Source organism: Lutra lutra, chromosome 8 (genome assembly GCF_902655055.1).
Source record: "Lutra lutra chromosome 8, mLutLut1.2, whole genome shotgun sequence".
Lineage (NCBI taxonomy): Eukaryota > Metazoa > Chordata > Mammalia > Carnivora > Mustelidae > Lutra > Lutra lutra.
The window spans coordinates 71,334,961-71,542,204 of NC_062285.1; the positions used below are offsets into that span (position 1 = coordinate 71,334,961).

The 207,244-nt window shown below is 44.2% G+C and overlaps 3 protein-coding genes, 1 long non-coding RNA gene and 1 pseudogene across 12 annotated transcripts; 1 reads left to right on the forward strand and 4 right to left on the reverse strand.

Annotated features, from left to right (window-relative positions):
- Positions 1–20,263: 20,263 nt before the first annotated feature.
- On the reverse strand, positions 20,264–163,910 carry LOC125107219 (cationic amino acid transporter 3-like; annotated as a pseudogene).
- On the forward strand, positions 22,474–189,806 carry LOC125107224 (uncharacterized). The gene is made up of 3 exons (XR_007129492.1): positions 22,474–22,563; positions 48,881–48,886; positions 189,751–189,806. It is a non-coding gene; the product is annotated as an uncharacterized LOC125107224 (long non-coding RNA).
- On the reverse strand, positions 75,233–98,333 carry LOC125107220 (cationic amino acid transporter 3-like). 8 transcript variants are annotated; one of them, XM_047742102.1, is made up of 5 exons: positions 98,218–98,333; positions 89,214–89,306; positions 77,206–78,809; positions 76,416–76,486; positions 75,233–75,764 (listed from the first exon to the last, which is right to left on the reverse strand). In XM_047742102.1, the coding sequence occupies exons 3-4, from the start codon at positions 78,620–78,622 to the stop codon at positions 76,440–76,442; spliced, it is 1,464 nt and encodes a 487-aa protein (XP_047598058.1). In that variant the 5' UTR covers positions 78,623–78,809; positions 89,214–89,306; positions 98,218–98,333; the 3' UTR covers positions 75,233–75,764; positions 76,416–76,439. The 8 variants fall into 8 exon arrangements, 4 of the variants coding, with proteins under 4 accessions (XP_047598058.1, XP_047598057.1, XP_047598054.1 ...); XM_047742101.1 differs by having other exon boundaries at positions 75,233–75,783; XR_007129488.1 differs by lacking the exon at positions 76,416–76,486 and having other exon boundaries at positions 75,233–75,768; positions 76,761–78,809.
- Positions 75,233–133,686, reverse strand: LOC125107221 (cationic amino acid transporter 3-like). 2 transcript variants are annotated; one of them, XM_047742103.1, is made up of 2 exons: positions 131,608–133,686; positions 75,233–75,783 (listed from the first exon to the last, which is right to left on the reverse strand). In XM_047742103.1, the coding sequence occupies exon 1, from the start codon at positions 133,451–133,453 to the stop codon at positions 131,654–131,656; it is 1,800 nt and encodes a 599-aa protein (XP_047598059.1). In that variant the 5' UTR covers positions 133,454–133,686; the 3' UTR covers positions 75,233–75,783; positions 131,608–131,653. The 2 variants fall into 2 exon arrangements, with proteins under 2 accessions (XP_047598059.1, XP_047598060.1); XM_047742104.1 differs by lacking the exon at positions 75,233–75,783 and adding an exon at positions 129,776–129,804.
- On the reverse strand, positions 187,892–189,797 carry LOC125107222 (cationic amino acid transporter 3-like). Its single transcript, XM_047742105.1, is given in 1 exon segment — positions 187,892–189,797. A coding segment is annotated over 1 exon segment (1,779 nt). The 5' UTR covers positions 189,687–189,797; the 3' UTR covers positions 187,892–187,907.
- Positions 189,807–207,244: the final 17,438 nt, after the last annotated feature.

Here is a 207,244-nt window from a genome sequence, read left to right on the forward strand (position 1 = left end):
TGGATAGAACTAGAGGGTATTATGCTTAGTGAAATAAGTCAGTCATAGAAAGACAATTATCATATGATCTCCCTGATATGAGGAAGTTGAGAGGCAATGTGGGGGACTTGGGGAGTAGGAAAAGAACAAATGAAACAAGATGGGATCAGGAGGGAGGCAAACCATAAGAGATTCTTAATCTCACAAAACAACCTGAGGGTTGCCAGGGGGAGGGGGGAAGGAAGAGGGTGGTGTGGTTATGGACATTGTAGAAGGTATGTGCTATGATGAGTGCTATGAAGTGTCTAAACCTGGCGATTCACAGACCTGTACCCCTGTGGCTAATAATACATTATATGTTAATTAAAAAAATATTAAAAAGTTGGAGGGAAAGAAGCCCAATTTGTATTTCCTTATTATATTATCTTACTTTTTCATGAACAAAAGAATTATGGTAAGTGAAGTATATACAATGAAGAATGAGGTTTTGGTGACTGAATATGAGGAAGAATCTCAATTTTGCTTCAGCTTACATCCCTGTAGATTTGTGTGTGCACATTTTAAGATAAGTTTATTTACTTCCAAAGACTTTTTTTATTGCTTTTTTAAAAATTAACATCAGGCTTATACATTTCACTTCACTTACCATAGCACATACCCTCCCTAATGTCTATAATACAGCTACCCTATCCCTACCCTGCCACCCCAGCAACACTCAGTTTGTTTTGTGACATTAAGAGTGTTATGGTTTGTCTCCTTCCTGATTCTATTTTGTTTCACTTTTTTCCTCCCTATTCCCCATGACCCCCGTCCTGCCTCTCAAATTCCTCATGTCAGAGAGATCATATGATAATTGTTTCTCTGACTGACTTATTTCACTTAGCATAATACCCTTTAGTTCCATCCACATTGTTGCAAATGGCAAGATTTTGGGGGGTTTTGATGGCTGCATAGTATTCCATTGTATGTCTATACCACCTCTTCTTTATCCATTCATCTGATGATGGACCTCTTAGGTTCTTTCCATAGTTTGGCTATTGTAGACATTGTTGCTATAATCATTCGGGTGCACATGTCCCTTCAGATCACTACAATTGTACCTTTAGGGTAAATACCTAGTGGTGCGATTGCTAAATCATAGGGTAGCTCTATTTTTCAACTTCTTGAGGAACTTCCATGCTGTTTTCCAGATTGGCTGCACCAGCTTGCATTCCCACCAACAGTGTAGGAGGGTTCCCCTTTCTCCTCATCCTCACCAACATCTGTCATATCCTGACTTATTATTTTTAGCCATTCTGACTGGCATGAGGTGGTATCTCACTGAAGTTTTGATTTGTATTTCCCTGAGGCTGAGTGATGTTGAGCCCTTTTTTCATGTGTCTTTGGTCATTTGGATGTCTTCTTTGCAGAAATGTCTGTTTTTGTCTTTGGCCTATTTCTTGATATTTGTTTTTTGGCTGTTGAGTTTGGAGAAGGGCAAGATGGCAGAGAAGTAGGAGACTCTGTTTCAACAAGTGCCCTAAAGTGAGTTAATTATCTATGAAACCAGCCTGAGATGTAGGATTATACACTTCTGGATCCCTACGGGGGTAGAAGACAGAGTGGAGAGGTAAAGCATACTGGGAATGATCAGACTGATATTGGAGAATAAACAGAGGGGGAGGGAGCCACCAGAAGCAACCCATTGGAAAGTAATACCCCAATACAAAAGTGCCCTGTGATTAGGGACGAGCATTAACTTGGAGTCTAGTTAAAAGCACTCAAAAAGAGTAAAAGATCTTAAAGAGAAACTGGTAGAATTGGGTCATCATGGGCACAGAGCTAAGCCCACGGACCCTGCTTGGCCACCACCAGCAACCACCCATGCCAGAGAGAGTTAGACAGCAGAGCCTGTTCCTCGTCATGGAGCCCCCAGGGTTGCACAGTTTACACCACAGCTCCGCTGGGGCACATTCCCACCCCAGCATGAGGGAGTCATGTGGGCACTCTCTAGGACCACAACCTCTTGCACTCTGAACTCACTGCATGACTGGTATCTGAACCGCACTCCCTACCTGGGCCTGAGAGTGCTCCGTGTGGGCACTAGCTGATGGTCTCTAGGCCTGGCTGAGAGTCTGGACACTCCCAGCCCAGACTTGAAGGAACTACCCCAGACAGCAGTCCTGGCAAAGGCAGCCACCAGAACCAGGCTCCCTGGACCAATATCACTGACAGTTTTGGCACTAGGGTGCAGAGATAAGCGGTGCTTTGGGCAAACCCTGAGATGGTGGCTGGGGACATGAGCCACCTGTGGGAGGTTGCACGGCTCAGTGGAGTTTTCAGAGGGGGAGTCTGTGTGTTCTGGACCACCCAGAGGGGAGCAGACTGAGGCTTCTCTCTAAGATGGAGGTATGGGTGCAGTTTGCTTTCCACTAAACCTGCAAAAAGCCACCAAAGAACAAAAATCTCCAAAGAACAAAAGCCTGAAAAACTGGTTTCCACAGAGGTCAGCCCCTTGATAGGAAGCAGGAGGACTCAACCTAAACAAGACTGACTGAAAAACAACGTGGCAGGACCCTCCCCCAGAAAGCCAGCCAAAAGAATGAGAGGACAGGGGCTCCTGGGTGGCTCAGTGGGTTAAGCCTCTGCCTTCGGCTCAGGTCATGGTCTCGGGGTCCTGGGATCGAGCCCCGCATCAGGCTCTCTGCTCAGCGGGGAGTCTGCTTCCCCCTCTCTCTCTGCTTGCCTCTCTGCCTACTTGTAATCTCCATCTGTCAAATAAATAAATAAAATCTTTAAAAAAAAAAAAAAGAATGAGAGGACAACCACTACAGGGTTCCCACAAAACTGTAAAACCCCAATATCAGGGGAAAACAATATGTTAAGCTCCCAGTATTGCCCTAAAACTGTACCTTTCATAGATACAGCTTTTATTTTTAATTTGTTCTCACTATTCTTGTTATTTTTAATTTTTTAACCTACTTACTATTACAACTAGAGCTTTAAAACAACACATTGCATAATAACCTTTTAACTTGAGCTTTTTTCATACATATACCTGCATTTTTCTTTTTCTTTTCTATTTTTTTAATATACATATAGATACAAACTTCAAGGTAACCTTCTTTCCCTAATTAATACTTCCCCTATATATAAACCAGGTTTAATCTCCCTTTATCTCTGGAAAGTTGAGTCCTTTAATAAAGATATCAAGATACACCAGGAAAAATCAAAATAACCTTCCTTGCCCACATCGAGGATTTATAACCACCCTCCCATGTTTTTCTTCTGTCAGTGTTCCTGTGTACTTGTTTTTGTTTTGGTGTTAAATAAATCTCATCCTTGGGGTTCATTTTGGCTAGGTTCTTTTATTTTTTTTCTTGTCATTTACTTTTGTCAGTCTTTTTGTTTGTCCATTTTTGTTAATATGCCTCATAAATCTTACCTTTGGAGCCCATTCTGGCTGGGTCTTCTCTTTTTTTTCTGTCTCTCTCTTCCTCTCTCTTTTTTTTTCTTTTTTCCTTCTATTTGATTGTGACTTCTGATTGCTCAGAAGCATTCCAGGGTGCACCTTGCCTGGATTTCTGTTGATATATTCAGCTACACAACCCCTCAACCATCTCTCGCCAAAATAACTAGGAGAGAAACACCCAACAGAGGAAAAATTCAGAGTCTGTGCCATCTCCATCAGAGCTATTGGATATGCACATAAACAGAATGTTGGAAAGGAAATTCAGACTAACAATTATCCAATCAATGGCTATGTTGGCGAAGACCATTAGTGGCAACATGGAATTGATTAGGGCAGAAGTGAAAGCTGTCCAGGAGGAAGTAAAAAATGGTATCAATGAGATCCAATCTAATCTAAATACTCTAACACTAGTGTAACAGAGGCAGAAGATAGAATTAGTGATCAAGAGGACAAACTGATAGAGAAAAAGAATCAGGAGGAGGCCTGGAACAAACAGTTTAGGATTACAGAATTAGGGAATTAGGGAAATGACGCCATGAAAGTTCCAACATCAGAATTATTGGGATCCCTGAGGAGGAGAAGAAAGAAAGACTAGAAGATATAATTGAACAAATTCTCCTAGAAAGTTTTCCCAGTCTGAGGAATGGAACCAGCATTCATGTCCTAGAGGTAGAAAAAACACCCCCCAAGATGAACGAATCTAGAAAGACTGCAAGGCACTTGATTGCAAGACTGAAGAATCATAATTTTAGACAAGAGCTTTTGAGAGCAGCTAGGGAGAAGAGATTCCTTATGTACAGAGGAAGGTCCATCAGAATAATGTCAGACTTGTCCATAGAAACCTGGCAGGCCAGAAAGGGCTGGAAAGACATATTCAGAGCACTAAATGAGAAGAACATGCAGCCAAGAATACTTTATCCAGCAAGGTTGACATTCAAAATGGATGGAGAGATAAAGAGTTTCCAAACAGGCAAGGTTTAAAAGAGTGTGACCACCAAGCTGGCACTACAATAAATATTAAGGGGGGGGTTCTATAAAAAAAAAAAAAAGAAGAAGAAGAATGAACCCAAGAGTGTCATAGAACAGAAATTTGCAGAGTCAATCTATAAAAATAAGGACTTCACAGGCAACATGATGTCAATAAAAAACATATCTTTCAATAATCCCTCTCAATGTGAACAGCCTAAATGCTCCCATAAAATGGCACAGGGTTGCAGATTGGATAAAATGTCAGGACCCATATGTCATCTACAAAAGACCCATTTGGAACCTAAGGATACATCCATACTGAAAGTGAAGGGATGGAGAAGCATCTTTCATGCCAATGGGCCTCAAAAGAAAGTTGGGGTAGCAATTCTCATATCAGATAAATTAGATTTTAAACTAAAGACTATAGTCAGAGATAAAGAAGGACACTACATCATTCTTTTTTTTTTTTAAGATTTTATTTATTTGTCAGAGAGAGAGGAGAGCGAGCGAGCACAGGCAGACAGAATGGCAGGCAGAGGCAGGGGGAGAAGCAGGCTCCCCGCCAAGCAAGGAGCCCGATGTGGGACTCGATCCCAGGACGCTGGGATCATGACCTGAGCCGAAGGCAGCTGCTTAAACAACTGAGCCACCCAGGCGTCCCCACTACATCATTCTTTTTTTTTTTTTTAAAGATTTTATTTATTTATTTGACAGACAGAGATCACAAGTAGGCAGAGAAGCAGACAGAGAGAGAGAGAGAGAGGGAAGCAGGCTCCCTGCGGAGCAGAGAGCCCGATGCGGGACTCGATCCCAGGACCCTGAGATCATGACCTGAGCCGAAGGCAGCGGCTTAACCCACTGAGCCACCCAGGCGCCCCAACACTACATCATTCTTAAAGGGTCTACCCACCAAGAAGATCTGACAGTTATAAATATTTATGCCCCCAATATGGGAGCAGACAACTACATAAGACAACTGTTAATCAAGATAAAGAGTCATATTGATATGAATACATTAATAGTAGGGGATCTTAACACGCCACTCTCAGTAATAGGCAGATCATTCAAGTAGAAAATCAATAAAGAAGAGCATTGAATGACACATTGGACCAGATGGACCTCATAGATATATACAGAACGTTCCACCCTACAACAGAATACTCATTTTTCTTGAGTGCATATGGAACTTTCTTTAGAATAGACAACATAGTGGGTCATAAGTCAGGGCTCAACCAATACCAAAAGATTGAGATTATTCCCTGCATATTTTCAGACCACAATGCTTTGAAACTGGAACTCAAACACAAGAAAAAGTTTGGAAGGAATTCAAACATTTGGAAGCTAAATACCAACCTGCTCAAGAATGCTTGGATCAACCAGGAAATCAAAGAAGAACTTAAGCAATTCATGGAAACCAATGAGAATGAAGACACTTTGGTCCAAACCCATGGGATATGGCAAGGTGGCTCTAAGCCAGAAATACATAGCCATCCAAGCCCCACTCAAAAAAAATTGAAAAATCCAGAATACACCAACTTTCTTTACACCTTAAAGAACTGGAGAATCAATAACAAATTAAGCCAACTCCACACACAAGAAGGGAAATAATAAATATTAGAGCAGAGATCAATGAGATAGAAACTGGGGATACAGTAGAACACCTCGATGAAACTAGAAGCTGGTTCTTTGAAAAAATCAATAAGATGGATAAACAATTGGTCAAACTAATCCAAAAGAAAAGAGAGTGGTCGCAAATTAATAAAATTATTAAGGAAAAGGCAGAGATCACGACTAACACCAAAGAAATAGAAACAATCATCAGAAATTATTATCAACAGCTATATGCCAATAAGTTAAGCAACCTAGAAGAAATTGATGCATTCCTGGAAACCTATAAACTATCAAGACTGAAACAGGAAGAAATTGACAACCCGAATAGACCAATATCTAGTAATGAGATTGAAACAGTGATCAGAAACCTCCCAAGAAACAAGAGTCCAGGACTTGACGGATTCCCTGGAGAATTCTACAAACATTCAACGAAGAAATAATACCTATTCTTTGGATGCTGAGTTTGACAAGTTCTTTCTAGATTTTGGATAATAGTCCTTTATCTGATATGTCATTTGCAAATATCTTCTCCCATTCTGCTGATTGTCTTTTGGTGTTTTTGACTGTTTCCTTTGCTGGCAGAAGGTTTTGATCTGGATACTTCATTTTTATCCTTGCTTTCCTTGCCTTTGGTGATGTTCCTGTGAAGAAGTTGCTGCAGCTGAGGTCAAAAAGGTAGCTGTCTGTGTTCTCCTCTAGGATTTGGATGGATTCCTGTCTCACAATGAGGTCTTTCATCCATTTTGAGTCTATTTTTGTGTGTGGTATAAGGAAATGGTCCAGTTTCATTCCCCTGAATGTGCCTGTCCCATTTTCTCAATACCTCTTGTTGAAGAGACTCTCTTTTTTCTGTTGTACAGTCCTTCCTGCTTTATTGAAGATTAGTTGACCATAGAGTTGAGGGTCCATTTCTGGACTCTCTAGTCTGTTTTATGTGTCTATTTCGGTGCCAGTACCATACTGTCTTGATGATTACAGCTTTGTAATAGAGCTTGAAGTTTGGAATTGTGATCAGAGCAACTTTGGTTTTCTTTTCAACGTTCCTCTGGCTATTCGGAATCTTCTCTGGTTCCATATAAATTTTGGGATCATTTGTTCCATTTCTTTAAAAAAATTGATGGTATTTTGATAGGAATTGCATTAAATGTGTAGATTGCTTTACAGACATTTTCACAATATTTGTTCTCCCAATCCATGAACATAGAACATTTCTCCATTTCTTTGTGGCTTCCTCAATTTCTTTCATGAGTACTTCATAGTTTTCTGAGTACCGATTCTTTGCCTCTGTGGTTAGGTTTATTCCTAGGTATTGTATGGTATTGGGTGCAGTTGTAAATGGGATCAAATCCTTAATTTCTCTTTCCTCTGTTTTGCTGTTGGTGTGTAGAAATGCAACCGATTTCGATGCATTGATTTTATATCTTGACACCTTAGTGAATTCCTGTATGAGTTCTAGCAGTGTTGGAGTGGAGTCCTTTGGGTTTTACACATAAAGTATCATATCAACTGCAAAGAGTGAGAGTTCAACTTCTTCTTTGCTGATTGGATGCATTTAATTTCTTTTTGTTGTCTTATTGATGAGGTTAGAATTTCTAGTACTATGTTGAATAGCAGTGGTGATAGTGGACATCCCTGCCGTGTTCTTGATCTTAGGAGAAAAGCTCTCAGTTTTTCCCCTTTGAGAATGAGATTTGTTGTGGGTTTTTCTTAGATAGCTTTGGTGATATTAAGGTGTGTTCATTCTATTCCTACGCTTTGTAATATTTTGACCAAGAAAGGATGCTGTACTTTGTAAATGCTTTTTCAGCACTTATTGAGAGTATCCTATGGTTCTTTTTCTTTCTTTTATTAATGTATTGTATCACATTGATTGATTTGTGGGTGTTAAACCAACCTTGCAGCCCAGGAATAAATCCTGCTTGGCTGTGGTAAATAATCCTTTTAATGTACTGTTAGATCCTATTGGCTAGCATTTTGGTGAGAATTTTTGCATCCATGTTCATCAGGGATATTTGTCTGTAATTCTCCTTTTAGATGGGGTCCTTAGTTTTGGGATCAAGGTAATACTGGCCTCATGAAATGCGTTTGGAAGTTTTCCTTCCGTTTCTATTTTTTGGAACAGTCTCAGGAGGATATGAATTAATTCTTCTTTAAATGTTTGGTAGAATTCCCTGGGAAGCCTTCTGGCCCTGGGCTCTTGTTTTTTTGGGAGATTTTTGATGACTGCTTCAATCTCCTTACTGGTTATGGGTCTGTTCATGTTTTCTATTTCTTCCTGGTTCAGTTGTGGTAGTTTATATGTCTCTAGGAATGCATCCATTTCTTCCAGAGTGTTAAATTTGCTGACGTAGAGTTGCTCATAGTATGTTCTTATAATTGTTTGTATTTCTTTGATGTTGGTTGTGATCTCACCTCTTTCATTCATGATTTTATTAATTTGGGTCCTTTCTCTTTTCTTTTTGATAAGTCTGGCCAGGGGGTTAGCAATATTATTACTTCTTTCAAAAAACCAGCTCCTGGGGCGCCTGGGTGGCTCAGTGGGTTAAGCCACTGCCTTCGGCTCAGGTCATGATCTCAGGGTCCTGGGATCGAGTCCCACATCGGGCTCTCTGCTCAGCAAGAAGCCTGCTTCCCTCTCTCTCTCTCTCTCTCTGCCTTCCTCTCCATCTACTTGTGATCTCTCTCTGTCAAATAAATAAATAAAATCTTTAAAAAAAAAAACAAACCAGCTCCTAGTTTCGTTGATTTGTTCTACTGTTCTTTTTGGTTTCTATTTCATTGATTTCTATTCTGATCTTTACTATTTCTCTTCTTCTTCTGGGTTTAGGCTTCTTTGCTGTTCTTTCTCCAGCTCCTTTAGGTGTAGGGTTTGGTTGTGTGTTTGAGATCTTTCTTGTTTCTTGAGAATGGCTTATATTGTTATATACTTTCTTATCAGGACTGCCTTTGCTGTGTCCCACAGATTTTGAATTGTGTTTTCATTTTCATTTGTTTTCATGAATTTTTTAAATTCTTTGAATTTCCTTGTTGACCCATTCATTCTTTAGTAGGATGCTCTTTAGCCTCCATGTATATTGGAGTTCTTTCCAAATTTTCTCTTGTGATTGAGTTCTAGTTTCAGAGTGTTGTGGTCTGAAAATATGCAGGGAATGATCCCAATCTTTTAGTACCAGTTGAGATCTGATCTGTGACCCAGGATGTGATGTATTCTGGAGTATGTTCCATGTGCACTAGAGAAGAATGTGTATTCTGTTGCTTTGGGATGGAATGTTCTGAATATATCTGTAAAGTCCATCTGGTCCAGTGTGTCACTTAAAACTTTTATTTCCAGGCACCTGGGTGGTTCAGTGGGTTAAAGCCTCTGCCTTCAGCTCAGGTCATGATCTCGGGGTCCTGGTATTGAGCCCCACATCAGGCTCTCTGCTCAGTGGGGAGCCTGCTTCCCCCCTCTCTCTGCGGGCCTCTCTGCCTACTTGTGATCTCTGTCTGCCAAATAAATAAATAAAATCTTTTAAAAAATAAAAAATGAAACCTTTATTTCCTTGTTGATCTTTTGCTATATTATCTGTCCATTTCAGTGAAGGCGGTGTTGAAGTCACCTACTATTATTGTATTATGGTTGATGTGTTTCTTTGATTTTGTTATTAATTGGATTGTATAATTGGCTACTATACCCCATGTTAGGGGTATAGGTATCTAAAATTGTTAGATCTTCTTGTCGGACACACCCTTTATGTATGATATAGTGTCCTTCATCATCTATTATTATATTCTTTGGTTTAAAAATCTAATTTGTCTGATGTAAGGATTGCCACCCCAGCTTTCTTTGGATGTCCGTTAGCATGCTAAATTGTTTTCTACCCCCTCACTTTAAATCTGGAAGTGTCTTTGAGTCTATGCTTTGTAGACAGCATATTGATGGGTCTTGGTTTTTTATCCATTCTGATACTCTGTGTCTTTTGTTTGGGGCATTGAGCCCATTTACATTCAGGGTAACTATTGAGAGATATGAATTTAGTGCCTTATATTGCCTGTAAGGTGACTATTACTGTATATTATCTCTGTTCCTTTCTGGTCTACTACTTTTAGGCTCTCTCTTTGCTTAGAGGACCCCAGGCAATATTTTCTGTAGGGCTGGTTTGGTGTTTACAAATTCTTCTAGTTTCTGTTTGTCCTGGAAGCTTTTTTATCTCTTCTATTTTCAATGATAGCATACCTGGATACAGTATTCTTAGCTGCATGTTTTTCTCTTTTAGTGCTCTGAATATATCATGCCAGTCCTTTCTGGCCTGCCAGGTCTCTGTGGATAGTTCTGCAGCCAATCTAATATTTCTATGATTGTATGTTACATACCTCTTTTCCTGAGCTGCTTTCAGGATTGTCTCTTTGTCACTGAGACTTGTAAGTTTTACCATTAGATGAAGGGTGTTGACCTATTTTTATTGATTTTCAGGGGCGTTCTCTGTGCCTTCTGGATTTTGTTGCTTGTTCCCTTTGCCATATTGGGGAAATTCTGTACTATAATTTTCTCCAATATACTTTCTGCCCCTCTATTTCTTCTTCTGGGACCCCAATTATTCTAATATTGTTTCATCTTGTGGTATCACTTATCTCTCAAATTCTCCCCTTGTGGTCAAGTATTTGTCTCTTTTTTGCTCAGCTTCTTTATTATCCATCATTTGGTCTTCTATATCACCAATTCTCTCTTCTGCCTCATTTATACTAGCAGCAAGAGCCTCCATTTTTTTCTATTGCACCTCATTAATAGCTTTTTAAAATTTCAACTTGCTTAGATTTTGGTTCATTTATTTCTCCAGAAAGGGAAATTATTTCTCCAGAAATGGATTCTCTAATATCTTCCTTTTTTTTTTTTTTTTAGCCCAGCTAGTACCTTGATAATCATCATCCTGAACTCTAGATCTGACATATTACTAATGTCCATATTGATTTGGTTCCAATCATTGGTACTGCCTCTTTTTTTTTTCTTTTTCTTTTTTCTTTCTTTCTTTCTTTCTTTCTTTCTTTCTTTTTTTTTTTTTTTGTCTCTCTCGTGGTGAGTTTTTCTGCCTTGTCATTTATCCAGATAAAAACAGATGAATGAGGGGACAAAATATTAAAAGGGTGGCAAAGACCCCAGAAAAATATATATGAAGAGAGAGAGAGAGTTTGACTTCTTCTTTGCCAATTTAAATACCTTTTATTTCTTTTTGTTGTCTGATTGCTGTTGCTAGGACTTCTAGTACTATGCTGAACAACAGTGATGAGAGTGGGCAGCCTTGTTGTGTTCCTGATCTTAAAGGGAAGGCTGTCAGCTTTTTCCCATTGAGAATTATATTCTCTGTGGGTTTTTCCTAGATAGATTTTATGAAGTTGAGGAATGTTTCCTCTATCCCTATACTTTGAAGCATTTTAATCAGAAATGGATGCTGTATCTTGTCAAATGCTTTTTCTGCATAAATTGAGAGGACCATGTGGTTCTTCACTCTTCTCTTATTGATTTGTTGTATCACTTTGATTGATTTGTGAATGTTGAACCACCTTTGCATCCCAGGAATAAATCCCACCTGGTCATGGTGGATAGTCTTTTTAATGTACTGTTGGATTCTATTAGCTAGGATCTTGTTGAGAATCTTGGCATCCACATTCATCAAGGATATTGGTCTGAAATTCTTCTTTTCAATTGGGTCTTTGCTTGGTTTGGGGATAAGGTAATGCGGGCTTCATAGAATGAGTCTGGAAGTTTTCCTTCTGTCTCTATTTTTTGAAAGAGCTTCAGGAAAATAGGTATTATTTCTTCTTTAATGTTTGTATAATTCCCCAGGGAATCTGTCAGATTCTGGGCTCTTGTTTTTTGGGAGGTTTCTGATCACTGCTTCAATATGGTTACTAGATATTGGTGTACTCAGGTTGTCAATTTCTTCCTGATTCAGTTTTGGAAGCTTATAGGTTTCTGGGAATGCATCCATTTCTTCTAGGTTGCTTAACTTATTGGCATATAGCTGTTGATAATAATTTCTGATGATTGTTTCTATTTCTTTGGTGTTAATTATGATCTCTCTCATTTCACTCATAATTTTATTAATTTGGGACCTCTCTCTTTTCTTTTGGATTTTTTTGGCCAGTGTTTTAATGATCTTATTGATTCTTTCAAGGGACCAGCTGTTAGTTTCATTGAGGTGTTCTACTGTATCCCCAGTTTCAATCTCATTGATGTCTGCTCTAATCTTGATTATTTCCCTTCTTGTGTGTGGGGTTGGCTTAATTTGTTGTTGATTCTCCAGTTCCTTTAGGCATAAAGAGAGTTGGTGTATTCTGGATTTTTCCTTTGTGTGTGTGTGTGGCTTGGATGACTATGTATATCCCCCTTAGGACTGCCTTTGCCATATCCCATAGGTTTTGACCCAATGTGTCTTCATTCTCATTCTCTCTTTGCAGATGACATGATACTTTATATGGAAAACCCAAAAGACTTCACCCCAAATCTACTAGAACTCATAGAGCAATTCAGTAATGTCACAGGATACAAAATCAATTTACAGAAATCAGTTACTTTCTTATACATTAACAATGAAAATATAGAAACGGAAATTAGAGAGTCAATTCTATTTACTCTAGCACCAAGAACCATAGGATACCTGGGAATAAGCCTAACCAAAGAGGTAAAGGATCTGTACTCAAGGAAACTGAACACTCATGAAAGAAATTGAAGGAGACACAAAAAGATAGAAAAGCATTCCATGCTCATGGATTGGAAAAATAAACGTTGTTAAAATGTCCTCACTGCCTAGAGCAATCTATACTTTCAATGCCATCCTGATCAAAATCCACCAGCATTTTTCAAAGACCTAGAATAACAATCCTAAAATTTGTATGGAACCAGGAGAGATTCTGAGTTCTGAAGATGCCCTTCAATAGATGAATGGATAAAGAAGATATGGTCCATATATACAATGGAATATTATGCCTCCATCAGAAAGGATGAATACCCAACTTTTGTATCAGCATGGACGGGACTGGAAGAGATTATGCTGAGTGAAATAAGTCAAGCAGAGATAGTCAATTATCATATGGTTTCACTTACTTGTGGAGCACAAGGAATAACATGGAGGACATTGGGAGTTGGAAAGAAGTGTGTTGGGGAAATCAGAGGGGTAGACGAACCAGGAGAGACTGTGGACTCTGAGAAACAAACTGAGGGTTTTGTATGGGTTGAGGTTGGGGGCTTGGGTAAGCCTGGTGGTGGGTATTAAGGAGGGCATGTATTGCATGGAGCACTGGGTATGGTGTGTAAACAATGAATCTTGGAACACTGAAAAAAATTAAATTAAAAATATATATATGCAAACCAAATCAGAAAAGACCCAAAATCAGGGGCAGAAGAAAGGAGGAAAGATAAAAAAATAAAAATAAAAAAATATATATTAGACTGGTTAATAGAACAGAGCCATTGACTTGATGATTTTGGGTATGTTCTGGTCTCTTAGAAGAAACTACCTCCCAAAATTTTAAAGAAAAAAAATACGTATACCAAAAATAAGGTTAAATACAATGAAGGGATAAAATGTCTATAACAATGAAAATTTAAACAGATTTTTTTTACCTTTAATCATTTTTTTTAATTTATTTTCAGCATAACAATATTCATTGTTTTTGTACCACACCCAGTGCTCCATGCAATCTGTGCCCTCTCTAATACCCCCACCTGGTTCCCCCAACCTCCCACCCCCCCCACCTCTTCAATCCCTTCAGATTGTTTTTCAGAGTCCATAATCTCTCATTGTTCACCTCCCCTTCCAATTTCCCCCAGCTGCCTTCTCCTAACTCCCCATGTCCTCCATGCTATTTGTTATGCTCCACAAATAAGTGAAACCATATGATACTTGACTCTCTCTGCTTGACTTATTTTACTCAGCATAATCTCTTCCAGTCCCGTCCATGTTGTTACAAAAGCTGGGTATTCATCCTTTCTGATGGAGGCATAATACTCCATAGTGTATATGGACCACATCTTCCTTATCCATTTGTCTGTTGAAGGGCATCTTGGTTCTTTCCATAGTTTGGGGACCGTGGCCATTGCTGCTATAAACATTGGGGTACAGATGGCCCTTCTTTTCACTACATCTGTATCTTTGGGGTAAATACCCAGTAGTGCAATTGCAGGGTCATAGGGAAGTTCTATTTTTAATTTCTTGAGGAATCTCCACACTGTTCTCCAGAGAGGCTGCACCAACTTGCATTCGCACCAACAGTGGAAGAGGGTTCCCCTTTCTCCACATCCCCTCCAACACATGTTGTTTCCTTGCTAATTTGGCTATTCTAACTGGTGTAAGGTGATATCTCAATGTGGTTTTAATTTGAAACTCCCTGATGGCTAGTGATGATGAACATTTTTTCATGTGTCTGATAGCCATTTGTATGTCTTCATTGGAAAAGTGTCTGTTCATATCTTCTGCCCATTTTTTGATATGATTATCTGTTTTGTGTGTGTTGAGTTTGAGGAGTTTTTATAGATCCTGGATATCAATCTTTTGTCTGTACTGTCATTTGCAAATATCTTCTCCCATTCCATGGGTTGCCTCTTTGTTTTGTTGACTGTTTCCTTTGCTGTGCAGGAGCTTTTGATTTGATTAACAGATTTTTTTAAAGATATTGAGGAGATAAAATAGTTTAAAAAAAGTTAAAATAGGAAAGAGGAAAGGTTTAAAAAAGTAGAATAAGAAAAAAATAAAATTTCAAAAATGTAACTTTGAAAGACAAAGGGTCATGGGGAAAAAAACCATGAATTCTATGCATTGCTTTCCCATAGCTCTGGAGTTCCACAGTTCTCATTGACTAGTGAATTTGGTCTTCACTGGATGTTCTTGCTGATCTTCTGGGGGAGGGGCCTGTTGCTGTGAGTCTCAAACATCTCTGTCTGAGGCAGAATTGCCCTATCCTTGCCAGGGGCCAGGCTAAGCAATCTGCTGTTGTTCGCTCTCAGGAGCTTTTGTTCCCTGAATGCTTTCTGTACAGCTTTGGAGGAGGAGAATGAAGATGGAAGCCTCCCAATCTCCAGCCTCATTGGAGTCAAGAGCTCTGGGCCCCAGCCCTCAGTGAGCCCTCAGAGAAGAGCTGTCAATCCCTCCCGTCTCCCTGGTCTCCGGCCTCACTGTGAGCTCAGCCAGCCTGTGATGGAGCATTTCTATCCCTGGTGCAGCCCCCGTTTGGAATCTCCAAACCCAGCAGATTCTTGCAGCATGCTCCCACACTACTCCTCCTGGAGGAGGAAGGAGGAGGTCTTCCTGGATCTCCCATTTATGGGGTCCTTGCTCGAAGAGCAGTGGCTCAACTGTGCCTCAGATCATGGTTTAAGGTAATCCTGAGCTGCGAGCCCCCTCCTCAGTTCCATCTCTGTAGCTGGCTTCCATGCTCCAATACCTGGGAGCTCTGCCACTCTCAGGCACCCCTGATCTTTTTGTGACCCCATGGGTCCTGAGACCACAGTGTCCCCACAAGGGCTCTATCTTCCACTTGGTCTCTGGAGTGACATCCATCAGTGGAGTAGACTTCTAAAAGTTCTGATTTTGTGCTCCACTGCTCCACTTCTTGCCAGGAACTGATCTTTCCCCCTGTGTCTCTCTTCCCATCAATTTGGATTCACTTCTCCACACATCCTAGCTTCCAGAAATTGGTCAATTTTCTGTTCCTAGAATTGCTGCTCTCCTTCTCTTCTATCTCCTGTTGTGTTCATAGGTGTTCAGAATGGTTTGATAACTATCTAGCTGAACTCCTGGGACCTGATGATATTTCAGTCTCTTACTCCTCCACCATCTTGTTTCCTCCTCTGTCAGAAAGCTTTTGCACCAGTCCCTCAAAGAAGCATCTAAAGGAGTAGGTAAGTATATGGGTAATCTTGCCTCTGACAGTCTTCCCTGGAGTCACCTACTTCCTGTTGGGAACATGAGAAATTCAGCAAGTAAGGAAGTACCTTCCCTCCCTCCCTCCCAGGGCAGACCCCATGCATTAATACAATAGAAAAACACTGGCCCTCCTATACTAAAGCATAAAACTGACTGCATCAAGAAGGATGCCTGTTGGGCCCAACTGGAGCCAGTCTCATCTTCAGGGATTCCCTGAAATCAGGTAGCACTGGTTGGGTCTTCTATTAATTTCACTCCTTCTAGCATCTCCCCACATCCCATGGGAAGAGATGGAGCAGGACCAGAGGATGTCATGTCAGGCATTCTCTTGCCTCAGAGATGTATTTTCCCTGTTGCTCTTTGAATGAACAACGCTGTTCTTACTGTTGGATCTACAAAAATGTAGATCCTACTCCTTGGCCTAAACAAGACTCCATAGGGATCAAACAAACAGGACAGACACCAGATTCAGGCATAGCCACATAAAAGCAAAACTACAGGTGCCTAGGCACAGTTCTAGATGCTGGGCACAGACAGTTCTGGATGGAGAGAAATGAGTATCAAGGAAGTCTTCCAGAAGACAGTTTTAAAGGAGCAGCACACTGCTAGCCTGAAAGGAAGAAGAATTCTCTGTACCAATGAAATGCGTAAGGCTCAATTTAATTTAACATGAGTTTATTAAATGGTCATTATGTGCCTGGTCCCCAGCTGATGTTCTTTAGGAGTGAACAGGATACACTACTTACCTATGGTCTATAATCAGGAGCAAAAAAAAGAAAAGAAAAGACAGACACAGACAACTGTGCTATGCTATTTTTTAATTTCAGAATTATTGTATAGTTGACATATATAATTTTAAGATATTTAATTTGTACAAAGTCTTAATTTGTTATGCATATAATTGTGAAATGATTCATTATGATTCGTCTACTAGAAAGCACTAACGATGGTACTTTTATCTACATGTTTCATTAAATGACGGGGCACCAAACAAAGGGGCACCTTTGTTTCTCTCACTTCAGCTTCACAAATGAAGAGGCTTCAACTGGAGCTTTGGTGTTCAAAATGTGGTCCCTGGACCAACAGCATCAGCATCACCTGCGAACTTGTTAGTAGTACAAGTTCTGGGCCCCACCCAGACCCCCTGAATTCCAAACACTGGGGAGAGGACCCAGCAATCTGTTTCCATAAGTCCTCCAGGTGTCATGGCACCCCCTGAGTTTTGAGCACCAGTGAGCAGAGTACTATTCCTGGCCACTCTCCCCAGGGCCCTCTCTCACTGGGACCTTGATTAATGAAGTGACAACATAACACTGAGCATACCCAGTTAGCATCTTCCAATGTTTTGTAGGTTTTCTTTTTTTGTTCAGAACAAAACTGCCCACTGGACACATGCAATCCAACCTGCTCATAAAGGACAAAAAATAAAGAAGTCTCTCTCCTGTGGTGATAGGCCAGAGACACTCAGCACTACTTGTGATGAGTAATTCTGTTTAATTTAATGATGTAGGATTAGCAAGTCAACTAGGCTACAGATCTACAGCTGACAGTTTAGTCATCTGTCACTATGCCATGATTATCAATAGGTTCCAGACACAGGAGGGGGAAATGGGGTGTTAATTATTGGACCTCTACAGCTCCAACAATATGTTCTAGTGAAAAGTAGGCAGGATGCAGGTTCAAATCATGTGCAGTAGAGAGACCTAGTTAAGAGAAAAAAAGGACAGAAAACTAGAGTAAATCCTAGAAATTTTTAAGGAAATAAAACCAGAGAAATGACCATTGTGACCTCTCCTGCTACACATAAATAAGCAGAGCATAGAAACTACTGATTGCTTTGTTGAAGGTCACAGTGCTACTTAGTGGTGGAAACAGGAAGAGAACCCAGGACATGTGGCTCTCAGCTGTGCACTTTCTGAGCAGGTGGACCAAAGCAGACAAAAATAAAGAAACCTTAAAGTCCAAGAATGAAGATTTCATTAAGAGAAATCCCAACCCAGGGATTTTCAGCATTGGCAGTTGGTTCAAAGCCAAAGTGCTTTGTGTCCAGGATAGAGCTCTGGCTCCAATTCAACTACGCATGCTCTTTTGTCCCCTCACACAGCCAAGGCTCAAGCTATACAGCCCACTCTGTGTGCTTGGAACATGGCTTCCTTTTCCTGGTGTTGTTCTTTCTGCCTAGGGTCTCTACCGGACACCCATATGTGGCAAATTCTATCCGTGAAGCAAGCCAACTCAAAAGCCATTCCTCTACAAAGTCTTCTCTGATTTCCCATCAACCTTCTCCTCTGTGCTAGCCACAAATGATCATCCTCCACTCTGAATTCCCAAGACTCTTTATTTGTATGTTACTTATGACAACACTCCCTTTGTATTAGAATATAAGCTGCTTAAGTGCAGAGGCGATATTTCATCTTTTTTTTTTTTGTCTTTTTCTACTTTCTTTTTTTTTTATGTAAGTATAATGAACATGCAGTGTTGATGTATTACTCACTGGTGTACAATACATGATTCATAATTCCACATGTGTTTCAGTGCTCATCAAGATTAGTACTCTTAATTCCCTTTATTTTAAATCACTCATTCCCCTACCCATCTCTCCTTTGGCAACCACAAGTTTGTTCCCTTTATTTAGCGGTCCAGGGTGTTGTGGTTTTGTTTTATTTTATATTTTATTTTTGGTATTGCTGTTTGTATCTCTTTTTTCTTTTTTCAATTTATTTTTTTATTTCTTTAAATCTACATTAGAGTGAAAACATATGGCATTTGTTTTTCTCAGACTGACATACTTCAATTAGCATTATACCCACCCAGTTCATCCATGTTGTTACAAATGGCAAGATTCCATTCTTCTTTATCGCTGAGTCCATTGGATATACATATAGACCACATCTTGTTTATCCATTCATCTATTGATGCACACTTGGGTGGCTTCCATATTCTGGCTATTGTAAATAATGTTGCAATAAACATAGGGGTGCATAAGTCTTTTCAAATTCATGAAACAAAAACACTTCTGTACAGAAAAGGAAACCATCAATAACAAAGAAAGGCAACCTACTAGAGAGAAGATATTTGCAAATCAATGAGGGGTTAATACTCAAAAATACATAAAGAACTTATACAACTCAATATCAAAAAAGCAAAAATCCAGTTAAAAATGGGCAGAAGACTTGAATAGATATTTTTCCAAAGAAGACATACGAATGGCCAACAAACACCTGAAAAGATGATTAGTCTTACTAATCATCAGAGAAATACAAATTATTACTTTATGTTGTCTAACTGAACATAAAAAAATTAAACATATTAAACTCTTTTTTAAAAATGTAATAACAGCTTTTTAGTAAAGCTTGAAGTCAGGCAACATGATGCCTCCAGTTGTGTTTTTCTTTTTCAACATTTCTTTAGCAATTCAGGGTCTATTCGGGTTCCATACAAGTTTTAGGATTGTTTGTTCCAGCACTTTGAAAATGTGGGATGGCATTGAAAGTATAGATTGCTCTAGGCAGTATAGACGACATTTTAACAATGTTTATTCTTCCAATCCATGAGCAAGAACTTTTGTGTCTTCTTCAATTTCTTTCATGAGTGTTCTGTAGTTCCTTGAGTAGATCCTTTACCTCTTTGGTTAGGTTTATTTCCAGGTATCTTATGGTTCTTGGTTCTTAGTGCTATAATAAATGGAATCAATTCTCTAATTTCCCTTTCTATATTTTCATTGTTAGTGTATAATAAAGCAACTTATTTCTGTACATTGATTTTGTATCAACATGAACAGGACTGGAGGAGATTATGCTGAGTGAAATAAGTCAAGCAGAGAGAGTCAATTATCATATGGTTTCACTTACTTATGGAGCATAAGGAATAACATGGAGGACTTCGGGAGTTGGAGAGGAGAAGTGAGTTGGGGGAATCAAAGGGGGAGATGAACCATGAGAGACTGTGGACTCCGAGAAACAAACTGGGTTTTGGAGGGGAGAAGGGTGGGGGGTTGGATGAGCCTGGTAGTGGATATTAAGAAGGGCACGTATTGCTTGGAGCACTGGGTGTGATGCATAAATAATGAATCCTGAAACACTGAAAAAATAAAACAAAATAAAATAATAAGAAAATAAAAAGTGTAATCAGATGTGACTTTATACCTGTCAAGGTGGCTAAAATCAAAAAGAAAAGAATAAAAACATTGCCAAAGATAAGGAGAAAAAGGAATCTTCATGCACTGTTGGTGGCCATGTCAACTGATATAGGCGTTATGGAAAACAGTGTGAAGATTCCTTTAAAATTTTTAAAAAGGATTACCATATGGTCCAGTAATTCTGCTACTGGATATTTTTTTAAGTGATCTCTACAGCCAATGAGGAGCTCAAACTCACCAGCCTGAGAGCAAGAGTCATGCTCTACTGACTGAGCCAGCTAAAGGTACCCCCTTTACTAGTTGATATTTAACTAAAGGAAAAGAAAACACTTTTTTCAAATTTCTTTTAATACTAATTTTGAAAAGCCAGTAAGCAGCTATAGAAACACTTGAAGAGTAGAAAGTAAAAAAACGGAGTGGGGGAGAGGGCAAAAACACATCCTTCACTGTACCATAAATATGAAGCTCTATCAGTGTTCCCCTACCAATATCTCATGGGAGCCCATATTTCCATGTGCTCAGGAGTACTCCCCATTATTGTGTAGGAGACCAGACTGCATTCAGGTGTGATCATGTCAAGCCAAATACGTACTGGCACAGCTGAATTCAAGGTGTAGAGTTTGGGCCCTTAAGTAGGGTTAAGTGACAGGCTTTCTGGATCCTATAGGTGAAGTAGATAGCAAACCCAATCAGCATCCAGACACCAAATCTCATCCAAGTGCCAGCTGACATCTGCATCATAAGGCAAACATTCGCAAAGATGCTCAGGAATGGGAGGAGAGGCAGAGCAGGGACCTTAAAGTGAAGGGGAGAGGAGCTCTGTGGCTGTCTCCAGATAACCCCAGTGAACCCAGTGATGACCACCAAGAGCAGCACAACCACTGTGATAGGCACTGGGTCTCCAGAAAGCAGACCTGGCCAGTGGGCCAGCACCAGGCAGAGGAGAGTCATCAGCAGAACCAGCAGTGAGGAGCAAACATAGACAACCCGGCCAGAGAGTGGAGTGGGGGTGGGGCTGCCTGGAAAAAATAGTCCTTGTAGAGTCAGCTTCTCTGCTGTAGGTGCAGTCTCCTCCTGCACCTGTGCTTCATTTCCCCCATCCTCCTCCTGCAGCTCTTTTTCATTTTCCTCCTTCCTCCTTTCAGGCTGATACCTGATGATGAGAACACAAAAAGCTACCAAGGAATAAGATATCAGGGTCCCAACTGACCTCAGGTCCAGAAGTTCAGTGAGTCTAAAGTAGAATAACATGGTTGCTGCAATGATGGTAAAGATCATAGTGAACACGATGTGGAAATATGGTTTGGAAACAAACCAGGCAAGAAAAGGGAACAGGAGGCCATCCTTTGCCATCACAAGTATCACCCAATATATGGGGAGGGTGAAGCCCCAACAGATGCCAATAAAAAGACTAAAGAAAATTGTAAAGGCTACAACATAGTAGGCAGGGGCCCAGCCAACATGGAGAAATGCCTCAGGCAAGGTGCTCCCAGGTCGAAGCTGTTAGTAAGGAACCATGAGTGTAAGTGCTGCAGAGAAAGCAAAATACAACAAAAAGCAGACAAGCCATGAAATCACAATGCCCACAGGGATGGAACGCTGGGGATTGTGGGATTCTTTGACTCTGGTAACAATAACGCTGAAACCTATGAATGCATAGAAACTGATGCATAGGTAGCTGATCCACGGAGAATCCCCTGGAAACCAAAAGGCATGAATCCTCCAGAGCCCAGAGGGCCCAAGTGAGAGGTGTCATTGAGTCTGGCCTGTACGTAATCCTCTTCTGTGAGCTTCCAGTTGTGCAGGTCCCCGTTAATGAAGCCAGAGATGATGATAAAGCTGAGAACCAAAAGCTTCACCAATGAAAACACTTCAAAAACTCTGACGAAGTCATGCAGACTCAAAAGCAGCAATTCCATGAAGAAAAACAGAAAGATGACAAAAAAGTAGTGTAGATTGTCTGCAATTACTTGGGGAACATACTGTGAGATGGTCTCTTGCTGGGTCTCAGAGATCTGGTTCCCAACGAAGATGTCAAAAGTTAAGATCCAGGCCTGGACCACAACGAATGCATCAACAGCAAAGGAGAGGATGAGATTCCAGCCAGTGATGAAAGCCCAGAGTTCACCCACAGTGACGTAGCTGTAGAGATATGCCGAGCCAGAATGGGGGACCCAGGCACTAAACTCCACATAGCACAGCCCAGCCAACAATGATGTTAGACCTGCCACCAAAAAGCAGATCACAGTGGATGGTCCTGCTTGGTTACTGGCCCCCTGATTAGCCAGGAATTACACACCGACACCCACTGTGCGGCCCACACCCAGGGCCACTAAATCCAGAGTGCTCAGTTTTATGCCAGATTTAATCTCATCCACTTCTTTCTCCAGTGGACGTCTGCTTACCAGCTTTTGACGAAACCTGCAAAGTGCCTAACGCAGCATTCTAGCTGGAATTGAAGATTCTAAGGATCAGAGAGCTGTAGCAAGCCCAGGCAGCCAAGAGTGCTGGATCAGGTTAAGTTAGGCTGAGTTAAGCCAAGTTGGGTGGGGACTGCCAGGGTCCTTTGCTTAGGCTTAAGAGCTGCTGCTTCATATTTCTTTTTTTTTTTTTCTTCTTTTTAAAATTTCATTGGTTATTTTTTACCTCTATATTATTTTATTTTAGTTTTTCAGTGTTCCAAGATTCTTCTGGTACATGCTATCCTTCCAGAATGCCTACAGAAATAATATTTATTGAACAATGGTGTTCAACCAATCAACTGAGAATCAAAGGCTGCATGTAACTTGTTATAGTCCAAGTATCACAGAAACTGACACCAAAAGACACCATAGAAAAATTAATCCTGCTTTCCCTCCAGAAAAAGTACCAAATACCTGTCAACTTTCTGCTTTTTTTAAATTTATTTTTCAGTGGGCTCCATGCTTATCATGGAGCCTACATGGGGCCTAAAACCACAACCCTGAGATTAAGACCTGAGCTGATATCAAGTATTAAAGTCTCAACCAACTGAGCCACCCAAGCATCCCAACATTTTCCTTTTTTACACACCACATAACATAATCCCTGTGAGTTCATGAGTCACATAGCTTCCTGTGTTAATTAGGTGGTAAGACACAGCAGAATATGAATGTATTGTGCAAGAATTCACATGCGGGATGTGTGCCCACTGCTTGAGCATGAGTTATGACACATTAATTCATGAACTAGATGCCTCTTTGCAATTAAGACCCATTCTTTATATATCATCAGATTTTAGATACAAATATTAGTTCTCTCTATCTTAAAACTCTCAGCCCCCAAAATCTGCTACCCAAGGTTAGAATCACTTTGGCCCCCTTTCCCTCATTCTGTATCATTTATTTACCTGTACTGATGGCCAAGAATGTACAGTCCACCCTTTCCCTTTACTCAATTGGCCCACAGGGGCGCTGTGAACAAAGAAGAAGAGGGAGAAAGGTGCAGGACCTTCATAACCACCTGCAAGAAGGAGAGGACCAGACTGTCTGGGAAGGGAACACTGGAGAGATGGGGGCAGCAACCAACCCATGATCCACGACTGAGAAGGGAGAGGAGCTGGAGAGGCTATGTTGTGATTTCTGATATTCAATAAACCTCACCCAAAGCAACCAGACAAAATTCACTACCTGTTTTATGTCCACAGTATGACAGTGGGATAGGTAGGGGGAAAAGAAATGAGTCCCTTAGCTCTGTTGCTCTCAACCAAAACAATTCCTTCTGTTTCCTCCTTCGCTGGGTTCCAGGAGACAAGGTTAACTCATTTCTGCAGACAGTCTTCTCACTGGCCACTCTGTGCTCTATACACACTCTGTGCCATCTGGGGTGTCAGCTGCCAGTGACAAAGACTGGATTCAATCTGTTAAAATTCAGATTTTAACTAAGTATAAATGAATACAAAGGAAAATTCAGGAACTACAGAGATTCTTTGTGCAAAAGAACTCAAGCAAAAGCACCATTTCTCTTCCCCCAACTTATCAACACCACTACCATTACCCCTGTCGCGGCCGGCCCGACAACACAACCAGGGTTGAGAGGGCAAGAAGATGGTGAGACGAAGATGAGACACAAAGAGATGAGGACAGGAGGGGCAAAGTGGATGATGTCCAAGCAGTGCCAATTTTATTCAAGGCTGTGAGGCATTATATAGCTAATAGAAACAATCATAAGAAAGTATCTATTTTTAGCTGATTATTAAAAAATTTGCAACATATACATAAAACCCCTCAAGCTTCCCTATTATCTATTTCCCAAGCACTAATAGCAGACCCCCTGACATCAGTGGTCTCTGTCTTCAGATAACTCCCTAACCAGATGCACTAACTTCAAAGTGGCTCAGGACATAGTTTACAATCTTACAATGGTGTAGTTTATGGCCCGTGCAAGGACAGTACAATCCCACAATGATTTAATGACCAGGCCTGTTTTGCCCATTCCAGATAAGCACATGCAGGCAACCACGTCAGCGAGTCTTAGGATCCATAGCTCAGGCCCTTTCTCAAGCGCTACTCAACTTTTCCACCCACAGGGCTATCAGCCGCTGGGCTTCCAGGAGGCGCGAGTAGGGCCCTGGTTTGGTCTCTTGACTCCCGCCCAGTCTGTGGCTGCCTACATACCCCCAAATCATCATATACTCAGTTACACACAGTACAAGACAGTGGTGGCATATAGAGAATTTTCCTATCTGAGAAGTTACAATTTAGTGCTTCATGAATACCTCCCCACCTGTCCAAATAAGTAAAAGATACATAAACTGTGAAACTGGAAGGATATTCTTAAGTAAGAAATGAACAGTCAAGGCAAGGGCATGTCAAGGTCCCACATGGCTTACTAGCTGATGAAAGATAAAAGAACTAAGGATCACATTTTCCAATGTTGGCAGGACTAGTAAAAATCTGTGCACTGTGGGTCAGCCTGAGAAGTCTTCATGGAAGAGGCAGGAATTACTCCACCAAGACATTGTGAATAACTGTTTTCTCAGAAAACATCAGTTTCAAGCAGTGTCTTCAACTTGGCCATGATCCGATAAATAGAGCCTCTTTAAGCCTTCCTTCTATGCCCCCCACCAAAAACACAAAACAAACTCCACCACACCTCAAGCCAGCAAATCCAGTTTGCCAACTAGACGGATCTAGTTAAATGTTTGCTACAGATACTAATACAGAACAAGATTCTAATATATAATATTAATAATAACGATAATAAGAATTCTCAGCCCTGGTCTGTGCAGAAAAGGAAGAGAGAAACCATTGCAGTAATAATAAATGCCTAAATTTCCTCTTAGAGAAAGAGAAATAAAGGTCAGAAAACTTTCTAGAAAGGTTGAAAAAAAGCTGAAGTAACCAAATTCAGCGCATGCTGAAGAAAATAAATATCCCAACTTATCTCAAAGGAGTGTTTTAGGAACAACCTCACCAAACAGATCACTTATCAGGCATTGTCCCACCTAGGACCTTACTTTGGACTATATTCTGTTTGCATGCTACTTGGAAGAATCCTTTGTCTCCCTTTCTAAAATAAAACTCCTTAGACTAGGGTACCTGGGTGGCTCAGTGGGTTAAAACCTCTGCCTTCAGCTCAGGACATGATCCAGGGGTCCTGAGATCGAGTCCCACATCAGGCTCTCTGCTCAACAGGGAGCCTGCTTCCTCCTCTCTCTCTCTGCCTGCCTCTCTACCTACTGTCTGTCAAATAAATAAATAAATATTAAAAAAAAAAAAACCTCCTTAGACTAGAACCTGTTTCATGTTCTCTCCATGAGGCTAGAAACTCAAATTCTGCAAGTAATACTTACTAGGTGCAACCAAGACTTGAACGTGAAAGCATGGCAGCCACCAAACTGTCTGCCCATTAGATCAAGAGGAAACACAGCCACCTCCTCCAACTCACCTACGTACCTTACCACCCCTATGACTACAGCTCTCAAATCCCATCCCAGTCTGTCAGAGGCTGAATGCCAAGTCACTAAAAACCCATCTTGATGGAGACCAACATACTCTACACCAACGGTATGTTGACCAAATCCATCCACACCAATGTAGATCAAAATCAATGTAGATGTAGACCCAAACATTTTACTTCCCTCCTACAAAATCATATGAAGGCCCTGGTGGCAGCAGTAGTAGGCTAGTATCATTGCATCGCTATTGAGTAAGCAGTCAGATAGCCAGAGGTTCTCTAGAGGCTGTATAGACTTCATATCCTCCAGTATCATTTGAGGATGTTATGAACAGGTGCCTTTTCTTAATCCCTCTGGGATAACATCAGTAAAGACATAGTGAAATGCAATGTTCTTCATTCATCATTTGATACATTTACAGGATTAGTTTTAGTCAGAATCCAGTTCTGGAAATTCTTCACGTTTCCATCACACCAAAACGAGAAGTCAACTTGACAAATCAGAAAAACCTGAGCTTCTGCTTCTAGAGGCCTTCAGAAACTAGCTGGGCTACCAGAAGAACCAGAATGAGATTTTCCAAACAGGAAACAGAAAGAGCTGGGAAAGCCAGGAAGGGCGTTCAGTTAAGGGATTAGAAAGTGATGGATACCCGGATGTCAACAGTGAAAATCACTTTCTTTTTTAGTTCCTCTTATGATTCGCTACTCCATTTTCTCAATCCTGAATCCTGCCAACACAGAGCACCTAATTAAAGTCCTCAGCAGAAAGCAGTAGAATGTAATCCATCTGCCTGTCCATCTCATTTTCCAAACTATATCTATAATGTAGGGGAGCACTGATCCACAGTCATTTTTTTTTCCAAGAAGCCTTATTAAACAGCTTTGTTTTCCTCCCAAATCCTTCATTTCCTTGTAAGCACAGAATCCAGAAATCCACCCAGTGGTCCCATCCATCACCATATTCTGTGTCTGCTGTTAGACTAGGAGTTGTGAGTGGTCAGAGCCCATGGTTCCTCCTTCCATGAACCTCCTCCAAATATACCACCTCAGTAATACACTGCACACAGACAGCTTGGGAAAGGCCAACTGTCTCTCTGAATATCTTCCTTAATATGTTTAAGTGAGTCCTTCTATCCTCCTGTGAATGTACTCGGCTAACTGTGTCTCTCCATCCTGTCTCACCAGGCTTGGCTTGGTTCTGAAACAGCCCTTGGTGGCTGCTCCACACCAGTATCTCCCTTGGAAAGTTAATTGTTTTGTTGCAGAAAAGGTACCTGATGATCTCAGTCATATGAAAGTTGTGTTCATCTCAAAGTCCTGAGCTCTTCTCCAAATACAGATCCATACGACTCCTCCACCAAGACCCACCTGCCTCACCCCAGCTCAGGCAACATAATCTACAAGGAAGATTCTCTGCTACCACTGTTTTTTTGTTATCATATAATGTATTATTTGTTTCAGGGCCACATATCTGTGATTCATCCATCTTACACAATTCAAAGCACTCACCATAGCACATACCCTCCCCAGTGTCCATCACCAGCCACTCCACCCCTCCCACCCCCCTCCCCTTTTTAAGGGACACTCTGTATCCCTCTTCCTAGTTCTTTCTCATCCCCATTCTTTTTTGTGATTTCTGTGACAATCAAAGAAAAAAAGGACAAGGATAAACCAAATGAATATCATCCAAAAATCATATTTATCAATTTGGAACATACTTAGTGAAGAAACTGGTCTTTCCACGTGTTTTGCTTTAACTAAGGTTAAAACGAATCTGCACTCTGGAGGCACATAACACATATCACTTGATAATGGAAAGAAGTAGCCCAAAAACTGCTAGAGGGCAAGATAAAGATAACCTAGAAATCAACATTAGCCACATGTAATAAAAAAAAACCAGGTGTCCCGTATGGATAAGTGTTGTCTGGGCTTCTGGTGTTGGGGTGCTGTCCACAGTGTACATGGCGGTAGGGAGGTTGGTAGGGTGGAGAACAGTTTAAGGTTCCATGGGCCTTCCAAATTAAAAGAGTTGCAAATATGTTTTGTGATAAGAAGCAAACTGCTTCTTGGTGACTTAGGATTTTAATGACCACGAGGCAGCCACACCCCAGGAGACCATGGTAATCTTTCCTCCTATAGCCTGACCTGGCCTATAATGAGTCCCCAGTCATGACATTTTTAAATTAGATAAGAAAGGCGGGAAGATACACCTTCAGCAGCTATAAAAATAGATATTTAGCTCCTTGAGCCTGGAGGGAGAAGACCCCAAATCATTTCTGGTGATGGGAGACCCCCTTATCACACTGGACCTGCTATTCTGCAAAGTGAACACTTATGTCCTCCCACAGAGACTTTCAGACTCTCCACTGAGAAATGAGGCAGAACATGAAGGAGGCAGCAAAGCCCAGGGGAAAAAAATCTTCATTTATTCCAGGAACATGTGTAAGCATACTGTGTGCCTCTGGGAAAGAAAAAGATGAAGAAAGCAAGATCTGCACCAGGTCGGAAAGGAAAGACTAGGCAGGAGGACAGGGCCTAGAGGTGGCAAGGACCCCAGAGGAGAAGCAAAGAGGAATAACCTCCTGTAACTCATAGTTTTCTCATCAGAGCTAAGAACCTTCTGGGCTGGAGGAGAACAGAGTGTAGGCCTCCATATCACTCTGACCCCAGTAAACCTACCTGCCCTTCCCAAACTCACAAGGTACTGGTCTACACCGCCCAAGCCAAGGTCTAGCTCTGGTGCCATGAAATAACATTTGCTCCAACCCCACACAGTTTCTATAGCCGAAGGCATTCCAAACCCAGGCTTCTTCCTCCCTGGTTCTGTCTCAGCTTTCCTTCCAACTCTACAAACAGGAGAAGTCACTTACCCTGGGCTGCTTCTGCCTCAGAAGAAAGTGCAAGACAAACCCAGGAAAGGGAAGGAGCTTGGCCAAGCAGAGTCAGGACTAGGAGTGGTGCTCACAGGGTGGCGCTGGAGAGTTAAGGTCCGGGGTAGGTGGGGCCCTCATGGAGGAGAAGCCTCAGGAGTGTGAGCACTGACAAGGCTGGGTCTCAGGAAGTTGGGGCCAAAGGGCTTCAGAAGGGGCCTGGGAAAATGTGAAAGTAGGAAGGGGGTGGTTTAGCAGGAATCCTGGAGGAAGGATAAAGGTGGCCGATGGAAGACCAATGGGGCCCTGCATGGGTGAGGAGGTGGATTGACGGCTCAAATTGGGCTTCGCTGGAGACTTTGTTGGGAACAAGATGCGAATTTAGAAGTAAACAAGATTTCCAAGTCCTGGGTGTGGAAAAGGTCTAGCTAGTAGGAGGAGAGTGTGGGAAGCCTGGTGGAGCCCAGCCTGTGGTGATTTGGAAGCCAGTCCCAGTTCCAGCTAAAGAGCCCACTCAGCAGTCCTGTAAACAAGCATGGAAGCACCTCCCCCAACCCAGCTGCCTCTCCCAGAATCTTCTACAGCTTCCTCTACCACCACCATCCATCCTGGCCCCTAAGCCATGTTTCCAATCACACCAGGAATAAAACTAAAAGAGACTTGTCTTAAGTTTCACCACGACGGATTTCCCGAGACAGTCACTCAGCCTTCACAGCATATTCTGACTGAATGAGCATCGAGCCTTATGCTGGTGGAAGTAAACACGTGGTCCCTGCCTGCAGAGATTCCTGCTCTAGACGATCATAATGAAGGGATCCCAAGACCCTGGAACTGTGACCAAAGGAAGGGGCTTTCTCCTTCCCAGAATGTTAATCTTCAAACAGAGGCAGGACTTCTCAGAGATAGAGAAGGTGGGAACTGCTTAGAGACCCAGGGCTGAATGCAGAAGTGATGGGCCCACAATCCATGGGTCACAAAGTAAAGGAGCAGAACTGTCTCTACTTGATACTGCTTACATGCCTCTAAACCCTCAGTTATGTGCCTCAAAGACTTGGGGTAGAGGTGGAGGGAGGGGAAAGGGGGGCAACAGCAGGTCCCTAAAGGTACAGAGTCTATACTAACTATACTAAAAGAGAGCATTGGACTTGAACAGGCCACGTGCCTCCAGCCCCCACTGAGCCACGGAGACCCCACATTAGCAGAGGCCCTGATCCCTCTGTTCCCTTGTAGTCTATTGCCCACCCTAAGGCCCCATGGAGAGGGCAGCCTCCTGAACTCCCTCTATCCCCCTCAGGAGCATGCCTAGACCCCCTGCAAGCTGGAGGTGAGTTCCAGACCTCCTTCTTGGCCTCCCAGGGCTGTTCCCATAGTCCATTCCAGGAGGTTTCAGCGCCCTCAACTACACCCCAGCACCAAGGCCGAGACCCTCAAGGTGGACTTGCTCCTAGTTCTCCCTGCTGCTCAGGAGTCCGAGGCCATCTCTGCTGCCCTTGCTGCTGTACCCCTGGCACAGTGCACACAGTGCACACAGCGGCTCTAAAGAGCCCCCTGCTGCCTCCACTGGTGTTGTCGCCCACTGTATAGGCCGCGTCCATTTCTGCCACCACCATCAGGGTAGCTACCACTGCTGCCTTGGTAGCTACAACCTCGAAGGTCAACATGACCGGGGTCTCATCCGTCTGAGAGAAGAAGACAAAGATCAATGGGCCCTACACATGCACCTTGTGCACTAAGGAGTTCCAGAACAGCTACAGGCTCTGGAGGCAGAGGCCATCCACCTGGGAGCCAAGGATGGCCAGGTCCCCCATTTGCTATGGAGATGCCCACTGTCTGTGTGCCTGAGCTTCCTGAGTGTCCCCAGCTGAGCAGATCTACCGGGGAAGGGGTGGACAGGGTTGTGGGAAGCAAATAGACTGCAGGGCACAGGGACCACAGGTGGCATGTGGCAGGTGACAGTGACCATCTCAGGCGGACGCACCTGGGAGAGCACACCTGTGAGAGGTGCAGCAAGCCTTCCGTGGTGTCTTCCATCTGAAACCACAGAAGCTATGGCACTGGGACTAGGAGCCCTGCCCGTGCACGGTGTGCCCGCAGCGCCACAAGCAAGAGGACCCCGTGAGCTACTGCGAGTGCAGGCAGGACAGAAGGCACAGTGCACAAGCCCTACAGCCTCTCCCAGTGTGGCCAGAGCTTCCTTTCAGCAGTCACGCTCCACAGTGCCCTCCACAGACGGCCCTTCACATGTGACATATGTGACAGCTTTTGCTATGAAGGACCTACTGCAGCAGACACAGTACCACACACAGAGAAGGTGCAGTGTCTTGTGTGTGGCAAGATGCTAAGCACGGCTCCTGTTTCCGACCACATACAGGTACACTGCTGGGATGTTACCCTGTCTGTGAGCTTTGCAGCAAATGTACCCCTGAGCTCTGTCCTAGGACAACAGTGGTGAAAGGGGCCCAGCAGACCTGACCCCACACACCTGTCCCCTCGGTTGTGCTGAAGCCCCTGGGCTGTGGGCAGGGGTACAGAAGACAGGAACGGCCACTGCCCTCGTCCCTCTCCTCTCTACCCACTGCCCTGCCCTTCCAGGTCTGTGAGCCTTCTCCATGATGCTCCTAGCTCCCCTCCTTCTACACACCTCCTCACTACTGTCTGCTACTCCCTAGGGAGTTACTGCTTTTGTTTCTTACCAGGGGAGAGACAGGAGGAAGGAGGGGAATCATATATTTTGTCCCAGATGGGGAAAGGCTAAGATTGGAGAAGGGGAAAAGCAGGAAAGAAGTGCCTGCACTTTGGTGAGGTGGGGGGAAGGAGAGTGGAGGAGGCAGGGGTGTGAGCCCGAGATATGGGGATAAGCTGAGAGACACAGATAAGAGAAGCAGGGAGAGAGCTGGGAGGGGTTGCAGAGAGGGACCAAGGGTGGGGGAGGGAGACAGCACAGGACACAGATAGGAGAAGATACGGGAGAGACATTGACAGGCTCACAGGGTGAGACTCAGACAGATGTGATGGGAAGAGAGACCCCCAGGCACTGAAGAAGGGGCTCAGGGAGGGGGATAGCCAGAAGGGTGATCTGAGAGCAGACCCAGTCCTGGGACATCTCAGGCCACAGAATAACTGTGGATAGGGAGGGTGGAGAGGCAACCTTGCAGAGAAGTCCTGCAGAGAAGACCTGGGCGCAAACCCCCCCAGGTTCATCCCACTCCTGTGCACACTTAGAAGTGTGATAACGTTCAGAATGGCCAAGACTTCCATGTAATAACACCCAGGAGCTCGTAATTACATTTCTTCTCCAAGTTGAAACTTTTAGCCTCCTCCTTCCCCATGGACACACATCTTTTATGAAACACAGTGAACCACATCCTGGACGTTTGAAACTGCCTCCACTAGAGATGGGCTCAATTACAGCAGAGGAAATTTAGAATCCACTTTGGAAAGGAGTTCCCTTGAAGGTAGGGTAGATCAATGCCAGGACCTGAGACACACATACACACACACACACACACACACACACACACACACACACACACACACCATGCTCACATGGGCACTGACTTCTTCAAATACCTGTGCACACACATCACTATCTAACACATCTCAGGGCTCCCTTCAGGGGCTTCAGTTCCAATCCCAGCAACTTCAGAACCCCAGCCCGGCTGTGAGCATCTGCCTCCCTCCTCTCCCCTTCATGCTGGTGTCCCAGTCCAGCTGTTGATTTCCGCCCAGTTAAGCTGTCTCCTGCCTGGCATAGGGTTGGCTCATCCTGCTTCAGAAGCAACAGAGAGAGCTTCTCCTTCTCTTCTCCTCCATCCCTGCCCTGCTGGGTTTCTCCTTCTACACCCCTTCCTGACTCCCCTCCTCCAGGCAGCCTTCCCTGACGAACTCACTGGCTCTGATTCTGAATTTGCCCTGCTCCTATGCACCTGTGGGTGTGTGCTAGGTAAGTGTCAGCGGGTTACTCTGCATATAAGTGGGCAGGGAGGGGACTGTCAGCTCCTTAATCCAGTATTTCAGGCAAATGCCAGGCCTTCCCTCCCCACCCCACCATACTAGGTTGGGATGTTCCTGGGAACTCTGCTACCTGGTTGTAACAAACACACAGAAAAATGACACAGGGCTCCAGCAGCCACCAGGAATGTCCCCTTCTGTCACAGACTGCAAGTGTCACCTTCACAATGACCTTCAGAGTCATGTGGGACGAGGTACATCCTCCACTGTCTTCCCACATCCACCTGGTTTTCCCCTGGAAAAAGTGCTTCACAGTGGGGTCCTCACTACCTTCTTGAGCCTCGGAGAACACTGGACCCGCTATCCTTTAGGAACACCCATGTGGCCCTGGAGAGGAGGCTCAGAGCGGCCCTGCAGACTGGGAAGGGATCCTCACAGAGGAAGTCAGCATGAGCCAGCCTCCTGCAGGTGTTGCTGTCAGCACCACTGAGAAGAAGGTGGCAGGTAGGGGGACAGGCTCACTGTACTGAACAGGAGCCCTGCTTGCCTCCCCCCTGCCCCTGATCTGCTTCTCCACAGCCCTGCCTCCCCCTTCTCCCTTCTCCCTCCTGCAGTAAGAGGCACCCTCCCTTCCCCTGTCTCTCCTGCACTCTTGCCTCCAGCAGTGTCCTTCTCCACCTCTGTCCCTCTCTATCCTCTGTCCCTTTCTCTGTTCCCTTCCTCACTCTCAGCTTCTCTCCCTCTGATCTCAGTCTGGGCTCTGCCATTTCTTTCCCAACTCAGTCTGTCTCTAACCTGCATCTGGTTTCTGTCCAACCCCCCCACCCCTCCCACTCCCTACTGTTCAGAGCAGGGGGTGCAAATGCAGGAATTTGGGGGGATCCCCTTTAGCACCAGAGGACTCTGGCTTTGTGACTAGAGCGCTGAACGGCTGGGTTCCACACACATCCACCCATGCACCCACAAACATACACAGGACCCTCTCTGTGCATACTTCTCTGGCTACATACCCTGGCCCCCTGTCCACAGATCTGTCTTGGGCTCTGGGTCATGGCTTTCCCACCCTCTGAGCCCGTGTCCAGCCTGTGTCTCTGAGTCCCTGTCTCTGCTACCATTAGCCTTGCATATCTTTCTGCATCTGTCTTGGATCTGTCGTTCTGGTCTCTGGAGGCTCCTCTCTTTCCTCTCTCTTGTTTCTGGGCTCGTCTCCCTGTCTCTGTCTCCATCACTCCATTCCACTGACCACTGTGTGTCTCTCTTGACTATGTGTCTGTCTCTAGGACTCTTCAGGGTGCTCAGACTGTCTCTGACCTCTTGGTTCCAGTCTGTAGGACCTGGATGCTGTACTGGTCCTTACTGTTTAGTCACTGTGTCAGTCTTCCTCCTCCTCTTCTTCCCAGAGCTGCCTCCTTTATCAGAACATGGGCTGGGGTGAGGGCTCAGAGGGGACACAGCAGGCAGTCCTTTGTGTGGAGGATGGATGGCTGACCATCTAGGAGACAGCACGGCTCCACTGCAGGACTTTGCTCCTCATAGAACATTCTCCAGGACTCCGGATGCAGGTCTCCTCCCTGCCTGCTATGCTGCCTGGTCAGGCCCTGAGGCTTGGCCTGCTCCAGTGCATCCACTGGGAGCCATGGGAAATTCTGGTACCCCGGACACAGTGTACCCTCAGTCAGCTATCTCTGCATCTTGGGCATTCTGAGAGCAGGAGTGAGGACAGGGGTTAGGCTCACTGGAGGTCCTTGCTGAGGGGTGAGGAGGGTTGTGTGCACCACAGAGAGTCTGGGAGCTCAGTCTGCATCCCACGGGAGGAGTGCCCAGTATCTCCCTGCACCCCTCAGACAGACACACAGGGGGCACCCAGGCCAGGGAGGAGCTCTGACAGGTCTGCAAGTACAGGAAGGGGAACAGAAAGTATGTGCGTCCCTCCTTTACCCCTCATGGCACCTGCAACCCTTCCTGGCCCATGGAAGCTCTACATAAAGTCACTGGCTCCTATTTCACCAGGTGCCCCCAGGTAAGTGGAACTCAGTCCCTTTCAATATTCCTTCCCACCCCCACCCCCACTGACTCACCTTCAGCCCCTCAGTATCTGCCCCCAGGACAGTGTCTCCTGCCAAGCTTTCACAGCACCTCAGTGATCAAGTCCCAGTTATCCCACCCCCTCCTCCTCCCTCATTACCTGTTTCCCCTCGCTTGCCCTCTCCCTGTTCCTTGCACATCCAATACAGCTTGGTCCCCTGGGGGTCTCTCTGAAGACAGGCAGTCACTAATGAGCACTGAGCACTAGAAGGGGAGGGTCAAGGGCAGCTTGGTCTGGGGACAGGACTCCAGAGCTAGAGATAAGGAGTCCGGCCAGCACCTGTCACACAGGCCATCTCCCTCCAGCATCCCTGTCTACTCCCCCTGGTTCCTGCCAGTCCATCCCCTCTGAGGCTGATGGACTGAGCCCAGGTGCTCACAGAAACCTAGACTCATAATGCCTGGTCTGCTCCCGACCCATTTTCTCCAGGACTGTCAAATCCCTGCCGTTTTCTTCGAAAACTCATGAAGACCCTGGGACCTGAGGTTGTAGATGGAGCCAACGGGAAGGGAATTTGCTCTCTCTGCTCATTCTCTTCATCTCGAGCCTTTGTCTCCATCGCCCATCCCCCAAATCACAACTTAACACTTTGGTCAATGGCAAAAAGGGTGAAATGTCAGGAAGACGTTCCCAGCCTTCAGGAGATGCTGATGCCTCCAGAAACCAGAGATGGGGGAAGATGGACTTGGAAGACCAAAGATCTCTTTTTGTGATAAATGGAATTTCCACCAGGGGGCAAGGGACAAGGCCCTGAAGACTTGAATGGAAGCTTCTCAGCAGTGACCTGCGAAGGGCTTGGGGGCCACAAGAGGGCAGGAGAGAACAGTGCTTCCTGCAGAGCCAGCCCTGGGCCCCAGGCGCTGAGACAGAGCGGGGCTGCCCTGGCTGGAGAGTCTGGGGCTCCTGCGAAAATCCAGGAATTTCTGAATGTAGTGATGAGGGAGCAAAAGGCTGGCAGAGGACAAAGCAAAGGCTGACACCCTGCAACCTCCCCCCTCCCCCAAATCCTTGGTGGGACATGTGTGAGGTTCTTTAGGAATCTCCCAACTATCTTAATAACTTGCTAAGAAGGGAAAAGAACCTTGACAATGACAAGGCTTCTGCTATCTGGTATCCTGTAGGTCTTCTTTAACATATGAAAGTTCTATTGAAACCTTCTTTTGCCTTACTCCATGGTATATAATCCTCCACCCCTCACAACCCCAGGACAGCAACTCTTCCTGCCTTGGGAGCCTGTCACCTCGCTTTAATGAACCACAATTTTACACCAAAGATGTCTCAAGAATTCTTTCTTGATCATTGGCTCTGGACCTCACTCCACCAAACCTCACTTATTTTCTAAAACTTCATTATTTGGCTCCCCAAACATGGGGCTTTGAGTTTTTACATATGGACTCTGAGCTTTGGAGCAAAATTGGTGAGTACTTTCTCTCCTCTTCCTTTACTCTCATTTCAGGGGCTTTTCAAGTATGGTCTTATTGGAACACTTGCATGTTGATTGCTGAGGCTGCAATCCTCCATCCGTGGCTACTCTACAGGAAAGGAGAAAACCTGCCTTTTGGCTGGAAGTCAGTACCTTGGCCAGAATGGTAATAAGACCCAGAAACTTGATGGTTTCTCTTTATCACTGTTCTTATAGAAACTTGTCTGTTTGGGGCACGGGACAGCCACCTAAGTCACCAGGACGGCTGCCAATCTTAAGACTCCGTGGGAGGTTTCACCCTAACTCATCTAATATGATCCCCTCCACATCACTGGCCTAGCCACTTCTGGCCAAGGGACCTCCACTGAGAGCCGGCCAAAACCAGTACCCAATTGAATTAAAACCCAATGGGGGACTGTTTTCTAAAGAAGTTGGCTATAAGGACCACATGTGTTAGAATGCCACTTAGACCATGATGGACTTCAATTCAATATTTAGTGTTCCTTTTCAGTGTCCTCTACTAACTACTTAAGACTACAAAATTGGGTAATTTCCCCTTGTAAAATGTTTCTAGTATTTTCCATGATTTAAAAATGGCAGGGCAATAACACAACTTCCAGAGTATAGGATGGCACAGTGTCTTAGTCCATTCACCAAACACGCATCTGTAGCCTAGAATGCGATGGGAGAGGGGAGGGATGCTGGTACCTGTCCAGGGCCTTTCGTGGCAGGAATGCCTTCTGTTGAAGGCAGAATGGTGATCAATAGCGATGTCTTCTTTGATGGACACTTCAGGTGGCTTTTAACACCTGGAACCTCTGAGTATCCTACATGGGATGCCAGCCAGGAGGTGGGGGTGGGGGCTGGTAATGGACTTTCTTTTCTTTTCTGGGAGCATGGGATCCTCTTTTGTTCCCAAGGATTCTCCTTTGGGATGCCTTTTGAACTGGAATCAATTCAAACTGCAAGATTTAAGGAAGAAAAAAATGATCTTCTCCTGTAACACTGAATGGCCTCAGTACTTCTTAGGAGGTGGGGAAAAGTGGCCCATAAATGGGACATTAAGTTTCAAGTCAACCTATCAGTTAGGCTTCTTTTGCAAGGAGAAGGGCAAATGGAGTGAAGTCCCATACTTCCAAGCCTTTATGGACCTAAATTGGGATCCAGACATGTGGGCCTCTTTTAGAGTGTGTCTAACCCTCAGCCAGGTTAACAGACTTCCCTCCTACTGAATATATTGGATAATGATTGTCTAAATAGGCTGATTCCTCTTAATGAATCTGGGATGTTGGAGGAATTGCTGGCCAGTCCAAAGAAAGAGGACACTGACTCTATTGCTATCCCTCCCCCTTATAAACCCCAAGACCCCTCTGCTCCCAGCCCCACTAGATATACCAGGAGCAGGACTCCCCGTCTTCCAGGAGCTCCACCTAACTGTGGGATTCTTCCTCCTAGGAAAGTTGCTAATGGAGAAATGGACACAATTAGGGTCCATGTCCCATTCTCCACAAGACCTGGCTCTGGTAAAACAAAATTAGGATGGTATTCTGAAAATCCCTCTCAATTTATTACAGGCTTTCAAGAAGTATCTATTATGTTTGATTTGACCTAGAAGGATATATATATCTTTTGAACTCATTTTTGCACCCCTGAGGAAAAGCAACGAATCTGGGAGGGAGCACAAGTGTTCGCTGGTGAACTGGGAATGAGAGATAGGGAATGTTACCCAGCTGGGGGTGCTGCTGTCCCTAGCACCGAACCACACTGGAACTATCAGGAGGGTAGTCCAGGGAGAGAAAAACGAGACCATATGATCACTTGTTTAATAAAAGGAATGAGGAAAGGATTTTCTAAACTTGCAAACTTTGATAAACTTCAGGAAGTTACCCAAGGAACTGATGAAAATCCAGCTCTAGTTCTGGAATGATTGGTAGAGGCCATCTATAAATATATAAAATTCAGACCCAGACTCACCTGAGGGAATAACCATACTCAATACACATTTTATAAGCCAGTCGGGACCTGACATCCACCGAAAGATAGCTAAAATGGTTTTAGGCCCTCAAACTCCCAACCAACACTTACCAGAAGTACTGATCAAAGCCTTTAATAATAGAGATATGGCCTTAAGGCAAGGAAAGGACCAGAGAACTAAATTGTGGGTAAGATAGAGGCTCCAATAAGGGCGGATGCTATTGCAGATTCCCCATGGCACTGGAGTAACCAGGGGCAAAAGAAAAGGTCGGTAACAGACAGAAAACTAGGTAAGTCCCCATGCTGTACATGTGGCCAGATTGGACACTGGAGAAGAGAATGTCCAAACTAGTGCTCTACCCTAGGGCCATGTCCTATCTGTAAAGAAACAGGACATTGGAAGAGAGACTGTCCTCATTTCCAGAGAGAGAGGGAGACAGGAACTCACTTCCCTGCCTGAGAGTCGAAGCTGGAGGAACTGGCATGACAAGGCCCTGAGGTCGGTCCAGCTCCCTTTGACATCAAGATGACTGAGTCCTGGATTACCCTGGATGTGAGAGGTAAGTTCCTCAATTTTCTTATTGAATCAGGAGCCACTTACTCTGTCCTTATTCAGCACTCTGACCCTACTTGTCTTTCTAACGTTCAAGTTGGCATAGAAGGGGAAACGAAAACATGCCATTCAGACAATGCCCTTAACCGGTAAATAAAAAAGTCAGTTGGTCACTCATGTTTTTCTAGTCCTTCTGTCTTGTCCCACTCCATCATTTGGATGAAACTTAATGTATAAACTGGGTAGCCAATTTGCTCTTAGCATAGAGGGGTACAGCTTGTTCTCTTCAACATCTGGAAAGCTAAAACTATACCCTACTATCCCTTCCAATGTCTGGAAGGAAGTAGATCTACAGGTCTGGGATGGTGATATCCCAGAATGGGCTCTTATAGCCCAACCATTAAAGTGACCTTAACAGACCCAACCAATATACTCCACAAAAAACAATACCCTCTAAAAAATTAGGCCAAAGATAGGTTGCAACCACTTATTGATAAGTGTCTGAAACATGGTATTTTAAAGCCCTGTTGATCTCCTTATAACACCCCAATTTTACCAGTAAAAAAGCCCAATGGGGACTATTGAATGGTATGAGACTTAAGAGCTATCCATGAGGCAGTAACGCCTATTCATCCCATCGTGCCAAATCCATACACTATTCTCACTCACGTCCCTGATGATGCCAACTGGTTTGCAGTACTTGACTAAAAGATGACCTTTTTTGCATCCCACTAAAGAGGGACGCAGCCACTATTTCCCTTTGAATGGATCTCACCTTCAAGCCCACAGGCTGCTCAGTTAACCTGGACTGTCTTGCCACAGGGATTTAAAAACAGTCCTCACCTATTTGGAGCTGCACTCAGCAAACACCTGCATGATACATCCTTGTCTGAAGGGACAATAATTCAATACGTAGATGACATTCTGATCTGTAGTCCCACAAAGGAGACATCTGATAAAAATTCTTTAACTTTACTTAGTTTCTTGGCAGATAGAGTGTATTGTTTGTCCCCTAAAAAGGTACATATATCTCAGCAAAAAGTACGATATTTAGGATACAAATTGACTCCAGGTCACCGTATTCTATCTACTGATAGAAAAAAGTCTATATAGATCTCGAGCCTCCAACTGCAAAAAAAAAAAAAAAAAAAACAGCTCCACACTTTTCTAAGTATGGCAGGTTTTTGCCACCTATGAATTCCTGGATTTGGACTCTTAGCCTAACCATTGTATGATTCAATTAAAGGCCCAGATGAGGAACCCTTGCTCTGGACTAACATGCACCAGATGGCCTTTTACACATTAAAAGCTAAACTTCTGTCAACTCCATCTTTGGCATTACCTTTCACTCTATACATAGGAGAAAAAGCAGAGCCAAGCCTTGGGAGTTCTCACCAAAAATTAGGAAATGAAACAAGGCCATTGGGCTATTTTTCAGAGTCATTTAACTATATAGCCCAAGGGTGACCCACTTGTCTCTGAGTGGTGGCTGCCACAGCCCCGCTCATAAAATGAGCCTCAAAACTCACAATGGGACAGTCCCAGACTAATGACTTCACATCAGGTTCAGAGTGTCTTAAAGACCAAAGGCCACCAATGGATGACAGGAGGCCGCCTTACTAAATACCAGGCTATGCTTTTAGATACACCTGAAGTAATACTTAAAACTTGTCAGACTTTAAACCCAGCTTCTCTGATGCCTGTACCTGACCATCATACCTCTATGGAACATAACTGTTCAGAGATCATTGATCTTGTCTATTCTAGCAGGCCAGACTTAAAAGACTCCCCTATTTAAAATGCAGATGATAATTGGTTTACTGATGGCAGGAGTTTCATGGATAAGGGAGGAAAAAAGGGCTAGTCTGATTAAAACTATTGAGGCAAAACCCCTTCCAATAAATACTTCTGCCCCAAAAGCTGAAGTAGCACTCATCCGTGCTCTTCAATTGGCAAAAAGTCTAAAAACTAACATTTATACTGACTCTAAATACGCCTTTCTGGTAGTACATGCTCATGGAGCTATTTGGAAGGAAAGGGGATTGTTATCAAGCCATAACTCCCCAATCCAATATGGGCCTGAGATCATGACCCTTCTTCAGGCTGTACATCTAAGGAGGTAACTGTGATTCACCTCAAAGGACATCAAAAGGATATGACTTTACAGTGGAAAAAAGACAGTCTCTTCAATAAATGGTGCTGGGAAAACTGGACAGCTATATGTAGAAGAATGAAACTCAACCATTCTCTTACACTGCACACAAAGATAAATTCGAAATGGATAAAAGACCTCAACATGAGACAGGAATCCATCAGAATCCTAGAGGAGAACATAGGCAGTAACCTCTTTGACATCGGCCACAGCAACTTCTTTCAAGATATGTCTCCAAAGGCAAAGGAAACAAAAGTGAAAATGAACTTTTGAGACTTCATCAAGATCAAAAGCTTCTGCACAGCAAAGGAAACAGTCAACAAAACAAAGAGGCAACCCATGGAATGGGAGAAGATATGTGCAAATGACAGTACAGACAAAAAGTTGATATCTAGGATCTATAAAGAACTTCTCAAATTCAACACTCAAAAAACAGATAATTATGTCAAAAAGTGGACAGAAGATATGAACAGACACTTCTCCAATGAAGACATACAAATGGCTATCAGACACATGAAAAAATGTTCATCATCACTAGCCATCAGGGAGATTCAAATCAAAACCACATTGAGATATCACCTTACACCAGTTAGAATAGCCAAAATTAGCAAGACAGGAAACAACGTGTGTTGGAGAGGATGTGGAGAAAGGGGAACCCTCTTACACTATTGGTGAGAATGCAAGTTGGTGCAGCCACTTTGGAGAACAGTGTGGAGATTCCTCAAGAAATTAAAAATAGAGCTTCCCTATGACTCTGCAATTGCACTACTGGGTATTTACCCCAAAGATACAGATGTAGTGAAAAGAAGGGCCATCTGTACCCCAATGTTTATAGCAGCAATGGCCACAGTCGCCAAACTATGGAAAGAACCAATGGACAAATGGATAAGGAAGATGTGGTCCATATACACTATGGAGTATTATGCCTCCATCAGAAAGGATGAATACCCAACTCTTGTAGCAACATGGACGGGACTGGAAGAGATCATGCTGAGTGAAATAAGTCAAGCAGAGAGAGTCAAGTATCATATGGTTTCACTTATTTGTGGAGCATAACAAATAACATGGAGGACATGGGGAGATGGAGAGGAGAAGGGAGTTGAGGGAAATTGGAAGGGGAGTTGAACCATGAGAGACTATGGACTCTGGAAAACAATCTGAGGGTTTTAAAGGGGTGGGGGGGTGGGAGGTTGGGGGAGCCAGGTGGTGGGTATTAAGGAGGGCATGTATTGCATGGAGCACTGGGTGTGGTGCAAAAACAATGAATACTGTTACGCTGAAAAGAAATTTAAAAAAAAAATCTTGGAAAAAAAAAATCTAAAAGAAACAATTCAGCAGACCATGCAGCCAAAGAGGCAGCAAAAGGTAAACAGATATTGAGCCTTATACCAGGCTTAACTCCAGTGGAATCCATAACTCCAGTCTATTCAGACCAACAGATTCACGTAGCTCAGGAGCGAGGATATACTAAAACTACACAGGACTGGCTTGTTAACAATGAGGGAAAATCTTTATACTCAAAAATAGTCAATGGAAGGTAATGCAGGGCCTACACCAGGTTACTCACTTGAGCAAAGATGTTTAAAAACACTCAATTAAAAATATATTTGATGGAGTAAATTTAATAGCCACAATAAAACAGGTCTGCCGATCCTGTATTGTCTATGCCCAAGTAAATCTGGAACGTGCAGCTTGCCCTCCCCCTCTTTTATAACCAGTCTAAAGGCATGGATCCTAACCAGGAGAGGACTGGCAACTTGATTTCACACAGATGCCACCTTGAAAACTTGTAACTTTGTATTAGTAACTTTGTACTTTGTACTAGTAACTTTGTACTTGTAACTTTCTATTAGTGTTTATTGATACCTTCATCAGATGTGTCAATGCCTTTCTATGTAAAACTGAAAGAGCCGTAGAATAACTAAAATTTTGTTGGAGAAATTATTCCTAGATTTGGCTTTCCTCCATCTCTTCAAAGTGACAATGCTCCTCCTTTTACCACTCAAAGAACTCAACAAATAGCCTAAACCTTAAAAATTAAATATTTCTTGCATTCAGCCTGGTATCCACCATCCTCTGGGAAAGTAGAAAAGGCTAATCATACTTTAAAATGCCATCTTTTTAAACTTAGTCTAGAAACCCAGTAAACTTGAGTAACTCTCTTGCCAATAGGATTTCTCAGGATAGGAACGGCTTCAAAACAATCTCTTGAGTTATTGTACAGAAAACCATTTCTTTCTGTGGATCTGTTATTAGATGAAAATTATAATGCTTTATTAAATTATAATGTTTTATTAAATTATTATTTTTAAATTATTAAATTTTTATTAAAATTAACAAAAATGCTTTATTAAATTATTAAATTATTCACTGGAAGCTGGTTTAATTAATAAGTTACTCAATGAATATACTAATCATATACTCCCAAAACCTGATTTAACTATAACCGAAAACCCACCCCATGTAAATACGGGAGACATGGTTTATTTAAAAAATTGGAAGTCAGACACAGCAGAAAACCTAAATCCAAAATGGAAAGGTCTATATCGAGTCATACTATGTAATCCCACTGCAGCAAAGCTAGAAGGACAATCTTCATGTGTCCATATATCTAAAATAAAACCTATACCTCCTTCACAGGAACACAGTGAGCAAATTAACTTGCTTTCTTACTCCTGTGAACCCATAGAAGATCCAAACTCCTCTTCAAACAAAAGTGATGGTTGTATATATTCTCTTTATCTTCCTTTCACCTATCTTAACTGACAATTCCTTTCTACAGTGGATGCAGCATTATGCTGACCTACAAAATCAAATGGGTTGTTGGATATGTGGAATTTTGCCTCTGTCAAGTACGTCTGGGTTACCCTGGTGGGTTTTCCCTTTACAGGGCACTGATAGAGACTCTCTACAGGATTGTATTTCAGAAATCATATATGGAGATAGTATGTATCAGGATAAGTCTGTAACTAATCAAGATGTTTCTTCCTGGTCCATGATCAGTGAGACATGGAGTTTACCAGGACATAACCAAACTTTTTCATACTCTCAAACTATTAAAGTCCTAACTGGCCTTAGAAGCCCACAAATTAATACCTACCAACCAGGGCCTAAGCTACAAAACCCTACTTATTGCTATACTGAGGATGGCAAATATCAAATTTGGGATACATATTTGTGGCTCAACCCGCTATCAGACAGCTCAGTCAAAAGGCAGTTTTATGCTGGGAGCAAAGGAATCGTACATATGCAACCTGGGATGGCTATAATTAGAAATGTGTTCCCGAGGGGCCCCTGGGTGGCTCAGTGGGATAAAGCCTCTGCCTTCGGCTCAGGTTATGATCCCAGGGTCCTGGTATGGAGCCCTGCATCAGGCTCTCTGCTCAGCAGGGAGCCTGCTCCCCCCCGCCCCATGCCTGCCTTTCTCTTTGCCTACTTGTGATCTGTCAAATAAATAAATAAAATCTTAAAAAAAAAAAAAAAAAAAAGAAATGTGTTCCTGAATAATAGTACTCCAGGCTACTCACTGGTTTGCTACTGATTGGGTAAGGTGACATGGCACCAGATGGCCAGCTCCAAATGGAACCCACTGGATCTGTGGAACTAACCTGTGGCCCTGCCTTCCTCCACAGTGGACAACTCGTTGCACCTCAGTGTTATGCCCAAGTTTTCACATCTGAGAGATCACCAAGGATGTGGAGGCTGAGAAAATTAAGGCCATCTCATCTCAAGTTTAGCTGATATGGGAAACAGAGGGAGAAGAAAATCATTAAAATTCCTCACCTATTGACAAGCCCTTGAAACAGACAGAGTGGCTCTCCCCTGGGGACTTAACTGCCCTCACCCTGAGATTTTGCTAAGGACAATCCTAGCCTGACTGACCCCCTACCCCGACAGGTCTGACCAGAATCCTGTAAGTCTACTTTAACAATTCCTTTAGGAAACTCTATTTCTAAACCTCCAAGATAGTGTCAAGAATCATTCCCAAGTATATGACCCACTGATATACATCTAAAGGGTCTCACAGGAAGATTTTTATTATTGGTAATGAATAACCTTTTCCTCAGACAACAGCTAGCCCCTCAAGGTCCTGGAGACCTCACTTCCAGAATTCCTTAGAGACTTACATCATCCATAACCCCCTTGTCCTCACCCACCACCGAGTCCACCCCTACTCTGCCTTTAAAAACTCTGACTGTAATCTGGTTCGGGGTCCAGGTCCCTACTCCGCTGTGTTGGGTATACTTGGGCCCAGGCTTAAGCTTGTCAATAAACCCTCGTGTGATTGCATCGGTGCTTGGCTCCTTGGTGGTCTCTCGGACGCAAAAACTCGGGCATAACAAGGAGCCAACACCAATGCAATCACACGAGGGTTTATTTAACAAGCTTAAGCTTGGGCCCAAGTATACTTGACACAGCGGAGTAGGGACTTGGACCCCGAGGTGACATGCTTAAGCTTGGGCCCAAGTATAGCCAGTACAGCAGAGTAGGGACTTGGACCCTGAGGCTAGTTAAGGCAGGGGTTTTTATGGGTTATTACAAGAGCCTTGGGGGGCAGGGGAGGAGAAGTTTCAGACTTTTCTGCAGTAATCTGATTAGCTGTTGCCAGGGTGTTGCAGGGTGGGGGTCTCTGGAACTAAAGGAAAGTAGGGGAAAGTTCAGCCCTTAGTCACAGGGGCCTGAGATTGCTGCCAAAGCTAAGATGGCTGTACTTTGCTAAGGCTAAACCTGAGGTGGGATGGCCTTAATTTTTCTCAGCCTCCACATCAGGTTTTGCCTGGATTCATGGATGCATTACTAAAGCCATCACTACTCCAGCTAATCACCCCAATTTAAAGCAAAGATGGACACGATCTGTTTTTAAATGGTATGATCACTTAACATCCATTTTTGCTCCATCTGTAGGACTAGAGGATGTCCTCTGACATGTAGAAGCCCTTAATAAATATACCGCAAAGACACCCAGGGATTCATTAAATAGCATCTCCCTGCTTAATATTGAAGTCACACTGAAGCACAAGGTGGTCCTACAAAATAGAATGGCTTAGATGTCCTAACAGTCACACAGCACAGCACATGTGCAATTATCAAAACAGAATGTTGTGTGTACATCCCAGATTATCACAAAAATGTCACAGGACTAATAAAAATATGAAAGCCCAAATTGGGGATCTACAAAATCCTTCTTTCTCTCTCAGTGATTGGTTAAGTTCCTAGTTTAAGGAGGATTATGGTCAAGGATTAAAGATCTCTTTATTGGACTTCTCAATGCCATCCCCTGCTCCAGCCCCCTTCTCTTTTCTGATCCCCAGCCCTGGGGCTGCTGGCACAAAGAGACACCTGGCTTTTCCTTTATGGTTGGAGAGCAGGTGAAATTCCCCCTCCCAGAGGTGATGGCTCACAGGGGCCCAGTGGAGAACTAGGGCCAGAGCTGGAATCCATGTGTTCTTGATTCCCACGCCAGGGTCTGCCCATTGGTGCTGACCTCTGCTCCTCAAAGAAAGCATACTTCCTAGGCTCCAGTGGGAAGCCAGCTCACAACCCTGGGTTTAAACACCCATGTCAGAGCTCCCCCTTCCCCACATGACATATGCTTACACCCAGAACTGGGCACAGAGGACTGTCAACCACAGAGCACTGACATGTAGGCCACACACAGTGTGCTCTGTGTTAGGTCCCCCAGTAATGGGTCCATGGTTAAAGAAACGAGATTGAAGGTGACAAAGCGAAGGTCAAGCAAAGCTTTATTTCACGCCAAGCATCAAGAATCAAACTGGACGTCCAGGGCCTCACCTCTTACAAGAGAGGGCAACCTCTCACTGCTTCACAGACAAGCTTTTAAGAGCAAAGGTCTTGTGGTTGGGCCTGGCCACGCACAGGTGGCCAATGAGATTGTAACACACAGAGAAAGCTGCACAGTCATGTTAGGTCACACATAAGTGACCAATTGAATTACAATTTACCCTAGTAGATATTTGAACCAGCCTATCACCTTGGTCAGAACTAGCGCCCAAAAGGTGCCCAAAGGGTGGGACCCATACTCCTTGGTAGCTAGGGAGACAGTATAAGCCCCCCCTCCCACTGATCAGATGTCTCCACCTTGCCTGACCCACCCTTGTATTCGGGCTTTGTTACCTGGGACTGGTTTCTGGACTTGTTTTTAAGTAAGTCCCCTGGAGGAAGGGGGCCAGGGACAGTTTAAGTTTTAAACAACAAAATTATTGTTTAACTGGATGGAAGCGCTCTGGCTAAATATGTCCTTACACTCTGTACATCCCCACCCTCAACACACTCCCTCTGCTCTTCAGAGCCCCATGGCCTTGTCCCTCACCTCCTACTTCCTGAGCTGTGGGAGGAACTTCTCATTCATCATCTCCTCATTGCCCTGTGTTTCCAGAGGCTCCTCCCAGCTGCAGACAGAGAAGCCTCTGCTCACTCCTACCACAGCCCCTGTTTCCAGTTCCAGTGATGAGCAGCCGAACTGGGGTCTCAGGAACGCTCTGGGCTCTGAAAAGCTGAGCTCTTGGTCTTTGAGACACCTGCACCACCAACTCCCTCAGATCTTCCTAATTCCTAGGCACCAGAGGAGCATTAATTAATTAGCTTGTGCAACCAGCCCTAGGCAGGATCTCATCACAGCACACCACAGGGATCCACTACTGACACATCTTGACCCCGGGATGCGGGCACACACCGATTACACAGCCAGCAGCTTAGCTAATCATCACTTGTGGTGACACTGTGGCTCACAGAGGAATCTCCAGCTGCCTTCTCCCCACTCTCCAGCCCACCCCCCACAGTACCTGCTTATGGAACAGGATGCCGGAAAAACTGGTTGGAGAAAAGTTGAAACTTGCTGGGAAACAGGAAGCCAGAGGTGGAGTAGCAGAGTGAGGATTGGGGAGGAAGAGTTAGAAAGAAAAGAGGATTTTCCTACCCATCACTTTGGGCTACAAACAGACTCTGCATTTAGTAACTGCAGCAAGAGGGAGTGCTGGCTAGACTCCAGGAAGGATTTCCTGAGGAGCTGCTCCTGTAGGATGGGACTGGGAGAGGGCACCTTTCTCCTTACATAAGCAGGAGGCAGGAGATGATGGCCACCAGGGTGGGGGAGAAGGGAGAAAAGAGCAGTTTGAGGAACTCAGCTGTCTGCTTCCCTCCTGCCTCACAGCGGCAGTTCAAGGGAACAGAGAGGAGGCAGCCTCACTGCAAAGAGAGACAGCTCCCCAACCCCAAAAGTCTGTCCCACTGACTTTGTCATTCTGCTGTCACTCCTCAGCTTCTCCGAGATTTAACATATGGACTGTCTGAGCTGCCGAAAATTTAATTTTCTTCATTGATACTATCTACCCACAAAAAGCAGTTCATAAATTCCCCACCTTTTTCAGACTTCCCGCCCCGTCTCCACCCAACATTTCTCCAGGGGAGTCACATATTTGAAAGTACAACTCAAGCTTAAAGGCGGGGCATGCGCAGTACTCCCCGCGGAAGTCCCATTCAAGAAGACTGGCCTTCGCTGCGCATGCTCAGATGCAGTAGACCCCTGCACAGACCGCTGCTGAGGGCATGCGTCTTCCACAACTGGGGTCCACGTGCTCCATATAGTATATACAGCAGGTCCCTGCGTCGGGACTGAAAGGTCCCATGCCTCAGCCGTGCTTGCAGTCCCCAGCCCTAACAGCCGTGTGACGGCTGTCACTCCCACACAGGACAGAGTCAGATATCCTGACCTGCAATGCGCACTCCAGTCCCTCCTACCCAGGCTCGGCCGGGGAACAGCTAAAGGGCCCCCTCCTCAAGGATCAGAGCCCTGCCCAGACTCCCACATGACGGTACAGCCACGGTAGGAAACATGCTCAAGTCCACAGGCTGTGCACGGACACGGACGCAGAGGAAGAAACGCCCCAGGATCTGGTAGGGAGTCTTCCTTCACACCATGGCAACCACTGCAGTCCCCTCCTCCTTACCCGAGACCAAGTGCACACGGAGATGCTCCTCCATGAACTACAGCGTCGTGCCTCCGTTGTCCTCCCCAAGGAACAGACATTACTTTCCACCATCGAAGGGTGTATGTTGGCAACAGGTTACCAGCAGGAGTGTGCTCTCTCCACAGGACTCCTTATTCATTCATTCATTCTTTCTTTCATTCGTTCGTTCTTTTATTCATTCAATTTTTTTCAGTGTTCCAAGATTCATTGTGTATACACCACACCCAGCCTTCCATGCAATAGGTGCCCTCCTTAATACCCACCACCAGGCCCTCCACCACTTTAGCCTTGGGAGGGCACCGCCTGGCAGAAGTTTCTTGTAATACCTGTGGCGACCTGGCGGAGGAGGCTATAATGCATGGGCAAGAGGTCAGGCTGATGGCCACCACCAGGTAGTTTGTGCCCAGAGTCAGACTGGGGGACATAAATGTCAGGGCTGAGGGAGTTGAGAGTGGTTGTACCTTATCCACCTGCCTCCCCTTCCTTGCTGGCAGAGGGACACCTACATGACCTGAAGCCACGTATTTGAGATGGCAGATCCACGGCTCCAGCAGATCTGGATTCCTGAGTTACCTGACCACAGACTTCTACAGTGGACTATGTGATACAGACGTTTATTGTGGGAAGCCACTGCGATCTAAAGGTTGTCCTTTGTAGCTGTTAGATGCCCTTTATGTCATGCACCAATCAAAGTAATAAGACCATAGCTGCAAGCCAGGAGGCTAGAGGCACAGCAGATTTGGTCTGTGATGCGTGGAAGGCAGAGAATTTTTCCTTGAATCTCATCCTGCTGTATGACTTTAGACAAGTTATTTAGCTTTTCTCAGCCTGGGTTTCTTCAGTGATACAAACTCATGGTAACAATATGACCCGCTTCACAGTAATGGTTGTGAGGATCAAAAGAGTCCAAGAATGTAAAAGGCCTTTGAAATCAGGGGGTTACACATGTGATTGGCCATTATTCCAACAGGTGACACATCATGGTTATTAAAAATGTGTTGAATAAATAAACCTGAATGAAGGAATGTGCTTAAATGGGTGAGGAGGGGTCGGAACTACATCTTGGTCCTCACTAAACTATAGACTTATAGTTGTATGAGGAGGGACCAGGGTGATCTCAACACCCTGAGATCAGAGTGGGTCCATGGGTCTGTGGGGTGAAGTGGGAGCTACAGGAACAGGGCATTAGTGAGAACCTGAAACCACCCTACCACCCAGTCCCAAGAAATGGGAAAACAAAAGAAAATATATAAGAGGGCCCTAAAAAAAATAAAAAAAAATTGCCTTTGCCCTAGAATTACGTTAACGTTTCTCCTACTGTTACGGACTGAATGTTTGTGCCTATCCCTGATGTGTATGTTGAAGCCCTAAAGCACAGTGTGATGGGATTTGGAGATGGGACTTTTGGGAGGCACTGAGGGAGGGTTAGGTGAGGTCAGAAGGGTGGGGCCCAGATGATGGAATTGGTGCCCTTACAATTAGAGACCAGAAATGTGAGGACATGTGAGGACACACTGAGAAATCACCTGTCTACAAGCCAGGAAGAGTCCTTATCAAGAACCAAATCAGCCAGCACCTAGATCTTGGCCTTCCCAGCATCCAGAAATGTGAAAAATAAATCCCTGTTGTGTGTGCCACCCAGACTACCATATTTTGTTATGGCAGCCCCAGCAAACAGCCTACAATATCTGATACAACAGCTGCTTCTGCAATTTGCAAAGCACCCAGCATAGCATCTGGCCCGTGCAGACACTCAGGGAATAGTAGCCATTGTGATTTTCTGAGAAGACATCATGTTATATTGGAAAAGATATGGGTTTCAGAGTAAGATTGATCCAAGAGACCTTGAGCAAATTACCCTTAGAATTCACATCTCTTCACCTATAAAACTGGCCAGCATCCTGCACAGTCATTGCAATGATTCTGTGTGTGAAAGAGCCCTCTCCATACCTAGGCTCTCAGCTAGTGGTGAGTCCAGGACCAGCATCCATCCACTCAGCATTTATTACGTATCAGGCACTGGGCTAGATGAAGCATTACCAGAGCCAGGACCTCTACAAAAGAGAAAAGAGGCTTTAAACTTCAGAAAATAGGATTCATCTTGCAGCAGCTCCTTCCACAGCCTCTGGAGAGACTTTCGAAAACTTGTCCACCTTTTCCCAGCCCCAGTCTGGAGTTTGTCTGTATTCTAACACCAACAGTTCCAAGATCTCACAACAGCAAGCAGTCTTCAACTCTTACCTGTAGCTTCCACTGGTCCTCAAGGTAGTACTCCCCTACTTAAAAAAATATTGCCAGGGATTGTTTTCCTAATCCTTTAAAAAATTTTTTTTAAACATTTTATTTATTTGTCAGAGAGAGAGCACAAGCAGGGGGAGCAGCAGAGGGAGAAGTAGGCTCCCTGCTGAGGAAGTAGCCTGGTGTGGGACTTGATCCCAGGACCCTGAGATCGTGACTTGAGCTGAAGGCAGACACTTAAGTGAATGAACCACTCAGATGTTCCAACCTTCCTATTCCTGGTGGGAATCAAGTCCAAACCTTTTAACATGACATAGGTTAACAAAACATTAACTACTATATAACCTAGAGCCCAAACTTTTAGTGTTATAATAAACAGAAATGGATTTATTGGCCAAGTAAAGTCCAAAATACATGTTTAATAGGCAGTTCTCTGCGTAGTGGTGATGCAGCGTTGCTTCTAACTTGTGGCCCAACCGTCCTCTCCTCAACATTTGGCCTTCAATGTCAGTGTTCTTACGGGCATTTGCATCAAACCACAAAGAAAAGACCATGAAGGATCTGCCCTGGGAGGCTTCATGGGCCAAACCTGAAAGTGGAACACATCACTCAAAGGAAATTGGAAAAATGTGGTTCAGTTGTGTGTCCAAGAAAAAGAAGGCAAGAGATTCTTATAAATACATAGCGGGCTCACCTTACCTGGCATTCAAAGTTCTCCACACTTGGCTTTAAACTTACCTTTTATATTTGATTTTTCAAATTTGATAGCCTTTACCTTTCAAACTTGATACCATTATGCAGGTATAGCTATTGGTCAGCTTTGCTGAACAACTAACTCCCAAATCTCAGTGGCCTACAGCAATAAAAGTTAGTTTTTTCTTTTTCCCTTTCTTTTCTTTTAAATTATGTTCATTTAGCCACTGTATGGTACCTAGTTTTTGATGTAGTGTTCAGTGATTCATTAATTAAGTGTAACACCCAGTGCCCAGCACAGCACATGCCCTCCTTATTGTTTATTTCTGACTTAGGCATATGCAGACTCTAGGCAGGCTGCAGCTCTGCTCCATGGGACTTCTCATTCCATGACCCAGGCAGAAGGAACAGTTCTCATGTGGAATATGCCCCTTCTGGTTGCTGAGAAGAACAAGATAGTGGAAACTCTCACACGCAAACATGGCAAATGTCTGTTCACATCCTGTTGGCCAAAATAGGAACCATGGCCAAAGTCCAAAGTCAACTAAATGAGACATATATACTCCTGCAGGAGATACTTCAAGTCATAGCGTAATGGGTTCAGAGGGAGAAAGTAACTAATTTCAAACAATACATCAATCTATTAGAGCTGCCCCCTCCATCTATGGTACCTGATAGACATTACTCATTAAGCACAGCACACTTTCCTCAGCATCCTTCTCAACACATTTCTGGCAGTCGTTGCTAATATTCCAGGTGAAACAAAAGGATTAATACCTCTAAAATTGATATGCTGTACTTCTGTGACCTCATACGTTTCCATAAACATTACAGATTCCCATCTCTGAATCTTTTCTTCAGCCTGAAATAAGCTCAGCCTTCCTAGACCTTCTCCTGCCAGACTATCCAAAGCCAATCCATCCTTCAAGGATCTGCATTTCATGTCCATTCTTTCAATGAAATTCACTGAATACCTAGCCCAATACCTCACAGACATAGTTGCTGAATGAACCTGTTTCACATCACCTGAGCCTTAAACACAAATGCTCAGTGAACATTCTCCCTTGATTAATAGAAGTGTTTCCTAGAACAATGGGAGCTTGTATCACATGTAAAATATGGATGAAAAGAGGGCCTACTATATACTGTTGCATTAAATGGAAAATTCTTAGCATAAGCACATTGTAAGCACCCGATACATGGAAATTGCTATTAATTTTAACTCTAGCTGAGACCTTGTTTTCTTCTTTTCTTTTATTTTTAAATTTTATTTTATTTTATTTTTTTCAGTGTTCCAAAATTCATTGTTTATGCACCACATCCAGTGCTCTGTGTAATACGTGCCCTCCATAATACCCACCAGGAGGCTCACCCAATCCTTCACCTCCCTTCCCCTCCAAAACCTTCAGTTTGTTTCTCAGAGTCCACAGTCTCTCATGGTTTGTCTCCCCCTCCGATTTACCCTAACTCACTTCTCCTCTCCATCTCCCAATGTCCTCAGTGTTATTCCTTATGCTCCACAGGTAAGTGAAACCATATGATAATTGACTCTCTCTGCTTGGCTTATTTCACTCAACATAATCTCCTCCATTCCCATCCATGTTGATACAAAGTTGAGTATTCATCCTTTCTGAGGGAGGCATAGTATTCCATTGCATACATAGACCATATCTTCTTTATCCATTTGTCTGTTGAAGGACATCTTGGCTCTTTCCACAGTTTGACATTTGTGGCCATTCATACAGATGGCCCTTCTTTTCACTACATCTGTATCTTTGGGGTAAATACTCAGTAGTGCAATTGCAGGGTCATAGGGTAGTTCTATTTTTAATTTCTTAAGGAATCTCCACACTGTTTTCCAAAGTGGCTGTACCAACTTGCATTCCCACTAACAGTGTAAGAGGGTTCCCCTTTCTCCACATCCTCTCCAACATTTGTTGTTTACTGTCTTGTTAATTTGGGCCCTTCAAACTGGTGTAAGGTGGTATCTCAATGTGGGTTTGTTTTGAATCTCCCTGATGGCTAATGATGATGAACACTTTTTCATGTGTCTGTTAGCCATTTGTTCATCTTCATTGGAGAAGTGTCTGTTCATATCCTCTGCTCATTTTTTTGACGTGATTATCTGTTTTGTGTGTGTTGAGTTTGAGGAGTTCTTTATAGATCGTGGATATCAGCCTTTGTCTGTAGTGTCATTTGCCGATATCTTCTGCCATTCTCTGGGTTGCCTCTTTATTTTGTTGACTGTTTCCTTTGCTCTGCAGAAGCTTTTGATCTTGATGAAGTCCCAAAAGCTCATTTTTGCTTTTGTTTCCTTTACCTTTGGATACATGTCTTGAAAGAAGCTGGTATGGCTGATGTCGTAGAGGTTACTGCCTATGTTCTCCTCTAGAATTTTGATAGATTGTTGCCTCATGTTGAGGTCTTTTATCCATTTCGAGTTTATCTTTATGTATGGTTTAAGAGAATGAGACCACGTTTTTCTTCCAGCCTTTATTCTGTGGGGAAGACAAATCCTGACTAATGACACAGACATGTCACCTAATGTTTTTGGAGCCCAGCGACTTACTGTTAAGCACTCAGAGATTTTCAGGTGAAAGGCACCCACAGGCAGGTACCAGACACCGTATTTAGTCATAACAGCAAAATAAGACCAAAAAAATGTAGGGAAAGCAGAGGCTTCCTAACTTCGTACAGCAGAGGATTAAAGCAGACACCCGGAAGAGCAAGTCAATCCTTCAACTGTCATCCCTGAACACGGAGACAGGGAGAAAGATCACTGGAAGGCCTCAGATGCTCTGGGGGGTCTGGGAAGGGAGTGGGCAAGGGCGGGGAAAAGAAGGATGCCCAAGTCCATAACTTGACTTAGGTTGTGGGACGAGTGTGAATCTTTTACTTCTCCTAAATAAAGACAGGACCAATAACAGGTGCTGCGATCCCAAATCATTTAAACCAGTAAAAGGCTTGGGCAAACCAGGCCCTCAAGTGGCTTGTTTAGGAGTTGTGACTGCTCCTGAATTACACCAGGCTCCATTTTCAACTTCATTCTTTCTTCACCTCCCCATCACCGCCACTACCTCAGGCAATGGATCCTCTTCCTAGACCTAGAGGCCACTCTAGGGGACGTCAGTCCAGATGTGTGAGTACTGGCAGGCCCCTGGCACTGAAACTAAGTTGGCAAAAGAAAAAAAAAAATCTATGCACAGCACACAGTTTTTACAGGGGCTGTCCCTGATGTTGAAGCAAAGAAGAAACTGTTACCCTAGCTAGTAGTTCCACGTCCCTTATATAGTAGTAGCTATAACATACTGGCAAGAGCACTGCCCTTGGAGTCCAGCAGCCCTGGTGGAGATCTACCGTCTCATCTCTGTTGCTTTAGATCAGTTCCATAACCATCCTGAGCTGTAGTTTGCTCATCTGTAAAGTGTGGGTAACAATGATACCTATCCCCCAGCCTGTTGGGAAGAACAAATGGGAAAATGCACACCAAAGCATTCTGCCCCCTTTAAGGCATTAGACAGAAGGCCTTAGAGCCCTAAATCTTCCTTCACCATGAGCATCCTTACACATCTGATGAATGTTTTCAGCTGTTACAGATTTTATTTGTGGGCAGTAGTTGGAGTTCCCAAGCTTAGATCTGTGGGGACAAGTCATCCCCACTTAGAAAACCAGAAAAATTGTATTTGGAGAAAACATGGGCTAATTTTAACCAGGGATTTTTCAGAGATGAAAACCCAAATAACTTCTTATTCTCAATCCAATCCTTATTTTAGAGGGAGAAGTCCCCTGTTTTTTTTTTCTTTTCTATCTCTCTCTATGTGTGTGTGTGTGTGTGTGTGTGTGTGTGTGTAAGTAGCCCACCTTTCCTCTATTGAGTTCCTGTTGCCTTTTAAAGTTACTACTCTCCCTACCTCCCCACCCCCCACTTTAGTCTGGCATGGGGTTGTGATGGTTGGGGGTGTGTGCGTGATGAGTGACCATGGTTGAGTGGATGCTGTCCTCTTTGCTTGACATAGGATGAAGATTAGTGGCTGGAAAAGATCAATGACAAAGGCCATCTCACAGCCCTGGGCTGAGTTCTCCTGATTGTTGTTCCTCACCCCACCCCAATAGTTCCCAATTAACTTTCCTCACCTAACTTGCAATACTTCTTCCTCTCAATCCTATCTTATAACATGCCTCCATCTACCCATCTAGGCACTTAGAATTGAGGCTAAAAGGGGTAGAGAGAAAATGGGAAGGAAATACTAGAGTTGGGCTAACACTTAGTCAAACCAGTAGGTTTCTAGTCCTGCTCCTGGCAAGATCTGGTCTAAAGAATGTCAGGTTCTTTTTGAACTCTCTCTCCCTTCACAGCATCATATATACATTTCCCCCTATCAGGGCCCCTTATTTCCCACCTTCCAGTCTATCCCCTAACTCCTATCCCTTTCCAGCTCTAGGTTCCCACTTCCCAACTCCCCGCCCCACCAAGTTCCTGCTGAGGACTTCTCTCTACCCTTGAAGCAGCTGCCTCCAGAATTCTTGACTTCTTGGAGCAGTAGAGTCACAAGAAAGAACATTTCTTTCCCTATATTCTCCCTTTCCCTTCATCTCTTGAATGAGAGCAAAAGCTTTTTTTTTTTCTTCTTTCAATTCAGAGGGTAGACAACTGAGAGAGGGAAATAACTGGGACTTCAGGGGCCTGAGGATTGGGCTGTTGGATCCCTCAGCCATTTTCCAGCTCTGAAGACTCACTCATTACTTTCAGACATTTGTGTCTGTTCTCAGGTATTATAAATCATTCCTGGATACAGCTGGAGTGGGCAAGGAGACCTTCTCAGAATGAGCAGGCCCCAGACTTCAGTAGGATTTTGAATTCAAGAGCCAAAAGGCATGGGGGTGGGAATGGGAAATGGAGGCTGAAGAATTTAGTGGGTGCTCAAGGGTATTAGGAGGTGGGAAAGGAGGGACTGAGGGGTCAAAGTCTTGGACACTGAGACTTAGTCAATGGGGCTGTGGAAAGGAAATAGAAATAAGAGAAATCGTAACACTAGGTAGAGCCTAGAGAGAGTACAGAGTGAGGCAGGATGGGGACTTTCTCAGAAGCCCAGACCTATGTCCTAAGACTAAGAATGATACCTCCAAAGGGTCGTGTGACTCTCCGGGGCTGGAAGCCAAATACACCTTCATCTCCAGGTGTAGTGGCAGAGGCTGTAGGTGGGTGGGGATGGAGTTGGGAGGGAGAAGAGATGGATTGGGGAGATTTTAGAATATTAACCCTTTGATTCACAGGAGGGCAGATATCTGAGGGCAGGATGGAGGAATCATCACTAGCCTGGTGTTATCCTGAGGTGGAGCCAACTTTTGAATGTAGCCTGGACCTACATCCCCAATACCAAGGTGGAAGGTCACTATACCATTTCCCCAAGCTCCATGCCCAGTGCCACTGACTAGATTGGTACCTGAAAGGTCTCCTGGAGCTCCTTTTGGCTCAGATCTATGGACCATGGGTTGGTTGGAATAGGGGCAATGACTTAGTTCTTGAGTTCTCAACATCATGTTGATAGAGCAGAAGGGAGAAAGATGTCACAGATGACAGAGACCATCTGGGTAAGCGAAGCTCATCTCTCCCTATCTTAGCCTTGCTCTCACCTCCATATTAGTGTCCCTCCATACTCCATGTCTGTCATCATTCTTGCCACTATAACTGCATCCTGCCGCCATTCAATCCCTCAGCACTTTCCACTCTCCCTCACTGGTAGTTGCATCAGCATACCCCTCTCCCACCACAGGCTCTCACAGATGGAGGCTGCCGGTGTTCAGGATCACCACATATTCAAGAAAAATATTTGTGAGGGGCAAGATGGCAGAGAAGTAGGAGACCTTGTTTCAACTGGTCCCCTAAAGTGAGCTAAGTATCTACCGGAACATTCTGAACACCCATGAAATCAGACTGAGATGTAAGATTACACACTTCTTGGTCTCTATAGGGGCTGAAGACATCAGTGGAGAGTTTCCATGGAGTGGGAATACTCGGACTGATATCGGAGGATAAACAGAAGGGTGAGAGAGCCACCAGAAGTGACCCATTGGAAAGTAATATCCCAATATGAAAGTGCCCCATGATTGGGAAGCAACATTAACTTGGAGTCTAGTTAAAAGCACTCAAAAGGAGCAAAAGATCTTAAAGGATAGCTGGTGAAATCGGGCAGTCTTAGGCATGAGCCTAAGCCCATGGACCCAGGACAGCCCCCGCTGGTGACCACTGGTGCCGGAGAAAGCCTGGCAGGGCCTCCAGTCTGTAGTCCCTGAGCCTGTGGCTTTCCACTGCTTGCACCACCACTGGGCTGGGCACACTCCCACTTGCCACTGAGAGAACCCCTTGGGGGCACCAGCTGACGGCCTCTAGGACCGCAGCCTTCCAGGATGAGCTGAGGGTCTGAACGCTTCCAACATAAGCCTGAGAGAACCAGGCACAATCTCTGGTTGGGATCTCTTGGCAGCAGCTTTCCACAACCTGTGCCCCCTCTGCGTGCAAGAGCACTGGACATGCCATGGACCCCAGACAGCAGTCCCAGCAATGGCGCTCACCTTGGTTGGGGTTCCCCAGACAAATATTGCTCACAGCTTTAGTGGCACGGGTTTGCAGACACAAGCGAGGGCCTCGGCGGCCACTGGGATGGTGGCTGGGTTGCGCACCACCTGTAGGAGGCTGAGGTGTTCAGCGGAGTTTGCAGATGGGGAGTCTGTGGGTTCTGGACTACCCAGAGGGGAGCAGACTGAGGCTTCTCTCTGAGGCAGAGGTCTGGGTGTAGACAGATTCTTCTCTTGCTCTGACTCACTGAAAAGCCACAAAAAGTGGCCAAAGAATGAAAACCTCCAGAGAACAGAAGCCTAAAAAACCAGTTTTCGCAGCGACAAGCCCCTTGATAACCTTCAGGGCAACTCAACCCAAGCAAGACTGATGGGAGAAAAATGCAACAGACCCTTTTTGGTGGTGACTTCTGATTGCTCTGAATCTTTCCAGGGTGCACCTTGCCTGGATTGTGGGTGATATATTCAGCTATACATCCCCTCAACCACCTCTCACCAAAATGACTAGCAGGAGGAGCACCCAACAGTGGAAAAATTCAGAGACTGTGCCCTCTCCTGCAGAGCTATTGGATATGGACATAAACAGCATGTTGGAAAGGGAATTCAGGGTAATAATTATCCAGGCAATGGCCAGGTTGGAGAAGATCATTAGTGACAACACAGAATCTCTAGGGTGAAAGTAGAGCCGATCTGGCAGAAGGATCACCACACATTCGTGTGGTCTTTAGGCCATGCCAGTATCAAGTTCTAAGGGACAAGGGAAGGGGCGCCTGGGTGCCTCAGTGGGTTAAAGCCTCTGCCTTTGGCTCAGGTCATGATCCCAGGGTCCTGGGATCGAGCCCCGCATCAGGTTTTCTGCTTGGCCGGGAGCCTGCTTCCCTTCTTCTCTCTCTGCCTGTCTCTCTGACTACTTGTGATCTCTGTCAAATAAATAAATAAAATCTTTAGAAAAAAAAAATAAGGGACAAGGGAAGATGGAAAACAGGAAGGGAGGAGCCAAGGGAATAGAGGTTTAGAGGAGGGTATAAGGCTCAGAAACAAAAGTTAGGCACAGAGGTAAGGAAATATAAGTGCAGATAAATAAAATAAGAACTTAATCCATCAGGGTTCAGCAGACAAAAACTCATGGGATTATTACAGAGTCATCTACTTAGAGGTGGAAGGAACTGTAGAGAGCCACTAGTCCTGCCTCCTACCAAAAAAAAAAAAAAAAAGGAGGAAGTCCATTGGGGAGCAGGTATTAGGAAGAAGGAAAATGGTGTCCTATTTGAGAAGGTTGTCTTTAGGTTCTGAAGGACCTGGGTTCATATCTCAGCTCTAATACTTAAAATCTGTATGACCTTAGACAAATTACTTAATCTCTCCATGTCTGTTCTCTTAGTAGTAAATGGGGATGCTTGGATTATAGGGACAAAAGAAGGTTTAACGTGATGTGGGTAAAGGGTTAGCATATGTCTGGTACACAGTGGGCACTCAGTAAGTGGTGATGATGATGATGATTATGATGATGATTAAGGAGGGTAGGTTTAGGAAAGAGAGGAAGGACAGGGCCAGGGAGAAAGACTGAGGAAGAGTATCCCAGGGAACAGAAATAACCTGTGGGGAGTGAAGAGGAAAGTTCCCTAATGCATATACTGCAAGGGGTTGGAACCAAGGACAGTGGGGATAAGATGCATCAAGGGGATGGGGTGGGGGAGGTGACCTGCCAAGCACTTGAGGCCCTGAGATCATACTAGTGCCCTGGGTCTGTTCTTCTTTCCACAGCCAGCTACCTGCCCAGACTCAGAGCCCAGTTCTACCAGTTCCAATATGTGAAATGCCAGGGCTGAGTATATGGGCAGAGGCCCCTTCTCCAGTTCCAAGACTCAAAGCCCATGGATGAAGAGGTGACTGTAGAAAAGACTGATGGTGGCATTGACATTGTGCTGGTTGTCCCCAAGGCCACTGTGCTGAGGGTGAGAACAGAGCAACAGGGCTGCTCCTGGGGAAGGAAGTGAGAGGGCAGCATCCCAAGGGGCCCCTTCTCACTCCATTCTCCCCTTGGCAGTGAACTTAACTGAAGACCTCACTGGGAGTTACAGTCTTGCCATTGAGATAGTCTCGATCTAACATAGACCAAATATGTAGGGCAGAAAAGCAAGCCACTCAGGCAAATGTCACTCAAGATTTCTTAAGAACTTTTTGAGGATTTTTCCTCTCAACTGCTGTGTTCTGTCCTAGGCCCTAGAGGAAGATCCAAAGGGTGAGGGAGGCCCCTCCAGGAAAGGAATGTTTAGAGGAAGGGGAGGATGAGGCCAACTTCCAGTAGAGGTGAGGAGTGGGAGCAGATGGTAGGGCACAGTCCTGCACTGCCCAATACTGGAGGCGCTGCCCATAGGTGGCTCTTGAGTACCTGAAATGTGACTGGTCCAAACTGAGATGTTCTGTGTGGGTAAAATACACAAAGGATTTTGAAGTCTTCATATCTGAAAAAATGTAAAAGATCTCAGTGTTTCTCTATATTGATTACATATTGAAAAGACAACATTTTGGATAGATTGTGTTAGATAAAATATTAAAATGAATTTCTGTTGCTTTCTTTAAGCGTCTACTAGAAAATTTAAAGGTATGTATGTGGCTTGCCTTCTTTTTCTATTGGATCAAATAGACCAAAGAGGGAAGAATTAGAGAGCAAGCAAGACAGATGTTGGCAAGGAGCACTTCCTGAAGGAAGAGAAGGGACAGGGACAGGTGGGGAGCACACACAGGCCCAAACAAGAGGACAGACATCAGGAAGACTCAGGAGGTGAGAATGAGTAGCTTGTCTGTGACTTAGGTAAATTCTTGTCTTCTAGAACGCTCTAATGTAAACACATGGAATCTGAACAAGAACATAGAGAAGATGTTTATGTCGTACATAAGTCAGAGATCTGTGACCCCCTCCCCATGTTCTGTTTTTACATTTGTTATTCTCATGACCACTACCTCTCAACAACTTGGACTAAGAAATCACTTTACAAAATGAGAACAGAGACTCAGAGAAGTTAAGTAACTTGCTCAAGGTGACACAGCTAGTAAAAATTGCATTGGAGATTTAAACTCTCATCTGTCTGACTCCAGGACAGAGTAAAATGAGGGGATCCAACTCTTCTGTCTGTGTGGATTGAGAAATCTTCCAAGACGATCAGAGCTGAGGGTTGGAGGGCAGGACTGAGTGGTGCACCAAGCCTGCCCTGTCTCACCTCTTTATAGCCTGCACTGCTGTAACTTCCCAGCCGCAGAATGCATCTGCAGAGCAATGGGATAGGACGTTAGAACGGACACTTTACAAACACAAACCCCTCCTCATCCTGCCCCCCGTTGAACCAGCTGCATGACAGCAAGAGAGTAATCCCCTGATTCAGGTGAAGCTACAGCTGGAGGGGCAGGTGACAGGCTGAAAGGCCAAGCTCAGAAGCACACATGGATCTGGTAACCACCAGGCAGGAGCAGACAATGCTGACAGAGCAGTACAAGCTGGGAGTTAGGCCAGTGGGGGATGGGGCCTGGCTGCTTATCCAGGATCCAAACTCAGAATCCTCTGAAGAGGGGAAAAGGAAGATGTTAGTGTGCTTTTAAGAGGGCTCTGGCATCTAAAAGTAACTTCTCCCATTCATCATCTGCTCTTTGCCCTGTGTTTCCAGAGCCTCCTCCCCACTGCCGACAAGGAGGTCCTTTCCCTGTTCTCATCTGCTCCCTCCTACCACAGCCCCTGTTTCCAGTTCCCCTGGCACTGTCTGGGGTGACAGGGGAAACAGACGGAACACTGGTGCTCTCTGAGCTCTCTTCTCTGAAACTGACCTGCTGATCACTGCCCTTCCGCCCAGGAAAGGTCTGACCCACCAGGCTTTACCACATATCCTCTCAGTGTCCCTCCACTCTGACCCACTTCCCATCCAGAAGACACTCTTTCCATGTCAGGGGATGGGAGGGCTCATACTCATAGAGCAGGAAGTGCCACAAGTGGATTTGAGTTAGACTCAGTCAGAACTTCCCAGCACTAGGTATCTGACAGCCTCAGCTGCTGTGACATTCAGTAAGAATGCACACATGGCCTCACCAGATGCCTCCAAGAGACAAGGACTTGTTCTGGACCTGTCTGGGTAGTCCCGACTAGAGACAAAGGTTTTCAGTGTGACTCTGGTCATGCCAGCCCAAGAAGGGAATACACAGGGACTTCTGGGGACTCTCAGGCCCTCGGGCAGAATGGGTGGAGCCTAGAGTTAGAAGCTGCAGCCTGGTAAGGGTGGGGAGAGATCAGGCCTGAACCCTCCACTGTCTGGCCTCCCTCCCACCGTGGCCCTGCCTCCTTATGGCCCTCTGTGGTCAGAGCAGGGCCTCTGAGCTCTTCCAATGCAGCCCTGAGAGCAGGCCTCAGGACCCAGTCTCCACCCAGCCTCAGACCTGGGACCCTGATGCCCTCCCCCTGTGCCTGGCAGGACAGAGACACCCACTGCTCAGATTCCACAGCCCAGAACTAACAGCCTTCCTCTCCTGGACTCCCCTACCCCCTACCCCATAGCACAGTCTCGTACCTGCTGGAAATGTGCACAAATCAAAGACACCTGCCACTATGTGTCTTCAGGCTCCCCTGGGACAAAACACACACACGCGCGTGCATGCTCACGCGTGCACTCACACTCATACATACACACAGACACATACCCTCAAATTACACACATATACACATACCCACACATCACAAACATTCTCACGTGTATGCAAAGACACATACTTACAAAATCATTAACAGACACGCATGCACACCCAGACTTACACACTCTTACACACTCATCAAACACACTTTTGCACACATACACACCACTCTACTCCATTTTTTAAGGATTCAGAGCCCAATCCTCTACATCCTAGAGATCTAGAACATCTGGGGAAAGCAGGGAAACCCACAGGAAAGCTATTTCCAGTTTCCTGGAGCTCCCCTGCCTTGTCCCCCTTCCTGCCACCAGGGTCTCTAGGTCTGTGACCCACACTGTGGGCATGCAGAGAAAACTCAGTCCTTCACATAACAAACACTTCAGAGCACCACCTGCCACCCCTAGCACAGCCCCACCCCTGGCCTGCAGCTGAGGCAGACACATAGAAGAGTAAGATCTTCTGCCCAGTGTGTGGGGGAAAGAGCAAGAGCTCAGGAGCAAGGACCTGAGTTCAAGTCCTGCCTTTGCCTCTTCATATGTTGTTACCTTGGGCCCTTGACATCACCTCTCTGAGCCTCAGTTTTATCACCTGTTAGTAGGATTAATAAAAGTTACCTAATGTGTGAGATTAAGACAGGTGTAGCTTCCATCAGCAATGTGGCCACCGATGGAGAGTCATCCTCTCCTTTCCCCACCCCTACTGTGAGCATCTCCCCAACACCCTTCCAGTCCTGCTGTCCCTGAAACAGAAACCCCATCTCCTTGAGGCTCAGACCAGCAGGTACCCACACTTGGGGAAACTTGAACTCTGATGAGGCCAGTTCCATTTGACTCCCCAGCCCGTGTCCGCCCCCACCACTCCTGGTCCCCTAGTGCCTCTTGCCCCTTTACAGATAGCCCTTTCTCTAATGACCTTTAATGCAGCTGGCCATGGAGGAAGAGTTTGGGATGGAGCACTCGGCCCTCACAGCAGATGGATATGAAGGGTTAATCAGCCCCTAGGAGCTGTCCTGTAGAAAGTCATCCCTAATGTCCCTGAATTACACCAATTCCAAGACGTTCTCTATGGACAGATAGTGTGGGTCACAGTTATAGAACAGGACTTGCTGTGCTAAGTAGTCAAGGGAGAGATTGTGTTGCCCATAATACTAAATGCCCCTTTGGAAGAAACTCCACCAGATTCTGTTCTCAGACTGGGAAGCAGCCCAGTGGCTCCCACCTAGATGGGCACCCCCTGCAGGTGCCTTGGACCAAGTGGAGCTGGGATCTCACCCCTACCCCTGCTGCTCAACTGGCCTCCTCAGCTCCCGGGAGAGTCAGGCCTCAGTGTGAGCGGGAAGGGGCTCTGGAAGTCCTACACTTAACTTCCTGGGACCCTCCAAGAATCCACAAACACCCTTGGTTTCCCCAACACAGCCTTTACTCCCTACATCCTTCCAGGGTCTGACTGCTGGGGAACTACTCTCTGCTTCCCCTCCTCTGAGTGGGATCCTTCTCCAGTCCTCCTTCCAGACAACTGGTCGCCTTGACCATCTCTGAATTTCCATCTGCTATTGCCCATCCTGGTTCATCCACCTCCCCTCATTGTCCACCCCCTTCCCTATGACCCCTCCCCTGCCCACCTTCCACTCTGTTCCTTCCCACCTAGACAAACTTACCCCCACCCAGCCTTCCTCCCTCCCTCCTGGCTCACCTTCCCAGACAACCCCAGCTCCCAGTGGACTCCAACTTCCCATTACCTCCATCTCTCCAGCCCGCTGCATCCCACCATTTTGCCCCATTTCAAATCATTTCTACATCTGCTTTCACACCTCTCCCATCCTTCAGAATCTAATGAGTAGAGCAGGGCTTAGAGCCCAATAAAGGGAAAGACATTTTCCCCTCTTCTCTCTCTTCCTGCCCTCTGCCTGCCATTCCCCATCTCTTCCTGACAACAGACCTGGTCAGATGTTACCGAGAGTTGAAGAGACATCTCCCCATCAGCAGAGTGAGGGACTGGGGTGCACGGAGGAACAGGATGGGCTGTGGCACTTCAGTCCACCTGGGGGAAGCCCCACCCATTACGATAAGCCCCACCCCCTTCTGAGTGTCCTCAGGGGTGACCAGGACCCTCCACAGCTTGGCTCTGCCCAGGTCAGAAGGGAACCTTGGCAACCCTGGGACCTTGGGAGGGCCTGATGACCTGGTCACCCCAAAGCCACTCCTTCTCAATAGACTACAGAGGCAAATGGTGACTCATCCCCATCGGGTCATCCCACCATCTTGGCCTCCACATCAGCTGAAGTGCAGAAGATAAAGGACTCTGTACAGCCTCTGGGTCTTTTCTCCCAGCAAAGCAGTGACAGCTGAGCCCAGCAGAGGGTGCCTGTTTAGCAGTGACCCTGTGTGTGGGAGGGAACTCAGGCCTCCCATTGGAAGCCAGAGATCCCCCTACCAGAGTCTCACCTCATTTTCTGCCTGTTTGCTCTACGTGTCTCCCTCCCCCCACCCATCTTGCTGAACCCCAACACTGATGGGGTTCAGTTCTCCCTCTACGGACCCTTTCATGCTATCTCTCCCTGTATCAGGCCCAGGATTTCTGCCCCAGAAAACAAGCAGCGGTGTCTGCTCCCAGGAGGTCCTTCCTCTTCTCCTGCTTTAGTCTTTCTTGCTGCTGCTAAGTAATCAGACTGTCCATGGAAATTTTGGGGCTCATTCCCAACCTTCCCCTTCTCCACGACTTCTTCACCTTCTCCGTGCTTTGTCCCAAATACCTAGGTGCCAGATCTTAGGATTCAGAGGACCCTTCTGGGCTTCGAGCTCAAGGGAAGGACTGCTGAACTTCTGCATAGGCTACAATGAGAATGTATCAGTTCCTGGGGTGAGAATGGCCAGAGAACACTTTGGAGCTCTGTGCACACAATAGCGGTACCATAAGTGTGAAATGGTTCACTGAGCAGCTGGATTTAGGCAGCTGAGAAAAGGTACAGGAGACAGGTGTAAATGCTCTAGGTATAAGTTTCAGATTCCCCTTATCCACTCCTAAACCTTTTCAAATGGGCCCCCTACTCTGCAAGAGACAGAAGCTAATACTCCCAACTTGTGGCAGGAGGAGGGGGCAGGAAAGTAGTCCAAGGAAGACTCTGGTAATGAAAGGGTTAGCTGAGGCTGCTGGGATACTGGAGGGACTGCCTGCTCCTCACAGCAGAGGGGCTCCTCAGCCTTGCAGCAGGGATCCAGAAATAACTGGTCTCTAAACTCAGTCAGGGGATACCTTCCCCTTCCCTAAAGCCCCAAAACCCTGACCAACTCCCCTAAGGAATAGAGAGCCCAGAACCCACTGAGACTGAGTTGGATGTGGGGAGAGTCTATATGACAGCAATTAGCCTCTCTCTTTCTGAACTTCTGTCCTCATCTCTTCCCCAGAACCTCATATCCTGGGGCATTAGTTCAGAGACCTCTGCCTTGATCTGTCTACAAGTCTCTAGCAAGATCAAAGCTCTTAGCCCTTGTTTTGCTTATAGACTCCTGGACAGGAGAAGAGGGGACAGGGTCCATCCTGAAAAGGTAAGGGCCCTGACTTGTTCTCTTCCCAAGGCGGGGGGAGGTTGGAAGTTGGACCAAAGAAGGAACCAATCATAAGTTTGTGTTGACAAACACAAACCCTGGTGGGAAGGCTTTTATTCTACTTCTGTTACTGATTTTATTGTTATTGTTCTTCAGGTTAAAAATTGAGTTAACTCATAATCGTAGTAGGGTAAATCTGTGACAGTGACCATAAAAGCCATTCCTAGCATCCCTATCTAAAGGAAATTCCCTGTTATTCTTTATCACAAACCTGTTTATTCCCTTGTGGATTCATCACACTCTGGTATTACTGAAGATTTGTTTTCTTACTTCTTGTCTATTTTCCTCCAAGAAAAGTCCTAAATTTGAATGAGAGAAAGAATGAACAATGAATAAATATATTATATGGGAATAAATTTACTGGTGGGATCAACATTTCCTAATAAGATGATCTATACCTAAAAGCATCATGTGCAGACCTACAATCACAGTAATTATCCTTCATCAGTATTCATAATACCTTTCCTGCTACAGCTCTTCATGGGCTCTTTCCCTCTATTTAATACAACACATGAAGGTTATTTAGCACTTCTTTACCTCTGTATTAAGGACAGTAGAGAGAATATAAAACTATACAGGGCACAGTCTCCCCATGCCAGAAGCTTACAGGTGAGTGAGGGAGAAAGAGAAGACACAGGGTAACTACAGCTGAACACAGTGCAGAGAGACAGCTATGGTGAGAGTGACACAAAGGAGTAGCAGAGATCAAAGGAAATCAATTTCTTCAGAGGCAGATAACCCAGGAAGGCGTAGGCAGAGGTCACATTTATAGTGCACCATGATGATTGTATAGGATTTCAGTAGTCAGAGATTGTGAGGACAGCATTGCAAGGAAAGACACTGATTTGGGGAAGGATTTCTTGACTTTGGGCATCGTTTGATATCAAACTTCTGTTCATCATGACCGAGTAAAATTCGAGGACCAGGGAAATTTAAGAGAAAACTGCAGAATCTGAAGGCTTTGAATACAGAAGACAGGTGCCAGCACCTGGGTCCCAGCTCAGGGTCCATTTCTCCCCACTTCTCCTGCACCTGATCTTTGGAAGGGGCAATGGTTCCAATGGGAGAGGGAACCCATTATGTCTTTGTATGTCTCTGATCTCTGCTCTCCCTCCACTGAGTTATTTATTAATAATGAAAGGATTTCTTAATCTCATTACCCAGAGGAGAACAGAGGGCAGAAAAGCATATACCACACAAATAAACTTTTGGTAATTTGTGTACCTGCAGGAAAGAGAGAAATCTCTGCTTCTTCTATATCGATAGTCAATTTTCCTTGATATTTAGACACTCTATATCAATAAATATCTGTATTTCCTCCTTCTCTGGACAGAGATGCTGTTAAATGTCACATGTAAACTAAAGTTTGTCATAAAAATGCCTCACAAAACAGCCTCCCAAGAACTGGCCCTGGCAGGTGGAGGAGGGGCATCCTGGGCTGTTCTGCCTTCAAACCACCTGCAGGTCCTGCCTCCTGCTTCCAATAGCTTTGTTTCAGGTTTTCTAAAGAGGGAAACAAAGACATTCTACTCTTCCTACCATCGTTCTGTCAGAGCTCACTGGATTTTATGAAGTTAGTTCCACGAATGACCAGCTTCTCACAATCCCCACTCTAGATTCCTTAATTAGTACAAATTTTGATTCTCCTCTTCCTGGGGTGGCTCCAAGGGAAGGGAAGAGGTAAATACAATGGCTTCTCTGAGGACCTTCCCTGAGGGTCTTCTATGGGAGAGGAGGTATTGATGTGGGGGGTACGTCTGTAACTGCAGCTGTGTATGAGGATAAAACACAGGAGGGGTTTCCTTGCGGCTGCTGTTGCTCTTTCTCTCTGAACCTCTTCTGACTGTAGCAGATGGATAGGGCTCCACAGCAGCCCAGCATCTTAGCCATGAACTTCCTAGAAGGAAACTCATTAGGGTTTCCTTGAGAGGTGATGAAAAATAAATATCAGGGTTTAGAAGAAACACACTAACCATGGCCAGGGTTGGAAGGCTCCTGGTTCCTTAGTGCTGGTTGAACTCCTTCAGGGTTTGTGTACCTGCATGCGCGCACACACACACACACACACACACACACACACACACACACACACACATCTTACCCGATAAGTCTAAAAATATGCCCATGTTTGTAGACATACCAAGAGGAATATACCCCACTTCCTGATGCATATTTCTACTCAAATTTAAAACACAAATATCCATATATTTGGTGCACACACATTGGTGGGTCCGTTATCAAAGGAACGAGACTGAGACAAAGTGAAAGTTATGCAAAGTCTTATTTTTGCCAAGCATTGGAAGTTAGACTGACCGGGCAGGGGAACGAGGCTGAGACAAAGTGAAAGTTATGTAAAGCTTTATTCTATGCCAAGCATTAGAAGTCAGACTGACAGGCCAGGGCCGCCTCCAAAGAGAGCGACCCCCCTTTGGTCTTACAGGCTAGTTTTATAGGGTACAACTGCAGACTTCTACGTATGTGGGTTTGGCTGATTGGATGTCTCCTACCTGTGTGTTTTAGTAATGGTTACCCGGAACCAATACTAGTAACTGCTGAGGTGTTCATTAAACAACAAAATGGCCTTGTTTTAGGTATGTGTTTTAGCAACGGTTACCCAGAACTAGTACCAGTAACTGCTAAGGCATTTATTAAACAACAAAATGGCTACCTAGGCAATATGGAGTCACTATGGCTAAGTAGGCCCAGGCAGGCCCTAGGGGTTTAACAGGTTTTAACGTGGAATCAGCCCCAACAACATGACTTTCAATGAGGAGCTTTATGACTATATGTACCCAGCCTTCTCCCCTTTCCAGGCTCCTGACTACAGGGTGGGGCCCAGGAGAGATTGTCTGACTATGAGCTGTATGTGTCACTAAGTGTGTCTCTGACCACATGCCACAAAACACATACAAATTGTTTTCTCATTATTCACTATTGGGAATTATCCACTGTCTTTCGATTACCTCTATGCCATCAAGTTTCAGTGATCAGCAGTCCCTCACTGAGCTCTGTGCAGAGTATAGCTCAGGGGTTACAGGTACAAGACTCTGCTCAAACGTGGTACAAATCCAAGCTTCACTACTCACTGCACAAATGACTTAACCTCTCTTCGCCTTAGTTTCAACATTTCTAAAATGAGCACAACACTCACCTCATTCAACTTTGTATAAAACAGGTGATTATGTAAAGTGCTTGGAGCATTCACAAATGGTAGCTATATAATCATCATCATCACTGTGGGGCTGTGGACATAGAAGGAAGTAATGCATGAGAGAGATGTTCCTTTCCCTTAGGAGGTTTTAAAATCTCCTATGACACAAGATGAATACATGGAGAGAGGAAGCACCTGTAAACCTAAAATCTATTCGAGCCCTAATGTCCAATATATTCTCCTAAATCCAAGGAGAGTTACGAGAACTGATAGCAGATTTCAGTGCTCTAGTAAGATTGTGGTTTTTTTTTTTCTGTTATTAATCATGTGCATGCCTCACCACCTACATACACCACACATCCACCCAGCCCCTCATTTAGGAAGTTGACTGGAGAATTCATGGGATAACAATGATTTTGAGCATTCATTTTCTACATTTCCCTGATTCTGGGCAGGAGCCCATCTGAGGCATTCCACACCCAAGTGAGACGGCAATGCACACTGCCACAGAGCCTAGCCCTCCCATCTCACCCATCACCCTCTGATCTCAGAAAATTCTTCCTTAGGTTCAATCTCCATCTATTTTCCTTTAATATTGGCTTCTATTTCTTACCCATTCTTTTTTTTTTAAAGATTTTATTTATTTATTTGACAGAGAGAGATCACAAGTAGACAGAGAGGAAGGCAGAGAGAGAGAGAGAGAGGGAAGCAGGCTTCTTGCTGAGCAGAGAGCCCGATGTGGGACTCGATTCCAGGACCCTGAGATCATGACCTGAGCCGAAGGCAGCGGCTTAACCCACTGAGCCACCCAGGCGCCCCTATTTCTTACCCATTCTTATAAGGGATGAGATACAAGATCCTTTGAAAGGATAAGAAAATTCTCCAGTGGGAGCACCTGAGTGGCACAGTCATTTGGGCATCTACCTTTGGCTTGGGTCATGGTCACAAAGTCCTGGATACAAGACCCGCATTGGGCTCCATGCTTTGCAGGGGGTCTGCTTCTCCCTCTCTCTCTGACCATCCTCCCCACTTGGTCATTTTCATTCTCTGTCTCTCTCAAAAAATTTAAAAAAAAATAAGTAAATTCTCCAATGCCCACCTTGTCCATTGTTCCACTGCCCATCAGTCCAGTTGTCTGGAATTAAAGGTCTCATATACTTTGTTATTAACCAATTGAAAATCATCAATGATCCCTTAAAAGGCATAATTTGATCCCTATTAGGGTATATCCTCTTATGTAGACATCTTGTCTCTCCTGAAAGCATTTGAAAGATGAGAGTTGCCTAATTTCCAGGATAGATAATTAAGAATTCCTATTTCAGGGACGCCTGGGTGGCTCAGTTGGTTAAGCAGCTGCCTTCGGCTCAGGTCATGATCCCACCGTCCTGGGATCGAGTCCCACATCGGGCTCCTTGCTTGGCGGGGAGCCTGCTTCTCCCTCTGCCTCTGCCTGCCATTCTGTCTGCCTGTGCTCGCTCGCTCTCCACTCTCTCTCTGACAAATAAATAAAATCTTTAAAAAAAAAAAAAGAATTCCTATTTCATCCCCCAACCTCCACAGCCTCCTCAAATAATATCATCAGGTTATCACTCATTTGATTAAGAGATAGTACAACCCTGAGTCAGGGCATGACCAATATGATCTTCCTGGGCTCTTGCAGGCCAACATATGAAGGAGGGAAAATAGAATTTGCAACAGTCAGCACCCACCCAATGTTTCCCCCAGAGACGTCCTGAGGACTAGACAGACTTGAGCGAGGGCACTGAAGGCTTTTTCCCACTGTGGGCAGAGTGCTAAACCCTGCCATCGTGACTGCTTTGGGAGTCCTGGAGGCAGGTGGGCAGTCAGACCCCACACTTCTCCCTCTTCCCAAATTCAATTTCCTCACCGAGGCCCCTCTTCTGGTGTTCCCAGTACCAGTTTTCACACCTTCCATAGTGCCCATCTGAGGCCAGACACCTGTCATCCCATATCTAATTCCAGTGTTTCTCACACCTGAATGACCACACAGATGACCTGGAAGCCTGTTAAAAATGCAGATTCCGATTCAGTAGGTCTGGGTTAGGGCCCAAGAATCTGCATTTCTACAAGCTCCCAGGTGACACCCATGCTACTAGAGCAAGGATCTAGATGATATAGCAGTTGCTACAACTGTCTCCCAGGAAGAGTCTATCTGTCCACATCTGCCTGTCTATAATCCAGAAGGCTGTGAGAATCATGTCTCATTCCTTCCTGACTCAGGAATCTCATGACATGGCATAATACACAACATTGTATCGTACACAACAATACACAGTACATTCTTTCATGACTCTTTAAGGTCCGTATGACTAGAGTCACTGTTCCATTTCTTTTCCAACTCACCCATCTGTCTTTTATTTACCGAATTCCTCCATAGACAACCTTCTCCGGGAAATGTTTCTTGACCTATACCTCTTTCTCAGTTTCAACTCATACCTTCCCTTCCAGAATAACGATGCCTCAATCCCTATCCAGTTATTAATCCTCCTATTTCAGCCCGTTTTCCTCCCCATGTACAGTATCAATTCTCTCTGCCCAAGAATTGTAGGTGCTTTCAGAAGGTTTTTGCTCCAGTACCTCAAAGAATCATCTACAGGAGTAGGTAAGTATATGGGTAATCTTGCCTCTGGCAGGCTTCCCTGGAGTCACCTACTTCCTGGTGGGAACATGAGAAATTCAGCAAGTAAGGAAGTACTCTCCCTCCCTCCCTCCCAGGGCAGACCCCATGCATTAATACAATAGAAAAACACTGGCCCTCCTATACCAAAGCATAAAACTGAGTGCATCAAGAAGGATGCCTGTTGGGCCCAACTGGAGCCAGCCTCATCTTCAGGGATTCCCTGGTATCAGGAAAAACTGCTTGGGCCTTCTATCAGTTTCACTTCTTCTAGCCCTTCCTCACATCCCATGGAAGAGATGGAGCTGGACCAGGGGAGGTCATGTCATGCTTTCTCCTGACTCAGGACTGTATTTTCCCTGTTGATCTTTGGATGAACAACATTGTTCTTATTGTTTAGAGGAAAGAGGATTTAGAGGAAATATGAACCTACTCCTTGTCCTAAGAAAGACTCCACTGGGAAGGAACAGGCAACACAGTTACCATAACTCAGGCACAGCCACACAACAGCAATACTACAGGTACCTGGGCACAGTTCTAGATGTGGGGTACAGACAGCTCTGGATGGAGAGACATTCTGCTTGCCAAGGAAGTCTCCCAGAAAATAGTTTAAAGGAGTAGCACATGCTGGCCTGAAGGAAGGAGAATTTTCTGTACCAATGAAATGCGTTAGTCTCAATTTACTTGAACATGAATTTATTAAATGCTCATTAGGTGCCTGACCCCTGCTGGATGCTCTAGGAGTGAACAGGATACACTACTTACCCAAGATCTATAATCAGGAGCAAAAAAAAGAAAAGAAAAAGAGAAGAAAAGAAAGAATCAGATAACATGGTATGCTATTTTTTTAAATTTCAGATTTATTCATTTACAGTCTACACAGTGTTAATTTAATGTACATATAATTATGAAATGATACATTATGATTTGCCCAATGGAAAAGCATTATCAATGGAATTTTAATCTCCATGTTTCGTTAAATGAAGGAGAGTGTACAAAGGGCACCTCTGTTTCCCTCACTTCAACTTTACACCTGAAGAGCCTCCATCTGGAGCTCAGGTGTTCAACGTGTGGTCCCTGGACCAGCGGCATCAGCATCTCCTGGGAACTTGTTAGAAGTACAGGTTCTGGGCCCCACCCAGACCTCCTGAATTCCAACACTGAGGACAGGAGTCCAGCAATCTCTTTCCACAAGCCCTCCAGGCGTCATGGCACCCCTGAGGTTTGAGTACCACTGAGCAGAATACTATTCCTAGCCACTCTCCACAGGGCCCTCTCTCACTGGGACCTTGATTAATGAAGTGAAGACATAACACTGAGCATACCTGGTTAGCTTCTTCCAATGTTTTGTTGATTTTCTTTTTTCATCCAGAATGAATGTGCCCACTGGACACATACAATCCAACCTGCTCATACAGAAGAAAAACTAATTAAAGAAGTCTCTCTCCTGTGGTGGTAGGCCAGGGACACTCAGCACTATTTGTGATGAGTAATTCTGTTTAATTTAATGATCAGATTAGCAAATCAATGAGGCTGCAGATCTACAGCTGACAGTTTAGTCATCTGTCACTATGACATGATTATCAATAGGTTCCTAACATAGGAGGGGGAAACGGGGGTGTTAATTTATTGGATCTCCACAGCTCCAACAATGGGTTGTAGTAAAAAGTAGGCAGGATACAAGTTCAGATCATTTGCAGAATAACAAGACAGAAGAACCAGAGGAATCCTAGAAATTTTTAAGGAAATGTAACTTGAGAAAGGGATCAATTGTGATCTCTCCAGCTACACATAAATAAGCAGAGCAGAGCATGGAAGGAACTGAATGGCTTACTCAAGGTCACATTGCTAATTGTGGTGAAAACAAGACCAGAACCCAGGACCCATAATTCTCAGCTGTGCACTTTCTTTTTTTTTTTTTTAATGATTTTATTTATTTATTTATTTATTTATTTATTTATTTATTTGACAGAGAGAGAGAGAGAGAGAGATCATAAGTAAGCAGAGAAGCAGGCAGAGAGAGAGTGAGACGGGGAAGCAGGCTCCCCACTGAGCAGAGAGCCCAATGTGGGGCTTAAGGACCTTAAGACCATGACCTGAGCCAAAGGCAGAAGCTTAACCCACTGAGCCACCCAGGCACCCCAGCTGTGCACTTTCTGAGCAGGTGGACCAAGGCAGACAACAGTAGAGAAACTTTAAAGTCCAAGAGTGCAGATGTTGCTAAGAGAGGTATTAACCCAGGGATTTCAGCATGGACAGTGGGCTCAAAGCCAAAATGCTTTGTGTCCAGGGGAGAGCTCTGGCTCCAGTCACCAGTGCATGCTCTCTTGTCCCCTCACAGAGCCAAGGTTCAAGCTACGCAGCCCGCTCAGTGTGCTCTGAACACAGCTTCATTTTCCTGTGCTTCTCCTGGTGCTCTCTCTGCCTGCAGTCTCTCCCTGCTGCCCAGATGTGGCAAATCCATCCCTGAAGTGAGCCAGCTCAAAAGCCATCCTCTACAAGGTCTCCTCTGATTTCACCATCAACCCTCACCTCTGTACCAGCCACAAATGATCATCCTCCACTCTGAATTGCCAAGACATTTTATTTTTATATTACTTATGACAACACGTTCTACTTTGCGTTACAGCAATGCTTTACCTCTTTTATTAGAATATAAGTTCCTTAAGTGCGAAAGCCGTATTTCATCTTTTTTGGGGGGTTTTTCTAGCTTCTTTTTCTTTTTTTTAATATATAAATATAATGACCATGCAATGTTGATGTATTACTCACAGGTGCATAATACAATGATTCAACAATTTCACACATTTTTTCAGAGCTCATAATTATTAGTGTACTCTTAATTCCCTTTATTTAAATTACCCATTCCCCTACCCATCTCAGCTTTGACAACCACGAGTTTGTTCCCTTTATTTAGGGGTCTAGAATGTTGTGTTTATTTATTTATTTATTTATTTATTTATTTTTTATATTGAATTTGTCTCTCTTTTTTCTTTTTTCATTTTGATTTATTTCTTTAATTCTCCATAAGCCTGAAAACATGGCATTTGTTTTTCTCAGACTGACATATTTAAATTATCATTATGCCCACCCAATTCATCCATGTTGTTACAAATGACAAGATTACATTCTTCTTTATGGCTGAGTAATAGTCTATTGGGTGTACATATAGTCCACATCTTCTTTATCCATTCTTCCATTGATGCATACCCTCTGTTCCTTCCATATCCTGCCTATTGTAAATAATGCTGCAATAAACATAGTGGTACAGATATCTTTTCAAATTCATGAAACAAAACCACTTTTGTACAGAAAAGGAAACCATCAATAACAAAAAAAGGCAACCTACTGGATAGGAGAAGATATTTGCAAATGATATATCAATAAGGGGTTAATACTAAAAATACATAATGAACTTCTATAAGTAAATACCAAAAAAACAAAAAATCAGATTAAAAATGGGCAGAGGACCTGAATAGATCTTTTTCCAAAGAAGACATACAGATGGCCAACAGACACATGAAAAGATGCTTAGTGTTACTCATCATCAGGGAAATACAAATGATTACTATACATTAGCTAACTGAACATTAAAAAAATTAAATATATCAAACTGTTTTAAATAAGTGCAATCAGATGTCACTTCATACCTGTCATGAAGGCTAAAATCAAAGACAAGAAAAACAAGTGTTGCCAAAGATATGGAGAAAAAGGAATCTTCATGCACTGTTGGTGGGAATGTCAATTGGTGCAGGCCTTACGGAAAACAGTGTGGAAGATCCTCAAAAAGATTAAAACAGCACTACCATATGATCCAGTAATTCTGCTACTGGATGTTTTCTTAAGTAATCTCTACATTCAGTGTGGGGCTCAAACTCACCAGCCTGAGAGCAAGAGTCATGGTCTACTGACTCTGCCAACAAGGCATCTCCTTCATTAGTGAATGTTTAACTAAAGAAAAGAAAAATATTTTATCAAACTCTTCTAATACGAATTCTGTAAAAGCCAGTAAGCAACTACAGACACTAGAGAAGAGTAGAAAGTAAAAAAAGGGCGGGGGGAGCAAAGACACATCCTTCACTGTACCATAAATATGAAGCTCTATTAGTGTTCCCTCACCAATATCTCATAGGCGCCCATATTTCCATGTGCTCAGGAGTACACCCATTACTGTGTAGGAGACCAGACTGCATTCAGGTGTGATGATGTCAAGCCAAATACATACTGGCACTGCTGAGTTCAAGGTCTAAAGTTTGGGTTCATAAGTAGGGTTAAGTGACAAGCCTGTCACTTAACCCTACTTTGCTGGATCCCAGAGCAGAAGTAGAAAACAAATCCGATCAGCATCCAGACACCAAATTTCAGCCAGGTGCCAGCTGACATCTGCATCATAAGGCAAACATTCACAAAGATGCTCAGGAGTGGGAGGAGAGGCAGAGCAGGGACCTTAAAGGGAAGGGAAGAGGAGCTCTGTGGCTGTCTCCAGATGACCCCAGTGATCCCAGTGATGAGCACCAGGAGCAGCACAACCACTGTGATCGGCCCTGCATCTCCAGAAAGCAGACCTGGCCAGTGGGCCAGCACCAGGCAGAGGAGAGTCATCAGCAGAACCAGCAGTGAGGAGCAAACATAGACAACCTGGCCAGAGAGTAGAGTAGGGGTGGGGCTGCCTGGAAAAAGTAGTCCTTGTAGAGTCAGCTTCTCTGCTGCAGGTGCGGTCTCCCCCTGCACCTGTGCTTCATTTCCCCCATCCTTCTCCTGCAGCTCTTCTTCATTTTCCTCCTTCCTCCTCTTAATCTGGTACCTGACAATAAGAACACAAAAAGCTATCAGGGAATAAGATACCAGGGTCCCAACTGACCTCAGGTCCAGAAGATCAGTGAGTCCAAAGAAGAATACCATGACTGCTGTGATAATGCCAAGGATCAGAGTGGACAAGATACGGCCATATGTGCCATAAGTGAACCTGGCAAGGACTGGGAACAGGAGACCATCCTTTGCCATCATGTGTATCACCCGACGTATGGGGAACATAAAGCCCCAATAGATACCAACAAAAATACTACAGAAAATTGCAAAAACTACAACATAGTATGCAGGGGCCCAGCCAATATGGAGAAATGCCTCAGGCAAGGTGCTCCCAGGTCGCAGCTGGTAGTAAGGAACCATGAGTGTCAGTGCTGCAGAGACTCCAAAATACACAAAAAAGCAGATGAGCAGTGAAATCACAATGCCCACGGGGATGGAACGCTGGGGATTGCGGGATTCTTTGACTCTGGTAACAATAACGCTGAAACCTATGAATGCATAGAAACAGGTAGCTGATCCACGGAGAATGCCCTCAAAGCCAAAAGGCATGAATCCTCCAGAGCCCAGAGGGCCCAAGAGAGAGGTGCCATTGAGTCCGGCCTGTATGTAGTCCTCTTCTGTGAGCTTCCAGTTGTGCAGGTCCCCCTTAATGAAGCCAGAGATGATGAAAAAGCTGAGAACCAAAAGCTTCACCAATGTAAACACTTCAAAAACTCTGAAGAACCCACGCCGACTTACATATTGCAGTTCCATGAACAAAAACAGAAAGATGACAAAAAAGTAGCCTAGATGGTCTGCAATGACTTCGGGAACATACTGTGAGATGGTCTCATGCTGGGTCTCAGAGATCTGGTTCCCAAACAAGATGTCAAAAGTTAAGAACCAGGCCTGGACCACAGCGAATGCATCAACAACAAAGGAGAGGATGAGATTCCAGCCAGTGATGAAAGCCCAGAGTTCACCCACAGTGACGTAGCTGTAGAGATATGCCGAGCCAGAATGGGGGACCCGGGCACTAAACTCCGCATAGCACAGTCCAGCCAACAATGATGTTAGACCTGCCACCAAAAAGCAGATCACAGTGGATGGTCCTGCTTGGTTACCGGCCACCTCATTAGCCAGGAAGTACACACCGACACCCACTGTGCGGCCCACACCCAGGGCCACTAAATCCAGAGTGCTCAGTTTTATGCCAGATTTAAACTCGTACACTTCTTTCTCCAGTGGACGTCTGCGTAACAGGTTTTGACCAAACCTGTAAAGCGCCTGATGCAGCATTCTAGCTGGAATTGAAGAAGATTCCAAAGATCAGAGAGCTGTAGCAAGTTCAGGAAGCCAAGAGTGTTGGATCTGGTTAAGTGACAATGAGCTAAACCAAGTTGGATGGTGTTGCCAAGGTCTGTTGCTCAGGTTTCAAAGCTGCTGCTTCATATTTCTTTGGGTACATGCTATCTTTCCAGAATGCCTATGGAAACAATAAATATTTACTAAACAATGGTGTTCAACCAACCCACCAAAAATCAAAGGCCACATGTAACTCGTTGCATCCCAAGTACCACAGAAACTGACTCCAAAGACACTATAGAAAAATTAATCTTGGTTTCCCTCCAGAAGAAATACCAAATACCTACAACATTCTGTTGTTTTTTTTTCTTTTTTTAATTCTATTTTTCATCAGGCTCAATGCTGAGCATGGGGCTCAACACAGGGCCCAAACTCACAACCCTGAGATCAAGACTTGAGCTGAAACCAATTATTAGAGTCTAAACCAACTGAGCCACCCAGGCACCACAACATTTTTCTTCCTTACAAACCATGTGACATAAACCCATTTGAGTTCATAAGTCATGTTGCATTGTGTGTCAATTAGGTAGTAAGACACAACAAGGTATGAATATATTGTGCAAGAATTCATATGTGGGATGCATGCCCACTGCTTGGGCATGAGTTATGACACATTAATTCATGGACTAGATGCCTTTTTGCAATTACAGACCCATTTGTTATGTATCATCAGCGTTTAGATACAAATATTAGCCTCTCTGTCTTAAGGCTCTCAGCTCCAAAATCTGCTACCCAAGGTTAGAATCACTTTGGCCCCCTTTTCCTCATTCTGCATCATCTATTTAGCTCTACTGATGGCCAAGAATGTATAGTCCACCCTTTCTCTTTACCCAGTTGGCCCACAGGGGCGCTATGAACATAGAAGAGGAGGGAGAAAGAGACAGGACCTTCATAACCACCTGCAAGAAGGAGAGGACCAGACTGTCTGGTAAGGAAACACTGGAGAGATGGGGCCAGCAGCCAACCCATGATCCATGACTGAAGAGAGAGAATAGCCAGAAAGGCTATGTTGTGAATTCTGACATTCAATAAACCTCATCCAAAACAACCAGATAAAAATTTACTACATTTTTAAAAAAAATTTATTTTTTCAGTGTTCCAAGATTCATTGTTTATGCAGCACACCCAGTGTTCCATGCAATACATGCCCTCCTTAATACCCACCACCAGGTTCACCCACCTGCATATCCCTCTCCTCTATAAAACCCTCAGTTTGTTTCTCAGAGTCCGCAGTCTTTTGTGTTTTGTCTCCCCTTCCAACGTTCCCCAATTCACTTTTCCTTTCCTCTCCTAATGTCCTCCATGTTCTTCCTTATGCTCCACAACTAAGTGAAACCATATAATTTACTACTTTTTTATGTCCACAGTATGACAATGTGATAGGCAGGGAGAAAAGAAATGAGTCCCTTAGCTCAGTTGCTCTCAACCAAGAAAATTCCTTCTGTTTCCTCCTTCTCCGGGTTCCAGGAGAAAAGGTGAACTCACTTCTGCAGACACTCTCCTCACTGGCCACACGGCACTCCATACTGATCGGTACCATCTGTGATGTCAGCTGCCAGGGGCCTGGAGAATCTGTCCTGCCCTGTGAGCTTGCATTAAAACACTCACTTGTAAATCCCAATGAGTTTTTCACAAGGAGTTAGTTTTAACTCATTCAAACTGTTGTCTGAAAGTTTTCTTAATGAAGGACTCCCGTGTGTGATTCCCTGTTACTCCTCCTTCACTACTTCTCTTCAGATGGCCCCTCCACAAGGGGAGCTAGGCTCTGGATGAACAATTCACAGCTATGCCCAAGAAATGAGAAGTGGAGAACAGAGAAAACAAAGTCATGCAACCCCTGCTGTCCACACTACTCATGCTTTGGTCTTAAGAGAATTTTAGAAAATGTTCTCAGAAGACTTTAGAGGTAGAAATATCAGTCAAAATCGGAAAGTCTACTCTATAGATGATGGAAAAGAACCCCTGGGTTATGGGCCAGACTTTCTGTCTACAAATCCATCTAGACTCCTTATTTGCCACTTACCAGTTCCAAATTTATGATTTACAAACAAGCACAGGAGATAGATGATAAGTGTCAATTCTTAACTTATGGACTCTTTCTATACTATTTGAGGTGTCCCCAACCCACAACCAGGCTTCATACCCTTCCACGGTTCTACACTCCACTTCCTTCATAGTCTTCCCTTTGTTCATAATATGACTTGTGCTTATTCCTCCAACCCATCCCCTGCCCAGTTCCTGCTCCAGCTGTGAAATTTGACACACACACTCTTCCCTTGCCTCTCCTGCTTTCTTGGCCCCTTCACTTAGCTAACCCACACTTCTCTTTCAGTTCATGGCTCAGCTGTTACTTCCTCAGGAATTCTCCCCTGATCCTTATGCTGCCCTTCCTACGTGCTCTCCTTGCACCTGGCTTCCCCCAATGTGTCACTGATCTTACTGTATCCAAATTCCAGGTCAGATGCTGTTCTCTTCCATCAGACAGTGAAGTAGGTACTCAGTAAGTATTTGTTGAAGAAATGACCATGCTGAGAAGAGAAACCTGACAGAGGCCATAATCCGGAATTCCTATATACTAGATATTTAGATACATAATTTGTAGCCAAGCAACCTTTATAATTCAGGCTCATGTAGAGATATACATGGTATTACCTTCCTTGTGGAAGGGTAAGCAAAATGGATAGTGTGAAGGAAAAACCAACTGTGATGAAACCTTGACTGCCCACCATTCATAGCAGGTAAGAGTCACACTGGGTAATAAAGAATCATTTGCCTTTGAGGACACATGTTTAAAATTATCAGGCTCCCTGGGGTTATGGGCAACCAACCACCCACACCCAGTTAGAGAATCCCTACTTTTTTTTTCTATTTTTTATTTTTTATAAACATATAATATATTTTTATCCCCAGGGGTACAGGTCTGTGAATCGCCAGGTTTACACACTTCACAGCACTCACCATAGCACATACCCTCCCCAATGTCCATAATCCCATCCCCCCTCTCCCAACCCCCCTCCCACCATCAACCCTCAGTTTGTTTTGTGAGATTAAGAGTCACTTATGGTTTGTCTCCCTCCCAATCCCATCTTGTTTCATTTACTCTTCTCCTACCCCCTTAGCCCCCCATGTTGCATCTCCTCTCCCTCATATCAGGGAGATCATGTAATAGTTGTCTTTCTCCGATTGAATTATTTCGCTAAGCATGATACCCTCTAGTTCCATCCACGTCGTCGCAATGGCAAGATTTCATTTCTTTTGATGGCTGCATAGTATTCCATTGTGTATATATACCACATCTTCTTTAACCATTCATCTGTTGATGGACATCTAGGTTCTTTCCATAGTTTGGCTATTGTAAACATTGCTGCTATAAACATTCGGGTGCACGTGCCCCTTCGGATCACTACGTTTGTATCTTTAGGGTAAATACCCAGTAGTGCAATTGCTGGGTCATAGGGTAGTTCTATTTTCAACATTTTGAGGAACCTCCATGCTGTTTTCCAGAGTGGTTGCACCAGCTTGCATTCCCACCAAGAGTGTAGGAGGGTTCCCCTTTCTCCGCATCCTCGCCAGCATCTGTCATTTCCTGACTTGTTAATTTTAGCCATTCTGACTGGTGTGAGGTGATATCTCATTGTGGTTTTGATTTGTATTTCCCTGATGCCGAGTGATATGGAGCACTTTTTCATGTGTCTGTTGGCCATTTGGATGTCTTCTTGCAGAAATGTCTGTTCATGTCCTCTGCCCATTTCTTGATTGGATTATTTCTTCTTGAGTTTGCTAAGTTCTTTATAGATTTTGGACACTAGCCCTTTATCTGATATGTCATTTGCAAATATCTTCTCCCATTCTGTCAGTTGTCTTTTGGTTTTGTTCACTGTTTCCTTTGCTGTGCAAAAGCTTTTGATCTTGATAAAATCCCAATAGTTCATTTTTGCCCTTGCTTCCGTTGCCTTTGGCAATGTTCCTAGGAAGATGTTGCTGTGGCTGAGGTCGAAGAGGTTGCTGCCTGTGTTCTCCTCAAGGATTTTGATGGATTCCTTTCTCACATTGAGATCCTTCATCCATTTTGAGTCTATTTTCATGTGTGGTGTAAGGAAATGATCCAATTTCATTTTTCTGCATGTGGCTGTCCAATTTTCCCAACACCATTTATTGAAGAGGCTGTCTTTTTTCCATTGGACATTCTTTCCTGCTTTGTCGAAGATTAGTTGACCATAGAGTTGAAGGTCTATTTCTGGGCTCTCTATTCTGTTCCATTGATCTATGTGTCTGTTTTTGTGCCAGTACCATGCTGTCTTGATGATGACAGCTTTGTAATAGAGCTTGAAGTCCGGAATTGTGATGCCACCAACTTTGGCTTTCTTTTTCAATATTCCTTTGGCTATTCGAGGTCTTTTCTGGTTCCATATAAATTTTAGGGTTATTTGTTCCATTTCTTTGAAAAAAATGGATGGTACTTTGATAGGAATTGCATTAAATGTGTAGATTGCTTTAGGTAGCATAGACATTTTCACAATATTTATTCTTCCAATCCAGGAGCATGGAACATTTTTCCATTTCTTTGTGTCCTCCTCAATTTCTTTCATGAGTACTTTATAGTTTTCTGTGTATAGAGTCTTAGTCTCTTTGGTTAGGTTTATTCCTAAGTATCTTATAGTTTTGGGTGCAATTATAAATGGGATGGACTCCTTAATTTCTCTTTCTTCTGTCTTGTTGCTGGTGTAGAGAAATGCAACTGATTTCTGTGCATTGATTTTATATCCTGACACTTTATTGAATTCCTGTACAAGTTCTAGCAGTTTTGGAGTGGAGTCTTTTGGGTTTTCCACATATAGTATCATATCATCTGCGAAGAGTGATAGTTTGACTTCTTCTTTGCCAATTTGGATGCCTTTAATTTCCTTTTGTTGTCTGATTGCTGAGGCTAGTACTATGTTGAATAGCAGTGGTGATAACGGACATCCTTGCTGTGTTCCTGACCTTAGCGGAAAAGCTTTCAGTTTTTCTCCATTGAGAATGATATTTGCGGTGGGTTTTTCATAGATGGCTTTGATAATATTGAGGTACGTGCCCTCTATCCCTACACTTTGAAGAGTTTTGATCAGGAAGGGATGCTGTACTTTGTCAAATGCTTTTTCAGCATCTATGGAGATGGTTCTTGTTCATATAGTTTTTGTTCTTTCTTTTATTAATGTGTTGTATCACATTGATTGATTTGCAGATGTTGAACCAACCTTGCAGCCCTGTAATAAATCCCACTTGGTCATGGTGAATAATCCTTTTAATGTACTGTTGAATCCTATTGGCTAGTATTTTGGTGAGAATTTTTAATCTGTGTTCATCAAGAATATTGGTCTGTAGTTATCTTTTTTGATGGGATCCTTGTCTGGTTTTGGGATCAAGGTGATGCTGGCCTCATAAAATGAGTTTGGAAGTTTTCCTTCCATTTCTATTTTTTGGAACAGTTTCAGGAGAATAGGAATTAGTTCTTTTTTAATGTTTGGTAGAATTCCCCCAGGAAGCCATCTGGCCCTGGGCTTTTGTTTGTTTGGAGATTTTTGACGACTGTTTCAATCTCCTTACTGTTATGGGTCTGTTCAGGTTTTCTATTTCTTCCTGGTTCAGTTGTGGTAGTTTATATGTCTCCAGGAATGCATCCATTTCTTCCAGATTGTCAAATTTGTTGGCATAGAGTTGCTCATAGTATGTTCTTATAATTGTCTGTATTTCTTTGGTGTTAGTTGTGATCTCTCCTCTTTCATTCACGATTTTATTTATTTGGGTCCTTTCTCTTTTCTTTTTGATAAGTCTGGCCAGGGGTTTATCAATCTTATTAATTCTTTCAAAGAACCAGCTCCTAGTTTCATTGATTTGTTCTATTGTTTTTTTTGTTGTTGTTGTTGTTGTTTCTATTTCATTGATTTCTGCTCTGATCTTTATGATTTCTCTTCTCCTGCTGGGTTTAGGCTTTCTTTCTTGTTCTTTCTCCAGCTCTTTTAGGTGTAGGGTTAGGTTGTGTACCTGAGACCTTTCTTGTTTCTTGAGAAAAGCTTGTACTGCTATATATTTTCCTCTCAGGACTGCCTTTGTTGTGTCCCACAGATTCTGAACCGTTGTGTTTTCATTATTATTTGTTTCCATGAATATTTTCAATTCTTCTTTAATTTCCTGGTTGACCCATTCATTCTTCAGAAGGATGCTGTTTAGTCTCCATGTATTGGGTTCTTTCCAAATTTCCTCTTGTGATTGAGTTCTAGCTTCAGACCATTGTGGTCTGAAAATATGCAGGGAATGATTCCAATCTTTTGATAATGGTTGAGACCTGATTTAGGACCAAGAATGTGATCTATTCTGGAGAATGTTCCATGTGCACTAGAGAAGAATGTGTATTCTGTTGCTTTGGGATGAAATGTTCTGAATATATCTGTGATGTCCATCTGGTCCAGTGTGTCATTTAAGGCCTTTATTTCCTTGTTGATATTTTGCTTGGATGATCTGTCCATTTCAGTGAGGGGAGTGTTAAAGTCCCCTACTATTATTGTATTATTGTCGATGTGTTTCTTTGATTTTGTTATTAATTGGTTTATATAGTTGGCTGTTCCCATGTTAGGGGCATAGATATTTAAAATTGTTAGATCTTCTTGTTGGACAGTTCCTTTGAGTATGATATAGTGTCCTTCCTCATCTCTTATTATAGTCTTTGGCTTAAAATCTAATTGATCTGATATAAGGATTGCCACTCCTGCTTTCTTCTGATGTCCATTAGCATGGCAAATTCTTTTCCACCCCCTCACTTTAAACCTGGAGGTGTCTTCGGGTTTAAGATGAGTTTCTTGTAGGCAACATATGGATGGGTTTTGTTTTTTTATCCATTCTGATACCCTGTGTCTTTTGATTGGGGCATTTAGCCCATTAACATTCAGGGTAAGTATTGAGAGATATGAATTTAGTGCCATTGTATTGCCTGTAAGGTGACTGTTATTGTATATTGTCTCTGTTTCTTTCTGATCTACTACTTTTAGGGTCTCTCTTTGCTTAGAGGACCCCTTTCAATATTTCCTGTAGAGCTGGTTTGGTATTTGCAAATTCTTTCAGTTTTTGTTTGTCCTGGAAGCTTTTAATCTCTCCTTCTATTTTCAATGATAGCCTAGCTGGATATAGTATTCTTGGCTGCATGTTTTTCTCATTTAGTACTCTGAATATATCATGCCAGCTCTTTCTGGCCTGCCAGGTCTCTGTGGATAAGTCTGCTGCCAATCTAATATTTTTACCATTGTACGTTACAGACTTCTTTTCCCGGGCTGCTTTCAGGATCTTTTCTTTGTCACTAAGACTTGTAAATTTTACTATTAGGTGACGGGGTGTGGACCTATTCTTATTGATCTTGAGGGGGGTTCTCTGAACCTCCTGGATTTTGATGCTTGTTCCCTTTGCCATATTGGGGAAATTCTCCCCAATAATTCTCTCCAATATACCTTCTGCTCCCCTCTCTGTTTCCTCTTCTTCTGGAATCCCAATTATTCTAATGTTGTTTCGTCTTATGGTGTCACTTATCTCTCGAATTCTCCCCTCATGGTCCAGTAGCTGTTTGTCCCTCTTTTGTTCAGCTTCTTTATTCTCCGTCATTTGGTCTTCTATATCACTAATTCTTTCTTCTGCCTCATTTATCCTAGCAGTGAGAGCCTCCATTTTTTATTGCACCTCATTAATAGCTTTTTTTATTTCAATTTGGTTAGATTTTAGTTCTTTTATTTCTCCAGAAAGGGCTTTTATATCTCCTGAGAGGGTTTCTCTAATATCTTCCATGCTTTTTTCGAGCCTGGCTAGAACCTTGAGAATCGTCATTCTGAACTCTAGATCTGACATATTACCAATGTCTGTATTGATTGTCCCTAGCCTTTGGTACTGCCTCTTGTTCTTTTTTTTGTGGTGAATTTTTCTGCCTTGTCATTTTGTCCAGATAAGAGTATATGAAGGAGCAAGTAAAATACTAAAAGGGTGGCAACAACCCCAGGAAAATATGCTTTATCCAAATCAGAAGAGATACCAAATCGTGAGGGGGGAGAAAGGGGATAAAAAGAGGTTCAGAAAGAAAAAAAAAAAATAAACAATTAAAAAAAGAAAACCAATAAAGAAAAAATATAAAAAGGGAAAAATATATATATATATTAGATAAACTAGTTAAAAAACGTTAAAAAAGAAAAGGGTAAAAGTTAAAAAAAATTAGCAGCAGAAGAAAAAAAATTGAAAAAGAAAAAAAATTAAATTAACTGCAAGGCTAAAGAATTATGGGGAGAAGGCCATGAGTTCCGTGCTTTGCTTTCTCCTCCTCTGGAATTCTGTTGCTCTCCTTGGTATTGAAACTTCACTCCTTGGTAGGTGAACTTGGTCTTGGCTGGGTTTCTTGTTGATCTTCTGAGGGAGGGGCCTGTTGTAGTGATTCTCAAGTGTCTTTGCCCCAGGCGGAGTTGCACCGCCCTTACCCGGGGCCGGGCTGAGTAATCTGCTCAGCTTTGCTTTCGGGAGCTTTTGTTCCCTGAGCGCTTTCCGTAGAGTTCCAGAGGGCGGGAATGAAGATGGCGGCCTCCCAGTCTCCGGCCCGGAGGAGCCGAGAGCCCGGGGCCCCACTCCTCAATGCGCCCTCAGAGAACAGCGCCCAATTACTCCCGTCACCCTGGCCTCCAGCCTCGCTCTGAGCTGACCGAGCCTGCGACCGGTTCAAGGTAACGCCGAGCTTAGAGCTTACCTCTCGGCTCTGTCTCTGTACCGGCTTCCCCGTTCTAATACCTGTAAGCTCTGTGACACTCAGACCCCCCTCCCCATCCTTCTGTGACCCTGCAGGACCTAAGGCCACACTGACCCTGCATGGGCTTCACCCCGGTTAGGCCTCTGGAGCGATGTCCCTCAGCAGAACAGACTTTTAAAGTCCTGATTTTGTGCTCCGTTGCTGCGCCGCTTGGCGGGAGCCGGCCCCTCCCCCCGTGGTCTATCTTCCCGTCGCTTTGGATTCACTTCTCTGCCAGTCCTACCTTTCAGAAAGCGGTTGATTTTCTGTTTCTAGAGTTGCTGTTCTTCTTCTCTTCGATCTCCCGTTGGATTTGTAGGTGTTTGAAATCTTTAGATAAGCTATCTAGCTGATCTCCCACTACCTGAAGTATTCTCAGCCTGCTACTTCTCCGCCATCTTGACTCCTCCCCGAATCCCTACTTTTTGAAGGCATCATGCTCAGGCCATATAATCCAAGAGGATATCCTAAGTCAGAGGTTCTCACTTTGAGGGATAGAGGGGGCCATAATGTAGATACCTGGGGACATTTCCCAACTTTAGATCCTCTCCCTCTGGAGATTCTGGTCCACAAGCCCTGTACTTCCCATGACTGCTCTAAATCATCCAACTGACAAGAGACTCTCCTCAAGTTCAAGGGGAAGAGATTCTACAATCTTCCTTCGCAGGAAGGCAGCACAGTTGAGTAGCTAGGAGTAAGGTTCTGCAGGTAGACTGTTCAGGTTCAAATCATACCTCAACCTCCAATCTGGTGACTCTGGACAAATTATCTTACCTCTCAGGGCTTTAGTTTCCACAATAGTCAAATGGGAGTAAAAGTAAATCCCTCACAGAGCAGTTGTGAGAAGTAAGTGAAATGATGTCTGTAAGTATATAGTTCAGTGCCTAGCAAACAATATGGACTTAATATCATCTACCTAGTATTTAATATTGAAAATGGATCAAAGTAACCAAACATCAACCAGTCTATAAATATGCAGGGTCAAAATCATCCACTAAAACTCAAGCTTGTTAACTAGTCCTCATGAGACTATGAAAACAGTTTTATTCCATATGATTCACATTGAAATGCTAAGACTCTAATTAGATACCCTCATACATGCCGGTGCTAACACATGGGGTTCCTAGGATTACTGAGTTGAATCAGGCATCTAGAAATGCAAGGCTCAATACAATAATAATAATAACACCTTTGCCTACAGATGCCTCATCTGGAACAAGCAGTGCTGAGTACTATAGAGAGAGGAACAATGAACACTTGGTCAGAAATGCTGGATGTGAGCCCTGGCCCTTCCTCGTGACGACATGAGCTCAGGTAATTTGCTTAAGCTCTCTAAGCCATCTCCTCATCCACTAGGAACCTTACTTGACTTCCTTCATTGGATCAACATGAGAATTCCATAAGGAGACACAAACTATCACATGCTGCTGGTGGGAGTGTGACTGGGCACCATCTTGAATCACAATCTTAGTGGAATTAAAAATGCATAGACAATAGGGCACTGTAGTGGTTGAATGGAGAATGTATCTTAAAAAAATATAGAACATGGACTGGAAGAGCATTTGTTAAATACACTAAAGCAAGTGGCTCCAGTGAGGAAGGTAAATGCAAATAGAGATAAGGATGAAACAGGATAGTAAAATGCATTGGAAAGGGGCTAACTGGATATAATAAAAAAATTAAAATTAATGAAAAGAAAGAAAGGCTGTCTGACAGGAAGAGATGGTGTGAACATACCATAACTGAAGAAGTGACTCACTCCACTCTGTGCACTGCAGGTTCAACACAGGATTGCAGGGGATAATGTTGTTAGAGCACCTGGTACAGAGCCTGGTAAATGATAGACATTCAGCTGATTTAAATTGAAAATGGAAGTGGAATCCTGTAATTGCCAGGATATGGAAAATACAAAGAAGGAATACCTGCTAGAAAGAAGGTGAAGAACAGGGAAGATGGGGCACCCCCGCTACTAGTTCCCTCTAAACCCATTTCCCTTTTCCCAATTCTTCTCAGTCAGCCTCTTCAACTGTCTTTGGAGGCTCCTTTAGTTGGCACTAAGGATATTTCTGCCACGTTTTCCTCTCTGGGAACCAACCCCACCCACCCACCACTTAACAAGGACCACAACAGTGGTTCTCAAGATTTGTTGAATCACAGAACCCTCTGAGGTTGGTCACTGCAAAAAAATGTCATACACTCTTCTGAACTGCATCCATGGACACTGAGCAGTAATCCTAGAGGAGGACCATCTGAATGGCAGGGTCAGAGACTGGTAATGCTTGATAATATGTTTCCCTCATCTGTGTTGTGCAGGGTGATCCTTGTGCTCTTCCCACTTTTTACTGAAGATGAGGGAAAGTGGGCCTACAGATGAAGTATGAAGATACCAGAGAAGCACCCCAAAGAACAAAACATCTGGGAATTAAATAATCATGTTTTATGACTCCAAAAGGTGCAGGCAGAACAAACAAATGAAAAACCAAACATATAGAAGAGAAAGGACACCCATGATTGGAAAGCCTGAGAGAGCCTACCACAAATCCAGTTTCTAACAACACAGAAAAACATCATCCTCAAATGCCATGTTCAGATATCTGCATTCTAATACAATAATCTACAGTTATTCCAATGGTTTATATTCAGTCCAAGTTCTCTGACCCAGCTGTCAGAGCCCCACCCTAATTTTCCCCCTACCTTCAGATACATCATCTCCTTCCTGACTCAGCTCCTCACCACCTGACTTACCCTTCCTGGGATGAGCCTGTGTCCTGGGTAAGTGACTTGCCCTGACAGGGATTCCCTACTCACTACCTTCTGCCCAGTTTTGACCCTGCAGCCTCTCTCAGCCCTATTCTACAACCTTTCCTGCATCTAGGAAGCTTTTCCTAAGCCACCTTGACCAATCCCCATCTCCAGCCTTCCTCCCCTTCCCACTAGCAGTTACTGCCCATCCTGATGGCCAGCTGAAACTAATTTTCCCTATCTGTCAGCTGGACCCCTGAGTGTGTTCCTTACATTCCTTTATAGTCTAAGAGCTTCCAGAGGGCTGGGCCAGGATCTATATGCCTCCTCATTCTGGATTCTACACTCCCATCTCCAACCCTCACTACACAGGGCAAGGATCTCCTCATAGTTGTAGCAAGCAATGAAAAGAGGCAATTAGGACTGAGAAAATGAATATATAGATGCATTTTATAACTACTATATCTTGATTCCAAGCAGAAGGGTTGTTTGGGGTTTTTGTTTTGTTTTGTTTTGTTTTGTTTTGGAAAGAGAGAGTGAACCATTGGGACTTCATCAAGATAAAAACTTCTTCACAGCAAAGGAAACAATCAACAAAACTAAGAGACATGGGTCACCTGGGAGATTCAGTCAGTTATGCAGCTGCATTCTGCTCTAGTCATGATCTCAGGGTTCTGGGATCAAGCCCTGCATCAGGCTCCCTGCTCAGTGGGGAGTCTGCTTCTCTATCAGTCCTTCCCCCGCTCCTTCTGTGTACTCTCTTTCTCTATCTCTCAAATAAATGAATAAAATCTTTATTTAAAAAACCTAAAAGAGGGAGCCTGGGTGGCTCAGTGGATTAAGCCTCTGCCTTCAGCTCAGGTCATGATCTCAGGATCCTGGGATAGAGCCCTACATTGGGCTCCCTGCTCAGCGGGAAGCCTGCTTCCTCCTTCTCTCTGCCTGCCTCTCTGCCTACTTGTGATCTCTGTCTGTCAAATAAATAAATAAATCTTTAAAAAAAAACAAAAAACCTAAAAGAAAATCTACGGAATAGGAGAAGATAGTTGCAAAGGACGTATCTGATATCTGGGTTAGTATCCAAAATCTATAAAGATTATGTCAAACTCAACTCCCCCAAAATAAATAATCCAGTCAAGAAATGGACAGAAGACATGAACAGACATTTTCCCAAAGACATCCAGATAGCTAAGAGAAACATGAAATGATGTTCAACATCACTCATCATCAGGGAAATACAAATCAAAACCACAATGAGATACTGCCTCACACCTGCCAGAATGGCTAAAATTAACAACACACACACAAAAAAAAAACAATAGGTGCTGCCTAGGGTGTGGAGAAAAGGGAACTCTCTTGCACTCTTGGTGGGAATGTAAACTGGTGCAGCCATTCTAGAGAACAGTATGGCAGCTCCTCATAAAGTTAAAATAGAACTGCCTTTCTATGCAGCAATTGTATTACTAGGTATTTACTAAAGGGTACAAAAATATTGATTCAAAGGAGAACTTGCTCTCTGATGTTTATAGCAGCATAATCAACAATAGCCAAATTATGGAAAGAACACAAATTTCCATCAACTGATGACTGGATAAAGAAGATGTGGTATTTATGTACAATGGAATATTACTCTGACATCATAAAGAATGAAATCTTGACAGTTACAATGATGTGGATGGAACTAGAGGGTAATATGCTAAGCGAAATAAGTCAGTCACAGAAAGACACATACTTTATGTGATTTCACTCAAATGTGGGCTTTAAGAAACAAAACAGATAAACATAGGGGAAAGGAAAAAATAAAATTAGATGAAAACAGAGAAAGAAGGAAATCATGAGACTCTTAATGGTAGAGAACAAACTGAGGGTTGCTGGAGGGACGTGGGTGGAGAGTGGGATAAATGCATGATAGGTTTCAAGGAAGGCACTTGTGATGAAAACTGGGTGTTAGAGGTAAGGGATGAATCACTAAATTCTACACCTGAATCCAATTTTACCATATGTCTTAACTGACTAGAATTTAAATAAAAACTTGAAATAAAAAAATGATCAGTCTACAGAACAGTTTTCCACAGAAAGTTGACTTTCTATAAAGCAACTGACAACTGACTAAGGAGGGCACTTATTGCATGGAGCACTGGCTGTGGCACATAAACAATGAATCTTGGAACACTGAAAAATAAAATTAAAAACAAAAACAGCAACTGACCTATGCTGTTCAGAACTGTAATGTCAGAAATGGCAGGCTGAGGAACTATCGCAGATTAAAAGAGAACAAACAGACATGACAAGGAGAGGCAGTGCAGAGACTGGATTGCACGTGGATCAGGGAGAAACATTTTACCATAAAAATTTGAACAATTAGTAAATTTTGCATGAGGACCATATTTCAGAAACACACACACATACACACACATTGGAAAGAGCAAATGAATGTGTCAAAATATTAACAACTGCTCAATCCCATTGAAAGATAAAGGAGTGTTAACGCTATTCTTCTTGCAACTTTCTATAGGTTTGACATTTATCAAACTGAAAAGATAGGAGGAAAACAACAATGTCCCAGTAGTAAAGGTTATAGTTTCTCCTTCCCTAAATGTCCTTTATAAACAAGCTTGTCATCACTTTTGGTTAGAACCAAATCCCACCCAGAATGATCTAGCCTCAAATCAGGAACATTAGATCAGAGAAGTGCATCGGAAGATAGGACTCCCTTGGCTTTGATTTACAGCCAAATTTGTCAGCAAGTGAAAATTCCTGGAAAGAAACTACAACCTTGGCTCACATTAATATGGTTATGAAAACTCTATTCACTTATTGTCATTTTGTAGGACTAATAGAAACTGAGACACCAGGGTCCAAACCTTGAACTCTAGAAGGATGGGGGAACATGAGCTGGAGGCAAAGAAAAATGGTATCTGGCAAATAGGGATACCGAGTATATGTGCAATATTTACGGTTACATGGTCAGAGGGGTGAAAGAGAACCTGAATTTGATGAGCTGCAAGTAATGCACAGATGTTATTCATTTAACCCCCATAACAACCCAATGACATGAGTTTTATTATCTACTTACAGACTGAGAGGTTAGACAATTGGCCTAAGTTCATGTAGTCAGTACAAAGAAAAGCTAGAATTTGACCTTGGTTCTTTGTTACTTCAACAACCATGTTCTTTGTCCTGTAGCACCCTAGTCATAGACCAAGACTCCAGGGCATAGCTAATAAAAGAGTATTTGAGCCAATTATCTTTGTGACCAGGTCACCCTCTACCTATGTCTTCCCTCTCCTCCCATTAGGCAACATGACGTGGTTCTCCACTGCAATAACTACAAGTAAGGGTAGCCTGCAGAAGGGAGAGTGGGACAATAGTCAAAGGATGGAATGCTGTGCAGTTGTTTCACTGTTTCAGTTCACTTGTTCACTTATTTCAGGATGATAGGGAAGTATCCTTGTAGTGTAAGCTCCCAGAGAAGAGATATTTCTGAACTTGCTACCATTTTCCCTGTAATGTCTATAAATAATTACACAGATGTGTTCACTGTACTTTGGATTGGGTCTAAACAGAGAAATTGAATGGTCCCTCAAGTAGAAACTGCACAAATTTCTAGGTGAGAAAGACTGGATTCAATCTATTTAAGATAAATTTCAACTAAGTACAAATGAATGCAAAGGCAAATTCCAAATTAGAAAACTCAGGAACCATAGTGATTCTTTGTGCAAAAGAACTCTAGCAAAAGCAATTTTCTTCCCCTAATTTATTACCACCGACACCATTACCCCCAAATCATCAGGCACTCATTTCCACACAGTGCAAGGCAATGGTGACATATACAAAATTCTCCTCTCTGGGAACTTACATTTTAGTGCATTTCATGAACACCTCCCCACCTGCCAAAATAAGTAAAAGATGCATAAACTATGAACCAGGAAGGGTATTCCTAAGTAAGAAATGAGCAGTGAAGGCAAGGGTATGTCAATATCTTACATGGCTTACTAGTTGATGAAAGATAAGGGTACTAACGACCACATTTTCCAGGGTTGGCAAAATTAGTGAGAATCTTCTGTGCACTGTGGGTCAGCCTGAGAAGGCTGCCTGGAAGAGGCAGCAATTACTCCATCATTTTTTTTTAAGTTTTTGTTTATTTATTTGACAGAGAGAGAGAGACAGTGAGAGAGGGAACAGAAGCAGCGGAAGTGGGAGAGGGAGAAGCAGACTCCCCACTGAGCAGTGAGCCTGATGCAGGACTTGATCCCAGGACCCTGGGATCATGACCTGAGCCAAAGGCAGATGCTTAACAACTGAGCCACCCAGGTGCCCCTACCCCATCTTGATATTGTATATAACTGTTTCCCAGGAAAACATCAGTTCAAGCTTGCCTTCAGCTTGGCCATGACCTAAAAACCAGAGCCTCTTTAGGCCTTCCTTCTATGCCCCCCCACCAAAAATACAAACCAAACTCCACCACACCTTGAGCCAGTAAATATGGTTTGCTCAACTGGACAGATCCAGCTGAAATTTGATACAGATACTAATACAGATCAAGATATTAAGATATTATATTATTAATAATGATAGTAATAGTAATTCTCAGTCCTGGTCTGTGCAGAAAAGGAAGAGAGAAACCATTGCAGCAGTAATAAATGTGTAACTTCCCTACTAAGGAAAGAGAAGTAAAGGTCAGATAATTTTCCAGAAAGATTGGGAAGAAAGCCGAAGTAACCAAATTCAGCTCATGCTAAAGAATATAAATATCCTCACTTACCCAAGAGCCATGTGAAAACAACCTCACCAAATGGATCACTTAGCAGGCATCATCCCAGCAATGATCTTACTTTGGGCTATATTCTGTTAGCCTGTTACTTGGAAGAATCCTTTGTCTCCCTTATTTGATTATTTATTTTTTAAGATTTTATTTATTTATGACAGAAAGAGACAGCAAGAGAGTGAACACAAGCATGAAGAGTGGGAGAAGGAGAAATGGGCTCCCTGGGAGCCCAACATGGGGATCAATCCCAGGAGGCTGGTATCATGATCTCAGGTAAAGGCAGAAGCTTAATGACTGAACCACCCAGGTGTCCCTTTGTCTCTCTTTCTAAAGTAAAATTCATTAGGTTAGAGCATGCTTCATGTTCTCTCCATGAGGCTAGAAACCCAAATTCTGCAAGTGATTTTTACTAGGTGCAACCAAGACTTGAACTTGAAGGCATGGCAGCCCCCAAACTCTCTGCCCATTAGACCAAGAGGAAACACAGCCACCTCCTCCAACTCATGTACCTACCTTACCACCCCTACGACTACACCTCTCAAATTCCATCCCTGTCTGGCAGAAGCTGAATTCCACTTTCACTAAAACCCATCCTGATAGAGACTAATGCACTTCACACCAGCTGTATGCAGACCAAATCCATCCACCAAAATGCAACGCAAAATCTATGTAAATGGAGAACAAAACATTTTGTTTTCTTCCCACAAAATATATGGAACCCCTGCTGGCAACAACAGTATGCCAGTATCATTGCATCATTATTTGGGTAGACACACAGATAGCCAGAGCCCCTCTAGAGGCTGAATGAATTCTATTACCTAGTATATTCTAGGATAGGTGTGAACAGGTGCCTTTTCTTAATTCCTCTGGGATTATGTCAGAGAAGGCAGAGAGAAATGCAGCTTTCCTCATTCGTGATTTGACACATTTACAGGATTAATTTCAGTCAGAATCCAGTGTTGGAAATATTTCACATTTCCATCACACCAAAGCAAGATAACCAACTTTAAAATCAGAAAAACCTGAGCTTCTGCTTCTAGAGGTCTTCAGAAAGGGTACAGGAAGAATCAGAATTAGGTTTTCCAAACAGGAAGCAGAAAGAGCTGGGAAAGCCAGGAAGGATGTTCAATTAAGGGATCAGAAAGTGATGGGTACACAGATGTCAACGTGAAAGTCACTTTCTTTTTTAGTTCCTTCTATGATTCTCTACCCCGCTTTCTCAATCCTGAATCCTGCCAACACAGAGCACCTAATAAAAGTCCTCAGGAGAAAGCAGTAGAACATAATCCATCTGCCCAACCATCTCATTTTCCAAACTATAGTTATTATGTGGGGGAGCCCTGATCCATAGTCATTTTTGTCCAAGAAACCTTACTAAACAGCTTTGTTTTTCCCCCAAATCCTTCCTTTCCTTGTAAGCACAGAATCCAGAAATCCACCCAGTGGTCCCATCCATCACCATACTCTGTGTCTGCTGTTAGACTAGGAGTTGTGAGTGGTCAGAGCCCATGGTTCCTCCTTCCATGAACCTCCTCCAAATACACCCCCTCAGTAATACATTGCACACAATGTGGCTTAGGAAAAGCCAACTGTCTCTCTGGATATCTTCCTTCATATCTTTAAGTGTGTCCCTCTGTCCTCCTGTGCAAGTACTTGATTGTCTCCCTGTCCTTTCTCACCAGGCTTGGTTTTGAAACAGCCCTCGGTGGCTGCTCCACACCAGCATCTCCGTTGGAAACTTAATTGTTTTGTTTTGTTTTGTTTTGTTGCAAGAAAGATACCAGATGGTCTCAGTCATATGAAAGTTGTGTTCACCTCAAAGTCCTGAGCTCTTCTCCAAATATGGATCCATACGACTTCTCCATCAAGACCCACCTACCTCACCCCAGCTCAGGCAACACAATATACAACTAAGAGCCTCTGACACCACTTTTTAAGGGATGTTGTGTATCCCTCTTCCTAGTTCTTTCCCATCCCCACTCTGTTTTGTGATTTCTGTGATAATCAAAGAAAAAAGGGACAATGATAAACCAAACGAATAGCATCCAAAATCATATTGATCAATTTGGAATATACTTGGTGAAGAAATTGGCCTTTCCACATCTGTTGCTGCAACTAAGCTTAAAATGAATCTGCCTTCTGGAAGCACATAACACATATCAATTGATAATGGAGAGAAGCAGACCAAGAACTACTAGAGGGCGAGAGAAGGATAACTTAGAAATCAACATTCACCACATATAAACAAGAAAACAGGTGTGATGCATGGATAAGTGTTGTCTGGGCTTCTGGTATTGGAGTGCTGCACACAGTGTACATCTCAGTGTGGTAGGGGGAGAGTGAAGAACAGTTTAAGGTTTGAAGGGCCTTTGAAACTAAAGAGTTGCAAATATGTTTTGTGATAACAGCAAACCACCTCTTGGTGACTCAGAGTTTTAATGACCAGGAGGCAGCCACATCCCCAGGGGACCTTGGTAATCTTTCCTCCTACAGCCTGACCTGGCCTACAATCCATCACCACCAGAGATTTTTTAAATTAGATAAGAAAGGCAGGGAAATAACTTCAGCAGCTGTAAAAATAGATATTTAGCTTCTTGAGCCTGGAGGAGGAAGCCCCTCAAATGCTCTCTGGTGATGGGAGACCTCCTTATCACACTGGACCTGTTAGTCCGCAAAGTGCACACTGATGTCCTCCCTAAGAAGATACAACACAGAGACTTTCAGACTCTCCAGTGAGAAATGAGGTAAAACGTGAAGGAAAAAGCAAAGCCTGGTGAAAAAATCTTCACGCGTTCCAGGAACATGTGTCAGAATACTGTGTGCCTGTGGGAAAGACAAGGATGAAGAAAGGAAGCTCTGCACCGGGTGAGCAAGGAAAGGCCACGCAGGAGGGCAGGGCGAAGAGGTGGGAAAGACCCTGGAGGAGAAGCAGCAAGGAATAACCTCCCCTAACTCATATTTTGCTCATCAGAGCTGAGAACCTTTCTGGACTGGAGGAGAACACAGTGTAGGCCTCCATTATCACTCTGACCCCAGCAAACCTACCTGCCCTTCAAAACTCATAAGGTACTGGTCTACACCAAGCCAAGGTCTAGCTCTGGTGCCGTGAAATACTGTCTGCTCCAACCCCACACAGCTTCTATAGCCGGAGGCATTCCAAGCCCAGGCTTCTTCCTCCCCAGCTCTGTCTCAGCTTTCCTGCCAACTCTACAAACAGGAGAAATCACTTACCATGGGCTTTTTCTGCCTCAGAAGCAAGACAAACCCAGGAAGAGGGAAGGAGCTTGGCCAAGCAGAGTCAGGACTAGGAGCTGTGCTCACAGGGTGCTCTCAGGGAGTTGAGGCCCTAGGGAGGCAAGGAGGAGGAGCCTCAGGAGTGTGAGCACAGACAAGGCTGGGCCTCAGGGAGTTGGGGCCAAAGTGCAGAAGGGGCCTGCGAAGGATATGAAAGTAGGACGGAAGTAGTCAACAGCTCGTTCCTAAAGGGACAGAGTCTATACTAACTACACTAAAACAGGGAATTGAACTTGGAGCAGAAAGAAGTCTTCAGATCTCAGGTAGAATCTCCAACTGAGGAAACCCTACCAATCACACTGACCCTGTCCTAACACATCTGCAGGAGACAAGGACCAAGGGCAATAACAGAGCACCTCCTGTTTTCCAGGTGTTATGTGGGGTAGGGGATGAGTGGCCCAGTTAAAAGTACAGAGCCAGAATTCCTAGAGGCAAAGGTGACAGGCAGGATTGGAAGGATAGCTGTCAAGACAGGACAGTAGGGGAAAGATATCTGGTGTTTGATCTGTATCTCTTCCAATAGTCCAAGGTTTTGTCCCCTGCCTCAGCTGGGATTTCCCCATATGTGCACCTGCTTGAGGGCAAGAAGGGCAGGTGCAGGGGTACCTGGGTGGCTCAGTGGGTTAAAGCTGCTGCCTTCGGCTCACGTCATGATCCCGGGGTCCTGGGATCCAGCCCTGCATCGGGCTCTCTGCTTGGCGGGGAGCCTGCTTCCCCCTCTCTCTGTCTGCCTCTCTGCCTGCTTGTGATCTTTCTCTCTCTGTCAAATAAATAAAATCTTTAAAAAAAAAAAAAAAGAAGAAGGGCAGGTGCAGGGTAGGGTCTGTCTACCTGTACATCTGGTCCCCAGATCAATCCCTTCTCCTTTCTCCCAGTGGTATTCTCTGCCTGCTGGGTAGAGGGTGGGAGAGTGGGGGAAGCCCAGGGCCCCAGTCACCAGGTAATGAAAAGAACTGGCCCAGCTCTTCTTTCCATACCTCCCACTGGCCAGCTGCTGTGGGCTGGCAGCCTGGAGGCCCTAGGGCCTTGCATTAGGCATGGCCCAGCCCAGCGGTTCAGGAGTGGTGCCTTGAGCCTTGGCACTACAGGCCACGTGTCTCCAGCCCCCGCTGAGCCCCGGGGACCCTACATTGGCAGAGGCCCTGATCCCTCTGTTCCCTTGTAGTCTACTGCCCACCCTAAGGCCCCATGGAGAGGGCAACCTCCTGAACTCCTTCTAGCCCCCTCAGGAGCATGCCTAGACCCCCTGCAAGCTGGAACTGAGTTCCAGAACCCCTTCTTGGCCTCCCAGGGCTGTTCCCATAGTCCATTCCAGGCGGTTTCAGCGCCCTCAACCACACCCCAGCACCAAGGCCGAGACCCTCAAGGTGGACTTGCTCCTAGTTCTCCCTGCTGCTCAGGAGTCCGCAGCTATCTCTGTTGCCCTTGCTGCTGTACTCCAGGCCCAGACACCCCCACAGTGGACACAGCAGCTCTGAAGCGCCCCCTGCCATTCCCACTGGTATTGTCGCCCATTGTATAGGCCGTGTGCATCTCTGCCACCACCATCTCTGCAGCCACCACTGCTGCCTTCGTAGCCACATCCTCGAAGGTTGCCATGACCAGGCTCACATCTGTCTGGGAGAAGAAGTCGAAGAGCAAGGGGCCCTACAAGTGCGCCCTGTGCCCCAAGGAGTTCCAGAACAGCTACAAGCTCCGGAGGCCAGAGGCCATCCACCCAGGAGCCAAGGATGGCCAGGTCCCCTGGTTGCCCACCTTGGTGAGCCCGAGCCTCCTGAGAGTCCCCAGCTGAGGGGACAGGGGGAGGGGCAGACAGGGTTGTGGGGAGCAGAGAGGCTGCGGGGGCACAGGGGCCACAAGTGATAGGTGCCAGGTCACAGTGACCATCGCAGGAGGGAGCACCTGGGGAAGCACACCTGTGAGAGGTGCAGCAAACCTTCCATGGTGTCTTCCATCTGAAACCACAGAAGCTGTGGCACTGGGACTAGGGGCTCTGCCCATGCCCAGTGTGCCCACGGTGTGGCAAGCACAAGGACCCCGTGAGCTACCGGGAGTGTGTGCAGGACAGGAGGCGCAGTGCACAAGCCCTATAGTGGCTCCCAGTGTGGTCAGAGCTTCCCCTCGGCAGTCACACTCCACAGTGCCCTCCACAGATGACCCTTCACATGTGACATGTGTGACAGCTTTTGCTACGAAGGACCTACTGCAATAACTGGCACAGGACTAAGGGAATGCAGAGGATGCACAGCTGGGGCCAGAAGTCTCTCCTGGGGGAGGGGGGACAGAATAAGGTGAACTGGCAGGTGGAGCCCACCCAGGTGATGTCACAGGAAGTATCTGAACCTTGGGGGCGGGGAGGAAGGGAGAGGAGAGAAGGCAGGGGTGTGAGGTAGACACACTGGAAGTGGCTGAGAGACACAGAGATAAGAGAAGCAGGGAGAGAGCTAGGAGGGAGAGAAAAGAGGGACCAGGGATGGGGGAGACAGCACAGGACACAGACAGGAGGAGATGCAGGGGAGACACTGACAGGCTCATGGGGTGAGACTCAGACAGATGTGATGGGAAGAGAGACCCTCAGGCACTGAGGCAGGGGTGCAGGGAGGTGGACAGCCAGAAGGGAGAGCTGAGAGCAGACCCAGTCCTGGGACATCTCAGACCACAGAATATCTGCAGTCAGATAAGACAGACAGACACATAGACAGACAGATGTGCTGACAGAGAAGAAGGTGAAGGAGGCCAAGATGGAAATAAGCAGACAGGGCTGCAGGGAGGAGGGAAGGAGGAGGGAAGCAGAGAGAGAGAAGGAGGCAGGGGTGCAGCAGGAGGGGAGAGCCAGGCAGGGAGGGGGCTGCCTATTCCAGGAGCCTCTTCCCTCTCACCTGGCTCCTGCTGAGCCCAGACCCCTCTCAGGAACTGCTGCTGCTGCTTCTGGAAGGGCCCAGAAAGCTGAGAAGGCGGGGCTGCCTCTCAGTACCCACCTGAGGGTCCCAGAGATCCTGCATGGGTATGGACACTGCCTCCCCTCCCCGCCCCCACAGTGCTGCCATGCAAAGAGGCCTGAGCTCAGCCCTCATTTCTCAGGGTTCGTGCAGCCTGACACTCCCAGTTCAGGGGAGTGGGGGCCAAGGAGAAAGAGAAACTGAGGCAGGCAGGCAAGGGAGGCTGACAAGCTCGGGAGAAGGTGCCGGGACAGACTGGTTAGGGATCGAATGGAGGAGAGGGAGGAGAGGGAGGTCTGGGACTGGGTCTGCATGGAGAGCTGGAGAAGCACCATGCACAGTATGAGCAAATAACCTACTACTGACTGTCCGTTAATTTGGGGTCAACAGCGCAGACACCTTCTGAGCAGCCATCATCCATGACTACAAGCAGCTCCTCACTAAAGGGCCTCCACAAAATGAGAAACAGAGGCAGAGAATAGTAACCTTGAGATCAGTGTATATGCTGAAACCTAGGTTTTAAGGGACCAGTGATGAAGTAACCAGCCAAGTGTGAAGACCTAAGACTTAGCATGTCAAGCTGGACCCTGCCTCTTCCCCCAGGCTTTCTTGGATTTCTGCACTGACCAGCTCCCCAACTCCTCTCAGGGCCAGGGGAGGCCCTAAAAACATTAACTCAAGTAATCTAAAGGGGATTGTTCTCCCCGCCCCCTTCCCTGCAGCAATATGTGAAGGTCCCAGAAACCAGATGTCTACTGACACCTAGAGCACAAGGAGTCTCTGTAGCAGCAGGATGGAGGGTGGAGAGGCAACCTTGCAGAGAAGTCCTGCAGAGGAGAACTGGAAGCAAACCCCCCCAGGTTTGTCCAACTCCTGTGCACGTTTAGAAGTGTGATAAAGTTCAGAATGTCCAGGACTTCCATGTAATAACGGTCAGGAGCTGGTAATTACATTTTGTTTCAAAGATGGACATTTAGCCTCCTCCTTCCCCACGGACACACATCTTTTATGAAACACACTGAACCACATCCTGGACGTTTGAAACTGCCTCCATAGAGATGGGCTCAACTTCAGCAGAAGAAATCTAGAATATACTTTGGAAAGGAGTTCCCTTGAAGGTAGGGTAGATAAATGCCAGGACCACACCCACACACACACACACACACACGCATGCACGTCATGCTCACGTGGGCACCCACTTCTCCAGACAACTGTGCACACACACATCACTGTCTAACACATCTCAGGGCACCCTCCAGGGGCTTCAGTTCCAATCCCAGCAACTTCAGAACCCCCGGCTGTGAGCATCTGCCTCCCTCCTCTCCCCTTCATGTTGTTGCCCCAGTCCGGTTGTTGTTTCCCGCCCAGCTCAGCTGTCTCCTGCATGGCTTAGAGTTGATTCGTCTTGTCCTGCTTCAGAAGCAACAGAGAGAGCTTCCCCTCCTCTTCTCCCCATCCCTGCCCTGCTGGGTTTCCCCTTCTACACCCCCTCCCAACTCCCCTCCTCCAGGCAGCCTTCCGTGATGAACTCACTGGCTCTGATTCTGAATTTGCCCTACTCCTATGCACCTGTGGCTGTGTGCTGGCTAAGTGTCACCGGGTTACTCTGCATATGAGTGGGCATGGAGGAGACTGTCATATCCCCAAGGGCAGGACCCCTTGACCCAATATTTCAGGCAAATGCCAGGCCTCCCCCCACCCCCAGTACTAGGCTGGGTATGTTTCTGAGAATTCTGCTACCTGGTTGTAACAAACACACAAAAAATGACACCAGAGCTGCTGCAGGCACCCCTCCATGTGGGAGGGGGCACATCCTCCACTGTGTCTTCACATCCACCTTGTTTTTCCCTGGAAATACTGCTTCCCAGAGGGGTCCTCACCCTTTTCTCCAGCCTCAGAGAATCTGGGCCCACCCTAAAGGACACTGGTGTGGTCCTGGTGAGGAGGCTCAGAGCGGCCCTGCAGTCTGGGAAAGGGTCCTCATAGGGGAAGCCATGATGAGCCAGCCTCCTGCAGGGGCCACTGTCAGCACCACTGGGAAGAAGGTGGCACTCAGGGGGACAGGCTCACTGTACTCAACCCAGGAGAGATGGAAAAGGTCACCCTGTGAAGCATGCATGGCCACCGGCCCACCTCACCCCAAGGTTGTGTCAGCCCAGCCTGGCTCTCTGGGCAGACAGGAGACCTGCTTGCCTCCCCCCTGCCCCTGATCAGCTTCTCCATAGCCCTGCTTCTCCTTACCCTCCTCTCCCTCTTGCAGTGAGAGATGCCCTCCCTCCCCCTGTCTCTCCTGTACCCCTGCCTCCAGCAGTGTCCTTCTCCACCTCTGTCCCTCTCTGTCCTCTGTCCCTTTCTCTGCTCCCTTCTTCACTCTCAGCTTCTATCCATCTGATCTCAGTCTGGGCTCTGCTATTTCTTTCCCAGCTCAATCTGTCTCTAACCTGCATCTGGTTTCTATCCACCCCCCACCACCTCCTACTGCTCAGAGCAGGGGCTGCAGAGGGAGGGGGTGTAGGGGGTCCCTTCAGCACCAGAGGACTCTGGCTTTGTGACTAGAGCTCTGAACTGCTGGGTTCTGCACGTGCGTGTGCAAGCGTACACACACACACACACACACACACACACAGAGGATCCTCTCTCTGTGCATACTTCTCTGGCGGTCTACTCACCCTGGCCGTCTGTCCACAGATCTGTCTTGGACTCTGGGTCATGGCTTTCCCAACCTCTGAGCCTGTGTCCAGCCTGTGTCTCTGAGTCCCTGTCTCTGCTACCATTAGCCTTGCATATCTCTCTGCATCTGTCTTGGATCTGTTGCTTTGGTCTCTGGAGGCTCCTTTCTTTCCTCTCTCCTGTTTCTGGGTTGGTCTCCCCGTCTCTGTCTGCATCACTCCATTCCACTGACCACTGTGTATCTCTGTTGACTCTGTGTCTCGGTCTCTAGGACTCTCCAGGGCATTCACATTGGCTTTGCTTTCTTGGTCTCAGTCTGTAGGACCTGGATACAGTACTGGTCCTTACTGTTTAGTCACTGTGTCAGTCTTCCTCCTCCTCTTCTTCCCAGAGCTGCCTCCTTTATCAGAGCATGGACTGGGGGTGAGGGCTCAGAGGGTAGCAGCAGGCAGTCCTTTGTGTGGAGGATGGATGGCTGACCATCTAGGAGACAGCACGGCTCCACTGCAGCACTCTGCTCCTCACAGAACATTCTCCAGGACTCCGGATGCAGGTCTCCTCCCTGCCTGCTATGCTGCCTGGTCAGGCCCTGAGGCTTGGCCCTGACCTGTCCCAGTGCATCCATTGGGAGCCACGGGAAATTCTGGAAGGGCACTCCAGGTCCCCTCAGTCAGCTATCTCTGAGTCTTGGGCATTCTGAGAGCAGGAGTGAGGACAGGGGTTAGGCTCACTGGAGGTCCTTGCTGAGGGGTGAAGAGGGTTGTGTGCACCACAGAGAGTCTGGGAGCTCAGTCTGCATCCCACGGGAGGAGTGCCCAGTATCCTCCTGCACCCCTCAGACAGACACACAGGGGGCACCCAGGCCAGGGAGGAGCTCTGACAGGTCTGCAAGCACAGGAAGGGGAACAGAAAGTATGTGCATCCCTCCTTTACCCCTCATGGCACCTGCAACCCTTCCTGACCCATGGAAGCTCTGCATAAAGTCACTGGCTCCTATTTCATCAGGTGCCCCCAGATAAGCCCCTAAATCAGTGAAACTCAGTCCCTTCCAATATTCCTCCCCACCCCCGCTCCCACTGACTCACCCTCAGTCCCTCAGTATCTGCCCCCAGGACAGTGTCTCCTGCCAAGCTTTCCCAGCACCTCAGTGATCATGGGACCCCAGCTCAAATCCCAGTCATCCCACCCCCTCCTCCTATCTCATTACCTGTTGTCCCTCCCTTACCCCTCCCCACTCCTTGCCCATCCAATACAGCTTTACAATACAAAGCAATACATATTGGTCCCCTGGGGGTCTCTCTAAAGACAGGCAGTCACTAATGAGCATTGAGCACTAGAAGAGAAGGCCAAGGGCAACCTGGTCAGGGGACAGGACTCCAGAGCTAGAGATAAGGAGTCCTGCTAGCACCTGTCACACAGGCCATCTCCCTCCAGCATCCCTGTCTCCTCCCCCCTTGTATCCTGCCAGTCCATATCTTCCTGAGGCTGATGGACTGAGCTCAAGTGTGAACTCACAGAAGCCTAGAATCATAATGCCTGGTCTGCTCCCAACCCATTTTCTTCAGGAACGTTAGTAGCCCTGTTGTATTTATTTGAAAACTCCCGATGACCCTGGGACCTAAGGTTGTAGATGGAGCCCAAGGGGAAGAGAATTTGCTCTCTCTGTTCAATCTCTTCATCTCAACCCTTTGTCTCCACTGCCATCCCCCAAATCACAACTTAACACTTTGGTCAATGGCAAAGAGGTTGAAATGTCAGGAAGACGTTCCCAGCCTTCAGGAGATGCTGATGCCTTCAGAATCCAGAGGAGATGGGGGAACGATGGACTTGGGAGACCAGAGATCTCTTTTTGAGATAAATGCAATTTCCACCAGGGGCAAGGGACAAGGCCCTGAGGACTTCAGGGAAGCTTCTCAGCAGAGGCCTGCGAAGGGCTCAGCGGCCACAAGAGGGCAGCAGAGAACAGTGCTCCCTGCAGAGCCAGCCCTGGGCCCTGGGTGCTGAGACAGGGCTGGGCTGCCCAGGCTGGGCTGTCTGGGACTCTTGCAAGATCCCAGGAATTTCTGAATGTAGTGATGAGGGAGCAAAAGACTGGCCGAGGACAAAGCAAAAGCTGACACCCTGCAACCTCCCCCCTCCCCCAACTCCTTGGTGGGACATGTGTGACATTCTTTTAGGAATTTCCCAACTATCTATCTTGCTAAGAAGGGAAAAAGAACCTTGATGATGACAAGGCCTCTGGTATCAGGTATCCTGTAGGTCTTCTTTAGCTTATGAAAGTTCTGTTGAAACCTTCTTTTGCCTTACCCCAGGGTATGTAACCTGCCACCCCTCACAACCCCAGGGCAGCAACTCTTCCTGCCTTGGGATCCTGTCACCTTGCTTTAATGAACCACCATTTTACACCAAAGATGTCTCAAGAATTCTTTCTTGGTCATCGGCTCTGGACCGCACCCCACCAAAGCTCACTTATATTGTAAAACTTCATTATTTGGTACCTGATCATGGGGCTTTGAGTTTTTACATCTGGACTCTGAGCTTCAGCACAAAATTGGTGAGTACTTTCTCTCCTCTTCCTTTACTCCCATTTCAGGAGCTTTTCAAGCAGTATGGCCTTATTGGAACACTTGCATGTCAGTTGTTGAAGCTGCAATCCTCTACCCATGGCTACCCTATGGGGAGGAGAAAGCCCACCTTTTGGCTGGAAGTCAGTACCTTGGCCAGAATGGTAATAAGATCCAGAAACTGATGCCCTCTCTTTATTCCTGTTCTTATACAAACTTGTCTGTTTGGGGCATGGGACAGCCACCTAAGTCACCAGGACGGCTGCCAATCTTAAGATTCCATGTGAAGTTTTCTCCTGGTTGATCTAATGTGATCCTCTCCACATCCCTGGTCTGGTCACTTCTGGCCATGGGACCTCCACTGAAAGCCGGCCAAAACCAGTACCCAATTGAATTAAAATCCAACCGGGGACCCTTTCCGAAGGAAGCTGGCTGTAAGGACCACATGTGTTGGAATGTTGCTTAGACCATGATGGACTTCAATCTTTACTGTTTCTTGTTAGTGCCCTCTACTAACTACTTAAAGCTACAAAATTGGGTAATTTCCCCTTGTAAAATGTATCTAGTATTTTCCATGGTTTAAAAATGGCAGGGCAATAACACAACTTCCATAGTATAGGATGGCACAGTGTCTTAGTTCATTCACCAAGCACCCATCTGTAGCCTAGAATGCGATGGGGGAGGGGAGGGATGCCTGTACCCATCCAGGGCCTTTTACAGCAGGAATACCTTCACAGGAAGGCAGGATGGTGCCCAATAATGATTTCTGTTGAGCAACAGAATCCAATCGCTTTTAACACTGGAACCTCTGACATACCCTGTGTGGGATGCCACCCAGGAGTCGGGGATTTTGGTAATGGACCTTCTTTACTTTCCTAGGAAACAGGTTATCCTCTTCTTCTGCTCCCAAGGATTCTCCCTTGGGATGCCTTTTAACCCACTGGGATCAATTCAAACTGCAAGATTTAAGAAAGAAAAAAATGATCTTCTTCTGTAACACTGAATGGCCTTAGTACTCCTTAGGAGGCAAGGAAAAGTGGCCAATAAATGGGACTTTAAGTTTCAAGTCAATCTATCAGACCTCCTTTGCAAGGAGATGGGCAAATGGACTGAAGTCCCATATGTCCAAACTTTTATGGCCCTAAATCAGGATCCAGACCTGTGGCCTCTGGTAGAGTATGTCTAACCCTCAGCCAAGTTAACAGACCCCCCACCCCCAGACATATTGGATAATGATTGTCTAAATAGGCCGATTCCTCTTAATGAAACTGGAATGTTGGAGGAATTGCCGGCCAGTCCGAAGAAAGAGGACACTGACTCTGTTGCTATCCCTCCTCCTTATAAAGCCCAAGACCCCTCTGCTCCCAGTCCCACTGCTTGTACCAGGAGTGGGACTCTCCATCTTCCAGGAGCTCCACCTAACTGTGGGATACTTTCTCCTGGGGAAGTGGCTAATGGAGAAGTGGGCACAATTAGGGTCCATGTCCCATTCTCCATGGCAGACCTGGCTCTGGTAAAACAACAAATAGGATGGTATTCTGAAAATCCCTCTCAACTTATTGAAGGCTTTCAAGAAGTATCTCTTATGTTTGATTTGACCTGAAAGGATATATATATCATTTTAACTCATTTTTGCACCCCTGAGGAAAAGCAACGAATCTGGGAGGGAGCACAAGAGTTCGCTGGTGAACTGGGAATGAGAGATAGGGAATGTTACCCAGCTGGGGGTGCTGCTGTCCCTAGCACCGAACCACACTGGAACTATCAGGAGGGTAGTCCAGGGAGAAAAAAATGAGACCATATGATCCCTTGTTTAATAGAAGGAATGAAAAAAGGATTTTCTAAACTTGCAAACTTTGATAAACTTCAGGAAGTTACCCAAGGAACTGATGAAAATCCAGCTCTAGTTCCGGAACGATTGGTAGAGGCCATCTATAAATATATAAAATTCAGACCCAGCCTCACCTGAGGGAGTAACCATACTCAATATGCATTTGATAAGCCAGTCGGCACCTGACATCTGCCGAAAGATAGCTAAAATGGCTTTAGGCCCTCAAACTCCCATCCAGAACCTACTAGAAGTACCAACCGAAGCCTTTAATAATAGAGATACAGCCTTAAGGCAAAGAAAGGACCAGAGAACTAAATTGCGGGTAAGATAGAGGCTCCAATAAGGGCTGCTGCTATTGCAGATTCCCCATGGCACTGGAGTAACCAGGGGCAAAAGAAAAGGCCAGTAACAGACAGAAAACTACGTGAGTCCCCATGCTGACATGTGGCCAGATCGGACACTGGAGCAGAGAATGTCCAAACTAGTGCTCTCCCCTAGGGCCATGTCCTGTCTGTAAAGAAACAGGACATTGGAAGAGAGACTGTCCTCATTTCCAGAGAGAAAGGAAGTCAGGAACTCACTTCCCTGCCTGAGAGTCGAAGCTGGAGGAAATGGCATGACAGGGCCCTGAGGCCGGTCCAGCTCCCTTTAACATCAAGATGACTGAGCCCTGGGTTACCCTGGATGTGGGAGGTAAGTTTATCGATTTTCTTATTGATACAGGAGCCACTTATCCGTCCTTATTCAGCACTCTGGCTCTACTAGTCTTTCTAAGCTTCAAGTTGTTGGCATAGAAGGGGAAACTGAAACATGCCGTCAGACAATGCCTTTAACCAGTAAATTAAAAAGTCAGTTGGTCACTCATGCTTTTCTAGTCCTTCCATCTTATCCCACTTTATCACTTGTATGAGACTTAATGTATAAACTGGGTAGCCAATTTGATCTTACTGTAGAGGGGTACAGCTTGTTCTCTTCAACGTCTGGAGAGCTAAACCATACCCTCCCATCCCTTCCAATGTCTGGAAGGAAGTAATTCCACAGGCCTGGGATTGCCATATCCCAGGATTGGCTCTGACCTCACCTATGTTCTAAAACTACATCATAGGACTCCCCTCCCACCGCCCTTCCCACTGGCATCCTGTATTACCTTTAGCCTCTGAAATGCCACCCCCCGCTCCAACCCCCTTCCCTTTTCCTGTTCCCAGCCCTAGGGCTGCTAGCACAGAAGGGCCACCTGGCTTTTCCTTTGTGGTTGGACAGCAGGTGAAATTCCCCCTCCCAGAGGTGATGGCTCATAAGGGCCCAGCAGAGGACTGGAGCCAGAGCTGGAACCCACGTGTTTTTGATTCCCACGTCAGGGTCTTGCCACTGGTGCTGACCTCTGCTCCTCAAAGAAAGCATACTTCCTAGGCCCCAATGGGAAGCTAGCTCACAGCCCTCAGTTTAAACATCCATGTCAGAGCTCCCTCTTCCCCACGTGACATATGCTTACACCCAGAACTGGGCACAGAGGACTGTCAACCATGGAGCACAGACATGTTGGCCACACACACTGTGCTCTGCATACCCTACCCTCAGCACACACCCGCTCTGCTCCCCAAAGGCCCACAGCCCTACCCCTCACCTCCTACATCCTGAGCTGCAGGAGGAACTTCTCCTCATTCATCATCTGCTTTTTTCCCTGTGTTTCTAGAGACTCCTCTCCACTGAAGACAGAGAAGCCCTTTCCCCGTTCTCTTCTGCTCCCTCCTGTTTCCAGTACCCCTGTTTCCAGTACCCCTGGCGCTGTCTGGGGTAAGTAACAAGGGAACCAGAGGGAAAACTGGTGGTCTCTCAGATGTCTTCTCTGAAACTGCCCTGCTGATCACTGCCCTCCTGCCCAGGAAGGTCTGACCATCTGTGACCCACCAGGCTTTACCCCACATCCTCTCAGTGTCCCTACACTCTGACCCACTTCTCATCCAGAAGGAACTCCTTCCATGTTGGGGGATGGGAGGGCTCATACTTATATAGCAGCAGGTGCCACCAGTGGATCTGAGTTAGACTCAGTGAGAACTTCCCAGCACAAGGTATACGACAGCCTCAGCTGCTGTGACATTCAGTAAGAATGCACACATGGCCTCACCAGATGCCTCCAAGAGACAAGGACTTGTTCTGGACCTGCCTGGGTAGTCCCGACTAGAGACAGAGGTTTTCAGTGTGACTCTGGTCATACCAGCCTCAGCAGGGGGCACACAGGGACTTCTGGGGACTCTCAGGCCCTCAGGCAGAATGGGTGGAGTCTAGAGTTAGGAGCTGCAACGTGGTGGGGGTGGGGAGAGATCAGGCCTGAACCCTCCACTGTCTGGCCCCCCTCCCACCCCGGTGCCACCTCTTTATGGCCCTCTCTGGTCAGAGCATGGCCTCTGAGCTCTTCCAGTGTAGCCCTAAGAACATGCCTCAGGACCCAGTCTCCACCCAGCCTCTGACCCAGCACCCTGATGCCATCCCCTGTGCCTGGCAGAGCAGAGACACCCAATGCTCAGGTGCCCCATCCCCCATAGCCCAGCACTAACAGCCTTCCTCTCCTGGCCTCCCCCACCCCCTACCCCATAGCATAGTCTGGTACCTGCTGGAAATGTGCACAAATCAAAGACACCTGCCACTATGGGTCTTCAGACTTCCCTAGTACAACATACACACACACACATATGCACACACACGCTCACACTTATACACAGATGTATATCCTCAAATTGCACACATATACACACCCACACATCACAAACATTCTCACGTGTATGCAACACAAAGACACATACTCACAAACTCATTAACAAATAGGCATGCATACCCAGACTTACACACTCTCATACACTCATCAAACACACTTGTACATATATACAAGCCACTCTAGCTCTTTCTTCTAAGGACACAGAGCCCAGTCCTCTACATCCTAGAGATCTAGAACATCCGGGGGAAAGCAGGGAAACCCACAGGAAAGCTATTTCCAATTTCCCGGCCCACACTGGAGCTCCTGTGCTCTATCCCCCCTCCTGCCACCAGGGTCTCTAGGACTGTGACCCACACTGTGCGAGTGCAGAGATAACTCAGTCCTTCACATAACAAATGTTTCAGAGCACCACCTGCCACCTTTAGCTCAGCCCCACCCCTGGCCTGCTTCTGAGGCAGACACATAGAAGAGTAGGACCTTCTGCCCACCCAGTGTGTGGGGGAGAAAGAGCAAGAGCTCAGGAGCAAGGACCTGAGTTCAAGTCCTGCCTTTGCCTCTTCATATGCTGTGTTACCTTGGGCCCTTGACATCACCTCTCTGAGCCTCAGTTTTATCACCTGTAAAGCAGGATTAACAAAATTCACCTAATGTGTGAGATTAAGACAGGTGTAGCTTCCATCATCAATGTGGCCGCAGATAGAAAGTCACCCCCTCCATTCCCCAGCCATGTAGTCAGCATCTCCCTAACACCTTTCCAGTCCTGCTGTCCCTGAAACAGAAACTCTATCTCCCTGAGGCTCAGACCACCCGCTGCCCACACCTGGGGAAACTTGATCTCTGACTAGGCCAGCTCCATCTGACTCCCCCGCTCCTGTACCCACCCCCAACACTCCTGGTCCCCTAGTGCCTCTTGCCCCTTTACAGGTAGCCTTTTCCCTAAGGAGCTTTAATGCAGCCGGCAATGGAGAAAAAGTTTGGGAACGAGCACTCAGCCCTCACAGCAGATGGATATGAAGGGTTAATCAGCCCTAAGGAGCTGTCCTGCAGAAAGTCACCCCTAATGTCCCTGAACTACACCAATTCTGAGACATTCTTTATGGACAGACAGTGTGGGACACAGTTATAGGACAAGGTCTGCTGTGCTAAGCAGTCAAGGAAGAGATTGTGTTGCCCATGAATATGAAATGCCTCTTTGGAAGAAACTCCACTAGATTCTGTGCTCAGACTGGGAAGCAGCCCAGTGGCTCCCACCTAGATGAGCACCCCCTGCAGGTGCCTTGGACCAAGTGGAGCTGGGATCTCACCCCTACCCCTGCTGCTCAACTGGCCTCCTCAGCTCCTGGGAGAGTCAGGCCTCAGTGTGAGCGGAAAGGGGCTCTGGAAGTCCTACACTTAACTTCCTGGGACCCTCCAAGGACCCACAAACACCACTCATCTCCCCAAAACAGCCTTTACTCCCTAATCCTCTCAGACTCTGACAGCTTCTGAACTGCCCTTGTCCTCCAGTCCTCCTTCCAGACAACTGGTCGCCCTGACCATCTCTGAGTTTCCATCTGACATTTCCCATCCTGGTGCCTCCACCTCCCCTCACTGTCCACCCCCTTCCCTCTGGCCCCTCCCCTACCCACGTCCCACTCTGTCCCCTCCCACCTGGACACTTCCCCCCAACCCAGGCTTCCTCCCTCCCTCCTGGCTCACCTCCCCAGACAACCCCAGCTCCCAGTGGGCTCCAACTTCCCATTATCTCCATCTCTCCAGCCCGCTGCATCCCACCATTTTGCCCCATTTCAAATCATTTCTACATTTGCTTTCATACCTCTCCCATCCTTCAGAATCTAGTGAGAAGAGCAGGGCTCAGAGCCCAATAATGGGAAGGACATTTCTCCCCTTCTCTCTCTTCCTGCCCTCTGCCTGCCATCCCCCCTCTCTTTCTGAGCACAGACCTGGTCAGAGGTTACCGAGAATTGAAGAGACGTCTCCCCATCAGCAGAGTGAGGGACTGGGATGCACAGAGGAACAGGATGGGCTGTGGCACTTCAGTCCACCTGGGGGAAGCCCCACCCATTACGATAAGCCCCACCCCCTTCTGAGTGTCCTCAGGGGTGACCAGGACCCTCCACAGGTTTGCTATGGCCAGGTCAGAAGGGACCCTTGTCATCCCTGGGACCTTGGGAGGGCCTGATGACCTGGTCACCCCAAAGCCACTCCTTCTCAGTAGACGACAGAGGCAAACAGTGACTCATCCCCATTGGGTCATCCCACCTTCTCGGCCTCCACTACAGCTGAAGCTAGACTCCCTCACTCCCAGCTCAGGTTTGCAGAAGAGAAAGGACTCTGCACAGCCTCTGGGTCTTTTCTCCCAGCAAAGCAGTGACAGCTGAGCCCAGCAGAGGGTGCCTGTTTAGCAGTGACCCTGTGTGTGGGAGGGAACTCAGGCCTCCCATTGGAAGCCAGAGATCCCCCTACCAGAGTCTCACCTCATTTTCTGCCTGTTTGCTCTACGTGTCTCCCTCCCCCCCCACCTCATCTTGCTGAACCCCAACACTGATGGGGATCAGTTCACCTTCTACGGTCCCTTTCATGCTATCTGTCCCTGTATCAGACCCAGGATTTCTGCCCCAGAAAACAAGCAGCGGTGTCTGCTCCCGGAAGTCCTTCCTCTTCTCCTGCTTTAGTCTTTCTTGCTGCTGCTAAGTAATCAGACTGCCCATGGAAACTTTGGGGCTTGTTCCCAACCTTCCCCTTCTCCCCCACTTCTTTACCTTCTCCGTGCTTTGTCCCAAATACCTAGGTGCCAGATCTTAGGATTCAGAGGAGCCTTCTGGGCTTGGAGCTCAAGGGAAGGGCTGCTGAGCATCTGCGTGTGCTGCAAGGAGAAGGTATCAGTTCCTGGGGTGAGAATGGCCAGAGAACACTTTGGAGCTCTGTGCACACAGCAGCAGTATCATAAGTGTGAAATGGTTCACTGAGCAGATGGGTTTAGGGAGATGAGAAAGCGTACAGGGGACAGGCGTAAATGCTCTAGGTATCAGTCTCAGATTCCCCTTACCCACTCCTAAACCTTTCCAAATGGGCCCCCTACTCTGCAAGAGACAGAAGCTAATACTCCCAACTTGTGGCAGGAGGAGGGGGCAGGAAAGTAGTGCAAGGAAGACTCTGGTAATGAAAGAGCTAGCTGAGGCTGCTGGCATAGCGTAGGGACTCCCTGCTCCTCACAGCACAGGGGCTCTTCAGCCTTGCAGCAGGGATCCAGAAATGACCGGTCTCTAAACTCATTCAGGGGATACCTTCCCCTTCCTTAAAGCCCCAAAACCCTGACCAACTCCCCCAAGGAATAGAGAGCCCAGAACCCACTGAGACTGAGGTGGAAGCGGAGAGAGAGTCTCTGTGACAGCAATTAGCCTCTCTCTCTCTGAACTTCTGTCCTCATCTCTTCCCCAGAACCTCATATCCTGGGGCATTAGTTCAGAGACTTCTGCCTTGATCTGTCTCTAAGTCTCCAGCAAGATCAAAGCTCTTAACCCTTGTTTTGCTTGCAGACTCCTGGACAGGAGAAGAGGGGACAGGGTCCATCCTGAGCAAGGAAAGGGCCCTGACTTACCTTCTTCCCAAGGCAGGGGGCGGAGGGGGTGTGTTGGAAGTTGGACCAAAGAAGGAACCAATTCTAAGTTTGGGTGGACAAACACAAACCCTGGTGGGAAGGCTTTTATTCTACTTCTGTTACTGATTTTATTGTTATTGGTCTTCAGGTTAAAAATTGAATTAATTCATAATCATAGTAGGGTAAATATGTGACAATGACCATAAAGGCCATTCCTAGCATCCCTATCTAAAGGAAATTCCCTATTATTCTTTATCACAAACTTATTTATTCCCTTGTGGATTCCTCACACTCTGGAATTATGGAACATTAGTTTTCTTGCTTTGTTTTCTTGCTTCTTGTCTATTTTCCTCCAAGAAAGTCTCTAAATTTGAAAGAGACAAAGAATGAAGAATGAATAAGTATATTATATGGGAATAAATCTACTGGTGGGATCAACATTTCCTAATAAGATGATCCATATCTGAAGCATCATGTGCAGACCTACAATCACAGTGATTATCCGTTGTCAGTTTTCATAGTACCTCCCCTTCCACACATCTCTTCATGGGCTCTTTCCCTCTATTTAATACAATGCATGAAAGTTATTTAGAAATTCCTTAGCTCTGTATTAAGGACAGTGAAGAGAATATAAAAATATACAGGGCACAGTCTCCCCACTCCAGCAGCTTACAGGTGAGTGAGGGAGAAAGAGAAGATACAGGGTAATTACAGCTGAACATGGTGCAGAGAACCACTATGGTGAGAGTGACACAAAGGAGTAGAAGAGATCAAAGGAAATATATTTCTTCAGAGGCAGATAACCCAGGAAGGCATAGGCAGAGATCATATTTATAGTGCACTTTAATGATTGTATAGGATTTCAGTCATCAGAGATTGTGAGGACAGAATTCCAAGGAAAGACACTGCTATTGGGAAGGATTCTTGACTTTGGGCATCATTTGATATCAAACTTCTGTTCATCATAACAGAGTAAAATGCGAGGACCAGGGAAATTTAAGAGAAAACTGCAGAATCTGGATGCTTTGAGTACAAAAGACAGGTGCCAGGACCTGGGTCCCAGCTCAGGGTCCGTTTCTCCCCACTTCTCCTGCACCTGATCTTTGGAAGGGGCAATGGTTCCAATGGGAGAGGGAACCCATTATGTCTTTGTCTGTATGTCTCTGATCTCCGCTCTCCCTCCACTGAGTTATTTAATAATAATGAAAGGATTTCTTAATCTCATTACCCAGAGGAGAACAGAGGGCAGAAAAGCATATACCACACAAATAAACTTTGGTAATTTATGTACCTGCGGGAAAGAGAGAAATCTCTCCTTCTTCTATCTCAATAGTCAATTTTCCTTGATATTTAGACACTGTGTCAATAAATATCTGTATTTCCTCCTTCTCTGTACAGAGATGCTGTTAAATGTCACATGTAAACTAAAGTTTGTCATAAAAAATGCCTCACAAAACAGCCTCCCAAGAACTGGCACTGGCAGGTGGAGGAGGGGCATCCTGGGCTGTTCTGCCTTCAAACCTCCTGCAGGTCCTGCCTCCTGCTTCCAGGACCTTTGCTTCAGGTTTTCTAAAGAGGGAAACAAAGACATTCTACTCTTCCTACCATCGTTGTTTCTGTCAGAGCTCACTGCATTTTTATGAAATTAGTTCCACGAATGACCAGCTTCTCACAATCCCCACTCCAGATTCCTTAATTAGTAGAAATTTTGATTCCCTTCTTCCTGGCGTGGCTCCAAGGGAAGGGAAGAGGTAAATACAAGGGTTTCTCCGAGGACCTTCCCTGTGGGTCTTCTAGGAGAGACAAGTTGTTGATGTGGGGGGTGTGCCTGTAACTGCAGCTATGTATGAGGTTAGAGGGTAAAACACAGGAGGCGTTTCCTTGAGGCTGCTGTTGCTCTTTCTCTGTGAACCTCTTCTGACTATCGTAGATGGATAGGGCTCCACAGCAGCCCAGCATCTTAGCCATGAATTTCCCAGAAGGAAACTTATTAGGGTTTCCTTGAGAGGTAATGGAAAATAAATATCAGCGTTTAGAAGAAACACACTAACCACGGCCAGGGTTGGAAGGCTCCTGGTTCCTTAGTGCTGGTTGAACTCCTTCAGGGATTGTGTACCTGGACACACACACACACACACACACACACACACACACACTATACCTGATAAGTCTAAAAATATGCCCGTTTGTACATATACCAAGAGAAATATACCCCACTCCATGATGCATATTTCTACTCAAATTTAAAACACAAATATTCATATATTTGGTGCACACACATGATTTTCAATGAGGAGCTTTATGACTATATGTACCCAGCTTGTCCCCTTTCCAGGCTTCTGACTACAGGGTGGGGCCCAGGAGAGATTGTCTGGCTATGAACTGTACGTGTCACTAAGTGTGTCTCTGACCACATGCCACAAAACACATACAAATTGTTTTCTCATTGTTCACTATTGGGAATTATCCACTGTCTTTCAACTACGTCTATGCCATCAAGTTTCAGGGATCAGCAGTCCCTCACTGAGCTGATACTCCATGCAGAGTATAGCTCATGGGTTACAGGTACAAGACTCTGCTCAAACGTGGTACAAATCCAAGCTTCACTACTCACTTTGCACAAATGACTTAACCTCTCTTCGCCTTAGTTTCAACATTTCTAAAATGAGCACAACAACACTCAACTCATTCAACTTTGTATGAAATAGGTGATTATATAAAGTGCCTGGAGTACTCACAAATGGTAGTTATATAGTCATCATCATCACTGTGGGGCTGTGGACATAGAAGAAGTAATGCATGAGAGAGATGTTCCTTTCCCTTAGGAGGTTTTAAAATCTCTTATGACACAAGATGAATACATGGAGAGAGGAAGGACCTGTAAACCTAAAATCTATTTGAGACCTAATGTCCAATATATTCTCCTAAATCCAAGGAGAGTTACGAGAACTGTTAGCAGATTTCAGTGCTCTAGTAAGATTGTGTTTTTTCTTCTGTCATTCATCATCCCCATGACTCACCACCTATATACACCTACATCCACCCAGCCCCTCATTTAGGAAGTTGACTGGAGAATTCATGGGATAACAAAGATTTTGAGAATTCATTGTGTACATTTCCCTGTTTCTGGGCAGGAGCCCATCTGAGGCATTCCACACCCAAGTGAGACAGGCATGCACACAGCCACAGAGCCTAACCTTCTCATCTCTCTCATCACCTCCTGATCTCAGAAAATTCTTCATTATGTTCAATCTTCATCTATTTTCTTTTAATATTGGCCCTTATTCATCATATATTCTTACAAGAAAAGAGGTACACAAACCCTTGAAAAGCTCAGAAAATTCTCCAATGGAGGTATCTGGGTGGCTTGGTTGGTTGGGCATCTGCCTTTGGCTCTTGTCGTGTTCTCATGGATCCTGGGTTTCTTGCTCAGTGGGGGGTTTACTTCTCCCTCTCTCTGACCCTCCTCCCAGCTTGTTTGTCCTCTCTTTCTCTCAAAAAAAATTTTTTTTAAAGGAAAATAAAATTCTCCATTGCCCACCTGGTAACATTGTTCCATTGCCCATCAGTTCAGGTGTCTGGAACTATAGGTCTCATACTGTTTATTATTAACCAATTAATAATCATTAAAGATCCCTTAAAAATCATAATGTGTTCCCTATTCGGGTTGGGTAAAACCCCTTATGTAGACATCTTGTCTCTCCTGAAAGCATTTGAAAGATGAAAGTTGCCTAATTTCTAGGATAGTTAGTTAAGAATTCCTATCTCATCCCCCAACCTCCATAGCCTCATCAATTAGTATCATCAGATTATCACTCATTTGATTAAGGGACAGTACAACCCTGAGTTGGGACATGACTATTATGACCTCTCCAGTTCCTTTAAGACTACCATATGCAGGAGGGGAAATAGAATTGGCAGCAGTCACCACCAACCCAGGACTTGCCCAGAGGGTCCCTGAGGACCAGGCAGATTTGAAGGAGGGCACCATAGGCTTTTTTCCACCATGCACAGAGTGCTAAACCCTGCCATAGTGACTGGTAAGGGAGTCCTGGAGACAGGTGGGCAGTCAGACATCACATTTCTCCCTCTTCCCCAAATTCAATTCCCTAACTTGGGCCCCTTCTCCTGTGTCCCCAGTTCTAAAGTTTTTACACCTTCCATAGTGTTCATCTGAGGCCAGACACCTGTCATCTCACATCTAAGACCAGTACTTCTCAAACTTAAAAGACCTTACAAATCACTTGGGAACATGTTAAAAATGCAGATACTGATTCAGCAGGTCCACACTGGAACCTGAGATTCTATATTTCTAAGAAGCTCCCGGGGGACAACCTGACTGCAGGTCCATGGCCCACACATTGAAGAGCAGGATCTAGATGACTGCAGCAGTTGCTACAACTGTCTTCCAGGAAGAGTACATCTGTCCACACCCTTCCTTCTGTCTACCCTCCAGTGGCAACACGAATCATATCTCATCCCTCCTTATTCAAGAATGTCACTCCATGGCACAATACACAATACACAATAGAAATGTGGCTCATAAATTTCCTTCAAATGTGAAAGAACATCCCTCAAAAGAGTTTCATTCTTTCATGGCTCCTAAAGGTCCATGTAGCCCAGAATTACTGTCCCATTTCTTTTCCAACTCCCCTGGCTCTTTTTTTTTTAAGATTTTATTTATTTATTTGACAGAGAGAGATGTCACAAGTAGGTGGAGAGGCAGGCAGAGAGAGAGGAGGAAGCAGTCTCTCCTCTGAGCAGAGAGCATGATGCCAGGCTCAATCCCAGGACCCCGAGATCATTATCTGAACTGAAGGCAGAGGCTTTAGCCCACTGAGCCACACAGACACCCCACCAACTCCCCTGGCTTTTATTTCCCAAATTGTTCCATGGACAACCTTCTCCAGGAAGTGTTTTGTAACAAATACCTCTTTCTCAGTTTCAACTCATACCTTCCCTTCCAGAATAATGACGCCTCAATCCCTATCCAGTTATTAGTCCTCCTATTTCAGTCCAATTTTCTCCCCATGTAGGGGTATCAATTCTATCTGCTGAGAGAATTTTAGGTGTTTTCAGAGGGTTTTTAAAAATTAGCATATGACATATTATTTGCCCCAGGGGGACAGGTCTGCGAATCATCAGGGTTACACATTTCCCAGCATTCACCATAGCACATACCCTCCCCAATGTCCATAACCTAACCACCCTGTCCCTATCCCCCAAACCCCAGAAACCCTCAGTTTGTTTCATGAGATTAAGGTTTGTCCCCCTCCTGATCCCATCTTGTTTCATTTTTTCCTTCCCTACTCCCCACAACCCCCACCCTGCCTCTCAAACTCCTCATATCAGAGAGACCATATGATAACTGTCTTTCTCTGATTGACTTATTTCACTCAACATAATACCCTCTAGTTCCATCCACATCATTGCAAGTGGCAATATTTTGTTTCTTTTGATAGCTGCATAGTATTCCATTGTAGATATATACTACCTCTTCTTTATCCATTCATTTGTTGATGGACATCTAGGTTCTTTCCATAGTTTGGCTGTTGTGGACATTGCTGTCATAAACATTCCAGGGGCACATGCCCCTTCAGTTCACTACATTTTATCTTTAGGGTAAATACCAAGTAGTGTGATTGCTGGATCATAGGGTAGCTCTATTTTCAACTTTTTGAGGAACCTCCATACTGTTTTTCAGATTTGTTGTACCAGCCTGCATTTCCACCAACAGTGTAGGAGGGTTTCCCTTTCTTTGCATCCTCACCAACATGTATCATTGCCTGACTTGTTAGTTTTAGCCATTCTGACTGGTGTGAGGTGGTATCTCACTGTGGTTTTGATTTGTGTTTCCCTGATGCCAAGTGATGTGGAGCATTTTTTCATGTGTCTGTTGGCTGTCTGGATGTCTTCTTTGCAGAAATGTCTGTTCACGTCTTCTACCCATTTCTTGATTGGATTATTTATTCTTAGGGTGTTGAGTTTGATAAGTCCTTTATAGATTTTGGATACTAGCCCTTTATCTGAAATGTCATTTGTAAATATCTTCTCCCATTCTGTCAGTTGTCTTGGTTTTGCTGACTGCTTCCTTTGCTGTGTAAAAGCTTTTGATCTTGATGAAGTCCCAATAGTTCATTTTTGCGCTTGCTTCCCTTGCCTTTGGTGATGTTTCTAGGAAGAAGTTGCTGCAGCTGAGGTCAAAGAGGTTGCTGCCTGTGTTCTCCTCAAGGATTTTGATGGATTTCTGTCTTACATTGAGGTAGTTCATCCATTTGGAGTCTATTTTTGTGTGTGGTGTAAGGAAATGGTCCAGTTTCATTTATCTGCGTGTGGCTGTCCAATTTTCCCAACACCATTTGTTAAAGAGACTGTATTTTTTGCACTGGACATTCTTTCCTGCTTTGTCAAAGATTAGTTGACCATAGAATTGAGGATCTATTTCTGGGCTCTTTTTTCTGATCCATTGATCTATGTGTCTGTTTTTGTGCCAGTACCATATTGTCTTGATGATTACAACTAAGTTTTTATTTTATTTTATTTATTCAGTGTTCCAAGATTCATTGTTTATGAAACATACCCAGTGCTCCATGCAATACATGCCCTCCTTAATACCCATCACCAGGCTCACTTAACCCCCTGCCAAAACCCCTCCAAAACCCTCAGTTTGTTTCTCAGAGTCCACACTCTCTCGCAGTTCCTCTCCCCATCTAATTTCTCTCAATTAACTTTTCCTTTCTTTCTCCTATTAAAAGCATCTGCATAGCAAAGAAAACAGTCAACCCATGGAATGGGAGAAGATATTCACAATTGACACTACAGACAAAGGGCTGATATCCAGGATCTATAAAGAACTTCTCAAACTCAACACACAAAACAGATACTCATGTCAAAAAATGGGCAGAAGATATGAAAAGATACTTCTCCAAAGAAGACATACAAATGGCTAACAGACACATGAAAAAATGTTCATCATCATTAGCCATCAGGGAGATTCAAATCAAAACCACATTGAGTTACTACCTTGCACCAGTTAGATGGCCAAAATTAACAAGACAGTAAACAACAAGTGTTGGAGAGGATGTAGAGAAAGGGGAACCCTCTTTTATTTTTGGCGGGAATGCAAGTTGGTGCAGCCACATTGAAAACAGTGCAGAGATTCCTTAAGAAACTAAAAATAGAGTTACCCTGTGACCCTGTAATTGCACTACTGAGTATTTACCCCAAAGATACAGACACAGTGAAAAGAAGGGCCATATGTACCCCAATGTTCATAGCAGCAATGGCCATGGTCACCAAACTGTGGAAAGAACCAAGATGCCCCTCAACAGATGAATGGATAAAGAGGATATGGTCCATATATACAATGAAATATTATGCCTCCATCAGAAAGGATGAATACTCAACTTTTGTATCAACATGGATGGGACTGGAGGAGATTTCGCTGAGTAAAATAAGTCAAGCAGAGAGAGTCAATTATCATATGATTTCACTTACTTGTGGAGCATAATGTTGATTACAGCATTGTAATAGAGCTTGATGTCTGGAATTGTGATGCCACCAACTTTGGTTTTCTTTTTCAACATTCCTCTGGCTAGTCAGGGTCCTTTCTGGTTTCATACAGATTTTAGGATTATTTGTTCTATTTCTTTGAAAAAAATTGATGGTATTTTAATAGCGATTGCATTAAATGCGTAGATTGCTCTAGGTAGCATAGACATTTTCACAATATTTGTTCTTCCAATCCATGAGCATGGAACATTTTTCCATTTCTTTGTGTCTCCCTCAATTTCCTTTGTGACTATTTTATAGTTTTCTGAATACACATCCTTTGCCTCTTTGGTTAGGTTTATGCCTAGGTATCTTATGGTTTTGGGTGCAGTTGTAAATGGGATTGACTCCTTAATTTCTCTTTCTTCTGTCTTGTTGTTGCTTTATAGAAATTCAACTGATTTCTGTACATTGATTTTATATCCTGACACTTTACTGAATTCCCATATGAGTTCTAGGAGTTTTGGAGTTGAGTCTGTTGGGTTTTCCACATAAAGTATCATATCATCTGCAAAGAGTGAGAGCTGAACTTCTTCTTTGCTGATTCAGATGCCTTTTATTTCTCTTTGTTGTCTGATTGCTGACGCTAGGACTTCTAGTATTATATTGAATAGCAGTGGTGATAGTGGACAGCTCTGCCATGTTCCTGACCTTAGGGGTAAAGCTTTCAGTTTTTCCCCATTGAGAATGATATTCACTGTGGGTATTTCATAGATAGCTTTAATGATATTGAGGTATGTACCCTCTATCCCTACACTTTGAAGGATTTTGAACAAGAAAGGATGCTCTACTTTGTAAAATGCTTTTTCAACATCTTTTGAGAGTATCATATGGTTCTTGTTCTTTCTGTTATTAATGTAGTGTATTATGCTGATTGATTTGTGGATGTTGAACCAAACTTGCAGCCCAGGAATAAATCCTGCTTGGTCGTGGTGAATAATCCTTTTAATGTACTGTTGGATCCTATTGTTAGTATTTTGGTGAGAATTTTTGCATCGTGTTCATCAAGGATATTGGTCTGTAATTCTCCTTTTTGATGGAGTCTTTGTCTGGTTTGGGGATCAAGGTAATGCTGGCCTCATAAAATGAGTTTGGAAGTTTTCCTTCCATTTCTATTTTTTGGAACAGTTTCAGGAGAATAGGTATTAATTCTTCTTTAAATGTTTGGTAGAATTCCCCTGGGAAGCTGTCTGGCTGGGCTCCTGTATTTTGGGAGATTTTTGACGACTGTTTCAACCTCCTTACTGGATATGGGTCTATTCAGGTCTTCTGTTTCTACCTGGTTCAGCTTTGGTAGTTTATATATCTCTAGGAATGCACCCATTTCTTCCAGATTGTCAAATTTGCTGGCATATAGTTGCTCATAATGTTTTGTTATAATTGGTTGTATTATTTTGGTGTTGGTTGTGATCTCTCCTCTTTCATTCATGATTTTATTAAGTTGCATCCTTTCTATTTTCTTTTTGATAAGTCTGGCCAAGGGTTTATCAATCCTATTAATTCCCAAAGAACCAGTTCCTAGTTTCATTGGTTTGTTCTACTGTTCTTTTGGTTTCTATTTCATTGATTTCTGTTCTGAACTTTATTATTTCTCTTTTACTGCTGGGTTTAGGCTTTCTTTGCTGTTCCTTCTCGGGTTCCTTTAGGTTTAGGGTTAGATTGTGTACTTGAGATCTTTCTTATTTCTTCAGAAAGTCTTGTGTTGCTATGTACTTTCCTTTCAGGTCTGCTTTTGTTGCATCCCAAAGATTTTGAAAACTTGTGTTTTCATTTTCATTTGTTTCCATGAATTTTTAAAAGAATTCTTCTTGAATTTTCTGGTTGACCCATTCATTCTTTAGTAGGATGCTCTTTAGCCTCCATGTATTGGAGTTCTTTCCAACTTTTCTCTTGTGACTGAGTACTAGTTTCAGAGCATTGTGGTCTGAAAATATGGAGGGAATGATCCCAATCTTTTAGTACCAGTTGAGAACTGAGTTGTGACCCAGGATGTGATCTATTCCGGAGAATGTTCCATGTGCACTGGAGAAGAATGTGTATTCTGTTGCTTTGGGATGGAATGTTCTGGATATATCTAAATTCCATCTGGTCCAGTGTGTCATTTAAGGCCTTTATTTCCTTGTTGATCTTTTGCTTAGATGATCTGTCCATTTCAGTGAAGGGGGTGTTAAAGTCCCCTACTATTATTGTATTATTGTTGATGTGTTTCTTTGATTTTGTTATTAATTGGTTTATATAGTTGGATGTTCCCATGTTAGGGGCATAGATATTTAAAATTGCTAGATCTTTGAGTATGATATAGTGTCCTTCCTCATCTCTTATGATAGTCTTTGGCTTAAAATCTAATTTTTGTGATATAAGGATTGCCACCCCAGCTTTCTTCTGATGTCCATTAGCATGGTAAATTGTTTTCCACCCCCTCACTTTCAATCTGGAGGTGTGTTTGGGCCTAAAATGAGTTTCTTGTAGGCAGCATATTGATGGGGCTTATTTTTTTTTATCCATTCTGATACCCTGTGTCTTTTGATTGGGGCATTTAGTCCATTTACATTCAGGGTAACTATTGAAGGATATGAATTTAGCTCCATTGTATTGGTTAGATGTTAGTTCTTTTATATCTCCAGAAAGAGATTTTATTTCTCCAGAAAGGGATTCTCTAATATCTTCCATGCTTTTTTCGAGCCCAGCTAGCACCTTGATAATCATCATCCTGAACCCTAGTTCTGACATATTACTAACATCTATATTGATTAGGTCACTAGTCATCGATACTGCCTCTTATTCTTTTTTTTTGTGGTGTGTTTTTCCACCTAGTTATTTTATCCAGATAAGAATAGATGAATGAGGGAACAAAATACTAAAAGAGTGGCAAAGACCCCAGAAAAATATTCACTAACCAAATTGGAAGAGACCCTAAACCAGGGGCAGTAGAAAGGGGAAAAAATTAAAAATTAAAAATTTAAAAAAAAATATATATATATATATATATATTAAACTGGTGAATAGAACAGAGCCACCCACTTGATTTTGGGTGTGTTCTGGTCTCTTAGAGGAAACAACCTCCCAAAATATTAAAGAAAACACACACACACACACATATATATATGGGTAAACACAATGGAGGCATGGAATATGACTGTAAAGATGAAAAATTTAAAAGATTATAAAAAAAGGAATTGATAAGGTAAGAAGTTGGTTGGAAAAAGAAAACAAAAGAGGAGAGAATGTGATCAGGCTGGAGACTAGAACAAAGCCATGTGCTAGATTTAGGATATTTTGATCTATTAGAAGAAATTGTATCCCAAAATAGAAAAAAACCCTACATGTATATGAAAAAATAAGGTTAAATATAGTGAAGGGATAAAATATGACTATAACAATGAAAATTTAAAAAGATTTTTTAAAAAAGGTAAGATAAGATAAAGATAAAATTAGATAAGATAGTTTAAAAATGCTAAAATAGGAAAGAGGAAAAGTTTAAAATAGTAGAATAAGAAAAAAATAAAATTAAAAAAATTTAACTTTGAGAGACTAAAGGATCATGGGAAAAAAGCTATGATCTCTATGTGTTCCTTTTCCCTAGCTCTGGAATTCCACAGTTCTCATTCATTGGTGAAATTGGTCTTGGCTGGATATTCTTGCTGATCTTCTGGGGGAGGAGTCTGTTGCAGTGATTCTCAAATGTTTTTGCCTGAGGCAGAAAGCACTGCCCTTGCCAGGGGCCAGTCTAAGCAATCTGCTTGGGTTCACTGTTTTCTGTACAGCTTTGGAGGACAGGAATGAAGATGTCACTCTCCCAATCTCCGGCCCGTAGGACCAAGAGCTCAGGGCCCCACTCCTCAGTGAGCCCTCAGAGAAAAGCAGTCAATCCCTCCTGTCTCCCTGGTCTCTGGCTATACTCCGAGCACACCCAGCCTGTGACTGAGCATTTCTTTCTCTGGCGCATGGCCCTATTTGGAGTCTCCAAACCCAGCATATTTCTTCAGCATGCTCCTGCACTGCTCATCCTGGAGGAGGAAGGAGGGTGTCTCCCCAGATCTGCCAATTGTGGGGTTCCTGCTCAAAGAGCAGTGGCCCAACTGTGTCTTGGATCACAGTTTAAGGTAACCCCAAGCTGAGAGCCCCTCCTCAGCTCCATCTCTGTAGCCAGCCTCCCCACTCTGAAACCTGGGAGCTCGGCCACTCTCAGACACCCCTGGTCTTTATGTGACCCCATGAGTCCACAGACCACACTGTCCCCAGGAGGGCTCCACCTCCTGCTTAGCCTCTGGAGCAACATCCCTCAGTGGAAAAGACTTCTAAAAGTTCCACCATTCTACCGCTTGCCAGGAGCTGGCCCCTCCCCACTCGGTCTCTCTTCCCACCACTTTGGATTCACTTCTCTGCACATCCTACCTTCAAGAAAATGGTGGATTTTCTGTTCCTGGAATTGCTGCTCTCCTTCTCTACTGTCTCCTGTTGAGTTCATAGGTGTTCAGAATGGTTTGATAACTGTCTAGCTGAACTCTTGGGACCTGATTATATTTGAGTCTCCTACTCCTCTGTCATCTTGCTTCCTCCTCTTTCAGAAAGTTATTGCACCAGTCCCTCAAAGAAGCATCTAGAGGAGTAGGTAAGTATATATGGGTAATCTTGCCTCTGACAGGCTTCCCTTGAGTCACCTACTTGGTAGTGGGAAGTTGAGAAATTCAGCAAATGAGAAAGTATCTTCCCTCCCTCCCTCCCAGGGCAGACCCCATGCATTAATACAATAGAAAAACACTGGCCCTCCTATACTAAAGCGTAAAACTGACTGCATCAAGAAGGATCCCTCTTGGGCCTGCACTGGAGCCAGTCGCATCTTCAGGGATTCCCTGGAATCAGGTAGAACTGGTTGGGTCTGCTATTAATTTCACTCCTAGCATCTCCCCACATCCCATGGGAGGAGATAGAGCAGGATCAGAGGATGTCATGTCAGGCATTCTCTTGCCTCAGAGCTGTATTTTCCCTGTTGCTCTTTGAATGAACAACACTACTCTTACAGTTGGATCTAGAGAAAATGTAGAACCTACGCCTTGGTCTGAGCAAGACTTCACAGGGATGGAACAGACAGGACAGACACCAGAAATCAGGCATAGCCACATAAAGGCAAAATTATAGGTGCCTAGGCACAGTTCTAGATGCTGGGCACAGACAGTTCTGGATGGAGACAAATGTGTGTTAAGGGTTTCCCAGAGGACAGTTTTAAAGGAGCAGCACACTGCTATCCTGAAATGAAGGAGAATTTTCTGTACCAATGAAATGTGAAGGCTCAATTCAATTTAGCATGAGTTTATTAAATGGTCATTATGTGCCTGGCCTCAGCTGATGCTCTCTAGGAGTGAACAGGATACAGTACTTACCTATGGTCTATAATCAAGAGAAAAAAAAAGAAAGAAAGAAAGAAGGGAAAGAAGGAAGAAAGAAAGAAAGAAAGGAAAAGAAAGACACAGATAACTGTGCTATGCTATTTTTTAAATTTCAGAATTATTATATAGTTGACATATAGAGTTGTAAGATATTTAAATTGTACATAGCGATAATTTGTTATGCATATAATTGTGAAATATTCATTATGATTTTTCCACTAGAAAGCACTAACGATGGTACTTTAATCTACATGTTTCATTAAATGAAGGTGAGTGTACAAAGGGCACCTTTGTTTCTCTCACTTCAACTTTACACATGAAGAGGCTTCAGCTGGAGTTTTGGTGTTAAAAATTTGGTCCCTTGACCAACAGCATCAATATCACCTGGGAACATGTTAGAAGTACAAGCTCTGGGCCCCACCTGAACCCCCTGAATTCCAAACACTGGAGACAGGGCCCAGCAATCTGTCTCCATAAGCCCTCCAGGTGTCATGGCACCCCCTGAGGTTTGAGCACCACTGAGCAGAATACTATTCCTGGCCACTCTCCACTAGGCCCTCTCTCACTGGGACCTTGATTAATAAAGTGAAGACATAACACTAAGCATAGCTGGTTAGCATCTTTTGTGTTTTGTTGGTTTTCTTTCTTTGTCCAGAACAAAACTGCCCACTGGACATATGCAATTCAACCTGCTCATACAGGAGAAAACCTAATTAAAGAAGTCTCTCTCCTGTGGTGGTAGGCCAGGGACACTCAGCACTACTTGTGATGAGGAGTAAATCCATCTAATTTACTCATGCAGGATTAGCAAGCCAAGTAGGCTGCAGATCTACAGCCGATAGTTTAATCATGTCTGTATGAGATGATTATCAATAGGTTCCAAACACAGGAGGGGGAAATGGGATGTTATTTATTGGATCTCTACAGCTCCAACAATGGGTTGTAGTGAAAGGTAGGCAGGATGCAGGTTCAGGTCATGCACAGTAGAGAGACCTGGTTGAGAGAATAACAGGACAGAAGAACCAGATGAAATCCTAGAATTTTTTAAGGAAATGGAACTAGAGAAATGACCAGTTGTGACCTCTCCTGCTACACATAAATGGAGCATGGAAACAACTGAGTGCCTTGTTCAAGGTCATAATGCTACTTAGTGGTGGAAACAGGAAGAGAACCCAGGACATGTGGCCCTCAGTTGTGCACTTTCTGAGCAGGTGGACCAAAGCAGACAACAGTAGAGAATTTTAAAGTCCAAGAATGAAGATTGTGCTAAGAAATTCCAACCCAGGGATTTTCAGCATGGGCAGTGGGTTCAAAGCCAAAGTACTTTGTGTCCAGGGGAGAGCTCTGGCTCCAGTCCACCTGTGCATGCTCTGTTGTCCCCTCACACAGCCAAGGCTCAAGCTATACAGCCCACTCAGTGGGCTCTGACCAAGGCTTCTTTTTCCTGTGCCTTTCCTAGTGTTGTTCTTTCTGCCTACAGTCTCTACCCGCCACCCATATGTGGCAAATCCTATCTGTGAAGTGAGCCAACTCAAAAGCCATTCCTCTACAAAGTCTTCTCTGATTTCACCATCAACCTTCTCCCCTGTGCCAGCCACAAATGATCATCCTCCACTCTGAATTCCCAAGACTCTTTATTTTTATGTTACTTATACAACACTCCCTTTGTATTAGAATATAAGCTTCTTAAGTGCAGAGGCCATATTTCATCTTTTTTTTTTTCCTTTGGTCTTTTTCTAGTTTCCTTTTTTTAATGTAAGTGTAATGAACATGCAGAGTTGATGTATTACTCACAGGTGCACAATACAATGATTCAGTAATTCCACATGTGTTTCAGTGCTCATCAAGATTAGTGTACTCTTAATTCCCTTTATTTAAATCACCCATTCCCCTATCCATTTCTCCTTTGGCAACCACGAGTTTGTGCCCTTTATTTAGCAGTCCAGGGTGTTGTGCTTTTGCTTAATTTTATTTTATTATTGGTATCGCTGTTTGTCTCTCTTTTTTCTTTTTTCTTTTTAATTTTTTTATTAATTTAATTCTACTTTAGAGTAAAAACCTATGGCATTTGTTTTTCTCAGACTGATATATTTCAATTAGCATTATACTCACGCAGTTCATCCATGCTGTTACAAATGACAAGATTCCATTCTTCTTTGTGGCTGAGTAATAGTCCATTGGATATACATATAGACCACATCTTCTTTATCCATTCTTCTATTGATGCACATTTGGGTGGCTTCCGTATCCTGGCTATTGTAAATTATGCTGCAATAAATATAGGGGTGCATATATCTTTTCAAATTCATGAAGCAAAAACACTTTTGCACAGAAAAGGAAACCATCAATAACAACAACAACAACAAAAGACAACCTACTAGATAGAAGATATTTGCAAATTACATGTCAATAAGGGGTTAATACTCAAAACACATAAAGAACTTATACAACTCAATACCAAAAAACCCAAAAATCCAATTAAAAAATAGTCACAGGATTTGAAGAAAGATTATTCCAAAGAAGACATACAGATGGCCAACAGACACATGAAAAGATGCTTAGCATTACTAATCATCAGGGAAATACAAATGATTACTATATGTCTGCTAACTGAACAAAAAATAATTAAACATATTAAACTCTTTTTAAAAAGTGCAATAACAGCTTTGTAGTTAATCTTGAAATCAGGCAACATGATGTCCCCAGTTTTGTTTTTCTTTTTCAACATTTTCTTAGTAATTTGGGGTCTCTTCTGATCCCATACAAATTTTAAGATTGTTTGCTCCAGCTCTTTGAAAAATGCTGGTGGAATTTTTATCAGGATGGTATTGAAAGTATAGATTGCTTTACACAGTATAGACATTTTAGCAATACTTATTCTTCCAATCAGTGAGCATGGAATGGTCTTCCATCTTTTTGTGTCTGCTTCAATTTCTTTCATGATTGTTCTGTAGTTCCTTGAGTACAGATCCTTTACCTCTTTGGTTATGTTTATTCCAAGGTATCTCATGGTTCTTGGTGTTATAGTAAATGGAATCGATTCTCTAATTTCTCTTTTTATATTTTCATATTAGTGTATAAGGAAGCAACTGATTTCTGTACATTGATTTTGTATCAACATGGATGGGACTGGAGGAGATTTTGCTAAGTGAAATAAGTTAAGCAGAGAGAGCCAATTATCATATGGTTTCACTTACTTGTGGAGCACAAGGAATAACACGGAGGACAATTGCGTGAAAGAGAGAAGTGAGTTGAGGGAAATCGGAGGGAGAGATAAACCATGAGAGACTGTGGACTCGTAGAAACAAACTGAGGGGTTTGGAGGGGAGGAGGGTGGGAGGTTGTGTGAACCTGGTAGTGGTTATTAAGGAGGGCATGTATTGTATAGAGCACTGGGTGTGGTGCATAAACAATGAATCTTGGAACACTGAAAAAATAAAATAAAATAAAATAAAAAAGTGCAATCAGATGTGATTTTATACCTGTCAGGATGGCTAAAATAAAAAAGACAAGAAAAACAAGTGTTGCCAAAGATATGGAGAAAAAGAAATCTTCATGCACTGTTGGTGGCAATGTCAACTGGTGCAGGCATTATGGAAAACTGTGTGGAGATTCCTTTTTAAAAAAGAACTACCATATGATCCAGTAATTCTGCTACTGGATATTTTTTTAAGTGAGCTCTACAGCCAATAAGGAGCTCAAACTCACAAGCCTGAAAGCAAGAGTCATGCTCTACTAACTGAGCCAGCTAGGTACCCCATTTACCAGTGGATATTTAACCAAAGGAAAAGAAAACACTTTTTTCAAGTTTCTTTTAATACTAATTTTGTAAAAGCCAGTAAGCAGCTATAGACACACTTGAAGAGTAGAAAGTAAAAAAAAAAAAAAAAAAAAAAAAGGTGGGGGAGCAAAGACACATCCTTCACTGTACCTTAAATATGAAGCTCTATTAGTGTTCCCACACCAATATCTCATAGGAGCACATATTTCCATGTTCTCAGGAGTACACCCCATTATTGTGTAGGGGACCAGATTGCCTTCTGGTGAGATGATGTCAAGCCAAATATGTACTGGTATTGCTGAGTTCAAGGTCTAGATTTTGGGTCCATAAGAAAGGTTAAGCTACCAGACTTTGCTGGATCCCATAGCTTAAGTAGATAGCAAACCCAATCAGCATCCAGACACCAAATTTCAGCCAGATTCCAGCTGACATCTGCATCATAAGGCAAACATTCACAAAGATGCCCAGGAGTGGGAGGAGAGGCAGAGCAGGGACCTTAAAGGGAAGGGGAGAGGAGCTCTGTGGCTGTCTCCAGATGACCCCAGTGATCCCAGTGATGAGCACCAGGAGCAGCACAACCACTGTGATTGGCCCTGCATCTCCAGAAAGCAGACCTGGCCAGTGGGCCAGCACCAGGCAGAGGAGAGTCATCAGCAGAACCAGCAGTGAGGAGCAAACATAGACAACCCGGCCAGAGAGTGGAGTGGGGGTGGGGCTGCCTGGAAAAAATAGTCCCTGTAGAGTCAGCTTCTCTGCTGTAGGTGCAGTCTCCTCCTGCATCTGTGCTACATTTCCCCCATCCTCCTCCCGCAGCTCTTTTTCATTTTCCTCCTTCCTCCTTTCAGGCTGATACCTGATGATGAGAACACAAAAAGCTACCAAGGAATAAGATATCAGGGTGCCAACTGACCTGAGGTCCAGAAGATCAGTGAGTCTAAAGTAGAATACCATGATTACTGCAATAATGATAAATATCACAGTGGACATGATATGGGAATATGTTTTGAAAACAAACCTGGCAAGAAAAGGGAACAGGAGGCCATCCTCTGCCATCATGGCTATCACCCAATGTATGGGGAACGTAAAGCCCCAATAGGTGCTGACAAAAAGACTAAAGAAAATTGTAAAAGCTACAACATAATAGACAGAGGCCCAGTTAACATGGAGAAATGCTTCAGGCAAGGTGCTCCCAGGTTGAAGCTGGTAGTAAGGAACCATAAGTGTAAGTGCGGCAGAGACACCAAAATACACAAAAAAGCAGATGAGCAGTGAAATCACAATGCCCATGGGGATGGAACGCTGGGGATTGTGGGATTCTTTGACTCTGGTAACAATAATGCTGAAACCTATAAATGCATAGAAACAGGTAGCTGATCCACGGAGAATGCCCTCAAAGCCAAAAGGCACAAATCCTCCGGAGCCCAGAGGGCCCAAGCTAGAGGTGTCATTGAGTCCAGCCTGTATGTAATCCTCTTCTGTGAGCTTCCAGTTGTGCAGGTCTGCCTTAATGAAGCCAGAGATAATGAAAAAGGTGAGAAACAAAAGTTTTATCAATGTAACCACTTCAAAAACTCTGAAGAACCCACGCCGACTTATATATTGCAGTTCCAGGAACAAAAATAGAAAGATGACAAAAAAGTAATGTAGATTGTCTGCAATGACTTGGGGAACATACTGTGAGGTGGTCTCATGCTGGGTCTCAGAGATCCGGTTCCCAATGAAGATGTCAAAAGTTAAGATCCAGGCCTGTACCACAACGAATGCATCAACAACAAAGGAGAGGATGAGATTCCAGCCAGTGATGAAAGCCCAGAGTTCACCCACAGTGACGTAGCTGTAGAGATATGCAGAGCCAGAATGGGGAATCCGGACACTAAACTCCGCATAGCACAGTCCAGCCAACAGTGATGTTAGACCTGCCACCATAAAGCAGATCACAATGGATGGTCCTGCTTGGTTACCGGCCACCTCATTAGCCAGGAAGTACACACCGACACCCACTGTGCGGCCCACACCCAGGGCCACTAAATCCAAAGTGCTCAGTTTTTTGCCAGATTTAAATTCACGCACGTTTTTCTCCAGTGGGCATCTGCTTACCAGCTTTTGACCAAGTCTGCAAAGGCCCTGACGCAGCATTCTTTCTGGAATTGAAGAAGATTCTAAGGATCAGAGAGCTGTAGCAAGCCCAGGGAGTCAAGAATGTTGGATCTGCATAAGTAAGTCTGAATTAAGCCAAGCTGGGTGGGGATTGCCGGGGTCCTTTGCTCAGGCTGTAGAGCTGCTGCTTCATATTTCTTCTTTTTTCTTCTTTTTTAAATTTTACTGGTTATTTTTTATCTTTTTTATTTTATTTTATTTTATTTTATTTTTTCAGTGTTCCAAGATTATTCTTGTACGTGCTATCCTTCCAGGATGCCTATGGAAACAATAAATAATTACTGAACAATGGTGTTCAACCAATCAACTGAGAATCAAAGGCTGCATGTAAGTTGTTGCAGCCCGAGTATCACAGAAACTGACACCAAAAGACACCATAGAAAAATTAATGCTGCTTTCCCTCCAGTAAAAGTACCAAATCCCTCCCAACATTCTGTTTGTTTGTTTGTTTTTAATTTATTTTCCAGTGGGCTCCATGCCCAGCATGGAGCCCTACATGGAACCTGAACTCACAACCCTGAGATCAAGACCTGAGCCGATACCAAGTGTTGCAGTCTCAACAAACTGAGCCACCCAAGCACCACATTTTCCTTTTTCACACTCCCCATAACATAATCCCATGTAGAGTTCATGAGCCACATAACTTCCTGTGTTAATTAGGTAGTAAGACACAACAGGGTATGAATGTATTGTGCAAGAATTCACATGCAGTATGGGTGCCCACTGCTTGAGCATGAGTTATGACACATTAACTCATGGACTAGATGCCTCTTTGCAATTACAGACCCATTCTTTATATATCATCAGAGTTTAAGTACAAATATTGGTTCTCTGTGTCTTAAAACTCTCAGCCCCAAAATCTGCTACCCAAGGTTAGAATCACTTTTGCCCCCTTTTCCTCATTCTACTTCATCTATTTAGCTGTACTGATGGCCAAAAATGTACAATCCACCCCTTCACTTTATCCACTTGGCCCACTGGGGCGCTTTGAACAGAGAAGAGGAAGGAGAAAGGGACAGGACCTTCATAACCACCTGCAAGAAGGAGAGGACCAGACTGTCTGGGAAGGAAACACTGGAAAATGCGGGCAGCAGTCAACCCATGATCCATGACTGAGAAGGCAGAGGAGACAGAGAGGCCATGTTGTGATTTCTGATGTTCAATAAACCTCACCCAAAACAATGAGACAAAAATTCACTACCTTTTTTATGTCCATAGTATGACAGTGTGATAGGTAGGGAGAAAAGAAATGAGTCCCTTAGCTTTCTCAACTGAGAAAATTCCTTCTGTTTCCTCCTTCCCTGGGTTCCAGGAGAGAAGGTGAACTCATTTGTGCAGACAGTCTCTTCCCTGGCCACACTGTGGTCTATAGTCACCTTGTACCATCTGGGGTGTCAGCTGCCAGGGGGCTGGAGAATCTGTCCTGCCCTGTGAGCTTGTATTAAAACACTCACTTGTGACTTCCTATGAATTTTTCACAAGGAGTTACTTTTAATTCATTCAAACTGTTGTCTGAAAGTTTTCTTAGTGAAGGACTCTTGTGTGTGATTCCCTCTTATTCCTCCTCCTCTACTTCTTTTCAAATGGCCCCCTCCACAAGGGGAGCTAGGCTCTGGATGAACAATTCACAACTATGCCCAAGAAATGAGAAGTGGAGAACAGAGAAAACAGTCATGCAACCCCCCACTGTCCACCCTACTCATGCTTTGGTCTTAAGAGAATTTTAGGAAATGATCTCAGAAGATTTTAGAGGCAGAAATATCAGTCAAAATAGGAAAGTCTACTCTATAGATGATGAAAGAGAACCCTTGGGTTATGGGCCAGACTTTCTGTCTACAAATCCATCTAGACTCCTTATTTGCCACTCACCAGTTCCAATGCTATGATTTACAAACAAGCACAGGAGATAGATAACAAGTGTCCATTCTTAACTCATGGAAACTTTTTAACTATCTGAATTTTTCCCAACCCACCACCAGGCTTCAAACCTTTCTGTGCTTCCACAACGCCCTTCTTTCATAGTCTTTCCTTTGTTCATAATATGATCTGTGCTTATTCCTCCAGCCCCATCCCCTGCCCAGTTCCTGCTCCAGCTGTGAAATTTGACACACACACTCTTCCCTTGCCTCTACTGCTTTCTTGGCCCCTTCACTTAGCTAACCCCCACTTCTCTTTCAGTTCACTGCTCAGCAGTTGTTTCCTGAGAAAGTCTCCCCTGCCCCTTATGCTGCCCTTCCTATGTGCTCTCTTAGCACCTGGCTCCCCCCACGTGTCATTGATTCTAATGTATCCAAATTCCAGGTCAGGTGCTGGTCTCCTCCATCAGACTGTGAGAAAGGTACTCAGTAAGTACTTCTTGAACAAATGACCACACTGAGAAGAGAAACCTGACAGAGGCCATAATCCAGAATTCTTATATACTGGACATTGAGATACGTACTTTGTAGCCTAGCAATCCTTATAATTCAGGCTCATGTAGAGACATACATGGTATTACGTTCCTTGTGGAAAGGGAGTAAAATGGATGGTATGAAAGGAAAACCAATGGTGATAAAACCTTGACTGCCCATCATTCATGGCAGGTATGAGTCACACTGGGTGATAAAGAATCATTTGCCTTTGAGGACACTTGTTTAAAATTATTAGGCTCCTGGGGGTTTTGGGCAACCAACCATCCACACCCAGTTAGAGAATCCCTACTTTTTTGAAGGTATCATGCTTAGGCCCTATAATCCAGGTAGGATCTCATAAGTCAGATGTTCTCACTTTGAGGGACAGAGTAGGGCATAATGTAGATACCTGGGGACATTTTCCAACTTTAGATCCTCTCCCTCTGGAGATTCTTGTCCACAGGCCCTGTACTTCCCATGACTGCTCTAAATCACCCAACTGACAAGAGATTGTCCTCAAGTTCAAGGGGAAGAGATTCTAAAAGCTGCCTTCACAGGAAGGCAGTGAAGTTCAGTAGTTAGGAGTAAGGTTCTGTAGGTAGGCTGTTCAGGTTCAAATCACACCTCAGTCTCACACCCAGTGACTGTGGTTAAATTAGTTTTCCTCTCAGGGCTTTAGTTTCCACAACAGTCAAATGGGAGTAAAAGTAAGTACCTCAGAGAGGAGACAAGATGGTGGAGAAGTAGGAGGTGCTGTTTCAACTGGTCCCCTAAAGTGAGCTGATCATCTACCAAAGAAATCTGATCACCCGTGAAATCAGCCTGAGATTAGAATTATGCACTTCTGGATCTCTATGGGGGCAGAAGATGCCAGTGGACAGGTAAAGGAGAGTGGGAACATCGAACTGATATTGGAAGACAAACAAAAAGGGGAAGAAGTCACCAGAAATGACCCATTGGAAAGTAATACCCCAATATGAGAGTTCCCTGTGATTGGGGATGAACATTAACTTGGACTCTGGTTGAAAGGACTCAAAAAGAGCAAAAGATCTTAAGAAGAATTTGGTGGAATTGGGTGGTTAGGGACAGGGGTTTAAGCCCACAGACCCAGGATGGCCATGGCTGGTGCTGAGCCAGAGAGAGTGCAACGAAGAAGCCAGGTCTTGGTCCCTGAGCTCCCAGCACCTGTGAGAGCATCTGGGTGGCGGCATGCATGAGAAAGTCTGGTGTGGATGCCAGCTGGTGGTCTCTAGAACCACAGCCTTTTGCACTCTGCACACGTGCTGCATGACTGGGGTCTGAAGATCTCCACACCCTCCATTGAGAGAGGTCCATGCAGGCACTAGCTGGTGCTCTCTAGGACCAGGAGATTCTGAACACTCCCAGCCCGGACCAGCATGAAAATCTCAGTGTACTGTCTCTGGTTGGGACCTCTCTGGAGGTCTGGATCTGCCCAGACAGCTGCAGCAGAGGTAGCCAGTGGAGATGAGCTCTCTGGACTAGTATTTCTCATGGTTTTGGGTAAAGCAGGAGTTCCTGCGACCCCTGAGGCCTTGACTTGGGACGTGGCATAGGGGAAATTTGTGTGCTCTGGAGCACCCAGCGGGGAAGAGACTGAGCCTTCTCTCTGAGATGGAGATCTCAGTGCAGTTTGCTTTCCTCTAAAACTCCAAAGAACTGCTAAAAGCCAACAAGGGGAGAGGGAAAAAAAAAAAAAAAAAAAACCTCCGGAGAACAAAAGCCTGAAAAACCAGTTTCCTCAGAGTCCAGCCCCTTTATATGAGGCAGGAGGACTCAATTCTAACAAGACTGCCTGAAAAACCACACAACAGGCCCCTACCCCAGACCAAACAAAAACAAAAACAAAAACAAAAAAACAAGAGGACAACCACCACTACTTCATAGATAAAACTTTTATTTTAAATTCGTTCCCACTATTCTCATTCTTTTCAATTTTTTTAAAATTTTTAACCTATTTACCATCACAATGAGATGTTCAGTACAAATTCCATAATAACCTTTTAACTTGAACTTTTTTGATACATATACCTGTGTTTTTCTTTTGCTTTTCTATTTTTTTATTTATTTTATTTTATTTTTTTAATATTCATATAGAGATAAACCAAGATAATCCCCTTTCCCCAATCAATGCTACCCTATATAAAAAACAATTTTAATCCCCTTTTATCTCAGGAATGTTGAGTCCTTTAACAAAGATATCAAGATACATCCAGGAAGAATCAAAATAACCTTCCTCACCCACACTGAGAATTTATAACCACCCTCCCATCTTTTTCTTCTGTCAGTGCTTCTGTGTATTTGTTTTTGTTCTGGAAGTATATAAATCTTATACTTGGGGTTCGTTTTGGCTGGGTTCTTTTTTCCTTGTCATTTACTTTTGTTGGTCTTCTTGTTTGTCTGTTTTTGTTTGTATACCTTATAAATCTTACCTTTGGGGCCCATTTGGGCTGGGTCTTCTCTCTTTTCTCTCTCTCTCTCTCTCTTTTTTTTTTCCTGTCTCTCTCTCTCTCTTTTTATTTCTTCTTTCTTTTTGGTGGGGACTCCTGATTGCTCAGAAGCGTTCCAGAGTGCACCTTGCCTGCACCACGGTTGATACATTCAGCTATACATCCTCTCAGCCATCTCTCACCAAAATGACTAGGAGGAGGAATGCCCACTTGAGGAAAAATTCAGAGACTGTGACCTCTCCATCAGAGCTATTGGATATGGACATAAACAGTATGTTAAAAAGGAAATTCAGGGGACACCTGGGTGGCTCAGTTGGTTAAGCAGCTGCCTTTGGCTCAGGTCGTGATCCCAGCGTCCTGGGATCGAGTCCCACATCGGGCTCCTTGCTCCTCAGGGAACCTGCTTCTCCCTCTGCCTCTGCCTGCCATTCTGTCTGCCTGTGCTCGCTCTCTCTCCTCTCTCTCTCTGACAAATAAATAAAATCTTTAAAAAAAAAAAAAAAAGGAAATTCAGGCTAACAATTATCCAGTCAATGGCTAGGTTGGAGAAAGCCTCTAATGACAAAATGCAATTGATTAAGGCAGAAGTGAAAGCCACTGGGGAAGATGTTAACAATGCTGTCAATGAGTTCCAATCTAATCTAAATTCTCTAACAGCTAGGGTAACTGAGGCATAAAATGGAATTAGTGATCTAGAGGACAAACTGATAGAGAAAAAGGATCAGGAGGAAGCCTGGAACAAACAGCTTAGAAGCCATGAAAACAGAATTAGGGAAATAAATGATTCCATGAAACATTCCAGCATCAGAATTATTGGAATCCCTGAGGGGGAGGAGAAAGAAAGAAGACTAAAGGATATAGTTGAAAAAATTCTCTATGAAAAATCTCCCAATCTGCCAAATGGAACCAGCGTTCATGTCCTAGAGGCAGAAAGAACTCCCCCTACAATCATAAAATCTAGAAAGACCTCAAGACACCTGATTGTGAAACTGATGAATCATAATTTTAGACAGGAGCACTTGAAAGCAGCTAGGGGGAAGAGATTCCTCACATACAGAGGAAGGCCCATCAGAATAACGTCAGACCTGTCCACAGAAACCTGGCAAGCCAGAAAGGACTGGAAAGATGTATTCAGGGCACTAAATGAGAAGAACATGCAGCCAAGAATACTTGATCCAGTAAGACTGACATTCAAAATGGATGGAAAAATGAAGAGCTTCCAAGACCAGCAAGGTTCAAAAGAGCATGTGAACACCAAGCCAACACTGCAGGAAATATTAAGGGGGGGTTCTATAAAAGAGGGGAAAATAAACAAGAATACTGTAAGGGCCTGGTTAGCCAGAGGGAGCCATTTGGTTGTAAACTTGACCCTGCCCCCCCCCCCGAAGAACTTACTTGCAAAGCCCAGATACAAGGGAGGGCCAGGCCGGGTAGAGACATCCAATCAGTAGGGCACGCATATATTTACTATGGTAAATTGAAATTCAATTTGCCACCCGTATTGCCGACCTAGCATGACTGTGCAGTTTTCCCTGTGTATTGCAGTCTCATTGGCCACCTGTGTATAAGCCAGGCTCAACCACCTCTATAAAAGTTAGTCTGTGAGGCTGGGAAGGGTCGTAGCCTCTTTGTAAGACGCCCCCAACCGGTCGGTTTGATTTTTGATGCTTGGCATGAAATAAAGCTTTGCTTGACCTTTGCTTTGCATCAGTGTCGCTCCTTTGATCACAGACCCATTATTGGGGGACCCTAACAAATACCGTTGAACAGAAATTTATGGGGACGATCTATAGAAACAAAGACTTCACAGGTAACATGATGTCAATAAAATGGATCTCTCAATAATCACTCTCAATGTGAATGGCCTAAATGTGCCCATAAAACATCACAGGGTGCAGACTGAATAAAATGACAGGACCCATCCATATGTTGTCTACAAGAGACCCATTTTGAACCTAAGGATACATCCAGACTGAAAGTGAAGGGATGGAGAAGCATCTTTCATGCCAATGGGCCTCAAAAGAAAGCTGGGGTAGCAATTCTCATATCAGATAAATTAGATTTTTAAACTAAAGACTGTAGTCAGAGATACAAAAGGACACTACATCACTCTTAAAGGTTCTATCTACCAAGAAGACTTAATAATTGTAAATATTTATGTCCCCAATATGGGAGCAGCCAACTACATAAGACAATTGTTAATCAAGATAAAGAGTCATATTGATATGAATACATTAATAGTAGGGGATCTTAACTTGCCACTCTCAGTAATAGGCAGATTATCCAAACAGAAAATCAATAAAGAAACAAGAGCTTTGAAAGACACATTGGACTAGATGGACCTCATAGACATATACAGAACATTCCACCCTAAAACAACAGAATACTAATTCTTCTCGAGTGCACGTGGAATGTTCTCCAGAACTGACCACATACTGGGTCACAAATCAGAGCTCAACCAATACCAAAAGATTGAGATTATTCCCTGCATATTCTCAGATCACAATGCTTTGGAACTGGAGCTCAACCATAAGAAAAAGTTCGGAAGGAATTCAAACACCTGGAAGGTAAAGACCACCTTGCTTAAAACTTCTTGGATCAACCAGGAAATCAAAGAAGAACTTAAACATTCATGGAAACCAATGAGAATGAAGACACTTCGGTTCAAAACCTATGGGATACACCAAAGGCGGTCCTAAGGGGGAAATATATAGCTATCCAAGCCTCTCTCAAAAAAAAAAAAAAAAGGAAAAATCCAGAATACACCAGCTCTCTTTACACCTTAAAGAACTGGAGAATCAACAGGAAATTAAGCCAACTCCACACACAAGAAGGGAAATAATCAAGATTAGAGCAGAGATCAATGGGATAGAAACTAGAGATACAGTAGAATGTAACAATGAAATAGAAGCTGGTTTTTTGAAAGAATCAATAAGATTGATAAACCATTGGCTAAACTAATCCAAAAGAAAAGAGAGAAGACCCAAATTAATAAAATTATGAATGAAAGGGGAGAGATAACAACTAACACCAAGGAAATAGAAACAATCACCAGAAATTATTATCAACAATTATATACCAATAAGTTAAGCAATCTAGATGAAATGGATGCACTCCTGGAAAACTATAAACTTCCAAAACTGAATCAGGAAGAAATTGACAACCTGAATAGACCAATATCTAGTAATGAGATTGAAGCAGTGATCAAAAACCTTCCCAAAAACAAGGGCCCAGGACCTGACAGATTCCCTGGGGAATTCTACCAAACTTTCAAAGAAGGAATAATACCTATTCTCCTGAAGGTATTTCAAAAAATTGAAGCAGAAGGAAAACTTCCAGACTCTTTATGAAGCCAGCATTACCCTGATCCCCAAACCAGGTAAAGTCCCCACCAAAAAGGAAAATTTCAGACCAATATCCCTGATGAATATGGATGCTAAGATTCTCAACAAGATCCTAGCTAATAGGTTCCAACAGTACATTAAAAAGATCATCCACAATGACCAGGTGGGATTCATCCCTGTGTTGCAAGGGTAGTTCAACATTTGCAAATCAATCAATGGGATAGAACAAATCAATAAGAGAAGAGAAAAGAACCACATGGTCCTCTCAATTGATGCAGAAAAAGCATTTGACAAGATACAGCATCCGTTCCTGATTAAAATGCTTCAAAGTATAGGGATAGAGGGAACATTCCTCAACTTCATAAAATCTATCTATGAAAAACCCACAGTGAATATCATCTTCAGTGGGAAAAAGCTGACAGCCTTGCCTTTGAGATCAGGAACATGACAAAGATGCCCACTCTCACCACTCTCATTCAACATAGTACTAGAAGTCCTAGCAACAGCAGTCAGACAACAAAGAGAAATAAAAGGTATTCAGATTGGCAAGAAGTCAAACTCTCTTTTCTCAGAAGTCATGATACATTATATGGAAAACCCAAAAGATTCCACCCCCAAACTAATGGAACTCATTCAGCAATTCAATAATATGGCAGGATACAAAATCAATGTACAGAAATCAGTTGCTTTCTTATACAATAACAGTGAAAATACAGAAAGGGAAATTAGAGAATTGATTCCATTTACTATAGCACCAAGAACGATAAGATACCTAGCAATAAACCTAACCAAAGAGGTAAAGGATCTGTACTCGAGGAACTACAGAACACTCATGAAGGAAATAGAGGAAGACACAAAAAGATGGAAGACCATTCCATGCTCATGGATCAGAAGAATAAACATTGTTAAAATGCCTATACTGTATAGAGCAAGCTATACTTTCAAGCCATTCCGATCAAAATTCCACTGGCATTTTTCAAAGAGCTGGAGCAAAGAATCCTAAAATTTATATGGCATCAGAAGAGACCCCGAATTGCTAAGGAAATGTTGAAAAAGAAAAACAAAACTGGGGGCATCACGTTGCCTGATTTCAGGCTTTATTCCAAAGCTGTGATCACCAAGACAGCATGGTACTGGCATAAGAACATACATGTAGACCAGGGGAACAGAGTAGAGATCCCAGATATGGACCCTCAACTCTATGGTCAAATAATCTTAAACAAAGAAGGAAAAATTATCCAGTGGAAAAAAGACAGTCTCTTCAATAAATGGTGCTGGGAAAATTGGATAGCTATATGTAGAAGAATGAAACTCCACCATTCTCTTACACCATACACAAAGATAAATTCAAAATGGATAAAAGGCCTCAACGTGAGGCAGGAATCCATCAGAATCCTAGAGGAGAACATAGGCAGTAACCTCTTTGATATCAGCCACAGCAACTTCTTTCAAGATATGTCTCCAAAGGCAAAGGAAACAAAAGTGAAAATGAACTTTTGGGACTTCATCAAGATCAAAAGCTTCTGCACAGCAAAGGAAACAGTCAACAAAACAAAGAGGCAACCCACGGAATGGGAGAAGATATTTGTAAATGACAATATAGACAAAGGGCTGATATCCACGATCTATAAAGAACTCCTCAAACTCAACACACACAAAACAGATAATCATGTCAAAAAATGGGCAGAAGACATGAACCGACACTTCTCCAATGAAGACATACTAATGGCTAACAGACACATAAAAAAATGTTCATCATTACTAGCCATCAGGGAGAATGGGAAATTCAAATCAAACCTACACTGAGATATCACCTTACACCTGTTCGAAGGGTCAAAATTAACAAGACAGTAAACAATGTGTGTTGGAGACAATGTGGAGGAAGGAGAACCCTCTTACACTGTTGATTGGAATGAAATATGGCACAGCCACTTTGGAAAACAGTGTGGAGATTCCTAAGAAATTAAAAATAGAGCTACCCTATGACCTTGCAATTGCACTACTGGGTATCTACCCTAAAGATACAGATGTAGTGAAAAGAAGGGCCATCTGCACCCCAAAGTTTGTAGCAGCAATGGCCACAGTCGCCAAACTGTGGAATTGAGCAAGATACCCTTCCACAGATGAGTGGATAAGGAAGATGTGATCCATATATACAATGGAATATTATGCCTCCATCAGAAAGGATGAATTCCCAACTTTGGTATCAACATGGATGGGACTGGAAGAAATTATGCTACTGAAATAAGTCAAGCAGAGAGAGTCAATTATCATATGGTTTTGCTTATTTGTGGAGGATAAGAAATAACATGGAGGACATGGGGGGAGATGGAGAGGAGGAGAGAGTTGGGGGAAATTGGAGGGGGAGATGAACCATGAGAGACTATGGACTCTGAAAAACAATCTGAGGGTTTTGGAGGGGCAGGGGGTGGGAAGTTGGGTGAACCTGGTGGTGGGTATCCTGGAGGGCACGTATTGCATGGAGCACTGGCTGTGGTGCATAAACAATGAATTCTGGAACACTGAAAAGACATTTAAAAAAAAATTTTTTTTAAAAAGTAAGTACCTCACAGGTCAGTTGTGAGGAGTAAGTGAAATGGTATCCATAAGTGCGTTGCTCAGTGCCTCGAAAACCATACGGACTTAATATCATCTACCAAGTACTTAATATTGAAATCTGATCCAAAGTAACCAAACACTGAAAATCATCCAGTCTTTTTAAAAAATTTATTTATTTTTATTATTATTATTTTATTATTATTATTATTATTATGTAATTATTTAATCTATTTTTAATTTCTTAAGGAATCTCCAAAATGGCTGCACCATCTTGCATTCCCACCACATCCTCTCCAACACATGTTGTTTACTGTCTTATTAATTTTGGCCATTCTAACTGGTGCAAGGTAGTATCTCAATGTGGTTTTGATTTGAATCTCCCTAATGGCTAGTGATGATAAACATTTTTTTCATATGTCTGATAGCCATTTGTATGTCTTCATTGGAGAAGTGTCTGTTCATGTCTTCTGCCCATTTTTTGACATGATTATCTGTTTTGTGTGTGTTGAGTTTGAGGAGTTCTTTATAGATCGTGGATATCAGCCCTTTGTCTATATTGTCATTTACAAATATCTTCTCCCATTCCGTGGGTTGCCTCTTTGTTTTGTTGACTGTTTCCTTTGCTGTGCAGAAGCTTTTGATCTTGATGAAGTCCCAAAAGTTCATTTTCACTTTTGTTTCCTTTGCCTTTGGAGACATATCTTGAAAGAAGTTGCCGTGGCTGATATCGAAGAGGTTACTGCCTATGTTCTCCTCTAGGATTCTGATGGATTCCTGCCAACATTGAGGCTTTTTATCCATTTTGAGTTTATCTTTGTGTATGGTGTAAGAAATGGTGGAGTTTCATTCTTCTACATATAGCTGTCCAATTTTCCCAGCACCATTTATTGAAGAGACTGTCTTTTTTCCACTGGATAATTTTTCCTGCTTTGTTGAAGATTATTTGACCATATTGTTGAGGGTCCATATCTGGGACCTCTACTCTGTTCCACTGTCAACCAGTCTTTATAAATGTACAGGCTCAAAATCATCCAAAAAGCTTGAGCTTCGTAGTTCTCCCTCATGAGACAATGAAAACAGTCTTATTCCATATGATTCACCTTGAAATGCTAAGGACTCTAATTAGACACCTTCATCCATGCTGGTGCTAATGCATGGGGGTCCTAGGCTCACGTAGTTGAATCAGGCATCTAGAACTAAAAGGCTCAATACAGTAACACAATACAATACAACACAACAACAACAATAAAAATAATAATAATAACAGTATTTTTGTCTATAAATGCATCATCTGGAACAAGCAGTTCTGAGTACTATAGAGAGAAGAACAATGAACACTTGGTCAGAAATGTTAGATGTGAGCCCTGGCCCTTCCTTGAGATGAAATGAACACAGGTAATTTCTCTAATATCTTCATGACTCATCCACTAGGAACCTTACTTCAACTCCCTCATGAGAGTTCCATAAGAACTCTCCATAAATTCCACAAGAATTCATGAGAATTCCATAAGAAGATACAAACACATACACACTGCTGGTGGCAGTGTCACTGAGGCACCACCTGAAGCACAATCTTAGTGGAATTCAGAATGCATACACAATTGGACACTGTAGTGGTTGAATGGGTGAATGTACCTAAAACAAACATAGAAAGTGGACTGGAACAGCATTTGTTAAATAACTAACGAAAGGACCTCTAGTGAGGAGGGGAAATGTGAATAGAGATAAGGATGAAACAGGATAATAAAATGCATTGAAAGGGGTTAACTGGACATAATAAAAAAATTAAAATTAAAAAAAGAAAGAAAGAAAAGGGGCCTGACAGGAAGCAATGGTGCAAACAGGCTATGACTGAGAGAGGTACTGACTCCATTCTGTGCACTGCAGATTCAACACAAGACTGCAGGACACAATGTTGTTAGTACACCTGGTACAGAACCTGGTAAATGACAGACATTCAGTTGATTGAAATTGAAAATGGAAGTGGAATCCTGTAATTTCCAGGATATGGAGAATACAAAAAAGGAATACTTGCTAGAAAGAGGGTGAAGAACAGGAAAGATGGGGCACCCCCACTACTAGTTCCCATTGAACCCAATTCCTCCTTCTTCCACCTCCTTCACCTGTCTATGGAGGTTCTTGTAATTGGCACTAAGGATGCTTCTGTCACATTTTTCTCTCTGGTAACCATCTGCAGCCACCTGCCACTCAACAAAGACACAACAGTGGTTCTGAAGATTTGTGGATCACAGACCCCTCTGATGTTGGTCACTTCAAAAAAAAGTTATACAATCTTCTAAAGTGCATCCATGGACACTGAGCAGGAATCCTAGAGGAGGACCATCTGAATGGCAGGGTCAGAGACTGGTAATGCTTGATAGTTTATATTTCCTTCAACTGTGTTGTATAGGGTGGTCCTTCTGCTCTTCCCACATTTTCTGAAGATGAGGGAAAGTGGGCCTAGAGACAAAGTATTAAGATACCAGAGAAGAAACCCAAAGAACAAAACATCTGGGAATTTAATAATCATTTTTTATGACTCCAACAGGAGCAGGCAGAACAACAAATGGACACCAAATATACAGAAGAGAAAGGATACCCATGTTTGGAAAGCCTGAGGGAGGCTACCACAAATCCAGTTTCTAACAACACAGAGAAACGTTATCTTCAAATGCCAGGTTCAGATATCCCCATTCTCTTACAATAATCTACAGTTATTCTAATGGTTTATATTCAGTCCAAGTTCTCTGACCCAGCTGTCAGAGCCCCACCCTAATTCTCCCCCTTCTTAACTAACCTCCTTACATCACCTCCTTCTTAATTCACCTTCTCACATCCTGACTTACCCTGACTTATCCTTCCTGGGATGAGCCAGTGGCCAGGATAAGTGACCTGCCCTGCCAGGGAGGACCTACTCGCTCCTTTCTGCCCAGTCTTGACCCTGCAGCCTCTCATAGCCCTATTCTACAACCTTTCCTGTATCTAGGAAGCCTTTCCTAAGCCACCCTGACCGATCCCCATCTCCAGCCTTCCTCCCCTTCCCACTAGCACTTACTGCCGATCCTAATGGCCAGCTGAAACTAATTTTCCCTATCTGTCAGCTGGTGACCTGAGTGTGTTCTTTACATTCCTTTATAGTCTAAGAGCTTCCAGATGGCAGGGCCAGGATCTAAATACTTCCTCCTTCTGGATTTGACACTCTCATCTCCAACCCTCCCTACATGGGACAAGGATCTGCTCATGATTGTAACAAGCAACCAAAAGAGGCATTTAGAACAAAGAAAATGAATAAATAGATGTATTGAATAACTACTATAAGGGAGATTCCTTGAAAAAGTGCTGTTGTTTTGTTTTGTTTTGTTTTGTTTTTGGAAAGAGAGAAAGGGCCAAAGAGAGGTGTAAACAGGAAACTAGAACATGCACCATCATGTATTTCAAGAGTGTCCTGAGGACATTTCCTAATGAAGGACCTGGGTCTGTGAATCTCAGTTTCATGGGAAACAGTCTCTCCCAAAAGAGGTGCTTCCTCAGGGGAGGGGCTTAAAGAAACGCAGACAGGGGCTAGGGAACATGAAGCAGCTTGTATGGATTCCATAATGACCCTGGTTCCCCCTTCCCTCCCACCTTCTCCTTGTGTTTCTCTCAGTCTCTGAGCTCCTTCCAACTCCAAAACAAAAGATCCATCCCATGTTTCCTGGAAGAACTTCTGTCAAGTCCAACAATCCACTCCCTGAAGAGCAGGTTGTCTTGCATTCCCAGCCAGCCCCACCCACTCTCTTTAGTCTTTGGAGGTCGTTATGTTCCCTCCTCTGTCTCTAAGAGTGGTATTGACTTCACTCTGGATATTTCCTTTCCAAAACATTTTCCAAGGCAGTAACTGCCACTGGTTCCTATGGTAGGGAGTTAATACTCCAACCAATCAGGATGTTGGCCTGTGGCCTCTACTGAATAGCTTCAAAGATAGTGTGGGTATCAATTGTTTTGAAAGAAGTTTGATGAAGACTTGAGAGGAAGGCTAATGGTGCCATTAAATAAGTGTTTTCAAGTTCTCAAAGTTTCAGAGACATGGACTATAAATACCACATCTCCAGAAATTATATTAATCCTCTATATCCAAGCACAGCTCTTTCTTGCTCCCAAAATGTATAAATACTCTCATCCTCCTTAAAATTTCAAGACAGGAAGCTCCAGAGCCATCCAAACCAGTGGCTCCAAAACAAGCAAGGATGAAGTCTTTTGGATAGCTGGCGTTTCCCAGAGTTTCTGAAGTCCTAACTCAAGCAGCCCTGGATTCTGGTAAGAATACAAGGAATCGAGAATCAGGAATACAGGAATAGAGGCTTTGCATTCAGGGCAAGAGTTTGAAATAATCCTAAGTGTGGTGCATGTGTAACTAGCACCTCCATCATGGAAACAGTTCAGGAAAACATAGGAAACAGTACACAGAATGAAAGCCACCATGGAAACTGGGCCTGAGTCTCATATTCAAGGGAAAAAAATAGTTCACAAAATCAAATGAAATATGTAATTTTCCAATTTTCTTTTTTGTTTGTGCCTCTCTAGAAGAGTGTATCCAAACACGGTCTGTCATTTATTAATTCAACAAATAAACTGCTCCCTATTTAGTTAGTACTATGGATAAAGTAAGGAAAAACAAAACTTCCTCCACTGAAGTTGCTTATATTTTTGCAGTAGGAAGCAAAATAAACAAACTAACAAACTAACTAACGCATTAGTAACAAGTTTATGTATTGTGTTATTAGATTGGTAATCAGTGCTACAGAAAAAAGGAAAGCAAGCAAATTTTAGGCTGTGCTAACAGTGGGTGCTGTGACTTTAAAATGGGTGGTCCAAGACAGACTCCCCTTCACATTGTTGTGCAACTTTCACCACCAGCCATCTCCAGAACTTGCTCATCCTCTGCAGCGAAACTCTGTACTATTGAGCAGTAGCTCCCCATTCTTCCCTCTCCACAGCCCCTTTCAATCACCATTCCATTTTGAGTCCCTATGAATTTGACTGATTAAGGTACCCATGTAAGTGGAATCATACAATATCATCTTTTTGTGACAGGCTTATTTCACTGGGCGTAATATCTTCAAGGTTCATCCATGTTGTAGCAGATATCAAAATATCCTTCCTCTTGAAGGCTGAATAATATTCTACAGTGTGTATATCTTACATCCAGGTTATCTGTTTATCCACTGATGGCCATGCTGGTGATTTTAACCATTAACTGTTATGAATGATGTTGTTATGAATATGGTATACAAATATCTTTTTGAGCTTCTGTTTTCATTTCCATGGGATATATACACAGAAGTGGGATTGTGGATCACATAGTAATTATATATGTAAGTTTTGAGAAGTCACGTTACTGTTTTTCAACAGTGGCTGCACATTTTACATTCTCACCAGCAATGCAAGCATCCCATTTTCTTCACCTCCTCACCAACACTCATTATCCTCCCTTTTCTTAATAGCCACCATCCTAATGGGAGCACTTGGCTGGTTTTGAGAAATAACAAGGAGTCCTTTGGGGGGGCGGGGAACACAGTAAGTAATGGGAAAGCAGTAAGGGATGAAGTCAGAGAGAAAGCAGGAACCCAGATCCTTCACAGAGGGTCTGAGAATCACTGTGAGGACTTTGCCTGTTACTCTGGGTGTGATGGAAGCCCTAGAGAAACTGAGAGTTTCACATGTTGTATACTGATTTTCAGATTCATTTCATAAGACAATGACTGATTGCCTTAACTGAAGCTGCTCATAGTCTAGATTATCTCCAGGCATGACTCCATCACTTGAAAATCAAACAAAAGTCATTTTAGTGTCATTCACTACTTTAGGTTTTTCCCACCAGTATTGTGGATAATCAAGAGCTGACATGGAGATAGACAGTGCTTTTTTCTGGAACTTGGTGAAATTAAGGACTGCAAAGACACAGATAGGTAGCCTCTTAGAAAGGGAACAGAAACCATGTGAATCAGGCACTTACAAGGGCAGAATTAAATAGATGAATCCAGTCCCAAGCCCCAGGTGCCTCTGGAAGGACTGCCAGCAATGTCTGAAATACTCAGAGCTAGAGAGAAATAGATCCTCAAAGGGAAGCCTGAAAACATGTTTCTATGAAGCTAAAAGTACCTCTCATGAGCTCACCTCTCTGGGCAACAGGGATGAAAGCTTCTACAACCAAATAAGAAGTCCAAGGAGTTATATAGTTTCTCAACTACAAATAATCTGGCATGAGTGGCTGTCTAACCACCAAATATAAATATTAGAAAATATACGCTAGGGGTGCCTGGGTGGCTCAGTGGGTTAAAGCCTCTGTTTTTGGCTCAGGTCATGATCCCAGGGTCCTGGGATGGAGCCCCACATCTGGCTTTCTGCTCAGCGGGGAGCCTGCTTCCCCCACCCCCTCTCTCTCTGCCTGCCTCTCTGCCTACTTGTGATCTCTGTCTGTCAAATAAATAAATAAAATCTTTTTTAAAAAAAAAGAAAATATATGCTTATGTGTGTGGAGGGGGCTTGTGGGTGATGGTGGGTAGAAGAGAGAATCATGGGACTGTCCCTCCTGGGAAAGGAGGAGAGATAAAAATGAATTCCCATTATGGCATTTTAGGATTCCAATGGCAGTTAGGGGAGGGAAGGATAGTAAAATCTAGAAACCAAAATAACTAATTTCTCTCAGTAAGGCAACAGGTCATGGAGTCCTATTTTCTTTTTGCTGTTTCTTTCCAGCTGAGGACCACCTTATTCATCCTCCACTCTCAACATGTATGATCACCACCCACCCTAGCGCAGAGACTTCACCGTTTGCCCCACATCATATTCCTCTTATTACTTCCCTTTTCTGTGGGCTCTTCTCTTTCTTTCTTTTTAAAAGATTTTTATTTATTTATTTGACAAGGAGTGATCACAAGTAGGCAGAGAAGCAGGCAGAGAGAGAGAGAGAGAGTAGCAGGCTCCCCGCTGAGCAGAGAGCCTGATGCAGGCCTCGATCCCAGCGCCCTGAGATCAAAACCTGAGCCAAAGGCAGATGCTTAACCCACTGAGCCACCCAGGCACCCTTCTGTGGGCTCTTAATGGAGGTCTTGGGTTACCTTAACCTTCAAAGAGGTATTATAAAAACGGAACTATAATATAGGGGAAGACTGATCATTCTCCTGTCCTCAAGTAGAAAAATAATAGACCTAAGTAGCAGTGAAAATCTAATGTCATTCATCATTCATTTATTCAATAAATAGTAAGCACTTTCTAAATGCCAGTCCTAGTAATTGATGCTACGTACACAATGAAAAGGAAAAAGATGTGTTCCCTGCCTACATGGTACTAATTATATTTAGCAATATTCTTATATAATATTCCTGCCCAAAATGTGTAACCTGAACCTAATGATAAAATCATTAAGTCTAGATTTATTCCTAGGTATCTTATGATTTTTGAACATCAGTACTCTGAAAACTATAGAATACTTATGAAAAAATTGAGGAAGACACAAAGTAATGGAAAAACAGTCCATACTCATGGACTGGAAGAATAAACATTGTTAAAATGTCTATATCACCCAAAGAAATCTACACATGGGATGCAATCGCTATCAAAATACCACCAGCATTTTCCACAGAACTAGAACAAAGAATCCTAAAGTCTTAATGGAACTGCAAAAGACCTCAAAGAGCCAAAGTAGTCTTGAAAAAGAAAAGCAGAGCTGGGGGCATTTCAGATTCATTTCATAAGACAATGACTGATTGCCAATTCTGGACTTCAAGCTATATTTCAAAGCCAGAGTCACCAAGAAAGTTTGGTACTGGCACAAAACCTGACACCTAGATCAGTGGGACAGAATAGAAAACCCAGAAATGGACCCACAACTCTATGGCCAACTAATCTTCAACAAAGCGGGAAAGAATATCCAAAGGAAAGAAGACAGTCTCTTCAACAGATTGTGTTAGGGATACTAGACAGCAACATGCAGAAGAATGAAACTGGACCACTTTCTTACCCTATACACAAAAATAAAGTGAAAATGGATGAAAGACCTAAATGTGAGACAAAAAAAAAACATCAAAATCCTAGAGAAGAACACAGCCAGTAACCTCTTTGGCCTCAGGAATAGTGATATCTTATAGACATATCTTTAGAAGCAAAATAAAAAGAAAACAACAAAACTGAATTACTGGGGTTTCATCAAGATAAAAAAAAAAAAAACTTTTGCACAGCAAAGGAAACAATCAACAAAACTGAAAGACAACCTACAGAATGGGAGAAGATATTTGCAAAGGACATATCTGATAAAAGGCTAGTATCCAAAATTTATAAAGAACTTGTGAAACTCTACACCCCCAAAATAAATAATCCAATCAAGAAATGGGCAGAAGACATGAAGAGACATTTTTCCAAAGAAGCCATTCAGAAGACACAATGAAAAGATCCTCAGTATAACTCACCCTCAGAGAAACCATGATAAGACACCACCTCACACCTGCCAGAATACCTAAAATTAACAGCACAGAAAAGAACAGGTGTTGGTGAGGATGTGGAGAAAGGGAACCCTCTTACACTGTTGGTGGGAATGCAAACTTGTGCGGCCACTCTGGAGAACAATATGGAGGTTCCTAAAAAGTTAAAAATAGAACTACCCTTTCATCCTGCAATTGTACTACTGGGTATTTACTCAAAAGATACAAAAATACTGATTCAAAGGGGAACCTGTACCTTGATGTTTATAGCAGCATTAGTAACGATAACCAAATTATGGAAAGAGCCCAAATTTCCATCAACTGATTAATAATAAAGAAGATGGAGACATATATATCTGTGTGTGTATATATGCATATCTATATATTTATTATTCTGTCATTGCCAGATCTCTCCATATCATTCGTATATCATAATCACATCCTTGATTCAAATGATGAATCACATCATTCATTCATGATCATCATTCACATATATATTCACCAATGGATGAGTGAATAAAGAAGATGGAGGTTTATGTGTGTGTGTGTGTGTGTGTGTTTATATACACACAATGGAACATTACTCCAAAACCAAAAAGCATGAAATCTTGCCATTTTCAATGATGTGGAGGTAACTACAGCTTACTATTCTAGGTGAAATAAGTCAGTCACAGAAAGAAAGAGACCATATGATTTCACTCATATGTGGGATTTACAAACAATACAGATGTACATAGGGGAAGGGAAGGAAAAATAAAGTAAGACAAAAACAGAGAGAGAAGCAAACCATAAGAGAGACTTAATTACAGAGAACAAACTGAGGGTTGCTGGAGAAAGTGGGTGAGGGTGGGCTAAATGGATGATGGGTTTAAGGAGGGGACTTGATGAGCACTGGGTGTTAGATGTAAGGGATGAATTACTAAATTCTACACCTGAATCCAATTTTACCATATGTCTTAATTGACTAGAATCTAAATAAAAACTTGGAATTAAAAAAATACCACTCTATAAAACACTTTTCCACAGAAAGTTGCCTTTCTATAAAACAACTGACCTGTGCGGTTCAAAACTGTCAATGTCAGGAATGGCAAGCTGAGGAATTATTGCAGAGTAAAGGAGAATGAAGAGACATGACAATGAGATGCAATGCAATCTCCTGGATTGCTCCTGATCAGGGAGAAACATCTTACTATAAAAATTGAGAAATTAGTAAAATTTGCATATGGACCATATTTCACACACACACACACACACACACACACACACACACACACACACTGGAGAAAGCAAGCAAATGTGCCAAAATATTAACAGCTGCTCAATCCCATTGAAAGATAAAGGAGTGTTGATGTTATTCTTCTTGCAACTTTCTATAGGCTTGATATTTGTAAAACTTAAAAAGACAGGAGGAAAACAACAATGTCCCAGTAGTAAATGTTATGGTTTCTCCTTTCTTAAATGTTCTTTATAAACAAGTTTGCCATCACTTCTGGTTGGAACCAACTCCCACCCAGAATGATCTAGCCCCAAATCAGGAATATTAGATCAGAGGAGTACGTGGGAAGATAGGACTTCCTTGGCTCTCTTGGTTCCCTTTGTCAGCAAGCAAAAATTCCTGGAAAGAAACTACAACCGCGGTTCATGTTAGTATAGTTACAGTATTTCTATCCTTAGGGTGCTTGGGTGGCTCAGTCAGTTAACTGTCCACCTTTGGCTCAGGTCACCATTTCAGGTTTCTGGGACCCAGCCCTGGGTCAGGCTCCCTGCTCAGTGGGGAGACTGTTTCTTCCTCTCCCCCTGCCCCTGATCATGTTCTTGCTCTCTCTCTCTTGTTCTTTCTCTCTTAAATAAAATCTTTTATCTATCAAAATCCTAGAGGAGAACACAGGCAGTAACCTCTTCAACATCGGCCACAGCAACTTCTTTCAAGAAATCTCTCCAAAGGCAAAGGAAACAAAAGCGAAATGAGCTTTTGGGACTTCATCAAGATCAAACAAAGGAAAACAGTCAGCAGAACAAAGAGACAACCCACGCAAATGGATATTTGCAAAGAACACTACAGACAAAGGCTGATATCCAAGATCTATAAAGAACTCCTCAAACTCAACACTCAAAAAACAGATAATTATGTCAAAAAATGGGCAGAAAAAATAAACAGACATTTCTCCAAAGAAGATAAACAAATGGCTAAGAGACACATGAAAAAATGTTCGTCATCATTAGCCATCAGGGAGATTCAGATCAAAACCACATTAAGATATCACCTTACACCAGTTAGAATGGCCAAAATTAACAAGTCAAGAAACAGCAAGTGTTGGAGAGGATGTGGAGGAAGGGGAACCCTCTTACACTGTTGGTGGGAATGCAAGTTGCAAGTTGGTGCAGCCACTTTGGAAAACTGTGGAGATTCCTTAAGAAATTAAAAATAGAGCTACCCTATGACCTTGCAATTGCACTAGTGGATATTTACCCTAAAGATCTAGATGTAGTGAAAGAAGGGCCATCTGTACCCCAATGTTCATAGTAGCAATGGCCACAATCACCAAACTGTGGAAAGAGCCAAGTTGCCCTTCAACAGATGAATGGATAAAGAAGATATGGTCCATATATATAATGGAATATTATGCCTCCATCAGAAAGGATGAATACCCAACCTTTGTATCAATGTGGACGGGACTGGAGGAGATTATAGTGAGTGAAATAAGTCAAGCAGAGAGAGTCAATTATCATATGGTTTTACTTACCTGTGGAGCATAAGGAATAATACAGAGGACATTGGGAGAAGGAGAGAAGAAGGAGGTTGGAGGAAATTGAAGGGGGAGATGAACCATACGATACTCTCAATTGAGGCAGAAAAAGCATTTGACAAAGTACAACATTCTTTCTTAATTACAACTCTTCATGGTGTAAGGATAGAAGGACATACCTCAATATCATAAAAGCCATCTATGAAAAGCCCACAGTGAAAATCATTCCCAATGGAGAAAACTTGAGAGCTTTTCCCCCAAGGTCAGGAGCATGGTAGGGATGTCCACTGTCAACACTGCTGTTCAACATAGTATTGGAATTCCTAGCCTCAGCAATCAGATAACAAAAAGAAATAAAAGTCATCCTAATTGACAAAGAAGAAGTCGAACTCTGAATCTGAGCAGATGACATAATACTCTATGTGTAAAACCCAAAAAAACTCCACTGCAAAATTGCTAAAACTCATACAGGAATTCAGTAAACTGGGAGGATATAAAATCAATGCACAGAAATCAGTAGCATTCCTATACACAAACAATGAGACAGGAAAAAGAGAATTAAGGAGTCAATCTCATTTACAATCACACCCCAAACATTAAGATACCCAGGAGTAAAGCTAACTGAAGAAGCAAAGGATCTGTACTCAGAAAACTCTAGAACACGTATGAAAGAAACTGAGGAAGACACACAAAAAATGGAAAAACATTATGCACTCATGAATTGGAAGAACATATGTTAAAATGTCTATGTTACCTAGGGCAATCTACATATTCAGGGCAAACCTTATCAAAATACCATCAACTTTTCATGAAACTGAGACAAATAATCCTAAAATTTATATGGAACCAAAAAAAGACCCCAAATAGCATAAGGAATGTTGAAAAAGAAAACCAAAACTGATGACATCACAATCTTGGACTTCAAGCTCAGTTACAAAGCTATAATCATCAAGACAGTACGGTACCACTACAAAAACAGACATTTAGATCAATCATAGAAAATGGAGAACCCAGAAATGAACGCTTGACTCTATGGCCAACTAATCTTTGACAAAGCAGGAAAGAATATCCAGTGGAAAAAAGACAGTCTCTTCAACAAATGGTGCTGGAAAATTGGACAACCCACATGCAGAAGAATGAAACTGGACCATTTCCATAGGCCATACACAAAAAAATAGACTCAAAAATAGATGAAAGTCCTAAATGTGAGATAGGAATCCATCAAATTCCTCTAGGAGAACACAGGCAGCAAACTTTGTGCCCTTGGCTACTGCAACTTCTTACTAGACATTTCTCCAAAGGCAAGGGAAACAGAAGCAAAAATGAACTACTGGGACCTCATCAGATAAAAACTTTTGTACAGCAAAGGAAACAGTTAACAAAACCAAGACAACTGACAGAATGGGAGATGACATTTGCAAATGACATAGCAGGTAAAGGGCTAGTATTCAAAATCTATAAAGAACTTATCAAACTCAATACCCAAAGGACAAATAATCCAACCAAGAAATGGTCAGAAGACATGAACAGACATTTCCCCAAAGAAGACATACAAATGGGCAACAGACACATGAAAAAATGCTCAACATCACTCATCATCAGAGAAATACAAATCAAAACCACAATGAGATACCACCTCATGCCAGTCAGAATAGCTAAAATTAACAAGTCAGGAACCAAAAGATGTTGATGAGGATGTGGAGAAAGGGGAACCCTCCTACACTGTTGGTGGGAATGCAAGCTGGTGCAGCCACTCTGGAAAACAGTATGGACATTCGTCAAAAACTTGAAAATAGAGCTAGCCTATGACCCAGCAATTGCCCTACTAGGTATTTACCCCAAATATACAAATGTGGTGATCCAAAGGAACATCTGTACCCCATGTTCATAGCAGCAATGTCCACAATAGCCAAACAATGGAAAGAATCTAGATATCCATCAACAGATGAGTGGATAAAGAAGATGTGGTATATATATGTGTATGTATACACACACACACACACACACACACACACATACAGCAGGCATCAAAAAATGAAATCTTGCCATTTGCAATGACATGGATGGAACTAGAGGGTATTATACTAAGCGAAATAAATCAATCAGAGAAAGCCAATTATCATATGGTCTCACCCATATATGGAATTTAAAAGCAAAGAAGAGGATCATATGGGAAGAAAGAAAAAAATGAAACAAGAAAAATCCAGAGAGGGACACAAACCATATGAGACTCCTAATTGTAGAAAACAAACTGAGGGTTGCTGGAGGGGAGGGGGATCAAGTGATGGGGAAATTGGGTGATGGACATTAAGGAGAACATGTAATGTAATGACCACTGGGTGTTATATAAGACTGATGAATCACAGGCCTGTATCTCTGAAACCAGTATTACATTATACATGAATTAATTGAAATTAAATAAAAAATATTTATTGATCACTCATAGAAATAATCATAAGGACAAATGGACATCAGGCATCATTATACCTCTTTGTCTATTTTTGTTAAGGACTTCATTCCAAGAAATAACATAAAAGTTTTGAATAAATCCAAGGAATTCCAATTGAAATCATTGGTTTCAGATATTTGGAGATCATCAACCTAGTCCTCAATTCAATTCAGCTCACATGGAGTCACATAGACACTTAGGACCTTGTCCATACTTCCTCTCCCTAGTAGGTTCCTACAGTTTGCAAATACTGCATATCCAGGGCCAGCCACCTGCTATACTACTTGGTCCACCCTCCTGGTCCATAAAATTAGTAACTCTAACAACAACATGCTCTCACCCCTAGGTCAGATTCGCCCAGTAGCGATCAGAGAGTGCTCCCCTACCTTGAAATACAATAAAGCCCTATCACATTTTTCCTTACTATGACAGTACCCCACACAACTGGAGTGGGAGTATTCTCTACTGACCTTCAGGAAAATGACACTTTCTTCAAGTCTCAAAAAGACACACACAGACACACACTCAAACAAAGCCACTCCCAAACAGGCAGTTTCCATCTCTCTATCAAATCCAAACATCTAAGATCATATTTCTAAGTCTTTCTTTTCACTTTCTCACCACTTTTTCTGTGGCTTCTGCTTGAACAGGACAAATCTTTCCCCACACATGCACATCTTGCTGGCATAAACATCAGCCCTCACACAGATTGTCCCTCTCTCCCTAAAAACACTCTTTCCAAACCCTGTTCAACATGACACTACTTCCAGAAATGGCTTGGTCACACCTACAGATAGGATTGGATCTCTCCAGTATGTTCCACTTGCCCCCGCTCTCCCCTCACTAATGTCCAGTGGCAGAACTCAGGGCTAGAACTCTGCACTGGGAGAAATCCCAGTTAGAGAGGAGGGTAGGAGGTAGTAGTAGGAGTAGTAGAGTAGAGTAGAGTAGAGTAGAGTAGAGTAGGTAGAGGAGTAGTAGGTGGTAAGTGGAGCCAAGGAGCAGAGTTTCTACCTGATGATGCTTCCAGTTTGCCTTTCCTTCCCCAGCTGAAGCCTGGGGTACACAGACTTAACTGGCCACAGCCAAGGAAGTACCTCCTGGGGCTTTACAGGCCAGTTTGGCAAAGTCAGAGTCTGACACAAGAACTGAAATCCAAGACTCTTTCACCACAACAAAGTGATAGTACAAGGGAAGTAACCCAAGGCAGCCTAGTCAAAGTGCCCTGTGACATGCTCTTGATGTGTGACAACTGAACAGACAACGCAGAGTTTTATTCCTTCCACTGCTTTACTTTATTTGCAAAATAAACTACCTAATGCTTTGACATTGGGTGACATGACTTTGTTCTCCACTGTAATAACTACAAGTAAGCCTCGTCTGCAGAAGGGAGAGTGGGACAATAGTGAAAGGATTGAATGGGTGTAGAATAGTATTCCACTTGTTTCAGGAGGATAGGGAAGTTTCCTTGTAGTGTTAACACCCAGATAAAAGGTGTTTCTGTATTTGCTACCATTTGCCTGTACTGTCTGTAATAACTACACTGTCTAAACAGAGAAATTGGATGGTCTATCAAGTAGAAACCACACAAGTTTCTAAGTGACAAAGACTGGGTTCAAACTGTTAAAATTCAGATTTCAACTAAATATAAATGAATACAAAGGAAAATTCAGGAACTATGGAGATTCTTTGTGCAAAAGAACTCAAGCAAAAGCACCATTTCTCTTTCACAATTTATTAACACCACGAGCATTACCACCAAATCATCACACACTCAGTTACACACAGTGCAGGACGGTGGTGGCATATACAGAATTCTCTCTGAGAACTTACAATTTAGTGAACTTACAATTCATTTCGTGAATACCTCTCCACCTGTCCAAATAAGTAAAAGATACATAAACTGTGAAACAGGAAGGATATTCTTAAGAAAGGAACAGTCAAGGCAAGGGCATGTCAAGGTCCCACATGGCTTACTAGCTGATGTAAGGTAAGAGTACTAAGGATCACATTTTCCAGTGTTGGCAAGACTAGTAAAAATCTGTGCACTGTGGGTCAGCCTGATAAGTCTGCATGGAAGAGGCAGGAATTACCCCCATCAAGACATTATGTATAACTCTTTCCTCAGAAATCATCAGTTCAAGCAGTGTCTTCAGGTTGGCCAAGATCCAATAAATACAGCCTCTTTAAGACTTTCTTGCATGCCCCCCACCAAAAACACTAAACAAAGTCCACCACACCTCAAGCCAGCAAATCAAGTTTGCCAACTAGATGGATCCAGTTAAATATTTGCTACAGATACTAATACAGATCAAGATTCTAATATATAATATTAATGATAGTGGTAGTAATAATAATTCTCAGTCCGGGTCTGTGCAGAAAAGGAGGAGAGAAACCATTGCAGTAATAATAAATGCCTAACTTATGTCTTAGGGAAAGAGAAGTAAAGGTCAGATAACTTTCCAGAAAGGTTGAAAAAAAAGCTGAAGTAACGAAATTCAGCTCATGCTAAAGAAAATAAATATCCCAACATTTCTCCCAGGAATCTTCTAAAAGCAACCTCACCAAATGGATCACTTACCAGGCATCCTCCCACCTAGGACTTTACTTTGCACTGTATTCTGTTTGCATGTTACCTGGAAGAATCCTTTGTCTTCTTTTTTTTTTTTTTAAGATTTTATTTATTTACTTGACAGATAGAGATCACAAGTAGGCAGAGAGGCAGGCAGAGAGAGAGGGGAGAAAGCAGGCTCCCCGCGGAGCAGAGAGCCTGATGTGGGGCTTGATCCCAGGACCCTGGGATCATGACCTGAGCCGAAGGCAGAGGCTTTAACCCACTGAGCCACCCAGGTGCCCCTTTTGTCTCCCTTTTTAAAGTAAAAACTCCTTAGACTAGAACCTGTTTCATGTTCTCTCCATGAGGCTAGAAACCCAAATTCTGCAAGTAATACTTACTAGGTGCAACCAAGACTTGAACTTTAATTCATGGTAGCCCCCAAACTGTCTCCCCATCAGACCAAAAGGAAACACAGCCACTTCTTCCAACTCACCTACCTACCTTACCACCCCTACAACTACACCTCTCAAATCCCATCCCAGGCTGGCAGAAGCCAGAAGCCAAGTCACTAAAAACCCATCTTGATGGAGACCAACATGCTCCACACTAACCATATGTAGACCAAATCCATCCACACCAATGTAGACCAAAATCAATGTAGATATAGACCCAAACATTTTACTTCCTCCCCTACAAAATCAGATGACGGCCCTGCTGGCAGCATCAGTAGGCTAGTATCACTGCACCATTATTTGAGTCAGCAGTCAGACACCCAGAGGTTCTCTAGAGGCTGTATAGACTTCATACTCTCCAGTATAATTCTGAGATGGTTGTGAATAGGTACCCTTTCTTAATCCCTCTGGGATAACGTTAGAAAAGACATAGTGAAATGCAATGTTCCTCATTCATGATTTGACACATTTATAGGATTAGTTTCAATCAGAATCTAGTTCTGGAAATTCTTCACGTTTCCTTCACACCAAAACAAGAAATCAACTTGAAATAAAAAAAGCCTGAGCTTCTGCTTCTAGAGGTCTTCAGAAACTATATGGGCTACCAGGAAGAACCAGAATGAGATTTTCCAAACAGGAAACAGAAAGATCTGGGAAAGCCAGGAAGGGTGTTCAATTAAGGGATTAGAAAGTGATGGATACACAGATGTCAACAGTGATAATCATTTTCTTTTCTAGTTCCCCCTATGATTCTCTACTCCATTTTCTCAATCCTGAATCCTGCCAACACAGAGCACCTAATAAAAGTCCTCAGGAGAAAGCAGTAGAATGTAATTCATCTGCCCAACCATCTCATTTTCCAAACTATAGCTATAATGTAGGGGAGCACTGATCCACAGTCATTTTTTCCAGGAAGCCTTACTAAACAGCTTTGTTTTCCCCCCAAATTCTTCCTTTCCTTGTAAGCACAGAATCCAGAAATCCACCCAGTGTTCCCACCTGTCACCATACTCTGTGTCTGCTATTAGACTAGGAGTTGTGAGTAGTCAGAGCCCATGGCTCCTCCTTCCATGAACCTCCTCCAAATACACCCTCTCAGTAATACACTGAACACAAGGCAACTTAGGAAAGGCCAACTATCTCTCTGGATATCTTCCTTCATATCTTTAAGTGTGTCCTTCTATCATCCTGTGAGAGTACTCAGCTATATTTATCTCTCCATCCTGTCTCACCAGGCTTGGCTTGGTTCCGAAACAGCCCTTGGTGGCTGCTCCACACCAGCATCTCCCTTGGAAACTTAATTGTTTTGTTTTGTTTTGTTTTGTTGCAAGAAAGATACCAAATGATCTTAGTCATATGAAAGTTGTATTCACCTCAAAGTCCTGCGCTCTTCTCCAAATATAGATCCATACAACTTCTCCATCAAGACCCACCTACCTCACCCCAGCTCAGGCAACACAATATACAATTAAGAGCCTCTGACACTACTTTTTAAGGGATGTTATGCATCCCTCTTCCTGGTTCTTTCCCATCCCCACCCTGTTTTGTGATTTCTGCGATAATCAAAAAAAAAAAAGGGGGGGGGGACAATGATAAACCAAACGAGTAGCACTCAAAATCATATTTTTCAATATGGAATATACTTGGTGAAGAAATTGGCCTTTCCACATGTTTTGCTTCAACTAAAGTTAAGATGAATCTGCCTTCTGGAAGCACATAACACATATCAATTTATAATGGAGAGAAGCAGCCCAAGAACTACTAGAGGGCGAGAGAAGGATAACCTAGAAATCAACATTGGCCACATGTAATAAAAAACACAGGTGTTCTGCGTGGATGTTCAGTGTTGTCTGGGCTTCTGGGGTTGGGGTGCTGCCCACAGTGTACATGGCAGTCTGGAGACGAGGAAGGTGGAGAACCATTTAAGGTCCAAGAGCCTTTGAAATAAAAAGGATTGAAAATATGTTTGTGATAACAGCAAACCACCTCTTGGTGACTCAGAGTTTTAATGAGCACAAGGCAGCCACACCCCATGGGACCTTTTCTCCTACAATCGGAACTGGTCTATAATCAATCCCCACCATAACTTTTTAAAATTAGGTAAGAAACGCAGGGGATATTCTCAACTGGTATAAAAATAGATATTTAGCTCCTTGAGTCTGGAGGAAGAAAACCCTCAAATCCTCTCTGCTGATGAGGGACCACCTTATCACACTCGACCTGGTATTCTGCAAAGTGCATACCAATGTCCTCCCTAAGAAGATAAGACACAGAGACTTTCAGAATCTCCAGTGAGAAACGAGGTAAAACATGAAGGAGGCAGCAAAGACCAATGAAAAAATTCTTCAGTCATTCCATGAACATGTCTAAGCATACTATGTGCTGGGCCCTGTGGGAAAACAAAGATGAAGAAAGGAAGCTCTGCACTGGGTGAGTAAGGGAAGGCCACGCAAAAGGGCAGGGGAAAGAGGTGGGAAGGAAGCTGGAGGAGAAGCACCAAGAAATAACCTCCCCTAACTCATATTTTGCTCATCAGAGCTGAGAACCTTTCTGGGATGGAAGAGAATGTGTAGGCTTCCAAATCCTTCTGACCCAAACAAACCTACCTATCATTCCCAAATTCTCATGGTACTGGTCTAACAACCCCCAACCAAACTCTAGCTCTGGTGCCATAAATAACCTCTGCTCAACCCCACAGGGCTTCTATAGCCAGTGACATTCCTAGTCCAGCCATCTTCCTCCCTGGAGGAAGTTTTCCTCCAACTTTTCTCAGTTTTCCTTCCAACTCAATAAACAGGAGAAATCACTTACCCATGGGCTTTCTCTGTCTTCAGGAGAAACAGGAAGAAAATGCAAACCAAACGCAGGGACAGGGAAGGAGCTTGGCCAAGAAGAGTCAGGACTTGGAGGAGAGCTCAAAGGGTGCGTTCAGGGAGTTGAGGCCCTGGGGAGGAAAGGTCCTCTTGGGGGAGAGGCCTCAGGAGTGTGAGCACTAACAAGGCTGGGCCTCAGGGAGTTGGGGCCAAAGTGCAGAAGGGGGCTGGGAAGGATGTGAAAGTAGGAAGGAGGTGGTTTAGCTGGAATCCTGGAGCAAGGATAAAGGTCGGCAATGGAAGACCAGTGGGGCCCTGCATGGATGAGGTGGTGGACTAAGGCTTAAATGGGGCTTTGTTGGGGACTTCTTTGGGAGCTAGCTGTGAATTTAAAAGTAAAAAAACTTTCCAAGGTCCTGGGTGTGGAGGACGTCTAGCTGGCAAGTGGCGAGTGTGGAGATCCTGGTGGAGCCCGGCTTGTGGTGACTTGGAGGCCAGTCCCAAATCCAGCAAAAGAGCCCATTCAGCAGCCTGTAATCAAGCACAGAAGCACCTCCCCCCACCCAGCTGCCTCTCCCAGCATCTCCTACAGCTTCGTCTATCACCACCATCCATTTCCTCAGCCACATTTCCAATCACACCAGGAATAAAACTAAAAGGGACCTGTCTTAAGCTTCACCACAAAGGATTTCCCGAGACAGTCACTCAGCATTCACAGCTTATTCTGACTGAATGAGCATCGAACCTTGTGCTGGAGGAAGTAAAGACGTGGTCCCTGCCTACAGAGCTTCCTGCTCTAGACAAATATAATGAAGGGATCCCAAGACCCTGAAACAGTGACCAAAGGAAGGTGCTTCCTCCTTCACAGAATGTTAATCTTCAAACAGAAGCAAGACTTCTCAGAGGTGGAGAAGACGGGTCTCTAAGCATAGAGACCCAGGCTGAATCACAAGTGATGGGCCCACAGTCCATGGGTCACAAGAAAAAGGGGCAGAACTGTCTCTACTTGACACTGCTGACATGCCTCTAAACCCTCAATTATGTGCCTCAAAGACTTGGGGTGGAGGTGGAGGGAGGGGAGAGGAGGGCAATAGCTGGTTCCTAAAGGGACAGAGTCTATACTAACTATACTAAAACAGAGCATTGAACTTGGAGCAGAAAGAAGCACTTCAGATCTCAGGAAGAATCTCCAACTGAGGAAAACCTACCAATCACACTGACCCTGTCCTAACACATCTGCAGGAGACAAGGACCAAGGGCACCTCCTGTGTTCCAGGTGTTATGGGTTAGGGGATGAGTGGCCCAGTCAAGACTACAGAGCCAGAATTCCTAGAGGCAAAGGAGACAGGCAGGACTGGAAGGATGGCTGTCATGACAGAACAGCAGGGGAGGGGCATCTGGGTGTTTGATCTATGTCTGTTCCAACAGTCCTGGACTGTGTCCCTTGCCTCAGCTGGGATTTCCCCAGATGTGCACCTGCTTGAGGGCAAGAAGGGCAGGTGCAGGCGAAGGTCTGTCTACCCATACATCTGGTCCCCAGATCAATCCCTTCTCCTTTCTCCCAGTGGTATTCACTGCCTGCTGGGTAGAGGGTGGGAGAGTGGGGGAATCCCAGGGCCCCCAGTCACCAGGTAATAAAAAGAACTGGCCCAGCTCTTCTTTCCATACCTCCCACTGGCCAGCTGCTGTGGGCTGACAGCCTGGAGGCCCTAGGGCCTTGCATTAGACATGGCCCAGCCCAGCGGTTCAGGAGTGGTGCCCTGAGCCTTGGCACTACAGGCCACGTGTCTCCAGGCCCCGCTGAGCCCTGGGGACCCCACATTGGCAGAGGCCCTGATCCCTCTGTTCCCTTGTAGTCTACTGCCCACCCTAAGGCCCCATGGAGAGGGCAGCTCCTGAACTCCTTCTAGCCCCCTCAGGAGCATGCCAGATCCCCTGCAAGCTGGAGCTCAGCTCCAGACCCCCTTCTTGGCCTCCCAGGCTTATTCCCAGAGTCCTTTCCAGGTAGTGCCAGCACCCTCAACCACACCCCAGCACCAAGGCCAAATCCTCAAGGTGCACTTGCTCCTTGTTCTCCCTGCTGCTCAGGAGTCCGTGGCCATCTCTGCTTCCCTTGCTGCTGTGCCCCTGGCTCAGCTGGCCCTACAGTGGACAAAAAACTCTGAAGCTCCCACTGCCTCCCCCACTGGTATTAACGGCCCCTATACAGGCCTAGTCTATCTCTGCTACCACCATCAAGGCAACCACCACTGCAGCCTTCGCAGGCACAACCTCGAAGGTCGCCACCACTGGGGTCTCATCCTTTTGGGAGAAGAAGACAAAGAGCAAGGGGCTCTACACATGTGCCCTGTGCACCAAGGGGTTCCAGAACAGCTACAAGCTCTGGGGGCAGAAGCCATCCACCGGGGAACCAAGGATGGCCAGGTCCCCCGGTTGCTATGGAGATGCCCACTGTGGTGCACCGGAGCCTCCTCAGTGTCCCCAGCTGAGCAGAGCCACCAGGGGAGGGGCAGATGGGGTTGTGGGGAGTGGAGAGGCCACAGATGGCAGGTGACAGGTGACAGTGACCATCTCAGGAGGGAGCACCTGGGGGAGCACACCTGTGAGAGGGGCAGCAAGCCTTCCTCGGTGTCTTCCATCTGAAAATACAGGAGCTGTGACGCTGGACTAGGAGCCCTGCCTGTTCCCGGTGTGCCCATGGCGCCGCAAACACCAGGACCCTATGAGCTACCACAAGTGCACGCAGGACAGGAGGTGGTGCACAAGCCACACAGCCACTCCCAGGGTGGCCAGAGCTTCCTCTCAGCAGTCACACTCCACAGTGCCCTCCACAGATGGCCCTTCACATGTGACATGTGTGACAGCTTTTGCTACGAAGGACCTACTGCAGCACACACTGTACCACACGGGGAGAAGGTACAGTCACGTGTGTGGCAAGACGCCAAGAGCGGCTTCCGTTTGCGACCACATGCAGGTGCTCTGCCAGGACGTCACCCTGTCTGTGAGCTCTGCAGCAAACGTACCCTTAAGCTCTATCCTAGGACAGCTGTGGTGAAAGGGGCCCGGCAGACCTAACCCCACACACCTGTCACCTCAGTTGTGCTGAAGCCCCTGGACAGTGGGCAGGGGTATAGAAGACAGGAGCGGCCACTGCCCTTGCCCCTCTCCTCTGTACCCTCTTCCCTGCCTTCCAGGCCTGTGAGCCTTCTCCATGATGCTCCTTGCTTCCCTCTTTCCACAGCCCTCCCCTCTACTGTCTGTTACCTCCTGGGGAGTTACTGCTTTTGTTTCCTACCAGGGGGAGAGACAGGAGAAGGGAAGGGAATCATAGATTCTGTCCCAAATGGGGAAGGGGTAAGATGGGATAAGGGGAGAAGCAGGGAAGACAAGGGTACAACCTGCAGAAGGTGGGGATGTTTGGGTTCAGGCTTTAGACAAAATAAGGAACCACTAGAGCTAGAGGCAGGATAAGAGACAGAATTTTAGGGTAAACGGGGAATCTAGTCACTATAGGACCTTCTTGGAAGAGGACAGCCTAGACCTTCTGTGACCCCCATCCCTAGTCCCCCACACTCTATCCCTGACCTTTTCTTTTCATCCAATTCATAGGAGACAAGCTGTGTCCCTGGCCATGTCATCTTGTTCCCACGTCCCCTGCATGTTCCCACCCTTTATCCCTCCTATTGCATGGACCTATTATAATAAATCTAAATTTTTTTAAAAAAGAAGGAAAATACTGGGCCAGGCTTGGGGGAATGCAAAGGATGCAGATTTGGGGCCAGAAGTCTCCCCTGGAGGAGGGGGACAGAATGGGGGAACTGGCAGGTGGAGCCCACCCAGGTGATGTCACAGGAAGTGTCTGCACCTTGAGGTTGGGGGAAGAAGAGAGAGTGGAGGGGGCAGCATTGTGAGCCAGAGATACGGGGAGAAGCTGAGAGACACAGAGATAAGAGAAGCAGGGAGAGAGCTGGAAGGGAGGGCAGAGAGGGACCAAGGGTGGGGGAGGGAGACAGCACAGGACATAGATAGGGGGAGATGTGGAGGAGACACTGACAGGCTACAGGGTGAGACTCAGACAGATGTGATGGGAAGAGAGACCCCCAGACACTGAGGGAGGGGTTTAGGGAGGGGACAGTCAGAAGGGTGAGCTGAGAACAGACCCAGTCCTGGGACATCTCAGGCCACAGAATATCTGTGGATAGGGAGGGTGGAGAGGCAACCTTGCAGAGAAGTCCTGTAGAGAAGACCTGGGCGCAAACCCCCCAGGTTCATCCCACTCCTGTGCACACTTAGAAGTGTGATAATGTTCAGAATGTCCAGGGCTTCCATGTAATAACACCCAGGAGCTCGTAATTACATTTCTTCTCCAAGATGAACCTTTTAGCCTCCTCCTTCCCCGTGGACACACATCTTTTATGAAACACAGTGAACCACATCCTGGACGTTTGAAACTGCCTCCATAGAGATGGGCTCAATTACAGCAGAGGAAATTTAGAATCTGCTTTGGAAAAGAGTTCCCTTGAAGGCAGGGTAGATCAATGCCAGGACCTGAGACACACACACACACACACACATGCTCACATGGGCATGCACGACTCCAAACACCTGTGCACACACACATCACTGCCTAACACATCTCAGGGCTCCCTCCAATGTCCTCATTTCCAATTCCAGCAAATTCAGAACCCCCAGTCTGGCCGTGAGCATCTGCCTCCCTCCTCTCCCCTTCATCCTGGTGCCCCAGTCCAGCTGTTGTTTCCCGCACAGCTCAGCTGTCTCCTGCCTTGTGTAGGGTTGGCTTGTCCTGCTTCAGAAGCAACAGAGATAGCTTCTCCTCCATCCCTGCCCTGTTGGGTTTCCCTTTCTACACCCCTCCTGACTCCCCTCCTCCAGGCAACCTTCCCTGATGAACTCACTGGCTCTGATTCTGAATTCACCCTAGTCCTATGCACCTGTGACTATGTGCTGGCTAAGTGGCTGAGTTTCACCGGGTTACTCTGCATATGAGCGGTCATGGAGGGGACTTTGAGCTCCCCAAGGGCAGGACCTCTTTACCCAATATTTCAGGAAAATGCTAGGTCTCCCTCCGCCCCTAGTACTAGGCTGGGGATGTTCCTGGGAACTTTGCTACCTGGTTGTATCAAACACAGAAAAATGACACCGGGGCTGCTGCAGCCACCTGGAATGTCCCCTTCTGTAACAGGCTGCAAGTGTCACTTTCACAATGACCTTCAGAGCCATGTGGAATGAGGCACATCCTCCACTGTGTCCTCCCATATCCACCTCGTTTTCCCCTGGAAATACTGCTTCCCAGCAGGGTGCTCAGCACCTTTCAGCTTCGGAGAACACTGGGTCCCACCTAAAGGACACCCATGTGGCCCTGGTGAGGAGGCTCAGAGCAGCCCTGCAGGCTGGGAAGGGATCCCCACAGGGGAAGCCAGCATGAGCCAGCCTCCTGCAGGGGACACTGTCAGCACCACTGGGAAGAAGGTGGCAGGCAGGGAGACAAGCTCACTGTACTGAACCCAGGAGAGAGGGACAAGGTCACCCTGAGAAGCATGCATGACCAGCTCCCCACCTCACCCCAGGGTTGTGTCAGCATAGCCCAGCCCTCTGGGGAGACAGGAGCCCTGCTTGCCTCCCCCCTGCCCCTTATCTGCTTCTCCACAGCCCTGCCTTTCCCTACCCTCTTCTCCCTACTGCAGTGAGAGGCACCCTCCCTTAGCCCCTTCTCTCCTGAACCCCTGCCTCCAGCAGTATCCTTCTCTACCTCTGTCCCTCTCTGTCCTCTGTTCTTTTCTCTGCTCCCTTCCTCACGGTCAGCTTCTCTCCCTCTGATCTCAGTCTGGGCTCTGCCATTTCTTTCCCAGCTCAGTCTGTCTCTAACCTGCATCTGGTTTCTGTTACCCCACACACACCGCCCCCTACTGCTCAGAGCAGGGGCTGCAGAGGGAGGGGATGTGGGGTCCCTTCAGCACCAGAGGACTCTGGATTTGTGACTAGAGCTCTGAACTGGAGGGTTACACACACGCGCACGCGCGCGCCTCTGTGCACACTTCTCTGGCAGTCTACTCATCCTGGCCCCGTGTCCACAGATCTGTCTTGGGCTCTGGGTCATGGCTTTCCCAATCTCTGAGCCTGTGTCTAGTCTGTGTCTCTGAGTCCCTGTCTCTGCTACCATTAACCTTGCATATCTCTCTGCATCTGTCTTGGATCTTCTGCTCTGTTCTTTGGAGGCTCCTCTCTTTCCTGTCCCTTGTCTCTGGTTCTGACTCCTGGTCTCTCCATTACACTGCCCACTGTCTGTCCCTTTTGACTATGGGTGTTTTGGACTCTCCAGGGTGCTCCGACTGGCTCTGCCTTCTTGGTCCCAGTCTGTAGGACCTGGATGCAATACATGTCCTTTCTGTCCCAGCCACTGTGTCAATCTTCCTCCTCCACTTCTTCCCAAAGCTGCCTCCTTTATCAGAGCAGGGACTGGGGTGAGGGCTCAGAGGGGACACAGCAGGCAGTCCTTTGTGTGGAGGATAGATGGCTGACCATCTAGGAGACAGCACGGCTCCACTGCAGGACTTTGCTCCTCATAGAACATTCTCCAGGACTCCGGATGCAGGTCTGCTCCCTGCCTGCTATGCTGCCTGGTCAGGCCCTGAGGCTTGGCCTGCTCCAGTGCATCCACTGGGAGCCATGGGAAATTCTGGTACCCCGGACACAGTATCCCCTCAGTCAGCTATCTCTGCATCTTGGGCATTCTGAGAGCAAGAGTGAGGAACAGGGGTTAGGCTCACTGGAGGTCCTTGCTGAGGGGTGAGGAGGGTTGTGTGCACCACAGAGTGTCTGGGAGCTCAGTCTGCATCCCACGGGAGGAGTGCCCAGTATCTCCCTGCACCCCTCAGACAGACACACAGGGGGTACTCAGGCCAGGGAGGAGCTGTGACAGGTCTGCAAGCACAGGAAGGGGAACAGAAAGTATGTGCGTCCCTCCTTTACCCCTCATGGCACCTGCAACCCTTCCTGGCCCATGGAAGCTCTGCATAAAGTCACTGGCTCCTATTTCACCAGGTGCCCCCAGATAAGCCCCTAAATCAGTGAAACTCAGCCCCTTCCAATATTCCTCCCCACCCCCGCTCCCACTGACTCACCTTCAGTCCCTCAGTATCTGCCCCCAGGACAGTGTCTCCTGCCAAGCTTTCCCAGCACCTCAGTGATCATGGGACCCCAGCTCAAATCCCAGTCATCCCACCCCCTCCTCCTATCTCATTACCTGTTGTCCCTCCCTTACCCCTCCCCACTCCTTGCCCATCCAATACAGCTTTACAATACAAAGCAATACATCTTGGTCCCCTGGGGGTCTCTCTAAAGACAGGCAGTCACTAATGAGCACTGAGCACCAGAAGGGGAGGGCCAAGGGCAGCCTTGTTGGGGGACAGGACTCCAGAGCTAGAGATAAGGAGTCCTGCCAGCACCTGTCACACAGGCCATCTCCCTCCAGCATCCCTGTCTCCTCCCCCCTGGCTCCTGCCAGTCCATCCCCTGCTGAGACTGATGGACTGAACTCAAGTGTGAACTCACAAAAGCCTAGACTCACAATGCCTAGTCTGCTCCCCGCCCATTTTCTCCAGGAGTGTCATACCCCTGCCGCTTTCTTTGAAAACTCCAGATGACCCTGGGCATTAAGTTTGTAAATGGAGCCCAAGGGGAAGAGAATTTGCTCTCTCTGTTCAATCTCTTCATCTCAACCCTTTGTCTCCACCGCCCATCCCCCAAATCACAACTTAACACTTTGGGCAATAGCAAAGAGGGTGAAATGTCAGGAAGCCGTTCCCAGCCTTCAGGAGATGCTGATACCTCCAGAAACCAGAGATGGGGGAAAGATGGACTTGGGAGACCAAAGATCTCTTTTTGAGATAAATGTAATTTCCACCAGGGAGCAAGGGACAAGGCCCTGAGGACTTGAGGGGAAGCTTCTCAGCAGAGGCCTGAGAAGGGCTCGGCAGCTACAAGAGGGCAGCAGAGAACAGTGCTCCCTGCAGAGCCAGCCCTGGGCCCTGGGTGCTGAGACAGGGCTGGGCTGCCTGGGCTGGAGGGTCTGGGGCTCTTGCAAGATTCCAGGAATTTCCGAACACAGGAATCCCCTCCTGCCGCCCTTCCCACTGGCATGCCTTATTCCCTTCAGCCCCTGAAATGCCATCCCCTGCTCCAGCCCCCTTCCCTTTTCTGGTCCCCAGCACTGGGGTTGCTGGCACAGAAGGGCCACCTGGCTTTTCCTTTATAGTTGGACAGCAGGTGACATCCCCGCTCCCATAGGTGATGGCTCACTGGGGCCCAGATGAGAACTGGAGCCAGAGCTGGAACCCACGTGTTTTTGATTCCCACGCCATGGTCTTCCCATTGGTGCTGACCTCGGCTCCTCAAAGTAAACATACTTCGTAGACCCCAGGGGGATGCCAGCTCACAGCCCTGGGTTTAAACATCCATGTCAGAGCTCCCCCTTCCCCACGTGACATATGCTTACACCCAGAACTGGGCACAGAGGACTATCAGCCACGGAGCACAGACATGAGGCCACACACTCCATGCTGTGCACACTCCCACCCTTAGCACACACCCCTTCTGGTCCTCAGAGCCCTACAGCCTTGACCCTCTCCTCTGACTTCCTGAGCTTCAAGAGAAACTTCTCCTCATTCATCATCTGCTCTTTGCCCTGTGTTTCCAGACGCTTGTCCCAGCTGCAGATACAGCAGCCCTTTCCCCTTTCTCAACTGCTCCCTCCTACTACAGCCCCTTTTTCCAAGTCCCCTGGCACTGTCTGGGGTGCCAGGCGAAACAGGGAAAACTGTTGCTTTCTCAGCTCTCTTCTCTGAATCTACCCTGCTGATCACTGCCCTCCTGCCCAGGAAAGTTCTGACTATCTGTGAACCACCGGACTTTATCCCACATCCTCTCATTGTCCGTACACTCTGACCCACTTCCCATCCAGAAGAAACTCCTTCCATGCTGGGGGGTGGAGGTGCTGGATTTATACTTGGAGCAGGAAATGCCACCAGGGGATTTGAGTTAGACTCAGTGAGAACTTCCCAGCACAAGGGGTCCGACAGCCTCAGCTGCTTACATTCAGTAAGAATGCACACATGGCCTCACCAGAAGCCTCTAGAAGACAAGGACTTGTTCTGGACATGTCTGGGTAATCTCTACTAGAGACAGAAGTTTTCAGTGTGACTCTGGTCAGCCCAGACTCAGCAGGGGGCACACAGAGACTTCTGGGGACTCTCAGGCCCTCAGGTAGAATCGGTGGGGCATAGAGTTAGGAGCTGCAGCCTGGTGAGGATGGGGAGAGATCAGGCCTGAACCTTCCACTCTCTGGCCTCCCTCCTACACTGGCCCCGCCACTTTATGACTCTCCCTGGTCAGAGCAGGTCCTCTGAGCTCTTCCAGTGTAGCCCTGAGAGCAGGCCTCAGGACCCTGTCTCCACCTAGCCTCTGACCCAGCACCCTCATCCCATCACTTGTGCCTGACAGGGCAGAGAAACCCAATGCTCAGGCTCCCTGTCCCTCACACCCCAGCACTAACAGCCTTCCTCTCCTGGCCTCCCCCTCCCCCACCTCATAGCACAGCCTGGAATCTATTGGAAATGTGCACCAATCAAAGATATCTGCCACTATGGGTCTTCAGGCTCCCCTAGGACAAAACACACACACACACACACATGCCCACACACATATATATACACATACACATACCCTCAAATTACACACATATATACAGCCACACACCACAAACATTCTCATGTGTATGCAACACAAAGACACATACAAACTCCTACAGTGACAGGCATGCACACTCAGACTTACACACTCTCATACACTCATCAAATACACTTGTGCACACATACAGGCCACTCTAGTCCTTTCTTCTAAGGACCCAGAGCCCAGTCCTCTAGATCCTAGAGATCTAGAACATCCAGGGGAAAGCAGGGAAACCCACAGGAAAGCTATTTCCATTGTCCTGGCCCACACTGGAGCTCCTCTGCTCTAACCCCCCTCCTGCCACCAGGGTCTCTAGGACTGTGACCCACACTGTGGGAGTGCCACATGCAGAGATAACTCAGTCCTTCCCACACCAAACGCTTGAGAGCACCACCTGCCACCCCCACCCCACCCCACACGCAGCCCCAGGCCTGCAGCTGAGGCAGACACATAATAGATTTAACACCTTCTGCCCAGTGATGGGGGGGAGGGGGAGAGCAAGAGATCAGGAACCAAGTACTCAAGTTCAAATCCTGCCTTTGCCTTTTCATATGCTGTGTTACTTGGACCCTTGACATCACCTCTCTGAGCCTCAGTTTTATCATCTGTAAAGTAGGATTTACAAAATCTACCTAATGTGTGAGATTAAGACAGGCGTAGCTTCCATCAGCAATGTGTGCACCCACAAAAAGTCACCCGCTCCATTCCCCACCCCTGTGGTGAGCATCTCCCCAATACCCTTCCAGTCCTGCTGTCCCTGAAACAGAAACCCCGTCTCCTTGACGCTCAGACCACCAGGTGCACACACTTGGGGAAACTTGATCTAGGCCAGCTCCAGCTGACTCCCCAGCCCCAATCACCCACTCCTCTCCTGGTCCATCATGCCTCTTGCCCCTTTACAGGTCGCATTTCCCATAATAATCTTTATTTTTGTTGACCATAGCCCTGATGTTCCCAGTGGAGGGCTGTGCCTGTGCATCAGATGGACTTGAAGGGTTAATCAGCCTCCACAGGGTTGTCCCATGGAAAATGGTCTTTACTTCTCTGAATTACACCAATTTTAAAACATTCTTTATGGACACAGTGCAGGAGACAGTTATAGGACAATGCTTGCTGTGCTAAGCGGTCAAGGGAGAGATTGCATCACCCCATGAACATGAAACCATCACTCAGAGGAAACCCTGCTAGATTCTGTGCTCAGAGCTGGAAGCAGCCCAGCCCAGCCCCACCCAGATGAGCACCCCCTGCAGGTGCCTGAGGCTAAGGGGGAACAGAGATCCCACCCCTATCCCTGATGCTCAAGGGGTCTCCTCACCTCACCTCCAGAGTCAGTCCTCAGAATGAGTGGGAAGTGGTTCTGAGGTTTTACCTCACCTTCTTGGAACCCTCCAAGGACCCACAAAGACCCTTGGTTTCCCTGCCACAGCCTTACTCCCTACATCCTCCCAGGCTCTGACTGCTGGAGAACTGCTGTCTGCTTCCCCTCCTCCCAGTGGTATCCTCCCCCAGTCCTCCTTCCAGACAACTGGTCGCCCTGACCATCTCTGAGTTTCCATCTGCCATTTCCCATCCTGGAGTCTCCACCTCCCCTCTCTCCACCCTCTTCCCTCTGACCCCTCCCCTGTCCACCTTCCACTCTGTCCCCTCCCACCTGGACAACTTTTCACCCTACTCAGCCTGCCTCCCTTCCCCCTGCCCCCCGGCTCACCTCCCCAGACACCCCACCTCCCAGTGGGCTCCATCTTCCCATTACCTCCATTTCTCCACCCAGCTGTATCCTACCATTTTGCCCCATTTCAAGTCATTTTTACATCTGCTTTCACACCTCTCCCATCCTTCAGAATCTAGGGAGTAGAGCAGGGCTCAGAGCCCAGTGAAAGGAAGGACATTTGGGGTGCCTGGGTGGCTCAGTGGGTTAAGTCTCTGCCTTCGGCTCAGGTCATGATCTCAGGTTCCTGGGATCGAGTCCCGCATGGGGCTCTCTGCTCAGCAGAGAGCTTGCTTCCTCCTCTCTCTCTGCCTGCCTCTCTCCCTACTTGTGATTTCTCTCTGTGTATGTCAAATAAGTAAATAAAAACTTTAAAAAAAAAAAAGAAAGAAAGAAAGAAAGAAAAAAGGGAAGGACATTTGTTCCCTTCTCCTCCTGCTCTCTGCCTGCCTCCCCACCGCCGCCTTTCTGCAGGCAGACCAGGTCACGTGCTGAGCTGAAGAAACATTTCCCCATCAGCAGAGTGATGGACTGGTGTGCAAAGGAAGAGGGTGTCCAGAGGAAACCTTCAGTCCTACCTGGGGAAATCTCATCCACCGTGGTGAGCCCTGCCCCCTCCTGAGTGCCCTAGAGGGAGCAGGGCTTGGTCAGCCCGCAGCTCTGCTCTGCTCTGCCCCAGTTTGAAAGGGACCTTTGGCAGTCCTGGGATCTCAGGATGGCCTGATGACCTGGTCACCCCAAGCCCATTCTGTCTCAGAAGAGGACAGAGGCAAACAGTGACTGTTTCCCATCTGGTCATCCCACCATCCCGGCCTCCACTACAGCTGAAGCTAGACTCTCCCTCATTCTCAGCGCAGGTTTACAGAAGAGAAAGGACTCTGCACAGCCTGTGGGTCTTTTCTCCCCACAGAGCAGTGAAAGCTGAGAGCCCAGGAGAGGGCACATGGTTAGCAAAGACCCTGTGTGTGTGGGACAAGATCCAGTCTCCACGTGGAAGCCAAAGATTTCCCCCCTCCAGAGTTTCACCTCATTTTCTGCCTGTTTGCCCTATGCAGTATCCCTCTCTCCCCACCCCAACCCTGGCACATCTTGCTGAACCCCAGCACTACTTGGGAGAGGATCTCCCTCTATGGGTCCCTTTCATACTGTCCCTCCTTGTATCAGACCCAGAATTTCTGCTTCAGAAAACAAGCATCGCTGTCTGCTCCTGGGAAGTTCTTCCTCTCCTCCCGCTTTAATCCTTCTTGTTGCTGTAAGTAATCCTACTGTCCGGGAACATTGTGGGGCTCTCTCCCAACCTTCCCCTTCCCCCTACTTCTTCAGCTTCTCCGTGCTTTGTCCCCAATACCTAGGTGTCAGATCCCAGGCTTCAGGGGAGCCTTCTGGATTTCAGGGTCAATCCAGGGGCTGAGAAGTCTGAGTATCTGTTGGTGGGAAAGGGAGGGCAATGATTACCAGGGTGCGAATGGCCAGAGAACACTGGAGCTCTGCGCACAGAGCAGTTGTGTGATAATGGTGAGATGGCCCATTGACAAGCTGGGTTTAGGTTGGTGAGGGAGAGTAGAGGGGAGGGAATGAAGCTGGCCTGCTCTGAAATGGCTCCTCCCAATTCTCTTCCCCTTCCCTCTGGGCCACCTGGAGAGAATGTGTTCTAAGACAAGGCCTGAGCCTGAAGTCTTCCCTAGGCTGAAGGGGTGCCCTCCTCTCCATCCTCCTCCATCCAGTGCAGCTCAGGACACCAGGACACCCACCCCCCAAGAGTCCAGCCACTGTGCCCTACCCCACCAACCCGACACACCCTCTCTTCAGTCAGGGCTTCCAGATCTCAGACCCCTCACCTTACACACCAGCCTGAATGCCCCCATTCTGGCAGAATCTTAGGTGACATCTTTAAGTCTCTTGGGTTCCTAGAGTCAACATAGTGGTCTCTAAGGTTTAGCCAATATCCCTAGCTCATATGATGATTAACTAATCTTTCTTAATATACTTATAGTATGTATGACCCAAACTTGTTATCCCAAGAGAAAGCAGGCTCAGGAAAGAATTAGTGGGTGTAAAAGCACCAGGTACCAGTTTCAGATTCCTGTTACTCATTCTTAAAGCCTTTGCCCTGCTCTGTGAGAGCAAGAAACTAATGCTACCAACTTGTGCCAGGAGGGGGGGACAGGAAAGTAGTCAAAGGAAGACCCTGGTAATGAAAGAGCTAGCTGAGGCTGCTGGGATACTGGCGGACTGCCTGCTCCTCACAGCCTGGGTTGTCTTCAGCCTTGAGCTGGGATCCAGGAATGACTGTGGGCTGGAGATTTTCTCTAAAGTCACTAGGGGTATCTTTCCCAATCCCCAAAAGCCCTAAAACTCTGAGCAGCTCCTCCAAGGAGTACAGAGCCCAGAACCCACTAAGACTGAGGTGAGAGGTGAGAGGGAGTCTCTGTGACAACAACTAGTCTCTCTCTTTGTGAACTTTTGTCTTCATCTCTTCCCCAGCTCCTCATATCCTGGGGTATTATTTCAGAGGTCTCTGCCTTGATTTGTCTCCAAGTCTCTAGCAAGATCAAAGGTCTCAACTCCTGTTTTGCTTGCAGGCTGGAGAAGAGGGGGCTGGGTCCATCCTGAGGCAAGGGGAGGGTCCTGACTTCCCCTCTTCCCAAGGCAGGGGAGATGTTGGAAATTGGACCAAAGAGGAACCAATCCTAAGTTTGGGTTGACAAACACACACCCTTGTGGGAACACTTTTATTCTTCTTCTGATTTTATTGTAATTGTTCTTCGAGTTAGAAATTGAATTGACTCATAAACGTAGTAGGGTAAATATATGACAGTGACATAAAGGCTGTTCCTAGCTTCCCTATCTAAACAAAACTCCCTGTTATTCTTGATCACAAGACCCTGTTTATTTCTTTCTGGGGTTCCTCACACTCTCGAATTACTGAACATTTGTTTTCTTGCTTATTGTCTGTTACCTTCTTGGAAAAGCTCTATATTTGAATGAGAGGAAGAATGAACAATGAATAAATATGTTATATGGAATAAATCTACTGGTGGGATCAACATTTCCTAATAAGATGATCCATATCTGAAAGCATCATGTGCAGACCTATAATCACAGTGATTATCCTTCATCAGTCTTCACAATACCTCTCCTTCTGCATCTCTCTTCATGGGCTCTTTGCCTCTATTTAATACAACACATGAAAGTTATTTAGCACTTCTTTAACTCTGTATTAAGGACAGTGGAGAGAATATAAAAATATACAGGGCACAGTCTCCCCGCTCCAGAAGCTTACAGGTGAGTGAGGGATAAAGAGAAGACACAGGGTAACTACAGTTGGACACAGTACAGAGAGACAGCTATGGTGAGAGTGACACAAAGGAGTAGAAGAGATCAAAGGAGATAAATTTCTTCAGAGGCAGATAACCCAGGAAGGCATTGGCAGAGGTCACATTTATAGTGCACCTTGATGATTGTATAGGATTTCAGTAGTCAGAGATTGGGGGACAGAATTCCAAGGAAAGACACTGCTACTGGGAAGGATTTCTTGACTTCTGGCATCATTTGCTATCAAACTTCTGTTCATCATGACAGAATAAAATGCAAGGACCAGGGAAATTTAAGAGAAGGCTGCAGAATCTGGAGGCTTTGAATACAGAAGACAGGTGCCATGACCTGGGTCCCAAGTCAGGGTCCGTTTCTCCCCACTTCCCTTGCGCCTGATCTTATTGAACAGACAATGGTTCAAATGGGAGAAGGCACCCATTATACCTCTATCTGTATGTCTCTCATCTCCTCTTTCCCCCCACTGAGTTCTTTTTGTTGTTGTTGTTGTTATTGTATTTTATTTTCTCAATGTTCCAAGATTCATTGTTTATGCACCACACTCAGTGCTCCATGCAATACATGCCCTCCTTAATACCCACCACCAGGCCCTCTCAACCCCACAGCCCCTCCCCTCCAAACTCTTCAGTTCATTTCTCAGAGTCCAGTCTCTCATGGTCCTTCTCCCCCTCCGATTTCCCCCAACTGCTTCTCTACTCCTTCACCCAATGTCCTCCGTGTTATTCCTTATGTTCCACAAGTAAGTGAAACCATATGATAACTGACTCTCTCTGCTTGACTTATTGCACTTAGCATAATCTTCTCCAGTCCCGTCCATGCTGGTACAGAAGTTGGGTATTCATCCTTTCTGATGGAGGCATAATACTCCATTGTATATATGGACCACATCTTTATCCATTAGTCTGTTGAAGGGCATGAAAGGATTTTTTTTTTTTTATTTGACAGAGATCACAAGTAGGCAGAGAGGCAGGCAGAGAGAGAGGGGGGAAGCAGGCTTCCTGCGGAGCAGAGAGCCAGATGCGGGGCTGGATCCCAGGACCCTGGGATTATGACCCGAATGGAAGGCAGAGGCTTTAACCCACTGAGCCACCCAGGCGCCCGATGAAAGGATTTCTTAATCTCATTGCTGAGAAGAGAACAAAGCACGGAAAAGCACATACTACACAAATTAACTTATGTAATTTGCATACCTGGGGAAAGGGAAAAACCCCTCCTCCTTCCATCCTGATAGTCAATTTTCCTAGATCTTCTGACACTCTATATCAATAAATACCTGTATTTCCTCCTTCTTTGGACAAGAGTGTCAAATGTAAAGTAAAGTTTGTCATAAAAATGCCTCACAAAACAGCCTCCCAAGAACTGGCACTGGCAGGTGGAGGAGGGGCATCCTGGGCTGTTCTGCCTTCAAACCTCCTGCAGGTCCTGCCTCCTGCTTCCAGGACCTTTGCTTCAGGTTTTCTAAAGAGGGAAACAAAGACATTCTACTCTTCTTACCATCGTTCTGTCAGAGCTCACTGCATTTTTATGAAATTAGTTCCACGAATGACCAGCTTCTCACAATCCCCACTCTAGATTCCTTAATTAGTAGAAATTTTGATTCCCTTCTTCCTGGCGTGGCTCCAAGGGAAGGGAAGAGGTAAATACAAGGGCTTCTCTGAGGACCTTCCCTGAGGGTGTTCTAGGAGAGACGAGGTGTTGATGTGGGGGGTACGTCTGTAACTGCAGCTATGTATGAGGTTAGAGGGTAAAACACAGGAGGGGTTTCCTTGAGGCTGCTGTTGCTCTTTCTCTGTGAACTTCTTCTGACTGTCGCAGATGGATAGGGTTCCACAGCAGCCCAGCATCTTAGCCATGAACTTCCCAGAAGGAAATTCATTAGGGTTTTCTTGAGAGGTGATGAAAAATAAGTATCAGGGTTTGGAAGAAACACACCAACCATGACCAGGGGTGGAAGGCTCCTGGTTCCTTAGTGCTGGTTGAACTCCTTCAGGGTCTGTGTACCTACACACACACACACACACACACACACACACACACACATCACACATCATACCTAAAATGTCTTTTAAAAAAATGCCTATGTTTGTAGACATACTGAGAGGAAAATACCCCACTCCTTGATTAATATTTCCACTCAAATTTCAAACACAAATGTCCATATATTTGGTGCACACATATGACTTTCAATGAGGAACTTTATGACTATATGTCCCTGGCCTCGAACATTTTCCAGTATCCTGACTACAGGGCGGGGCCCAGGAAAGATCATCTGACTATGAGCTGTATGTGTAAGTGTGTCTCCGACCACATGCCACAAAACACATAGAAATTGTTTTCTCATTATTCACTATTAGGAATTATCCACTGTCTTTCAATTACCTCTATGCCATCAAGTTTTAATGATTCCCGAATCCTTTCATAGCCACTACTCCATGCAGAGTATAGCTCAGGGGTTACAGGTACAAGACTTTGCTCAAACGTGGTACAAATCCAAGCTTTACTACTCACTTTGCACAAATGACTGGACCTCTCTGAGCCTTAGTTTCACTTTTGTAAAATGAGCACAATGACACTCACCTCATTCAACTTTGTATGAAATAGATGATTATGTAAAGTGCTTGGCGTACTCACAAATGGTAGTTATATAGTCATCATCATCATTGTGGGTCTGTGGACATAGAAGGAAGTAATGCATGAGAGAGATGTTCCTTTCCCTTAGGAGGTTTTAAAATCTCCTATGACACAGATGAGTTCATGGAGAGAGGAAGGACCTGTAAGCTTAAAAGTCTGTTTGAGTCCTAATGTTCAATATATTATTTAAGAGATTTAGGAGAACTGATAGCAGATTTCAGTGCTCTAATAAGATTGTGTTTTTTCTCCTGTCATTCATCATCCCCATGCCTCACCACCTACCTACACCACACATCCACCCCATCCTCTCATTTAAGAAGTTGACTGGAGAATCCACGGGATTAAAAAAAAAAAAAAAAGATTTTGAGAGTTCTTTGTGTACATTTCCTTGTTTCTGGGCAGGAGTCCATCGGAAGTATTCCACACCCAACTGAGATAGCCATGCACATAGCCACAGAGCCTGTGCCCTCCTCCCATCTTCTCTGTCACCCTCTGATCTCAGAAAATTCTTCCTTATATCAATGTCCATCTATTTTCGTTTAATATTGGCCTCTATTATCACCTATTCTTATAGGGGATGAGGTACACAAACCCTCAAAAGCATTAAAAAATTCCCAAATGCCCACCTGATAACACTGTTCCACTGTCCATCAGCACAGGTCTCTGGAATTATAGGTCACATATAGTTTGTTATTAACCCACCAAAAAATCACCAAAAATCCTTTTAAAAAGCATTAATTTGGTCCCTACCAGAGTATAAGCCCTTAGGTAGACATCTCATCTCTCCTGAAAGCATTTGAAGATGGAAGTATCCTAATTTCCAGGACAGAGAGTTAAGAATTCCTATTTCAATCCTCCCAAACTCCATAGCCTCCTCAAATTATCACCCATTTGACTAGGGGACAGTACAGTCCTGAGGTGGGGCATGACAAATATGACCTTCCCAGTCCCTTTCAGGCCATGATATGCAGGAGGGGAAATAGAATTGGCAGCAGTCTCCACTCACCCAATGCTTGCCCTGGAGGGCCCCTGAGGACCAGGCAGACTCGAGAGAAGGCACCGCAGGCCCACAGCAGGCAGACTGCTAAACCCTGGCAAGGTGACTGGCATGGGAGGGCTGGAGATAGGAGGGAAGTCAGATACCACACTTCTCCCTCATCCCCAAATTCAACTTCCCCAGTCTAGGCCCCTCCTTTTGTGTTCCCAATTCCAAAGTTTTCACACCTTCCGTAGTGCCCATCTGAGGCCAGATACCTGTCATCTATCATCTCAGGTCAGTGCTTCTCAAACCTGAAAGACCATAGAGATCACCTGGGAGTCTGTTAAAAATGCAGATTCTGATTCAGCACGTCTGCACTGGGGCCTGAGAATATGAATTTGAACAAACTCCCAGGTGACACCCTGACTGCTGGCCCGTGGACCCTGCTTTGAAGAACAGGAGCTAGATGACTGCAGCAGGTGCTACAACTGTCCCCACCCTTCTGTCTGTCTATCCTCCAGATAGCTGTGAGAATCATGTCTCGTCCCTTCCTGATTCAGGAATCTCAGTCCATAGCACAACACAGAATACAAACCTGGCTCATAAATTCCCTTCAAATGTGAAAACCTATCCATCACAAGAGTCTCATCTTTCTTGACTCCTTTTTTTTAAGCTTCTATTTATTTATTTGACAGCAGAGAAAGACACAGTGAGAGAGGGAGAAGCAGGCTTCCCACTGAGAAGGGAGTCTGATGTAGAACTCCATCCCAGGACCCCGGGATTATGACCTGAGTCAAAGGCAGACATTTAACGACTGGGCCACCCAAGTGCCCCATCTTTCATGACTCCTAAAGGTTCATGTAGCCAGAATTACTGTCCCATTTCTTTTCCAACTCCCCTGGCTTTTATTTCCCAAATTGCTCCATAGTCAGCCTCCTCCAGGAAGTGTCTCTTGGCCAATACCTCTTTCTCAGTTTATACTCACACCTCCTCTTCCAAAGTAATGATGTCTTAATGTATATCTAGTTCTGAATTCCTCCTATTTCAATCCATTTTTCTTCTCATGCACAGTATCAATTCTCTCTCCCCAAAGAATCATAGATATTCTCACAAGGTTTTTCCACCAGTCCCCCAAAGAACCACCTAAAGGAATAGGTAAGTATATGAGTAATCTTGCCTCTGGCAGGCTTCCCTGCAGACACCTACATCCTTTGGGAAGATGAGAAATTCAGCAAGTAAGAAAGTATCTTCCCTCCCACCCTCCCTCCCGGGGCAAGCTCCATGCATAAAAACAATAGAAAAACACTGGCCCTCCTGTATAGGTATAAAAGTGACTGGATCAAGAAGAATACCAGTGTTGTGCCCACACTGGAGCCCGTCTCACCCTCAGGGATTCCCTGGAGTCAGGTAGAACTGGTTGGGTCTTCTATCAATTTCACTCCTTCTAGCACCTCCCCAGATTCCATGGGAAGAGATGGAGCAGGACCAGAGGATGTCATGTCAGGAATTCTCCTGCCTCAGGGCTGTATTTTCCCTGTTGCTCTTTGAATGAACAACGCTGTTCTTACTATTGGATCCAGAGGAAATACAGAACTTACTTCTTGTCCTAAGCAAGACTCCACAGGGATGGAACAGACAGGACAGTTACCATAACTCAGGCATAGCCACACAAAGGCAAAAATATAGGCGCCTGGGTACAGCTCTAGATGCTGGGTACAGACAGCTCTGGATGGGGAGACATGCTGTTTGCCAAGAAAGTCTCCCAGAAGATAGTTTTAAAGGACCAGCATACTGCTAGTGAAAGGAAGGAGAATCTTCTGTGCCAAAGAAATGTGTAAGGTTGAATTCAATTTAAGATGAATTTATTAACTGCTCATTATGTGTCTGGCCCCCAGCTGGATGCTCTGGGGCAGTGAGCAAGATACACTCCTTATGTATGATCTATAATCAGAAACAAAAAAAAAAAAAGAAAGAAAGAAAGAAAAGACACACAGATTCATTGAAGTAAAGCTGACATATAGAGTTGTAAGATATTTGAAATGTACATAGTGTAAATTTGATATACATATAATTGTGAAATTATTCATTATGATTTGCCCATTAGAAAGCATTAACGATGGTATTTTAATCTACACGTTTCATTAAATGAAGGTGAGTGAACAAAGGGCACTTTTGTTTCCCTCACTTCAACTTTAGGCATGAAGAGGCTTCAGCTGGAGCTCTGGTTTTCAAAGTGGGACCAGCAGCATAAGTATCTCCTGGGAACTTGTTAGAAGTACAAGCTCTGGGCCCCACCCAGATCCACTGAATTCCAACACTGGGGTTAGGGACCCAGCAATCTGTCTCCACAAGCCCTCCAGGTGTCATGGCACCCCCTGAGGTTCGAGTACCACTGAGCAGGATACTATTCCCGGCCACTCTCCACAGGACCCTCTTTCACTGGGACCTTGACTAATGAAGTGAAGACATAACACTGAGCATACCCGGTTAGCTTCTTCCGATTTTTGTTGCTTTTCTTTTTTAGTCCAGAACAAAACTGCCCACTGGACATATGCAATCCAACCTGCTCATAAAAGAGAAAAAGTAATTAAAGAAGTCCCTCTCCTGTGGTGGTAGGCCAGGGACACTCAGCACTGCTTGTGATGAGAAGTCTGTCAAAGGCAGTGATGACAGATTAGCAAGCCAAGTAAGCTGCAGATCTACAGCTGATGGTTTATTCATCTGTCCCTATGTCATGATTATCAATAGGTTCCAAACACAGGAGGGGGAAGTGGGGTGTTATTTATTGGACTTCTACAGCTCCAACAATGGGTTGTAGTGAAAAGTAGGCAGGATGCATGTTCAGATCATGTGTAGGAAGGAGACCTAGTTAAGAGAATAACAGGACAGAAGAACCAGAGGAAATCCTAGAATTTTCTAAGGAAACAGAACTTTAGAAATGATCAGTTGTGACCTCTCCTATTACAGATAAATAAGCAGAGCATGGAAGGAACTAAGCAGCTTCCTCAAGGCCACATTGCTAGTTAGTGGTGGAAACGGGAAGAGAATGCAGGACCCGTGGCTCTCAGCTGTGCACTTTCTGAGAAGGTGGACCAAAGGAGACAATAGCAGAGAAACTTTAAAGTCCAAGAATGAAGATATGGCCAAGTAGAAGAAACAATCCCAGGATTTTTAGCATGGGGGATGGATTCAAAGCAAAGTGCTTTGTGCTCAAGATAAAGCTCTGGCTCCAGTCACCTGTGCATGCTCTGTTGTACCCTCACACAGCCAAGGCTCAAGCTACACAGCCTGCTCAGTGCGCTCTGAACACAGCTTCCTTTTCCTGTGCTTTTCCTTTGTTGTTCTCTCTACCTACCATTTATCTCTCCCTGCTGCACATGTGTGGCAAATCCCATCCCTGAAGAGAGCCAGCTCAAATGCCATTCCTTTACAATGTATTCTCTGATTTCAACAATCAACACTCACCTCTATACCCACCACAAATGATCATCCTCCACTCTGAATTCCCAAGACACATGATTTGTACATTACTATGACAACATGTTCTATTTTGTGTTATAGCTATGCTTTATCCTTGTGTTAGGATATCAGCTTCTTATGTGAAGGGGCTATATTTCATATTTTTTGGTTTTTTTTCTAGCTTCTTTCATTTTTTTTTAAATGAAACATAACACACCATGTTGTTTGTTACTCTCATGTGTACAATACAATTGAACAATTCCACATATTTCTCAGTGCTCATCAAGATTAGTGTGCTCTTAATTCCCTTTATTTAAGTCATCCGTTCCCCTACCCATCTCCTCTTTGGCAACCACCATTTTTTTCCCCTGAATTTAATGGTATGGGGTGTTTTTTGTTTGTCTCTCCTTTTACTTTCTTCTTTTTATTTAGTTTTTATTTCTTGAATTCTACATAAGAGTGAAAACATATGGCTTTTATTTTTCTCTGAGTGATATAGTTCAATTAGTATTGAACCTGGTCCCTCCATGTTTTTCAAATGGCAAGATCCATTCTTCTGTATGGCTGAGTAATGTGTGTGTGTGTATATATATATATATATATCTCACATCTTCTTTATCTATTCATCTATCAATGGATACTAGGTGTTGCTTCCAAGCCTGGATATTGTAAATAGTGCTGCAAAAAACACAAGGGCGCATATATCTTTTCAAATTCATGTAACTAAAACTCTTTCACACAGAAAAGGAAACTATTGACCAAAAAAGGCAACCTACTGAATGGGAGAAGATATCTGCAAATGATATATTAATAAGGAGCTAATATTCAAAATACATAAAGAACATATACAATTCAATAGGAAAATAAATAAATAAATAAATAAGAAATAAGCAGAGGACCTGAGTAAATATTTTTCCAAAGAAGACATACAGATGGCCAACAGATACGTGAGAAGATGCTTAGCGTCACTAATCCATCAGGGAAATATGAATTAAAACTGCAATCAGATATCACTTTATACCTCTTAGGACAGCTAAAATAAAAAAGACAAGAAAAGCAAGTGTTGGCAAAGATATGGAGAAAAGGGAACCCTCATGCACTGTAGGTGAGAATGTCAAATGATGCAGGCATTATGGAAAACAGTATGGATGTTCCTCAGAAAATTTAAAAGAGAGCTAGCTACCGTATGATCCAGTAACTCTGCTACTGGATATTTTCTTAAATAATATCTTCAGCCAATGTGGAGCTCAAACTCACCAGCCTGAGGTCAACTGTCATGCTCTACTGACTGAGCCAGCTAGTCAACTCCTTCACTAGTGGATATTTAACCAAAAAAAAGGAAAAAACTCTTCAGATTGTTTTTCAGAGTCCATAGTCTCTCATTGTTCACCTCCCCTTCCAATTTCCCCAACTCCCTTCTCCTAACTACCCATGTCCTCCATGCTATTTGTTTGAAGAGGTGGGGGGGTGGGAGGTTGGGGGAACCAGGTGGTGGGTATTAGAGAGGGCACGGATTGCATGGAGCGCTGGGTGTGGTACAAAAACAATGAATACTGTTATGCTGAAAATAAGTTTTTAAAAAATGATTAAAAAAAAGGAAAAAATTTTTTCAAGGTTTTTTTTTCTTTTTTTTTAAAGATTTTATTTGTTTATTTGACAGAGAAAGAGAGCACAAACAGGGGGAGCAGCAAAGGGAGAGGGACAAGCAGGCTCCCCACTGAGCAAGAAGCCCAATGATGCAGGGTTGAAATCCAGGGTCTGAGATCATGACCTAACCAAAAGGTAGATGCTTAACTGAATGAGCCACCCAAGAGCCCCTCAAGTTTCTTTTAATACTAATTTTGTAAAAGCCAGTAAGCAGCTATAGACACAATTGAAAAGCAGAAAGAAGGAGGAGGAGGAGGAGGAGGGGAGGAAGGTGGAGGAGGAGGAGAAGAAAAGGAGAAGGAGAAGAATGGGAATAAGAAGGAGGAGGAGAAGGGAGAGGAGGAAAAGGGGGAGAAGGAGGAAGAGGGGGAGAAGGAGAGGGAGGGGAGAAGGATGAGGAGAAGGTGGAGGAGGAGAAGGGGAATGGGGAAGAGAAAGAGGAGGAGGAGAAGAAGAAGAAGGGGGAGGAGGAAGAGGGGGAGACGAAGAAGGAGAAGAGGAAGAAGAAAGAGCAAAGACACAACCTTCAGTGTACGATAAATACAGAGCTCTATTAGTGTTTCCCCACCAATATCTCATTGGGGCCCTAGATTTCCAAGTGCTTGAGAATACTTTCCATTATTTTGTAGGGGGACCAGACTGCATTCAGGTGTGATGATGTCAATCCAAATATGTACTTGCAGTGATGAGTTCAAGGTCTATAGTTTGGGCCCTTAAAACTGTGCTGGATCCCATAGCTCAAGTAGATAACAAACCCAGTCAACATCCAGATACCATACCGGGCCCAGGTGGAAGCTGACATCTGCATCATAAGGCAAACATTCACAAAGATGCTCAGGAGTGGGAGGAGAGGCAGAGCAGGGACCTTAAAGGGAAGGGGAGTGGAGCTCTGTGGCTGTCTCCAGATGACCCCAGTGATTCCAGTGATGAACACCAGAAGCAGCACAACCACTGTGATTGGTATTGGGTCTCCAGAAAGCAGACCTGGCCAGTGGGCCAGCACCAGGCAGAGAAGAGTCAGCAATAGAGCAAGCAGTGAGGAGCAAACATAGACAACCCGGCCAGAGAGTGGAGTTGGGGTGGGGCTGCCTGGAAAAAATAGTCTCCTTAGAGTTAGCTTCTCTGCTGCAGGTGTGGTCTCCTGCATCTGTGTTTCATTTTCCTCATTCTTCCTCTCAGGCCAATACCTGATGATGAGAACACAAAGAGCTACCAGGGAATAAGATACCAGAGTGCCAACTGACCTGAGATCCACGAGATCAGCGAATCCAAAGAAGAATGCCATACTTGCTGCAATAATGACAAAGATCATAATGGACATGATGGAGGCATATGTGGCAGTAAGGATCTTAGAAAACACTGGGAACAGGAGGCGATCTTCTGCCATCATGTGTATCACCCACTGTATGGGGAAAATAAAGCCCCAATAGATACCTACAAAAATACTACAGAAAATTGCAAAAGATACAGTGAGGTAGGCAGGGACCCAGCCAATATGGAGAAATGCTTCAGGCAAGCTGCTCCCAGATCGAAGCTGGTAGTAAGGAACCATGAGTGTAAGTGCTGCAGAGACACCAAAATACAGAAAAATGCAGATGAGCAGTGAAATCACAATGCCCCTGGGGATGGAACACTCAGGATTGTGTGATTTTTTGACTCTGGTAACAATAATGCCAAAACCTATAAATGCATAGAAACAGGTAGCTGATCCATGGAGAATCCCCTGGAAGCCAAAAGGCACGAATCCTCCAGAGCCCAGAGGGCCCAACTGAGAGGTGCCATTGAGTCCAGCCTGTATATAGTCCTCTTCTGTGAGCTTCCAGTTGTGTAGGTCCCCTTTAATGAAGCCAGAGATGATGACAAAACTGAGAACCAAAATTTTCACCAATGTGAACACCTTGAAAATTATAAAGAACCAACTATGATTCAGACTTTGAATTTCTGTGAGAAACAACAGAAAGACCACCGCAAAGTAGCCTAGATTGTCTGCAAAGACTTGGGGAACATGCTGTGAGATGCTCTCATGCTGAGAATCAGAAACTCGGTTCCCAATCAAGTTGTCAAAAATTAATGTCCAGGACTGGATCACAATGAATGCATCTGCAACAAGGGAGAGGATGAGATTCCAACCAGAGATGAAAGCCCAGAGTTCACCTACAGTAACATAGCTGTAGAGATATGCTGAGCCAGAATGGGGAACCCGGGCACTAAACTCCGCATAGCATAGTCCAGCCAACAATGAAGTCAGGCCTGCCACCAAAAAGCAGATCACAGTAGATGGTCCTGCTTGATTACTGGCTACCTCATTAGCCAGGAATTACACACCAACACCCACTGTGCGGCCCACACCCAGGGCCACTAAATCCAAACTGCTCATTCTTCTTCCAAATGGAAACTCAAGCACTTCTTCTTCCAGCAGACGTTTGTGTACCAACTTGTGACCAAATCTGCGAAGTGCCTGACGCAGCATTGTAGCTGGAATTGAAGAAGATTCTAAGGATCAGAGAGCTGTAGCAAGCCCACGGAGCCAAGAGTGTTTGATCTGGATCAGTGAGGCTGAGTTAAGCCAAGCTGCTGAGGTCTGCTGCTCAGGCTTCAAAGTTGCCGCTTCATATTTCTTCAGTACATGCTATCCTTCCATAATTCCTAGGGGAACAATAAATATTTACTGAACAATGGTGTTCAACCAATCAGCTGAAACTCCAAAGTCTCACATAACTTGTTGCAGCTCAAGTAATACAGAAATGACACCAAAAGACATCATAGAAAAATCAATCCTATTTTCCACCCAGTAAAAGTACCAAATACTCCCAACATTCTGCTTTATTTTTAAATTTTATTTTTCAGTAGGCTCAACGCCCAGCATGGACCCTAACCTGGGGCTTGAATTCACAACCCTGTGATCAAGACCTGAGCAAATATGAAGAGTCAGACTCAACCCAGGCACCCCAACATCTCTTTATACACCACATGACATAATCTCATTTGAGTTCAAAAGTCATGTAGCGTCATGTACTAATTGGTGTTGGGGCCCATTCCACGTTAAAACCTGTTAAACCCCTAGGGCCTACCTGGGCCAGCTTAGCCAGAGTGACTCCATGTTGCCTAGGTAGCCATTTTGTTGTTTAATAAATGCCTCAGCAGTTACTGGTATCAGTTCTGGGTAACCGTTGCTAAAACACACACCTAAAATAAGTCCAGACAGGTAGGAGACATCCAATCAGCCAAAGCCACATATGTAGAGGTACGTGGTTGTGCCCTATAAAACTAGCCTGTAAGACCAAGGGGTGGTCATTCTCTTCAGAGGCGGCCCTGGCCAGTCAGTCTGACTTCTAATGCTTGGCATAGAATAAAGCTTTGCATAACTTTCACTTTGTCTCAGTCTCATTCCTTTGATAATGGACCATATCTATTGGGTGGTAAAACACAACAGGGCATGACGGTATTTTCCAATAATTCACAGGCAGGTTGGGTATAGTGCTTGAGTTATGACACATAATTCATGGACTAGAGGGTCTTGTTGCAATTACAGACCCATTTTTTAATGTATCACCTGAATTTAAAATACAAATATTGGTCTCTCAGTCTTAAAATTCTTAGACCCAAGGTTAGAATCACTTAGGCCCCCTTTTTCCTCATTCTGCATCATCCATTCAGCAGTACTGATGGCCAAGAAATGTACAGTCCACCCCTTCTCTTTACCCACTAGGCCAACAGGGGTGCTGTGAACAGAGAGGATGAGGTAGAAAGGGGCAGGGCCTTCATAACCACCTGCAAGAAGGAGAGGAATAGGTTGTTCTGTAAAAAAATATTGGAGAAATGAGGGCGGCAGCCAACCCAGGGTTCATGACTGAGATGGGAGAGGAGGCAGGAAGGCTATTTCATGAAATTTGACATTCAGTAAACGTCACCAAAATAACCAAATAAATATTCACTACCTTTTTTATGTCCACAGGTATGACAGTGTGATGGGCAAGAAGAAAAGAAACAAGTCACCTAGCTCAGTAGCTCAAAAACAAAACAATTCCTTCTGTCTCCTCCCTCTCTGAGTTCCAGGACAGAAAGTCAACTTACTTCAGCAGACAGTCTCCTCACTGGCCATACTGTGCTCTCTGTACCCCTGTGCTATCTGGGTTGTCAGCTGCCAGGAGCCTGGAGAATCTGCCCTGTTCTGTGAGCTTTGTATTAAACACACTTGTGGGCACCTGGGTGGCTCAGTTGGTTGAACATTGCCTTTGGCTCAGGTCCTGATCCAAGGTCCTGGCATCAAGTCCCATGTTGGGCTTCCTGCTCAGTAGGGAGTTTGCTTCTCCCTCTACTTTTGCTCCTCCTCCCAACTGGCTCTCTAAATAAATAAATAAATATCTTAAGAACAATACACTCAATTTTAACCCCCTATGAATTTTTCACAATAAATTATTTTTTAATTTTAATTTTTTCATTTTTCAGTGTGCCATAATTCATTCTTTATGCACCACACCCAGTGCTCTATGCAATACGTACCCTCTATAATACCCACCACCAGACTCACCCAACCTCTCACCCCTGTCCTCTCCAAAGCCCTCAGATTGTTTCTCAGAGCCCACAGTCTCTCAAGGTTCATCTCCCCCTCCAATTTACCTCAACTCCCTTCTCCTCTCCTTCTCCCCATGTCCTCTGTGTTATCCCTTATGTTCCACAAATAAGTGAAACCAGATAACTGACTCTCTCTGCTTGACTTATTTTACTCAGCATAATCTCCTCCAGTCCTGTCCATGTTGATACAAAAGTTGGGTATTCATCCTTTCTGATGGAAGCATCATATTCCATAGATTATATGGACCATGTCTTCCTTATCCATTCATCCGCTAAAGGGCATCTTGGTTCTTTTCACAGGTTGGCGACTGTGGCCATTGCTGCTATGAACATTGGGATACAGAGGACCCTTCTTTTCACTACATCTATATCTTTGGGGTAAATACCCAGTACTGCAATTGCAGGGTCATAGGGTAGCTCTATTTTTAATTTCTTAAGGAATCTCCACACTGTTTTCCAAAGTGGCTGTACCAACTTGCATTCCCACCAACAGTGTAAGAGGGTTCCCCTTTCTCCACATCCTCTCCAACACATGATGTTTACTGTCTTGTTAATTTGGGCCCTTCGAACTGGTGTAAGGTGGTATCTCAATGTGTGTTTGATTTGAATCTCCCTAATGGCTAGTGATGATGAACATTTTTTCATGTGTCTGATAGCCATTTGTATGTCTTCATTGGAGAAGTGTCGGTTCATGTCTTCTGCCCATTTTTTGACATGATTATCTGTTTTGTGTGTGTTGAGTTTGAGGAGTTCTTTATAGATCGTGGATATCAGCCCTTTGTCTATATTGTCATTTGCAAATATCTTCTCCCATTCCGTGGGTTGCCTCTTTGTTTTCTTGACTGTTTCCTTTGCTGTGCAGAAGCTTTTGATCTTGATAAAGTCCCAAAAGTTCATTTTCGCTTTTGTTTCCTTTGCCTTTGGAGACATATCTTGAAAGAAGTTGCTGTGGCCGAAGTCGAAGAGGTTCTCCTCTAGGATTCTGTTCTCCTCTAGGATTCTGATGGATTCCTGCCTCACATTGAGGTCTTTTATCCATTTTGAGTTTATCTTTGTGTATGGTATAAGAGAATGGTTGAGTTTCATTCTTCTACATATAGCTGTCCAATTTTCCCAACACCATTTATTGAAGAGACTATCTTTCTTCCACTGGATTTTTCCTGCTTTGTCAAAGATTAGTTGGCCATAAAGTTGAAGGTCCATATCTGCCCTCTCTACTCTATTCCACTGGTCTATGTGTCTCTTTTTAATGCCAGTACCATGCTGTCTTGGTGATCACAGATTTGGAGTAAAGCTTGAAATCAATGTGATGCCCCCAGTTTTGTTTTTCTTTTTCAACATTTCCTTAGCAATTCATGGTTTCTTCTGATTCCATACAAAATTTTGGATTGTTTGCTCCAGCTCTTTGAAAAATGCCAGTGGAATTTTGATCGGAATGGCATTGAAAGTATACATTGCTCTTGGCAGTATAGACATTTTAACAATGTTTATTCTTCTAATCCATGAGCATGGAATGGTCTTCCATCTTTTTGTGTCTTCTTCAATTTCTTTCATGAGTGTTCTCATGTACTGTTCCACGAGTACAGATCCTTTACCTCTTTGGTTAGGTTTATTTCCAGATATCTTATCATTCTTGGTGCTATAGTAAATGGGATCAATTCTCTAATTTCCCTTTCTGTATTTTCATTGTTTGTGTATAAGAAAGCAACTGATTCCTGTACATTGACTTTGTATCCTGCCACATTACTGAATTGCTGTTCTAGTAGTTTGGGGGTGGAGTCTTTTGGGTTTTCCATATAAAGTATCATGTCTTCTGCGAAGAGAGAGAGTTTGATTTCTTCATTGCCAATTTGGATACCTTTTATTTCTCTTTGTTGTCTGATTGCTGTTGCTAGGACTTCTAATACTATGTTGAACAAGAGTGGTGAGAGTGGGCATCCTTGTCGTGTTCCTGATCTCCTTCAGAGGGATGGCTGTCACCTTTTTCCCATTAAGGATAATATTTGCTGTGGGTTTTTCATAGATAGATTTTATGAAGTTGAGGAACGTTCCCTCTCTCCCTATACTTTGAAGCATTTTAATCAGGAATGGATGCTGGATTTTGTCAAATGCTTTTTCTGCATCAATTGAGAGGACCATGTGGCTCTTCTCTCTTCTCTTATTGATTTGCTCTATCACATTGATTGATTTGTGAATGTTGAACCATCCTTGCAACCCAGGGATGAATCCCACCTGATCATGGTAGATAATCTTTTTAATGTGCTGTTGGATCCTGTTTGCTAGGCTCTTGTTGAGAATCTTAGCATCCATATTCATCAGTGATATTGGTCTGAAATTCTCCTTTTTGATGTGGTCTTTGCCTGGTTTGGGGATCAGGGTAATGCTGGCTTCATGAAAAGAGTCTGGAAGTTTTCCTTCTGCTTCAATTTTTTGAAACAGCTTCAGGAGAATAGGTATTATTCCTTCTTTGAAAGTTTGGTAGAATTCCCTAGGGACTCCGTCAGGTCCTGGGTTCTTGTTTTTCAGGAAGATTTTGATCACTGCTTCAATCTCATTACTAGATATTGATCAATTCAGGTTGTCAATTTCTTCCTGATTCAGTTTTGGAAGTTTATAGTTTTCCAGGAATGCATCCATTTCATCGAAATTGCTTAACTTATTGACATGTAACTGTTGATAATAATTTCTGATGATTGTTTCTATTTCCTTGGTGTTGGTCATGATCTCTCCCTTTTCACTCATAATTTTATTAATTTGGGTCTTCTCTCTTTCCTTTTGGATTAGTTTGGCCAATGTCTTATCGATCTTATTGATTCTTTCAAAAAAACAGCTTCTAGTTTCATTGATGTGTTCTACTGTATCTTTAGTTTCTATCTCATTTATCTCTGCTCTAAACTTGACTATGTCCATTCTTGTGTATGGGGTTGGCTTAATTTGTTGTTGATTCTCCAGTTCTTTAAGATTTAAAGAGCTGGTGTATTCTGGATTTTTCCATCTTTTTGAGGGAGGCTTGGATTACTATGTATTTCCCACTTAGGACTGCCTTTGCTGTATCCTATTGGTTTTGGACTAAACTGTCTTCATTCTCATTGGTTTCCATGAATTGTTTAAGTTCTTCTTTGATTTCCTAGTTGATCCAAGCATTCTTAAGCAAGGTGGTCTTTAGCTTCCAGATGTTTGAATTCCTTCTGAAATTTTTCTTGTGGTTGAGTTCTAGTTTCAAAGCATTGTGATCTGAGAATATGCAGGGAATAATCTTAATCTTTTGGTATCAGTTGAGTCCAGATTTGTGACCCAGTATGTGGTCTATTCTAGAGAAAGTTCCATGTGCACTCAAGAAGAATGAGTATTCTGCTGTTTTAGGGGAATGTTCTGTATATATCTATGAGGCCCATCTGGTCCAATGTGTCATTCAATGGTTTTGTTTCTTTTTTTATTTTCTGCTTGGATGATCTGTCTGTTACTGAGAGTGGCATGTTAAGATCCCCTACTATTAATGTATTCATATCAATATGACTCTTTATCTTGATTAACAGTTATCTTATGTAGTTGGCTGCTCCTGTATTAGGGGCATTAATATTTATAATTGTTAGATCTTCATGGTGGTTAGATCTTCATGGTGAATGATGTAGTGTCCTTTTGCATCTCTGACTACAGTCTTTAGTTTAAAATCTAATTTATCTGATATGAGAATCATTACCCCAGCCTTCTTTTGAGGCCCATTGTCATGAAAGATGCTTCTCCATCCCTTTACTTTCAGTCTGGATGTATCCTTAGGTTCAAAAGGGGTCTCTTGTAGACAACATATGGATGGGTCCTGTCATTTTATCCAATCTGCAACCCTGTGCCATTTTATGGGAGTGTTTAGGCCATTCACTTGAGAGTGATTATTGAGAGATATGTTTTTATTGACATCGTGATACCTGTGAACTCCTTGTTTCTATAGATCATCTCCATAACTTTCTGTTCAATTACATTCTTGGGTTCTTTCTTCTTTTATAGAACCCCCCCTTAATATTTCTTGTAGTGCCAGCTTGTTGGTCACATACTCTTTCAAACCTTGCCGGTCTTGGAAGCTCTTTATCTCTCCATCCATTTTGAATGTCAGTCTTGCTGGATCAAGTATTCTTAGCTGCATGTTCTTTTCATTTAGTGCCCTGAATACATCATGCCAGTCCTTTCTGGCTTTCTAGGTTTCCGTGGACAGGTCTGACATTATTCTGATATACCTTCCTCTGTATGTAAGGAATCTCTTCCCCCAGCTGCTTTCAAGTGCCCCTGTCTAAAATTATGACTCATCAGTTTCACAATCACGTGTCTCAAGGTCTTTCTAGATTCTATGATCTTGGGGGTAATCCTTTCTGCCTCTAGAACATGAACTCTGGTTCCATTCCCCAGATTGGGAAAATTTTCATGGAGAATTTGTTCAACTATATCCTCTAGTCTTTTTTCTTTCTCCTCCCCCTCAGGGATTCCAATAATTCTGATGCTGGAACGTTTCATGGCATTATTTATTTCCCTAATTCTGTTTTCATGGCTTCTAAGCTGTTTGTTCCAGGTTTCCTCCTGATCCTTTTTCTCTATCAGTTTGTCCTCTAGATCACTAATTCCATTTTATGCCTCAGTTACCCTAGCTGTTAGAGAATTTAGATTAGATTGGAACTCATTGATATTATTGTTAACATCTTCCCCAGTGGCTTTCACTTCTGCCCTAATCAATTCCATTTCGGCACTAATGTTTTTCTCCAACCTAGCCATTGACTGGATAATTGTTAGCCTGAATTTCCTTTCCAACATCCTGTTTATGTCCATATCCAATAGCTCTGATGGAGGGGTCACAGTCTCTGAATTTTTCCTCAGGTGGGCGTTCCTCCTCCTAGTCATTTTGGTGAGAAATGGCTGAAGGGATGTGTAGCTGAATGTGTTGACAGTGATCCAGGCAAGGTGCATCCTGGAACCCTTCTGAGCAATCGGGAGTCCCCACCAAAAAGAAAGAAAGAAAGAAAAGAGAGAGAGAGAGAGCGATGGGGGGGGGGAGAAGACCCAGCCCAAATGGGCCCCAAAGGTAAGATTTATAAAGTATACAAACAAAAACACCAACAAAAGTAAATGACAAGAAAAATAGAACCCAGCCAAAATGAACCCCAAGTATAAGGTTTATATACTACCAGAATAAAAACAAATATACAGAAGCACTGACAGAAGAAAAAGATGGGAGGGTGGTTATAAATTCTCGGTGTGGGTGAGGAAGATTATTTTGATTTTTCCTGGGTGTATCTTGATATCTTTGTTAAAGGACTCAACTTTCCCAAGATAAAGGGGGATTAAAACTGGTTTATATGTAGGGGTAGTATTGACTGGGGAAAGAGGATTACCTTGAAGCTTATCTCTATATGAATATTAAAAAAAATAGAAAAGCAAAAGAAAAACAAACTATATGTATCAAAAAAGTTCAACTTAAAAGGTTATTATGGAATTTGTTGTACTGAACCTCTCATTGTGATGGTAAATAGGTTAACAAGTTACAAAAAAATTAAAAAGAATGAGAATAATGGGAACGAATTAAAAATAAAAGTATCTATGCAGTATACAGGCTTTAAGGAAATACTGGGAGCTTACTATCTTCTTTTCTCCTGATATTGGGGTTTTACAGTTTTATGCAGACCCTGTGGTGGTTGCCCTCTTGTTTTTTGGTTTGGTTTTGGCTTTTTGGTTTTTTGGGGTTTTTTGTTTTTTTGGCTGGTTTTCTGGGGGAGGGGCCTGCCACTCCATTTTTCAGGTAGTCTTGCTAGAGTTGAGTGCTCATGCCCCCTATCAATGGGCTGGGCTCTGAAGAAACCAGTTTTTCAGGTTTTGTTCTCTGGAGGGTTTTTTTCCCCCCTCCTTGGTGGCTTCTGGCAGTTCTTTGGAGGTTTAGAGGAAAGCAAACTGCACTGAGACCTCCGTCTCAGAGAGAAGGCTCAGTCTATTCCCCTCTGGGTGGTCCAAAGCACATAAATTCCCCTTCTGTCACCTCCCACCAGCAGAGCACATCCCCAGCCACAGTCTCAGGGGTCACAGAAGCTCCTGCTTGCACCCAGTTGTTACTAAAGCCATAAGCAGTGTTAGTTCAGAGAGCTGCTTCCAGTGGCTGCCTCTGCTGCAGCTGTCTGGGCAGGTCCAGACCACCAGAGAGGTCCCAACCAGAGACAGCATGCTGAGATTTTCATGCTGGCCCTGGTTAGGAGTGTTCAGAATCTTCTAGTCCTAGAGAGCACCGGCTAGCACCTGCTTGGACCTCTCTCAGGGGATGATGTGGAGCGCGACTCAGACCCCTGTGTGCAGCACACATGCAGAGTGCAAAAGGCTGTGATTCTAGAGAGCGCCAGTTGGCATCCATGCCAGACTCTCTCACACACGCTGCTCCCCAGACACTCACACATGCACACCAGTGGCTCAGGGACCAAGGCCTGGATGCTTCGCTGCACTCTCTCTGGCACGGTGCCATCAGTGGCCATCCTGGGTCAATGGACTTAAGCCTGTGCCCCTAACTGCCTGATTCCACCAGTTTCCTCTTAAGATCTTTTGCTCTTTTTGGGTGCTTTTAACCAGACTCCAAGTTAATGCTGGTCCCCAATCACAGGCATTCTCGTATTGGGGTATTACTTTCCAATGGGTCGCTTCTGGTGGCTCCCTCCCCCTTTTGTTTATCTTCCAATATCAGTCCAACATTCCCACTCTGCTTTACCTGTCCACTGGTGTCTTCTTCCCCTGTAGAGATCCAGAAGTGTATAATTCTAATCTCAGGCTGATTTCGTGGATGTTTATAGTGTTCTGGTAGATAATCAGCTCACTTTAGGGGACCGGTTGAAACAGTGTCTCCTACTTGTCCGCCATCTTAACCCCCCTCCACAAGGAGTTATTTTTTAACTCAAACTGTTGCTGAATGTTTTCTTAATGAAGGAACATGTGGTTCTGTCTTCCCCCTCCTTCTCTGCTGCTCTTCAAATGGTCCCCTCAAGTGGAGCAAGGCCTTGGATGAACAATTCACAGCAATGCCCAGGAAATGAGTGGAGAACAGAGAACAAAGTCATGCAGCCACCACTCTCATCTCTACTCAACCTTTTGTTTTAAGAGAATTTTAGGAAATGCTGCAAGGTATTTTAAGGAAAACAGATCAAGTCAAAATTGAAGTCTTCTCTATAGATGATCAAAAGGAACCCTTGGGTTATGGGCCAGACGTTCTGTCTACAAATCCATCTAGACTCCTTATCTGCCACTCACTAGTTCCAATGTTATGATTTATAAATATTCATAAGAGATAAAAAATGAGGGTCAATTCTTAACTTATGGAATCTTTTTATACTATCTGAAGTGTCCCTGACCCACAACCAAGCTTCAAGCCCTTCTGTAGTTCCACACTGCCCTTCCTTCATGATCCTTCCTTGCTTCATAATCTGACCTGTGCTTATTCTTCCAGGCTCATCCCCAACCCAGTTCCTCCCCAGCTGTGAAATTCAACACTCAGCCTGTCACCTTGTATCTAATACCCTCTTAGCCCCTTTACATAGCTACCTCCACTTCTCTTTTATTTCCCTGCTCAATAGTTGCTTCCCCAGGAAGCCTCTCTTGACCCTTATGCTGCCCTTCCTATGTGCTCTCAGAGCATCCAGCTTCCCCTATGTGCCAATGATCCTACTCTATCCAAATTCCAGGTCAGCTGCGTGTCTTCTCCATCAGACTGTGAGGTAGGTATCAATAAATATTTGTTGAACAAATGACCACACTGACAAGAGAAAACTGAAAGAGCACATAATCCAGAATTCCTATATACTGGACATTGAGACACATACTTTGTAGCCAAACAATCTTTATAATCCTGGCTCAGGGAGATGTATTTGGTAATACCTTCCTTGGGGAAAGTGATCGAAATGGATAGTGTGAAGAGAAAATCAATTGTGGTAAAACCTTGATCCTACATCATTCACGGCAAGTATAAATCACACCTGGGTGAAAAAGAATTATTTGCTTTTGAGGACACTTGTTTAAAAATATCAAGCAACCAACCACCCATATCCAGTTAGAGACTCCCTCCTTTTTCAAAGGCACCATGCTCAGGCCCTATAATCCAGATAGGATGTCCTAAGGCAGAGGTTCTCACTTTGGGGGACAGAGAAAGGCATAATGAAGACACCTGGGGACATTTTCAAACTTCAGATCCTCTCCCTTGGAGATTCTTGTCCACTAGCCCTGTACTTCCCATGACTGCTCTAAAATACACAAGTGACAAGAAATTGTCCTCAAGTTCAAGGGGAAAAAATTCTAAAAGCTTTCTTCATAGGAAGGTAGCACAGTTAGGAGTAAGGTTCTGTAGGTAGATTCTTCAGGTTCAAATCACACCTCAACCTCACAACTGGTGACTCTGGAAAAATTGGTTTACCTCTTGGGGCTTTAGTTTGTACAAAAGTCCAATGGGAGTAAAAGTAAATCCTTCACAGGGCAGCTGTGAAAAATAAGTGAAATGATGTCTTTAAGTATGTAGCTCAGTGCCTAGCAAGCGATATGGACTTAATATCATCTACCTAGTATTTAATATTGAAAATGGTCCGAAGTAACCAAACACTGAAAATCAGTGTTTATAAATATGCAGGCTAAAAATCATCCACTAAAACTCGAGCTTGTTAGCTAGACCTTATGAGACAATGAAAACAATTTTATTCCATATGATTCACCTTGAAATACTAGGACTCTAATTAGACACCATCATTCATTCTGTTGCCAACATATGGGGGGGTCCTAGGATTACTGAGTTGGACCAGGCATTGAGAAATGCAAGGCTCTAACATAATCATCACCATCATCATAATCATCATCATCATCAACGTCAGCATCATCATCATCACTTTTGTCTACAGATGCCTCATCTGGAATAGGCAGAGCTGAATACTAAAGACAGGAAAACAATGAAAATTATTATGTTAGGAATGCTGGATGTGAGCTCTGGCCCTTCAGTGTGACTACATGAATTTGGATAATTTGCTTAATCTCTCTAAGCCTCAGTCTCCTCATCCACTAAGAAACTTACTTGAACTCCCTCACTGAATCAACATGAGAATTCAATAAGAAGATACAAACTATCACACACTGCTGGTGGCAGTGTCACTGAGGCACCATCTGAAATACAATCTTAGTAGAATTCAGAATGTATACACAATTGGGCACTGTAGTTGTTGAATGGGTGAATGTATCTAAAACAAATATAGAATACGAACCTGAAGAGAATTTGTTAAATACACTAAAGCAAGTGCCTCCAGTGAAGAGGGGAAATGAGAATAGAGAGAATGATAATAGGGGAAAATAAAATGCATTGAAAATGGGTCTGACAGAAGTGATGGTGCAAAAACACCATGACTGAGGGAAGGACTGACTCCACTCTGTGCACTGCAGGTTCAACACAGGAATTGCAGGAGATAATGTTGTGAGAGGACTTGGTACAGAGCCTGATAAATAATAGGCATTCAGTAGCTTTAAAATGAAGGGGAACCAGAGTCATATAATCATCAGGATATGGAGAATACAAAGAAGGAATACCTGCTAGGAAGAGATGAAGAACAGGGAAGATGGGGAACCCATCCTACTATTTCCACCTGAACCCATTTCCCTTTTCCCAACTCCTTTTTCTCCTTCAGCTCCTTCAACTGTCTTTGGAGGCTCCTGTAGTTGGCACTAAGGATGCTTGTACCATGTTTTAATAATTTCTGTTTCCCCCAACTGGGTTGTACAGGATGGTCCTTGTACTCCTCCCACTTTTTCTGAAGATGAGGGAAAGTGGGCTTCCAGACAAAGGATGAAGATACCAGAGAAGCAACCCAAAGAACAAAACTTTTGGGAATTAAATAATCACAGTTTATTACTCCAAAGGAGCAGGCAAAACAAGCAAATGAACAATCAAACATATAGAAAAGAAAGCAAATCCATTTTTGGGAATCCTGAGAGAGCTTACCATAAATCCAGGTTATAACAACATAGATAAACATTGTCCTCAAAAGCCATGTTCAGAAATGCTCCTTCTCCATGCAAGAATCTGCGATTATTCCAATGGTTTATATTCAGTTCACATTCTCTGAGCCAGTTGTCAGAGCCCTGCCTAATTCTCCCCCTACCCTCAAATATACCACCTCCTTCCTAACTCAGCTCCTCACATCCTGACTTACACTTTCTGGGATGAGTTTTTGGCCTTGGTAAGTGACCTGCCCTGCCAGGGACTCCCTCTTCACTCCTTCTGTGCAGTCTTGACACTCTAGCTCTTCTCAGCCCTATTCTACAACCTCTTCCCACCCTCCATCTAGGAAGCCTTTCCTAAACCATCCTGATTGATCCCATTCTTCAGCCTTCCCCCCCTTCTTACCAGCACTTAAACTCCATCATGATGGTCAGTTGAAACTAATTTTCCCTACATGTCAGCTGGTGTCCTGAGTGTGTTCCTTGCATTCCTTTATAGTTGAACAGCTTCCAGAAGGCTGGGCCAGGACCTATATGCCTCCTCATTCTTGATTCCACATTCCCATCTACAACCATCACTACACAGGACAATTATTTGCTCATAACTGTAGCAAGCAACCAAAAGAGGCACTTAAGACAGAGAAGATAATATAGAGATGTACTGATGACTGTATCTTGAGATTCCTAGAAGAAGAGTTGTCTTGTTTTGTTTTTTGGAAAGAGAGAAAGGGCCAAACAGAGGTATAAGCAGGAGACTAGAACATATACCATCATCTATTTCAAGAGCATCCTGAGGACATTTCCTAATGAGGGACCTGGGTCTGTGAATCTCAGTTTCATAGGAAACAGTCTTTCCCAAAAAATGGTGCTTGCTCATGGGTTGTTCTTAAAGAAATGCAGACAGGGACCAGGGAACATGAAGCCAGCTTATGTGAATTCCATAATGGCCCTGGATCCCTCTCCCCTCCTTCCTCCATTCTGTGTTTCTCTCAGTGTCTGAGCTCCTTCCAAACTCCAAAACATAAGTTCCATCACGTGTTCCCTGGAAGAACTTCTGTCAAGTCCAATAACCCACTCCCTAAATTTCAGGCTGTCATGCTTTCCCAGCCAGCCCCATCCACTTTTCTTAGCTTTGGAGGTCATTGTGCTCACTCCTCTGTCTCTAAGAAGGGTACCCTAACTCTGGGCTCTTTCTTCCTTTTCAAAACATTTTCCCAAGGCACTAATTTTCACTGGTTTCCATGGTAGGAAGTTAATATTCCTGCCAGTCAGGAAGTTGGCCTTGTGGCTCCTCTAGAAGAGCTTCAAAGATAGTTTGGATTCCAGTTGCCTTGCTAATAGCTTGATAGAGGCTTGAGAAGAAGGCTAATGATGCCATTAAATCATTGTTTTCAAGTTCTCAAAGTTTCAGAGACTTGGACTGTAAATGAAGCATCTCCAAAGATTATAGTAATCCTCATGTTCTTTCTCCTGCAGCACCTTACTGCCACAATGAATCAAGACTCCAGGTCACAGCTAATAAAGTAGTATTTGAGACAGTTCTCTTTGTGACCAGGTCACCCTCTACTGATGTTTTTCTTCTCCTTGCAAATACATAGTGATGGGCTAGAGCTAGAAGTACTGGGATCATTAACCCTGAAAGCTCCATCTAAACAATGTCTTGGTAAAATCCAAACCTAATCTGAGGCCAAAATGTCTCCAGATCATCCTTTTGGGTGTCAAGGAAGATTCCAAAGCATCCCCATACCTATTCCACTAGTCCCCAGATTTGATTGTACAGCTAATTGTAATTCCTGCTCAAAACTTTAGCCCATTGTCTTTTGCTTAGCTTTTAGTGGAAATATAGAATAATAGATCTCTAGGTGCCAAATATAAGACACCCTCCTGTGAATAAAAGTGGGCATTAATGTTTCCCCTTTGTGACCCATGTCTGTGACCGATATTGAGCACACAGCCCCTGGAGCATTGTTAATATTTACTGATCACTCATAGAAATAATCACAAAAACCAATGGACCTAAGGCGTCTTTACACCTCTTTGTCTCTTTTCGGACAACTCACTATATTTTTTAAAGTTACTAACAAATATGGACTTGACATAAGGAATAATGGCCATTGTGAACATGCTATTAGCATAGGAAGATCTACAGAGAAGGCAAAGGATTGCCTTCCTATTTTAGCTTCAAAACAAAGAAAACCCTAAATATGTCCAGAAACAAGGGGATTGACAAAGCAGCCTCTACAGACTTTATATGGGGAAATTACATGAGAGTTTTGAATAAATCTAAGGAATTCCAAATGATATCATTGATTTTAGATATTTGGAGATCACCAACCTGGCCCTCAATTCAATTAGGCTGACATGCAGTCCCATAGACATTAGTGCCTTGTCTACACTAGACCTCACCAGGAATGCATCCATTTCTTCCAGATTGTCAAATTTGCTGGCATATAGTTACTCATAATATGTTCTTATATCAGGGCGCCTGGGTGGCTCAGTGGGTTAAAGCCTCTGCCTTCAGCTCAGGTCATGATCCCAGGGTCCTGGGATCAAGCCCCGCATCGGGCTTTCTGCTCGGCAGGGAGCCTGCTTCCTCCTCTCTCTCTGCCTGCCTCTCTGCTTACTCATTTCTGTCAAATAAATAAATAAAATCTTTAAAAATAATAATAATAATAATAATAATAATAATATGTTCTTATAATTGTTTATATTTCTTTCATGTTGGTTGTGATCTCTCATTCATGATTTTATTTGGGTTCTTTCTCTTTTCTTTTTGATAAGTCTGGCCAGGGGTTTATCAATCTTATTAATTCTTTCAAAGAACCAGCTCCTATTTTTGTTGATTTGTTCTACTGGTTTGTTGTGGTTTTATTTTTGTTTGTTTGTTTGTTTCTATTTCATTGATTTCTGCTCTGATCTTTATGATTTCTCTTCTCCTGCTGGGTTTAGGCTTTCTTTGCTGTTCTTTCTCCAGCTCCTTTAGGTGTGGGGTTAGGTTGTGTACTTGAGACCTTTCTTGTTTCTTGAGAAGGGCTTGTATTACTATATACCTTCCTCTCAGGACTCCCTTTGCTGTGTCCCAAAGATTTTGAACTGTTGTGTTTTCATTATCATTTGTTTCCATACATTTTTCAATTCTTCTTTAGTTTCCTGGTTGACCCATTTGTTAGTAGGATGCTCTTTAGCCTCCATGTATTGGAGTTCTTTCTAACTTTCCACTTGTGATTGAGTTCTAACTTCAGAGCACTGTGGTCTGAAAATATGCAGGGAATGATCCCAATCCTTTGATACTGGTTGAGACCTGCTTTGTGACCCAGGATGTGATCTATTCTGGAGAATGTTCCATGTGCACTAGAGAAGAATGTGTATTCTGTTGCTTTGGGATGAAATGTTCTGAATATATCTGTGATATCTATCTGGTCCAGTGTGTTGTTTAAGGCCTTTATTTCCTTGTTGATCTTTTGATCAGATAGTCTGTCCATTTCAGTGGGGGGAGGGGTGTTGAAGTCCCCTAATATTATTGTATTATTGTGGATGCGTTTCTTTGATTTTGTTATTAATTAGTTTATATAGTTGGCTGCTCCCACGTTAGGAGCATAGATATTTAAAACTGTTAGATCTTCTTGTTGCCCAGACCCTTTGAGTATGATACAGTGTCCTTCTTCACCTCTTATTATAGTCTTTGGCTAAAAATCCAATTGATCTGATATAAGGATTGCCATCCCAGCTTTCTTTGGATGTCCATTAGCATGGTAAATTGTTTTCCACCCACTCACTTTAAATCTGGAAGTGTCTTTGGGTCTAAAATGAGTTTCTTGTAGACAGTAATTCATGGGTTTTGTTTATCCATTCTTATACCCTGTGTCTTTTGATTGGGGCATTTAGCCCATATACACTCAGGGCAACTATTGAGAGATATGAATTTAGTGCCATTGTATTTCCTGTAAGGTGACTATTACTGTAAATTGTCTCTCTTCCTTATTGGTCTACTACTTTTAGGCTCTCCCTTTGCTTAGAGGACCCCTTTCAATATTTCCTGTAGAGCTGGATTAGTGTTTACAATTCTTTCAGTTTTTGTTTGTCCTGGAAGCTTTTTATCTTTCCTTCTATTTTCAATGATAGCCTAGCTGGATATAGTATTCTTGGCTGCATGTTTTTCTTGTTTAGTGCTCTGAATATATCATGCCAGTTCTTTCTGGCCTGCCAGGTCTCTGTGGATAAGTCTGCTGCCAATCTAATATTTTTACCATTGTATGTTACAGACTTCTTTTCCCGGGCTGCTTTCAGGATTTTCTCTTTGTCACTAAGACTTGTAAATTTTACTATTAGGTGATGGGGTGTGGACCTATTCTTGTTGATTTTGAGGGGGGTTCTCTGCACCTCCTGGATTTTGATGCTTGTTCCCTTTGCCATATTAGGGAAATTCTTTCCAATAATTCTCTCCAATATACCTTCTGCTACCCTCTTTCTTTCTTTCTTCTTCTGGAGTCCCAATTATTCTAATATTGTTTCATCTCATGGTATCACTTATCTCTTGAATTCTCCCCTCACAATAAGTAGTTGTTTGTCTCTCTTTTGCTCAGCTTCTTTGTTCTCTGTCATTTTGTCTTCTATATCACAATTCTCTCTTCTGCCTCATTTAGCCTAGTAGTAAGACCCTCCATTTTTTATTGCACCTCATTAATAACTTTTTTTATTTCAGCTTGGTTAGATTTTAGTTCTTTTTTTTTTTTTCTCCAGAAAGGGCTTTTATTTCTCCAGACAGGGTTTTTCTAATATCTTCCATGCCTTTTAGAGCCTGGCTAGCACCTTGAGAATCACTATTCTGAACTCTAGGTCTGACATATTACCAATGTCCATACTGATTAGGTCCCTAGCCTTTGGTACTGCCTCTTGTTATTTTTTTTCTGTGTATATGGTGAGTTTTTCTGCCTTGTCATTTTATCCAGATAAGAATATATGAATGAGAGAATAAAATACTAAAAGGGTGGCAAAGACAGAAAAATATATACTAACCAAATCAGAAGAGACCCCAAATCAAGGGGAGAAGAAAGGGGGTAAAAAGATATATATATATATATATATAAACTGGTGACTAGAACAGAGCCACCCACTTGATTTTGGGTGTATTTTGGTCTCTTAGAAGAAACTACCTCCCAAAATTTTAAAGACAGAAAAACTTATATATACAAAAATAAGGGTAAACACAATGAAGGAATGGAATATGACTGTAAAGATGTAAATTTTTAAAAATTCTATAAAAGGAATTGATAAGATAAGTTGGTTGGAAAAAGAAAGAAAAAGAAAGTGGAGAACACTTGCTCAGGCTGAAGACTAGAACAAAGACCGGTGCTAGATTTAGGGTCTATTTTGATCTATTAGAAGAAATTGTATCCTAATTTTTTTTTAGAAGAGAAATCCCTATATGTATGCAAAAAATAAAGTTAGATACAATGAAGCATAAAATATGAC

Excerpts from the sequence above, each read along its gene's own strand:
- LOC125107220 (XM_047742098.1), bottom strand. The coding sequence starts at position 78,622 with ATGCTGCATCAGGCGCTTTACAGGTTTGGTCAAAACCTGTTACGCAGA.
- LOC125107221 (XM_047742103.1), bottom strand. The coding sequence starts at position 133,453 with ATGCTGCGTCAGGGCCTTTGCAGACTTGGTCAAAAGCTGGTAAGCAGA.